This window comes from Thermobia domestica, chromosome 4 (assembly GCF_964235325.1).
Source record: "Thermobia domestica chromosome 4, izTheDome1.hap1.1, whole genome shotgun sequence".
Lineage (NCBI taxonomy): Eukaryota > Metazoa > Arthropoda > Insecta > Zygentoma > Lepismatidae > Thermobia > Thermobia domestica.
In genome coordinates this window covers 26,044,735-26,276,073 of record NC_137457.1, presented here as the reverse complement: position 1 = coordinate 26,276,073, position 231,339 = coordinate 26,044,735, and the positions used below count along the sequence as shown (strand labels likewise).

Below are 231,339 nucleotides of genomic sequence, written 5' to 3'. Positions count from 1 at the left end.
GCCTTGTACCTCTCGGGAGATATTCAAGCTTACAACAAATTTATTTACTTATTTGTACACATTTCTGGGCAGCACTGGTATCTATGGCCTTAAGTCCGTCCCTTGGCAAGCACATTATCCCGGAAAGGAGAAGAAAGGAAGTGGCCTGTATGTTAGGTACAATCCCGGAATTCGCCTAATATGAATGAGGAAAACCCAGACGAAACCTCATTCAAAGTGGCTGTCCTGAAAAATAGTGTTACTCGTTTTTTGACCGAGTGTCCCCACCGACAATCCAACCCGGGACCGCTTGCGCCAATCGCGAGGCCGTTAACGACTACGCGTGAGAGAGCCACGGACTCTCAGTAGAGACTCCAAGGGTAATATGGGATGCGTTGGCTCGTGGTACGGCGCTGGCCCCTGCACGAAAGGTCCTTCGTTTGATCCCAGCCAGGTGAATCTGTGGTTGACAACATCATGTCCGTGAATTTTTCTTATTTTCTCCTACACTATCATTCCACAAATCCTTTCATACCTTTCAGTTGCATTAAATATCCGTCTTCTTTAGCTTAAACGGTATAATCTTGGGTAGTTATGAGCGCAAGAGTCTTGGCCTTGCAGTTTGTGCAAGAGTCTTACATGCAGGACCAAGACTCTTGCGCAACAGTCTTGTTCAAGTACCGGTAATACTTGATTTTTTATAGGAAAATGTACAAAGGAAGGTAGTAATTACATCTTTCACTTGAATTTCTTGGCTTCAGTAAACATGCCGCTGGAGTGAATGTGTTCCCAGTAATTTATCCAATCTGTGTGAGTCGATCTGCCCACACAGAGAAAAATCCGTTCTCCAGACAGCGGTATATTGTACAAATATATCGTAACCTCTTGCTTACTATAGAAATCAGTACGGAACATACGTTATCCGTATGCTACATAGGCACTGCCCCTAGGTGTTACATCATGCCATTGCAGGATGTCTGACACCTAACAGTTTCCCGTATATCACATGCATATACTTATGTTACATTTCTCAGCTATATGTTATATACGTCCATTTGTATGTGAGATCCTGACCGCCTACATTGTTTCATACGGAAAGTACGTATAGATGGAACACATAAAGAAAGTATTATAAAACATGCGTCTGCTGTACGTTAGGTCCAAAAACTACAGGAACATGTAAGCTATCTTTTCTAGTACGTCACCTACATTTTTTTTTCTCTGTGCATGTAGCATATAGCTACAGTATGCCGTTTTCTGAATCGGTTGTTCGCGAGACGATCGCGAACATAATTCTGTGAATTGCTACAAGGTATAAGAACTTCAGCGTCTGATTTATTTTAGTCATTATTGGATTCATTTACGACGGCACATGATTGGATTTTGAGAAATCACACGAAGAATAGTTGTGTCCATAAGAAGTGGATAAGCGAAAAGTAAGCTAAACGTGTTATGGCTGCGGTGGCTCAGTGAAGAACGTTTACCTCTAGTGCATGGGATTCCTGGTTCGATCCCAGCTTGTGAGTTTTTACGTGGACAAACATCGTGTGCGTGGTTTTCTCGGGGGTTTTCCCGTTTCCTCCTACTTTCTTCATTTCATTCATTTCTCATCATCACCATCTACCTTAGCATCGGTGCATAATCGTGGGACGTTAAACTAGATATTTTATTTCAAAACGTATAAGTGGTGGTCTTCTTTCGAAACTAAAGAGAAATGTAGTATTGAACATCGGTAATTCAGTACACCATGATGCCGACTACATGGGTATGGCATTAGCTCCGAGACTCAAGCATCCGTCATTAATTTTTAATGTGTGTTCATAAAACTAATATCGAAATAACATTTTCATGACATTGACAAAAACCTAGTGCATGTGACTGCAACTTTGATTTCATGGGCGGATGCTTATACGTTGAATAATTGTTTATCAATGTAACTTTTAGCCTCCTTTGGTATACGGCACATCGAGGATTGAGTGATATAATATTATACAACAATAAATAATCCATATTCACAAGTGAGGATGATTTTGTACGGTTATTTCAAATAACTTGGAGTTTGATGCCGTTATTTTGTATTTCTAATTTAGGTCAAAAGTATTTATATAAATTGAGTTTACACAAAAGATATAGACAGTTGAGTCGTTTTCAATTTTCACTCAAATTCCTTTAAAATATTAAAAAAATTGATTATAATCATTATTATTTTAATTTTCTAACTTTTTTTTTTGGCCAATGTTGCTAAACATATCATTATTATCATAGCTATTCTTCCATTATTGGTAGGTCACTTCCTGCAACTGAAGCTTCGATGTACTAGTCTTCAGCTAGTCTCTTCGTCTGGACGTAGAAGGTCTGGAAGTGGTCTTCGTAGGTTTTGTATTTCAACACCTTTCTTCAACTATAATCTTCTCCGCTCCTCCCTCTTTTTCCTTCCACCATACATTCTAGCACGACCCTCGTAATACAGTTTCTCCTCAGCCAAAGTCCTAACCAACCATTTCCTCTTAATTACATCTAAAAAATTCGTTTCTCCCCCTGCTGCTACTATTTCTAACATCTTTTCATTCGTTTACTCAACCCAGCTAATTCTCTTCTTTTCTTTTCATGCCCAAGTTTCGGAAGCCTCCAATCTTTTTCATCGCTTTTGCGTAATGTCCATGTTTCTGCCCCATAGAGTACATATTAGAATCAGTAAAACAAAATTTCAATATTTAATAGGAAGGTTGTTCAGTACAAAGATGAAACAATCGTGGTTGAAAAGAAAAAATCTGACGCCTTTAGAGTGTAAAAATAATTTTGCAATCCGTGGTATTCATTAATCTTTGCCGTCTTGATTTTCTTTCATTCGTCTCAGGGGTAGTCTCTCCAGTTGGAGAACCCGTGAGGTATTAGATTTGTTAAAATAATATGAAAAGACTACGAAACATTGTGATTTATCTTATAAATAGTAAAGAATGGGCACCCATTGAAATAAAAAATAAAGGTCATCGCATATGTACACTATCATCAAATTTACACGAAGGTAAACTATATTACATTTACAAACATACATTATATTTCCGTTACTATTGGCGCGTTGTAGAATTTATTATCCCTTACATCTAGAGTAAAATTTAACTATGAAAAGTATATGATTTCTAAATGCAAGAATCTTGCTAAACTTGCAAGACTCTTGAAAGCAAGACCTAGACCAAGACCAATACTGGGTGTGCAAGACCAAGACCACCCGAGTCTTGGTCTTGGTATTGCATTTGCTCATCACTAATCGTGGGATGTAAAACTCGAAATTTCTTTCTTTTCTTTCTTTTTCTTTCTTTCTTTCTTTATCTTTCTTTCTTTCTTTCTTTCTTTCTTTCTTTCTTTCTTTCTTTCTTTCTTTCTTTCTTTTTCTTTCTTTTTTTAAAAAAGAATATTGAAGTATTTACAGGGCTTTCCGTAGATTTCAATAGGAAGTCTCTGTTGTGGAAAAATATTTATTCAGATTTCCAAAATACGTCTTGTAATTATTCCGGAAAGCCTAGCTATGTCCCACAGGAATCTTGTAAGAAATTCCACTTTGTGGGACATCGAAATCACCTCGAGTTTGAACATGAGGACCACTGGCAAGAGTATTGAGATGGACGTCGTCGGACAATTTTCTTGTTAAATTTTGTAACTCTGTTTACCCAGAGACATTGTGATAAAGATTTATTTCCATCCCCCTTTGGAATGTTCCTATCAGAACCAGTGTTAATTATAGTGCATGTGTTTTAGTGTAAAGTAAGTCAGATCGTGGTACATTGCTGTAAAATTGGTCTTTTTATATTCATAATTTAATACTGTCCATGCCCCTAATTATATTACAAATCATTATATTAGTGATATTTCAACAATAAATGGTGAATTATATTTATGTACTTTTGCTAAAGCTGGGGAGTTGTAAAATAACAATTTCATATAGATTTGTTAGGAAAACATCTAAAAGTTTGGTGTTATTGTCTGCGTCATATAAACGATTGTATTGTTTACATTTTAGCATATCACAAACCTCAATTAATTTTTCTGTCTTTTTCTTAATATAATAATATGAAGTTCGAATTTCGTTCTAATATAAAGATTTTACCAGCAACATGAAGATCGCCTAACATAACTGGTTTACTACATTGCACTAAAATTACCAACACTAGTGTATAGACAGATATATTGTAGTCTTATCAAAGTCTGCTTCCGGGAACCTGATAGGAAACTCCTCTATTTCCCACCACTTACCACTACAGAAAAAGAAAGCAAGTTGTTGACCTTCATAGGGAGGGAAGCTTTTCTGATAAACAGAATTGAGTAATCTCTAAATTCGTAGATACGTCAATTCGCTAACACCTGATGTTGAGAAAGCACGACTGTTCCTTTCAGTTATCAATCCCGAGTATCAAACGATTGCTGTTTTTAGTTTTTGTCTTGAAGAAAAGTATTACATATTATTTATATACTAAAGTTTACCTTACTGTGAAATATTTTATTGTCTTAACAAATATCGAAAACATTAAAATCAATAAGAACACAATCCGACCATTATTTTGTATGAATGTGGAAGTTGATCCCTAACACGAATACAAAAACGGGAACTGCGGGGTTTCGAAAATAAAATGTTGATAAAAATATTTGGAGCAAAAGAGGCATACATTCAGGTGAATTAAAAGGCTATACAAGCTTTTATTTCACAACAACTACAAGCCACCGAGTGTTATAAAAATAGTAAAGTTAATACTATAAGATAAGTATGACACGTTGCTTGTACGGGAAATACGAACTAAGCCACCAAGTCATATTCAAAAAGCGTAGGAGAAAGATACGATTAACTGGGCGAAAGAGAAAGCTTCCGGACAATGTAAAGCAGGATCTTTGAAGAATGGTTGATAACAAAAATGGTACATTGACTTTTCGCAGGTTAAAATCTAATGGAAATGTTTGTTTCTGCTACGATGAGCCTATGAGCTCTTTATACCAAAGCGTGCGTTATTTTTATATAATTGAACGAACTCGTATTTATCGTTACTCTTTCTTTCTTGTATAATAATCGACTCTTCTTACATTAGACTATCCTGCACATGATAACCGTCTCTCTCTTGCAAGTTAATTACTGCAAATGATCATTCCTATTAATGAAGACTTATAATCTTTCTAAGACAATAAAAACTCATCTTTCCCCCTTTTCTGCAAGAGACGCTCAGCAAACAAACATTATTACTGGAACGCTATCATCAGTGTGTTTATATATAAGAAATGAAAAATAAACTGAAAACTTGAAGTTTTACGTCCCACGTATATGCCAGCTAGGCTAAAGGAGACGGTGATGATGAGAAAATGAATGAAATGATGGAATGTAGAAAGTGGAAGGAAACAGGAGAACCCCGAGAAAACACTCCCCACATACGGTGTTATTATGAAAGTTGTAATTTATTATATAGATATATTTAGATACATTTGTGTGGGCGGTTGATAGTGGAACACGGAACACGGAACACGAACATTCACCTGTACTTGAGCGTGGTGGGGGAAGGAACTTCTTCTTTTTCCTATCAGGTTATGTGAAACATATTTTAGTAAATGTTTAGAGTGTAATTGAAGTTTAATCCATATCAAATTTAGATTGCGCAGAGTCGGATTTAATACTTCGATTCTAATAATAATAATATTAACGAAACATGCAATAATTCATTACTGTTATCTATAAAACATTTTGAAGTCTCTGCTAAGTCAAATAGGTTAATGCTTAATATAAAACCAATTTGAATGATAATTTAGGAAGCAGTAAAGCTCTCTCGCGGTAAAGCGGTTAGCATACCTACCTTTGGGGGGAGACTCTTGTTCGATTCTCGGCGGGGACTCATGGGCTTCGGATCCCACCTTAAACTGTAGTCCACAGCCTCATATATTCTCGCTGCTGAACTGGACATTAAATTCAAAATCAAATAATTTACGAAGCAATAATTGGTTAGTTTCGGACTTCATTTTTTTAAAAAACATAACAGTTATGAACTGCTCTTAAGCGCTTTATATTTTTTTCTGCACGGAGAAAAATGCATAATCCAGTCGGCATGTAAATGCTGTTTTTACCATATTACGCACGTCACCACATTAAGTAATGTTGTTTCATCAGTAGTACGATCTACACCACCATCCAACGAAAATTTTGTATTGTGGGACCACCATTTCAAATCTAGAATTAACGCCATACCCATTCCGACGGTGGTAACATAGGTATATAATGTTGTTACTACCTTCCTACGAGTGTCCCCTCTTGGTTCTTTCTAAATCTGTGACTCCCTACTTTACGAAAGTAATAGTTTTTGACACGAAATCAAACATATGAATGAAATTATCCAATCACAGCGAGTCTAGTTCGACGCCGAACTCCAGACTTGGCATGGTGTTCCCACCTACTGTACTTTTATACATGAAATACATTACTTAAGGAGCTCACCAGCGTAAATACGATGTATCCACACGGAAATCCTAGTCCTTTTTTTCTCAGTGTGATTTTACCGCGTTTTTCGAAGTCAGTCTGTATACAGTCTAGCCCCAGAGCCCCGCGTTTCCTCGGCCTACGGCCTCGCATCTCTTACGTATCAGCCTTCGCATCAACAGGAAATTTCGTGCACTTGCTCTTCATATTTCCTGAATTTACCCAGCTGGAGGCTTCGCCTCCACACCCCCGCCTTTGCTCGGCCTACGACATCGCACCTCTTAAGCCCACAATTCTACCGAATTTCAAGTTTCTTTTCCTATTTCGACTATCTAAAAGATAATATTTTGTATCCTAAGAAAATGCCTATTTAAATAACATGGGTATTACTTCATCCCCTTTTATATCCCTTAAAAATTAAAAATATTCACTTTTGGTAATTTTCCTGTAAATTAGACCCGGAAGGCTACAATCATGCCAAATTTCATTCTAATCCTGCCGGAAGTGCCTGAACATTTTGGGGTGTAGAAGACGTCCAACATAAAAAACAAAGGAAAGATTTTTCAGTTCCCCATAAAACCAATTTGAAGTTACACGTTTTTATTTTTACTGATTTACTTGGGTAACGATAGCGAAAACGTACAAGCATACAGAGTTTCACGTTTGTATTCCAATTTCAAGTATCTAAAATATGAGATTCTATGTCCAAAAAAAAAAAAAAAAAAAAAAAGTCAATTTAAATAACATGGGGAATTTCTTCATCTCCTCTTTGGACCCCCTAAAAATTAAAAATATTCACTTTTGGCAATTTTTATATCGGTTAGTCTTCAGAAACTATAGTCGTGTAAAATTTAATCACTGTAGCCCTACAGGAAGTGACCAATAATTTTGAAGTGTAAAAGGTGTTCCATATAAATAACATAGGAAAGATTTTTCAGTTCCCCATAAAACCACTCCACAGTTGGACATTTTATTTTTACTGCTTTACTTAGGTAATGCTAACGAAAACATACCGAATTTCAAGTTTTTATTCCAATTCTAAGTGCCTAAAACAAGAGATTATAGGTAAAAAAAAAGACCCATTTAAATAACATGGGGAAATTCTTTATCCCCCCTATAGACCACCTAAAAATAAAAAAAAAAAATATATTCACTTTTGACAAGTTTCCTGTCGGTTAGTCCAGGAAAGCAACAATCATGCCAAATTTCAACTTTCCATGTCAACCGGAAGTACCCCTTTAACTTATGTCAGTTCATGTAATTTTATATATAGTTATTATATTACTGCTAGTATTACTACTTTGATAGTGTTTTTGTTTACTAAAGAAGACACAGAAAGGCAGAGAAAGAAAATTAACTTTTGCTGCCAATAGCAGTGTTGTTGAACCTCCTCCACGAATCAAGTTCGTTACACCTGTATTTCCAGCTATTGACACTAGAACGTGCCTTATCAGTTTTTGGCTTTTGTAAAGTGCATTTGCGTTTAAGTTGTGTTAAACAAGATCAGAGGTAAGACCCACAGCTTGTTTCCGCTTCCGGCCACACCTTACAACTGGAAATCCTTTCTTTGAGTACATTATCTAAAAAGACTTTGAATTACTCTTGAATTGTAATAGCATTGACTCTGGTCAGTGTACTAAGAAGAGATAAATGTATGTAATTGTTCTTAAGCGTACATTTACCGCAGTGCGGACTGGTCACTTCATTAGTGACTGCAGATATTTCTCACGTATCCTAAAATATCAGTCATAATATTAACCGAATTACTGCAATTCTTGTTATAACGTTCGGTAAATGGACAAGAGGGGCACGGTGTGTTAGTAGTAAACGAAAACAATCGTCGAGGGTTCAAATCCTTGTGTTTAGCATGGGCCTTTCTAACTGATCTTTTATGTTTCTGTGTTTCTATCTCTTTCGAGTCTGGTAGTAGTCAAGAGTGTCATGGGGCCGCGGTGGCTCAGTGGTAGAGCGTTCACCTCTGGTGCATGGACTCTGGTTCGATCCCAGCTCGCTCCAAGTGAGCTTTATGGTGAACAAACGCCGCGTGCGTTGGTTTTCCCGTTTCCTCCCACTTTCTTCATTCCACCATTTCATTCATTTCTCATCATCACCGTCTCCTTTAACCTAACCGGCATAACCGTGGGACATTAAACTTAAAGATTCCATTTCAAGAGTGTCAGAAGAAAAAATAAATCTATTGTTTAGCAATGGGGAGGGGGGCAGCTTTCTCATCTACTTTTTTGCGATATACTATTCCGATTCGGTCGTTTTATGCTTCCATATGTTAAATTAGTCGTGCAGTTTTATTATACGGATCCATAGTCATGGCCGGCCTTAAGCCGATTGGACCGATTGCTCCCAACCGGGCCCCGCGCCTAAGGGGGCTCTGTGTTAGTGCAATCTATTCTACTCTCCAGTGCCGTTTTAACACATATTAGGCCCCAGAGGAAACAGTGTGTTGTGGTCTCTATGACTAAATTTTGCTCCTAATACATGTAATTAATACAAACCATTCTGCTCGCGGGGACCCCAATGCTTGCGGGGCCTCCGGCTAAGTGGAAATGGTACCGTTAACATGGCTCTGCTACTCTCGGTTGTCAAGTACACCCAACAACATATTACAACATAGACACATCTATGGACTTCACAGGGGAGGGTATGGCCTCTCCCTAACAAGTAAATGAATAGTTTGTATTAAGTTGCTGGCCATATTTTCTGAATTAATGCTTCAGTAGTTACTTTATTTATTTATTTATTTATTTATTTATTTATTTATTTATTTATTATACGTTTACAACTACTGCTGTAAAAAGAAGTATTGTGTCCAGGGAATATTCTGCACAACCCCAACACTATCGTAAATTTCCTTACACACACACACACACCTGGGCGTAAAATTATTGCTTTCTTGGTGTAAAAATCTGTATTATTATTCTGGGTGCACATCTTCTTTTATTTTGAACATCCCACTAAGTAAAAGTTCCTGGCGTTCTTACTGATTATGTCATGTGATACTACCATGAATACCGAGATGGTATTAAATAAATAAGCTTCAGTGCAATTTCTGTGCATATCCTTTCTCTTATTATAGCTACATGAAAAATACAAAACCAGAGGACAAACTTTGCCCTCTCCTGCGAAAAATCCCGTGGGCATTTCTTTCTTTCTTTTCTTTTCTTTTCTTTTCTTTTCTTTTCTTTTCTTTTCTTTTCTTTTCTTTTTTTTAAATCAAGTCAGGAAAACCGTATTTATAGCTGCTAGTGAGTACTGAAAAGGTGACTGCTTATGACGGTTTGTCTTCTAATTCGAATAATTCTATGGAAAATATGTCATCCATCTTCCATCAGTTCCTTAAGGTTTATAATCGTCTCATCACTATTTCATTTTGTCTCCAGTCGATAAACGATTTCAAGCTGATGATACCTTTCATAAGTAGCTAAGTAGGATGTTCTCACTAGCGTACAGGTTTTCCTGGCTTGACTTCTTTCCAAAAAGGTACATCTGTTAAGAAATGTTTGAACCAACGAATTCATATAAATGTACATTTAATTATGTCCCACAAATATAAACTTATGGAAGCAGACTTCACCATTGTATTTTTCGTCAAATTCTAGTCCAATCTGATATATTACACGACCCCTCTCCTATTTAAAAAAAAAAAAAAAATCGAGCGAGATACTGTTTCGTAACTTAAAATAATGGTTTTTGTTTACTATTGGAATAAGTGATTGTGGGAGATTGCTTATTGTTATACTTGGTAGTAGGATAATACTATTTTTGATGCATTTTGATAATTTAATGAAGGTAGTTACATAAAGAAAAGGTTATGATAATAATATATAGTACATAAAGAAGGTCATGACAATAGAAATTACAGATTTAACAAAAAATGCCTGTCATGGAGGAAGACCTCCACGCACGAACTTCTTATGCGTTGTTTCTCGGCATAATTAGTAAGTACTTACAGAAGGTTATAGCGGTACAGGCTGAGGTCGATCCTGATGAGGTTCTGATGGTTGACTCTAAGTTGTCCTGACTGATGGAGCGACTATCAAAGGACTGCCCAATTTTTATCCCTTTGTTTACCATTTCTATGGTTTATATATCCTGCTTTTTGGCTTTTCACCTGTATGCAGTTCCTTATTTTGTTATTGTATTTGGACATTTTCACTTTCATTTTTAGCTTTTATTGAGTTGAAATTATATTACAATACAAGATGGCTTACTTTAAGATTGATCAGATGGCTTATTCTGATCAATCAGGTTTCTTGCCACTGCAGCCGTCTACGGACAGAAGCACTTTAAATATTGCTTATGTTCGTTTCGTGCTATTCCACACTTCTCTGCTAAGTTTGGTCAAGAAACTAGATTTCGACATCGATAAGTTTACTTGTAAGAGAAGAAAAGTATCAAATACTGGTACAGAACCTTCTTGATAAATTGCAAGGCACAAGGCTGACATTTGTATTTTAGAATTCATTCACTGTCTGCATTTCAATTTGAGTTTTTCTCTGAAGAATTAGCTGTTATAAGCAATGAACAAGATGAGCGTTTTCACCAGAACATTTTGCAGATGGAAAAACGTTATAAAGGGAAATGGGACCCGGTCATGATGAGAGATTATTGTTAGTTTCTCCTGAAAGAGGACTCCACAGAAACGGGAATATGTTTCGAAACTGTCTTTGCCGTTAATAATCATGCTTATAAGTAAATACGCAGGGTGTTCCGGGGATGAACACCCTGCAGATATGATATACTTCAGATATGATATACTAATATTGCTAGTTGTAGATTACATATATGTAATTTTATATTGAAATGCACCTTATATACAGTATACCAGTATTTAGTCTATCAACTTTCACGCACTATTTAAGCGCATATTTTGATTGCCATCCATTCTGACTGCAAAATTTCTGATAAAATTTTGAAATGAAATGAAAATTATATATCTATATATTAACAGTGGTGTCTGTGAACAAAAAACTTTAGATCCAAATTGAAAGTGACTATGTTTGTGACTCTTAATCTCCTGAACCACCAAACGGATCTCGAACAAATTTATGACGTAGATGCAGTCTGGCCTGGGAGTGTTCTTAGCTATTCACTTTGACGGTAGAACTTAGGGGAGGGGGAGGATATGGAATTATAAAAAAATAAATAAAACTTAATAGCTCTTGAACCAAACCACCAATCTCGATCAAATTTTCAACATAGATAAAGTTCGAACCTGGAAAGTTTCTTGTCATTGCATTTTGATGGTAGAACATAGGGGAGGGGGAGGGAGGAGAGTAAATATATGGAAATGAATAAAACTTAATAACTCTTGAACCACCCGAGAGATCTCGATCAAACTTCCAACATAGATAAGGTTCGGACCTGGGATGTTTACGTCATTTTACTTTGACGGCACAATGTAGGGGAGGGGAAGGGGAGACACATGTAAAAAAATAAAATAAAAATAAAAGTGACTGTCTTTGTGACTTCAGGGGCTACATGCACCAAATTTTCAGTAGGTAGTAGGTACCTTAATGGAAGAATATTGAAACCAAAATAAAATTTGTAGGTTACCCTTGAGCTGGGATGAGGGGATACCGTTGCGGTTATAGGATGGAAACATATTTAAATTAAAAAAAAATAAAAATAAATTCAATCATTCACATAACAGTAGTGTCCTGTGCTTGCACAGGACGTTTGCGCGGGTTTGCTGGTATTTTTTATTTAATATTCCAGGATTTTTTCTTAGGAGATGGATGATCAATGAAAGGGAGTGATTGTGAAATTAAATTTTGTGTGCTCTCCCACTGGGAATCGGGCTCGAGACTATGTACACCACAGGCGCACACACTAATCACTAGACCAGCAGGAAGAGCGCAATATATATATTGGTTCTACAGATCTTGGTGTAAGTCAGTTGTAAACCTGGGGTCCTGCAAAATGTTCCCAATCAGGCCCCGCACCACCGAAGGCCGGCCCTGTCCATAGTATAAGTAGTAGTAGTAGGAGGAGGAACTTGTTAGAAGCCCGCAGGGATTTTTTGGGTTCTGTTCTCGACATAAAATGGTCAATCACTTCCTCTTACCTTTACCTACTGCCTTTAAAAAATGTGTACGTTTTTTCTCAGCATTATCAACTCATTTCTTCTGTAAATCATCCTGTTTTTCACTAATTTTGCCCCACCCCTCCATTTCTAAACGATTACCAATAATAATAGTGAGAAAGAAAAATTAAATGAATCCTTTGAGTTTAACGTCCCACGCTTATAGTATTTAGGCTAAGGGAGACGATGATTAAAGCAACTGAGTGATGATGGAAAGATAAAGCGGGAGGAGAGAGGATACCCCGAGAAAAGCCACGAGCACATGCTGTCCACCACAAACTTACGCAGTTGGGGATTGAACCAGGGATCCCACGCGCCAGAGGTAAGCCGTCTTACCACTGAGCCATCGTTCCCCCAACAGTGAGAAAGAGTTGAAGAGAAACTGGCAGAGCGTTCATCTACAGCGTCAGGGGCCTCTAATTCAATCCCCGATCATGTGGGTGTATGATATAAACAATCGTGTCCTTGGGTTTTCTCGGAGTTTTCCAGGCCCGGATTAAAACGGTCTTGCAGTTATGCTAGGCTATACTTTCACAAAAATAAATCGACCCCCAAAAAACCACTAGCCCCAAACTAAATATAGTTATGGTATTGCAAACTGCAACTAGCAAGCCACTTAACATCTGTCGACTTTGAATCCAGCACTCACTCCCGGTTAACAAAATGTCATTCCTGAATAAACATTTATACAGCATTCACAGTGACGTCATTAATACTTACCTGTTACAGAATGCGTAAACACTTAACGTGTACGGAGCCACTACCTACATTATAATGTAATGATTTAATTTCTATAAAACTGCGCAGACAACATTTATTGCAATTGTTTGATTTCTAGAAAAGATATATTTTAATCCACTTCTTTGATTACTAGAAAAGTGCGCAGATAACTTTTAATGTATAGTAATTGTTTGATTTCTAGAAAAGTGCGCAGACAACTTTTAATGTATAGTAATTGTTTGATTTCTAGAAAAGTGCGCAGACAACTTTTAATGTATAGTAATTGTTTGATTTCTAGAAAAGTGCGCAGACAACTTTTAATGTATAGTAATTGTTTGATTTCTAGAAAAGTGCGCAGACAACTTTTAATGTATAGTAATTGTTTGATTTCTAGAAAAGTACGCAGACAACTTTTAATGTATAGTAATTGTTTAATTTCTAGAAAAGTGTGCACATAGATTTTAATGTAACTCTTTGATTTCAACAGAAGTGCCTCATATGTAATTCTTTGGTTTCAGAAAAATTTGATTTTTTTTAATGTTCTCAGTACTGATAAGCAGAAATCAAATTATTGCCAAATTTATACAATTCAGTTGCGTACACAAAGGGAGGTATTCCCAGTTCCAGTGCTCATCCTTTTTCAACAAGATATTATGAGAAAATAAGCATGTACTACACACAAAAACATGTATACAAAATTCCTGAAATGATGCGAACTTTGGAGTTTGACACCCCATTGATAAAACACTGCGTAAGCAACTGAAACCATTACAAGTATTAGGCCTGTTGTTAAAGGTAACAAAAGACTCCTACTTATCAAATAATGCGGAACAAAAACAGTTTTAAGAATTAAACTACGTGTAGTAGATTGGATGTTATTATTTTTATTATTGTTGTATAAATACTGCAAGTACAAAATATGTGTTTTACAATAATGTTTGAATGATTACAGAGTAAACATGCAAGTGCTTTTTGGGAAAGCACTACGTTGAACTGTTTTCAGCGTCCGTACCTGGCAAAGAAAGAAAATAAAATAATAATGTTATTTTATAATAATTTCTAAAGACTTCCAAGTTACGCTTGTAAGTAAACATCGAAAGATCTAAGAGAACAGGTTAGCGCTGACCTCGAGACGAGAAACATGAAAATTTTTGCTTCGTTTTTGAGCCGAGCCAAGCCGAGAAATTTCATGAGTCTCTTGAATGACTCTAGCCTCAGGTCTCACTTTTTCAATGTTACCGACTCATGGAATGAAAAATATTAATTGACAAAGTGATTATACGAATACAATGAAGAATATTTATCAACATTTAAAGATACGCAAGTCATTACAAAATATATTCTAATAATATTATATATATTGGGAGTAAACAGGCCCGTATCCAGGGGGGTCGGCCCCCTAAAATTTTTTGCTGGCCCCATTAAAACTTTCACGGTAGGCTTGCAAATGCACTATAATATAGTGATGAACTATAATATAGTTGGATCGGGTCTCCCTAACTTTACTGCCCCCCCCGTACATTTTTGGACTTGCTACCGGCCTGGCGGTAAATGTTGTTATATCACACCCTTCGTGGACCTCTCGTGACACGGAAGACTTCTGATAACTTGCAGATGAAATAAAGAAAAGCATCAGGGCGTAAATAGAGTACATACAGGTACGTAGCCAGAATTTCGTGAAGGGGGGGTCCGTGACGTAAAATACTGTGTTCATCATACCAGGGGCTCGATCATTCTAAACTATTTTACAGGAATATATATTGGTTTGTTTAGCCAGGATTTCGTAAAGGGGGGGACGTGACATGAAATTATCCAGGCCTAGGAGCTCGAATAATCTAAACTACTTTACTATCAAAGTATTTCAATAACAAACTATGAAGAAATCCCGAGTAAAATAATAATTTAAAAAAATATATTGAAAAAGATTATACAATATTTACGTCCTTCCTCTGTTTATTCAAATATAACAATTTTCCTTTCATTATGACCTCAACTATTACAAAAAGTACATATTCACTATTATAAAAAGTACATACTCAATAATGTCTTGTAAAATATTTTACAATATCTGCGTTCCTCTTTGCACATAAATTTTTGTTTTTATTATTCCGTCAACTACTGTCTGTTCCAAATGACAGGTTAAAGGAGCAGTAGAAAATTGTTTCTGAAATAACATGTTTGATACTGTAAGGATGCGATGACGAAAAATTATGGTAAAAAATGTCCATGCTGTTACTGAAAAGGCACTATGCTTTCCGAAGCTTGAAATCTCCCTGACTAGAAATTATTAAAAATCGGTAACTTTTCTAGAAATTTCAAATTCCCGGACTCTTCCAGGATATATCGCTCACCTCGCAACCATGTATTGCAAGTAATGCAAATTTCCTCATAAGAAAGAGTGACCAAAAGCTTCCTGTAGTTTATTTTTAACTTTGATCCTTCTTTTTCTCATTTCATTTTGTTTCATCCTTCCTTAATTTTTTTCATTTTTGGTGTCGAAGGGAAGGGGGAGCCAGACTCCCCTTAGCTACGTGTCTGGTACATATATTTATAAAACGAGACGTGACAAGCTTTTTCTAGAATCTAGTAGAAACAAGCTTATTCTAGCCTACAAAATTTACGAGACGAGACGATAAAATTAAGAACAGTTGTGTCTCATGGGCAATATTAAGAACGCTCTGTCTAATGAGCAATATTAGGAATAGTTATGTTTCAAGGGCAATATTATGAACAGTTGTGTCTTATGGGCAATATTAAGAACAGATGAGTTTCATGGGCAATATTATGAACAATTGTGTCTTATGGGCAATATTAAGAACAGATGAGTCTCATGGGCATTATTATGAACAGTTGTGTCTTATGGGCAATATTAAGAACAGATGAGTTTCATGGGCAATATGATGAACAGATGAGTCTCATGGGCAATATTAAGAACAAATGAGTCTCATGGCAATATTATGAACAGTTGTGTCTTATGGGCAATATTAAGAACAGATGAGTCTCATGGGCAATATTAAGAATAGTTGTGTTTCATGGGCAATATTATGAACAGTTGTGTCTTATGGGCAATATTAAGAACAGATGAGTCTCATGGGCAATATTACGAACAGATGCGTCTCATGGGCAATATTAACAACAGCTGTGCTTAATGGACTATACTAAAAAGATCTTGTGGTTAATATTAAGAATATTTGTGTCTCATGAGCAATATTAAAAACTGAAATGAAATGAAAAAATGAAATGAAATCTTTGAGTTTTACGTCCCACGGTTATGCCGGTTAGGCTAAAGGAGACGGTGATCATGAGAAATGAATGAAATGGTGGAATGAAGAAAGTGGGAGGAAACGGGAGAACCCCGAGAAAACCCACGAGCACGGTGTTTGTCCACCACAAAGTCCACACGGCGCAGGCTGGGATCGAACCAGGGACCCTAAGCGCCGGAGGTGAACGCTCTACCACTGAGCCACCGCGCCCCCCTGAAATGAAATGAATTCTTTCAGTTTAACGTCCCACGATTATGCATGTTAGACTAAGGGAGGCGACGAATGATGAATGATGATGTAAGAATTGATGGAATGTGAAAGTGGGAAGAAACGTGAGTACCTCAAGAAAACTCTGGCCTATTATAATGAAACTCTCTTATTTGTAGTTTCCTGATCTCAATATCAATTTCGTTTAATTGTTAGCAAATAAAATGTCTAGACCCAATTTGTTCATTAAATTTGATTTCACTTTTCATATTAAAAGAGTGAGATCAATAACTTTTAGTTAAAACTTAATAAATAATCAATATTTCACAATTAAAACTCAAGAAACGCATCAAGCAAGTTAAGCAACCTGTTACTACTGTGATTCATCAACCTCATGTTACCTGGAAGCACATTCCCCTTTCTGTGCGATATTAAAAAGAAAGAGTCGGAAAAGAACGCTTTTAGCCAGCATCCATCTGAATGCCAATGCGACTGCACACATCTTGTGAAGAAATTGTGTTCTTTATACCGCCATAGAAGGAAAGATGGAAGGAAAGCGAGGAGTAGGAAGAAGAAGAACACAAGTGAAAATGAAATGGAATCTTTGAGTTTTACGTCCCACGGTTATGCCGGTTAGGCTAAAGGAGACGGTGATGAGTAATGAATGAAATGGTTGAATGAAGAAAGTGAGAGGAAACGGGAGAACCCCGAGGAAACCCACGCACACGGTGTTTGTCCACCACAAAGTTCACTTGGGGGGGCTGGGATCGAATCCGGAACCCCAAGCACCAGAGGTGAACGCTCTACCACTGAGCCACAACGGCCCCCAAGAACACAAGTGATCGTTGATTTGAAAAATAGAAGAAAATATTGGGAATTGAAGGAGGAAGTTGAAGACCGAGAAACGTGGAAAAAGACATTTCCAGGAACAAACTTTAAAATAATAATAATAATAATAATAATAATAATAATAATAATAATAATAATAATAATAATAATAATAATAATAATAATAATAATAATAATAACTCATTGGTCTCAGGGCTTCCCAAAAGGCAGAAAGCTTAATGATAATAACAATAATGAAGGCCTTATTAAGATAATAATAATAACAAGCATACTAACCCTGTCGAATGGCTGGATGAGCTTGCTTGACTGGAAGATCCAGATCCTCCAAACCCTCCACCAAAGCTTGAACTACTGGCCTGGCTGCTGGAAGATGACCCTGAACTTGGTCGTCCATAATATCCTCCTACACCACCATAGCCGTGACCAGCAGCTCCTGAATGGCTTCCAGAATGTAAGCCACCATAGCCTCCATAACCGGAGACACCATGGCTTCCAGCATGGGCTTTGCTACCCGAATATCCTCTACCTCCTCCATAGCCTCCATAAGGTATTCCACCATAGCCGGGCACCCCACGACTTGCAGAAGACGCCTGTGCTTGACTTGAAGAATGGGATGATCCACCACCATAAGGAACTGCCGTGTACAGACCTGGAGCTCGCCTAATCCTCAATAATTGGACAACTGGGCTGTCTCCGAAAAGGATCGGATAATAGTTGGCTTCATCTTCGATCACTGGAAAAGAAAGCAAATTTTGAAATGTCATTATACAGTGTATTACGATCATAAAAGTTAAAATAACACAAGTCTTAACTAACTTTCGGTATTCCTTTCGTTCTAAAAGAAGTTTTGATAAAAAATTAGTAATAATGTCTTGTGTTCACCATGAGAGGAGTTTGGTTTGAATGGCATGGTATTTTCTAAATTAATATTGAATTCGGAAGTGGTAGTGCATTTTAGTCCAGTAAAAATAGGATTGAGAAAGGAACAAATTAGTAACAAGCTGAAAATTGGTATGGAAGTAGGGGGATGTGTCAGGAATAACATACTAAAAGTCCCCTAAAATCCCACTGTAGCTTTTCCCGCAATTTTGAAAAATGTCCGCCATCTTTAGACGACGACAAGGAATTTATGGAAATCGTCACCCTTTATGTTTATTCCTCTAGCCACCGTTCTAATTATCACAAAGCCATGAATCATATATGGTTGGAAAGCTTGAAAGACAGAAAATCTAAGTAAATAACATATATGCCCATCGTGCTACATTTCTAGAAGAAGAGGAAGAAGAAAACAGCTTTTTTATTTAAAAAAGATATTGTAATATCCCATGTGAAGTTGTTTAAAAACAAATACATGCATCAAGTGTTTACAAACAACACCACATGGTTCGGCAAGAGGATCTTCCACCAGAGGGACCTGCTATCACCTGCAGACGACGTTTAGCCCCTCCTACGGAGCAGAAGACGAAATCGAAGCAGAAGCGCCACCGCCACCCAAGGGACGCTATAAATTGGGCAGAAGAATCCAGCTCAGTACCAGTTTTCTGGTGACCCTCCTACTGTCTGCTTCGGGACTTTAGGAGTAACCTATCCCAGGGCCTCTAGTCTGCTACGGGACTACGCCTATCCTTTCTCCTGGCTTTGCCTGCTTCGGGGCTCTGTCTGGGAATCCAAACCTTAGCCACTTTGCCTGCTTCGGGGCTCTGTTGGCCATCTAACCTACCCACTGCTTGCTTCGGAGCTTTGGGAATCTAATTCCACTCCACTTTGCCTGCTTCGGGGCTCTGTTGGAGATCCTGTCTGCGACCTTACGGTCAAAGACTACCTTTTACTTACCCTTTTAAAAAAAAGAAAACAAATTGTATAGTATTTTTGACAAATACTCTTATAGTGGATTTTTATAATAAAAACTGGTAGTGGGAGTCGATTCCGGACACTCTTTTTATTAAATGCTCTACCTCTTCCTTATATGAGACGAAATTACACAAAGTTTTACAATATATTTTCAGAAATCATGAGAAGTTTGCAACACTGACAGTTATTGCACACCAACGAAACAACACCAACAGATGTCCTTGATATTTATCTCAATCATAGCCAACAATGACACAAATCGGTGCAATACAAGTCCAGAAAAAAATACAACTTATGTTACTTTCTGACCTCTTTGTACAAAAGTGCATAAGGTGACATACACTTTCACCAGTGTTGGGTAAGTTACTTGTAAAAATGTAACGCGTTAGAAGTTACTTTACTTTGTCTTAAAATGTAACGCGTTACTTGCCTCAAAAAAGTAACTGTTACTTTACTTCGAAAGTAACGCGTTACTAACGCGTTACTTTTAGGTCCGAAACTTTGAATATGTGGGAAAAAATCTTATTACTTCAGTTTTCCGTACTGCTATTACTACCGCTATTAATATTATTATTATTATTATTATTATTATTATTATTATTATTATTATTATTATTATTATTATTATTATTATTATTATTATTATTATTGCACGTTCTGAATCGATTTATGTAAATGCAAGGACAAATTTTTACTTGACAACTATATGAACATTTTAATGTAATGTAACATTGACTAAAATGCCATACTGCGTTACTCGTAGGGTTGAATTCGAGCAAGTTTTCTTTGAAACTCGATTCGACTAGAAACAGACATCTTGAGCTCGACCCGAGAACTCGGCTTGAAAAATTTCCTCCAACTCGACTCGAATTCGGGTCGAGTTTCGAATCGAGTCGAGTCAAATCTGGTGTATAGTTTCGAGTACTCTCTTCAAGTATCTTACATAGACAATATAATTATTATCATCATTATCGACTCAAACCGAGATGTGAGCAGAGCCAACAACTCACCCAACCGAGTCGGCTAGACCCCTTCGCTCAGTTGAGTCGAACCGAGCAGATGGCTTATCTCAACCAAGCCAGCTCGAGCCGATGGTTCACCCCAAGCGAGCCGGCTCGAGCCATCGGCTTAGTTAAGCCGAGCCGAGCTAAGCTTGTTATAAAAAATTTCTTGTAGTCTCGCTATCGAAACGAGACGAGATGCGAGCAGTGTCCCCTCTCGTGAGCAACACTAAAAGTATTCCATATTACTGCTTAGCTTACATTTCTCATGGCTTTCGCTTTCCAATGTAATCAGCCCATGATTTCAAAACGAGTTAAAACGAGCGAGCCACTTACCAAACTCGACGCCAAAAACAGTGAATCGGTTCGAAACTCGTCTCGAGAATATTACTTTTGACTCGACTCGAAACTCGACTTGGATTCGAGTCGAGTTTTAGCTTGACTCTTGCCCATCCCTATGTGTTAGAAAAAATGGTTTCTTATTATTGTTCTGCTGAACTAATTATATAATAATAACAATGTTGCTATGTAAAATTAAAAATACAGAATATAGAGAAACATTACACTACAACTGACGAAATGAGAACACATGAACTGGGGGTGAATCAAAATTGCCAATAACTCTAAAATCGATACATGCTTTTTAAAGCTAGTTGTTGCAAACTCTATAATCAACGGGACTTTAGGATATGCAAACTGATCTAAAAGAACTCTAATATTACATACCATCAACATTACATCAATAAAGTAGGCCTGCTCATCAGAACACCGTTTATTCATATTGAACCCTTACTGAATGTCGTTCATTATGGCACCCTGATTGTTGATAAATATTTCCCGCCGGGGCACCACTTTACTTTTAAATTCTGTTCAGCAGTGGCGTACTTACGATTTTGTTTCGGTGGGGCTTTGCCTGAAAATGTGAAAATTCTGCAAGATATTTTATATACTTTACTATAGTAAGTAAGATTTCGGAGGGGGGGCTTAAGCCCGGAAGCCCCACCCCTAAATACGCCACTGCTGTTCACCATCATCTTCAGCTTTTAAGAAAAAGTATTCTTTCAAATGTTCGAACGATAAAATATTTTCGTTCTCCATCTTTATAAAAACAACACCATTCAAAGTAAAAAAATAGACTACCAGTACCATTGCACTCGTAGTTCACTCACTGAATGTATTAATTTGGAGCTGTCAAAATCTAAGACAAAATCTTCCAGGTGCTTGAAATCAGTACACGTGATTTCCCTGAGGCTGTCCTCATCTTCCAAAAGCAGCAAGTGGCACTATATTTTGTTATGTAAATAAACAAATCAAATTGTGTCTATGAATGTATTTGCAAGCCTACCAACGTAAAGTTCGTAAGGCGAAACGGGAAAATGCACATCGAGATTCTCGTTCCGCCTTGCATTAAGATGAAAAGTGATAACAGTTTTTACATGCTAATTTCATTGCTAGAGGTCATAAGGCGAAACGGGAAAAGGCGAACAGTGCAGAAATTGTCGGTCACTGACATCGCTCATGCTCCATTGTTCCATTGTGAGAAATACACTTACAGGAAATAACATTTCTTTCCGAAAAAAATATACACATATTGTAGTTACTCATCCGAAATGTAACGCAAAAAAGTAACGCAAACTAAGTACGTTACTTAAAAATTTGTAACGCGTTACCGTTACAGTTACTTTGGAAAAAATGTAACGCGTTACTAGGAAACGTTACTTAAAAAGTAACGCGTTACAAGTAACGCGTTACTTGCGTTACGTTACTTCCCAAGACTGGGTTCTAGTCACCTTCTTTTATCACATAAGACCAAGAGCTATATATCACTGGAAATCTTAAGAAACGTAAATTTGAACGAGGTAACACTTATACTAATCAAGCCCAATTTGTGGAAGAAGCGCAAAACTCAAAATTTCGGGACAAAACGTGATTTTCGCAATAAATTCTTTAAAACTTGCAACACTGACAATTATCGTATGTTAACAAAACTCAGTTACCGTTTTCACTATCATCATTATTAATTTACTCTTAAAATGGCCAGCGTTTTTCCCAATGGAGTAAGCTTTTATGATACGTAGTTTTACATCACTTAAATATAGCACAAAAATCATTTATTGACAGCATTAGAAAGTAGGAGAAATTGGTAGTCTCATAGTCATAGGAAAATCGTAATTCACACAATAAAAATAACTTTCAACTTCAATAGTCATTTGAATGTATTTTTTTTTAAATGTCTTGTTTATAACTAGAATGCAATTTTCCTCCTAGTATTCTTCAAATCAACTTAATATTTACAGTACAAGTTAGTATGCACTTTAAGAACATTCGAACTTATTTTATTAGAAATCGATGAGGTTATCATTATCTCGTTCATCTCTATGGTCTTCATCATTTGGTTTTGCATTCATGCATCCAATTCCTCGACACTGACATAAATTAGAGCACACAATTCCTGCTTTAAGACAACCGTACATGCTTTCACAATCCTTTTTACAGTTACATGATATTACACGGAGCGGGTAACCGAACACCCTCTCATGCACTGTGAGTACCATTTCCACCTGTCCACTGCTCAACTCACACTGACACAATCTGCACTAAGATCTGAACCGATGGTTTGCGTACACATGATATGCGTGTCACGTGGTGTGGTTGCATGCATACATTCATGTGTAATCGAACCACTTTTATTTGCCCTATCCTGTATAAAGAATGTGAAAAGGTAACGTAAGGAGAGCTGTCTCGTGTCCCTTATTCCGAATTCCGATTCTTGGTGTTTAACAGGCCCTAAATATTGTGCCAAATATTACGACATACTCTCCCATTTACGGTTGAAGAGATATTGCGTCATCATTTGAGTCAGAAATATTACCTTTCGTTTTTAGATGAGACCTGCTAGTTCTTGCGGGTTGAATATTTTTCAATTTGAAAAACGAAAACCGGGACAAACAGGCGTCTCGAAAGCCTTTTTCGGGACAGTTAATTCTTTCAATGAAAACCGGGACTGTTCCGTTAAACCGGGACGTCTGGCAACCCTACTTTAGTCAAAGTAGTTTCATTTATTGTGTGGACAAAGTTGATAGAATTTTCTTTCCTCGTGATTGTTACGGATTTACATTTGGATATATTTAGCGCTAGTTTGTTTGTTATTGCACCAGATTTGAACTCTCTGTACATCCTGTTGAACTTCCACAGTCACCAGATGAACTTATTTTAGAATCTAATTTGAGATCGTCAGCAAAGAGAAGTTGAGAATTTTTAATTAAGAGCGGAACATCATTAATAGTAATAAGAAACAACAGAGGGTCCTAGACGAGATCCTTAAGAGACTCCCGACAGAGAATTGAACTGTTCAGTAACAAACCTTTCGTATGAAGCAGATTCTTTTCGATGATGCAAATATGATACAAGGTACTCAGTTCCCTGCTTGTATAAATTGATAGACACTAGTTTAAGTAGCACAACATTATGACCAATCACGTCAAAAGTCTTCCTAAAATCCGTATAAATGTAAATTATTCATTGTAGCTTCGGAAAATTCAAAGTTGCTAATAAAACTAACTGACCATAGCAGTATATATATATTATTAGTATATATCTGAGTTACAGTGTCACATAAACTGTAACACTGATATATATATATATATATATATATATATATATATATATATATATATATATATATATATATATATATATATATATATATATATATTGCCTTCGTCAGTTGGAGTTTTATTAGCAACCGTATAAATGATATCAACTTGATTGCCTTCATCTAGTTGAGTTGCTATATAATTGTCAAGGTAGTCAAAGTGGAAGCCGTGCTGATAAATCATTGAAAAAGGCTATACCCATACATACTTTAAAATTCGCGCATATAGTATCCTCTCAAGAATTTAAAATGTGCGCATATGACATCCTGTCAAGAATTTTGGCGAAGGGCGATAAAATAACTATTGCTCCGAAGTTTTGTATTTGTCACCTGTTTGCAGGCTTTGATAATGGACAAACTATACTTTTTCCCATTTATCTAAGAAGGTATTAGTTCTGATAGAAATATTAAATATCGTGTATGGGGGAAGTATTTAAATATATTACTGTACTCTTTTGCAACATAGGGATGAATACTATCAGAAACACAAGTTGCTTTTCGTTTCAGGGCTATTTTCTGCTATCTCAAGTTTTGTTTTATCTAGTTGAAAAATTTCTAATAGATTAGATTCCTTCCTATTAGAACGAGTGGACGTCATATTTGGCGGGTACATTATTGTAAACTAACTGAAAGTAATATGCAAAGGCCTGTGCGATTTTATTGTCATGGTTAATTTTCTTACTTCTCGTCTTGTCTCGTCTCGTGGACAACAGTGTCTTGTCTCGTCTCGGAAGTTACCTAGCTGGTCACCCTAGTCACCTGATCTGTCCGTGTGCGAATATCTTTTGTGGAGCAACCACAAGTCCAAGGTCTATCGCAACAACCTCATAGTCTTCAAGAACTGCAGTAGAACATTTCTGATGAGATTGCAGCACTTCCAGCAGCCCAGCTTCGATCTGCTTTCTGCAACCAAAGCCCAAAAGTGCCAACAGATGAATGGTGATGATTTTCAACATCTGTTATAAGCAGGTTAGCGAATCATTTCCTTTCCTTCGCTGTGTTCTTTTGTACCGTGGAACTCTGTTCTCCGGGCCACTTTTATTCGCCCCACCCTGTACATCCCTTGTGGGGTTTCATTTGTGTTAACTATGTATAGAATGAACTGAAAAATTGTGAGTAGTAACCTGGAAAACACAGGTAATTAATTAATTCTGACCAAATTAGTATTAACCGTGATCTTATATATAGAACCCGAGATTGGTGTCCCGGTTTTTTGCTTACAAAATCTGGCAACCCTAGTCTAAAGTATATATTGCCAAAGACTTAAGAATTATTTTTGACAGTAGACTAACCCTTACTTAACACCTTGGCACAATAACAAGTAGAGCACATAGAAACCTAGGTCTTATTTATAGGATAGGAAAAGATCTTTACAAAGAAGCTACATTCATAAGACTATATTTCTCATATGTTGTTAAGCTTAGAATACTTTTGTATTGTTTGGGTACCAAATATCACTAAATACTCTGAAGCAACAGAAAAGATACAGATTCAATGCATAAAAATGCTTGCATATAAGAAAATTGGTTTCTACCCAAAGTATGTCCTTTTTGAAGACATAATAACCAACCTTAATTTTTAAACATTAGAAATAATGATGTAGTGTTTGATATATTGTTCTTACATTAATTATTAGACAGTAAAATTGGCAGTCCAGAATTATTTTCAGAATTGTTTTTAATGTCCCAACAGGTCAAACTAAAATATCAAACACTGGTACATTCTACTGTGAGAAAGTAAGAACTAACATATTCCATAAGCCTCCCTTTGTGAAGAGTGTGTGTTTTATTTAACAAAATGAATAAATTTTATCTAATAAATTTATTCAGTATGTCCGAAAATATTAAAATCGATTATTAAACAAGAACTCTTGCACGCTTAAAGACTCGTATGTTTCTTGTTTCCTGTACATATACGACACCATAACTTTTCATTAAGACTGTTGTGTTGTTCTTATAAAATAAATAAAATGTTTAGCACCTCAAACATAGATTTCGTTTCCATCTTCATTTTTCGACTGAAACGAATGGTGTCAGTTTAACGTTCCACGACTATGTCCTCAGGACTAAGGAAGATGAATGATTAGGGCAAGTGAATGAAGAAGGAAGAATTGGTGGAATGAAATGTGGGAGGAAACAGAAGCACCCCGAGAAAACTCACGGATATGATGTTGTCCATCACACACATAGTTGGCCGGGAATAGAACCAGGGACCTCTCACACCAAGGATCAGAATTCTCCTGCTAAGCCACCGTACCCCCCCCCCCGTTTCTCCTGAAACCAGAAGTAATAGAAATCTTACAGTACCCAAGTTCTGAGTTCGGATAATATGATATGAGAAAAATAGTTCATTAGTTTACTGGGTTCGATATTTTGTTCAATAGTATCATTGCCTTCAAGGAATCTTGTAATCATTGTTCCTATTCCATCATGAAGTTCAATACACAATCGAAACAACAAAAAATGTTTGTGATAAATGGCCTGAAGTTTATTTCTTGTGTTATGTAAATAGGGTAGTAGGTTAGGTTAGAGTTTAGCGTCCCTTTCAGCAGCGAGGCTATATGAAACGGATCTACAGCTTAACCTGGGATCCGAACTACATGACTTCCGATAGGAATCAAACCAGGTCTGCCACATGTAACACGCGTACGCTAACCGCATAGCTACAAGGAAACTGTCCTGTGTAAATAGAGTTGAAATATATTCAGTATGTGAGAATACCAGAGAATGAACCTGTATTGAGCTAATTTGATAATTAAAACTGGTAATTGATAATTAGAAGAGATGCTAATTGTCTTAATCAAAATAAGAATACTAAATTTACTAATTAAAACAAATACATATGCAAATTATAGTACCATAGTTAACTGCAAAATGTATCATTTATCATTTATCTGAGTAACTACACACAACGTCTTCCAGAAAGAATGACGGAGTTTCGTTGGATTGTTGTAAAGGACTGATGGTACTTGAATGTTTGAATGATACATCGTTTTGTTTGGCAGCTTAAATAGTTTATTCAGTTCAAAAAACAAATCTAGTGCTCCCAAAATCGACCGTACTGTCACACGAAACATATGAAACTACGATTGCGTGTCAGTATGTTTCTATATGTGCAAGATTCACAACACGGCACATACCCAGGCGGTAATCAATTTCACCCAACCCATGTCGAACATGTCTAGTGTAACAGTGCTTATTCCCTCATTGATTATTCTTGCACATAGTTCACATTACCGATTTTAACACAGTACAAAATATCTTTGGTAAACCCTCAAGGAAAAAATACAATGTCATTCATGTCTTCTTGGGGTAAAAGAATGGGTATTTGACGTCTGACTTATTAATTTCCAAAAGGGACACTGAAAGTATTTGAAATAATACGAGCAAAGTGAGAGAGTATCCCTCACTTGAAAATTAAGGGGCTAAACTACCATTTGAATGCGTGTCGTGATTTTCGGTATACACTCTACCAATATTTGAAAGATGCCCCCTAAAATTTCTCTGCCCTTCGGCTTGCCTTCCAAGAACTTAAAAATAGCGTCGTCACTGTATACACATAGAAATATAACTATCATTCGGAGGTTCAATACCGTGTTCACAAAAGCTCTCCATTGACTTCTGTACTTAGCCAACTGTATCCAGTTTCTACTTCAGATTTCTATTTCTACGAGATGCATTTTAATATTGTCCTCCCATCTTCGCCTAGGTTTTACTAATGATCGCTTTCTGATTGGTCTTCCAATTAAGACTTTAAAAGCCCTTCTACCTTCTTCCATCCACGCTACATGACTTGCCAATCTGGGCCTCCTAGACTTATGACCCTAACAATATTTGGTAAACGGTATTAACTCTTCGGTCCGAATGTTTGTCTCAGAGTTTTATCCTCAAATATTTTCAGTCTGCGTTCTTCCCTCAGAGTAAGCGACCATGATTCGCAACCTTACAGCACAACAGGTATGATTATCGTTTTATATCTTTTTACCTTCAAATTCCTCGACAGAATTGGCGACGACAAAAGATTTTGAACTGAATAATAACACGAATTCCCTATTTGGAGTTGACATATAATTTCTTTGTGGATATGGTTTTGGTATGTTAACATTGACCCTATTACTGACAGCTGTATCTAGTTTGTCGAAAGTGTGTTACTTCATATTTTGACGAATCCGTATCTATCTATCACATATAAATATAATGACATGTAAACGTACTTTAACATGTTCATGTGTCAGTAATAGTGGATTCTGGTAGCACAGCATTTGTTTTAACACTGAATAAACTATTTGATTTGCCAAACAGAATGGTATATATTGTTTAACTCTTTAAGTGCCGTCGATACTTCACAGCAGCGCCATAAATCTCCACCATTGTTTCTCGAAGGTCTGTACATAATGTCTGTTAAAAATTAATTGCCCGACTTCTACGTACAATACGGGAGCCGGCCTGTATCGAATCCCGAAGCTAGAGAAAAAGAATAATGTAAATGCCAGCTACATAAAGGCAACCATTAATTTCTGGTACGCAAATACTTCTGTATTGCACACTTACGGTAATAGGTAGAGTATGTTATGTTAATCAGCCACTCTTATTTCCACAATCTACATACAGTTTACTCACAGATTATATGTAAAGTTTGAGTAGTAAACGTACTTCTCGTAAAAGCATTGATCTTCTTTGACTTGAACCAAACTGCAGGTCAACAAGTCAAAATCTAAATAGAATATCAAAATTTAGAAGTCGACAAAATTTCCTCAGAGTACCTCTATCCTCCTTGGTATCTCGTCCTAAGTCTTGAACACTAAAAGTGTTTGTTGTTATCTTCGCCTGCGATTTTATACACATGAGTTTTGTGAGTCAAACTTTCAACTTGATATTCTTTTGTTAACAAAGAGTCTTCAATGTTACTTGATTTCTACTCAAGGAGAAAACCGTATTGTTTATTGTTCAATAGCAATTTACAGATTTTCTTACCGACTTGAAGGCTTCAGGGTCAGAACACCAATTTCAAGACACATACAATCTAAGAAATACAGTGACAAACAGTAAAAAGGGGGAGAAGGGGACAAGTACAATACACAATTGTTCGTAGTACAAACAGTAGACAACTTCTGTTAACTCCTTTAATGGGGGACGTTTTTAACCGCGCTCCGCCGCCAAAAGTGAATTGGAGAGAGCGTCTATAGACGTTCCCCATACAAGATTTTTCTTTTCTCGAGGAATGCGTCTATAAGCATAGTTCTTTTGTATTTAGTATTCGTAGTCGCTTCCAGTAAATGACCGTCTTTTTTCCGTGCTTTTTCTTATATGGTAAGCGTACGCATCTTCAGCGCGAGAGGCACGGGTTCGACTCCCGGCAGTAGCTGATGTGGTTCGGATTCCATGTTAAAGGAGCAGTTCGAGTTAAAAACAAGTTTGGTGCAATAGAAAGAGTAACAAAAAATAAGAGTCCCATATATATATATATATATATATTTTATATCTTGATAGGCCGTCTCGTTCAGCTTCTACAGACATTTGTTTTTGATGAATCGTAAATGATGACGTCACGGGTGGGATACGCGAGAAACTCAATGTGAGTCAGCAACCACTCCCTTGTACGCAGCTGATAAACCTTTAATAGTGCATTGGATTTAATAGATTGTGTTGAGGGAAGTTTTTGTTAGTTGTTTTTCCTATAGCATTAGTATAAAAAAGAGTAGAGAGAGAGAGAGAGCAGTAATTACGTTTGTTGTGCGAAACAGTGTTTCTTCCAGACATGTTTTTAGGGTAGCACTGTCTTCCGGAGCTCTGAGAGATTCTCCCGGAGGAGACCAAAATAATACGTCTATAAAGTAATAAATATAATAGTACTGTGTAAAAATAATGTGCCTCTCCGAATACTGTGTCCCCCCCCCCCGGATTTTTTTTCTGAAAGACACACTAGTGTGAAGTAGAAAACACGTGTTAGTACAGCGCGTGCTGTGTCTGTGAAGTAAAGTAGAAATGCCTAACACCTCTGTGTTTTCGGTTGTAATTCTTCTGCAATTGAAGCTGAGGACGTAAAGTATCTTTTCTTACGTTTCTAAGTCGTGAGAAATCACCAGATCGATATAAATTATGGCTCAAGAAAATCAATGGGGAGAAAATGTACCAAATAAAACCACTCGTGTTCCAAACATGTTGAAGATCCTGTCTTCGAGAAGTCAAGTTTACTGAAAGAAAAGTTAATGCCAGTGGCGGATCTAGGATGGGGCCGGGGGCCTAGGCCCCCAGTTTTTGAGTGACAAAATTGATTTAAGCTATTATTTAGATATTTTTGAAAGTTTTTAGTAAACATGATATACATATCATAGTCTGGGTTCTGACTCCCCACCCCATAGTGTAAACAGCTCTAAAAGACTTGTATATACAAACAGTGCCTAACAATGAAGACGCATCCTAATTGATTAGTAAACATTTTTTCTAAACAAAAATGACATGAAATTAGTTTATTGTTGCTAGCAAAAAAAATTGTTAAATAATTTCGAATATTAATTAATTTTCTTAGAATAAATTTACTGTATGGTTGCGAAACATGGTCGCTTACTCTGAGGGAAGAACATAGACTGAAAGTATTTGAAAACAAGATCCTGAGACGAATATTCGGACCCAAGAGGAACGGGAATGGGGAATGGTGGAAACTTCATAACGAGGAACTACACAATTTATACGGTTTACCCAACATTGTTAGGGTCGTCAAGTCTAGGAGGCTTAGGTGGGCAGGTCATGTAGCTAAAATGGAAGAAAGTAGAAACGCTTTCAAAGTCTTGACTGGAAGACCAATCGAAAAACGACCATTAGGAAGACTTAGGCGCAGATGGGAGGACAATATTAAGATGGATCTCACAGAGATTGGAATACAAAGTAGAAACTGGATCCAACTGGCTAAGGATAGAAGTCAGTGGAGAGCTTTTGAGAACGCGGCATTGAACCTCCGGGTTCCATAGGCCATAGAGTTAGTTAGAATAAATTTACTAACTTGCATGTCAATTAGATTAAATTCTACAATAAATTAAACATTTCTGTCAGTGGTGGATCTAGCCCGGGGCCGGGAGGGCCTAGCCCCTCCCCCTAGTTTTTTGAATAAGAGTGGCCCCCAATTTTTAACTTCTATATCGGCCACTGATTTCTAGCAATAGAAAAAATTACCACCACCAAAGAAATGTTTACTAAAAACAAGGCTTTCATTAAATAAGTTGGGAAACAGTTGAGCAGACAGTTTTTCCTCCCCACACTATTTGCAAAAGTATTGCCAACTAACACCTTCTATTCGCAGTTGAAGCTCATGTCAATTGGATTCAATGATAAGCTTAAAGGTTTAAGTCTTATACAATCTCGGTACTGACATGGACCAAGTTAATACCGAAACCAAGTAACCAGTTGATACGAATTCATTGTCCCAATAATGAGCTTTGTTTCGACTTCTGTGTTTCTATTTAAACAACAAGTGGTTAAAATATGCGATCTCCTGTCTCAATATTGATAGTCATAGTGAAAAGATTGTAATAGATAGAGACAATCAATTTTTTGACATGGATTCAGTACTGCAAGCACGTGTTTCATCTATGATTTCATTCCTCTAATGGAATCAAGTGGCATTCAAGTAGCACTTTTGGTTTCAGTATTAATCGCCATAGAGCCAAAACCAAAGAGATAGCGAGTAATATGTCTCTCTGATATGGAGTCAGCGACCGACAAACACGTCTTAACTTTGTTCGTATCACTCTGTTTCAATTAGAAGTGGTACATGTAACACTTTCAAATTAAAGTGGGCCAATATTTCAACCGGAAGTAATAGTTATCAAAATCGGTTTCAATACGCTGATAATTAGTTGATGGAACCCACTATTGTGTCCCTGGATCAATAAAAAAAACTCTACCCTCTTAAGTTTTCACCCTATTAACAAATCGAATATTAAAAATATTAAAACCGAAAATCACTGATATTTTTTCTACTTCTAGTTTAAATAAAAGAGTTAAAGCTGAGATTTTACCTATTTCTGCGATACTAAATTCATAGAAAAGAAACAGTTTCTCGCTATCTATCGCCCCTTTTTCTCTATGTGGACCAATATTGGAAGCTGAAGTCTAAAGTTTCCTACCACTTCCGGTGTCAATAGAGAGTTGAGGTCACGGAATATTGAATTCAGATCAAAAAGTATTCTTGATATGTCTCATCGTTCTCTCTTTGTCCGAAGAAGCCACTTCGGCTCAATGGTAGAATAGCACGGACCTACTCTGGTGCATGAGGTCAGTAGTTCAATCGACGGCCAAGTAAGTCTATGAAGGACAACATCTGCTTGGGTTTTCTGAGGGTACTTCCATTTCTTCGTACAATTTCATTCCACCAATTCTTTCATTAACATTCACTTGTCTTAATCTCCGTTTCCCTTAGCCTAAAAGGGCATAAACGTGGGATGTTAAACTGAAATATCTCATTTCTCTGTACAGGAATCGATAATCAAACCGGAAATTCTAGATGACTATCACTTCCAATTATAATGCCAAGATTGATCAGATCTTTGAGACATTAAATTCATACCAAGAAATCTTTTTTTTTTTTTTAGTTAACATCGCTTTTGCTCTATTGAAACAGGAAATGGTACATTGCTACCATTTCCGGTTGGAATATAGGAATAAGAAAAAGAGATACCACTTATTCTCGGGACAATGAATCCATATTAGAAAGCTGCTTCTTGCTATCACTTACCGTCTTAGAGACTGACAAACATAGCCAGTGGCGTATTTACGATTTTGTTTCGTCGGGGAGGGGCTTCACTAACTTTAATCGTGGAAATGTGAAACTTCTGCAAGATATTGCATTTACTATAAATTAGTAAATAAAATTTCGTGGGAGGGGCTTAAGCCCAGAAGCCCTTCAAAACGCCACTGGAAATAGCTGTAGCCTAAATCACCTATCACTTATGCATAGCACAGTTTTGGACTCTTAGCACTGAGGGCCGATCTGATAGAGACTTCAGAGTCTTGCCAAAGATGCAACCAAGTATCTTTGTGGTTTCATATAATGCACTTAGTCAAACTAACTCCATACTCCTCTCTGTCCACAGGTATCCGAACAGAAACGAAAAACAATTATAAAAAAGCAGGTTTCTGATATAAATTCAGAACCTCCAGAATGTTAAGTATTGAAAGTATTATACAACGGCTTTGCCAATTGTTCTGTCTGTCAACAGGTATTCAAACAGAAACGAAAATAGACAGTAAAAAACGGGTTTTTGATATAGATGCAGCATTCAAAGAATATGTTCCATCTGTATCGTTATTCATATATCCCAACCAGAAATGGTTTAAATCCAGGCCTACTTTATCCTATTTCAATGTTAATCGCAATAGAGTTAAAGGAGTTTTTAAAATATATCAAGAAACCCTTTTTGATATGGATTCGTCATCTGAAGAACAGACTTTTACACTACTGTTATGATTATTCTAAATCTGGAAGTAGAGAAATTCAGTAGAACATCCGACATCAAAATTGATCATCATAATGTAAAGGCTGTATTGAATAGTCACAAATCGTTTCTTGATATGACTTTAGTATCCAAAAAATGAGTTCAATCTCCGCTTGACCGCAATTTGCATACTGTACCAGTAATGTTGGTATGCCTATGCAGCTGCAAATGGGCTTTATTGTAAACAAATACCGTGTGCGTGGATTTTCTCGGTGTTTTCCTGTCTCTTTCCACTTTCTTCTTCATGCTATCATTATAATTCATCTCATCACTATTTCCTTAGCCTTGGTCCATATTTATTTGATGATAAAACTAATAATAATAAATATGAAAGTTATGAACAAAATTTAGTACATACCTTGTGTATACGAAGCATCTGCCAAAACCCAGAAGAAAACTAAAGCGGCGCAGAACTTCATTTTAACTATTCGACTTAAGCTGTGTCAAGTAATTAAAACAAGCGATGCTTTGCGATTAAATACCTTTTATACATAAACTAATGAACCAAGAAGCATGTTAACACGCCATGAGTCAGGCTGAGGTGGTTTATTTTTTATTTTTGGCTTGCGGTCTGAGGGGGGAGGGTCGTGAGAGTAGGCAAGATGCGTCAAATTTGAAAAGTGACCAAGCACAGAGGTTGTTGCTACCATTTTCAATTTAAATGGTTTCTGTTTTGTTTTTTCAGTTATTATCCAATTTCCTTCTGATTCCCGTGTTCTCATCAATCTCGGAGGGAAGCGCAACGAAATTTTCAATCAAGAAGAACAATGCTTTGCAGTTTACTCCCAGAATTCCTTGAAACATTTCTTATGCACTCGGTGACTTCGGATGTCCTTGGTAGCGGTTGATTACACAGAGACAATGGGCATTTTTTTTTTAGGTTCCAAATAAAAGTTACTGCATCCAATGTTAGATGCGCAAATATTGTTTTTGGAAGTACCTTCTTCTCGGTCAAGCTCATCTGTAGGTTTCTCCTTTTTCAGAGGTTCTGTCTTAGAAAACAATAAAAATATTTCTAATGTTGATTAGGAACGTTCAAATATGCCAACCTAAGTATGATAATAATTGGGGGGTGTAGATGCAAAAGTGGCAAATTCCAATTTTTTGAGAAATCGAGTTAGAGGTAGAACTGTATTGTTTTAAGTGTCCCCGACCAAGCTGTGAAGTCTGAATCACAACCTACATCCTCCCAGTAAAAACTGAAGGCGAATATCACAATATTTGCAAAACTTGCAAATCTCCACTACCCGGTGCGGTTTAAAAGTGACAATATTCACTTCAGCCAATCAGAGGGCTGACGTTGCAATGGCGACCGTGTCGCTTGCCTGAATCGTTCCAAACTTCCTCACTAGTTTGTAATGAGTCAACAAGTTTATACTATTTCACTAGTCCACGTTCATTTTCAAAATTTGCAATCTCCAATTTTGAAACAGTAATTACAAAAAATGAGGGACTTTCTCTGGGGAAAATTTATATTCAACTCTCTAATATTGCTACGATCTACTATGCCAAAAATTCTGTACGTTAAAATCTTATGGGGTTTACTAGATATCAATTGATCGCTCGTCCTGAAAAATTCGGCCAAGTGGAGATTGTCACTTTTGCATCTACATCCCTCAAATAACATGTACCATTGTCACGTGTGTACCACGTGAAGATGTTTGGTTTGCATGGTGTGATATTTTACAAATTAATACTGAAACCAGAAGTGGTACCAGATTTCTACCACTACTGGTTTTAGCAGAGAATTAGATCAGATGAAATTATTCTTGAGACACTTAACTGACTGTAGAAAACAGCTTGAGCTTGAGTTAAGAAAACAGCTAGGACAGAGTGAGCTAAACATAATATGAATGAGTATAGAAATGGTCATGCGTAGTCTTTGACAAAATCGAGAAAAACGATTATTATTTTTTTTTCTTTGCTTGATACTTCTCGATCCCTGAGTGAGATTTTTCCTGGGTTTTCCTCATTCACACCAGGCAAATGTTATGATGGTACCTAATATAGTAATCTTAGACGTCTTCCTTTCTTATCCACTCCTTTCATCCTCTCCAATTTCCTGCGCAGTGTAATCACCGAGGGACGTCATCCCTCATATGTCTGACGAGCTAACATTGCCATAGATGCCGAAAGCCCAGAAATCTAATTCCTAATCCTAATCCTAGTGACAGGCTAACATGGCCATAGATGCCGAAAACCCAGAAATCTAATTCCTAATCCTAATCCTAGTGACGGGCTAACATGGCCATAGATGCCGAAAACCCAGAAATCTAATTCCTAATCCTAATCCTAGTGACGGGCTAACATAGCCATAGATGCCGAAAGCCCAGAAATCTAATTCCTAATCCTAATCCTAAGATGGCATTATACAACACGGTTAAAGCGATACAGCCTAAAATTATGATTAATTCTAGGAATGGTGGGAAAGAAAAACGAACGATTTTTTAAAAAATATTTATTTATTTATTTACTAGCACCAATTACTCGCTTCGCTGGGTCAACTAAGAGAAACTAGTAATATGTTCCATTAGTCAGTCACTTTATATATATATCTCCTGTTATATATGTATATGCCCTTCTCAGTTTTCCAAGTTGCGGAGTTGAATTTGGCTGCTAAACGGCATTGGAAGTGTCACTGTCAACGACTCCGAAAGCTATGGATTCGACACTAATATCGGTCATTTTCAATCATTTTTAAATATCTCCCCTCCCCTTCCCCCTAAGTTGCCCCATCAAAGTGAAATGAAAAAAAAAAAACATCCCAGGGCCGAACCTCATCTATGTTGAAAATTTTAGGGATGGACAAAACCGGCTTTTATAAAAACCGGAAACCGGTTTCTAGAAAAAAGAAACCCGAAAAACCGACATTTTGGTTTTTCTCCAAAACCGGTTCCGTTCTTCACCGAAACCGGTTTCGGTTTTCTTCAAAAACCGGTTCGTTTTTTCACCGAAACCAGTTTCAGTTTTCTTCAAAACCGGTTTGGTTTTCACCGAAACTGGTTTCGATGAAAACCTTTGGAAAACACATAAAACTATTTCTGTGAAAAACAGATTCGGTTTCCAGAGCACAACGAAACACTATTCTGGTCAGAAATAGAACAAATTTTGGAAAAAGACGGAACCAGTTTTGAAGAAAACCGAAACCTGATCGGGTAAAAGACCGAACCGATTTTGGAGGAAATCAATAACCGGTTTCGGTAAAACCGAACCGGATTTGAAGAAAACTGAAACCTGTTTCGTTGAAAAACCGAACCGGTTTTTAAAGAAAACCGAAACTTTTTTAAATGTGCAAAAACCGGTTTCGGTTTTCTAAAAACCGGAAACAAAAAAAACGGTTTTTGTGACCACCACTAGTTCTGATTGAGATCGTTCGGGTGATTCAAGAGTTATGATGGCACAAACACAGTCAGTCTCATTTTTATTTATAAAGATTTATTTGCTTGGGGTATTTATTTATTCATCCACAAGTGAGACCCTCGGTGTCTTTGTCTTTGAGGAAAGAGTGAAAGGTTTGGAGGCGGCACAAAAGAATAGCATAGAGATGTTAGCTAATTCGTATTCACAATATCCTGAGAACAGACAATTAGTCTAACACATTGACAGAAAAAAAAAAATATTGTTGTTGACTCCTCTCGTTGAAGTAACAAAAAAAAAGTTAAATGCACTTCAGCTCAAGACTTGTCATTCGTCTGTAAATTCATAAGTTAAAAAAAAAAAAAAAAAGACGAGTCTTAGAGGGTTACTTTAACCATCACAAGGAACATAATGTAAGTGATTTTTCATATCAATCTTTTCTGGTAGTTTAAGATTCCATTCTTTTGATTCCTTCGTATGTGAAAAACAAACTTTATACATGTTACGAGAACAAATAATGACATTAGAACCTCTTTATCGATCAACTATCAGTTTTCTATTCTTTTAAATTCATGTTTTTCTTTCTCTCTCTCTCTGACTCTCGCAATATTCTGTCAGAAATCAAACTAAGATTTAGATAGACTGAGAACCTACAATCAATGGTTCGATTCTCAGTTGACGTTCCAGTATTTAGAATTCTTCACAAAATAACAATATTTTCCACAGTGGGAGTTTGGAGCCGTGGTGACTCAGTGGTAGAGCATTGACCTCTCGTGCACGTGGTCATTGGTTCGATCCTAGTTCGCGCCAAGCGAACTTGGTGGCAAACAAACACTGTGTGCGTGGGATTTGTCGGGATTCTCCCACTTCGTTTATTCCACCATTTTCTTCATTTCTCATCATCACCGTCTCCTTTAGCCTAGCCGGCATAACGTGGGACGTAAAACTTAAAGATTTCATTTCTTCATTCTCGCACTGGGAGTGCGCATAATTCTGGATTCTCCACTGCTCTGAGCTGACAAATATGTTATCATTATTAATGAAGGACAAAGTGAGAATAATTTCGTTTATAGTCCACGTCGCCCGAATTGGCGTGTGGCATCAGCCAATAAGCTCCCGGTTCACCGTTACTAAATCTTCAGGGAGAAATCTAATAATTCATAATTGATTTTGTTCTTATTTGTGGACAATTATGAATGATTAGATCCCTGCCTTAAGCTTTAGTAACAGCACACTGCGAGCTTATTAGCTGATGCCACATGCCGATTCGGATCACGCGGACTGTAATTGTTTCTTTACGCAAACTTCATTGGAGTTTAGAATTCACCATTGCAAAAATTAGGTACTTTCGTTCTTCATATTATATAAAACTTCTTTCAGTAATTGCACCAGCCCACTAGCAGGAACTTATTTTAATCGTCACAACTTACAAGATGACAATGGAGAGCAATAATATATTATTTTCGATCTTAATTAAACTTTGTAATGTATTTATTTTTAATCTGTATTCTAAGATATAATAACACGAAAGCTATATTTTCGTTGAGAAGGGGGAGCACGACCTTTTCTGGATCCGCCACTGGCTTGAAGGTATATTTTCACGTGTGTCACGTGTAGTGACACAATACGCCGAAAAGTAACACATACTCCTAACAGTGACAATGCTCCTAACAGTGACACAATACTTCTAACAGTGACAATGCTCCTAAAAGTACACAATACTTCTTATAGTGAGAATACTCCTAAGAGTTACATAAACTCCTAACAGTGACACAATACTTCCAACAGTAACACATATTCCTAACAGTGACACAACACTTCTAACAGTGGCAATGCTCCTAACAGTGAGACAATATCATCTTGAAGCTTTGCTGGCGTCTACTATTAATCCAATGTTCTCGGGATTCCTGCCAGAGTGAGTGTTGCTGTGCTGAGCTTTCGTTACCATACAGCGGCAACATCTTCAGAGCTATGTGTTGGAGTGTGCTGGTCGTACAACTTATATTGTGGTCTTTGGGAATTGCTGTGTTTCTATTGGTTGGTTTTGTTGGCCAATGGCGTGCTCTGATTTTGCTGGTGGAAACTACTCTCTGATTGGCTGATGGTTCTTTTCGTAGTGAGAAGCTGGATCCAGATGTCAGGTAGATGATAACCTTCGTCTCTGTTGATGGATGGCTTGTATGAACGGATGAATAGAGATTCATGTATTTTCCTGTCCCAGAACTGTTTGCTTTTCTTTAGTACTTCAATTTGGTCCCACATGGCTGTATGATTGTATTGTATGCAGTGTTCGGCTATTGCAGATTTTTCAGGTTGTTTAAGTCTGGTGTGTCGCTGGTGTTCTTTCATTCTGTCTTCAATGTTCCTTCCCGTTTCACCTATGTAAGTGGCGTTACATTCACAGGTGATCCTATAGATGCCTGGTGTCTTTAATCCCAATGGGCCTTTTGCAGTTGGCAGTAAACTTCTGATCTTCGGTGGAGGGCAGTGTACAGTCTTGATGTTGAATTTCTTCAATAGTCTTGCTAGTTGGTTGGAACTTTTTCCCATATATGGAATAACTGCAATATTTTCCTTGTCTGCCGTGTTGTCCTCTTTAGTGGTGCAATTTCTGCTACTGTATTTTCTTATGGCTGTCTTGATCTGTTTCGACGAATATCCGTTGAATTTGAATACCGTTTCCAGGTGAGACAGTTCTGTGCTTATATTATCTGGATCTGCTATTTGGTATGCTCTGTGTATTAGAGTATTTAACACCCCCATCTTCTGTGCAGGATGATGAAAACTGGTCGCATCGAGGTAGAGATCAGTGTGCGTGGGTTTCCTGTAGATTGAATGGCCTAGACTTCCATCTGGTTTCTTGTATACGAGTACGTCCAGGAACGGGAGTCGTCCAACAGTAATACATATTCCTAACAGTCACACAACACTTCTAACAGTGACAATGCTCCTAACAGTGACAAAATACTTCTAACAGTGACGCAGTACTTCTAACAGTGGCAATTCTCCTAACAGTGACACAATACTTCCAACAGTAACACATATTCCTAACAGTGAAACAACACTTCTAACAGTGACAATGCTCCTAGGAATGACTAATACTCCTAACAGGGACAATGCTCCTAACAGTGACACAATACTTCTAACAGTGACAATGTCCTAAAAGTAACACAATACTTCTTATAGTGACAATACTCATAAAAGTGACATAATACTCCTAATAGTGACACAATACTTCCAACAGTAACAAATATTCCTAACAGTGACAATACTCTAACAGTGACACAATGCTTCTAACAGTGACAATGCTGCTAACAGTGACAATGCTGCTAACAGTGACAATGCTCCTAACAATGACATAGCACTTCTAACAGTGACAATGCTCCTAACAGTGACACAGTAGTTCTAACAGTGACAATACTCCTAACAGTAACACAATACTTCTAACAGTGACAAGGCTCCTAGCAGTGACATAATACTTTTAACAGTAGCAATGCTCCTAGGAGTGACATAATACTCCTAACAGTGACAATGCTCCTAACAGTGACACAATACTTCTATCAGTGACAATGCTCCTAAAAGTACACAATACTTCTTATAGTGAGAATACTCCTAAGAGTTACATAAACTCCTAACAGTGACACAATACTTCCAACAGTAACACATATTCCTAACAGTGACACAACACTTCTAACAGTGATAATGCTCCTAACAGTGACACAATACTTCTAACAGTGACACATCGCTTCTAACAGTGACACAGCACTTCTAACAGTGACACAATTCTTCTTACAGTGACAATGCTTCTAACAGTCACACAATACTTCCAACAGTAATACATATTCCTAACAGTCACACAACACTTCTAACAGTGACAATGCTCCTAACAGTGACAAAATACTTCTAACAGTGACGCAGTACTTCTAACAGTGGCAATTCTCCTAACAGTGACACAATACTTCCAACAGTAACACATATTCCTAACAGTGAAACAACACTTCTAAAAGTGACAATGCTCCTAGGAATGACTAATACTCCTAACAGGAACAATGCTCCTAACAGGGACAATGCTCCTAACAGTGACACAATACTTCTAACAGTGACAATGTCCTAAAAGTAACACAATACTTCTTATAGTGACAATACTCCTAAAAGTGACATAATACTCCTAATAGTGACACAATACTTCCAACAGTAACACATATTTCTAACAGTGACAATACTCTAACTGTGACACAATGCTTCTAACAGTGACAATGCTGCTAACAGTGACAATGCTCCTAACAATGACATAGCACTTCTAACAGTGACAATGCTCCTAACAGTGAAACAATACTTCTCACAGTGACAATGATCCTAAGAGTGACATAATACTTCTAAGAATGACAATGGTCTTAACAGTGATACTCTTTTAGTGATACAATATTTCCAACATTAACACATATTCCTAACAGTCCCACAATACTCCTAACAGTGATACTATATTTCTAACAATGACACCATACTTTTAACAGTGACACACATAATCCTAAGAGTGACACACACATTGCACGTAGAGTTCTCTAATGGCTATATGATTAGCATATTCGCCTTCGGAGGGCTTCCTTGTGGCTATGTATTTAGTGTATCTTTGGTGCGGGAGACTAAGGTAAGCTCATATGGTTCAGATCTACATCTCGAATAGCCTCGCTGCTGAAAGAGACGCTAAATTTCAAATCAGATCAACACAGTGCATGCAAGAAAATATGATACGAAAATAGTAAAAATTCTTAACAATCAATGTGTGTTTACCCTTAGCCTATATTATTGGAAGATTAGTCTTGAAATCCCCGATACTTCTACTGATTTTGCAGTTTTCACATTCATTTTGCTCTGTGTTTCGTATCGTAAAGTTCAATCAACAATTGTTCAAATCATAGGTCAATTACCTATGCACCAAGGTACTTGGGGCATCAGAGTACATGATCTCATTTGTCCTTCAACTACTGATTAAAGCACCCCTTATTAAATCTTTGATAGATTCTTAGCTTCTGTATATACATGGTCAAAGGACCTTGATAGCTACCGTATAGCTACCATTATACCGCCCACACATTGACACTTGCAATGCATGAGAAAATTAACGAAAATTGGGTGTAATTCCAAGGTACAAGACTTCGAAATGTTCGTTTTTAGCGGTACTTAGTGCATCAAAGATTTTTCAGAAGACCCTAATCAAAATACTCATTAATTTTTGTTGTGCCACGTAATACTGAATTATTAAGGATGCAATGAAAATATGAGCTCTATTCAAAGCAGTCTTCAGGTGTGTAATAACACATATAAACATGGTGCATCCGTGTCCATTTTTTTTAAAAAAACGAACACACAATATACATTCTTTTGGAGTCATGCCAGTTCTTCAACCCCAAACATGAGATGGAATTTGCCTTCTGCTTCCCAAAAACATCATGATGTTGACAATTGCTGCGTGGGTTGTTACGAAATGAATCAGAACTTCGAATTGTAGGCTATTTGCTTTGATGTACAGATGAAAACATTGTGTCTTTTTTTTTTCTTTCACCTCTCAGTAAGTCTGGTAGTTTCTGTAGCCGCAAGCGAATACGAATAAAAAGCCTGCCTTACACAACTTTTTTTGCTCGTTGTATTGAAAAGCTACTGTAGAAATTCGGCAAAGCATAAAATCGTGGCTGTTCTTTCGTGGAAGCCATTTCATATAATTGTCTCTCAGACCTGAAAGAAAAATTTCATTTAAAAAAAAATCTCACTTAAGTATTTTGTTATAATGTGGTTACTGACCGGTCAATACACATCTTAACTTCTTTTTCATGTATACATATCTATGGTGTAGCTGTCAAAAACTTTTTTGTACTGAAAATATAACTAATATAGATGCTTTTAAAAAAATAAACTATCAAAAAATGCTTTTAGCAAGTCATGAAAAATTTTGGTAATAAAACATGCGAAATCAAGATTGCCAGCTATATCATATTTTATAAGGCAGTATTTTGGAAAACAACTTTTGTATTTTATTTGTACTAGCTGAAATACTTGTTTAAGGCCCGGAAACAGATAAAATTGATAAATTATAATGATTGAGGGTTGTTGAACCACATGATATCTGACTTAAAAGGTAAGTTTGAATTTAATGAAGTGGCGAGCGAGCACCTCCAAACTAAACAAGTTTTCTTGAACTTCATATATTGTCAAATTCACTCTTTCTCGTACGCGAAAGTGGTTTATTTAACCAATTTCATAAAAATCGTGAGGCAAAAGTATTAGACTTACTTTCATCAAAAAGGAAAGAAAAGAACTTCTCCAAAATGACCTCAAAATGTCATTTTCAAAATTTGAAGTTTTAATTAAATCTCTTTCTCGCATTAGAAAATAGAAGATTTCTTCATCACTTGAAAATTGTTAGACAAAATCGTCAACTATCCAGCAGCTCAACATTAAGTTACAGACTGCTATTAATCGCTTTCACACTTGGTGCACTATTTGGCGGCTTACTATCAACGCAGCTAAAACCCAAGCCATCATATTCCTACCACCCAAAAGAACTTCCAAAGTCCGCAGAAATCCACGCAATCTCTCTCTGTACGTTGATGGGGTGCCTATTCAAATCAGTAATACTGTCACATATCTGGGAATTACCTATGATCACCACCTTACTTGGTCCCAACACCTGAAAGTCATTACTACAAAAGCCTATAATAGACTCAATCTATTGAAACGATTGACGGGTACCACCTGGGGCCTTAAAGCACACACCATCCTAAATACCTACAAGGTATTTTTACGACCTGTCCTTACTTATGGATTTACTGCTTGGATAGCCGCACCCACTAAGTTCTACAGTAAACTTTTAATTCTAGAACGCCATGCTTTCCGTATAGCGTTCCGCATTAAGCTGCCTAGTCCTACACAGGATTTATACCGCAAAATCACTTTTCCGACTTTACAATATTACCTAGAAAAGCTGCGGCTAACATTTATCACCAAACGCTTCGAAACACGACATCCTTTATTACAGGACACAATGCGTTATTTAGCACTTCATCCAACATTTCACCGTTATTATCATCCTCCACTTTCGCTCCTCTTCACATTATATCATTAGACCCTGCTTTACCTATGATCACAGATTACGTCATTCATGAACATCTTCCTCTCATTCACCCATCATTTCCAGCACAGTGATTACCATTATTTACTAACAAGGGCCTCATTCGTCTTCATCATTGCCTAGAGTAGCCCCTAGGCTGAAGATAACCTCATCTGTCTAATTAATATTATCCACGTGTTGTCCTGTGTAAGCACCTCACCACATCTTTCACTCCCATTGCTATACTTGTACATATCATGAATTCTATACCTAATCATCATTCCCATTATGTTATCGATTATTTGTTTAAAATATACTGTATGTTTATTTTCCTTGTGTATATACCTGCACCTAATGTTAAGGATTAATGTTCGTTAAGTCTCCACCTCCAAAATTACTTATTTATGTAAATGTTGTTGCTAATAAAGTATAAAATCACTTAGCCCATCTAACATATTCTTTCCGTAGTTAACTATCATGTCTCGTTCCTAAAAGAGGGCGTACCCCTCTGAAAGGCAGCTAGCCCGTCAGGCTAGCCTCTAAAAAAAAAAAATCGTTCGGTTACCCTGGTATTAAAGAGTTATGGTGATATAGTAAGCAGGCTTTTAAAAGAAGCTCGTGAAGGGATCCGCAATGATTGTTTCTCTCGACGGGGAAAATTGTGATGGATCACCTCCACCGTAGACCAGTATAGGCTACCTCTCTATTATATGTTCTCCATGGTGCAATTTCGTACGACTCTCTACAGCATAGGTTTCCTGACTTACAGGGTACACCAGCCTGTTTTCCAAACATGTACGTCGTTTCTAACGTCGTACGTGTAACCTTCGCCTAACATTTGGTTCCATTACACAGATTGGTTTGTCATCAGACAAAATGAAATAGTTCTATCACACCTACTTAATGTTTAGACCTATTTACGATAATACAAAAATACTTTGCCAAACCTACACCATATTGTAATAGTTGTAAAATTTGAAATCAAAGTTATTCTTTCCGCAGATTTTACAATAGCTACATTTCCCGCCGTTTTTGCATATTGTTTTAAGAACACGAAACAAGTAACCTATTACTATTTTCTAATTAGACGACTTATTTATGTAATAATGTGTAGTATATTAGATTTACTCTATGTATTAGCTTAGCTTAAAAATTAGGAAATAGAAGGCTCAATCTCCTTAAATTTGGTGGAACAATGGTCCAAAAGAATCAGTGTTCCACCAAAATATTATATTGTGGCCTTTTATTCTAATTTACTGTTTTAGATTTCGAGCATTAATGCACAAATTTCGGGAACAAATAATCAAATTTGAAGTTTTCCTATCTTATATATAAAAACAAGTAATTTGAATTAAAAGCGTTAAGAATTTGCTTAGCTTTGTAACCGAGTTGAAAGCTTTCCTGCCGTGTACAGAATAATCAGAGGCGGATTTAGAGGGTAAAAAATGTGGAAACAAACAGAACCCAGACTATGATAGGTATATCATGAGTTTACTGTAAAATTTCAAAAATATATAAATAAGAACTTCAATTATTTTTGTCACTCAGCCCGGCCCACATTGGTCGGAAACTGGCAAGAAACAGTCAAAAATTGATTTTGCCAACTACGCCACCTATGAAATCGGTATTGATATTTGATTATTTCTCCTGCTTCCAAACCCGGAGTTTCAGGACATAAGAATACTTTCGCTGTTCATAAAATGCATGTAAACATGAACAAAGAAAAAGACCGAAAAGTCAGTAAAAAGTGAACCAAAGAGTATAATATGTTTTTACTATTTATATTGTTTCTGCGGTTGATGAACGCAGTTGGATAATACATTGGACTCAAATACTGTGTGTTTAGTGAAGAGTTTTATTTGTTATTCATTGTCATGTCATCTATATGATAGATTTGTTAGTGTCACAGAAAAGTTACATATACGCTGACGTTAGTAGTTCTGCAGTCTAAGCTTATCCTTGCTTATCTGCAAAATAAGGCTTATTGAGTTGACCATGAGTGGTACAAAGGGTGCAGCTGAAGGACTCAGCTCCATCTAACTGGAAATGCATGATGAGTAAGGTTGTTGTGATCGCAATCGAAACCCGCTATCTGAGCGTTACAAAGGGGAAAGGCATATTGTCTTGTACGTAATTTGGATTGCCCTTCGTCCCTAAATCAAAGTTGTAGTGAAAGCTTCATACATATTACAGTGATAAACTATCAGCCATGTGGAGCTGCTGTAATATTACACGTTAGTGCAGTAGTATATAAGAAGATTCTATACTGAATCGTTTAATCTTACCGAAACAATGTATTCCTAAACTAATTTACAGTCCAATTAGTATTAGTGTTTCTTCGAAGATGGTATGAGTGCAAAACCGCGAACTTTAAGTTTGTATCCTAAGGCCAAATACACATTTGTTTTACACCGTCTTTTTATTAGCTGCACATACAATTCGAGTTGAGTTGATTTTGAGTTTAACGTCCCGTTCAGCAGCGAGGCTATATGAGACGTGGACCTACTGATTAACGTGGAATCCGAACCACATGAGCTCCCGCCGGGAATCGAACCCGGGCCTCCCACGCCTACAATTAGAGGGAGAGCATACTGAACCTGTAACCGCTTTTCGGGTGCATATTAATACTTGTCATAACTTCGTAATGGCAAGCGATGTCCAATTCACATAAGGTGTCAACACGTTGTGTTTCCAATTTATAAACTGTACGTATGATTAACGATGGCGGCTTTCATTGTTCTGTGACCTCCAGAATTTCTCCTCACCTTTATTACTCCCTTACATAGTTTCTTTCGTTATATTTTGCAGTATTTGACATTTATGCGAGGGATTACCACACTTTGGGACCCTCTGTATATATAACTGCACGTATTGAAGCAACGGTCTTTGAATCATTTTCGCAGTAGTTGCAATCGATTTAGGAAGGATAATTACGCATACAGGTAGAACGATAGAGAAACTCCGTCTACTTCTATTGTTTCGGAATAAACTATTTTTGTCCGTTTTTTTCAAGTTTCCGACCACTGTGGGGCCAAGGGCTAGATCCGCAATTGAGAATAATAAAGAGGCAAATCAATATGTACTGGCAAATGTTAAGAGCTTGCTTGGACAAGCCATCTAATTTAAGATTTTCCTACCTTGCACACAAAACTACAACAACAAATAATCGGTGTGTTACAATGGTTAAGAATTGGCTTAAATAAGTCATCGAATTTGAAGGTCTTCTACAGGGGCTGTATTTGGGGAGAGTAGCCAAGTGCCTTCCTAAGTGAAAAACATACCCGCTTTAATAAATTGTATGCTAATATACTGTAATAATGAAAAACGAGAAACTCCCATATCGATGGACAATTTCTTCCTTCTCCCACCCCTAGGAAAATCTGGAATCACACAATTGTTTTCCTACCGTGTAAAGAAAACTAGGACAGCAAGATCTATTGCAGTTTAGGTATCCAGAGACTTGTAAAATTTGTGCAAAAATATGTAACCCTAATGCAATTTCAAAACAAGAATTTGTAAGTAATCAAAACATGGGAATCTTACCTGTAACGTATTTGATTATGTAGATTTGATTTCTAACCACACATTACTGCATAAGAAAATCATAATGAACTCAAATACTACGTAAAGATAATATTCGAGTGCAAAGTAAGTTCTTAATTTCTTCTGATATGCGACAATATACTGTATGTTTAAAATGTACAGAGGAAATACTGTATGTGAAGTGTTTTTGTAACATGTTTGTTCACGCGCATACCCACCCTCACTGAAGCACCTACTCCGCACTCCAAAGCGCCACGCGGACCCACTTCCTATGTCTCTATATTGACTTGGTTCGATGCAGTTGTATATACATTTATTGGAAACCTATAGCATTTTTGTTTGTGTTTATATAACTGCCGTTTCCATAGAAAAAAAAAAACGCTATATTTATTCACATAAAGTTATGTTCTAAATTGAATCTGCAGCGAGGGCAACCACGAGTGCAAATCTTTCAAAACTGGAACAATGCCTACAAAGCAATCCTCGTATTGCAGGCGTTAAGAATTTGTTTGCACAATTAATCGATTTTTATGTTTCTTAATACACCCATTTTACGTAAATGTGAATAGACCCTATATGTATTCTTTGAACGATGCGCATGTCTCAACACAATTATCTTTTATACATTATAATATAAAGCATCTGGCAACGCTGTACAAAACAGAAAATTATGTTTAAGCATTTGATGTTCCAAAACACAAGAAAAAAGAAATAATTAAAGAAAAAATGGTGATATGGAAAATTTTACATAAATATCTTGTCTACTTCAAAAGTTTTTTTTTTTCTGCTTCTTTGCGGCGAAAACTTCCGTCAAGGTCAGAAGTTGAATAGTGCGTATGTACCTAACGCATGTCTTCCTTTTGATAACATGCAAGACATGCTCATCAAATGCCTAAGCAAATACGATTATTTTGTGAATAAAATATTTGCCACTTTAATTATGCGTTGTCAAGAAAGATATGTTTCTTCCCGTCAGTTGAATGTTGTTGCATTTTAACTGAATTTACATGAATTCTTTTTTTGTTTGCTTGGTTTGTATTTGTGCGTGGTATTGAACTCAATGAAGAATAACTAAAAGGAATTTTGTTAAAAAGGACGGAATTTACATATTACTATATTAAGGAAGGTTTTAATATGTAATTACAGGTGTGGAAGATTGTACTAGTACAGTATGTGGCAAAACAAACAGTACAAAAAATCACATCGTTGACATTTATTTATTTATTTGTTGTACAGTCAGAAACAATATAAGTATAGGTTGGAGGTATAAGAAATTATAGCTCCAACCTATACTAATATTGTTTCTGATTGTACAACATAAGAATGTTGTCAAATGGATGTCAACTGAATGTTACTCAACATATATTGTAGAAGAGGAATCGCGCCTGTATATCATGTGTTCAAAATATTAATTATTACGTCTCAGAAATTCTTTATTACGGTTCTGTAGATCGATGAACATCTTAGGAAACACGGGTTGCTGTTACTACGAAAAATGACCGAATCTTCTCTCTTAACTCCGGTATAGTGGTAGGATCGTTATCTGTTCGCAAAATTGCTTCTTTGAGCATATCCCGTATGTAGGCATCTGGAGCTGTGAGGTCAAGGGAATGGGAAGGATATTAAAAGTTCATTCCATCGGAAATCAAGTGATGTACAAACTCTAATAAGGATAGTTGACTAATTTCCAATGTGGGCACTAGCTTCATCTTGCTGAAACCATTGTTATTGCAACGTAGATTTCTGCCACGGCAGAAACTGCGCAAATCACTAGGGATGGGCACGAGCGAGTTCGAGCGAGTTTTCATTGAAACTCGACTCGACTCGAAATAGAGATCTTTGAGCTCGACTCGTGAACTCGGCTCGAAAAATTTCCTCCAACTCGATTCGAATTTGACTCGAGTTTCGAGTAGAGTCGAGCCAAAACGAGCCAAATCGAGCCAAATGCTGCGTGTAGTTTCAAGTAGGCCTACTTCCTTCGAGTATCCTACATGGACAATATAATTATTGTCAATGATACTACAATACTACAATTTACTATTATTATTATTATTATTATTATTATTATTATTATTATTATTATTATTATTATTATTATTATTATTATTATTATTATTATTATTATTATTATTGTAACAACACCGTGTGGAAACATGAAATGTAGGCGGTTTGTATCTGAACACTACAAACTAGTTGACTGCTGACCTCGGTAGCCGTGAAGTCTAAGAGGCAAAGATATCGTTCACGAGATTCTGGGTTTGAGTTCCGGAAAAGTAACTATTCGGGCTCGAGCCAAAAAAATGTTAAAGGTTACAAGGTGCCGACCAAACATGTTCAAAACTGCTCGGCCTGTGTTTAGGGTTGACAACGATTCGAGCGGCTGGATTTACAGATCATTCACCATCAAGCCGAGCCAACAGCTCCCCAACCGAGCCGGCTCGAGCTATTCACTCAGTTGAACCGAACTGAGCCGGTTGACGTCACTACCCGGGTTGGGCTTCAGCTTGGTCCGTGTAAGTTTCAGCCTTGGTGGTAAGAACTACAGTATATACTTATGTTAGTGCTCACATGTTATAAAAATCCATTGTCACCTTGTTAATCGAGACGAGACGAGATGCGAGAAGCGCACCATCTCGTGAGCAACACTAAAAATATTCCACATTACTGCTTACATTTCTCATAGCTTTTGTTTTTCAGTCTAATAAGGCAATGATTTTAGAACGAGTTTAAACGAGCTAAACGAGCGAGCCATTTATCAAACTCGACTCGACTCGAAACTCGACCTAAAAACAGTGACTTGGCTCGGAATTCGACTCGAGAAAATTACCTTTGATTTGGCTCGAATTCGCTTCGAGTTTCGAGTCGAGTCGAGTTTTAGCTCGACTCGTGCCCATCCCTACAAATCACACAAGAATGGGTCGATAATTTAGTTTCTGTATCATTCCTGGTTCGTAGTTTACGGATTACCTTCATCATCCTCCACGAAATACGGGCTCAGTATTCCATGTCCGGACACTCCACACCAAATCGTTAGCCGTATACTAAGCAGTGTCTTCTCAATTATTATATTGGGCCGTTCAAACCCAGCAAACGAGTTGTTTGTTGATTGATGTAGCCATCAAGGCCCAAACTGTGATGAAACTGTCATCTTCAAATACCATAACTAACACTCTGTAGCAATACAGCAGACGTGCGCACTCCTCTTCTGCAGTGAGACGCCGTCCTACTTGAATACGGTATGCAAATCCACGAATGGTCTTAAATAACAGATCTGTTACTTACTCCAAGTTTCATTGTCGTGCGCCGCAGGCTACGCATTGAGGACCGTAATACCTCTTCGAGAGGTGTTGTCCCACTTGCGACAGTCCTATTAGCGACAGGAACTGTTAACTGTCCTATGAGCGACCGATTCGATTTGTTAACTGCCCTATGAGTCACCGATTCGTTCATACTAAGTTAACGGAAGAAAATAAGGTTCTCTTTTCTTTAACTTGTTTCATGCTAATGTGATTTAGAACCTATGAAAAATTTCGCTCCACCTGAATTTAATACGTGAGAATGCTCTTATTACATTAAGAATCTTTTATACTTTTTTCTAATATTATATTTTTGAATTAATTTCTATGAATATATTGACTATATCAAGGGGAAAACTAACTAAATATTTAGAGTAGCTCCGCCTTTGTCTATGATTCTAATATAATTAAACATTTCATGTTAAAATGATACGGAACATAAGTTTAGATTGAATATGTTTATGGCATAAGAAAGAAAGAGTTAGGGGCGCCCGAAAAAAAAAATTCTAGGGAGGAGCATCTTCATGGTTGCAGTATCATGTTTGGTATATCTGGTATTTAATATACGTGGTTTGCTATATTACGTATACACTTTTGTGAGCCAGGGGAGCGACCCCTGCCTTCCCATCGGGCGCATCTGAGGATATCAAAGAAATCTAAAAACACGGTGTATTCAAAGAAATTATTACACAAGTTACAAATCTCTCGCAGGACTTAACAGTTCGTCTTGTTACAAGGGATTATTCCAGATTGCTACACAAGCTTTTATGTATAAGTCAAAACAAGGGAGGCAGGAAAGCAAATTAAGCAATTAGTTTACGTTTTAGTAGCTTACAATAGGGGAAAAGGTAGTTTAAAGAGTTTGTTTACCTTTTGGATTGTTTAGAGTGAACTGCATTGTAATTGGTGGGATTGGTTGAGAATAGTCAATCCGATGTAAGAGATCTCAAAAGAAGTCTTTTATTATTGATTTTTTAAAAATTTTATTCACAGTGTCTTAGGAAGTCTAAAAAGTAGATAGTTGGCGAAACTGTTACAGATTTAAGTTTTCCAAAATAAAACATAGTATATTACTGTTATTAGTGAGTAATTAGATTTGAATCGAATTAAGTAAAGAAAGCAGAGCTTTTGAAGGAAGGGGATGTTACAACTGGATTTTCAATAATTACATAGGAATATACTTTCCATGAAAATATCCCTATTGTCTCGTTAAGTTATTTGATATGTTTTATGTCAAATCTAACTCAAAATTAAAATAAGTTTCATTTGTATTCACAGTAGAGGAAAAATATTTTTGACGAACAGTATCACTGTCACGTAGGCCCTACACATTTCATACCAAGGTTGTTCGGGCGCTAATAACGCCAGAGGCAAACATATTTCGAGATGGAATCATATCATTTTCCATCATCTCAATGTGAATGAATCGGTTGCTGACAGGACAGATAACAGTTCCTGTCGCTAATAGGACTGTCGCTTCTAGGACTAATTCCTTCGAGAACTCGTCTATGATTCTCGTTTGTGTTAAGTATTGATCAAGTAAAGGGAGAAACTTTTGTAAAATTTACAGGTAATTATTTTGTACTCTGCATTGAAAGACATATTTAGATATAAGGGACAAATTTCTCCAAATGGCAGAATTAAATATAAATAATACACCTGTATTTTATGTTTACAAGTGTGAGGTTACTAGTGTAAAAACATTACAAATGATATACGACGGTTAAAATAAGTAACTAAACACTAGCTTTTCTTTTCTGACGGCGTAGTATTTCTGCACAGTTTACAAAAGTTGTATTTTTGCTTAGTAATTGTAGCATTACTAGTGTGAAATAGTGCTGTCGAAATCGGTTTTTGAAAAAACCGAAAACCGGTTTTTGAAAAAAGTGAAATTTCATAAAACCGAAATGTCGGTTTTGAAAACCGCTTTTGCGGTTTCGGTTTTGAAAACCGCATTTGCGGTTTCGGTTTTGAAAACCGCTTTTGCGGTTTCGGTTTCGAAAACCGCTTTTGCGGTTTCGGTTTTGAAAACCGCATTTGCGGTTTCGGTTTTGAAAACCGCTTTTGCGGTTTCGGTTTCGAAAACCGCTTTTGCGGTTTCGGTTTTGAAAACCGCATTTGCGGTTTCGGTTTTGAAAACCGCTTTTGCGGTTTCGGTTTTGAAAACCGCTTTTGCGGTTTCGGTTTTGAAAACCGCTTTTGCGGTTTCGGTTTTCAGAAAATCGGTTTTCCGAAAAACCGAAAACCGCAAATGTCACAAAAATTCTACAGCACTAATATCAAGTAACGACGAGAAAACAGCAAAGAATCTTTCCCCACACCGGCTCTCAGTTGCCAGATTGAGGGAAATTTCCCTCGGCGGCTTAGGGAAAAATGATCAAAATTTGCAGAAGGAAAAGAAGGTATTTTTTCTTAAAATGTCCTAAAGTGTAGGGAAATTCTATACTTTTACAATTGGCAGAATAAAAAAAAAATAAGCTGCAATTTCTCAAAGAGGCACGGCTATCGTTATTGGGAAGTAAAAAGATACAGAATAAAATATGATCGGTGTTTCCGTCTAGTATAAACTATTGCAAGTGTCTGGGACTTGCGATAAGAAGCCAGTCGACACATGCAAAACCACAACATTCACATTTATCGGAGTGGCAACAAATCAACAATAAAATTGTGTATTGCGATAGAGATTTTCTTTCTTTCTTTTCTCTTTCTTTATATTAAGAAAGGGAGGTGGTGCCTTTTTGTTAACAAAAGAAAGAGTGGCAGTACTATTTTTAAAAATATGGGGAGAGAGTAATAATAATATAAAAGATGTCAGTCTAAGTGGATGATATTTCAAATTGAATTTCATGAGTTGCATGTGTAGTGATCTTAAATAGGGATATACCTTATTTCTATTGAGTGTTGGCTTATTACCCTATTTTAGCGGGTACCACCCGATTTTCAGGTTATATATTCGTCCCCCGCTTAAACTTATCTTAATCACGAAAAACCACCCGCTTTTTGGGATTGGAGAAAAATCTAAGAAAACTTAGTTGATAAAGTGTTGGTATGATATATTCCCCGTAAACCGCTACACCTTTGACAATCTCAATCGCGATTGAGTTAAATTTGGACTCGCGCTCAGGCTCAAGCTCTGGGCTATCTGAGCAGTGCGCGTGTGCAGAATCATTTGCTAGTAAGAGATCTGCTCTAATGCACAATGGTTTTCTTTGTATAGTTCATGTGTTTTCTATGTAATGCATTGGAGGTTCTATACGAATGAATATTCATTTGTAGATGTTGTAACAAACATACTTGAATTATTCATACCTTCACAAGCTACAAGAATGCCGAACGACAATTTCAAGTGTAACTTTAAAGACTCTTATAGAAGCGAATTTACGTTTCTTAGCCAGGGCAGAACTCAGTTTGAAGCAAAATGTACAATCTGGAAAACTGTTTCGTTTGAAAAGTAGGATGCAGGGAAGCAAATTGGACCTCCCCTGATTTTTATACATTTTGTAAACTAGATCACGAGGAACACGAATCTGAAGGCGTTTTGACATTCCGACCTCCGGAACTCGAGATATTAAAACTTAAAGTTTAATATAGACGCTATATGAAAAAAACACAATATTCTCTATACGAAACATATTATGTCCTGAGAGATATATAAAGGTAACCAAGAAAGTTCTGTCGCTTTTTGTGGAATTCTGTGTAAAATTGACCCTCATACCGTGAGTTTAATGCGAATGGAGATAAGGCGAAGGTCAGTTGTTGGTGTGGGTATATCCGACATTCTACCTGGTTGTGGAAGTTCAGTTACAACGTAAACGTATGTAAGGACGGAGTGAATATGGAACCTTCACAGAGCGTCATAGGGGCGTGTATGCTGTACGAGTTCCAACTTGGATCAAACGCCACTGTAGCGGGGCGGAAGATACCTCAGGCCTTTGGTGAGGGTGTCGTGATTACGCAGACAGTGCAAGGGTGGTTTAGCAAGTTTAAGAACGGTGACGAAACACTCACGAAAGACGCACCACACGTGCCGGAAGACCAACACATGTACAAAATGAGGATCTTCAGGTAGCAATTGAGCCGAACAGACATGTGAGGAACTGGTGCTAACATTCAATGTTAGTCGAGAAACCATTCGCCAGCACCTCCATCAATTTGGGAAGCACTATAAGTTGGGTCTATGTGTCCCAGATGATTTGTTTCCGGGCCAGAAAGTCCTCCTGTGTGTTTGGTGAACTGCTCACGACATCGTGCATCGGGAACTGCTACCGGGAGGTCAGAGAACATCAATCCAACTGTCTACTGTCAGCAGTTGAGCCGTGTTCAAGAAAAACTCAATACCCTGGAGCCAACACTTCTCAATCGCTAAGGGGTTCCCCCATTACGGGACAACGCTATGCCCCACATAACTAGAATGAGCCGGAACACCATCCTACACCTTGAATGGGAAACACTATTGCATCCGCCATACTGTCCGGACATTATACCGTCCGGTTATCACCTGTTCCTTTCCTTGGACACTCACTTTAGAGGACTCCAGTTCAACTCCGTAGTAGAGGTGCTAAATGCACTTGATACCTTCTTCGCTTCACGGCAAACCAAGTTCTACCGCGAAGGAATCCATGCCCATCCCGAACGTTGGCAGAAGGTCATTGATACTGATGGGTACTATTTTTGATCTTCCAGGTACGTCTTTGGTGACATATCTATGCTCTAAGTCAGCGTTTCCCAACCGGTGTGCCGCGGCACACTGGTGTGCCGCAAATGGGTCGCTGGTGTGCCGCGAGGAAATCGAAACAAAATTATTAATTCTATAGAATCGAAATTGCAAGAAATAGGAAAAATATATATTTGTATTTCACATTACTATTATCATCTACAATGGAAAAATACTGTAATTGTAATATATTATTGTCAAGGTGACCAGACGTCCCGTTTTAGCCGGGACAGTCCCTTTTTTCCAACCGTTGTCCCGTTTTTTCTGATTCTCCAACGGGACGCCTAAATGTCCCGTTTTTAAGTAAAAATGACCTAGGTGTCCCGTAATTATTATTCAAAATATAAATCGTCAATGGAAATTCTACTCTCTTCCGTACCAACACTCGTTGCCAAGGTTTAGCCGTGTCTAGAACTTCTGAGTGGGAATTCTGAGTGTTCAACTAGTTAAAAGAATTGTTGGGTAAAACTTGCAATCGGGAACCATTATTTGTTGTATGGTACACGTAAAGTTAGAAACGGTGTGTTATCACTCTTACTTGTGTATTTTGTAAATTGAGAACACTGCTGAGTCCCAAAATGCAATCTGAAAGTCATATATCCCCCCCCCCTTGCCGATTCGTATGCGTCCCGTTTTCACAAGTGAAAATTATGGTCACCTTGATTATTGTGCATACATTACTGTGTAGCAGGTAGTTTTTCGAAAACAGAATTTTATTTGCCGCAGCCTCTTACACATTTCTACAACTATTTCTAGAAAGGCTGTGAAAGTTGTCATTCCCTTTTCTACATCCTACTTAAGTGAAGCAGGATTTTCTGCAATGAACACAATCAAGTGTAAGAACGGGTCACAACTGTTAACTCCGGAACACGAACTTCGGTGTGTTTATCAACTATTCGTCCACAATTGAAGAAGATTGTGAAAGAATATTGTACTCAAGTTGCACATTAATTTTGCTTCGTGCACCAACTTGTTTTCCTTATTTTTGAAATATTGTAGTCTTCATATATTAGAAAATATTATTGAACAATTCTAACCTTTGTGTAATATTTAAAAATTGTAACGTATATTAACCGTGGTAATAAATTATAAGTTTCATACTGTGTTACTTTTTTTGTACATTTTTAATGTCGAGAAAAAGTACTTATCATTGTTATAACCATTATTGCTTCTTTATTGTTTCAAACTATTTCGTAACCTGAAATTTTAAAATATCATTCAATCCTTTCGACAAAGTAAACATGCATACAAATTACCTACATTTATACTTTTAAAGTACAAGAGATTTGATTGTTCCTTCGTTATTTAGTGATCTTCCTTCTTAGTGAAATGTTGGATCTAGTTTTCGAAAAAGAAAGTGTATTTTAGAAAACGTGAGGCCTATATTTCATTGCAATTATTTTCTATTTTTAAATTAGAATGAAACAATAAACATAATGTTTACCACGGGGAAAGCCAGTCATCGAGCTTTCTTCTTTCTGAGAAGATCAGTAATCACACACACACACACACACACACACACACACACACACACACACACACACACAAAAAAAAAAAAAACACGGTATTTTATATTTACAAATGAGTGTGCCGCAAGAATTAAAATTACATCCGTAGTGTGCCGCGAGTTGAAAAAGATTGGGAAACGCTGCTCTAAGTGATAGGTCAAAAAGCGACAGAACTTTCTTCGTTACTTTTATACATATTACATAAAACTACTGTATAAGTTCTAGTATCTCGAGATCGGGAAATCGGAATGTCAAAATTCGTTCAGATAATTGCTAATTTTGGTCCAGTTTACAAAATATATAAAAATCAAATAGTGTCCTTTTTGCTTCCTGGTTACTTTATGTTTGAATATCTCGAGTTCCGAAATTCGGAATGTCAAAATTCCTTCAGATTCGTGTTTCTCGTTGTTTAGTTTACAAAATATATAAAAATCAGTTGAGGTCTAGTTTGCTTCCGTTTTCACTTGATGTTCGAATATCTCGAGTTCCGGAATTCGGAATGTCAAAATTCCTTCAGATACGTGTTCCTTGTGGTCTACTTTACAAAATATATAAAAATCAGGTGGGGTCCAGTTTCCTTCCATGGTCAATTTATGTTCGAATATCTCGAGTTCCGACATTCGAAATGTCAAAATTCCTTGAGATTCGTGTTCCTGGTGGTCTAATTTAGAACATATATGAAAATCAGGTGGGGTCCAGTTTGCTTCCCTGCAGCCGAAAAGTACATTGAATAGTCGTCAAAGAAATAACTAAAAAAAAAAAAAAAAAAAAAAAAAAAAGCTAAGGATCGAACGTCAGTATTTGTCACCCTAATTTAGCTGTGACTTGTACAACCATCGAATTATCCCTTTCGCACTGTGCTGCACATATTACCATAATAGTCTTGGAGCAAATAAAAAAAGTTAAAACACACATACAAATCAATACATTTGTCTCGATCGATAGATGCTTTCACAATTGTTAAAAGGTGTAATTAAAAACAGCAAACATTGTTTCTACTTTGAAAAGGACAATCCCTTATAAAACCGCAAACACGGTTTCGGGCGGCTTTCGCTTTCGAAAAGAGCTTTTTCGGTTTCAGTTTGGAAAACCGCATTTGCGGTTTCGGTTTTGAAAACCGCATTTGCGGTTTCGGTTTCGAAAACCGCATTTGCGGTTTCGGTTTCGAAAACCGCTTTTGCGGTTTCGGTTTCGAAAACCGCTTTTGCGGTTTCGGTTTTGAAAACCGCATTTGCGGTTTCGGTTTTGAAAACCGCATTTGCGGTTTCGGTTTTGAAAACCGCATTTGCGGTTTCGGTTTCGAAAACCGCATTTGCGGTTTCGGTTTCGAAAACCGCTTTTGCGGTTTCGGTTTTGAAAACCGCATCTGCGGTTTCGGTTTTGAAAACCGCATTTGCGGTTTCGGTTTTGAAAACCGCATTTGCGGTTTTCGGTTTTCAGAAAATCGGTTTTCTCAAAAACCGAAAACCGCAAATGTCACAAAAATTCAACAGCACTAGTGTGAAACCTTTACAAGTGCTACAAGAACTCGATTCTTGCGAGAGGTCCTCCGTGGCTAAACGGTTAGAGTACTCACCTTTGGCGTGGGAAGCCTGGGTTCGATTCACGGCGGAAGCTCATGTGGTTTGGAATCCGCGTTTATCAGTAGGTCCACGTCTCATATAGCCTCGCTGCTGAAAAGGGACTTTAAACTCAAAGTCATCATCATCACCTCGACTTTTGCGAAAACCTACGTGTTTCACTACCCACTCTTGCCCCCGCACAATGTGAGAGTGTGTTCGTGGCAGCAGGTGTGTCCAAGACGATGCATATGCTGATAAAGGAAGAAGAGTTCAAATAACTTGCACCAATCTGTGGTAAGGTACAGCTACAAACTAGATTTGTATTACAATTGCATAGAAATGAGACACGATTTTTAAAACTTTCTATGTTCCCAGATGACTTACATGTTTGTTGCCTAAATAAATAACTTTCTTAAATGAAATGTGAAATTAAAATGAAATCTTTGAATTTCACATCCCACGATTATGCCGGCTAGGTTAAAGGCGACGGTGATGATGAGAAATTAATGAAATGGTGGAATGAATAAAATGGGAGGAAACGGCATAAACTCAAGAAAACCCACGTACACGGTGATTGTTCATCAGAAAGCCCACTTGGAGCGAGCTGGGATCAAACCAAGAGCTCCATGCATCTGAGGCGAAAGTTGCACCATTGAGGCACCGCGGCCCTTTGTTACTGTTTTCTTGTGTGAATTAACATATTTTGTCTAAAAATAAAAATAAATCTTCCTCTTTATAATGTGAAATGTTTTAGTTTGACATCTCACGTTATACTCTTTAGTCTAAATGTGGCTGATGATTAATTAAAGTGAATTGTTTTGAAATTGAATTTTTCTGCTCTTCCAACGAGAGTCGAACCCGAGAAAACGTGTACTAAAGGCACACGTGCTAGTTACTAGAAAAGTGAAGAGGGTTATCTTCTTTTTTGTCTGCACCGAAGCGCATACGTCTATTGAGGCTACCTAATTCGAAACATCGTAAGGAGTTCAATGTTCCCTAATCGGGAATCGAACCCAGAACAATGTGCACCAAAGAGGTATACGCTAGCCACTAGAGCAATGAAGGGGGTTAATCATATTTAGTACTTGTAGACAGAGATGGAGTGGGTCAGTGGGTCGGTGGGTCAGTGGGTCAAGTGGGTCAAGTTTTCTGAGTGGGTCAGTGGGTCGTGGGTCAACAGCATGTGACCCACTGTGACCCACCACCCACCATGACCCACTGCGACCCACCACCCACCATGGCCCACTGTGACCCACCACCCACCGTGACCCACTGCGACCCACCACCCACCATGACCCACTGTGACCCACCACCCACCGTGACCCACTGCAACCCACCACCCACCATGACCACCTGTGACCCACCACCCACCATGACCCACTGTGACCCACCACCCACCGTGACCCACTGCGATCCACCGACTCAGTATGATCTACCGACCCTCTCTGCTCACTGCATTGTAGACAGTATCTTCTGAAGACTGGTAAATTTGTCTCCGTTTTACTTTCAAGACCTTCATTTCCTTTCCTTTTCCACTTGTTTCTGTCTACCTACCTGACGTGAGTATATCTAACCAAGTGAAAAAAGAACTTCAGGCACTTTTGAATATTGATATTTTTAATTGTAATAATAGCAATAGGACTTACACTACAACTTGGCTTTCGAGACCTGTGAGTTTTTAGAGCTAACTAGTGGAAAAAAAAATATTTTTGAATCACTGTAATACTGTATATAAAAAATTGCATGTAACTATGTGTGCCTGATCATCACGGTCAAATTGCAAAGTCAAATGAAATTACTTTTGGTATATAGTTCGGCCTTAATCCAAATTGGGATGTTATATTGCTTTTATTATAATGCATAATATCCTAAGGAGGTAGTGAGGATCCAAATTTTTGCGAAAAAAAAAATGAGTATCTCGCAAACCGTAAAACTTACGGAGCTGAAATTCAGTGTATTAACTTTTTATTGAAAATAAACAGAATGTGTCCTAGCAATTTTAAAATTCTCCTTTATGTGGGGGAGGGGCACTTTTCTATATATGGAAAATTGGTAGTGAGTTGGTTTGTAAAAATTAGGAATGGGCACGAGCGAGTTCGAGTGATTTTTCTTTGAAACTCGACTCGACTCGAAACAGACATGTTTGAACTGGACTCGAGAACTCGGCTCGAAAAATTTTCTCCAACTCGACTCGAAACTCGACTCGAATTTGGTTCGAGTTTCAAGTCGAGCCAAAACGAGCCAAATCGAGCCTAATCGTGTGTGTAGTTCAAGTACTCTCTTCAAGTATTATACATACACAATACAATTATTATCAATGACACTTATTATTATTATTATTATTATTATTATTATTATTATTATTATTACTATTGTAAGGACCGCCGTGGCTCATTGATAGAGTGTTCACCTCTGGTGAATGGGGTCCCGGGTTCCATCTCTGCTCCCGCCAAGTGAACCTTGTGGTGGACGAACACCGTCTGCATGGGTTTTCTCGGGGCCCTCCCATTTCCTCCCACTTTCTTCATTCCACCATTTCGCTCATTTCTCATCATCACATCTCCTTTAGCCTAGCCGACATAAGGCTGGAACGTAAAACTCAAAGATTTATTACTATTACAGCGTTTTTGCTTCGCAATCGGAAGGTCCCATGCCCGAATCCAGAGTTCAGTATCCTGACTGAGGTTTCCAGGGTTTTCCTCAGTTACACCAGGTCAATGTTGAGATGGTACCTTAAAATACAGACCCTGGCCGCCATTCTTCCACTTCATTTCCCAATGTTGTTATTATTGTTGATTTGAGTGCTCCAGTGTAAAATGGTCTCTGAGATCTGGTAGCTTAGTAATAAATAAATAAATATATATCTCTCGTTCACTTAATTCTGCAAAAGATGACTGATGGTGGGCATGAAGTCATACGTTTCCAGGTACATATACAATTCCTAAGAGACCACCACTTTTACGATACTTTTTCGATACGAGACAGACACAAACTTTGTCTCCTAGACTATTGTCGTGGTCTGTATATGAGTAACTTTAAGACACAATCTATGCTACATTCGCGAAGTGTTCTCTCGGTATTCGTGTAAAATTGATTCAAATGCGAAGTTCTCCGCGGCCCAATGCATATTGCACTAATTTTAACGGCCCATATGTCATTTGCATATTTATGGGCCTTCATATATCCAGAATTCAATCATACACTACTATAACGCTCGGGAACAAATATTTTTTACACTGGTTTCTTTAGATGGAACTGGACATGAATGTGGGTATATACAACAAAAAATTGGATCAAGTATTGGATCAAAGAATTGTTTTGAATGAATATTAGTCTAGTAGTACTTTACTAAGTAAATAAGCAGAACGATATGGAGAGATTTGGATCGGATAAGCACAACAGTGGCTTGTGATTGAAGAAGACAAAATTATGTATGTAACACTGCTGTCAGAAATAAGATAAAGTATGAATAATGATAATATATTGTAGATATTCACTATTATTATTATTATTATTATTATTATTATTATTATTATTATTATTATTATTATTATTATTATTAATTTCAGCACGCAAAGTGTCACACATGTAAATATTTCGTGAAAGCAGAGAAATGAACTTGTTTTTCCGATTGCCTTTGTAAATAGCTGTGCGATTCTTCCTGTTATTTGAGGAGTGTCTGCAAATTTTGACTACCATAGCTTTGCTCAAATAAATGACACACTGCCGCAGAAAAGTAATATTGTTCTTCTCCTATTTTTATTGCCTACTATAAAAAAGGAAAGAGCTTAAAACTCTTCAGTAAAGAAAAGTCTGAACCCCTGTAGGGAGGGACCTCTGATTACAGATTCCGTTTGGTGGTAACTTGTTTACTTGCAGAGTTGCAGGGCTGTTGAACAATAAACCACACGTGTTCAGTTGCAGTCCAGTCTAAATCTGTAAGAACGTTTGCCTCCAATGAATAAGATAAAAGAGAATTTCCGCCCATACAAAATATGAAGAAGCGAAGTCATCACTTTATTTACCATGATATGTTGGGGGGGGGGGGCGGTAGCTCAGTAGTAAAGCGTTCACCTCCGGTGCTTGGGGTCCCTGGTTCGGTCCCAGCTCGCGTCGTGTGGACTTTGTGGTGGACAAACACCATGCTCGTGGGTTTTCTCGGGATTCTCCCGTTTCCTCACACTTTCTTCATTCCACCATTTCATTCATCTCTCATCATCACCGTCTCCTTTAGCCTAACCGGCAAAACCGCGGGACATAAAACTTTAAGATTTCAATTCGTTTTTACCATGATACGAGAGGATTTAGCGAACATCATGATAATTGTCACTTCTGGTAAAATTAAGTTATTAGGTGGACTGGATTGGTATTAAACCACAAGGGAAACTTGTTTGGTATGTGTCATTGTATCGAATTGCATAGGAATGATTAAAGTTTTTTTTCATACTTACTCAAAAGTCAGAAAATGTGGCATACAATTATGTTTCCACGAGCTGCCCATATTATGCAAATAACAACATTGTTATCCTTAATAGGCTTTTTATAATATTGGTAATAATAATAATAATAATAATAATAATAATAACCGATAGTGCGCTTGCTTTCTTCTGAAATAAATCTATTTTATTTAGACGATGGTACATTAGGGGGCTCACCAGATACGGTTATACAAGATCTAAAGTTCTTATTGACAGAATCTAAGAAGATAGGTCTGCAAGTTAATCCTTCTAAGTGCGAACTGTTCTTCACGTCGGGTAAATCAGATCCAATTATAGAAGCCCAGTTTCAGAATTTGTTGCCTGGAATTCGGACAACACAAGCTCACGAGCTATCGTTATTAGGAACACCACTACTTGAAGATAGCTATGAAAGTTATTTTGAAGACCATTTGAACAGTTTAAAAATGATGACACATAGATTAAAAGGACTGCCATCACATATAGCCTTCTTTCTCCTAAAAAATTGTCTAGGTGTCCCCAAATTAACTTACTTTTTGCGAACCACTCCGACATGGCTTCTCCCATCAAAAATTCTTCAGTTGGATAACTCCCTGAAAACATCTTTACAAACGATAATAAATCAAGTTTTAAATGAAAGTCAATGGGCTCAGGCAAGTTTACCAATACGATTCGGTGGTTTAAATATTCGAAGAGCATCCGATTTGAGCCTTCCTGCGTTTCTGTCTTCTTGCTGTGGGGTGTTGTCACTAGTCTCCAACATTTTGAAAATTTCAGTTGACGAAGTGAAAATCCCTCATCTGTCGGAAGCATTGGAATTATGGAAAGGCATCTATAACAATACCATTCCGGAGGCCAAGGAATCACAAAGGAAATGGGATGAAATCCTACTAAACGAGATAGCTGGGAAGGAGGTAATTTCACAAAATAGTTTTGACGTTGCTCGCCTAAAAGCACTTCAGAAAAAAGAGTCTGGCGCCTGGTTACAAGCTACACCTTCCAAAAACATCGGAACTTTTTTAGACGATAATATTTTCAAAATATGTGTAGCATTACGCTTGGGACTAAATGTTTGCCACCCATTCACATGTGCGTGTCAAGATCGAGTGGACGAGAAAGGTTTACATGCTTTGAGCTGCATTAGAAGTGGTGGTAGAATTACACGACACACGGAATTAAACCAAATAATCAAACGAGCACTCGCCAGCATCGATGTTCCTAGCATCATTGAGCCACAAGGATTGTATCGAAATGATGGTAAACGACCGGACGGAGTAACTTTAATCCCTTGGAAAATGGGCCAAAGTCTTGTATGGGATGTAACATGTGTTGATACTTTCGCTCCTTCATACATAACACTAACATGTGAGGAAGCAGGAAATGCAGCAGAAGCAGCGGTTAAACGTAAACATACAAAGTACTCCAGATTGAAAGAAGACCATCTTTTTGTTGCCTTTGCTACAGAAACGATGGGAGTTTTTAGCAAAGAAGCGAATGAATTTTTGAATGAGTTAGGATCAACTTTAATTAAGAAGTCAGGCGACCCAAGAAGCAAACACTATTTAATACAACGAATAAGCCTAGCAATACAGAGAGGAAATGCAGTCAGCATTTTAAAATCCTTCCCATCAGCACAAGAGCTGGATGAAATTTTTTACTTAAAATAAGTAGTATAAACATGGTAGTTTATTTAGTAAGTCCGTTCTATTTCCCTTTATATTTCTTCGCTGGCATTATATTCTTATCTCAATTTTTTATCACTAATTCCGAAAAGATTTGCCTAAGATATTGAACTTAGACGGACTTCTTTCTTTTTAAAAAATTTATAGTGCTAAAAAAAAAATTTACAGTTGCTACTTTTTCCTCAATTGTTATAACGTTTTATATTTTATTGCCATACAATATTATGCTGTACGTATAGACGTTACATTACGGGGAAAATCCTCTTCAGTCCAAATCCATAAATATTGTATTGTATCGCTTTTTTAAAAAAATTAATAAAAAAAAGTTTCTAATGTAAAAATAATAATAATAATAATAATAATAATAATAATAATAATAATAATAATAATAATAATAATAATAATATGTAGAAACTAGATGACGATTATTCTTCTCGCAAGAAATTCTAAATATGAGAAATTTAAAAATACCATAGGAAAATTATAAAGCTAAAGACAATATAGGAATATTACTAAAGAATATTATGAAGATAATTTAAAGTTAAGTATGATTTCTTTTGTCACTAGAATTCTTTATAATGATTGATACTAACAGAAAAACAGACTAATAAAGCAATATGTTAATACTGAAAAATTAGTAATTTCTCCATATAGCCTATGATAAGATATTCAGAAAAGTGATCAATTTTGAATTATCCCTTTTATTAATCATTCATAATGGGATCCATTTCAACACAGCTATACACAGTCGCATATATAAAGACAAGGAGATGTAAAATATTGGAAAATATGGTAAATTTTACTTATTAATTAATTAATTACGAGTATTCATAACGTGAGAACTGCTTCAACACGGCTATAGCATTAAGGTGTATACCAGGAGATAAATTGATGCCCACATCAATTTGATTAAAGAGGGGTTACATGAGACATATCATGTATAGGCCTATATCCATCTTAGAATACCCCGGCAACCCTGTTATTTTTCTGTTCTGGAGTTAGCAGTTATCTGAATCACCGCGGTGCTCCGCCCGGGTTTAGGGTTGTCAACGGATCGAGTGGCTCGGCTCACAGCTCATCTACTATCGAGCCGAACCGAGAAATGAACCGAGTCAACACCTCACCTAACCGAGACGGCAAAAACCGATGGCTCACCTGAGCCGAACCGAACCGATTCGGTGGCTCATCCCGAACGAGTCGGCTCAGGCCATCGGCTCAATTGAGCCGAGCCGATGGCTCATCCCAACCGAGCCGGCTCGAGCTGTTTGCTCAGTTGAACCGAGCCGAGCCCGTTGACATCAGTACCCGGGTTGGGCTTCTGCTTAGGTTCAGAAATACGATCGTGCAGGTCTCATCCTTGATGGTAAAAACTACAGTATATACATATATTGGTGCTCACGACATTTGAGGCTGTCCTTTTATTTAAAAAAAAAAAAAAAAAATGTGGTCTCGTTATCGAGACGAGATGAGATGCAAGCAGTGTTCCCTCTCGTGAGCAACACTAAAAGTATTGCACAGTACGGCTTACATTTCTCATGGCTTTAGCTTTACAGTTTAATCAGGCCATGATTTCAAATCGAGCTAAAACGAGCTAAACGAGCGAGCCATGTACCAAACTCGACTCGACTCGAAACTCGATCTCAAAAACAGTAACTCGGCTCGAAACTTGACTTGAGAAAACAACCTTTGACACGGCTCGAAACTCGACTCGAATTCGAGTTGAGTTTCGAGTCGAGTCGAGTTTCAGCTCAACTCGTGCCCATCTCTAGTAAAAAATGGTCGAAAACGATCGATGTTATTTAAGAAAAAAAATCAGAAACAAAAAAATACAGTGCTTGGCTTCACATATCCATTGCTTTCTGTTATAATAATTGCTGAAGCTTATGTTTACGGTATTATATGGAGCGCTTACAGCACAGGGCAATCAACCCATAAAGTTGTGAGAAAAATAAGTATAAAATTTGTACTGTAAGCTTAATTACACGGAACTTTTAAGTTTGGATTGTACGCATAATTGTATAGAAAATTTTACACTTTTTTTTTTTCCTTTACGTTGGTCTACTTACTTTGATTTGGAACTTTGAAATTTCATCCTTTTTTCCACTGAAAAGTATTGATAATTCAACAAGGAAATAATTATATTATGATAATTTAATTGAAATTCATCGTAATTTGGCACATGGCAAACAGCAGTGTGGTAATTGAAGGGGAAGGAGGGAAATTCCCATTCACCTCTGAACACTTTCCAGGAACCTCGTTCCCTTTCGGTTTCTAGACGGGGGAGGAAACTTGGTAATGGTATCAAACCTTCATGTGTAACTACAAAAATTAAATTTATAAACAAATAAGAAATCATCAGTTTATCAGGCTTTAATTGATAATTTATTCACAAGATTCCCTATCAAAGGCGTGGTAGATGAAGTTTCTGTTTTACATGGGTCGACATTGCCAACTGACATGGTCGATATGGAAAAGATGTTGTATGGTGATGGAGAGATGATACTTCTTGCTGAGTATTTCAAACCTGACCAAGAAAAATCGTTATCAGACTTAAGTCTAACAAGTAGATTGTCGATGAGAAGTTGCAGAAATCGGGTAGAAATATTATTAATTTCCACGACAGAGTGCGAACGCGGATTTTCCCTTATGAATTTACAGATGACTGATATTAGAAATAGACTAAGTGCTCAAACATTGTCTAACTTGTTGCTCATCAATGTTAATGGCCCACCGCTAGACAAGCTTGAAATAGACGAGCTAGTTATCTCTTGGTTGAAGGATGGACATCATTCCGCTGCCGACGATTTACCACGAAAAAGTTACCAACAGGAAATAAATCCGATTTCAGATTTGTTTTAAGGTGGAAAATTACGAGTTACGGAAAATGTATACTTGTATTACTAATGGCTTATTTATGTTATTCAACTTTGTACCTAATTTTTAGTAAGTCTCTTCTTTGCTTTAGGTAAACTACTTTGAATAAATATTCATAATAATTGCAATTATGCATATTTGTAACTTAAATTTAACGTTGTGTTTTAGTGATTACACAAATTGCAATTATGAGCATGCTTTATGGAAATGCTCTCACATAGGGTACCAGAACACCTTTATACACTATGAAAAACTGATTTTTCAAGTTTTTGGCGAGAAAAATACTGTGAACTGAGAAACCATAACCTTTTCCATATTGTACAGGGATATTTTCCTGCGAATAGAAGTTTCTTGTGGAATGCGTTCAGAAATTAACACTTGCAAGAATACTCTCTTAGTACAAGTATATTTTAGGCACACACTAATTTCCCCCCACCTCGAACTGTTTCAATTTCCTTACTGACAAACACTTTACCATTTTATATCGTAAAGGTCAGATCCACCGTTATTGTATCAGAGTGGTGCTTGAGCGATTGACTAGAAATTCAAACTCCGATTAGTGACAATTTCACACTCTTGTTTTATTACAAGTGTAAACTCTTTAGTCAGTTCAGAAGAGGCCGTGGATCGTGTTCAGAGTTGATGACGATGGATTTTGGTGAGTCAGAGTAGGTCAAAGTGGATGAGAGTGGTTCATGGTGGGTCACCGTGTGTGGTGGGTCATGGTAGGTGGTGGGTCACCGTGGGTGGTGGGTCATGGTGGGTCACAGTGGGTCACGGTGGGTGGTGGGTCACGGTGGGTGGTTGGTCAGTGGGTCGTGGGTCTAGTTTTCACTGACCCACGCCAACTCTGCTTGTAGATCAATGAAGATTACACATAAAATGTATTATTCATAGGTTACTTGCATTAAAGTAAGAAGAAACTCCCCGTGGCTAAGCGGTTAGTATACGCGCCTTTGGCGGGGAGACTTTTGCTCGATTCCCGGCAGGAGTTCAAGTTGTTCGAATTTCACGTTAAGCTGTAGGTCCAATATAGACTTGCTGAATGGGACGCTAAAATGAAACTAACGAGCTTCCCTGCATTACAGTCTTCAGATAACCTCTACGTTGCCACGTAGGAATTCGTCTTAACACTGTCCATCAATTGCAGCCTCATTTGTTCCCTCTTTTTCCTTCCTCCGTATCTTCCAACATGCTCTGCACGATACAGTTCCTTCTCAACCAATGCCCTAATCAGTCCCTCTTCCCTTTTCTAATACATTTAATATTTTTATCCCCTCCTATTATTTCTAACACTTTTTCGTTAATTTTCCGTTCAGCCCAATAAGTTCTCTATATTCATTTCCAAACACCAATTTGAAAAGCTTTCTCTCTTTCTTCAGATAGAATTTTAATTTTTTAACTTCTTTACATTTTCTGCGATACAAGGTTATGCTTTATATCTGGTTCCACCTAGAAATTAAAACAAAATATACGTCTATCACGATTCCAGTTAATAGAAAACGCCTCATCCTTTGTAAAGAAATTAACAGAAGAATGCCTCCGTAAATAATTCCTGTTAATAAGCGTACTTTTACGGAAAAAAGAAACGATCTCTCAGAAAGTAACTCCTAATGACATTGCAAATTTTATTTTGGTTCTTCACAAGTGTATCTTAAGGTTTTGCCAAGGTTATAGGAAAGTTTTTTTCTTTTATTTTCTACCAGGAAATGTGCATCAGAAACTGCACAGTGGCTAAACTGTGTTGGGTGTAATAAATAAGTTCATTTTGCACAGAACAAAAGAAAATTCAAAAAATGTGTCCAGAGTTTAACTTTATTTTATTTATTTATTGATTTTTTTAAAAAGTATACCTTTCCTTTACGTCCCTGAAATGAAGTAACTATGTATTGGATATAAAGAAGCATGAACTTTTGAAAACTTTGAAAGAAAACTTTGTTTAGAAGTGTACATTCTCAGACACATGTTGCAAATGCACATTTGTTAAATAAACTCGACTAGCTTCCTTCTTTCCTTTCCGCATACCTTCGAGCACAGCCTGATACTTCCCGATTAGGTCATCATTCTTGAATTGATCAAAACCACGAGGAACAGAACAACAGGGAGTATTCAACACATGATTGGGACAGGTGCAGGATCATCGGAGAGAAGCGGATCCCACCATTGGAGGACCACCGACTCCACAAGTCAAAGAGTACCATTCTGACGGTTCATCGCCGCAGACACCTTTAAGTTTGTCACCAGAGTAGTAGAATGAAGGTGTAGGAGGAAACATCGCAAAGACGCATTATCGACGCCCCTTGCAGTTCAACAGAATTAAGATCCAGATGTTGACTGTCACCAGCTAATCCAGACTTCTCCAGATATTCATTCCAGATGACCAGGATGACGCCAGCTTCATTGGATACATCAGGCTAGTGCTCATTCCTTTATCTTTTAGTCATAACCTTTCTCTTTCTCTCACCCTTTTTCCCCAACTAGTCATTTCTAAATTAGAAACATTTGAATTTTATTTAAATTTAATCACAATTTTACAGTTAAATAACAAATATATGATAGTTGTAGTAGACAGTTGTACTAGATACATAATTGCAGATTCCCTTCCTGATGTTACAGCAAGTACTTTGGCTTCATTTCTTTATCACAAAGTAATTTTAAAGTTTGGAATTTTCTATGAAATTGTCTTAGACAAAGGCAGTGCATTCACTATTGGACTATTTAAAGAATTATGTGCTATGATTGGTGCTAACATGCGTTTTGTAAATGAACATGGGCATTATAGTAATGGTGTTTGTGAAGTTACTATTAGAAACATAGAACAACTATTGAAATCAGCTTTATGTGACAAAGATTTAGGAGAATGGATTGACTTATTACAACCTATAGTTTTTTCGCTTAACGTCACCAAGAACTTATCGTCTCAAATTTCACCATTTGAATGTCTTTTTGGCTTCAAACCTAGGTTACTTCATCAGGCAATTTTAAATACTCCGTGTCAATACGAAGACAATGCCATTCGTTTACAGCAATTACAAGAGATTAGAGACAAAGCGCAAGAAAATCTTTACAAACGTCATAAAACGGCGACAAATTTTTTTGACAAGAGACATACGAAACCTGTTTTTAAAGAAGGAGAAAAAGTTTGGATTTTAGACACCACAAGAAAAAAAGGTCACGCCAAAGCATTTAGCGGAAAGTTTATTGGTCCAGGCATAATTGAACGTGTGGAAAATCCAAATTCATATTTTGTTAAGTATAAGACCGCCCGAGGATCTTACAAGATAGACAGCATAGCAGTCCAGAGATTGAAGAAATTTTATGAGAAGGAAAACCCGGAAGAGGAAGACCATCTTGAAGACTCTGACGAAGAGATGCCTATCAATGTCTGCACGGAAGACCATACGATGAAAAAGAAGAAGACGAGATGCGAAGACCATCAAGAACCACCAACTGAAGAGATCTTCAACCCCAGGAAACAATGTTTGGAAGAAGAAATTTTCATCCCTTCTCTTCATATTAAGGATATTGTGATTGCCGAAAATCTACCAACGTGGGCAACTATAGGGAAGAATTCTACAGAAGAAAAACCAAAATTTGCTTGTAATACTGCCATCAATCAGAAGATTAGTATTTATAAAGGTAACATAGTGGACATAAAAGCAGATACCTTAGTAAATCCGACGAATGAAACCTTAACCCTTTTAGGTGGTGCAGATAAAGCCATTCAAGATGCAGCTGGATCTGAATTTTTAGAAGAATGTTTGACCATATCATCATTGAAGCCAGGAGAAGCGAAGATTGCCAATGGTTATCGTCTACCTGCTAATTATGTAATTATGACATGTGGACCACGGAATTCAGACAAGAAGATTTTACGAGAGACATATAAAAATTGTTTTAAAGTGATGTTGGAGAATGACCTATCTACAATTGTATTACCTAACATTTCAACTGGAGCATTTAAATTTCTGAAGTTAGAAGCTGCCAAAATTGCCTTGGCTACAACAAGAATATTTTTAGAAGAACATCTTGATGACGTAAACCGTGTCGTATTTTGTGTTTATGATAGAGAGAATTGGGACATTTATCAGCGATTACTCCCCATATATTTTCCCATTGATGAAGAATCTGTTAGTCCGTCTGTCCGCACGTAACTTGTATGTGGATTACTTTTCTTGAAGATTAGATTGTGCATAGGAACACCTTGCAGATGGATAATGAACTTTCTTTTAGCACTGGCCACGCTTAGAAGTTAGTTTATCTTGGTTTTGATGTGCATCCAAATCTACCGGTAGAACACTTTGAAAACTTAGAACACTTCGAAAACTTAGAACACTTTGAAACTTGGAATACTTCAAATTTTGGAACACGTTGGTATCTTCAAGAATTGTACCACTTCATTTGATTTGACAGCGTATCACTACAGAAGTTTCTTACTTTTATTTTTTTTAAATGTGAGTATGTGAAGAATGAAGAAAATCTACAACGCGCGTATGGATAGTTACTTCGATGGATATATTAAGAAGATTGAAGACAAGACTGCAAGAACCATGCTCCATCCCTTCAGATGTCCAGCATTCGATGCCCGAAGAGGACAATTAAATATGAAGATGAAGATAAGAAGAATTTATATGTTAGTTAGGGTTGTAGGTTATATGTGGTGAATAGTTCTGTCGTGCTGATTTCATATAGTTTGATTACAGCCAGTATATGGGGCTATAACCATATCTTGGAATTCTTTTCCAGCCTACGGACGCTTTAAGCTTAAATAACTTAAAGCTCATTTTTCTCAAACTGAAATCAGTACCCTTCTTGTGCAGTCTAACTTTACTATCTTTGGTTAGCTAGATAGTATTACACCGTTTTTTTTTTTCGCGTATTAGTCACGTGTGATATTGATGTTATATTCTGCATTAGAGGAACATACATATATAAAGGTCTACATTGGATTATGAAATATTTATTTATTTGATTATGATTTTATTTTATTATACGTATCTAAGTTTTGATAATCTGTGTTAGTGATAATTAAATTTAGTATTATTCCTACCTTTCATTTCCCTTCCCTGAGCACTAACGGAACTCCTACCTAACGTTTTACAACACATGTCACTCACAATGATATTATGCAAGCACTAATGTTTATTTTTCTTTTTCTTACTTTCCATCTTCCCAGAGACGCTGTCGTCATATCTTCAGGTTACCCAGTGAACTATATGAACTGTTTCAGGAACGCACACTCAGCATTTTGCAGTTTGTGGTCAAGGATTAATTCAAAACATACATATGTTACACAAAGAACTCTCTAACCTTTAACAAACATTTCTTTGGGGGGGGGACTTTCTTCTATTTTTTTCCTTTCTTTTTCTACTACGGAAAATTAAAATTTTCGTGTATTTTAATTACGAGGAGGGGGTGTAAAGTATCTGTCTATTGGAAATGAAGTAACTATGTATTGGATATAAAGAAGCATGAACTTTTGAAAACTTTGAAAGAAAACTTTGTTTAGAAGTGTACATTCTCAGACACATGTTGCAAATGCACATTTGTTAAATAAACTCGACTAGCTTCCTTCTTTCCTTTCCGCATACCTTCGAGCACAGCCTGATACTTCCCGATTGGGTCATCATTCTTGAATTGATCAAAACCACGAGGAACAGAACAACAGGGAGTATTCAACACATGATTGGGACAGGTGCAGGATCATCGGAGAGAAGCGGATCCCACCATTGGAGGACCACCGACTCCACAAGTCAAAGAGTACCATTCTGACGGTTCATCGCCGCAGACACCTTTAAGTTTGTCACCAGAGTAGTAGAATGAAGGTGTAGGAGGAAACATCGCAAAGACGCATTATCGACGCCCCTTGCAGTTCAACAGAATTAAGATCCAGATGTTGACTGTCACCAGCTAATCCAGACTTCTCCAGATATTCATTCCAGATGACCAGGATGACGCCAGCTTCATTGGATACATCAGGCTAGTGCTCATTCCTTTATCTTTTAGTCATAACCTTTCTCTTTCTCTCACCCTTTTTCCCCAACTAGTCATTTCTAAATTAGAAACATTTGAATTTTATTTAAATTTAACCACAATTTTACAGTTAAGTACCGTGTTGTGCATCGGTTCCATCCCCATTTGATTGCATTTATTTATTTCATATTCTGAGCTATAACCGATGACACAGCACCGGCACAACAGCAATGAAGAGAGCAATTTCTCTTTAGTTAGGGACCATATGAGTGATTGATTTTTATTTAGTTTCTATACCAGCAGCGAAGCGTCTGCTTGATGTTTACTGAATGATGTCCGCTTCTTCTGAAATCTGAAATACAAAGAATTTTGAAGTTATATAATAAACAATATTACCATTGTAATTATGTTTTATAACTCTGACCAATTATAATATATTGTACTTTTCATGTATAAGAGATCAAATTACTGTTTCAATGTGAAATTTTAACGATGTTGGTGGGAACTTGGAGCGCCGCCTTCAAATGCTAAGAAGTTTGTCACGCCGTTTAATTCATATATAGGCTTCTGTCAAGCACATAGCTGAAGTTTCAACTAAACTAAATATTGTGTATATATGTATTTGTATGGTAATATGGTTATGCCGACCGGAAAAGATTGAAGAAACGTAGTAGCTCTTATTACAAAATGGTATCTCCATAGAGTTATTTGGTAGTATATTGAATTATATGCATATACAGTTGCTCGATTAGTTCTTATTGTTTATTAATACGTCACGTGTGAGTTATTGAGTAATTATATGTTCTAGTTTGATGTTAAACAGCCCAATTCGTATTCTTCAGAACTACTCTTACGAATTCAACTTATTTTTCTTTTAGATGTCATTGGTTACCTATTTCTTAGAAACCTGGTCGCCTGCTAGTTAATCCGCTGTAATCTATTCTAATCGTCAGGGTATATGGATCTGTTGGATATCTTCTTAACTTGGGAGAACTACGACCAGTGGATCTAGAAGTGATGTTCAAGTACTAATAAATTAAATATGTACCTTGGAATCGTTTATTTCTATGTCGGCTCTGTGTCCAACGACGGTCAAAACGAAGAGGAAAGGACGGCTGCAACTCACATTTTAAACTATCTTTAGTAAAGTTCTTGAAAATATTGTTCCTATCATTATATTCACCGACAGTAGTTAACCATCGACTTACGCACTTTCGATCAGTTGTAAGGATTATGTTAGTTGGTTATTATTATAAACGTCTTACAACAACTTAATAACAACAGAGGTAAAGTTGGTATTATGTGTCCCAATTTGGTTTCTTTTTATCTATACATTAAAATACTAGGTTTATATGTTTGTCCCAATCTTTTCGACAATGGGATCTCGAAAACCACAAGTGCTAGAAATATGCAGCTTTCACTGGTCGATTCCAAATTTTGTGTAGCTTAACCAGTTTTAATTGAATACTTAAAAGAGTGGCCATTATTTCTTCATTATATTTTTTTAGGGGTAACTGGAATTTGAAATTTGAAAACAAACGCAAAGCATCATATCCTATAAGTTATTCATTCCAACACAACACAGTCGTATGTAGGGGTTGTATATCTCTCCGGCGTTTGTTTCATGGCCAAATGATAATGAAAAACGAAGGATAATCATTTCTCCATGCTAAGATGAATCTTTGTTGTTTGGATTGTTTTGCTGTAACATTATAATTAATTGTGTATGTAATGTATTTGCTTATTACATACTGCATGCAAGAAGAAAGAAAACACTGATCATACATGAATAAGAAACTCCAACTGGAAGTAGGCTCAAATCTTGCAAACGGTGCGAGATATTGAAAAAATAATCAAAAGAATTTTCCCTTTATAATACCCCTTGCCGATTTTTGTCAAGACGCCGGTCACTTGTGTCTGTAAAGGACATGCACAGATGTAAGGAATGAAAAGGAGATTCACCTCATATGCGAATGATGCTCTGTGTAGAGAGCGCAGGTTCAGCTAGTCTATATATTAAAATGCTAGGTCTATATATTAAAATGTTTGTGGGCGTTAATACGTTTGTGGACGTTTATATGTGTCTGGCCAATCCTTTCGACAGTGAGTTCTCGTGATCCATAGGCTCTAGAAAGATGATGTTTTAACTGATCGATACCAAATTTTGTTCAATTGATCGATAGCAAATTTTATTCAGATAGATTATTCAGTTCTAATTAAATATTTTCTAAAAGCCGTTATTTCTTTATTACATCTTTTAGGGGTACACTGGAAGTGTTGATTTTTTTTAAAGTAAAGCATCATATCCTGCGAGTTATACATTCCAACACCACTCTTTTATATACGGGGTTAGTATATCTCTCCGGCGTTTGTTTCATGGCCAAATGATAATGAAATACGAAGGATAATCATTTCTCCAGTCTAAGATGATTCTTTATTGTTTGGAATGTTGTGCCCAATAAACACTATATATCACTGCCATTATAATTAATTGTGTATGTAATATATTTGCTTATTACATACTGCATGCAAGAACAATGAAAACACTGATCATACATGAATTAGAAACTCGAACCGGAAATAGGCTCAAATTTTGCAAACGGTGCGAGATATTTAAAAAAAACTCGAAAAAATTCTCCTTTTTATGATACGAATTACCGATTTTTTAAAAAATCAAATCGCCCTTCACTTACGTCTGTAAAGGGACATGTACAGATGTTGTGAGGAATGACAAGGAGATTCATGCTCATATGTGAACGATACGCTGTAGAGAGCGCATTTTCAGCTAGTATATTTTTTAAAAATGATTTTTAAGTTTTTTTGTTTAAAATTTTATTAAAATTTTAACTAAGATATTTCGTAAAACTATTGTTAAAGTACAAACCATTTTGACCAAGTTTAATAATATAAAAAATGAATAGAATGAAGATAAGGCACTTTTAGAACAAGAGTTTTGTGCTGGTAATATGAGCGTCAAATAAAAGTAAATAAAATAACTGGTATACGAAATAGTATGACAAATTTATTCGTCAAAATTCTTATTCACTACAAAATCGGAAAAAAATATTATTGATTTTACAAGCATTTTTTCATTAGAAAATCATTGAAAAATAAATAGCAAATTCGATAAAAAAAAAAGGGCCATTAAAAATAAATTTTAAAAAAGGGCCACTAAAGGAACATTTAAAAATTTTCATGAGATTTCCTGCATAATATTTATTTGCAAGACGTACAAATGTAAATATCCTTTTTGCATCCAGTTCTGTGCTCACATTTCGTAAATATCACAAAGCATCTACAGTTCTCCTTAGTGATCTGAAAAAAATAGACGCTCGCAAAACACTCAAACTGGTATCAGAACGAAATTTTCATTGTGATTAGTGTTTCTAAAAAAAGACCAAGTTTTCAGAGCCGATATCTGATTCCTATGCTTTCTTATCTGAATCTCCAAGAAGCATTCTTTTCACTCTCTGCTTTCGTTTAGTAGGTGTTTTCTTAATAGGTTGTTGATAATCTTTTACTCTACAATTTTCTTTTCCCTTCAGCAGCAAACTTCTTGAACTTTCCTTCAACAAACTATCATATTGGATTTAGAACACCAATAAGGAAACTTTGTAACTTGCAAAGTTATCGTATATACACAAAAATTATTATTATTATTATTATTATTATTATTATTATTATTATTATTATTATTATTATTATTATTATTATTATTATTATTATTATTATTATTATTGTGTATTATGCCTGCTTCCAGGTCCTGGAACTCATGACCTTTTTTTTTTTCTTAGGTTGTGGCCTGGAAATAGCTCTTCCACGTTTACCAATTTTCAGTTTCCTCCTTTAACTCCTAATATTTTCTTCTGTTCTCAAATCATCGATCACTTGTGTTCTTCTTCTTCCTATTCCTCGCTTTCCTTCCATCTTTCTTTCTATGGCGATATGAAGAAGACAATTCCTTCACAAGATGTGTACAATCCAATTGGTCTTCCTACGAAGTATGCTGGCCAAGAATGTCCTCTTCTCTCCTGTAAGTCTTAAAACATCTTCGTTTATTAGTGTCTCTACCCATTTTATCTTCTCCATCTTCCTCAACATCACATTTCAAAGCTCTCTAAATATTTCTTCTCTAACTTCCGTAATGTCTATGTCTACGAACCATACAGTATAATACCCCATATATAGCACTTCATTAACTTCTTCCTTGGTCCAATATGAAGTCTGCTAGTTAAAACTGATCTTTTCTTATTGAATGCCTCTTTGGCTGTAGCAATTCTTGACCTGGTTTCTTTGGTGCAGTAAGCGTCTCTCGTCAAAATACTTCAGAGGTATTTGGTAGATCTATCTCTAAATTCTCTTTGTTCTACATTGATCAGTAAGGTTACGTTTCCATAGGATGTTCTTATAACCTTCGAATTTTCTACATTGATTTCTATTCCATACTGTTTCCTAGTGTCAACTATTTTGTACAGCGTCTAATGTAGTTCTTTGTCGGTTCTAGCTCTAATAACCGTATTGTCCGAATATATAACCCTAATGTACCCTCCAATCCTGCAATCTTGAACTCCCATTAATGACCTTCATTAAATACGTCCTCTTTCAGTTACCACATTATCTGTTTCTCCTTGATTCAACAGTGCCTTCTTTCGTTGTCCTGGGTACAGATTGCGAACGAGACGTCGGTTTCTCCAGTTGACCTCGACTTCTTTAAGTATTTTCAGAACTTTGGTCTAATTGACCCGGTCGAAAGTTTTTTTTTTTTTTTTTTTTTTGTGAGTCGTTAAGGCACAAACACAATTTTTCCTTTACGTCTAGAACTCGTTCTTACAACGATATACTTTGTATTTTAACATCTTTATTTGTATTTATGGGCAAAATGTACTTTTAAAATATGCACAAGCTGTTCAAAAAAAGGAAGAAGAATATGAAAAGAGGAATAGAAGGAATTTCTTTTCTGTTGTTAGGCGATGATATTTTGTTATGATAGTGGTTTGACGGTGTGCGTTTAGTTGTCATAGTAACGGAAAATTAATAATATATAACAAGGGATCCATCTGGTAAAAAACTGCATGTATAATTTTTAAGGTGTGTACAAGTTTAATTTGTTACATACAATAATAAAAAGGTGATATCATGATACAGTGTTTATACGAATTTTGATAAATCAGCTACCTTGTTTATATAAATATATGAACTGTGGACCTTACGTTATAAATAGGCGTCATCCGTTCCAGGATTACGTCTTATTCTGATATAATTCTTATCAACCTCATATCATCTCTTGTGTCTTTCCCTTTCCAGAATCCAAATTGATCTTTCTCCGACAGCTTCTGTATCTTACTTTCCAACTGCCTGTTCAGTATGGCGCAATAATCTATCCACTGTAGTAAATAAGGCTAATGATTCTGTGATCACTGCACTTCTTCGCTTAGTTTTCTCATGTAATGCAATCATTGTAATATCAAGAAAATCTTTCCCCATTCTCCACTCCGGTAGATTTTGGTTTATCCACCGCAATAACATACTAAGATGAATTTAAATGGGAAACACTACAATTACAAACAAAACACTCACCTTTTAAAGTTTTCTTTTTCATATCGAGAAAACAAAAAACAATTCGCTCCTCAATAACTATTAGGAACAATGGACAAGAACGCTTTGAAAGCAAAAGACGCTAAAAAAAAAAGTATCAGTCCAAGTGGTCACTGGCAGGTTGTGAGCGGTGAATGAAATTATATTGAAGGAGCTTACAATACATGATTGACCCATAATACTGTATGATTATACACTGAGAAAAAAATCGTATGTGGCGCACGTAAAATAGTATGTTACATTTGTAAATAGTGTAGTTTCTGGACTCAACGTACAGCAAACGTATAACTGAAAGCATATGTTTTATAATACTTTCTGTATAAGTGTTGCATCTGTACGTACTTTCCGTATGAAACAATATAGGCGGTCAGGATCTCACATACAAATGGACGTATAGGTGTGTAACATATAGCTGAGGAATATAACATAAGTATATGCATGTGATAAACAGAAAACTGTTAGATATCAGACATCCTGCAAAGGCATGATGTAACACCTAAGGGCAGTGAATATGTGGCATACGGATAACGTATGCCCCGTACTGATTTTTGTAGTAAGCAAGAGGATTCCGTATGTTTGTACAATATACTGCTTTCCGGTGAACGGATTATTCTCAGTGTAGAAGGATTCTTTGTAACTTTTAAAAATCAATGGGATCACGGTGGCTTTGTGGTATGGCCCTTACCTTTAGTACGTAGAGAACCCTGGTTCCATTCGCGGCCAAGTAAGTTTGTGGAGAATAACATGTGCGAAGGTTTTCTCAGGGTACTCCCGTTTCCTTCCACATTGTGATTCCACGAATTCTTCCATTGTATTCACTTGGCTTAATCATCGTATCCCTTATCCTAAGGACATATACGGGGGACGTTAAACTGAAAGATTTCATTTCTAAAAATCAGTACAATAACTGTGGATTTAAAGATAAATTTTAAAGAATTGTAACATATTTCGGTGTTGCTAACTGATCACGGACAAAATGAACTGATTTCTTTCAGCATCTGGAAAAAGTTCTCTATAGTGATGATTCCAGGAGCTGGAACGTCAGGGGTAGTGAAATTCTCCGGAGCTACGAAATTGTTCCCGGGGTACAATGTGGATTACCAGCGTTTTTTGTAGTACCACTTCCATTCTCAATATACGTATTGAAAATCTTCCGGAGGAAAATCTGAAAAAACTACTGGCTGCATGATACAACGTCAGCAACAGAGGCAGCTCTTGAGGGAAGTGAAACCGGTATAAATACTATATCGCAACAAGCTACAATTTGCTTGTAGCTTGTTAACAGAGATATTGATTGATTTTGAGATTAACGTCCCTTTTGAGCAGCAAGGCTATTTGAGACGTGAACCCAGGCCCGTATTTATATATTGTGCTCCACTGTGCTCTAAATAATTTGCCGTCCCCTGTGAGGTGCTAGGTAGCCAGAGCCGAAGCTACTGTTTACCTAAGAACACCAACACAATATAAATAAAAAAAAAATAAATAAAGGAGAGTGGCTGGGAATATTCAAATTAACTGCAACATTTGCATAGACTGCAAGATACAAACTAGTTAAAAATGATTTATTCCCTCTTGGAGATATGGTTCTCTCCTGTAAGGGCCGCCACTCCCTTATGAAGTCGGTAGAGCAATGTTATGAATGTTTTGTGAAACAGCAGATCTCAGGGCAATCTACATAACAGTCATGCTCAAAGCTGCTAAAATAGTGAGATAGTTATATATTTCAAATAAGGTTAAAAAAAAATAATTTATCTGACAATAAAATTTACAGGTAGCAGCCTGTATGTATCTCACTATTTCATGACTGTTATTTGGTTCCTTTGGCAGAATTCTCTCTGAGCCCCATACAGAGAGGTGGTCAAACATACACAATCAAGGGGAAAATGCCTCCTTGAATCACACTCCTGAAATCAAACATCTCATTAGCACAGGTACTCACCATACAGCAAATTGAATACACAGTCGTTCTGGTAAGAGCTGGCAGTTTTATTTTCCACAATGGAATCAGGAACATAAACTAGGATGGATGCGTTGATATCCAAACTTCGATACACTAATAATTATCACCATTTTCGTAGTGCACTACACACACACTTTTAAGATATATATATATATGCTAGATAATGGTAACACACTAAAAATAACAAAACAGAGAAGGTAGTATGAACCTAAAGTAATAAAGGTCTGTCTGACCTTTCAAAAAAAAAAAAAATATATATATATATAGAGATATTTACAACATTCTTTATCTCCTCATAATTTTTTTAGTTTCTTGTCTCTAACAGTTTTAGAGGAGTGAGGTATTCCACTGAAACATATTTTATTATCTGTGATATAAATACACAGATTGAAGATAACAATAAACACAATTTAATATACTGGTTCACTGTTCCGATATTCACACGCTGTTCACAAGTTCCATATTGTAGACACAGTGTCCTCCTATATTCTCATTCCACTGCAACATAAAATGTTCTGTAGAAGCTATGGAAAGCTGGATTTCACACGTTCAATGAAAGAACTTTTAATAGCTCCTATTTAAAAAGCAAAATATAATTGCTGAAACCTTGTACTAAATGTCCAAGGACAGGCACAGCTTAGAGACGTTGCTGGCCTAGGTTTTTATACCTCTATCTGAAATATCGTAAAGTATGTATTTCTGTCATGTTTGAAAACTGAGTTTCCCATATTAAAATTTGGGAGGTGTGATGAGATTTAAATATGTTGTCTCTATTGAGTGTCCATAGCACTCAGAGATTGAACAATTAGAAACTGGAGATTTCAAATTTTATCTTCCATTGTCACTATATGTAATAAGCACCACTAATGAGAAACTGCAGATATGTGTAGGTCTTACACATTTTAGTAATTTGATAATAGCTTCATAAAAAAAACTGAGTTCTAAGCACTCGCGTATTCAGTTGTTCACAGGTCAAATCCAGGGGAGCCGGAAACAACTTGCTCACACCTCGTCCTGGGTATCGAACACTCTGTTAGTGAAGTCAGGTGACTTCCCTCGAACCAAAAACTCTATGTTGTTGCTTCACGAATCTGACTTGAACTCCCCTCGTTCTCTCAGGAAAACGAGTATATGTTTCTGGCAAAAACAAGGAATTGAAGAAACTCGCTTCCTCAAGCAACCTTTGACAAAAGGTTCTCCGCCCTGAGGCGATTTGCGTGTGGTCCGACCTGCACAATGCACTTGTTCAGCCACTATCCGTTGCCAAATTCACCCTTTCTTGGCTGACACGTGCTGCCCCTACACTGAGCAACGGCCATCACTGAACTTTTTGCTCGCAGCAGAAACTATGAAAGTTTTTCGCACACTTTTGTTTTTCTTCACTTGTTACATACAAATAAACTTTAGAAACATATGATATCATACATAAAAATAAAGATAAACATACAAAGAATACATATTTATACCATTTATGAACTGTCATCTCTCTCAGAAGCAGCAGTACACCCAATTTCTGTGGCTGTCGTTAAACTGTCTGCTACCTAATGCAGCCATGTTTGCTTGGAGAAAGATTGAAGGAAACATCTTTGTTAATTATTTATCTTTCACAAATACAAGATCCAAGTGTCTTGTTCGATAAGGGAAACACGCTGTTAAAAATTAATCAGAATTTTGTGCGGTATTTCCAAGAACGTGTATTAGCTTAGTACGTAAATATTAATATTAAACACAGAAAATAAGTCAAATCAGAGTATACAATTTTAAATTGGTGTTGCATTTCGGGAACTCAGTAAAAGGCTCGCTGGCCAGGTTACTGGTTTCTGGTGAGAAGGGGGGGGAGGAAAGGACGCTTGACTCGGTGCATTGGAAATCACACCCATTGAAAGCTAAAATTTCGCATGTAGAAGCGAAAAAGTTTATGGCTTTTGAAACAATACAAAAACTCTGTTTCCACACACTGTATCAAACTCAGTGTAGATTCACCAAGGAAGTTCGTGGCTACTTCCTGTGTATTGAGATACTTATTTTGTTCCAATTCTGGTAATTTCTTTCCATGTTGAGTTGCGAGAGACCTCACATCATGTAGTCTAGGCGACAGCAAGTCGGGAAAGAAAAAAAAAACTTCTCTCAGCGCTAGCTCTCTTCCAAGCGTACTGAAAATCATGTATGATTCCTATAGAATCTCTCATTTCCAATTTAATTAATCCTTCATCTATGCTTGTAATATCATTCCTTCCATAATCCCCTGTACGCTATACATTATGCAACGACGCAGTAAATATATGCAACCCATTAATACACTATATAATGCCTATAATTGCAGTAAACACAAATGAAATAAATACAATATTGTATTAATATTTACGTACTATGCTGGTGTTTCACACTTCATTATTAATAATATCGAAATAATATGCACAGAATATGCTAATGTTAAGCAAATAATTATACCACAAAATCCATTATATTTACATATTAGTATGCAAATGTGCCCCTCATCTGCATTTCGATATGCAGATGATGGAGAAGGACATAGGCCTTCTACAGTAATTTCCCCCCTATGATTCTAGGTGCTGTACTTTCTAGTACAGGACGTAGATCATACGGAGGGCACATATTCGTTCCTGAAATATTTTAGGTACATAATACATCCAAGAAAAAAAAATCAAAGTTACCTAGCACAACACATATAATAAATGAAAATCAACACACAAAAGCTAAATAAAGAGAATTCAGTGTTCCCTAAGTTACATAAATATAAATGACATAAGTTCCCCATACATACACTTACACTAATACACTAGATCACTGAAATATACACTAACACTATCACTATATACACATTGGTCAAATCCGGTAAGGTGATGCTGATATGTGTGATCTGTGTCTTCTCTATTGACCAGTACCACTGTGCTCCTTTTTTCCTTCTCTAGAAACGTATGGTTTCAACAGAAAAGTATTTCTTGTCATCTTGACTTCTTTAGTCGCTGGATCCCCTAGTGTGTACATGTTACGACCAGTGGCGGCGACAATCTGCCATGGTCCCGAGTACAAGAGCAAGAGCTTCTTCGACACACCTGCTAGAGCATCCGACTTGGGAAATACTCTAGTTAGAACAAGGTCACCCACTTTGTACTCTACAGTACGGTGTGACTTGTCAAAGTTGCGTTTTCGTGCAGCAGCATTCCTTTTGTGGTTTTTTCTTGCAATTTCTACATAGTACTGCACGTCATGGCGCTGATCCACTTCTGGGATTTCAAACAGCCTGGCTATGTCTCTAGACATAGACTGCCCAAAGTGACACTCAAAGGCTGACACGCCAGTGGTCAGGTGTTTGGCCGAATTTAAGCACTTCTCTATTTTCTCCAAGTATTTGGGCCACAATCTCTGGTTATCATGGCACAATTTACGTAGTAAACGTACTGTCGCCTTGACAGCCACCTCTGCCATTTCACCTTGCGGATAATATGGCGTCGACGTGATGTGCCTGATACCAAGATCTGCTAACTCTGTTTTCCAGCGGTTAGACTGGAAAGGTGACCCTCTGTCTGTCAGGACTAGTTCCACACTAGGGTTAACTTTCAGATACTCCTTCAGTTTCCTTATGGCAGTGGTAGTGTTTGCCTTTCTACATGCGTACAAGCCAATTAGCTTGGAAAATGCATCATAAAATACCAATATGTAATGGACTCCCCCAATTCCCTTGGTTAGAGGCCCTAACCAGTCAGCGCAGACCAAGTAGCCTGGCTTCTCCACTACTACGGGATTCAGTGGTCCCGGACGATAGCATTGGGGAGGGTTGCTTTTCTGGCATAATTCGCAGGAAGCACAAAACCGCCTCACACTTGCCCTCATCTTTGGCCATACGAAAAATTCTGATAGAAGTGGAAGTAGTTTGCTAGCCGACATGTGCCCTCGATCTGAATGGTAATAATCGAGCAGTGGAACTACTAACACTTCTGGGATGCAAATTCGGACTCCTTCCCGGTCACGCTTGCATAAGCGCCCGTTCAAAACTTCAAAACGGTGACAAGCACCATTCACCTTTGGTGAGTCCGTCTTCTCTTCGACATCTTTCTTGATCTTGCCGTAGACAGGATCTGAAGACTGCATCTCCGGTAGTATGGCTATCATCTTCCTCAACTCACATGGGATTTCCGTCAGGATGGACATCAGCGACTCCTGGAGGATAGGCTTCCGTGCAACACTGAGGTCTTCTTCTGTGTGAGGAGGGTACCTAGAGTGATAATCACTCAGATTCTCATTGGACTTGACAAACTGGAATTCGAAATTGAAATTGGAGAGCAACATCGCCCACCGGGTGATGCGCTGGTTTATAAGTCTACAATAGAGAATAAACTTAAGAGCAAGGTGGTCACTGCGTACTATGAATTTAGTACCAACTAAGTACTGTTTAAACTTAACAACGCCATCTATGAGTCCATAAAATTCCTTCTCCGTTATCGAATAATTTCGTTGTGCGGCATTGAACACACGTGATGTAAAAGCAATGACACGAATGTCATCATTGTCATCACGCTGGTACAACAGAGAAGAACACGCAATATCACACGCATCACATTCTAGAATCAATTGCTTGTCAGGCAGGACGGTTTTCAGTACTACTTCCTCCTGGAAGATCTGCTTGATCCTGTCCATCGCTGCCTGATGTACTGGTTCCCATTTGAACCTCACATTCTTCTTTAGCAGTTGGAACAACGGATGGAGAACTTCCGAGTACTTCCTACTAAAGCAACGATAGTACTGGCAGTAGCCAATGAAGGAACGCAGTTCCTTTACGTTCCGTGGTGTCCTAAAATCTAACACCGCCTTCACTTTCGCCGGATCTTTGCCGATACCGGATTGCGAAAGATGGAAACCAAGTATGTTCAATGATTTTCTAGCAAAATTGCACTTTTTCAGCCTGAGAGTTAGGCCGCCCGCAGCGAGTAAACCCAACACTCTGTCGAGGTGTACTAAGTGATCATCGAAGCTCCTGTCGGCTAGAATTAAATCATCAACATAAGCGCCGCAGTACTCTCTAGCTTCTGATCCAATCAGCATATCTAATGCTCTTACGCAAGAAGCAAGGCTCTGTTTTGTTCCAAACGGAAGTTTTTGAAAAACATACGAAATGCCTTCATGTAGGAACCCAAGATATTTCTGGTCACTTTCTTTCACTTTAATCTGTAAGAACATCTCGGTTGCATCTACGCAACTGAACCAAGAGTTGTCGCAAATATCTTGGAGAACAGATAGGGGTGGCATAGGTCTGTCGGAGAGATCCCCTGAAATTTTGGCCAGAGCTCTTCCATCTATACAAACTCGAATACGTCCGTCACTCTTCGGCGTCACTACCAGAGGGTTTATATAAGCTGTAGGCATCTTCTTAATCACACCCCAGGCTTCCCAACGCGAAATTTCATTCGATACTAAATTCCTGAATTTCTTTGGGTAAGGATACAATTTAGTTTTCATGGGACGTTCGTCCGTTACTCCAACCTCGTGCTCGTAGTTAGCTATGCAACCTGGCTTGATATCAAAAAGTGCCTGGTGCTTTAAAAGAACAGCTTTCAAACTCTCTCTTTGTGAGGCTGAGAGATCTGAGTAGTTCGAGACAAAATCTTCTATATCTGAATGGGAGGCACGTGTGTTCACTTTCAACCACTCTTCTGGTGGGAATACATGAACTGCCATTTCTTGGGCACTTGGGAATCTACCATCATCCAAGTTCGGGGCACGAGCAGCCTTTTCTCTGCAGGTCTTATGCTCATTCTGTGCGCTAACCCGTATGGCCTTCCGTCCTTCATCTGACGGGGAAAAATTACACTCAAAAGTATCTAACTCCTCTATGAAACTATATGTTTTCTCGCACTCACCATTCAATTCTAAACAACGAACTACTAAATCCTCAGTCTCGCAATCTACAGATCTAAAATTCACTTCTACATCATGAGGATGTTTGAGATGTAGAAGGCCGGTGTCATAGTCTAACACGGCACGAGATTCTGTAAAGAAGTTGGAACCTAAAATCAAAGATCTATTCAGACCTGAAATAATGATGCCTAGCGTATGAAATTCCTTCCCATGTATCTGAATGACTAACAGCGTCTGGCCTATGATCGTCGCTGATTTACTTCCGAAAGCAGACGTAACCCGTATATTCTTAGCACTCAAAAATGCGGGTGTGGGGTGGCTATTTGAGACGGAGTCCCAAATTTCTTTTGAAATGGCGGAGCAGGTAGCCCCTGTATCTAATAAAGAATTAACTTCCTTTCCAAACAGGAGTACACTAATCTCTGGTAGTGAGATGACGTTATTACTGGGTAGTTCTTCATTACTTGAATCAAATAAATTCTTAAAAATGCCATTGGCCTCTTCATATACAGCCCTATCTAAATCAATGTGTTCTCCAGTCCTACTTAACAAGGTTAACTTATTTTTGAACATGCCTTCACTGAAATGCTTCTTTGCCTTAATTTCTGAACAAATTTTACAAATTTCTTCTTCTTTTCCTTCTACATTTTCAAAAATCTCTTTAACTGCGGTTTCACATGTATTTTCATATAAGTGTATATTTTCTACATTTTCTTCTAAATTTCGCACATACTTGGAATTTACGTTTGTCAACTCAGATGTACTCGTTTTCTCCATTTCCATCTTACCGTTGTTCCAAGCACATGCGGACAGTCCTCATTCTCTGGGAGCAGAAGAAGAGGATTGGTTACTCCTGGTAATGTTTTGGTTCTGGCTGGTAGGAGGAGGCACCCGGTCATAGTGTTCCAACAGCTGGATTTCCTGGTCCTCGTGACGGAAGGAATTTCCCTGCGGTCTATCCGTTTGGCGCATTCCTCCCCTCCTACCCCGGGCTCCACGAATGTTGTTGTTGTGAGAGGAGTGGGAGTTCCCCCCACGTGACCAGCCAGACGACCCACTTCCGCTGCCCTGGTGGCGAGGCGGGGATCGCTGGTGGTTGTTTTGATTCGTGTTTTGCTGTCTCTCTCTCTGGTAAGGACGCTGGTTTACTCTCGTTCTATTCTTTTTACGAGCAGCGTGTTTACCACCGTGGCCAGAGGGGTTATTGTTTTCACTTTCCATGCTAACTTGGAGCATGTGGACCCCTTTCCTCTGGTTACTCTGGAAAAACTGGTCGCGATTCGTCATCGACGACTGCAGTTCCTGTACTAGATTTAAAAGTTCTGCTATTGTCTTTGGGCGAGAAGAGACTATCGCCCTAAATAGCCAGTTCGGGAAATGACGCGGAAGTACCTTCAGTAATGTAGCATCAGACATTCTAGGCTCTAATATGCTATTTTTGTGTAACAAATCCAGCAGATATTCTGCGGGGGATTTGTGTACACGATTGTCGAAGTGGGAGGTGAGAATAGTAGCCCGTAGGTTTGCCAGCCGCTCTTCGCTAAGGTAACACTGTTTGAAGTTTTGCACAAAATCTTCGTAAGTGTGGATTTTGTTCCTGTTAACTTGAAACCACTGGTAACAAGTATTCCGAATTGCTCGCGGTATGAAACTGAGTCTCATCTCGTCCGGTACTCCAGTGACCTCAAAGTACCGGTCGAGATCTTGGAGGAAATTATATGTTTCGGTCTCAGATTCATTTCCTGCATACACAGGTAAGGTAACGTCCCTGTGTATGAGACCAAAAGCTGTTGCGAGATGCTGTCTCGTCTCATGATTACATGAGCGAGACGTCGACGGGACAGGTTCTGTCTCGCGGGATGTAGCGAGGTTCCCAGGTTGAGAACCAGGCAGATCGCGACTCGAGATGTCGTTCATAGATGGCGGTCTTTCTTGTGTGCCGGAGACAGAGATGTTAGCGAGTCTCCCTTCTATCACCTCGCTTGTCTCCTTCTGGATAGAGCTCTTCCACTCCTCCATTTTCTTCTCGAGTTGTGCACACACGTCATGAACGGTCTCTTGCATCTGTTGGATGCTACCGTTACATTCCGACCTGATCTCATCGAGTGGCGTTTCCTGCTCTAGTTCCCCCCGGATCCTGGCTAGTTGGGAAGCGAAACTCACTTCCACTCGCCTGACCTGATTATTCAGAGTAAGTGTGGTCTGTTCTACACGAGACGAGACCTGTCTAACACTCTCAGAAAGCTCTGAGTAATTCTCTTCTAATCTCTTAGTGGTTTCCGTGACACGAGAATTGAGATCTTCCCGAGCGCCTTCAATCTCCCCCCTCAGCTCTACAGTAGTGATTTCAAGTCGCTCGGTCAATTCCCGTTCACTCTGCTCCAGTCTTGATGTCATGGAATCTAAACGAACCTCAAGACGAGCATTGACCGACTCTATAGCCTTTTCTACACCCTGTGAGTTTTCCTCTAATTTCTTTTCTAACTTTCTTTCTAAACTTTGTGCATTTTCTACTAATTTACTTTCTAACGTTTTCGCATTTTCTACTAATTTACTCTCTAAAATTTTCGCATTCTCCTCTTGACTTCTACTATTCTCTTCAAGTTTTGATTCTAGTTTTCTTTCTAAACTGTATGCGTTTTCTACTAATTTACTCTCTAAAATTTTCGCATTCTCCTCTTGTCTTCTACTATTTTCTTCTAGTTTCTTTTGCCCTTGTAGAAGCTCAAAAAGCATGGCTGCTATATTATCATTGCTGATGTTTCCCACAGAACTACCTACATTAATGGCTGGGCTAACACATCGTTCTGTATTTTCTGTGGTTACCTCCCTTTCCTCCCGTATGGGCACTTCCGGTTCCCAACCGGGGACTGGTGGAACCGTTTCCACCGCATCGGCGTCTCCCACAACGCTGACCGAACGCTCGCTAACGCTCTGCGCTTCAACATTTCTATTCTCTTCTGAGAGCTCACCAGCTCTCTGAGCGAACTCCTCAAATACAAACTCGGTGTCCATATTTCCTACTCTTCGAGCCTGTGCTCGCGTTACCACCATTTACAAATATAAACTGAAATACAAAGTTTCTTCCCCCCAAAGTTCTAAAAAAAACTGAATTCTCGAAACACAGAAATGGTTATCAAAATATTCAAGACACAAATAAAATTTCAACACACAAGACACCTACGTTCTTGGAAATTTTTCGGGAAGAGAAACAAAACATATACCGAAATTTTAACACACACTGTATGTTGACCAGTTAGTATATAACATATACTTCATGCCATTTACGCTGATGGGTAGCCACTTTTATTGTGGCGCAAAAGCGTGAAGTATCGTGCCCTGCAGCTGGGTAGCCACGTTTTATTGTGAGTGGCTAAAACAGCACGTGGAATCCAGCCCGATAGCTGGGGCGCCACTTTTATTGTGAGGTGCTAGGTAGCCAGAGCCGAAGCTACTGTTTACCTAAGAACACCAACACAATATAAATAAAAAAAATAAATAAAGGAGAGTGGCTGGGAATATTCAAATTAACTGCAACATTTGCATAGACTGCAAGATACAAACTAGTTAAAAATGATTTATTCCCTCTTGGAGATATGGTTCTCTCCTGTAAGGGCCGCCACTCCCTTATGAAGTCGGTAGAGCAATGTTATGAATGTTTTGTGAAACAGCAGATCTCAGGGCAATCTACATAACAGTCATGCTCAAAGCTGCTAAAATAGTGAGATAGTTATATATTTCAAATAAGGTTAAAAAAAAATAATTTATCTGACAATAAAATTTACAGGTAGCAGCCTGTATGTATCTCACTATTTCATGACTGTTATTTGGTTCCTTTGGCAGAATTCTCTCTGAGCCCCATACAGAGAGGTGGTCAAACATACACAATCAAGGGGAAAATGCCTCCTTGAATCACACTCCTGAAATCAAACATCTCATTAGCACAGGTACTCACCATACAGCAAATTGAATACACAGTCGTTCTGGTAAGAGCTGGCAGTTTTATTTTCCACAATGGAATCAGGAACATAAACTAGGATGGATGCGTTGATATCCAAACTTCGATACACTAATAATTATCACCATTTTCGTAGTGCACTACACACACACTTTTAAGATATATATATATATATGCTAGATAATGGTAACACACTAAAAATAACAAAACAGAGAAGGTAGTATGAACCTAAAGTAATAAAGGTCTGTCTGACCTTTCAAAAAAAAAAAAAAATATATATATATATAGAGATATTTACAACATTCTTTATCTCCTCATAATTTTTTTAGTTTCTTGTCTCTAACAGTTTTAGAGGAGTGAGGTATTCCACTGAAACATATTTTATTATCTGTGATATAAATACACAGATTGAAGATAACAATAAACACAATTTAATATACTGGTTCACTGTTCCGATATTCACACGCTGTTCACAAGTTCCATATTGTAGACACAGTGTCCTCCTATATTCTCATTCCACTGCAACATAAAATGTTCTGTAGAAGCTATGGAAAGCTGGATTTCACACGTTCAATGAAAGAACTTTTAATAGCTCCTATTTAAAAAGCAAAATATAATTGCTGAAACCTTGTACTAAATGTCCAAGGACAGGCACAGCTTAGAGACGTTGCTGGCCTAGGTTTTTATACCTCTATCTGAAATATCGTAAAGTATGTATTTCTGTCATGTTTGAAAACTGAGTTTCCCATATTAAAATTTGGGAGGTGTGATGAGATTTAAATATGTTGTCTCTATTGAGTGTCCATAGCACTCAGAGATTGAACAATTAGAAACTGGAGATTTCAAATTTTATCTTCCATTGTCACTATATGTAATAAGCACCACTAATGAGAAACTGCAGATATGTGTAGGTCTTACACATTTTAGTAATTTGATAATAGCTTCATAAAAAAAACTGAGTTCTAAGCACTCGCGTATTCAGTTGTTCACAGGTCAAATCCAGGGGAGCCGGAAACAACTTGCTCACACCTCGTCCTGGGTATCGAACACTCTGTTAGTGAAGTCAGGTGACTTCCCTCGAACCAAAAACTCTATGTTGTTGCTTCACGAATCTGACTTGAACTCCCCTCGTTCTCTCAGGAAAACGAGTATATGTTTCTGGCAAAAACAAGGAATTGAAGAAACTCGCTTCCTCAAGCAACCTTTGACAAAAGGTTCTCCGCCCTGAGGCGATTTGCGTGTGGTCCGACCTGCACAATGCACTTGTTCAGCCACTATCCGTTGCCAAATTCACCCTTTCTTGGCTGACACGTGCTGCCCCTACACTGAGCAACGGCCATCACTGAACTTTTTGCTCGCAGCAGAAACTATGAAAGTTTTTCGCACACTTTTGTTTTTCTTCACTTGTTACATACAAATAAACTTTAGAAACATATGATATCATACATAAAAATAAAGATAAACATACAAAGAATACATATTTATACCATTTATGAACTGTCATCTCTCTCAGAAGCAGCAGTACACCCAATTTCTGTGGCTGTCGTTAAACTGTCTGCTACCTAATGCAGCCATGTTTGCTTGGAGAAAGATTGAAGGAAACATCTTTGTTAATTATTTATCTTTCACAAATACAAGATCCAAGTGTCTTGTTCGATAAGGGAAACACGCTGTTAAAAATTAATCAGAATTTTGTGCGGTATTTCCAAGAACGTGTATTAGCTTAGTACGTAAATATTAATATTAAACACAGAAAATAAGTCAAATCAGAGTATACAATTTTAAATTGGTGTTGCATTTCGGGAACTCAGTAAAAGGCTCGCTGGCCAGGTTACTGGTTTCTGGTGAGAAGGGGGGGGAGGAAAGGACGCTTGACTCGGTGCATTGGAAATCACACCCATTGAAAGCTAAAATTTCGCATGTAGAAGCGAAAAAGTTTATGGCTTTTGAAACAATACAAAAACTCTGTTTCCACACACTGTATCAAACTCAGTGTAGATTCACCAAGGAAGTTCGTGGCTACTTCCTGTGTATTGAGATACTTATTTTGTTCCAATTCTGGTAATTTCTTTCCATGTTGAGTTGCGAGAGACCTCACATCATGTAGTCTAGGCGACAGCAAGTCGGGAAAGAAAAAAAAAACTTCTCTCAGCGCTAGCTCTCTTCCAAGCGTACTGAAAATCATGTATGATTCCTATAGAATCTCTCATTTCCAATTTAATTAATCCTTCATCTATGCTTGTAATATCATTCCTTCCATAATCCCCTGTACGCTATACATTATGCAACTACGCAGTAAATATATGCAACCCATTAATACACTATATAATGCCTATAATTGCAGTAAACACAAATGAAATAAATACAATATAATACAATATTGTATTAATATTTACGTACTATGCTGGTGTTTCACACTTCATTATTAATAATATCGAAATAATATGCACGGAATATGCTAATGTTAAGCAAATAATTATACCACAAAATCCATTATATTTACATATTAGTATGCAAATGTGCCCCTCATCTGCATTTCGATATGCAGATGATGGAGAAGGACATAGGCCTTCTACACCCCGCACAAAATTTGCCGCCCCTTCCCGAAAACGACCAATATTAGAGTTGCATTCATAGTTTTTGTGGTCGCTGGGATGAATAGTGACAGTTTTAATCCAATTCAACTTCACGGTCATACTCCACTCCCCAGGGAGGGAGCGAGATTTTAAAAGTAATCGAAAACGACAGATATTAGTGTTGAATTCATGGTTTTCGATGTTGCTGAGTTTAACGATATCAGTTTTCATGATGTTCAAGTTTATCCTTACCCTTTGGGGCGGAGGTGGGAGAGGGTGATTTTTTAAAGAATAAACAGATAAGCTAGCTAATTAGTAATTACTGTAATTAGGGCAAATTAAACACATTAACCTATTTTCTCGCACTTGAGCGGGGCTTTACGAGTTGCTAGTTTTAAATATTACTTTATTTTGAATCTTAAAAAGAATTCCAAAATTTTGCCGCCCCCTGAATTCTGCCGCCGTGTGCTCGAGCACAGAATAGTATTTACCTAAATACGGGCCTGGGTCGACCTACTGATTGACGTGGAATCCGAACCACATGAGCTCCCGTGGGGAATCGAACCTGGTTCTCCCAAGCCACAGGCACGTACGCTAACCGCTTAGCCACGAAGGAGCTCTGTACAGAGATATGATTGCGCGTCAATCAATAACTACAGCGGCGAACATAAGTTGTCTGAAAACTAAAATTCAACAAGAAACAACCCAACTATCATTTGCTCAACGCATATTCTGTACATTAATAATAATAATAATAATAATAATAATAATAATAATAATAATAATAATAATAATAATAATAATAATAATAATAGTAATAATAATAATACGAGTAATCAACAAGTTCCCGGAATGCTGTTGTTTTGGCATTTATATGCAACCACAACGAATCTTGTATACAGTCCAATTATGAATTTGATGCCCAATTAGGATGCCCAATTATGAATTTGAAATGTGTGAACAGGTCATACCAGGCAGTGTAAGTGTCGTGTAGTGTAGCTGAAAGTAGGAGTATGTGATGATCATTAGGCGCAATGCAGCACTCGAGCAGCTCCCAAACCTCAAGTTCATGTGCAAATGGGATAAATCTGCTTCAGAGACTCTTGACAAAATAGTAAGTCCTTTGATATCGTAAGCCATTATATTGGCGTATGCACAAGGCCCGATGTGACATGCGACTGGCCGGTTGGGAAACGGAGTTTTTGGTTTGTTTGAGTGTCGAATATTTCTTCACACATAGTAATAAAAATTTATACTAATAATACTAATAGCATTAGTATTAGTATTGGTAATAATACTAATAATAATAATAATAATAAATATAGTAGTAATACTATTTCGTCCTAACATCTAAACCAAACAGATTTCGCATTGGGAAGGTTGTAGCTACATTTCGGATAAAATTATTTACAAACCAAATTGAAAACGGGGGTGTTTTGGGGGTGGTTCCCCCCAAAACTTATCCTTTTCCTAGAATTTTCGGCTTTTGCCCCCGTGGCTCCCCTGAATTTGGAAAAAATTCCATGAATGCAACAAAAATAAATAAATAAATAAATAAATAAACTAGAGACCCTAGACAACAAAATACTTTTTTACCTCATGTCTCTATGCACAATAGAAATGATGCTATACGCTTTTGTTTCATACACTATAGACTATTAAAAATCATTTAAACAGCCCGCGGAATCGCGAAGCATACTGGGTGTTGGCGGCGGTATCAGGAGGGTTAACCCCCGATGTCAGAATTTTTCACGTAAACCCTGACGTGGAGTCCCCACGGACTCCGAAATATAGTCTATGTATTTTTGTACGTAAAAATTACTGTTTTTAAAATTTTATTTCTTTTGCTTATTTTTAATGCTTTATGTATATTATAATGTATTATTACATAATTGAGTTAAAAAAAACAAAGGATACACATTACATCAAAATATCAACTAGGTAAGCAATATGACCATATTACATTGGCCGCATTTGTCATACCTATAGAGTTTATTTACTGTTTCTAACACAAAATGCTATTTTCTCTAGTTAAAAAGGGATATCAGAATACACTGAAACCACCACATCTTTAACGGACATAGGAGCATCGTCCTAGGATGGGGTGAAGATCCCATACCCATAGAATGCGGAAAATAAGGCATGTACGGATAGGGGTAATAACCTGGAGGGAAAGGGGTGACGGGATAAGAAGGATACTGTTTGCGTCCTCTACCCTTACCAAACTTTTTAGGTTTACCTCTAAATTGACTTTCCTGTCCTGTATTTTTCACAGAAGGTGTAGGTTTATTGAAAACCGTGGTTGAGGCGACAGACAGAGTTAAGCCCTCTAAGTCTTTCTGTAATTTATCAATTTCGGCCGTTAGGTCCTCCGTATTTCCCTGAGGGGAGGGAGGTGCGTGCTGTGAAGCGGTCGAAGATGGAAGAACATGGCCAGACTTGCCGTTGTATTTAAATTTGTTTTTACGATGGTTGTTGTTGAGTTGAGGATTAGTCGTATTGGTGGGTGCGGGGTTCGTGTCTACAAAAGTGTCAAGAGACTCCGTAAAAGAGGTCGTTTGTAAAGACGCAAGCTCTTTCCGCACTGCTGCTTTGACTTTATCTTCCAACGTTTTGGCCTGTCTGCGTTCGAGACGATTTTTGTTTAGTTCAATTTGTGTGAGAACTTCCAAAAGCTCGTCCGGGTCGTCAAAGGCATGAAAACCAATTCTGTCTAAATAGTAAGGCAAAAGGCCGTTCTTAATGAATGAACATTGTTCTTCATTAGATAAATTATCACATTTGTCCAAAAGAATCATTTTCTCGTAAACATAGTTACGGACGGATTCTGTTTCACCTTGTACTCTATCATGTAGTTGTTCAAAGATGGAAAGTTTGTCCCTAGCGCGTTTAAAAGCTTCTATGACAGCATCTTTGAATTCAGTATAGGTAGCGTTTTCCAAGTTATTGCGCTTAAGGAGAACGCGAAGTTGACGTCTACCTTTACCCGTAAAACATGACACTACTACTTGTTTTGCCTGATCACGGGGAATGTTATTAAGGAAAATAACATCGTCCATTTCTTTAAAAAATTCCTGAATATCATCCTTATCCGCATCAAAAGTCGGATAGCGAAAAGCTGCATTATGAACATGTACGACCGGTGGTGGTGGGGGTGGAGGTGGATTTGGTGGTGTGTGTTGATTACCTGGGGGAACCACATTCTAGTTCAACACGTTACCAGTATTTACACCATTATTTTGGTCTGCCATGTCGGATGACGATGAGGAAGAAAAAGGCTGCCTACAAATTGTTCTAGTGCGCAAACGAAGAGCAAATGCCTCTCTAAGCTCCTTGGCGTTTGTCTTTAGTTGCTTACGATTTCTTATCGCTAGCAAGTGGATATCATCCAGTAAACCACCGAGGGATTGCTTGGAGTCTGCCGACATGCGGACAATGACCCATCAAGAGACTGGCATACAAAGCTTATCTTCGTAGTCGTGCCACTAATAACAACAAGGAAGGAAGTCAGCCGATTACAGTGTATGAGGCGAGTAGGTCAGTAAGCTCTCGTACAATAATCACAATGTGATTACAAAACACATGCAGAATGAGTTAAACAGGAAAAGATACCATCACAAATGCTACGCATAAAGATGTGAGTTCGATTCCAGAATCGGGATTCATTATCACGCTGTAGGCCTGCAGCCTCAAGGGTACGAGCAGGTTGCGGCAGCACGTTGCATGGGAAGTACCACTTTTTCAATTCCTAGCGTTAGAAGAAAGGGTTTCGGAACCACGTTGTGTGTCCGCAGGACCACTACGGGAAGAGCGGGGTTCGGCACTACGTCGTGAGCCAGCGGCCTCAAGGGTGCGAACGGTGTTCGGCACCACGGTTCGTGTAAATCGGGGTTCGGCCAATACGATGTATGTAGACCGGGTTTCGGGCAATACGATGTGAGCCCGTGGCCACAAGTGTACGAGTGGGTTTCGGCTCCACGTTGGATATAGACCGGGTTTCGGCACCACGTTGTGTGCATATGCTCCTGAGTCTTACCTGGTCTCAGGGCACAGCGCACATTAAACGTTCTTGTCTAGATGAGGTTACCGTACCTTCAACCTAGAACGTATCTTCATTTTTAAGTTATTGGGAGAGCATTTTGGGTGAATGAAAAGGTACACAGTTTCGAGGAGGAGATGTGCGAGCAGAAAGGAAATATTCATTCACAGCAAAGGCAATGTGTGAGGCTTTAATGCGAGTGCCTTTGTTTCTTAAAACGAATCTAATTTGAAATTTAATTCCCGATAGATTTTTGGGTTGGTGTTGGATTGGAAACAACACAGCCTAAAAGGAAACATTCAGATATGAGAGCAGGATAGAGAATGTATGTATAGAAACTGCAACTGACTCGGATTTGCCGATAAATGAATACTACTTACGGCTTTGGTTCCAACCATTCCAGTTCGTAGTAGTCTGTATGAACACACACACTAGCACTTCACTAATACACAGTTCTTGAAGGTTGTTAAGTGACACTAGTCCGAAAAATGAAGTGGGAAGGTTTTTAGTCCATCAAGCATCTAGATTGATTGGAGATTAACTCTGGGCGACGACCAATTATGAGTCTGGACTCCAGCATCGTAGACAGCTAGGCGATCATCTCTTCCTTCTTTCCTTTATGGGCGAAGTTTTCGGTGATGTTCCCTCGTTTGGGCGAACCACGAGGGTGTCTTCTAAGGATCTGAAATACCCTAAAAGTCTATGATAGTCCTTTTCTCATTTTAGGTATTTTCTTCTTCAGATTCATATATACTTGGATAACAAATTAACACAAATTGGAGTAGCTCGCGCACAGAGATGTTGCGAGTTTGAAATACCGAGGTAGAAAGCTTAGTATTACAAGTCCTTGCTTCTATTTGTAAGTTCGCTCGGCGTTGTTCGAAGGATCTGGCGTCCCTATCTCAGCAAATCAATTGCCTGTGATGAGAACGTTCTCTTCAGTGTATTTCCATCCTATGTCTGCAGTTTCGTTGTGTGTGTGTGTGTTTTTTTTTTTCTGCTCTATCTGCATGTTTGCTTCCGGCTAATGTTGAACTATTGAAAGCTAATTGCATGAGACGCGAAAGAAATCGTTTCTATGCAATGTAAAATTAAATTTAGAATAATCGCGTATCTTTATTTCCTTTTTACTCTTTTCTGATTTATTTTGTATTCCTTTTAGAAATTACAAATTAGATCTGTTTTACGCAACAGTTTACAAACCCGCACACAAACACCACCAAGTTTTTGCACTCTACTTTTTGTCTGTATCGTCCGTAATAAAATTCACCAGTGGCACATTTAGCTCTATCAGATGAAATGTCACTGTCATTTTCTGATATTTCAGACTTGCTTTCTTGGTTACTTTTACTGACCGCCCTTTCATGATACACATCCGAAAACAATAGTCTACATAAGACAAATCCCTAACCACATACTTCATTATTCCTGTGACTTTCTTTGCAAATTTTGGTTCAGAAGTCTTACGTCTGGACAGCAGAGACATTTTCGAAGTGGATTGAAACGAAACAATTGAATTTCGACAGATATCACAATTTAAATCCACCTTAACAGATGGACACAGTAAATGAGGTATGGCACAGAAATGTTACATAAACCCCGACATGCGCGCAAGCGCTCGAGCAGCACTGAAACAAACTTTCAGCATATCTGCCGCAGAATAGCATTCCAACCAAGGATGTTATAAAATAGAAGATATGTCCATACGTATCTTCATCTTATTACATCAATGAAGCTAAAAAAAAAAAAACAACCGAGCATCGCCAAGTCTGATTGGCTGGTGACGTGCATTTTCTCACGGTGCAATCTCGCACGGTGCTCATTATCGAGCAATTTCACACGGTCCTGGTTATCGCATTAATCAGTCAGCAGGTGTGGTGCATTTTCACACGGTCCATCTGCAATCACGTGATTCACCCTGAAACTTCTTTCACTACAAGGGGAGGGGGACAGAACAACTATGAACTAAGTAACAACAGAGAAAGAGCAAATACAAGTTAAATACGAACAATTGCAATTAATATTAGAGAAGGAGAGCTTAGAAAATGTTTCGCTTTCACAAAAAGAATAATGAAGAAAGTAAGCAGAAATTAAAATAACAAAGAACAAGATAGAACAAAGAAATCAGCAAATAAAAACAATAGTAAAGAAGAAGAGAAAAATAGCATATACAATAAGAAATTGAAATAAATGAAAAAAAATAACAGAAACTATCGGAAAATGATATTAATACATAAAGAACAGCAAATGAAAATAAGAACAAATAAAGAATAATCAAAAATTAAAATAATTAGGGACAGAAGATAGAATAATCACATATTAAAATAAATAAAGAATAAAATAAGCAGCACATCAGAGAATTCAGACAGGTAGTTCAACAATCGAAGAAAAATATGCCCGCCCTAGAGCATAGAAAAACGTTGTGATTTGTAAAACACACAATATTAGCTCCATACTCCAAGGCGGTTCTAAGAAGAACCTTGTCATCTTGTTATTTTCCGAGCGAACAGCACGTCGTTAAGATGGAACCTTCTACTTTTGTACGTCGTCAACCCATTTTTACAGTTCATAGCCCATTATCTTAGCTTTTGGAGATAGCTCAAGCTTCTCAAGCAATTTTTAAGGTCTGCGCCATTTTCTAGCTTCTCCAGGACTAATTGCAATCGTTCGTCAAGACGGATGTAAGTGAATTTTCTACGCTTCTCCGAATTGCAGTCTAAGCCCTGTCTCGCGAAAGCATGAAAACTAGCTGTCGCATCTGCTTTTAATACACTCACAAGGTCAAAGATATGTGGTGTACTCTTAGATATGGTGCGATTTAACTTATTGTGCCAACCCTCCACTGGGTTGTTTGTTCTGTGCCTTTGACCGTTGCAGTTCCATATTTCTCTTGGAACATTTGGATTATCCATCCATTGTTCAATGAAATAATCGTTGAACATTTCGATTTTCTGGCCAGATGGACAGTCCTCCATGACGGTGAGCCAACCTTCATCGATCCTGCTTGTTGGTATTAATGCCAATGCACTACACATGCGAACATGATGGCGTACATCTGTAATATGCCATTACAGCCTAATGATATTATGTTTTTAACAGGAGGGTGCCCGAAATTTTTTGCACCGACTGTATCTGACGTCTAACAAAAAATTTCTGGCTGTTCATATAATTCGTAATATTGTTCATTATTCTATTTCAAATTAACATGGAAAAACTGTAAAAAACTCATTGGGAATGATAGTTTTGGGAATCAATATCTTTATTTATATTTTAAATTAGTTATGTCTTACATTTGTATATGTAAATGGATTATTACAATTCTTACGGTGTCAGTGCTATCCGAAAATATAGATCCGCTATTGGACGGAACTTTCCAGATCAAATAACCAATCTAAAATTCGACAGAATTTTCAGGACCACCCTTCACCTCTCTTTTAGATACCTAGGTCCTTCTAAAATCTAGTTTAATCCAGATTTTGCCAAATTTTATTCGTTTCAAAGCCCCACCGCCAAAATGCTTAGTTTTGATTGGCTGATAAACCCACGCTATGATATTAGGGCGCAATTACTCCATTCCACGCCAGGAAATTTCACTGACAACAGCCAGATTAGGATCTTCTCGATCATAAAGTTGAAAAGGGAGTAGAAAGCTGCAAACAAGGTAATATTTGGATTTCATTAACACCTAACATCGTTGGAAGTCTCTAGGAGCCAGAAACTATTAAATTCCATAGTAGAAAACTGGACTAAAAAGCTGAAATAGGAAGTGCAATATAGTTACGCCATGATTTCATCTTCCGATCGATATGGACAGGATTCAGAAGTAGTGTGATTTCCGTTTGTCTTTTCCTAAAACCGGTTCTGAAGATCAGTGTTTCCCCTAATATTTTCACCTCCCAATCTTCCTGCTAATTGAGGGTTATAAGACCTGTCCATATATAGATTTGTTTATGTAGGTAGCGAGTGATTCTTTTTTCTTAACATACATGGCGGTATTTTTAGGTCTGTTTGTAGTGTTAGTAACTATCAGCATGTACGTGTAAATTAAGCAGAGGGCTCCTATCTGACTCCCAAATTGGGAGTACGGCTTCCAGCGGGATGAGTTGAACATTTAGTTTGTTCCGGGTTCCTGCCCCTTCAGGGCAGGGGTCCTATCGTTAGTCAACACTTCGATATGTCCCCTCGGGGGCATTGATTAAACAGTTAAGAATGTGATTTAGTAAATATAGGGCCAGTTGGCCCTGTTCCTTTCTTTCCTTTTCCTTTCGAGCCGATTTAAAATAGTAACATACGAATGTTTTCTGTGTATATTTATTAGTATAACATGTATTAATGATAGTGACGATTGGTGTGTATTGGCATGATGTGTCTTGTAGTGTAAGTAGTATGTGTATGTTTGGAATGTAGTGAACATTTTCTAGTATCAGTGGTAGTGGTAGTTAAGTGATGAAAGAGTGTGTGAGATGGTTGAGTATGGACAGTGTAGTATTTACTATGCGATATTTTTATTCCGTCATTAAGTGAACTCATACACAATATTTAATAGTGAACGTAATATAGTATAATAATCCCGTGTACAAGGTCACATTCAGTTGTTCAAGGGTTGATTATATTGTCGCTAGCCTCTAGTGTCAAAAGTCAGTACTAACCGCCATTCCTTTGTCGAGGTACTTAGTGATTTAGTTTTCACGAAATTGACCTTTCTTTCCGAAATAAAACCTAGAAGGCATAATTCACAGCCCATATGAATGTACAGTTAGGTCAAGTGACACAAAATTAATACATTCTGAAAATTTCAACATTCTGCGTAGTCTAGAAATCGAAATATTTAAATAAATAAACTATCCGTAATTTCTTAACAGAAGTCGGGCGATATGATGCTAGTTCTTCGCTTTGGAATTATATTAAATGTTCGTGTTTTCTTCGTGGCTGCAGAAGCTCATTGTTGCTGCAGAATTTTATAAACATTAAACATTATCGCAGATAATTCTATTTTCAGTGAACATACGTAGGATTTTTTTTATTTCCGTTCTTAATAAAACTACCAGGTATTACTTAGTATTGTGTGTGTGTGGTGAAGGAGTCTCGGGTTCGAGTGAGGTCGTCGTGCGGTGATCGGAACGGGAAATGTTTGTAGTGATTATAGATTTTAAAGTGTCATGATGAAATGTGTATATAGGCTGGGCGTAGATAGAGGAAACAGGGTGTTTGTAAAATATAGCGTCGTAGTGAATGAAAAGAATGATTATATGAATATTATATGAATATTATATGAATATTAATAAGTATATGAATATTGTAGTAGAGGAATATAGAAGATAGGACACCCATATAGTTAAATATATAGTAGCCCAGTGAATACTTCGCCGCGTGTTGATATATAGATATTGAATACATACGTGTAGCTACAAACATCTCAGGTTCTGACCCCTGCACCACAGTATCACGCGGACCGGAGGGCGATATATAGTCGGACTATGGTAATATTTTGTAGTTTTATGTGTTATAATAATAATCAACCATAGTAATACCATCTGATAGAAGGGGTAGCATCATATAACCGCTGACTAGACATATTGAATAATAAATTATGAAAAGACAATAGTAGTCATACAACAGGGCTGTAGTGAATTATATTTTCTGGTCAGTTTTAAAATAGAATATCCTGCTCCGTGAGATTTTTTTTTCCTTCACGTTACCTACTCGGCTAGCTTACGATGTTCATGGAGGCGACCGCTCTAACAGGATTACAGAATCAAAACAATTAATTATTGAAATTTATTATTCCGTACCCGGGCATCGACCTCTCCCCCCTTAAGTACTTTCGTTTTCTTTTCTTAGTTTCCAAACTAGATAGTGATGGAAATTAATCGATGCCTCAGAATTTAGCGCATTCTGCGAAGGGGAGCTATCGGTGAGGTTTGGCCATAGAAATCACCGATCCAAAATTCAGTTTATTTAATTTTTTTTTATTTTCGGCAAATCACTAATTAGGGATATCTTAGCTATTACTCTAGTTTCATTACTGTCCTAGAACCTCCTTAGTTCTTCTGAGGGGTCGAATGTTTTTTTTTGTTTTTTTTTGTCTTACTTAGAGATTTCAAAATTGGGGACGCAGTTATTTGGCCCCTTCCCCCTCTCCTTTTATCCTGCTGGTCTGGGCCGGATACGGGGATCGGATTTCAATCTTACAAGCAAATTCTTGTGGGGTTGGGATCTGATGGACACAGACTTGCATCCTTGGCAGCAGGGACTCCCTCCTAGTTTACGTATTTAAGTAAACTACCCTCTTTCGGCATATGAGAATATTTTTGGCTATGAGTTGTTATATATTTAAATTCGATCACTCTTCTGTGTAGTGAGTAGGACTTTAATCTTTCTCCTTTTGTTGGCGCCGCTTTCTCTCTCTTGTCTCCTTCTTCCTTCTTACTTCGAGATTTTTTTTTAATTTTCAACCTTCCCCCCCCCCAAGATTTTGAACTTGTTACTTACGATTTATTTAACGTACAACTCTGATCTGAAATTACCAGCTGAGACGTTGCAAGACACGATTCATGAATGGAGTAGATAATGATCGGGTCCTCCATCACATTTTGACCTATCGCTGAAATGAACAAAGACTTAGTATTTGACGACACTTCGATTACGTTCTTTCACCGTCGTTCCTCTTAAGTTTTTTTTCTTTCGTAATCCGTTAGTCACTTTCCTTTCTGTGTTGGTTTTCGATTACTTTGTAGTTAACCTGGGCCCAGAAATTGTACTTTGGTTTTATCTAGTTATATCTTTAGAAATGCTCTGTGTTACGTGCCTGCCTTCCAAAGTTTTTTTTTTCTAATGATTTAAACACGAATTGATTATATAAAAGTGAAAAATTTATAGATGCGCGGTATCAGGTAGAAAAGCGATTTTCTTTTTCATATGTAATGTCGGAAGTCATTTGTTTTTGGACAATGTTTGCAACCTTGTAAAAATTTTATTATTGGGGTGATTAATTTAAATGTGTGCGCATTTATTGAATATAAATATATATATATATAGAGAAATGAATACGTCGAGATGTATATGTAATTAGTATGTGAATATGATTTTAAAGTAAAAGTATGATATTAAATGTATTATGAATATATGTAAGAGCGCTCGTGTCTGTCCCCCTAAACGTGTGTTGGTTGCTATAGTTTACCAGTAAGTTCTCCGACGAATATAAGAATGTAGATTTTGTTAAGAATACCGCCGTGCACTTAAGTAATTTTCCTTTTATTTTGAATAAATGTAAATGACAACTTCTGTAATTATGTAATGGCATGTATGAGAAAGTAACGGCAGGTCTAAACGTAACCCACATCATAACGCATATTATCCCTGAACTACCAACCTAAAACCATTGTGGAAAGTGCACCTTGAATCCTTCTCACCTTCAGATGTATCCTGTGACTTGACCAGTTTTTTTTTTTTATCCTCAATTTAAACCTTTATACTCAGTACACCTGTGGAAGATCATTTTAACTCCGAACCATGTATAAATATATACGAAAGTGATCCTAGAGAAAGGTCTCATGACGTGTCCCAGTATTAAATAAATAATTTGAAACTATTCAACTAATAAGTCTTGAAATGGATCGTCTCAGAGGAGAAACATCCTCTAGTAAAAGTTGTTTTCTCAAGGTCCCTAGATGGGTAAAGCGTCGTAATGTGCGATTGTAGACATAAACTGTGACGAGTTACGAACCAGATATAAATGACGAATGGTTTTTGTGAACCAATAGTGAAATATATATATATATATAGATATATAAACACAAACTAAGTTAAATGGAGCGAAATGTTTTGGACACTATGAGTAGTGCGTGATCTGTGATTTGAACGCTCAAAATCATTAATATTTTATTACCCGATGTGAGGTAGAGACTCATATAATTTCTGATACACCAAAAAGTTCTTTTTTTTTCTTTCCTCTTTGTCAATTTTTTTTTTAAAGTGAAATAAGTGTCTGCTTTGCGTATGTCGCAAATCCTAATTTTGATTTAGCATGCCTAAGATACAATATATGTAATTATTTTTATTTGTCAAGATGACTGAATATATAAAATGTTACTAGAATATAACACTATGTACTCTATTAATATATAACCAATAACTCGTGCTTGTAATATTTTCTTCATAATTATCTGTTTGTCTTTTCTTTTCACTATGGATGTAATAAATTATTTGTATTTTTGTAGTTAGTTAGTTTCCTTTAACCATATATACACTGTCCTGAGTGAGTGAGCGTGTGAATGCATGATAGATTTAAATTTAGGTAATTTTAGTGATATCCTTTGTCATATTAACATCTGTAATATATGTGTCGTGTTTTAATATATGTGTTAAGGTAAATAACCTAGGTCATGAAGGACCGCTACTAATGGTTTAAATCGGCTCTAGGAGTGAAACAAAAATAGCAGGATGAGCCTAAATACGACATCTTTCTTCCAGGAAGTTGAAATTCTGATTGATGCGATACATAAATTCATATTGAGTTTATAAGTCTGATTTTTTTTTCTTTTGGCTGATTCATATGTGTGGTCGATCCTAGAGAACAGAGTTCTGATGCTGGATGGTTATCAATCACCGGTTGGAATAACAGTACAAAGAATTAAATTCCACTTTTCTCATTTCCAGGTCTAGGTCTGGGCCACCCCATGATCGTGGTGCCTGGAGCTAGGTCTGGGTGGTATGAGGGAACATGTGTCTATTCCGAAGCATTCCAAAATTGATTAGTCGTTAATAACATTTAGAATGATTCATCTTTCAACGACTTTTCCGACCTTTTACTATATTTCCGGAATTATCCAGTAATCTGTTTTCTTATTAAAATACCCTATTTCTTTTCTTTCTTCTTTTCCTACCTCCTTCTTTTACCCTTCTACTTTCTTCTCTTTCTTTTCTATTTCTAAATGAAAGAAAACGGAGTCATGATTGAGAGTAGTCGCTATCGGCACGGTCGATAAGTTGTTTAGATGAGTTTTCTTCGGGAGTCCGATATGGAATAATCAACAATAACAAGAAAGTTTATTGGAATTTACTTTATTGGAGAATAATTCGGATTTCAATCAGTAGGTGATGTTTCGTAATCGTCCTCGTTAAAGAGAATTAATTTTAGCGACTCCTCTTCTCTACAGGCAGTCCCACTTCTTCGTTTACTACTACTTTTTTTTTTTTCGTTTTCTTTCACATCTTCATTGTGGAGGTATTCTTCGACGAGACCTATACTCTGAATCTTCCGCCAGATACTCTGGTTGAAATGGTAATGGCAGCCGGAAACCTGTGAATTGGGAAACACTGCACGCAACGCATTGATTGCAGCAAGTTCAAAATCTATTTTTAACACTCGAGGTTCGTTCTGGCCAGACCACGTTTTAAGAAATGTAAACAGTTGTTCGTATGTTCGCTCTGTTTTATCTGGCAACAATGCATACAAGACCGGTACAACCAGTGTCTTATCATGTGTGCTTTCTATGTCTGCATGTATGGTGTATAACTGGGAAAAATACTTAGAGGAACTCTTGAACGTTCCGTCAAAAAACCATTGTTCGCTTTCCTTCAGTGCTGGTTTCAAACCCTCGTAACCAAAACACAGAATTCGTCCGTCTCCTTCCAGTGCGTCGTACTGTAAAAACGAGGTACCATCTTCAAACCGAATCATATAATCGGGAAAGCAGATATTTCTAGGAGTCGGTGCACCTTGATGTATGCCGAGTGATTTCCTTCTAACACCATTTAAACCCCCTTTCTTCTGATCATACGATGGTATGGAGGTTACTAGGTCCAGACCTTGATTAATTGGAACAGCCATTTTTTCTTTGAAGATAACAGACACTGGTGTAAGGATCTCGTCTCTTGCTCTCTTCTTGCAATTTGAAAGTCGCTTTCGTATCTCGCAAACTGCAACATCAGGTACACACTGATGATCTCTTTCCACAACTGCTATTTTATCTTCTGTCTTGGGCAGATTGAGCCTGCCATGGCAATTTACCTTCTGTCTGTTGATGCATAGCTAAAATAATAATAATAAAAAAACATCAGCTTCTGAAATAAACAATTGAAATGTGTTTTCGCATATACGTACACACACATAAAAAAGCGTTTGCTCGGTTACAAATGTACAAAATAAATTATTATTCATAAGTATCTTTTGTTTAAAAAATGAAACATAAAAACATGCGAATTTGTGTTATTACTTTCTTTTACGCAATTATATATGTGTAGATATTTGTTTAGGCAAAATATCACATGAAAGAAAGTTAATTTTTAAACACAGTAAAGCTCCGATTATCCGCGAGTACTTTTTTTTTAAGCCCTGCTGCATCCGCGTACTATTATTTTTCATAAGTACTCGAGTCGTTGCGGGATGACAATCCGTACGCAGATATGTACTGTATGTTCTAATACATAAAAATAAATTGCATTGTAAAAATCAATATTTCCAATTTTCTGCTGTATTGTACATATTTTAAAAGTTTTATTATGTCTTGTTCGTACAATAAAACAGTGTTTATGCTGAAATATTTTTGGGTTATCGGAGATTTTCGCCATCTCTGGTGCCCTTGCTACCAAATTCCGCGGATAATTGGGGCTTTACTATATTAGAAGTACTAAAACAACGTGAAAAAATATTTATGCTTTAGAGAAGCAAGTATACTGTCCTCTCAGATAAAGATTAAAAGTAATACAGATACTGTTCTTGTAATTCAGATAAAGATTAAAAGTTACGAAATTTTCAAAATACCATCATACATGTAAGATATCATAAAGTAAGATATCATACATTATTGCGTATTTTCGAGTGCCTTAGACGATCGGTGCCCAGTTTATGAAAACAACCACCAAGAAAACTAAGAATGTATTAAATCCACAATATAAGCCAACCTACTTCATTAAAAGAAACTAACATGTATTACGAGAACATGTCATGTCTAGACATCGGATTTTTATGCACTTAAAATTTATGAAATATGCAGACAACTTCAGGGACTTCTTTTTAGAATTTACTTTTATAATAGTTATAGGTTACATACTCTTAACGTTTTAAAACACACACAAATAATGGAATTAAGTTATATGAGAACACGATCTCTGGTTTTCTTGACATTTGTATTTTACAGTGGATTCAATTAACACGAAATAATACGAGTTGAGTTGATTTTGAGTTTAACGTTCCGTTCAGCATCGAGTCTATATGAGACGTGGGCCTACTTATTAACGTGGAATCCGAACCACATGAGCTCCCGCCGGGACGAAATAATACGAGTCTACACGTTTCCATTGTACAAATAATAATAATAATAATAATAATAATAATAATAATAATAATAATAATAATAATCGTTTTCAAGGGTTTACTCTTCTCGCAATTAGCCTTACAGTGTATCACAAGATGCTTCTCTTCATTTTTTGGTATCCGTTTATGACATTTGTAGCCAGAAAATGAACTATTAACATCAATAGATGTTACTATACAGTATTTACGCAGAGGAGCAAGTGTAGTATATATATATATATATATATATATATATATATATATATATATATATATATATATATATATATATATATATATATATATTCTGGCAAATTGAAATTTAACCCTTGGAGATATTTTCCAATGGCTTCAATTATTTTTAGTTGGAGTTTCTCCCAATAAGATCCGTCTTTTTTTTTTCAAGGAGTGCCCGAATTTACCAGAAAATGACCGGAGCTCGTGTCGAACTTCACCAACTAGAGCTAAGCATTCACTGAGTAGCAATACTCGTATCTCTTGTTTCTGAATTGATGTCGACACGATATTACAATGTCATTATTATTATCAGATTTCTCTTAACGTTTTGGTAATTGTGGGCATTTCTGCTCTGGTGATCGGTTTCTAACATTATTGGTCGTCTATAAATTAGGAATTCTTCCATCTTCTCATGCAAAAAGCCCTTCCGTTGCATAGGCATGTAAATGTATTGAAAATATAAACTAAAACTGGATTTATTCCATGTTGTAAGCATACATCTGAAATAAAAACTTATAAATTGTGCTGAATATGCTTTTGAGTACTAATATATGCTCTAACCTTTGAAATATGCATTTATATGCACTACAAAGCTTCAAATTTGGACTATATTATTATTTCTAGAAACCTCTACCAAATTTAACAGAGATGCATACGAGCAAACAATGCATTTGCATAAAAATCCGATGTCTAGTCATATTATATGAAGCCTTCGCCCCCCCCCCCAAAAAAAGGAAAAGAAATTAAGAACATAAAAAAAGGAAACATGAATTTTTACAGAAAATCCTAATTTTATTAATACGATACTTACCCATACTGTATGATCCCTGTTTTCTCTCTGCATGTAGTACTGGAACCCTGCATGAACTAAGAGACGATTACCTCTGCTAGTTGTTATAAACTCCATTTCTACGTTGAATCACTATGTTCACCCAACAACGAAAACACTAAAATTAAGGAATTAGACATCAAGGGCGATTCTTTTATACCCTATTTATCCCCCACCCTCCAATGACATGATTCACAGGTGTACCATGGCCATACGCACCTGCAGAGATAACTAAGCAGTAACAGGAAAAGAATAATCACAAAATAAAAGTTTATTTAACTCATCTTTCTATTTTTAAACAATGGGTTCCGACTTCATTAACAAAGTGCTTATTTTATTCTTTGCTGTGGAGAATGACTTTATTGTCCATACATTATTTCCGAAAATAGAGATCTTGATCAACTTAGCCGCAGAATGCCTTGAAAGTCGACCTGCAGAGACGATATCAATTTGGAGTGGAAACCAGTGACACATTTTAGTCTGTTTTCGCAAGATTATTTGTTTTTCTGAATTTTTATTTTCATGTACTTTAATTTGGTATTATTTTCGTTATTAGTTTTATTTTATTTTTGTAATTATTTTCCTCTTCTTTATTATAACGTGTGTTTGTTAATTTTTTTCTTTTTTCTAGCTTCTCTAGTATTAATTGCAATTGTTCATATTTAACTTGTATTTGCTCTTTCTCTGTTCTTACTTAGTTCATACTTGTTCTGTCCTCCCTCCCCTTGTAGTGTAAGGAGTTTCAGGGTGAATCACGTGATTGCAGATGGACCGTGTGAAAATGCACCACACCTGCTGACTGATTAATGCGATAACCAGGACCGTGTGAAATTGCTCGATAATGAGCACCGTGCGAGATTGCACCGTGTGAAAATGCACGGAATCGATTGGCTACTCTCATTTCCTCGAATTAGTCCCAGAAGCGACAGTCCTATTAGCGACAGGAACTGTTATCTTTCCTATGAGCGACCGTTTCATTTACATTGAGATGATGGAAGATGATATGATTCCCTCTCGTGAAATATGTTTGCCTCTGGCCTTATTAGCGCCCGAACAACCTTGCTACGATAAATGTAAGTGCCAGTAATACAGTTCATCAAATATATTTTCCCTCTACAGTGAGTGCATATAAAACTTATTTTAATTTTGAGTTAGATTTGACATAAAACATATCAAATAACTTAGCGAGACAACAGGGACATTTCCATGAAAAGTATATTCTTATGTAATTATTGAAAATCCAGTTGTAATATACCCTTTCTTCAAAAGCTCTGTTTTCTGTAATTAGTTTGATTCAAATCTAATTACTCACTAAGAACAGTAATATATTTTATTTTGAAAAACTTAAACGTGTAACAATTTCGCTAACTATCTACTTTTTAGACTTCCAAAGACACTGAATAAAATGAAAAAAAGTCAGTGATAAAAGACAGCTTTTGAGATCCTTTACATCTGATTGGCTATTCTCAACCAATCTCACCAATTACAATGCAGTTCACTCTAAACAATCCAAAAGGTAAACAAACTCTTTAAACTACCTTCCTCTCTATTGTAAGTTACAAAAACGTAAACTAATTGCTTAATTTGCCTTCCTTCCTTGTTTTGACTTATACATAAAAGCTTGTGTAGCAATCTGGAATAATCCCTTGTAACAAGACGAACTGTTAAGTCCTGCGAGAGATTTGTAACTTGTGTAATAATTTCTTCGAATACAATTTTTTTTTAGATTTCTTTGATATCCTCAAGTGATGACACCCTCTTTCCATGGGCTCCCGATAGGAAGGCAGGGATCACCCCCTGGCTCACTAAAATGTATACGTAATATAGCAAACCACGTATATTAAACACCAGATATACTAGACATAGTACAGCAACCATGAAGATGCCCCTCCCTAGAAAATTTTCTTCGGGCGCCCCTACCTCTTTCTGATTTCTTTCTTATGCCATAAACATATTCAATCTAAACTTATGCTCCGCATAATTAAACATGAAATTTTTAATTATATTAGAATCATAGACAAAGGCGGAGCTATTCTAAATATTTAGTTAGTTTTCCCCCTGATATAGTCATTGTATTCATAGAAAGTAATTCAAAAATATTTAGGAAAAACGTAGAACATATTGTTAGTGTAATGAGAGTAGTCTCGCGTATTAAATTCAGGTAGAGCGAAATTTTTCATAGTACATTTTGTTAGGTTCTAAATCGCATTAGCATGAAACAACTTAAAGAAGAGAGAACCTTGTCTTCTTCCATTATCTTAGTATGAACGAATCGGTGACTCATAGAGCAGTTAACAGATCGAATGGGTCGCTCATAGAACAGTTAGCAGTTCCTGTCGCTAATAGGAATGTCGCAAGTGGGACGATTGGCTACTTCCGTTTCCGCCATGATTGTTGGCTCAAAACATTGCGATCCTATTGGGCAGAGTGGGCAGAGTAGGGGTGGCAAAACTATGACGTATGGCTTCAAGATTTTGTTGTAAGGGCAGATCCTCTATTTTATAAGATCCTTGATTTAAACTCAACCGACAAGGAGGTACTGAGAAATGCGTGCAGTTACCAAAAAATACAAGGATATATATATATAGGTATTACATTATTCGCGGAGTCCGTGGGACTCCACGTCGGGGGTTAAGGGTTAAAAACAGATAGCCTTAAAAATAGTTTAGCAAAGTCGGATCCGTGGCTATAAGCCCAAAGCTAAAAATTGGCTTCAAAAGTACCCGTCTCGCCACGCAGAAGAGATCAAAACCGACGCGACAGCTGAACTTCGGAAGATACCCAGTGATGGCAGGAGCGATGGACCAACTGTTTGTTCCGAAGGTGCCTACTTTGAAGGTGTTTAAGTAAATGTGTATATTTATATTGTGATAATAAAGAGATTCGAGAAAGTTCCAGGAACTTTCTGACTGGTTCTCAAGTTATTATTATTATTATTATTAATTATAATAATTTATTATGAAGATGAACAGTAGTCCAAGCCGTCAAACCAGTACATACAACTGGTCTTCACGTAAGTGTAACGCAAGATTTTAGAAAGATTAAGTGGTGAAATGGCTTAAGATAGGGCATTTTTTTTCAAAGTTGCTAAAAACTATAGAGATTTCCTTTAATTTTCCACATAGATATTTATTGGTATTGAGGGTCGGCATTTTTTGTTTGTTTGTTTGTTTGTTTGTGATTCAAGGCAGGATAAAATGTAAATGATAAGAGATGCTGATGAGAGATCTCCAGTGTTCAAAGTGGGAAAAAAGCAGAGGTGGTATGTTTTATTATGATTTTGACTCAACATACCGGCTATTTAAATACGTATTGTCTTGATCACTGAAAAACCAGAGACGGTATGTCCTCATTACTGGAAAACCGGATGCGGTATGGCATACCGTATCACTTCGACCCCTGGAGATCTCTGTTGAGTTACCAACTCTCGAAAGACAAAACGCGCAAAAAAAAATAAATAAATAAATAAATAAAATAAAATAAAATAAATAAATAAAATAAAAATGGGTGATTTGCAAATTAAACTTTGAAATAAATATATCATGAAATATGGTATGAAAGATTTTCTCGTATCATTTATGATAGATTTCCATTGCTTTAAAATTTCACAAAAGTGTAACTGTTTTTTCTACTCTGGATACATCAAAATTCACTTGCATTTTTCCAGTTTAAAGACAGTTAGCTGGTGTGCGATTCACTCTTAAAAAAAAAAAAAAAAAAAAAAAAAAAAAAAAAAAAAAAAAACGAAAATAAATTAATCTTAAAACTTCCCCCAAAGTCATGGTGCCTCTGTGCTAGAGTCCTTATCTTGGTTCGACTCTCGGCCAAGTAAGTTTGTGGTAGACAATGTTGTGTCTGCGGATTTTCTCAGGATGAGTCCCGTTACCTCATACTTTCTCATTCCACCAATTCTTCTATCATCATTCACTTGCCTTAGTTATCTTCTCCCTTAGCCTAAAGGACATAAACATGGAACGTTAAACGGAAAGATTTCATTTATCTTCCTACTTTCCATTACTTATTGCAAATTCACAGTAGATCAAGACAAGTATCTTGTCAACATCATCTTCATCATAGGTATTCTGCCATTATTGGCAGGTCACTTACCGTAACTGAGAAGTTTCTATGCTCCACGGTCTTCACCTAACTTCTTCATCTTCAAATACGATTTTTCTGTTTTGATATCGTCCATTAATTGTAGTCTCTTTCGCCCTCTCCCTCTCTTTCCTGCCACCATACCCTCTAGCATGTCCGTCATGGTACAGTTCCTTCTTACCCAATGTCTCAACCAGTTTCTCTTCCTCTTCTTAATAATATCTAAAATTATTCTTTTCTCCACCCCACCACTTCTAACATCCTCTCATTCGTTTTCCGCTCAATCCAACTAATTCTTCCCATTCCTCTCGATACCCACATTTCGATATCATGTGAGCATATTCAAAATACCAGCTGCAAAATTTCATAGTAGATTCATGATGTCCAGCACCTGAGATCGGACATTATTTGTTTGATTCCTAGTGTCAATTTCTTAATTAAGATATCGTATGATAAATAGTTCAAATATAATTTTATGTTTATTCTAATTGCCTTCCCATATTGAAACAAGAGTATACGAAGGAAACATTTAACAAATCATTGCTTGGACTCACAATCAGTGCCATCTTTATATTCTAATGCACAAGTTTTACAGTTTCGATTCATTAAGCATTGACGATATCTCAAATGAAAAAAGTATGTAGCTTATCTTTTCTGTGATTCTGACACATTTATACAACTGTTAAACCTTGTAATTATCTTTTAGTGCAAGACGCATAAGAGCACACACAACTATAGATTTAATAAGAACTATAGCACCTGTAGTTGTACAATTACAATGTCTAAACTTATAGACTTGCCAAGAAGACAGAAAGAGAGAGCAGAAAAGTACATTGCATTATATTAACACTCTTAGACATACTTGCAATGTACGGGCAGCGGTGGCTCAGTGGTAAAGCGTTCACCTTTGGTGCAGGGGGCTCTAACCCTGCTCTTACCAAGTGAAATTTGTGGTGGACAAACACCGTATGCGTGGGTTTTACAACGATAACTTATATAATATTAGCAATCTGTGCCAATTTATAAAAAGGAATCAGAGGTGAATTATTTGAGCAATATTATGTATAAAGAAAAGAAAGACACATAGAGATTTCGAGACACTATTTTGTAATCGTTAACTAAAAAGAGAGTTGTTACTATAGCAACGTTGTAAATAAATGTACATGTACGTAGACATCTTGTCGAGAAAATAAGTGTCTGTATAAAGGTGTAGACATCTTGTTGTATATGCAGAAAGTTGATTATGTACGCTCCTCATGGTTAAGTATTAAAAACCAGCTAAGAAAGTGTTAAAACGTTTGAATTATTTTTAAGATTACTAAATACGAACCAGGAGACACCCTTACAAATTGGTGCCTCACCACCGGGAGTTATATAAGTGTCGTTTTGAAGAATAGTAAAAACGGCAAGCTTTCAACGCGACCTTAGTGTTACCATATTGAGAAGTGGCAAAGTAATTCATCGAAATATGGCTATGAGTACAACAAGTAATAATATAAATGGTGATCAGAGTGTGTATTCAGAAATGAATCCTAGTGAAAATTTGACTGACATTTTAAGAGGCTTAGCTCAACAAATTAAGGATCAAGTACGAAAAAGTGATGAAATAGCTCAACAAATAAGAAACCAGTCTGAGCAAATTAAGGATCAAGTACGAAAAGGTGATAAGTTAGCCCAACAAATAAGAAACCAGTCTGAACAAATGAGGAACCAGTCAGAGCAAATTCAACACTTTGAAGAAAAATTGGACCAGAAGATAATACAGTTAGCTAATGATTTTGATGAAAAAATAGCGAAGTTGAATCAACGCAATGAAAACAGATGGGATCGTGTTCAACATGAATTAAATCAGATGAACCAACATGTAGTGGAAAAATTTGAGAAGTACGATGAGAAAATGGAAAAAGTAGTACAAAGGAGCACGGAAATTCAAGAGTCAATGGATGTTCTAGAATCAACGATTAATGCCCATGAAAATCACATCAAATTATTGCAAGACGAAGTAAATTTCATCAAGGAGAGATATATTCCCGAAACTCCATTTCAGGATAATGGATACACGAATCATCTTACATCCACAGGTTGGGTACCTGATCGTCCTCCCAGACCAACTTTGGAACTTGATGGATCTTCGAGTGGTGCAGAGAGTATTGAAAGAGAAGGAAGAGTGAGGCAAACATCCAGGCGCAAACACATCTCCAATAGAGGTATGAAGACGAACACAGGTAAACAGTTGCGATTCAGCGAAGTTAAGTCGCTCACAAAATTTAGTGGCGTGCCAGAAGATATACCCGCTAGGGCATTTCTCGAAAAATTTTAGGATGAATGTGAGCTCATAGGTGTAGATGAGTCTCAGTTTTTAAAACTATTGCCGCACATCTTGTTACCACCCTGCTTAACATGGTTTAAAGCTATTAGAGGTAATCATACATATTCAGATTTTAAGAATGCTCTTCTATCAAATTATGAAAACGATTTTATGGTAGCGAATAGAGATGCCGTTTTGCGAACGAAGCATTACAATCCAAAATTACACCGGAGTATTACTGAATTTGTAGTATCTACATATCATGAGTTAAGATCACTAAATCCAAACCACCCGGAATCCCGAATTATAGCTTCTATTAGAATCTTATCGCCATTTAGACTACAACAGTTGTTAATGTCGGCACAGTGCATTAACTTCAACCATTTAATTATGCTCATTCAGAGTTATGAGAGTCAGTCTGCAATGCAGAATAACAATAAAATGCAGGATAGAGGTAAGGGTAATTATGCACGTAATCAGACACAATATGCTACTGTTCGTAATGTAGATATACAACCTGAAAATGATTCTAATGTTCGTAGTTTCAATAATAGAATGAGTAGTTATAATGGTACCGGAAATCAAACGCAACCTAATTATAGAAATGGAGCTAGGAATTTCAGAAATAACAACAGGAATTTCAGTAGAAGTAATAATTATCGCCGATCTTCACAAAATCAATTTGCAGATGGCAGGAATTCTGTAAATAGGAGTCAAAATATGGTATCATCTTATGAAAGACAAGAATGTACACAAGATTGTGCTATACAATGTTGCTTAAATGAACCCTTCGAACGTATAATTTGAACTGTCAAAAAGGCGTCCGATGGATTTGTATTAAATTGACCTTTGCTTACGTCTATAGTTAATATGTTCTTCAGTCTATTTATTATTAAAATGTACGTTGAAAGCATATGCAATTATAAAATCAGTTAAGAAAGTGATAAAAAAGATAATTAATTTATGGTAATTAACTGAAAATACTAGTGATTTGTTCCTTATAGTTTTGTTGCAATTTCCTTTTATAGCATTAATTGAGAAAATGTTAATTTGTGTTTCATGATAAGAAATTATCTAAAAGCTTTATTGTAAGAAGCTATTCTTGTTTTCGTGTTTTTATTCAATTCGAATTTCATGCGAATATTATTGATATTTAAAAATAAAAGATCATAATTTTAATGTAAACGTATGAAGGTAATGACAGACTTATATAAAAAGGATGCAATTTATTATATGGAAAGAATAAGAATAATGAATATCGAATCTCTTAATTTTTCAGAGTTTATTAATATATTAAATGATAATCTTCAATGTGTTTATATGTTCTAATTTTGTTGCCTTCTGACCCTGCTAATATTTAATATTATAAAGATCTTTGTTTGTAAATAATGTTGTTTGTATATGAAGGAATAGTTAGGCCTAATTTGTACCCTAGAAGGAAACTATCAGTTAGATTTAATTTTTGAATAGCCTCATTCATGATAATTGTAAATCGTCGTTATTAGTATTGAGATATATTAATAAATATAAAAATGTGTAATGTTATAATATATTATATATAAATGGAAAAGTAGAATATTTGTATTAAAGTTGATATTAAATATACGAGGGCTATTCAAAAGGTAGGTGTTTCATGATATTTAACCCAGGGTTCTTTCCTTCATAGTAGAACTATTATGGAAGTCCCGTCAGAGCGACATCTACAACGATAACGTTGTATATAATATTAGCAATCTGTGCCAATTTATAAAAAGGGATCAGAGGCGAATTATTTGAGCAATATTATGTATAAAGAAAAGAAAGACACAGAGATTTCGAGACACTATTTTGTAATCGTTAACTAAAAAGAGAGTTGTTACTATAGCAACGTCGTAAATAAATGTACATGTACGTAGATATCTTGTCGAGTAAATAAGTGTCTGTATAAAGGTGTAGACATCTTGTTGTATATGCAGAAAGTTGATTATGTACGCTTCTCATGGTTAAGTATTAAAAACCAGCTAAGAAAGTGTTAAAACGTTTGAATTATTTTGAAGATTACTAAATACGAACCAGGAGACATCCTTACAGTTTTCTCGGGGTTCTCCAATTTCCTCCCAGTTTCTTCATTCCACCATTTCATTTATTTCTCATCACCCCCTCGTTTAGCCTAGCCGACATATCTGTGGGACGTTAAACTCAAAAATTTCATTTCATTTCATTTTACTTGCAATGTGTATGACAATGTTTCGTCGTTTCCGGGTTACACCGGGTATGCTCGGGTAATTCCAGGTCATGGGTATGTCTGGGTCACCAGGTCTAGTAGGTTATAGATCTGCCTAGGTCTGACAAGTCATGGATCTGACTTCCCCCGGGTTTTCCAATTTACGGGTCACGAAGCTCCTGGCCCGTTTCATCTCCATTCTCTAGAATGCAGCAAGGATAACCACCTGCAATTATTGTCTTGAATTCTTATAAAGGGTGTCTCATAAAGAAAGCAACTTTTGAAATGCCCGCAATTGCTGTTCCAGTAAGTTGGCAGCACTGAACGTTACACCATTTTCTTTTGTTGTTTTTGTAGATAGTAATCACGGAGCCCCGAATAGCGCGTGACCGCCATTTGTTTTCTGTGCGGGTAAGAATTGAGTGCTACACAACGAAACAGCGTGTTGTTATAGTCAAAATCTATTCCAAATATGATTAATGTTGTGGAGAGATAGTTGGCAAACTTCGTGGAATATTTGGCCAATATAATGCACGGAGTAATTCGATTGTGATGAAACAGATTGCTAAATGTGGAATAACCAGTTTGATTGTGGCAAGGGTAAAAGTTGGTCTGAATAGGTAGGGGGACTGTAAGTTGCGGCATGGCATCATGCCGTTCCCCCTGCCTATCTTTGCCCATTGTATTTTTTTAGAAAGTGGGAGGACACCGTACATATATTTTCGAAGTGGGGAGACGGCGTTCCCCTGCGTTCCCTCTCACTTTTACTCCTAGATTGTGGACATTAAAGTCTCCGGGCGTTCTCTTCTTAGTCGTTCTGCGGAAAGCATCGCCCGTTCTGATCCGGTGAAATCTGTTCGCCGACGTTTACAACAATTGAATATTGCCAAAACCAGGATGCAACAGATTCTGAAAGACAACAGATGAAAATCGTGTAACGTTCAGTGTTGCCAATTTGCTAGAACAAAAATGGCGAACATTGGAAAAATTTCGTCTTTATGGGACACCCTTTATATGCTGAGGAGAAATCAAAGAAGTGAGGTGGAATGTTTTTAAGAATCTTTGGTGAGAACAGCTTGGTCATATGGAACAAATCCTGCATTAAGGTCGTATGTTCTTAATCATTCCCCAGATTATTTCAAGAATTTAAAAACATTTTGTAGACAGGTAAAGTACATACAAGAAATTACATACAACTAATAGAGAACAATTCTAAAAAGATAAGAAAGAAAACGTAACAATTACAAAAGTAGAAAAAAATAATTTATTGTCATTTCATTTGATGTAATAAACATCTAATTATGTAGAATATCATCGTCCTCTTCTAAAATAGTTCTCCAACTTCAATAGTTATTAACTGAAAGTAAAAGAAGATACAGAAGTCAATTAAATTTTATGTTATTAAAACTTACAAATCTTGAATTAATTACAGAATAAATTAATTCATATAATACCTTCATATGATAGGGAAGTTTCATCTATTGTCAAGAGATGTCGCAACAGCACAAAATTTGGTAGTTATCAAACCTGTAGTGTCTCGATCAGTATAGAACTGGCATTACATGCTACTCAATTACTTTTTACGAAGATTAACTAAGTTGTAAGTTTGATCAGATATAGACAAAGTTTGTGACAAAAGGAATTAGCTATTTACAAAACCCTCCAAAAAATATTCTTATATTGGTTTTTCGGCATTTATTCCGAAGTTGGGCGTCCGCTTTCGCCACGTTTTTTCGCTGTTATCTCCTTTGCACACTTTCTGCAATTTGTTATTAGGTTCATTAATCCGTGCTCTTCACAAACTTTTAAAAGATTTTGTTCGTTATCAACGTATTGCTTCCCAAATGTTAAAACTGTTACTTCATTGCCCTTGTACATTCGCCATGTTGATAACATGAATGCTCATTTCTTTCCCACAATGCAATTGTTTTGTTACCTTGCGTCAAGTAGTTCCCTCCGCTCGCCGTATAGTCCCATGTTTACAACCGCTTATATATAACAAATAAACAGATTGTTCGAGACTCTTATATATTATCAAACACACAAACGATCAAATTATCCATATCTTTCCTGTAAATTTTAAAACTTTTGCTGGAAACGGACGCCCAAATTTGGAACTTAAACCGGTTTTTCATATAATTTACTAAAAGCTGTTGTTAAGATACTATAAATTAATTATTGTAGTATTACGTTTTTCATTAATTTTAAAGTCCCATACAGTAGCGTTATTTGAGGGTGGCAACTGGTCGGGTTTGGGTCCTGAGCAGTGGCGTATTTAGGGGGGGCTTCCGGGCTTAAGCCCCCCCCCGAAATCTTACTTACTATAGTAAAGTATATGAAATAACTTGCAGAATTTTCACATTTTCAGGCAAAGCCCTCCCCGAAAGTTAGCAAATCCCCCCCCCGAAAGAAAATCGTAAATACGCCACTGGTCCTGAGTATTGAATATAAAGAGGTGAAAGTTCGAAAATCTTCATTACTCGTCCCAAAACAAACCTTAAAAAAAATGAGACTGTAACGGTGCGATTCTGGGGAAATTCATTTCGGAACGTATAATGAGTTCCTATCGTTGGATTGTCCAATTTGCACCTCCTTATACCCAATCCCAAGGAGTTTAAATGGTGCAGGCACTGATGACGTCACACGCTGATTTTCACTAAAAGAACCAACTATAAATCCTCTTTTAAATGTGGTGCGAAACGGTTCACTGAATGTAATAATTGGGGTTTCCCCTACCCTATGTTACCCCCAAACCCCACCGCGGCATCCGCAACTTTTTTTCATATAATTTCCAATTTTCACCTCTTTCTACCTAGTTCATCTCTTTATTATAACCATTATTAATGAAATATTGATTAGGGAAGTTTCTGACAAACTCGAGATGTTATACCAGGGTCGTCCAGAAAGCAAAGAAACGTTCTAGCATGATTAAATAAAAACAAAAGATATCAGCACAAAACTTTATTTACAAAGTCACAGGACCTTACTCTACTTTTCTATGTAATCGCCATAGTTGTCAAGACACTTGTTACAACGTGGGACCAGTTTTTCAATGCCGATGTTGTATTCATCTGCCACCGAAAATTTGAACTAGGCTGTCATTACTTGTTTGACTTCCTCATCGTTTGCGAACTGTTTTCTACCCCAAAAATTCCTTAAGTTTCGGGAATAAGTGAAAATCACTTGGTGCCAAGTCAGGGCTGGAAGCGGGATGACCGAAGATTTCCCACTTCAGTTCTTCCGTAACAAGTGATAGCCTCCCACTCTGATCTTCATCTTCCACGCTGGTCCTTCCCTGATTAAACATAATGCGTCATTTTCTCACTGATTACTCGTTCATTGCACTATTACCATAAAAATTATTTATTTGCATCTACATTTTAATTGGCTTAAATTTTTGCGCGTTCAGAAAAAAAATGACACTCCGTATTTCACATTTGGCGGGATTTTCGATTGGCGCCGCCAGTTTGAATTGCTGCAAAAACAAGTAGCGTGACCATACAGCATTAAGGTGCGGCTCACACTGAGGTGAAGGAAAAACCTAACTGCCACGTACGTGATCACAGTGGTGGAGAGTCGGCGCCGCACGTGATGCACAATCGTTCTTTACTTTCTGGATGGCCCTCGTATTTTCCTTCCGCAATAAACTTCAGGTAGACATTCAAAGTTATTTATTTGTTTGGTTATTTGTTTATTTGTTGCCTAGCAGAGTTCCTGAAACGTCTGTTAACATTTCGAATCTGTTCTTTTTAGTACCACCAATTTTTTTCTTCAAAAAAGAAAAGAGATTTATTCCACATTGGGGCACTACAGTAGACTTCCAAATTATGGGGATTTAATGTTAAGAGTGTAAGTATTTCCGGTATGGGGTTCACTTCCGTTTCCAATAGAGGGATCGATGCTGAGGTTGAACCTGTTTCTCAGATGCTGAATCCAGATTGAAAACAGCTTCTCGATATCACTTATAGTGTGTATTCTGTACGAATCAACATTGAAACCGGACGTAACACTATTTTCATTAGGGGTGGGAGTGAGACTGAGGTTCGTATGGGTCTCGTCTCCTTTTATCTCGAAATTTCGAGACGATACCGAGATCGAGACTGACGTTTATAAATCGAGGCGAGACCAAGACTTGACGTGTCGAGACTTAGCCGAGACAAGACAAAGTCTGAGACGGACACATTTGTTTCGAGATGAGACCAACCCCAACCTCGAAAGCTCAGTTTCGTCTCAAATATTAATAGGGGGAGTAGCGTTGGTTTAGTAGCAGAGATTTCACCTCTTTTACGTGGGGTTCTTGGTTCGATCCCAGTTTGCGCGAAGTGGGTTTTGTGGTGGAGAGCTACCGTGTGCGTGGGTTTCCCTCTCGAGGTTCTGCCGTTTCTTTCTACTTTCTTCATTCTATTATTTCGTTCATTTCTCATCATCACGGTCTTCTTTAGCCTACAGGCTTAACCTTGGAGCGTAAAACTGAAAGATTTCATTTCATTTTGAAATATTAACAGAAATTACTGAAACTACATTCTTTTTTACTGAAAATTCCTTGCATGTTATATTATATGTAAGATAGTGGAACGCTTGACCATGGATGGTCCCAGTCATTGTAATATATGCAGGAGAAAAGGGGGCAAATGCCACCACTAATCACTTGGTACCTAATGGAAAATGATTTGAACATCCCATAATTTTGAATTGGGATTGAACATATTTTATTCTCTTTTCGATATTTAAATCATTCAAAGACCATATTACCAAAACGTTCCGAAACTTAATTTTGTAAAGAAAACATATAAGGTTTCAACTTTGCAACGTTATTTTCCTACATAGCTTAGGGATTCTCCTGAGAAAGACATGTTTAAAATTGTCTTGTTGTTTTACTGCAATTCCTCATGTAAATATTAACTTTGTTCTGAAATTGAGGATAAAATGTTAAGATTGGAGGGAGTAGGAGCAGGAATTCCAGAGTAGGATAAAATAAGATCATGGAAAGAGTAATAAATAAATAAATAAATAAATAAATAAATAAATAAATAAATCAGACATGGTTAGAACTATCAAGATATAAAATAAAGTAAATTGGTTTGCTGGTTGGATACATATCTCGAATATTTTTGTTATTACTATTATCTTCCAGTTCTTTGTAACCATGAGCTTATTGCATATTTCAAATATAAATGTTAAACAAAAGCCTTCGATACCAAACTTATGATTCCCCGTTACATAGGGCGCTGCCGTTCAACACCGAAGCTGTAAGACACACGGACCTACAGTTTAACATGGAATCCAAACCACTGTCATAAGTTCAAATGTTTGAATGCTCTCTCATCGAGAATTGAACCCAGGATCCCGTGAACAAAGACGCCTGCGGTAGCGATAAAATAATGAAGAGTATTACATTTGTTTGATTTTTAAATTTAGTGCATCTTTTTGATACCGAGGATAAACAATGATTTTACTGTAACAAAAAATTAAACGGTAAGCAACATTGTAAATAATAATAATAAATAAACAAATGGGTATCGTTTCGCAGGGTAAAACTAAGACTTCCAAACTATGTGAATTCCATACTCAAACATGAAGTATTGCATCTATAAGTACTTGTTGCAATAGAGTAATAAGATCAAAGTTAGAACCTGTTCCTCGAACGCTGAATTCACGTCCAAAACTCATTATACGCTATCCCTTATTTCTTTGTTGTTCTATGGTTATAAAAGTTGAACCTAAAAATCGTTTTCTTCAACCATTTCCGGTTTCAACAGAGGTCTAAGGAAGGAAATAAAATTTATATTATTCTTGGGACACTGAGTTGATCACAAAAAGGCTCTTCTTGATATCTTTTACCGTTTTACGGGGATTTAGGATTTAGATTTCTGGGCTTTCGGCATCTAAGGCCATTTAGCCCGTTCCGTTTTGAGGGATGACGTCCCTCGGCGAGCACATTATCCGGGGCAAGGGAAGGAAGAAAGGATTGGGGGAGGGGAGGAAACGACCTGGGACCTATAAGTTAGGTATCACCCCGGCATTTGCTTGGTGAGAATGAGGAAAACCCAGGAAAACCTCATTCACGGTGGCTGGCCTGAAAAAGCGTTGTACACTTTTTCAACCGAGTGGCCCCACCGGGAATCGAACCTCTTTTTTACCGTTTCTTGATATCTTTAAGGAAATCAGTATTGAACCCGGAAATAATAGTAAATTTGAACTACTTCCGGTTTTGGTAGTGTTGTGAATAGTCGTGTTATCTTGACTTGAGACGCCGAATCGCTTGCAAAAAAAAAAAAAAAAAAAAAAAACACGATTCTTGCTATCTATTACCGTGTTTGTAATGTGACTATAAACGTTGAAATTAGTAAAGGGCTAATTTAACCACTTCCGGTTTTAATATAGGGTTAACGGAGAAGATGAAACCTATTGTTGGAACGCTAAATCGATTGCAAAAAATACATCTTCGTAACATTTACCGTCTTTAAGCCTACTCTGCGCAAATCAGTATTGAAACCGGAAGTAATAAGAATTTGATCCACTTTTGGTTTTGGTAGACTGTTGTGGATAGTAATGACATGTTGTCTTCACGCGCTGAATTGTTTGCAAAAATCGCTTCTTCCTATCTGTTACCATTTTCGTTCTATGGCGATAAACGTTGGAACCGGAAATGTCTAATTTTAACCATTTCCGGTTTCAATAGAGAATTAACAGAGTAAATAGAACATATTCTTGGAACGCGGAACCTATTCTTGATAGCAATTAGAGTTTCTTCTCTATGGAAATCAGTATTAAAACTAGAAATAATAGTAGATTTGAACCATTTCCGGTTTCAATAGAGTGGATAGTCGTGAGATCTTATCTTGAGACGCTGAATCATTTGTAAAAAAAAAAAAAAAAACTGCTTCTCGCTATCTGTTACCGCTTTCATTCCATAGCAATAAATGTTGAAACACCTATTGAAACCAAAAGTAATAGTAAATTTGAACCACTTCTCGTTCTAGTAAAGGGTTGTCGATAGTCATGATATGTTGTCTAACCGCTTCATGATATCTGTTACCATTTTTGTCCTATAGCGATATATGTGGAAACCGGAAATGACTAATTTAACTACATCCGGTTTGAATAGAGGATTAATGGAACATGAGACCTATTCTTGGAATGCTGAATCTATTGCGAGAAACCGCATCTCGATATCTCGTACTGTTTTTGCTCTGACACCTGTCGACAGACGGACCGACGGACAAAGCCGTTCTATAAAGCTTCTGACACAAGTATAGCATAGTTTAGAAGTCTAAAAATTGCATACGAGTAAAGGAAAACTGGATATGGAGGGGCACGATTGCTAATTCTACGTTTCTTTTCTTTTTTACTTTTTCAAATTATAAAATATCGCGTTTTTCGAAAATAGAATCACGTGTTTTATTAATTGGTTTGCTCAAAAGATGCATCAGCATATATTTTCGGGGGTGTATTTAGTTTAACTTAGCTTCAAGTCAGAAAATTCAATCTGCATAATTCAGTAAATAAGCGAAAATGCTGTACATCTACCAGTGCTGTGCCTTTTGACTAGGAGCATTACCGTTAAAGTTAATTCACACATAGTGTGTCGTGTCCATGTCATTCATCTGCCATGTTCCATCCGTAGCACAGCCGCGACCATTCACACATATTATACCATGCTCTGCCGCTTCTACTTTCTACACCATTTCCGTTGGTTCTGCTCAACTTCGTGTCTCTTCGTGTGCTCTGAAGAAAACCGAAGGATCTCAGCCGGCGAGCCACGACCAGGTTGGTTTCTCTTCAGGGCGGCCTGTCCGGGCACGGCATGTCATGTGTAAATTAAAAAAAAAAAAAAAAAAAGACAACTCAATGAATTTTCAATTTAAAAGTCTGTCAACAAACTTTATGAACCACGACATGGGAACAGCACACTTTGTTTGCGAATTAATCTTTATTAATGTGTTGTCTGATGGATGCAGGAAACGCACGACAGTGATTTATTGGGATACTATAACAAAGGTACATAAAAAGTAACTGAGTTATTATATAGTAATCGGTTTCGAGCCTTCTAATTATTGGGCTATATTTAGAGGAAAGAGCTTATTGCAGTAGGACTTATATTACGAGCAAACTGAAAAATTATGCTTGAGCAATGATTCTTAAATCTCAGTGGTGCGAGGAGCGAGCAGGTGAGGTCGAGCTAATAACAAAAATAAAGTACATTCCAAATTATAAATACAGTATGCGGCGAAAGAAACAGTACTGAAATTCGCGTACGGGTGGCGCTCAGATGCAATATGGTATGAGCTGTGAGTGCCACTGTATGTGGGCTAGCGTAGTGTGCCGTTGGTGCCAAGATAATGCTACTCACAACAGAGAAGAAGGTACTTATTGCCGAGCAATATTTCCGCTCATACAGTGTGGGGCAGCGTTTCACTGCAGGAAATGAGCATGCACGTATACTGTATTGCTCCGGAGTGTTAGCTATGGAAGATGAAGATTTCATCAGCAACATATGGTCAATCTTCACATGCCACAGATTCAGAGTAATACAGTAGGCGTGCGCGTTCATCTCCTGTAGTGAGATGCTGCCCCACATCGTATGAGCATAAGTAGTGCTCGACAATAAACATCTTCTCTTCTGTTGTGGGTAACATTATTTTCGCGCTAACTGCCCTCTACGCTAGTTCAAACACAACTGAGCACACATGTCGTGCTCACCAGCTTACACCACATTACACCTGCGCGCAATCCGTACGCGAATTTCAGTACTGTTTGTTTTTGCCGCATACTGTATTACAAATTTACCTTGTGCTTGGGGTGCCGGCTTCAAACCCTGCTCCCGCCAAGTGAACTTTGTGGTGCACAAACACCGTGTTCGTGGGTTTTCTCGGGGTTCTCTCGTTTCCTCCCACTTTCTTCATTCCACCATTTCATTCATCTCTCATCACCGTCTCCTTTAGCCTAACCGGCATAACCGTGGGGCGTAAAACTCTTTTTTTTTTTTTTTTTTTTTTTTTTTTTTTTTTTTTTTTTTTTTTTACAAATTTACCTGTATTATATAAAAGAGGAATTGAATCACGGAGAAATAACTGAACCGTACCAAATGCATTTTTTTGGGATAGTTATAGTTATCAAGTGTCAACTACCTCGAACTGGGATTTTATTATGTTACTTTGATTAAAATACATATTCTATGGGGAAGCGGGTATCATAATTTGCCCAAAAGATTCGAAATGTTACGAGCCTATCAAGTTTGGAATATAAAATACGGTATGTAAGTTCTTTATTAAAAATGATCGGACCCGTTCCCAAGCGTCTTTGAAAATTTGCTTTTTCTATGTAAACACGTAAACACACAAAATAGTAATATAATATTTTGAAGCAAGCTACAACTATGTCCAGTGCATAATATATGCACAACCAATTTTATTATACAGGGTGCTTCAAAACCACCAATGTTTGGGGGATGATTCCTGACACCAAGTTAAGACAAAAAGTATAAACCAACCTGGGTGCACAAATGTTTCCTTTCGGAGTTATAATCTGCCGAAAACATGAAAAAATTAACTATAAAGGTCCGCAGCTTCAAAACTACGGAACCTACCGTAGTTGGGTCAAGACTTCAATTAGGAACTGATATGTGCCCTATCCAAAAATCCATGTTTCACAATCCTAAGGTACTCATGCAACAATTTTTTTTAGAGGGAGTTTGGCTACAGGCATATAATTTGAAGTAGTCACAAACTACTGCCGTAAAAAATGTTGCGGAAGTACCGTAGGATTCTGAACCATGGATACTTGGATAGAGCACATACATACGGTAGGTAGGTCCCATAGTTTTGGAGCTATGGACGTCGAAAGTTCATTTTTTCATGTTTTCGGCAGCATATAACTCCGAAAGGAAGCATTTGTGCACCGGATTGGTCTATACTTTTTGTCTTATCTTGATGTCAGGAATCACCTCCCAAACGTTGTCGGTGTTGTTTTGAAATAGCCTGTATTTTTTCAAGCGCTTCCTTGTATTTGACAAAACTTTAAGAGTTGGGATTTTTTTTTTTTTTTTTTTTTTTGCTTCTCCTGAAAAGTTGTGGTTTTAACACATAGCAGTTCTTCTTTTAACCCGCAGCGACGATATGGCAAGCACAGTAGCACAGTGGCTCAGTGATAGAACATTTACCTTTGGTGCGTTGCGTCCCTGGTTCAATTTCAAGCCAAGTAAGTTTGTGGTGGACAACGTCATCCGTGGGATTTTCTCAGGATACTGCCGGTTCCTTCCACTTTCTCATTCCATTGATTCTTCCATCATTATTCATTTGCCTTAACCATTCGTCTCCCTTAGCCTTAAAGGCATAATCGTGGGACGTTAAACTGGAAGATTTCTTTTCATGTCATTTTGTTCTGCACTCCACAGTGTTGGCACGTAATAGCCGCCACTGATTTTCACCTTTTGAGCAACAATTGGATCCAGCTAATTGTAACAAATTCTAAAAAAGTAATATATATATATATATATATATATATATATATATATATATATATATATATATATATATATATATATATATATATAGATAGATAGATATAGATATAGATATAGATATATATATATAGATATATAGATATATAGATAGATAGATAGATAGATAGATATCTTACCCGTTAAAAGTTCTGATGGGTTGTCCGTTAGGTCCTGTGAAAGTAACAGAGGCACTGTTACTTCTTGAAGGTCCTCCAGGCCCAACACCAAATCCATTTGAGAATGAAACAGTGGCTCCGTATCCTCCGGGAAATTTGTATGTCTGGCTACCAGATTGTCCTGCAGATCCTGTGATTCCTCCGGGACCATAACTGAAGCTTTGAGTTCCTGTACTAGAAGCTGATGCTCCAAATCCATTTGGTCCAGGAACTTGAAATCCCTGACTTTGAGCGTGAGCAGAGCTGGCACTTCCTCCAAAACCAAAGCGATTTGGTGGACGGAATTGTCTCTTGGTACGCATGAGTTTCAGCTCTGTGATTGGTTTTTCATCACCTCCTGGCACAACATCCAAAGTTCCCACCAAAGGTCCATTAGAGTAATAAAAATCCTCTTTATTTGGTTTGTTCTTCAACACTATATCAACATTGTGATTGCTATCACCGTTTGGAAGGCCAGTATCATAGTACACTGAGAAAAATTTTCATAGAAAATTTAACAGTAAAGACATGTAAAGTTGATTTTTTCGTAATTCCGTACTTATATTACGTAAATTTGGACTTGAAACCATTATAATGTTAATTTACCATGTGGCGAAGTGGAAATATAATATGCTGCATTTTGTCTTTTATGAAAAATCTGTAGTACGCAATAAATGTACGTAACGACAGGAAGGTTTTCAGTTCTGTAATGTTAAGAGTACATTCCAGACCGGAAAGAAAATGTGACGTCATTAAAGAGAGATAAATGTCTTTCAGGAATGAAAATATTACAGGCTATCCTATCTAGTACGTGGTTTTTGACTTGAGTAAGGAAAATATCGCAGGAAGAAGAACAAATTTTCCTTGTAATGCATTTTTTACATTATAATGTTAAAAGAAACTGAATAATGTAAAAATGTTCGTAGTAAAGTGCAAACTTCACGTCAGGAATGAAATTTTGTCATGATAATGAGATCTACCCATTCTACACTGCAAAGAGCAAACAAATCCGTTCTATACTGACATTATGTAAGGAGACAAATTGTTTTATCATTACTATTTGTGTAACGGAAGCACGATTACGTACAATTTCTACGTACAACTGATCTTTCACTCGGAAAGCAGGACAAAAAAAGTACGTAAAGGAATGATAGAAAGTCATTATAATGTTATATATCCCAGAAAATTGATAAAAAACATTTAGTAATGAATAATTTACGGTGAGTAATGGAAAAAGTCATCCACCTCTGTGTAATCATACAGTTGTTTGGTATTAAAGTCTGTACTGTCATGTTACTTTAACATTACAATACAGACAGTAACGCATTATTCTTGTTATAAAAGTTGCAAAGAAAGAGGCTCAAAATTTTTATTACCCACAATTCCATTCTGTATGGCAAAACGCGGGAGCCTCCATTTTTCGTGTGAAAGTCATAGTCAGTATCGCGCTTGAAGAAATAAGAAGAAAGAAAGTGTTGTTATAAGCAAAATATGGATGCGTATGTGGAAGATTTGCTGACTACTTGGAAACTAAACAATTACGTTAACATTTTTAAGGGTAAGTAATTAGCATTAGAAATAAGAAAACCTGAATCAATCAGCATGACAGCAGAAGACAATCTATCCTGCTTGAAAGTAATGATTATTTTCTAACGATCTAGAAATTACATAAAAGCTGGAGAATTTTTGTGTACGCATGAATATTATTTTGGATATAGTATACGTGAAGCTGCATCAGTTCCCAAAGGAGCAGGACGCTCATACTTTTAGGGATTATTCATTGAGAATGTACGAACTTACAAAGGGGGCAATAAAGCGACTTTTATTTACTTATCGGCTCATACGAAAATAAAAAAAAAAAAGTATCTGTACTTTATATCGGCATGTGTAGTGCCATTGTACTTTATCTATGACTGTATGTGTGGGGGGCGGGAATTTAACGCATGTCTTGTGCACATGGGTACTTCTTACTATTGCACTACGTAGAAAATTTATGGTATTTCGTGTAGAAGTGGTAATAGAAGAAACGCAGATCAGGGGGTTCTCGTGTATACTATTACCATTATTTTTTGTAAAAACAGGCAAGTATGTTGGTTGCTCTCATGTTACAATGCATGTGATGAACATACTAATTCAATGCACAGTTCTGTAGGTTCCTCCTTCAGTAACTGCCTTTCCTATGAATGTAACTTCTAAATCTGTTTAGGCAACAAATATTACTAATGTAAATAATGCTCACTGTATTCTCTTTCTGTACGTTCAGCAATCATTGTTGTAGTGCGCACTTGCAATCCACGTTGCAGATTCAGTTAAGAGGTCTTGTGTAAAACACCAACCAACCTGTGTTAGATGGACACTAATAAGCACGACTGCTATCTAAGCGAATCTGGGAAGGAGCTTAAGAATGAGGCCTACGTGGGAGTGCCTCCGTAGGAAGTAGGCACGTCAGCGATGTTGGGTATACGCGTAAACGAGCATTATGGAAAACCAACGCTTTCACGACACGGAGATTTCTTTTTGTAAAAGTCGTTTGCTCCTTAAATTCGTCGCACCTTACATTGTTCTTTATTAATTGCTCTACTACTACTTACCTTATGGGCGAATGCGTGGGGAAGGTTCTAGAACACAGATCCCCCATATAAATTAGTACGTACGTTGATTCCTTTCTGTACCAAAGTTTAATATTTAATTCAAATATTATTGCCAAGCGAGCGTAAGCGAGTGAAGGCGGGTTAAAAGCCCCGCAGGGCACGTTGTGTTTGGTCTTTGTTGCAACTAAATGGGAAGGTTCTAGGACACAGGTCTCCCTTCCCGTTTAGCTGTGGTAAAGGTAGAAAACAACGTGCCCTGCGGGGCTCCAACCCCTCTTCACTCGCTGGCGCTCGCTCAGCAATATTATATAAATTAAATAATTAAATTTTGGTACAGAAAGGATCCATCCTAGCTACTAACCTATATAGGTGGACCTGTGTAGAACCATCCCCTACGTCTTATACTTTACGTAATTGTCACTTTCTGTAAGATTTTCTGGCATTAGTCGAACAGTCAGTTCTACAAATTTTGATATATTTCTTACATTTTCAGGTTACGTTAGAGCTTTTTATTTCTTTTAGTAGAGTATGCACTAAAGGACCTCCATTACTACTTGTAAATTCGCTTGAGGACTGCTTAGCAGGGTTGGCAAAGACCATGGATTTTATTGAAAAAAAAATTTGTTTAAACCAGGTTTTTTTGGTTTAAATAATTTGCTCTGTATATTTATATCACATATAAGCAGAAATAAGCTTGTTTCGCCTTGGTGTTAGTATGCAACAATCGAGTTATGCTGGAAGGGGTCACATAAGCTTAAAGTGGAATCCAAACCGCTTCTCGGCTTACATCCAAGAGGAATTGTCTTCCATTTGAACTCGAAACCGGGACTAATTGGCCAAAAATGCGATACGTCTGCCGAGTCACTAAGGACTCCTGATAAAAATACGTTAACTGATCTTTACATATTTGCTAATATAATTGTCAGAAGTCATTAGGACAGAAGGACAAAAAGATAAACAATTGCACAAATGGAACCATTTTACAGAATTACATATGTACAATTTCAAAGTACTACGGAGTACAGAAAACTAATTTAGTCCAAGTCAGTTCATTTGTTAACCAAGTTAAAGAAATATAACGAGTTACTTTATATATCAGTAAGGAAAGTGAATAAAGATACGAATTATTTGAGTCCACTTTGGCTCTAACCCATTTATACATAAATAGTTACCAAATATTCTTGTTATTGCAATCATTGCCTCTCGTGGGGTTTGTATGACCCCCTCCCCAAAAAAGTACAGCATTTCGATGTATTTTATTAATAGTAAACATTATTACAACGATACAATGTTTTGAATTTCCCTTTGGTTGCATAACAATAATAACAAACTGTAAAAAAATCGCAAAAGAAACATCCATAAAGTTACATAAAAAAAGTTCCTTTTGTAATATAATCTCTCTGAGTAAAGAATGGGGTGTTTAGGTCTGAATATAGTACGAATAATATATGGGAGTGAAAAGTGATACACACACTTGTGTTCACAAATGTGTGTTCATCAAGATATTACGAATAGTTACACTTTTACGAACATTTTTCGTTTTTTGGTTTAAACCAGTTTTTTTTTAAACAGCTGGTTTAAACCAGCCAACCCTGCTGCTCAGTATAAATACAATGTTGATGTATGACAACAAGTACAGGGGATAAAACATGAACCAACTTGTGCTAGGTGGCCACTAAAAAGCACGAAGGCTATCTAACCGGGTCAGGGCAGGAGTGCAGCAAGGGTCCGAGCGGGAGCGAGGAATATACTCGTATGGACCAGGCGCATCAACGATGCGGATATACGCATAAACAAGGATAGTGGAATAGCGCACAGACGCACACACATACAATTCTTTCACAACCGCTCAAAATTCATTTCAATATGCTGTGCATTGACAGTAATTACTTATATTCACACTTTCAGATCTTCACCGAAAAAGAAGAATTTTACCATCGTATTTTACCTGTTTTCTGTTTGGTAAATCTGTCTGCTCGAGTAAACTCCGGAGTTTGTGCCCCATTCAAATTACACACACATATGATTCTTTCAGCTAAATTCACATTTTCCTTTGTTTCAGTGGATTAGTTACGGTAATTTTACGGAATTACTCTTTTCAAATGATGGAGGGCGTGTTGGGTCAGTGGAGAGCATTCACCTCCAGTGCTTGAGGTCCCTGGTTCAATCCCAGCTCGCGCCGTGTGGACTTTGTGGTGGACAAACACCATGTTCGTGGGTTTCCTTGGGGTTCTCCAGTTTCCTCCCACTTTCTTCATTCCACCATTTTATTCATTTCTTGCCATCAACGTCTCCTTTAGCCTAACCTGCACAATCCTGGGACGTAAAACTTAGAGATTTTCAATAGTTTTTTTTTCAAATGATAGTAAGTACCTCAGTATTAGTCCTTGTATTATTTTCTTCCCTTCTTTTTATTCAAAAAGGCTGTTATATGGGGTGCTTTTTACATACACGGAACAGGTACCAATGTATGCTCTGACCAATCTGTATATGGAATCCGTAATGTTCACTTTCACGTGTTTAAAATACATAACAGTAGCTTTGCTTAATATATTTAGTAAGTACTAGCAGCGTTCACCCCGCTTCGCTGGGGTCACCCCGGAACGCAATAAACTTTGTTACTTAGATAATTTTTACTTTTTCGCTTTCAAGTGATATGATAAAAACCATAGAAGATTGCAGTAAATGTTAACATTATATCGCCTGTCATTTATGTTAACCCGCCGAGTGACACGGTCATGTGGGTTGCATATAAATACGGGTAGATTTAGCTATGATGAGCTAACAAAGGATTTCTACGTTATGGACACTTGAATGGTCAATTATCTCAAGACACTGGTAATTGAAAATTAAAGTGATATGATAAAAACCATCTAGGGTCCAAATCTTAATAACCCCCCAAAAATGAAAGAAATTGGTTCAGCCGTATTAGCGTGATGAGCTAACAAAGGATTTGTACGTTCTCTTTTATATATATAGATTATATAAAATGTGGAAAACCAGAGACTGACGTGTTTAAGTTGTGACTCACATCATTTATTTGGTCTATTTGGATTGAAGCTTGTATAATATTGCGCAGTTTATTTTATTGCCAGGTGTGCAGGCTGCGAATTACCGGGGGGTTGAGGGGGTATTTCCCCCTCTATCACGTTTCGCTCCGAAAGAAATCAACTGAAGTATCCCTACCGAGGATGCTCGCTTCCTCCCCCCCCAAACAACGCTTAGTATAAGGCCAAATTTCACTTTTTTGGTCATTTCTTGTAAGTTTAATCTGCTAGCCGTATTTCGAAATGGGCGATGTAAACCATTCAGTTTTGATCATTTCTGATTTCCGGACTGTTTCCACCGTTCCTTAGTTGAAGTATATTATTATGGCTACAGTTATTACTTGGAAACGTATCCCCAAACCCTTCAGTTTCGTCGTTCGTGAATTTGAAAGTATTAATTACGTATAACAAAGTCGCATAGGATTTTGTAAATGCTCTTAGAAGTTGGCCAAGAAGCAGTAAACAAATAGGGCCTTATGCAGAGCCGTTTTGAAGTCTGATTAACGCCATACTACGGGGTTGACCTGTAGTATCTGTCTTTTTGGCGAGAAGAAAATGTAACCACATACAGAAACTCGTCTAAATAATGCTGTATAATCTCGAGGAAGTGTGCCCAGCTCTTAGCAGACATCCCCCCCCCCCCCAATCCTGTGAGGTGAGACAACAGACATGGCGTCAGTGTTGGAAACTTGAAAAAGCTGTAACTTTGTGGCCTCAATGCAACACGAAGAATGCGATTGGAGGTAAATTTGCGATAGATTTCGAAACGTAAGATTTTCCTTGGCATAAGTAAGTCATAATATCATATCTTTATGTCGCAGAAAGATTAGATATCGTCTATCGTCTAGTGTAGTCCGCCCATTCCTCGGTTGGCCCCAATTTCTCTTTTCATATGAATACCGGTACCTACTTTGGACATCACAAATATATATATATATTTTTTTTACATTTTACTACACTTTTATTTTAAATTAACTTTAAATAACTAAAGGGGAATTAACATTTACACGATATACACACTGATTTCACAAACAGCATAAGTGATCAGCACTTTTAGAAGGTACACCAACGCTTACTGAGCCCAGTGCCGACAGCTAGTGCTCTCAAACGGGTTGGGTCAGGCTTCATCGGGTCAGGGCTTGAGTCGAATCTCCTTGGGTCACAGGTCGGGTCAGGGCTGCTCTAGCCATGGGTCGGCTCGGGTCAACTTCTTATGCGTCGTTTCGGCTAAAACCTATTCAGGTTGAGTCGGGTTGGGTCGATGTTCAGGGGCCAGTCCGCCCCTGAATAAGCCCAAAAATCAAACACTCGCCCTTGTACTTAAAGATCCAAATTTAAATGATTTTACATACAATATTCTAACAGGGTTCTTAATATGTATTCCGAAGAGGTTCTCATGTTCTGTTCACCCTGTTCATTACTCCAGGTGCCTTTCTTCGATCCAGTTCCGCAGACTAGGCAACAAATTAAAAAAAAAACTTTAACGTTTGTAGTTTTTGAATCTGCTTCCATTAATTCATAAAAGAAATCCATAATCGAATAAAATGACACTTTTAAAATGCATTCATGTATCTTTTCTCGTCTGGTGTTCAACACTACTAATCCGCATAATGAAGGATACAATCTGGTTAATGTGTAAAATACAGATAACTATTAACAGGTGGTAAAGTCCTTACATAGAATATCAGGGGACGAGATCTCTTTTCTTTGTAAGGACCGCGGTGGCTCAGTGGTAGAGCGTTCACCTTTGGTGCTTCGGGTCCCGGGATCGATCCCAGCCCCCGCCAAGAGAAAAGGTGGACAAACACCGTGTGCGTGGGTTTTCTCGGGGTTCTCCCGTTTCCTCCCACTTTCTTCATTCCACCATTTCATTCATTACTCACCATCACCGTCTCCTTTAGCCTAACCGGCATAACCGTGGGACGTAAAACTGAAAGATTTCATTTTCTTTTCTCTGTACAAACGTCGGTATCTCCCTGCACTTGTAGGAGATAATGAAAGGATTTCGTTTTTCTGTGCATTCAATGGGATAGTTTATTCGAATTCAACCTTGTAATTTAATATGCGCTATTCTCCTCAATGTATGTATTGATTATAGTGACTACATTTAGAAAGCTATCTGCCATAGAGTACAAAATGCAGTAGTAGAACAGTAGCGTTTTATAAAGTATTTCAATGTTGCCGCTTCCATAATTTATTTCAGTAGTTTGTAGGATAACCATTGATTTAATTATAGCATCAACTCTACGAGGCATTGAATACATCAAAATTGAACCAGAAACTTTTAATCCTAACTAGCTAAAAGAAATACGCCCGTTATCGAACGGGAGAAATCGATTTGAGGCAGCGAGAGACAAAGGGGTGTAAGTGACATTTGCGATAAAGTTTATTTATGTATAGAAAATGGACTCCCCACTGCATAATATATGAACTGGATATTGAAGGACGCTATAGCCTACTTGCGTCTCTATTCATGAAAACACTACGGCATGCTTCACAATCCAGTTCATACATTATGCTCCACGGAGTTCATTTTCTAAACTGGGGACCAGCGTTCACCAGGAATGGTTTCTGCCTAAACTTAAAGTGCTGCGCAGTTTCTAGTTGGCACGAAACTAATTGTCACTGACTGAGAGAAAACACGAAATGTGTAGTCTTCACGACGCACATGGAAAGTGAAGTCTTCACAACGTTGTAATTCACCCTTCCTTTCCCATCTTGGGGGACAGCTCATTGCCTAGAATAGATTAACCAATGACGTCACAATGTAAATAGAAAACGAAAAATGAAATGAAATCTTTTGAGTTTTACTTCCCACGCTTATGCCGGTTAGGCTAAAGGAGACTGTGATGATGAGAGATTAATGAAATGATGGAATGAAGAAAGTGGGACGAAACTGGAGAACCCCGAGAAAACCCACGCACACGGTGTTTGTCCACCTTTTCTCTTGGCGGGGGCTGGGATCGATCCCGGGACCCGAAGCACCAGAGGTGAACGCTCTACCACTGAGCCACCGCGGCTCCCTAATGTCAATAAATAAAATAAGTAAATACATAAAATATATTTTTAAAAATAGATATTTGCACGAGATACTGTTATCACTGGCCACCTAACTGCTTTTCTTTTCAGTACAGTAAATAAGTAAATGTAGATGTAGGATTATATGTGAATATATTCTGAATCTAACTGTCTGATTTTGAAATTTTATGCTCTGGTGTAATCTGTTTCTTTGTCAAACCAAAGGCCGCGAGCGAGATGGGGGAGGCTCATAACTTGTATGTAAGTGACACTGGCAATCATTTTTGGATTGGTGAGTTCGTCTGACTTTGAAATTTTGAACTATTGTTCCAAGCATTCAGCATGACATGCAACCTAGTGTCTTAGGAGTTTGAGCATTGCGTGCAAGGGGGGAGATCTGAGTGTACGTGTGATTATCCAACCAAACCCTCAGCTTAGGTATTGGAGGTTATTACGTAAACATTAAGAATTGTTTTGATAAAGATGATTGTTGTTGTTATGGCGAACTGGCACAGAAATTTTTACTTATATATAAGGCAGTTCGCATACGTGTAACTTTTTTGCGGGAATGGGGGCAAGATAATGGGGTCATAAGCCGTAGCTCGTTTTGCTTTTATACGTAAATCTGGCACTGATTAAGCAACATATTTTTAGTAAATCATTACAGAAGTTCAATTTATTTATTTGCTAAGAAAATTGAGATCCTCAGCACTAACGCTGCAGCGTTATTAACGCTCATATAGTCCATCCAGTGTTATAGCCATTGATCCAATAAGCCAGCGTTATCGCGCCCAGAGGCTTTGACAATGCTTGGTTAACGCGTGGTTGCCGCCGCTCTCTGTCAGCATTAATTGCGGGTTGATTCCGCTCATATACTCCAAACCTTAAGTGTCTTCACCACCGAAAATTTTAGAAATTTTCTGTAATATCTTCAAAACAAATAAAAATATTCAAAAAGCAAAGAAGTACTGCACTAGACAATATTAATTTTCATGTGATATTGTTATTACGACTCACATATCAGCTTTCGATTTGCAACTGTCGGTAAATTTAGCATTTTTTGAAGGTTCTGTAAATAGCAGCACACCACAAGCAAATACATGAATTATGGGAGGGTGTCACATGCAAAATCAGATTGTCTAGTGATTTGAATCTTTGCTTTTTGATTTTTTTTATTCGAAGATATGGCAGAAAAAACTCTAAAGTTTGCGGTAGTGTAATTTTGCTATGGTGAGCACTCTCAATAAACAGGAAAAATGTAGCAAAAGTGAGTAGGTTACGCTAAGTTTAATACCCCTCTCATTAAAAAGAAGGTATTTCAAGTTGATAAACACAAAGCTCCGCATACAGTGGATGGAAACGTTAATCAACAAAAGGAAGCAGAAGTTGTCTGTTGCCATGCTGTAAAGATCCTCAGCATATGCATTAGTGCAGTGTCGTCTTCCTCAACGTATGTTCGTTGATTTGTACCTTTCTTAACCCTTAGATTCAGTTGGCATTTTTCCTACGTAATTACACTTGGTGGGTCAAAATGAAACGGTGCTCTTTTTGATGTTTAATCTTTAGGAAATTGGAGATTTTGCTTCGGAAATGATGTTTGCTCTATCCCTAGTTTCTCACATGGTTCTAATGTGTTTGAAGTTTGTACAAGGGCTTATGTGTACAAGAACTTATTTGTACAAGGGCATATGTGTACCTGTTCACAGGCTTACTATTGTAATCAAAGCAGTTGGAATTTTTATTCAGAATTTGTTTGCTTCATCGCTATTTTCTCACACGGTCGTAATGTGCTTGAAGGTTGTAGAAGAGATTATGTGTACAAGGAAATGTCTACTTGTTCATAGGCATGCTATTGTAGTAAAAATACACTATTGATTGTAATTCAGAATAATATTTCATTATTCATATCGTAACATGTAGTACAAAGGTGAATTTTAATGCTATTAGAAATTATTAGCAACAAGTAATAACGTACTTTAACTATAGAAGTACTCTACATTCTCACCCTACGCACATTCTTCACATATGAACTGTGCAGATGAATCTTTGACATTTATAGCAGACAGTAGATGTTTTCTTATCCGCTGACGTAGGACAAACTGAGCATCGCTTCCTTTTCCTTGAAATTCCGGCACGGTCCTCTTGTGGTCCTCGTGTTATACCACATCTTCTCAAAGCATCCACTACACTCCTCTTCAAGTCAGGAATCAGCACACGCCTTTCCATCTGAGGTTCCAACATGTCATGCACAAGCTCTTTCAGGAATTTTCTGCGGCGGTCAGTAGCATTTCCTTCGTAGTCAGGATTGCAAGCTATGTACGTTATATATGCGTTATTTCCTCCGACATCTAGCATGTTCAAAAACAAGGTCATAGGCCACCGCCTGGTTTGCCTCTTTGCTGTGTATGTGCGTACCAATTTATCCATAGTATCGACACCACCCTTGGTTTTGTTATAAAATGTTATTATTTCTGGCCTTTTTTGGCACTTTCAGAATCTATTGAAGCATCTCCATGCATAGAAGATAATAAAATAACAGCTTTATTTTTCTTCGTTACAAAACTGACCATTGTCGCTTGTGGAATGAAAACAAATTCAGACGAATAAATTTGTCAATTTTTAGCTGGTAGCATAATTGTAGGCACTTCCCTCCTGTGTTTCCTACTTGTTCCAACTACAGTAATCTTATTACGTAACAACTCTTTAGCAAGAGATAAACTTGTGAAATTGTCTGTTGTAATATTTCTCCCTGGAAAGTTCTTCAAAGATTCAGATAGCTTTAGAACAACATATTGTGATAGGTTAGTTTGTACTTGCTGCCCAGGTTTGCGACCTGTGTACACCATTCCAATGTATGCATAACCAGATTTAGCAGAACACATCCAGAATATTTTGATTCCGTATTTCCCTGGCTTTTGGGGCATATACTGAATAAAACTACATCGACCTCTGTATGGCAGCAACTGTATATCAATGGTTAGATAAATGTCTGGAATCATAGCTTCGGAGCAATTCTTCATGAACATATCCCATACAAAACTTATGGCAGCAAGGCGGTCAGTTTTTAGCCTAGCATCCTGTTTACGCTTGTCATCAAATCTCATTACTCGCAGTATATTCAAGAATCTGTTTACCGACATGGTAGCTCGGTAAAGTGGATTTGCATACATGTCAAGAAACAATTCTTTTACCGGTACATCCCAATTTCTTTCTAGGCCAGCAAGAAGAAGTAATCCAAGAAAAGCAGTAAGTTCCACCATATCAACTTCTTTCCACGTAGTTCTTTTTTCTCGAGCAACGCGTTTGCCTTCTAGATTTGTACACAGTCTAATTTCTTCCAACAAGTCTGGTGAAAAGAACATATCAAACGCAGCTTTAGGTGAAGTGAGATGAATGTTTTTGACAGGTCCCGGATTATGTCTTACAACATTATGTACAAGGGTTTGACTTGAAGTACGGGGATTCGAGTTCCAAATAGTACCGTCTTTAGAAATATATCGACCATTTATATCATGACTACAAGAGGGAATGGGCACATCGTTAGTAGTTTCACTTTCACTGTCGTCCGTAGATTTACTTTCATTATAGGAATCCTGTTCATTACTCTCGGGAATAACAGTTACTCTTTCTGCCTGTAGCTGTCCAGTATCTTCCGTGTCACTATCGTCATCCTCACTTGCATCTAACAGAAGTTCATCTCTTATAGCCTCATCTGAAAGTCCGCTCATTTTCGCAGTTTAAATTTCACCTCACAAATAGACGTACTAATACACAAGCTGACAACAATTTTCAATAAATCAAAATCACAGAAAATATTTTCTTCTTCTTCTTTCTTCTTTTTTTCTTCTTCTTCTTCGTCTCTTCATTTCCGCATTGTTGACCTTATGTTGCTTTAGAGAATACAAGTGTTCGAAAGTGAAATATATTACTGAAAATAAAGCAAACTAAATTACGGGTCAATTTGACCCACCAAATGTAATTACGGAGCAAATAGAGAAATCAGTTTTCCCCCACTCCATATTTGGTGATACTAAAAAACTAAATATCAGGTATTGTAGACAAAAGATGAATATGAGATGTCACAAAGACTGGTTTTATAAAAACATCATTGACTCGTTTAGAAAAACAAAAGAAACAGGTACCGGGTCAATTTGACCCACCAAGTGTATCTAAAGGTTAAGCACAGTTTCGCAGATTGGGCCAACACGTAAAAAGGGCTCCATAAGATTATATTTTGATTCGACTTTCGTTAGTGGAAAAATACAGAATATAACAAATCATATTGCTGAGATAAAAATACACAAGGGAAAAGATGACATTGTTAAATTACTAGGCACAATCATGTGTATATATGCCAAAGTTTTTCACCGCATGAAAGCACCCTACCTATTCACAACAATCTTAGAAGTTTTGAAACGTATAAATAAAAACTCTAAGCAAGTTTATCATTGTATGAATTCTTTTGTTCACGAGAATATAGGTTATCATTTTTAGTAATGAACTGCAGAGTTTAATTTGATGTAATGTGGAATGAAGTTACATTTTTATTTCCATTCCATAAATTTCATTATGGTGTTGCATTTCTTCAGTTAATGTCATATTTTGAATTACCCTTTCACCACCTCTATTGCAGTGTATAAATGGTTAATATTATGATTACATTTGCTCATTCTGCATTTGTGTAGGAAAAATAGTACGTAATGTAAGATGCTTCTACAAGTAGGTGCATGGTTAGCAGAGAATGAGGGTCAGAAACAACCTGAACAGTGCTTTAAGAGGCTAAGTATCTTTCTTTTCCAGAGAATGGTGTAGATTTTTTTGCACTTCAACACTTAGAGGATAGAGACATCGAACAGCTAATACCTCAGGCAGGGCCAAGAGTAAAATTCAAGGTTAACTGGAAATTTTGGAAACAGGATCTTCAGAAAGCAGATGAAAACAGGAGGGTAGGTTATTCTTGTGTGTCAGCTACACATCATAAGTGGAATCCTCATGTTATATTTGTCAGTAGTTCACGTACTGTAAAGTAGAAATAGACTCGTTAACATGGAAGTCGGGAAGTAGATGTGACCTGTTTCAACTACACAGTAGGTATGACAGACTTCTTTCAAGATGAAGGCATTTTGCTCAATTCAATGCGCAATCTGTGAACACCACTATTTGTGATCATGCATGTTAACCACAGAAGTTATAAGTATAAATAAAATGTGCTTTTTTTTCAGGCAGACATAAAAACCAGAACAATTTTTTAGTTCCTCTTTCGCATTCATATTATGAAAATCATAGACTGTGTGCTCTCTTGCGTCAACGTCCACAAATGTTTCTAATATCTGTTAGATGTGAAGTGTACAAAACTATACATCCCTAGAATTGGTGATAGATCAATAGCAATAATGTGCCTGTATGGCGGTATTGAAACCCAGCTAATACCATTTAACCTTAATTTTGCCAATACGAACACCATTGAATGTTACTATTAGCCAATCCAATTCCTGTACTCCTACGCTGATAAATTTCACATAATAGTTGCTTTAAGTTGTTACACAAAAACTGGCAAATTGATGATGCAATTCTTCTTCTTGCGATTCATAAGAGCATTGCTTCCTTTGGAAATGAAAGACTTTAAACTTGTAAAAAAGAGAGAGATATTATAATTAGCTCATTTCAGACAATCATTTCTCTCTATTACTTTTCAGAGATGTAATGATCTTCCTCTTTCCCTTTTTTAAAACACTATTAAATGTTAATAGTGTCATACTGTTGCCAAGAGTGTCGTTAAAATTGGTCTTGCATTATATTGCAAAGGATTACTAGTTTCAATAAATGTTAGAGTGTAAAAGTGTATTGATCTCTTTAAGAAAATCAATATTTTGGACTAGTATTGTTAAATTGTGTTTTTAACTGATACCACATACCTTGAAATCTTAGCTATCGACACCGATATTATTGATTTGACGATCCATGTCTACCATTAGATATGGATATATACCATTGATGGATTTGCCAAACAGACTTTATCACTGCCCACACTTCAGTTTTCCACAAACATCCATCAGTATTGCAAGCATCCATATCTGCATTGGCCATTGCTAATGCTGATCAGATGCGTTCATATCAGCAAAATGGTCCTTCCGTGGTACCTGGTATGAGCCGCATTATGAAAATTGACAAGTAGTTAGAATTATAGTACCTCCTTTAACACAAGTATATGTTTGCTCACATTTTTGTTTCCTTCTTGTGTGACGTGGTACTTAAGAAATTAGTCATGTCCTTTGTAGTGTTTTAGCAAATGGCATTCACATGTTTATTAAATACTCATGCTTCTTGTGAGTCATTTTAAAGTTTGTACTCAGTTGCAGGAAGAAGCAGATAGGTTGCTTCTTGACTTAACAACGCCAACATCGTTTGGAAACAGTTCTTGGTGTGAAGGAAGGAAATCAACATTCAATGCAATAGAGAGAGATAGATTAGAAGAAACTCCTGGAACATCCGCAGATTTACGAGAGGAACACCAGCAGGAAGAAAACAGACAAAATACTTCTGACATTCAGTCTCTTGCTTCCAATTCCAGTTCAAATTCTTGCACTCACTCAGTGGAAGGCGAAAAGCAAATCAGGCACAGCAAATCAGAGGGAAATCATGTAAGTTTTGGTGTAATGGAATAAATGTCTACAGGTTTTAATCATGAATGTTTATGGGACTGAATAAAGCAATCATCGCTCAAGGGAAATACATCAATATGGCTTTGTGAATGTAACATTTTTAAAATTGTTTGCATGCCTCTTCTGTGTGAACGTGGATTTATGTAAAAATGACAATTTTCCGTACATGTTAGGTTGTATATTGTATTTATCAATCCATGTTCCTTCTTGATACAAAGAAATCATAAATGGGATCTTATAAGTTTATAAGTAAAGTACAACACATTTTGGTAGCATGTGTATAATGTGAATTTTAAAGATTTAGGAGAAGGATTTCACATTCATTTTTACCATGGAGATCATAAAGGAAAGGGTATTACAGTTTCTTAAGCAAATTTTTAAAATTGCACTCATTTCGATAACCAGACATTTTATCCTTACCCCATTCTGTATACAGCTGGAATTTGCAAGTAGTTACACTGTTACTTCATGCCACTAGCCAGGTTTCATAGCCAAGCGTGCTTCGTCGTCACCTGAATCCATGAAATACTACAACAGGTGGATTTCATAAGGTTTACACGAACTACAGTATAGTTTTTTCTCACGTTTACAAATACGTTGAGCACCTAGATAAAATACGAAACATATGGTTATAGCTACTTGGTTGAGATTGGGAACATGAGAGAAAAGTAGAAAACGTAGTTGCTGTAGCACTGAAATGAAAATCTGTGTAGTGAAATCCACCAGCGTAGATCCACCTGTCGATGAAGCATGCTTGGCTGAAAATCTGGGTTGTTGAGTGAACAAGCGAACTACTTAGAAATTCCAGATGTATATATGAGGGTTGAGAGTTATATATGTAATAGCTATACGAAATGGTCTTTTTACTTCAACAATTTGGGACCAATTTACTACAGAATTTTGTTTTCGTTTATGATAATTTAATCTAAACATAAAAAATCTACAGTAATTTTCTGTGAAACCTCGTTTACTATAAATGAAATAAACATTTGGTAAAGAATCGCGGTAAAAGTACATATATTTTCTTTTTATTTTCAGATACACTCCCTTGCTGCTATTTAAGAAATGTTTTGTCGGATCCCTTCTTGTATTGTACTATTAATGTGGGATAATGGAACATACAGGGACTTTTTTCTGTTGACAAACTCTCCCCAAAAGACCCTGATTGTGATTTTGCGTTTGTGATTAGTCACTCTGATATTATAATCAGATATTCATGTTCATGTTTTCCCTATGTACATTCTCTTCAGCTCAGGTAATTTTAGGTAACACTTCCAGTTGGAGGACTCGTGTAAGAAAACTTAAGGGAAATTATACCTTGTTTTTACTGATAATTCATTTTCATTCTCTACATTTGCACTACATTTATATTTCATTAAAAGTTTTGAAGGTTCACTTTACAATGTAAGAGGAAAATGCAAACTACAGTGAAATAAAAAGATAAAAATAATACGCTTATGAATCAGAAAATGTGAGGTCAGTGTATACTTTCTCAAATCTTGCTGTGATTAGGTTTTCAAATGGAGATGCAAGCCATGAAATATATTTGTTTTCGTTTTCTTTCATCAGGGACTTCATGGATATCCTTGTTCATAATGCTTTCGTTGCTTGCAGGTGCTTACTATATTGCAATGCACACTGGATGGAAAAGCCATTCTTGCTAAAGGAGAAAAGAACAATGGTTTACTAGATAATGCTTCAAGGTGTAATTTAGCACGACTTATAGTAAAGCATGAGTTAGAAGAAAATCCGACACGGCTAATAACACGAGGTGAATTTACACGCTGGGCACATGAAATAGGAACCATTTTTGGGAAAGAATCACCATATGTGTATTACGCAGCTTACATTGGAGCCACGAACTACCAAACAAAACGCAATGCTTCTGGGAAGTTGTATGAGGCCTACATTTCAAGAAGAAGAGTTCTAAGGAAGAGAGGAGATATTCCAAGTAGATGGTCCTCTTCTGCATCACCTACATCTTCACTAGGTGACGACACAGACATTGTTGAAGAACCCATTCCAGACCCAGTAATAGATGAGAAGTAACAGTGGCTCAGAACGTCACTAGATCCCTGGCATGTTGTGTGCGATAATTGGAGAGCAACAGCAGAAGCTAGATTGAAAGCCCTGGAACAGCCTGGGACGGTTGGTGCTTACCTTGACTTGTACCCTGTTTTGAAAACACCACAAGGTTATACATTGGTAAGTGCACTGTTACTGTACTATTGCAAAGTATTTAACAACTGAGTGAGGTGTCTCATTTTTCACAAAACACGTGTTACTTTCAATTCAACGCTGTCCTCATTAAAACATATAGGTCGAATAATGAGGTGGGGAAAAACATGTAAGATTTACATGTGTACAGACCACTATCACAAGGAAACAGCTCCACCCATAATTGCGCTCAGGCACAGTTTTAAGCTGTGAGAGCTAGATTTAGTTAAAGTTTTTGCATCAAAATTTTGACTGTTAATAGCTATATACATTATGTTAATTGTATTTTATATTCTATTTCTCTACCTTCCATACTACAGTTTTATATCATGTATTCTGCTAGAGAAAGGTACGATGTGGTCTTGATTTGAGACGTGGATTTTACTTTCCTTGACCATTACTTTCATCTTATTATATTTGGTTTTTTGTGAATATGTAAAATTGCTGAATTGTAACATTGTGTAAAAAATGCGAGTTTTGTAATTGATTTTCTTCATTCTCTTTCCAATTTGGTAACTTGAACCACTTGAAAGTGAGAAATTAAAAAAAAAGACACATAGAAATAATTAACTATGTCTGTAGATTAAAATTGAAATCTCCTTGCACTTGCTTGCTGGTGCTGTGAAATTTTGTCTTTTATTTTTTATTTTATTTATTTATTTTTCTTAAGAACCATGGCAAAAGGTTCATATGTTTTTAGTGGATGTGAACTTGATTGGTTTTAGTCATTGTGAACTTAGAATGACCTACATGAGCTTTGCACAACTTGAATGTTGATCGTAGCAATCTTCCAGAAAAGGGTTCCAGTATATTACCAAAATATTGAAGAAAAATAGAAACTTAAGCAGGTAATTTTAATGTACAGAAATGGTTAATTTTTTTAAGAAAAAAAGTTTGCCCGTTTCCTGTTATGTTTGACACATCGGTTGCTTATCTTTTAATGCGTTAATTACTATTATGAAAAATGAATAGGAAAACTTGATGTTTCATTCCTGTAGGAACATTACTGAGAACTTTTACACTTGTTTCATATTTAAGATTTCATCGTGATACCTCACTACTAATAATGTTGCTCTTTTTGCAGCTGTTGGAGGACTACTCCTTCCTTTACCGTGGTACTGAAGACAATTTGTTTAACAGAATTGTTCTACTTCAAGACAAAATTCTGCATTTGTTGGAGTTGAAAAGAAATTTGAAAGAAATACATTCTCTTTCAGCTCCGTACACCTGTGCTATTCATGGTAAGTACAGTGCTTCAAGCACTGTTCATTTTTGTAATACAGTCAAACCTAGGGTGATCAGGCGTACTGATTTTCGCAGTACAGTATTATTTTTCAAATAGCTTTCCTGTGTGTTCCAAAGACATCTAGAAAATTGAGATTTGTCCTTATTTAAAAAGTCCTGATTAAATTTATTTGCAATACTTTAATGTTTCATTCTTTATTCACAACATATCGAATCACAGGCACTTTTTTTCTGAATGATAAACTTTTATTTTCCAACACTGCTCAAAAAATTATTGTTAGGAAAATAAAACAATGGACAAACCATTGTTTTGTAATGCAGTTGGTTTTACTGAGAAAGTCTTGTTGAGATGTCGGTAAGGCAGGATTGGTCACTTATTTCAAGTCACAGCAGTGACGCCAATAATTTAACTGGAGTTTCCTCGTGCCAGTCTTTTTCTGTCATTTCTTAAAATAATCCCAGGCTCTGAAAATCAATTTTAAAAAGTAAGTTTTTAGCCCTAAACGAAGTTTCACTATAAGTTCATAAAAATAAACTAGAAGCGCATGTATTAATTATGTGTCTAATTAATTATAATGCAAATGATATTATTTGGTTATAGTACAAATAAATTTGATTCATCTATTTGCGACTTGCAGTGTGAAGTATTTGCGCTTCTTTCAGTAGTATTACTTGTCTAAATACATTGTTGTGAATAGGCAGAGAGAAAATTCTTTATAGTTCAATCGTGACCTTTTTTATTGTTTTTGTTGATACTCCATTAAATTGTTTGAAATTCTTTCAACAATCTTGTATTTCGACATGAAAGTATTTGGAGATGTGTTGATTTCTTAAAAATGAATGATTGCCTTGAGGTTAACGTGAAATGAAAAATGAGATACGTATTGCCGATGCACAGGCTATCATTTATTATTATGCTTCTGTCCTACTTTTCACTTGTCAGAATCTGGTCACCCTAGTCAAACCCATTTAAAACATCATTGGAGGGGACCAGAGGGAAAGGAGCAGTTTCAAAAGTGCCCAATTTTCCCGTTTTCGGCGCACCCATACACTTTGGTGTGGGAAGAGGTCGTGGTCTAAGACCTTCACATATAAACACTGGTGGGCATAGCTCAGTGAAACATGACCAAAAATGGGTCAACAATACAATGAAAATGCCCATAAGACGTGCATATTTTTGACATATATTTTGTATATTGTCCAAAAGAAGGGGCGTGCTCCGTTGAAGGTTGATGGAAGTGAGACTACACGTTGAACTCTACAATTACTATGAGTTTCATCACACTCGAGCCTGCGGAACAGAGAAACAAATCGGGTCAAAGTCATATGCTCAGAGTGGCTTTATATGAATCAAACACCTTACGTTGTTCGTGTGCATATCCACTCAAGGCGCAGTAATCGGTTAAAGTACTGCATTTTCGTTTTATGCGATCTTGGTCGGGTGGGGACGATTGCATTATAGGATAGTTTTGTCAATGTGCAAATGAAACATGGAGAGTTGGATGTTGTGCCCATGTCATGCTCATTATTTGGTACTTAGGAATGGGCAAAGAAATGTAGCACGTCCGAAGACATCCACAAGAAGACTATTTTATTCACAAGAAGACGAATCTAGGCTCTTGAGCGATATCGATGAACCATTCGTCAGAGGATGAGGAAATCGGCAATTAAACCCTTTTGCATACTTATGTACAAGTACTTTTGTATAATACATTACGTCGTACATAATAATCACCTCAACTGCCTGAGCGGTACTGGGAGTAAGGAAAACCTTGTACTACAGCTCCGGTAATGAATAAATCATTTTGTACCTTTCAATAGCACGTGTTACTCTAGTGCAATGATCATTTTGTTTCTTCGAACAATGTTTTTTTAAAGATATGGTGTAGAATGTGCGAAATCCTAATTAGCATTCGCTTCCAATTATTTCATCTATAAGAAGACCATTCAGCGGAAATACGACACATGGCTACGGCATTCTCTTGCGAGAGGTTTGCCTCATATCAAGCCAGTCTGAGCATTGGAAATGGTACGTCCCTTGAATTTGACCCGATTTGTTTCTCTGTTCCGCACACTCGAGTGCGATGAAATTCATGGTGCTTGTCGAGTTCAATGTGTAATCTCATTTGCATAAAACCTAACGGAGCGCGCCCCCTCTTTTGAGCGATATACAAAAAAATATGTCAATCAAATGCGCGCCATTCACTCTTAGTTATGGCCACCATTATTTATATGTGAAGGTATTAGGCCACGATTTCTTCTCACATCAAATTGTATGTGCGCAACGCAAACGGGAAAATTAGGCAATTTTGGAACAGTTCCTCTGATACTCTATTAAGCGGATGTTATTTATGAACTGCAAAATCAAACATTTTCTTTTGCTTGATTTTAATTGTACACATCATGAAACGTGTTTCTACGAAGTTTCAGCTAAATTGAAAATTATGAATTTGCCGAAAATCGCATTTTAAGTTCAAAGTTTACAGTATTGCAAGACATAGAGTATAAACTATTATATAGACGTTTGAGAGAAAACAAAAGTATTGAGCTTAATCGGTAGATAGTAAGCGTTCCTCACACCGGGAAGTGCCACATAATGATATTGACATGTTTTTGGTTTTAAAAGTAGTGCGTAATTGGCCTTTATTTTTGTTTACGCACTGCAACTTCTTGTATAGGAAGTCTTGGATGGAAGAGAATTTAGTCCACAAATCTGATTACATAGACATATCATTGGCACTGTTGAAAAAAGTTTTAAAACATCTACAGCTTGTAAAGTGTGTAAAAGTGAAGTTACTACCGAGTCAGCATCCTCTCCATCTTATTTAATTGCTTTCGTATAACAGTGAATTAAGTTTTCATTTATGTGCCACAGATAGTACATAAAAATGACCTCACTTATATGGAGACCTGTCATGTAATTCACCATTTACTGATTTCAGATAAGGACATTTCACCTGACTTGAAGACAAATGTTGCTCTGATTTGTCTGCCACTGTTGCTACCTGTGGTACCCATCAAGAGGAACTGTAAGAGGACAACATGGCGCCCATCAAAATTGGAAATACGTGATGGATTCATCCCACACATTACATCTGATAGTCACCTGCAGAACACAATTCAACAGAGGAAAGAAAAACTACAAAAACTGGGGGCTACATTTCAGCCTTTGGTTGTTCTTGTGGGTGAGGACATAACGTCAGTTACATGCTCCTACGTCGTCGTCGAGAACACTTTGTACAAATTCAATTCATTACAAAGCGCTGTTGACACATGTTTCAAAATCTTTCATGTTACTAGTGCTAGGTATCCTGAGGAGTCAGAAAGTGTCTGGTTGTTAATGCAAAGGGGATTTTATGGTATTAAAACAGTTCATGATAGAATGACTCAAGGTGTTCGGTGTCTCATGTCTGATTTAGGCATAAGTGAACCACAATAAAGATACATAATGTTTACCTGTTTTGCATGTAAAAAGAATTTCAATCGTCCATCTGATATTCAATATCATACAAGAAATGTGTGCAAAAATATGGCAAGAGGTACCATGTTTCCTTGTATATATGAGGGTTGTTACAGTATTTTTCATATAATAGATCACTGCAAAGACACATATCCAATGTACATAAAAATAAAAAGCAATGTAGTAATAGGAGTAGTAGTGTATTGTTAGCAGACAGTGATGTAACTGTATTGCAGTCACGTGGTAATTTGTCACAGCCTGTTGTAGAGAAAAGTAGTCAAGTTGTCACAAACGATACAGTACAAAATGTATTGGAGGATCATATGAGTAAATTCATTTCTAAACTGTATGCACATCCAACTTTTAGCCGTTCACATGTACAAGTTGTGGTTGATGGAATTAAATCCTTATTTAGTCACAATGTGAAGAGATCTTTACAAGCAATGGTTTTAGAGCACGCAGGTGTAGAAGAGTTGCCTGGTAAGTTTCAATTAGCTCTTGAAGAAGTTCTCTCAATAGAACCTCTAAACGGGTTTGAAACATATTACAAGCGTTTACAATATTTTGAAGTATTAGGCACATACATTAGTCCACAGGAAGTTTTAATTGGGGAACGCATGGAAAGAAGACACACGGCTTGTGGTAGCAACATAGAATCTGTTCCTTGTACTATGCAAATGATTCCATTGCGAGTATTATTACAAAAATTTTTCAGTAAGGACTCATTTATACGTGAAACATTGAACTAGTTGCAATGTTTGAATAACTGTGAAGACAATGGCAGTCCTCTTTTTAACATAATTCATGGTTCTGTATGGAAGAACATGCAGCCTTCACAAGAATACTCAAGACATACATTAGTAGTACCTGTTATTATTTTCTTTGATGATGTTGAAATTGGGAACGCACTGGGGTCACATGCTGGAATTCATAAATTAGGTGCTATATATCTTTCACTTCCACTTCTGCCCCCTTACTATGTGTCACAGTTGAAGAATAGTTTCCTTGTATCTTTATTTCATTCAGCTGACAGAACAAAATTTGGAAATGCAGTTACGCTTCAAAAGGTAATAGATGAACAGAATTTCCTAAGAAAAACTGGCGTACAGGTATCAACAAGCTGTTTTAAAGGTGTTGTAAAATTCATTGTTCCTGCTATAACTGGTGACAATTTAGGGTTGAACAGTATTCTGGGTTTTGTTTCAAATTTTGTTGGTAATCACTGTTGCAGGATATGCAATGCAAATAAGAACGAATTACAAAAATTAACCACAGAGGTTCCCACTTTGCTCAGGAGTGTTCTGACATATGAAGATCAGTTGCAGGTAAATGATGTATCTAAGGCTGGCATAAAGGAGAAATGTGTGTGGTTAAACCTTGAAGGATTTGACCTGTTTAACAATGTTGCTGTCGACATAATGCATGATTGGTTTGAAGGTTGCTGTCGTTATGTAATGTCATTCATTGTCAATTATTTGGTACAAGAAAGTAAAGCAATTACCATTGAGGCTTTGCAAATGAACCTTGCTAACTTTAATTATGGTCCAGATTCCAATTCAAAACCTACAAACTGTATTCAGATTGATGGGGGGAACATAAACATAAAGACGTCAGCTCACGAAATGCTTATTTTGGTGAGGTACTTTGGCCTATTGGTGGGATATTACGTACCCACTAACAATTATGTTTGGCTGTTGTATATTCAATTACGCAAAATTACAGAAAGACTTCTAAATAACAGGGTTTATGACGATACTGTGATTCAACTACAAACTTTGATAGCAGAGTTCAATGAAATGTACTGTTCAATGACAAAATGTCATTTGAAACCAAAGTTTCATTTCCTCACCCACTACCCTGCAATGATGAAAAAATTTGGACCACTGAACCAAATATGAACCATGAGATTTGAAGCAAGACATAGAATTTCAAAGTTTATGGCTAATGTCTCACACAGCAGGGTAAATGTCTGCTAATCAATTGCAATACGAAATCAATTACTCGTTAATGACTTACTTCTTAATAACAATTTGACACATCACATTTCTCATGGAAAAAAGAGGAGGTTTAACAGTGATACAGCAATAGAGGTTAAGCAGAGGTATGCATTACACTCTGAAGCAGACCTTATGTCTGTTACAAAGGTTAAAGTGAAGGGCCATACCTTTTCTTTGTCTTCTACAATTGCACTTGACATTGATGAATCCAATGGACTTCCTGTTTTTGGTCAAGTAAAAGACATTATAATTCATGATGATGATATAATTTTTTTCCTGTGTAGCTTTGGACACGATTGCCTTCTATGAACATGTTTTTGCTTACGAGGTCTGTGTAACAAATAACCATCTGTTTGTAAAGTATGATGAGCTGTTAACACCACTGCCACACACTTACACAGTGATGACTGATGGTGTAAAATACATTACACTTCGATGGCCAATTGATTAGAAAACAGTTTGAAATTGGTGAATCTTGTAAACTGGTTGTTGTGTAAACATAAAAGAAACTCAAAATTATCAGTGTTATCATTCTGTATACAGTATATACTTATGAATAATTATGTAATGGTGTTACTAAGTAATCATATTTCATACCTGTAATTCATATTATTAAGCATCAATATTTTAATGAAGTCATATCGTCCTTTCCATCGGTTGTCAACCCACACAGAAGATCTTGTCGATGTTAATTAATTTTAAGTGTATTCTATCATCCTTCTTACAAGGTTTCTTACTGTATATCTTTATATACTTACTACTATTTCGAAACTTCTAAAAAGTGGCTTTTTTATTATTTACTTGTGTATAGTTTGCTGATATTTCGCCCTTCATCTGAGAGCATTTTCGAAGCAGGTAATGTTCCATCGATCTTCACATGTTAACTAATATATAGACTGCAATCCGGTTATCTTCTTTCTTCCCTAAAATATTCACTATATAATTATATGAGAGCAAGAGAGGATGATTCTTAATTAACAAAAGATTGGCTACTTACCATGAATCCTCCCTTGGAATGCCTAAATATTTTTCATACGTTTCGGAACTCGTAGCTGGTTCCTTCCGAACAAGCTGCGAGTTCCGAAACATATGAAAAATATTTAGGTTTTCCAAGGGAGGATTCATGGTAAGTAGCCATTTTTAATTAATATTCACTATGTGGTTTAAATTAATTACAAACATCGTTAAAACTCATTACAATGCTTTTACTTAAACTATACTTTGAATATTATAGCCAAGAAAAAAAGAGGATCACAGGACTTTAGTATTGGAAATAGGTCAAAATGTAAAGATCGATGGACAATTGCCCTCTTTGAAAATGCTTCCAGGTGAGGGGGGATATATGCACTGCATACACAGGTAAATAATAAAAATGCGACGGTTTAGTAAAATTTATATTAATCCTGTGACTTCATGGAAGTTCATTGATACAGTGATTTATTTACAAAAAAAAAAGAAAGAAAAAAAACTGCAGTAATGGTTAAAAACTAATAGAAAAATACTGCATGGCTGCTGCTGTAGTGAAACACAATTTATTGTGGCTGAAATTAGTATCAAGTAGGTAGATATGCAGCAACAGTGTCAAGAAGTGGATGACTTGAACTGTTTAAAGTTAACCAACATCGACAAGGTCATCTAAGTGCTTGGATAGCCCATAATAAGGGCAATAGGAGGAACTCAATGATGAAAATGCTTTGTTTCACAACGTCTTGCACTGTCGTCAAGAGAATATATAACCTCAATACAAAGCAACTGTATTCAAAATTAAATATATCTAGTGACTATTATCATTTCAGTGTAAATGTGAGAAAATTGTAGTAGTTTCAGAATGGTGTTTAAGACAAACGTACAGTAGTATTAAAGCAGAATTTAAGACCATACAAGTGTACTGTTGTTCTATGAGAAGATGCCCCAAGGGAAGAGGAGTAAACACCAAATATATATGTATAAGGACTCTTGGTAAAGTATTTTTCTTTGTAAAAGCAGATGTGACATGATAAAATACATGTGAAATAAATAAGCACAAAACATTTTATTTAAAAAACACCAGTAAATTATATACTGCACACGTGTTCTACCATTTACATCGTACAGACATATGGAAACCACTAGCTTATTCAATGTTTATTTGTATTTATGTACAGATTAAATAGACATCCATTTGACATGGTTAGCAACAGAAGTGTTGTGTAGTTTTGGATATTTTATAAATTTAGATTGTTACATATGTTTGATGGTTAATGGAAGCTATACTTGTCTACTGCACATATATATATGTGTGTGTGTGTTTTGCAAATAAAGCATTGAAGTGACATGTAAATTGCTCTCTTAAATTCATATGTATATATCTCCTATTTACATATGGTGAAAAGGCAGTTAACTATAAAGGTAACCAAGAAAGTTCTGTCGCTTTTTTGTGGAGGTCTGTGTTCATTAGCTCTCACACCGTGAGCTGAATGCCAATGGAGATAAAGCGAAGATCAGTTATTGGTGTGGTATATCCAACATACTAGCGGTGTGGTAGTTCAGTTACACCGTGAACTTACATAAGGGCAGAGTGAACATGGGTCTTCTACAGAGCGTAATAAGGGCGTGTATGCTGTAACGCTGCTGCAGCGGGACAGAAAATATGCCAGGCCTTTGGTGAGGATGTCATAACTACGCGGAGAGTGCAGCAGTGATTTAACAAGTTAAGGACGGTGACGAAACACTCGAAGATGCGCCACGTGCCGGAAGTCCAACACATGTACAAAATGAAGATCTTCAGGCAACAATTGAGAACAATGGCCAGACATGTGAGGAACTGGGTCTACAATTCAGTATGAGTGGAGAAATCATTCGGCAGCTTGGCGGAGAAACCATCTCCATCAGCTTGGGAAGTACTACAAGTTGGGTCGACGGGTCCACATGATTTTACTCCGGACCAGAAGGCAACGCGAGCAAACACCTGTGTTTCTGTGCTGTCTCGTCTGAGGAATGAGCCATTTTTTGGACAGGATGTTTACATGTGATGAGAAGTGCGTCCTGTACGAAGCTCCATGGTCCTATCATCATTGGTTAGCATCCTGTGAACTGGTTCCAAACAGCTGATTCCAGCACTGCACCAGAAGATTCTTCTGTGTGATTGGTGAACTGCTCGCGGCATCGTGCATCTGGAACTGTTACCAGCTGATCGGAGCATCAATGTAACTGTGTACTGTTAGTAATTGAGGCGTGTTCAAGAAAACCTGAAAACTGTGGAGCCAGCACTTCTAAATCGCAAAGTTTTTCTCCTGTTACAGAACAACGCTAAGCCCCATGTGGCTAGGATGACCCGGAACACGATTTTCCGCCTTGGGTGGGAAACACGTGCATCCGACCTACTCCCCGAACACGGCACCGTCCCATTATCACCTGTTGTACACGACTGTACATTTTTTAGTACAGAAAAGCAGGTACTGATAAGATAAATTTACATTATGTACTGTAAGCACTTCAAGATTTTGTGACTATGTTTCATGTAAATATGTGCACTTTTGCCATGGTGAACAATTTCCTTCATGGAAATAACTCTATATTGTAATACATCCACGTACTTCCTTCTATTCTTCATATGCACGTTGCAATATTACATTCCATACTTAACCTAATGTGTACAGGATGGTTCAAAACTTAAATCATCAAACTGTTTAGTAAGCCTCAATGATGTCGAATTATTGTGTATGTTATATTGACGCTGGAAATTGACTTTTTTCTTTAAAAAAATATATATTTACTTTAGCAGTGTCAAGAATTAGCAGTGTAAAGCACAACGCCGAACAACGACATTCGTTACATTTTAGATTTCGAGAAGTACGAGAAAAAACTTGCAGAATATTTCAGGAGAACAATGGAAAAAAAATCAGCAGATAGCGACATTTATCGGAGTAATAGAAGCAAAATAGCGCCAATTAAACGTGCCTGCATGAAAGAACGGGAAGGTTTTCTTGAAAGCACTAAAATGTAACATATACCGTTGTTCGGCTCGGTGCTTCAATTGGTAAAGAGTTTTGAGAAACATTCATGAGAATCGAGTTTTTTTCTACTGGGTAATTAGAAAGAATATTTGTAAGTAGACCAAATCCTGGCCTTTTGACTAGCTACCAGTACTTTAAATAACATTATTAAACATTATGTGTACCTGACGAAGTTGATTCTACTTGAAGTCATAATTTGCATTGAAATGGTATGTATAATTTGAACTAGGTACATACAATGCTTAATTATGTAATACAAAGCACCGGTTGCTAGTCAAAAGGCCAGAATTTTGTGTACTTACAAATATTCTTTCTAACTGCAGTAAGGAATGTATCGATTTTTACAATGTTTTTCAAAATTGCTTTTTTTAGATTAAACATATTTACTTTGAAGGAAAGGTTACTCTCCGAACTAAATAGTGTCATTAACCTGCACAATATTCAAGACACTATTGATGGTTTCCAAGCAGTTCAATGATTTAAAGGTTTTGAAGCATCCTGCACACATTAACTTCAGTATGGAAAGCAATGTTGTAACATACGTATAAAGAATAGTAGGAAGTACATGACTACATTACAATACAGAGATATTTCCATGAAATCATTTATTTTTCCACGGTCAGAAGGCACATATTTACATGAAGGTATGTCACAAAGTCCGGAAGTAATTACTTATTGCATGTTATGTAATTTTATTTCATCAGGAGAACCTGGATTTTTTGTCCTGAAAACATGCATTTTGTACGTACTGTAAGTATACATTTCCTAGATGCAATGTTTCCAGCACCAATTTTTATGGCATAAAGTCCGTAGTATACGTATGATTCGCAGGAATTCCTGTTACATGAACTATAGTGGATGTACTAATTATCCAAATGATCAGTAACTAATATAATTTCTTCAAAATGCGTACGTACAATTATTCATTCCGAAGGAGTATATTTCAGTCCTATGTAGTGGAGTTTACATTCTATCAGTACTTTTGTGCAGTAATTACTGCAAACTTTACTACGCTGCTTGGAGAAATTGTCTTTATACACATGGGAAAAGACATTGCGGGTTTGGGTTTTAGTCTTAATTTCATTACTTTCTTCCCTGACTGATTGCAAGCTTTTCATTATACTATGGTAATAAAGTCCATGCATAAGGACAACAATACAGTCAAAGCATGTATTCGTATCCTTTCGTCATGGCATTTTCACAGTAGCGAATGCAGATTTAACTGGACTATACAGTGCTTAAGAGTACACATACAGATTTAAATGCAGTCACGGACGGAGTTTCCACCATTCCTTCATGTGATTTTTCCACGTTTGCCTCGATAAATGTCTAGCAATACCTGGAAATATAACATTCCTGTTTTGTAATTTTTCCATTCCACTTGAGTTTTAACATGACCGGTAATGGTGTCGCTCCATTATTACTGTTATTAACTATGACGTCATATCTTTAATAAGTTCTGACGTCATCATTTTTATCTGGAAAAGTAAGGAGAAAATATACGTAGAACGGACAGGAACAATTAACATTCTCGGTAATGTTGGAAAGTCATTCTTACGAAAGGTCCTAAAAATCACTTGAATTTACGTACTTTTTATCCGTAATTTTTTCTCAGTGTAGGTCCTTATATCTGTAAATTAATAGAATATTATTAATTAAGATCAGCATTTGTAGAAATTGAAATATACTTACGTTAGCTGAACAAATCATTACTCACGTAATTCGAGAACAAATTAAGGGAGTTTCACAAGCGAGGCTATATGAGACGTAGACCCACAACCTAACATGGGATCCGAACAACATGATCTTTTTTTGGGAATCGGACCCAGGTCTCCGACACCAAAGGAGCGTACACTAACCGCTTATTGAGATGTGCATAAGTCGATTGAAAGAAGCTCTGTGTATAACGTAACACGAGAACAAATCAAGAGAATATTACTGGGTCCAACGTTTGTTAACTTTAAATGTACGTAGGTCAGCTGAAAAGTGCACCAGAGATGGAGTGGGTCAATGGGTCTTGGGTCAACAGGACGTGAATCACTGCGACCCATCACCCACTCTGGCCCACTGATTCACTCTGCTCAGGACATTGTAAACTGCATGTTCTGAACACTGGTGAATTTGTCTACGTTTTACTTTCAATGTCTCCATTTTTATTCCTTTTCCATTTGTTTCTATTTATTATCCGATATATCTAAGTGAAAAAAAAAAACTTCAGGCACTTTTGAATATTGATATTTGTAACTGTAATAATAGCAATAGGGCTACTTGACTTTCCAGAGACAGTCGAATTTTACAGATTTTTTTCTTTCTTTACGTTGATCTACTTTACCTGGATTTGAGACTTTCAAATTTCATCCTATTTTCCACTAAAAAGTAATTTTAATTCAACAAGGACATAATTATATACGATAATTAAATTGAAATTCATCGTAATATGGCCCACAACAAACACTTTACCATTTTATATTGTAACAGAGCAGTGCTTAAGTGGCTGGCCGTACAATTTCAAACTCCAATTAGTGATAATTCCACAGCTGTTTTATTACAAATGTAAACTTTTTAGTCAGAGGAGAGGAGGGCATGGATCATGTGTCAGAGTTAATGACAATGGGTTTTGATGGGTGGGGATCAGAGTGGGTGACGGTGAATGGTAGGTCAGTAGATCATAGGACAAGTTTTCATTGACCCACGCCATCTTTAAAGGGCACTATTTACGCAATTTGACAACAAATGAAGAGAATATTGTTAAGACCAATCTTTCTTTAATTGAAAGGTACGTCGATCAGCATAAATGATAGTACATTCATACATTGTGGTTTCATCAACGAGAGTTAAATTAAATTAAATTTGTAGTTTAAAGTTCCATGATTATGCATCGGGGCTAAAAGCAGACGGTAATGGTAACGAATGAAATAATGGAATGAAGAAAGTCAGAAAAAACGGGAGAACCTAGAGAAAACCCACGTACACGATATTTGTATAATATAAAGTTCACCTGGTGAGACCTAATGCACCAGAAGTAGCCGGCGATATTTAGATTGAAGATATTACTAAATACTAGATAATTTATTTTAAGAGAACTGACTGTTTCGCCAACTTGCGCTAAGGCAAATCATAATAGAATAACCCATTTAATATAACTAGTATTTTACATTTTATTGAACTTTTACTTAGGAAATTATTAAACTTTGGTTGCTAAAAGCGTCTCATACGTTTAATTCAATAACAAAATAATGCTTGTGTCTGTGTGCATCAGATTTGCGCATAGGAAAGAGTAATCTAAAGACACCAAACGTTGTACATATACAGATCTAACCGCGTACGAACCCACTATTTTCGTTTTTCAGCTCTGGAGATTACAGATGGATCAACGTTTATGGATGTTTATCGTTGTTGCTAAAAACGCCGTGCATATATGCAACCAGTATTATATTTTTATTGTACAGGTTTACATAACAGTATAGGATAAATATCGGGACAAACTAATGGCTCATTTAAGGACATTTCTCTTATTCTTTTTTCTTCCAGGTTGTGAACCAATACGAGCACTTACAGCTAGTTATAAAATAAACTTTAAGAAGGAGCAAAATTAATAGAATATTTTAAACCTGCAAATGCATTGTTAAAATGACAACTCATTAAATTTTAAGCTAAATATATCACATGGTTTAAACGTAACACTTGTGCTTAGGAAATCTGACTCTCTCTCTCTCTCTCTCTCTCTTTATATATATATATATATATATATATATATATATATATCAGCGTTTCCCAACCTTTTTCAACTTGCGGCACACTACAGGTGCAACTTGAATTCTCGCGGCATACCCATATATATTACTATTATTTACTAATAATACTACAAATAATACTAATATATAATTACTATTATTTGTAAATATAAAATACCGTGGTATTTTAATGTGATTACTGATCTCCTTCTTACAGCGAAGAAAGCTCTATCACTAATTCTCCTCCGTGGTAAATCATTATGCTTATTTTTCATTCTAATTTTAAAATAGAAAACAATTGCAATGAAATATAGGACTCGGGTTTTTAAAAATCCACTTTCTCTTTCGAAAACTGTATCTAACCTTTAACTAAAAGGGAAGGTCACTAAATAACGAACAAATAAACAAATCTCCTATACTTTAAAAACACAAATGTAGGTAATTTGTATGCATGTTTGCTTTGTTGAATTCATTGAATGATACATTAAAATTTCAAGTTACGAAATAGTCTGCAACAATAAAGAAGCAATAATGGTCATGACAATGATAAATACGTTTTTCAACATTAAAAATATACAGAAAAGTAACACAGTATGAAACTTAAAATTGTAGATTTATAGTAGAGGTTCATAGTAATGTGAAATACAAATATATATTTTCCCCTATGTCTTGCAATTTGGTACCTATAGAATTAATAATTTGTTTCTATTTCCTCGCGGCACACCAGCGGCCCATTCGCGGTACACCGGTTGGGAAACGCTGATATATATATATATATATATATATATATATATATATATATATATATATATATATATATATATATATATATATATATATATATATATATATATATATAACAGATGAAAATCATATTCACGAAGAAATTAAATGAGGAATTTGAAGCTTAAAATATATAAAACGATTATCATGCCTGTTGTTCTGTATGGTTGCGAAACATGGTCACTTACTTTGAGGGAAAAACATAGACTGAAAGTATTTGAGAACAAGATCCTGAGACGAATATTCGGACCCAAGAGGAATGGGAATGGGAAATGTCGGAAACTTCATAACGAGGAACTACGTAATTTATACGGTTTACACAACATTGTTACGGTCGTCAAGTCTAGGAGACTTAGGTGGGCAGGTCGTGTAGCTAGGATGGAAGAAAGTAGAAACGCTTTCAATATCTTGACTGGAAGACCAATCGGAAAACGATCATTAGGAAGACCTAGGCGCAGATGGGAGGACAATATTAAGATGCATCTCGCAGAAATAGGAATACAAAGTAGAATCTGGATCCAGTTGGCTAAGGATAGAAGTCAGTGGAGAGCTTTTGTAAACGCGGCATTGAACCTCCGAGTTCCATAAACCATGGAGTTTTATATATATGTCAGACGACTCATTCCCAATCTGTAGATTGGACAACGAATGAAGTTGCATTAGAATCAAGGAGAAACCAATAGTGTGGAGTAGTATGTCGCCTCAATTATTAAACATTTACAATGAATGTTTAATGAATGAAGCATTAGTTTGAAGTGGAAATTTCAATATTTGAGGCCAGATTATTAACAAGATAATGTATCAAATGATACAGTTATTATAGCTAAAACTCAAGAAAGACTACAGGAGATGATTGACAAAAAAAAAAAAAAAAAAAAAAAAGAAAGAAAAAAAAGAAAAGAAAAAGAAAAGAAAAGAAAGAAAGAAAGAAAAAAAAGTTGACATTGTGAAATTATATGGAATCGAAATCAACATTGAAAAATCGAAAGCCATGAGAATATCCCATGAAAACACGCCCTTGTGGGTCAGAATAGAGCGAAGGGAACTTGGAGAGGTCAATCGTTTCAAATATCTGCTAACTATTTTGACGAAAGACATTTACTGCACCAAGAATGACCCCAAAGAGACACTCAACAAAGAAAGATCACTCTTAACTAGCAGGCTCAATATTGGACTAAACAAGACGTTGGTCAAGTGCTACGTATGGAGCATTGGAGTGTATGGTTCAAAGACTTGGACATTACGGAAGTTAGAGAAGAAATATTTAGAGAGCTTGAAAATGTGATCTTGGAGGAAGATGGAGAATATAAACGGTGTAGACAGAGTAACAAATGAACATAATTAAAATGGATAGAACAGACGAGAATACTTTTAGAAAGCATCTCACATAGGAAGCTCAATTGAATGGGACACACTTGCAAACAAACTGCCTTCTTCATACCGTCATACAGTAATAGATGGAAGGAAGGAAAGCGAGGAGCTAGAAGACTAACACAAATGATCGCTGATTGAAAAATAGAAAATATTGAGAGTTAACAGAGGAAGCTGAAGATCGAAATACGTTGAAGAAAGATTTCCAGGCCCGAATCTTAAAAAAGAAAAAAGTCATTAGGCAGAATACTTAATAATAATAATAATGATACTGTTTATTCCATATATATATACTTTAAAATTTAAATGTTATACGTCAAGAGTGTAGTCTCTGCTGGCTCAGTGGCAGAGCGTTCACCTCTGGTGCATTGCGTCCTTGGTTCGACCCCAGCTTGCGCCAAGTGAGCTTTGCGGTGGACAAACACCGTGTGCATGGGTTTTGTCGTTTTCTCCCACTTTTTCATTCCACCATTTTACTCATTACTCATCATCACCGTCTGCTTTAAGCCACATTGCCACGTTAAATGAATCTTGTAGCTGTCAAAAAAAAAACTTGCAACTCGATCTTTCTATTTACTCTCTACATGTTACAACTTCTGGAAAGCAAGAAAGGTTTCTCCACACATGCAGCACTGCACTCTAGTGGACAAACAGTGAACCCCTCATTAAAAACGTGTATTTTGGCGCACTTCCCCTCCCTGTTCAAAAGAATCCGTTGCTTCGGAAGCGGCGAAACTGTTTTTTTTTCTTTTATGTCAGTAGGAGGGCGATAGCAAGCAAGGCGTACCAGAATGTTGCACACTGTTCAACTCCTTGCAAGATGGAAAAAGTGTTTTATGACCCTTCCAAGACTATGTGTACATGGTGAAATATGGTAGGGTTTCAAGTTTTTTTTTTTTTAAATGACAGCTACAAGTTCTTCTAACGTGGCAATGTGGCTTTAGCCTAGCGGGCATAACCGTTAGACATAAAAAAGATTTCATTTTTCCAACTAACAAAGTTTCTCGCTGCCTTTCAGTATCCTATTTCAGACTGTTCTATAGTATGAAGAATGGGCTGGCGGATGAACTGTTAAGGTGGACGCCAAAAACGAGTACATTATTCTATAAGTTAAGACATATGCACTAACCACCTATACTTACGCTTCAATAGTATAAAGTTATCGTCTTCAAATAACCTTTAAATTCTCTTCAGATTAACCTGGAAATGGCAGAAAAAAAATCTGTGGACGATATTGTTGCGGTAGCTAAAGGTAATAATAAACGCAATGATTGTTACTTAATATAAGGTATTTTTTGATTATCGTAGCAAGTAAGTTTGTGTCCATGGGTTTTCTCGGGGTACTCATGCTCCCTCCCACGTTCGCATTCCACCAATTTTTCCATCATCATTCTCTTGCCTTCATCATGGTCTCCCTTAGCCTAAAGGGAGAATCATGGGATGTTACACTGAAAGCTCCTTGTCTAATAAAATAATCTATACAATACACTTTTTGATTAGGTGGAGGTTAAGGAAAACATCTTTTTTATATATATAAAAGAAAATCGGGCTTTTCCATATTCTTTTTTAGCATTCTTGGTCTTATTCCTGGTTCAAATAGACTGAAGGAGTTCTTCACCTTAGACTCTGACTCATTACTTTAAAGATATAGCCACCAAAGTCATGATGGGAAAGGGCAAAATGAGGTGAGGGAGGCATCAAACAAAGCGTGTACGTATTGAAATTCTAGGATATCGATAAAAAAAACAACTGAAACGTGTTTATTAGTTAACAATTTCCAAATTCTACATTTAATGTATACAGTTGAGCCACGATTTCCTCTCGAATTCCTTAATTACTTAAATTTTTTACATTCTCTTGAACTCTCCTCAAGAATCAATGTTAGAATGACCTTACTTAAGTCGAATGTTTAAGAATTTCAACATCGATAAGTCGAACTTTACGGGTTTTACAAGCATATCTAAAAACCACGGTAACTCGAACTCTCGTATCTGCGAACCTCTACAAGTCGAAGTTTACCTTCATAAGTCGAATTTCTCTTGATGTGATCTCGATAACTCGAAGCTATAGCTCTATGCTCTTACGTAATTACGTGTTGCTAATGTGTACTGTAACTGTGCATTACCCCTGTCTAGACACAAGAGCGCCAATTTCTCTGTAACTTTGGGGGCGCCATTCATAAAAAATACATATAACAAAAAAATACATATAAAATACACATTTATAAAAATACAGGGGGCCGGTCCCCCAGGATACCTAGTGTTCTGTTCCAAGCCCTGCTATCGGTTGAAGGAATTCCACTCCGTTTCGCTAAGACTCTTTCCCTTAGCAACAGCTGAACCCTTATTGGCTCAACCCATGGGTGTGTAAAGGGTATGAGCTTTACTTCGCATTTTTGCCACGGCTTAAGACATTTTAGCAGCACTATAGTCATCTTATTTAATTTAAGATACTTTCACAACTTGAGTCCTAGAGACTGCACGAATAAAACCTTGAGTTATACAGGCTATACAGTCACTTTTAATGAGGAACTCGGAATCTCGATATCTCGAATTTTTGTTGTACCCACCTTGGTAATTCGAATCTTGATTACTCTGAAAATTCGTTTTTTTTTTTTGTCCGTTCCCTTCAGTTTCGACTTATCGAGGTCCCTGATCGATTTAATTACGTATGGTATGGAGGCCAAAATATACCGTAAGACGGGGTTACTTTGCATATCACGGGTTACTTTGCACAAAGCATGAAAAGAGTTTCACAGTCCTCTGTCAGTAAAACCATGAACTCTACAGAGGAAGTTTCAACTGCCACCGCAAGGTAGACACATATAACTGTATTTTGGCTATAATATTGGGGGATCACCTCTGTTCTAATTACCCAGAGGGTTTATTGTTGCAGGAGAATGGAAAGCAGTCACTGTAATGGCCGCCAAAATTTGAAAGATATCACGTACAAGAATATCCGTCAAAGTTTGGTAGAATACTACTGTGTATAATGGGATTTCGATGCAATAGTTGAAATAGAAATGGAAAACGTTTTAAAGTCACAAAAGAAGTAAAACTGGGAGAAGACGGTTTCAGCCTCCACTCGGGGTTACTTTGCACCAGTGGCGTAGCAGCTGCCCCCGCAACCCCCGCAGTGCGGGGGGGCCCCGACGTATAGGGGGCCCCGAAGTCTTGCGATGAATAAAGATTTAAAGAAGTAGAATTTCAAGTTTACTTCTATCGGTTTTACAACTAGGGCCCCTTCTCTATACTTTGCGGGGGGGCCCGCAAAAGTGTGCTACGCCACTGCTTTGCACCGCTTCAAAATACCGCTTAGATAGGAAATTGTTCCTACTGGAACTTCCTACATTCTAAATTTAGTTAAATGTCCTATTTAGGTAGATGCCGGGATGAATTCTCGTTGGAAAATAAGTTATTAACAGTGGCTGATCCAGAAAAATAGTTTGAGAAGAGCTTCGCTCACAAAGACTTTTTTTTTTTTTTTTTTTTTAAGAAATGACTAGACTTTCAGGGGCGGGGGCTTCAAGCTTATACACATAGGAATGGCTAAATTAGATTTTTTTTTAAAAAAAATCATGGAATTTGGGCGGACTTCAGCCTGAAAGTCCCAAACCTCGTAAATCTTCTTCTGATTATGGTTGGGATGATATTCTTGGACATAAGGAATAACCAAGGCAAATCAGTCCATGGGGATTTTTTTTTTCTGTTCCTGAGTTGGCATTTTTGTGGGACATATGCTAAATTATTAGAATGTGGTTCCTGTGTCGGTACCACAGGGGCGGATCCAAGAGGGACTTCTGGAGAGGGGCGGTGGGTTGTAATACTGCTACGTACAGCTATTTTTAAGAGCTACACACTCTGGGATGGGTTTTATTAATATATAAAATTAAAAGAAAGTTTACTCTTCTGGGGGAGTAAGTTCACTCTGATAGCCCCCCCCCCCTGGATCCGCCACCGCGGTATTAGAAAATCCATAATTCTCTTTACAAATTGGTTAATTCATGCTAAGTATCGATTCTGGTACCCTCATTCTAATATCAATATTTGTAGACTGCATGCAGTTTTGTGTAGTAAGTAAAATGTATAAGTACCGAAGGGAAAACATTGCACAGAAACGTTATGCTCGTATGTTGAACATACTTTTTTTTGTATGTTTTGCAAAGTAACCCCACGTATGGGGCTACTTTGCACGAAAGTTTATAGTTTATAGTATTAACTATGGTCATATTGAATGTTTACTAATGAACTTGCACTAATGTTTTCCTTATATATGTAGCTATTATAGGTTTAAAATACAGTGTTCTAAATCAGGGACCTCATTTCAGTCTTCGCCTGAGGGGGGGCAAAGCACCGACGACATAAGGCTTTCACGTTTTGTACTAGTATATTAGAAGACAATCGATTAAAGTATATGTATTCCTCAAACTCTTGCAGGGGAGGCAATTGCCCTCTCCTGCGCCCCCCCCCCCTAAATGACAACTCTGTTCTAAATTATTACGTTTGTAAGTTACTTGCGTTTTTCTTTAAAATTTCTTAAATCTTGTGCAACCCCGTCTTACGGTAATAGTAATCTTTAATTTTCAAGAAATAGCACGCAAAATATTAAAATTTTTAGCTTTAATTTATGAGACACTGATTATAAGTTGAACCAACATGTATTGCGGTAATGGGCGTAGTGAAGCAATGACATACGGCTATATGATTTTCCTGTATAAATTGATCCTTTATCCATTCTCTAGCAGATCTTGAGCAGTGTACCCTATTAACCAAAGGATATTATATATAAATAGAGGATCTGCCCATATATATCTTCATCCTATTAAATCGATGAAGCGAGAAAACAACCGAACATCGGCACGTCTGATTGGCTACTCTCGTTTCTGCCATTGCCTGATTGGCTGCTTTCATTTTCGCCATGATTGTTGGCTCAAAACATTACGATCCTATTGGGCGGATTGGGCAGAGTAGGGGTGGCGGAACTGTGACGTACGGCTTCAGTATTTTGTTGTAAGGGCAGATCATCTATTTTATAAGATCCTTGGTATTAGCACAAAATAAGTCATACCTATAAAACAACGGTACCAGAACATAAGTAAATCGCATTGAGGATTGGTTATGGCCTCACGTGGTGGCCCAGGAAAAGCTCTCTCGCTCACGAAGTTACAATATTAGCCCGTCGGAGCATATCTCTAATCCTCCTCAACGTAGGTTACTAGTATTTTTGCAGTACTGTTTTACCCTGTCGTATGTTTAAATGTTCCTCCCGGCGTCGTCTCAAAGGGTGTCGTGAAAGTAATAAAAACGAAACGAAATCTTTGAGTTTAACGTCCCACGATTATGTTTTTTAGGCTAAGGGAGACAATGATTAAAGCAAGTGAATGATTATGATAGAATTGGTGGAATGAGAAAGTAGAAGGAAACGAGAGTACCCCAAGAAAACTGACGGGCACGATGTTGCCCACCACAATCTCACTTGGGCAGGGATCGAATCAAGGACCCCACGAACCAGAGGTAAGCGTTCTACCACTGAGCTACTGTGCTCCAATTCCCCCCTCCCGCTCTTGAAAGTAGTGTCTTGTCCCATCTGTTTCTACTGGAAAAGCTCTGTCTCGTGTAATATCTCGTCATGATCATTTTGTCTCGTGTCGACTTGAGGGCAACACCACTCGTATATGAACAGCAATAGTACTACGTCACATCCTCCTCATTGCCATGGTGATCGCCATTTTATTTTCTAAACAACATAAGCTAAGAACCGAAACACAAAGCGCAAATAATGATTTTAATTTCAGGATTGTAAACAATAGAGTAAAAGAAATACTTGTATCTCTTTCAAGACTACTAACGAAAGAAAGAAAAAGAAAAATGAAAAAAGCAAGGGTCTTTACTACAGCGAAATTAAACTACCGCTAATTTAAGAATTTTTCTGTAATATCTTCAAAACAAATAAAAATATTCAAAAAAGCAGAAACTTAGTGAACTAGACAATATTAATTCTGCATGTGATACCTTTACCACAATTCACCTATCTGCTTTCGGTATGCCGCTATTTACAGAACCCGCAAAAAATGCTAAATCTATCTACAGTTGCAAATCGAAAGCAGATAGGTGAGTGGTAATAACGGTATCACATGAAAAATCGTATTATCTAGTTCACTACGATTTTGCTTTTCGAATATTTTTATTTGTTTTGAAGATATTACAGAAAAACTCTAAAATTGGCGGTAGTTTAATTTCGCTGTACTGAAGACCCTTAATTTGTTCAACATAGTCAAGCATATGACAAGCCTTGAAAGTGAATCAACGAGATGACAATCTCTGTGAAATGTTTGTCCCGACATCGTGCATTGAGTATAGTGTAATTTGCCACGGTATTTCCATTGCAGACTTATCAGATCTCACTATCATGAAGATTAACATATACAACACGAAACAGTTAAGGCCTGCCGTTGACAGTCACCTCAGATTTTAATTCCCTGAGAATAAGTGGTAAGGGTTCTCGCCTTCGGGACCAGAGAGGCCTAGTAGAGTCTCGCTGCTGAAAAAGGTCGTTAAATTCCGAACAAAGGAACTCATAACATTCCTAATTTCACGATAACTTCATAAATTAACAGAATTGCTTTTACTCTTCTAACGCTATTCTTAGCATTACCTCCTATTATACAATGTTCTGTATATCCGTTATGCTATACAACTTTAAGAACCAAGTTTCATGTACTTTAAAATACATAGATAATAATTCGGACTATCGCATGAACATTGAAATCACAAACACGTATCAGAAACATTGAAATTTGCTGGCCTATACGGCAGTGGTTCTCAAACTTGTTGTTACCGCGACCCATATTACATATTAAAACTATTTTGTGGCCCACCTACTTTTATTCAAATACACATCGTGGTGAATTCCAAACCAATTATATTTTGTATGTCATATTTCTAATTTTTCCATAGAAAGGTAACTCAGAGGTAACAATATTCCCAACGCAATGCCCTACCCCGTGACAGATTTTGATTCACCTATTCTCTTTCCATCTTAATCCAGCATCTCTACTGATTGTGCAATCACGAAAGAAAGTATTCTTCCGTTGGCAAAATTTCTTTTCCTAATAACTCAACAAAAAATAACCTATTAGAGTACCGCTTTTGACAAGTTATTAAGTTATAACTAATCTAAAGATAGCAACAAAAAGATCCGAATTAATTCATTTGTTCCCGAGTTATTGACAAAAGAAAATTTGTCAACTGTCAAATACTTTCTTTCCCATGTGTACAACAAGGCAGGGCTCTGAGCAATCACTTACTCTTCACCTCATTAACAAACGCTTCGAATTTTCATTTTCTGAATGGTACTTAATTTATAACATATGTTTCTGTATCAAAATAAAATTTTCATACTTAATTTCTCGCGACCTATAAAACATTGCCCGCGACCCAGCAATGGGTCGCGACCCACACTTTGAGAGACACTTCTCTACGGTAATAATAACGTAAATGAAACGGAGCAATGCACATCAAAAGTACTGTAGAGTCTATGATTATATTCATGATATAACGGATTAAGAATTAATATGAAGAAAAGAATTCAAATTTGACTTTTTGCAAAAGCCCTTATTTCGAAAAAACTGCTTAGATAAGTATTACAATGCATAAATAGTTTTCAATAGATACGAAAATCATAATGGCGTTTACAGGAATTTAATATCTCAAACAGTTCTGTTCTGTACATATGGTAAAAACTGTTGAAGTTTGCAAAACTGCTTGAAATTTTATAATTACGAAAACTTATTGTTATTACATCTACCAAAGCATTGTTTTAATGTTACCCAAGCATGGTAGATCAAAAACTGTTTTTATAAATTCCCACAAATACGCAGTTTTAAGCAATATATCAAATTTTACTAGTTGTTTTGTATTTCCCGAATGATTTGATATATCAAAGTGCTGTAAACGGCATTATGTCTATTGAAAACCACGAATATAATTTGATGTGATAGGCTACTCATCTAAGCACTTTTTCGAAATGAAGTTCTGTAAAAAAAAAAAAAAAAAAAAAAAAAATCGAATTTTTATTAATTGCAACCTAGTTTCTACTCGTTCGAAATAAGTTCTATGATGACCGTAGTATCTGATTAGGATTAGGAATTAGATTTCTGGGTTTTCGGCAATTATGGACCTCTTAGCCCCGTCATGTATGAGAGATTATGTTCCTCGGCGACAACACTATCCGAAGAAAGGGAAGGAAGGAAGCAGCCTGGATCCTATACATTAGGTATCATCCCGGTATTTGCCTGGTGAGAATGAGGAAAACTGGGAGTACCTCACTCAGGATGGTTGGCCCAAAAAGGATTCTACACTTTTTAGACCAAGTGTCCTCACCAGGAATCGAACCCAAGACCACTCGTACCAAAGACGAAAGCGATAGCGACAACGCTACACGGGGTCCACATGTAGTGTTTGACATTAGAGCACTTTGCATGTGCATTATCCAGCTCACCTCGCTTGAGCTGTAACTGCGGCCCCGCGTAGCGTAGTCACTAACGCTCTAGCCTTCGGTGCGAGCGGTCCCGTGTTCGATTCCCGGTGGGGGCACTCGTTCGAAAAGGTGTAAGAACGCTTTCTCAGGCCAGCCACCCTGAATGAGGTATTCCTGGGATTTCCTCATTCACACCAGGCAGATGGTGAGGTGGTACCTTACTTATAGGTCACAGGCCGCTTCCTTCCTTCCCCAATCCTTTCTTTCTTCCCTTTCCCTGGATAGTGTGTTCGCCGAGGGACGTCATCCCTCAAAACGTGAAGGGCTAAATGGCCTTAGATGCCGAGAGCCCAGAAGTCTAAAATCCTAACCGCTGAGTTGTAACTGTTGTAGAGCGTTCCAAAATTTGGTTGCTTTTCGATGTTTGTGATATTGTAGCATCCTTAGTTTGCAACACTGTATGACAAATGTGGTATTATACGTTTATCTTTTACATGTACATTTGAAATACAGTAGTAACAATCAGTATACCTAAGTCAAAAAGATAACTCTTACCTGTGCATGTGACAGAGAAATCAAATATATAATAATTTGACCTAACACAATTAAAAAAAAAATATTACTTTTGTAGGGTTGGCAATACTGTTAGCCTTGTGGCAGCACGGAGTATGCCAAACAAGGTTTCCCTGTCGATATTTGCATGGTACAAAATTTTAACTTTTTTTTCGTCTATTAGTTTAAAACTTACAAGGAAGTATCAAGATAAATGGTCCCCCATATATATATACCGGGTGTTCTAAAAAATAGCACCCACGGACAACAGAGCATTTTTCTTCTGATTAAGATAAAGCATAAATACTATATAATGGTATCCTCTCAAGAGCTTCCTTAAGCCCCATGAGGAATAAAAACAATTCACTATGTGGCGACTATTTTCACTATTTTTCACTTCATCTTGACTTGTAGAATAGTTCTTTATATACTATTTTATAACACCCGATATATATATATATATACAAAGGCGGATCCAAGGGGGGCAATAGGGGCTATAGCCCCCTTGACTTTCAGCTATATACTGGTAGATAGATAAATAGAGAGAGAGAGAGAGAGAGAGAGAGAGAGGTATATTACAGGTAAGCGTGAGAAGTTATTATTCAAAATGACAAACAGGTTTCGCCAAATAGCCCTTGTAGTGGGCAACCATATGATTTGGTTTCCTGGAGATCTTCCCCTTTCTTCGTTCTATCATTTTGTTCGTTTTTATTACCAACATCCCCTTTAGTCTCAGAGCATAATCGTGGGACGTTATACTTCTTTAAAAAATGCAATAATTTGAGCACATACTCTGCTTGTTGAACCTTAGTGTTCGTTTTCATAAGCGAGGCTGTATGAGACATAAATCTACAGTTTAACGCCATATGCAAACACCGTAGTGCGTTGAAAATTCTGCCATCGGAAATCGAACCGGAGACCTGGTGCACCAAGAGCAAGCACGTTAACTAATGGGGAGGGCTAATATGACAAAAAGTAAAAATAGTAAAATTTAGATCGTGCCTTAATTTTTCATACTTTAAATTCAGACTTTACGAAAAGTGTGGCTTAGTTTCAGGTTAATACAGGGAACACGATGGTTCAGTGGTAGAGCGCTTACCTTTGGTGCGCGGGGTCCCTGGTTCGATCCAAAGGCAAGTAACCCAAGTAACAAGAAAGTTTTCGGCCAGTTGGCGCGTGCTTGGCTTTTGACTTTCCATTCTTGCCCTTTCAACGCGTGCTTTCATACAATCTGCCTTTTGTTGTAGTTGCAAGTGATATTTTAGATCCTTCGTAGAGCGTCATAGCATCACTGGCCGTTCATTGGCTATTGACTTGACGCCAGCGTAAAACGCTTGCGGCAAGCTTGAATGGAACACTGAATGCAAGGATGCCCCCATGTAACTTCGTTACTGGAATCCAGTTTGTGACATACTTGCACGCTTTTCCATCAAGCAGGACGCAAGCTTGCCGACTCCCAATGCAAGTTTACAGCAAGCGATTTGCAAGTTGTCTCTGCTGCTAGGGAAGTTTGTGGTGGACAACATTGTGTCCGTGGATTTTTGCGGGGATACTTCCGTTTACATCTACTTTCTCATTCCACGAATTCTTCCATTATCGTCCATTTGCCGTAATCATCGTCCTCTCAGCCTAAAGAATATAGCCATGGGATGTTAAACTAAAATATTTCATTACATTTCAGGTTAATACGGTAGTAGTATGCAATATACTTATGTCAAAAAATAACTCTTACCTGTACATGAGACGTAGAGAATGGCCAGAAGCACTTGGAGGCCAACGAAGAACTTCTTAGCGTTGGACATTCTCGCCTCTTTCAGGACGTCTACCTAAGATAACTAACAACCCACAAAACACCGTCAGAGAATATGTATCTTCCTGCAATGCTATGTCTTAACAACAAAAAACTATTGAGGTAAATGCCAAAGACAAGTAAAGATAGCTTTTACATGTAAATCCTAATTGGACATTCCCAAAAGACACCAATAGAAGCCCAAGTACCTTTTCTTTCTTTTTTCTTTTTCCTTAGAGCAAAGAATAACGTGTACAGTACATTAATGGAAAAGAATGGGTGGAGAAAATAAAGGAAAAAAGAAGATAAAGATCGTATTTAACAGAGAAAGAAAGAAGGAAAAAAGAAGCCAGTATTCACACACACTAAACATGTATGGAATGGGTGATGCGTCATCAACAACGTGGATTTCCAAAGACCTGCTATTTAACATGCGCTTCCGGCCAAATAGAAGAACGATCACATCAAGGTCCTTCCTCCTTCTGAACCGTTCACATTACTTATCTTGGGAACAAGAGTTTCCAACTAATATCCATATTGCTCTTTACAAATATTATTAAAACAAGCAATATTTATCGTTGATTTTGTACTTCAAGGGAATTTCACAAAATTAAAGTGAATTCAAGATGGCGTCCATCGACATCACATGTCCTAAAAATTTTCCCAATCTGTAGGCCTACTACCAATCTGCAGTGTTATTTTCGCAATTTTTTACAACACTGTCTTTTATTTATGTTTGCCTATATATATATATATATATATATATATATATATATATATATATATATATATATATATATATACTGGTATATAAGGTGTTACAAAAATTATTTTACAGTATTTTGTGAACAGATTTCTCACATCAAAATAAGAAAAAAAGTTTATATGAACCTGTGCTCAAAAGTGGATAGTTTCGGAGTTAAAGGGTGCCAAAAACGTGAAACAAGTAAACTTTAAAAGTTAATTGCTCCACTACTATGGGACCTATCGTAGTGGCGTCATGACATCACTGAGGAACTGTTATATGAACCATCCAAATATCTATGTTTAAGAATATTCCAGTACTTGCACACCAATCTTTAGAAAGGTAGGTGAAGAGTGATCAAGCACTCCCAAACAACCTCTCCAAAAATGATTGTGCAAGTAGCGAAGGTTCTGAAAACTGGATATTTGGATAGTTCACATAATACTTTCTACGTAAGTACAAACATGAACATATGAATGAAATATGCAATAAATATGAATCCAAAGGAAATTTTATGCAGAATACAAATTAAGTTGCAGAAGTTATCTATATCTGCAACAATGGAGTGCTACTTTACATAATGTGACACTCATTATTAACGGAAGTTAAATTTAGGGTTGTACAAAAATTGCTTTTACTTTAGCTTATACTTAATTGGAATTTGACTTAATACTCGATTTCGTAATTAGATTTCACCGTTTTGGCATGAGTTCTAAGTTTTGAAGATTGCACCTCTATTTGAATACAATGTTGCCAGACTTCGTTTATTGCTTCAAATAACAGATTTCTTGTTGTGGATATCCTTGCATGAACCATAACCTTGAAATCATGCCTTAAATTTTCAATTGGGTTTAAGTCCGGCAAACTACCAGACCAAGGAAGTGATATAACATGCCGTAAGGGGCAGAATCGTCTTGAAAACTAGAGAGGAAGATAAATCTCTTCCCAAAAATATCGTTTTGGTCTGAAGATTCTTGTAGGATACTTCGAGCTCATAACAGCACATGCAGAAGTGGTTCATCAGACAAGTGGTTCAGTCAAAGTAAGTGGTTCATCAGACATGCAACACACCATGGCATTGTGAACTATTCCCATGTCTCGAGTCTAAAATCGCCGTCTCAATCTCGGTTTCGAGGGTGAAATTTCGATCTCCTCTCGGTATCGCGTTGATAGTCTCGACATAAGTTGTATAGAATTAAAAATTTTCAAGTAGTATCAGCTTACAATCTGTCGTTTCTCTTTTTATTTTTTTTTTGCTTCATTTCTGACCGGAATTATTGTAGACCGCATACTCCCATATAGTTAAGTGACTAACGGTCGTGCTTTCTGGTGACTTTTATCCGCCAGAAATTCACGTATCAAAAGTGAAGCCTCAAAAGTGAGGTTTAAAAGTCGGCGAACGAATTTCGCAGTCACTCATCTCATTTGCAAATCGCGGTTAAAATGCTTTGCACGAACCCGTATGAGATGTTTAGATCATCAGAAAGCCTCGAATAATCATTCGCCCAGGCCCGTATTCAGATGGGGGTCTAGGGGGCCGGGCCCCCTAAATTTTTGCCGCCTCCCCTAAAATGTTCACGGCAGGCTTCCAAATGAACTATAATATGGTGGTGAACTATAAAATGGTTGGGTCGGTCCCCCCTAACTTCAGCCGGCTCCCCCCTACATTTTTGGGCTGGCTACCGGCCTGCATTCGCCTGTTTGAACGAATCGTCTGTGCCATTCTTTTTTTTTTTTTTTTTTTTTTGTACTTTTTCATCTACAGTATAGCGTCGATTATCCGAAGTAATTGAGGGACATGGGTGTTCGGAAAACTGGTTTGTTCGGATAATCGAACTGTACTGTACTGTACTGTACTGCACTGTACTGGACTGTACTTCTACAGCCAGTACCAAACCGACAGAAGTGTGCTGATTGTTGAAACACAGCGACTGGCGGCTTGGCCGGTCAGCAGCGCCTTATGAAGGCCCCATTAGAAGCAATGTTCCGCCAGCGGAGGCTCAGTGTGGCGACTACTGTGGGAAAATTGGTTTGGGAGTGAGGGGGATGATGGACGGTAGGGTGGGAGAGTAACAGGTGCGAGCGAGTACATAGTTCGGTTAAGCGGTCGTTCGGTTGACCGACGTTCGGATAATCGACGCTCTACTGTACTTCTGACACCGAAGGATATTCTGATCGTTGCTTCTCTTCAACCGCTTTATCGTCGTACACTGAGTTTTACATTTCGTAAGCTTCTTTGACACTTTTTTGGCAGCTTAAATCAAAAGGTAATTTTGACGCGTTTCTTGAAAGCCTTGATACACGACAAACATTCTTAACACGTCCTTACTCTGCAAGCCAACTAACATGACGCAACTTGTTCAAATTCAATACTGGATGTTCCAAAGATTCAGGCCACCGGGCTTACTATTAAATGGATAAAACGTCGGTAGGTGGCGTTATGTAACATTCACCGTACTTTTTGATCATATCTCGTATATTATTCACCAGGGGCGGATCCAGAGGGGGCGATCGCCCCTCCCAGACGGGGAAACTTTCTTATTTTATATATAAATAAAAGCCTTTCCATAGTTTGGAGCTCTTAAAAGTAGCTCTAAGTAGCAGTATAACAACCCACCGCCCCTCCCCCAGAAGTCCGTCCTGGATCCGCCACTGTTAATCACTCTTTACTATTGAAAGTTTTATATTACATTATTGTGAGAAAAGAAACGCTGGTACACCTTCCCCCTCCCGAATAGCTGCATAATGTGTCCCTACATTTCTCTTTGGAAAAGTGGCAAATCACATGAGCGTCCCTACATTTTAACTTGGAAAAGTGGCAACCCTAGTTCACAACCATGCTGATCAGGTCCGTATTCACAGGGAGCACGGGGAAATGTCCCCGCTAAATTTTTTACTGTCCCCCTAATATTTTCACGGTAGGCTTGCAAATGAACTGTGATGAACAATAATGTGGATGGATCGGGCCCCCTGATTTCCACGGGCCCCTCCTATGTTTTTGGGCTGACTACGGGCTTGATACTGATTAATAGCCTACGTAGCATCTACCAAAAGTTATGCTAAATACAATTTACTGGTTCGACTTAAGTTTAAATAGGGTTGCCATATGCCCGAATTTTGTACGAACTGCTTGTATTTTTAGGTCCGTGTCCGTATCGTACAAAGCATGAAATAGAAAAATGTTCGTATTTGACAGTTTTTGGAGCTGCCCGAAAATTCCCGAGTCGGGAAACGCTAAAATCTTGAGCGAAATTAGTTGTTTTACTATTGATGTTGGTGGCAACACTATTACCGTGACAGATCAGAACCGCTGTAGAATAATAAGTTATTTTGAAAAACTATACTACAGTCTAATCATATAATAGTTTCTGATTTTTTATACAATGTTTGTTACTTTTTAGTTATTTTTTTTTAAAAAATTTTGGTACTCCTGGTGTGATAAAGGCAAATACCGAAGTTAGAAATGAGTTGAGTTGATTTTGAGTTCAACGTTCCTTTCAACAGCGACGGGATCAACTGATTAACGTGGAATCCTAACCACGTGATCTCCTGCTGGGAATCGAACTCGCGTCTCCGACGCCAAAGCTGTGTACGGTAACCGCTTAGCCAGGAAGGAGCTCCCTGAAGTTACTAAATTGATGTAAAAGAATTGTGTTTTCATCATACAACTTATATTTTAATTACTATTAATAACGTAGGTTATCTTTTTAAAAAAATCTCATTTTTCTTTCCAGGGTTCTTTAGGTTCATATACGTAATCTAATGGCATGATTTATTATATTTGTGTTTATGAAAAAAAAATTATAAAACATATTAGTTGCCAATAGTGTTTTAAGTATTACAGTAAACAATTGTGTGACAACCTAAAAAGGTGATTTTTTAGGTAAGATTTTTCAAAATATTTATTCTGTTTGGCCACCGTATTTTATGTGGGTCGTCATTTTAAGGCTTGTCCGTATTTTGGACCAAATAATTATGGCAATTCTAAGTTTAAACAGCAAGTGGCAAAGGATCTTTTCTTTTTTTTTTTTAAAAAAAAAAAGAATAAGATGATGATTCTCATTCATAAACTTTTGCAGTATATTTTTGAAACATTGTGTAGAAGTAATTCAAGGTCAAATCAAAATGTTAATTTTCCAGATGTTAAACAATTGTTGTTACAAGGAATTTCCTTGATAGAAAATTGCAAGCGTAGTACCCCAACGAATACCAAAATAACATACCGTAAACAAAGCAATGTGATTTTTTTTTGGTAAAGTAAACATTATATCCAATGGTTGGTATTTCCATCGCTGTCTTTTTTAACGACTCCAAAAAAACGCTAATAATGTGTTACTAAGGTTCATCTCTGTTTCAAAAGACATGGTTGGACAGTCACCAACAACGGCCATTTTCGACTCCAATAACAAGCTGTTGTTTAGAAAGAGGAAAAAGAAAAATCAGTTAATGTTATCTCAGTGAATCATAGTTGTTAACTCAGTTTTAAAACAATCTAAGAACATCAGTTTGCACTAAAGGCTAATTTTTTAGTCATTAATTTACTGTGTTTCAATTATCTATACCAGTATTTCTTTTGCGAGAGGAAAAAAGGAAATAAGGTAATAAACCAAACAAAGTTCTTCCTTTCCACGCCAGATGGCAGTAATAAAAAAGATCATTCTTGCTGGTCTAGTGGTGCCGCGCCGATGTGGTGTAATCGTGAACTCTCAGGTAAGAGCTGATCAGAGTAGGTACGATAATACAAGTGTTTTACAGCTAGTGATGGGTAAATTCCCGGGAAGATATTTTTCGGGAATATTCCCTGGAAATATTCCCAGGAAGATTCCCAAAATGGGAATTTATCCGGGAATTTATGTTCAATCAGAAAGAAAATTGCATTCTATTAATATATTATGATTTCAAAGTTGAATTAATTTTTATATCACAGCATATTATTACTGTTGTCCACAGCATGGGCGTCGATTAGGGGGGGGGGCAAATGGGGGCAGTTGCCCCCGCACTTTTTTTAAGTAACCATTTAATGTATATAGTTTCATTTGGAAATGTAACGATTTTGTATGTGTTACTGATTAATAGGAAAAAATGCTGCCATATAATATTTGCTGTTGCGTGAATACGTATTGGTTGTCTTCCCGTGGAGTAAAGAAAGCTACAGTAATTGCGTTTTAATCGCCACAGAAAATAACCCCAAAAAATAACCTATTGGAGCACAATTTCAGCATACTTTCATTTCTTCTTACAAGGGCTCGATATGTTAGTGAGCCGCTTTGAAGCTAATCGAAAGAACATTATGCAAAAAAGTTGGGCCTATTTCACAAGTTATTCTTTAATTGCACAAAAATTGACAGTTCCTAAAATGTCTTTTCTTCTTTCTAAAGTAAGGAATATCGATTAAAAAGAGCGTGATAAGAAACAACTTCTACCTTTTCCATTGTTTTGTAGTGTAATATACGAGTGAAGTGTTGTGTTTAAGGATGTACGAGTGTATATACAATACAATTTAGTAAATTGAACATAATTCTAGGTTTTAAGTTTATTTTGTATAACTGAAGTGTGGATTGTAAGTATTGTTGTGTTTTGATGTGTTCAAAGAAAGTGAAATCTGCACCTAATGGCAACGAACATATTTCAAGAAGTTGCAAAAGCAAATATTTCTTTAAATGTCGTAGCATATGCTTGTAGTATTTACTGTCTTTCATTTTCTAAGAGTAATAACATACATTTAATAGCATGTGTGGGATTAAATATTAAGTTTTTCATTAATCCTCAGTTTCAATATAACTTCTGCAAAACAAGCATCATTATTCATTACTATGATTAATATTATCCTTTCTATTTATTTTTTTGCAAATTTATTAAATAATATGATCACACAATTTTCCAGACAGAATTTTAAGATGTTCATGAGCAAGGAATCAAATCTCTTCTTACACTTTCGTTGTTCAAGAGTATAAAAGGCTAGTATCTACTTGCGTTGTTCTTCTCAATTTACTTAATAAACTATTATATACGATATACGGTATTTTAACTGAAAATATAGTATCCTATTAGTTATACAACCTTTCGTCAAACAAAATGTTAGAAACAACCAGGAAAACTAACATTTATATACAAATATTCAGATCATGTCTTGCCCCCTCACTTTTAACGTCCAACCGCCGCCACTGGTCCACAGAGGATTCTTTAAAATGTATATTCTGAACGGTACCATGTTACTTTATTAACACTTTATTATGTTTAGAAAGTACGAATATATGTATGTTTATTTATAATATGTTCTATCAATTAAATATGTGTGAAAAAATTATATAGTAACAGTTTAAATTTATATTAAGTGGATTTGCTCAACTTGACTCTATTGCTGGTATTATAAACACATTAAATTTATAAATGTTATAAATTAAATCATAAATTTATAAATGTTATAAACTAATTAGATTGGATAAATGATAGAAGATACATGTCTCACCAATTTATCAACATTTGCACATACATGTTCACAAAATTTGCAAGATACTTACTTATCTTTATATTTTAGCACGTAACATTGCCATACACGACCTTTCATTCTACCTATTACTCGAAATTCCATACGTTAATTCACGTGTAAAAGAAGTCCGAGTACTTTTTCAGAAATTAGAGTCAGAGTGAGGAGACAGACCGACGTCTATTACTAATGGTGGATCAGGGTTTATTAGTAGTACTTCATCTCTATTTCTACCTATTTCTAAATTACTTTACAAAATGGTTCCTTTTCATCATTTGTAAATTAGTACTTTGCTAATTTTGCCTGTTCTTTAGCATTGGGGGCCAGATTTGCACCTACTTTTTTTGCGATATTCTATTCCGATGCGGTTGTTTTATGGTTTCATACGTTAAATTACGTTACCAACATTAAATTCAGACAGCGTTGCGGAGCGAGCGTTAGCGAATGAAGGCGGGTTAGAGGCCCGCATGGCACGCTGTTTTCTACCTTCGTTACCAACAATTCATTTTCTTTTCTCACATAAATCACTTCCACTTACCTTTCCACTTTGTATAAATTCCCTACTGCCCTAAAAACATGTGTTCGATACTTTCTTGACTACTTGAACATCACTATCAACTCATTTCTTCCGTAAATCATCCTAATTTTTGCTAGTTTTGTTCCCCCAATTCTAAACAATTATCTTACTTTTTAGTACAAATGCAAATGGAACAAAAAATATATTATTAGTTATATAAAGTACAGTCAAAGAATTTTAAATTTTTTAACCTCCAAATTCTTTAAAACCTAGAATTAAATCATAATATATTAAAATAAAGTAATTAGTCATATTGTTCTTATAATTTGGAAGATAAAGTAAAGAAATGGAAATAAATTCCTTCCCGGGAATTTATAGGTCAGGGAAAAAACCCGGGAATATTCCCATTTTTAAATTCTTTCCCACCGGGAATATTCCCACTGCCCATCACTATGTACAGCAAGAGCCTACATACTGAAAGACGGTAGTTTGGTTGGGGATAGGGGCGTTATTTGGGGAGAAAACTTGCCAATTGCTCCCCCTCAGCTTCAGATACATATATTTTTAAATAAATTGTATACTCAAGTATCAATAAAAACGTGAAACCTTTAAAAGCAAATTGTGTAAATAGAGGAATTAGGAATTAGATTTCTGGGCTGTCGGCATCTAAGGCCATTTAGCTCGTCAAGTACATGAGGGTTGACATCCCTCGGCGATCGCACTATCCGACGAAAGGGAAGAAAAAAAAAGGATTGGGGAAGGAAGGAAGCGGCCTGAGATCGTTATGATAGGTACCATCCGGGCATTTGCTTGGTGTGAATCAGGGAAACCCGAGAAAAACCTCAATCAAGATGGCTAACCTAGAAAATCTGTTACACTGTTTCGACCGAGTGTCCCTACCGGGAATCAATCCCAGAACAGCTCGCACCAAAGACGAGAGTGTTAGCGACTGCGCCACACGGGGTCACAATTCTCTTAATAGACTCGAAGGTTGAGTGATTGTAATTTATTTTTTACCATTTAACCTCTATTGCATAGGTCAGCCTTAGGATAGACAAGAATTGGGAAAGAAGTTAGTCAAGGCCTATTTTGAGTTTTACGTCCTGCGTTTGTCGGCTAGGGTAAAGGAGACGGTGATGAAGGGGTGGAATGAAGAAAGTGGGATGAAACGGAAGAACCCCAAGAGAACCTACACACATGGTATTTGTCTAGTACAAAGTTCACTTGGCGCGAGCTGGGATCGAACCAAGGACCCCATGCACCAATATTGAACGCTCTACCACTGAGCCACGGCGGCCTCACGTTTTCAACTGAGTGATTTAAAAACCGAAAATCAGAATGGCTGACTACGAGTTTCGAAACCCCGACCCTCATATCATTATGATAATCAGTAAAGTGATTTTGAGAATAAAAATACTCCAACTTCGAACAGACACTGTATTATATTGTATTAGACCTATAATCAGTAGCGTGTTTAGGTGGTTTCCGCATCTATGCCAACAGCTACTCCTTCACTTACTGAATAAATGATGTATGCATAACCTGTAAATGTCTAAAAAAAAAAAAAAATAAAAAAAAAATGTTATCTGCATTATGAGTCACCTGCAGTGTCTTAGAATGTTGTATGGTTTACTCTTCATTCGCCTAAAGCGTTTTTCGTGTTACCGTAGCATTTTTAATATAAGTTTCAATTTGTAGAATTGTCAATATAATATGGTTCTATGTTAGTATGCTTTTAGTTTAAATTTACAATGAAGAAATGAATGTATACAAAGGTTGATTCATTTATATTAACCTGAATTTGAATGTGCCACTTACCTAGGAAATGTTGGTCCACCACCGGTTGTATTCGATCTGCAGACCATGTTTATTGAATGTTGCCAGGCTTCGGAGTTTCCATTGCTTGAAACTGCCTTGCAGATAAACCATTGGTATTGCATTCCACTCCTCTTGACAGGCCTTTCACAGGCAGAAGGCGATATAAACTCGACGATGGGACAGGCGCCGCTTATGGAATATGAAAACACAATAGTCCATTGAGTTGACAGTTGAACTTTTGACAGGGATGTCAAAGAAAGGAATTAGCGACATTTTAGTTTTCTGTTCCAAACGGCTATAGAATTTCAGCGATGTTTTCATCGTGTGGCTGAATGCCTTGTTTTGGTGTACTTTAAGCTATTCCACATTTTGTAACACTGCTGCGATTTCATGCTGGTACATTTCAGTCAGGACACGAGTTTGATAGTACGTAGCATTAATTTTGACGTTTAGCCCCCACGTTTTGAGACGCAGTTTACAGTTGTACGACAAGCCGGTCACAATCATAAACCGTTTTCGAAAATATTCTGCATATTAGCGCAAGAACGTTCTTCGGTCCTTGACGTCAAGAAGTCTGTATGTAATGGCAGGAACTGTACCACAGGTTGCGAGGTAAATCCACGGCTCATGAAGGGTAACAACAAACTTCCATTGATCACCTGCGAGATGAAATTCATGCAGCCTCCTGCTGTTCATTTTTCGCTCAATCTATGACACGGTTTCAGGGTTGTATACTGCTCTTATGAAGAATTGTGAGGCGTTTGGTTACGGCGTAGTGGTTTTCAACTGCGATGTACGGAATTTGCTGGCCATTACACGTTGCTGTGTTGATATTTGGAGGCAACATACGCTGAACCACACGCAATAGCAGCCGGATCCTCTTCATGTGAGGCTGGTTTCTGGCTGTTCGCGTCCTTGTTGTGAGCCCAGATCTCTGTCCCGCATATTTTCGTATCGTACAGTAGAATTCACATTGCCACGACTTACACTAAAATTATGCACTTGACAGATTTCTAGGATGTGCGACGCCGTAAACTTAGTGTCGGAAAGTGCCACAATGAAGTTGGTTTTGACGTATAGACCATAATATTTTCCAAGATAGATTACATTTGGGTACCTGTAGATGAGGTCACTCCAGAGGGCTCGCAATTTAAACAAAAATTTTTCGAGGGAAATTTCTCTATTTATCCACAAATTTTCTTTCTCGTACACTATGAACACATGCGCATACTATTTAAAAGCTTGTTTCATTCTGAAGATACTCGGATGAATAGTACTGTATTTGGAAAGCTGGAAAAAAGTTCTTATGAGCATGTGCTCAAAAGTGGATAGTTTCGAAGTTATACGGTGCCGAAAACATGAAACAAGTGAACATTAAAAGTTCATAGCTCCACTACTATGGGACCTATCGTAGTTGGGTCAAGACATCGCTCAGGAACTGGTATGCGAACTATCCAAATATCCATGTTTAACAATGCTTTAGTATTTGCACACCAATTCTTAGAGAGATAGGTAGAGAGCTATCAAGTACTCCACAACAGCCTCTCAAAATGATTGTGCAAGTACCAGCAGTTCTGAAAGATGGATATTTGTATAGGTCACATACTGGTTCCTCAGTGATGTCTTAACCCAACTATCGTCGGTCCTATAGTAGTGGAATTATGGATATTTTAAAGTTAACTTTTTCATGTTTTTGACACCCTATAACTACGAAATTATGCACTTCCGATCACAGGTCCACATGAACTTTTTGTTTTTGCTTATTTTGATGTGAGAAATCTATTCAAAAAAAATTGTGTCAAATTTTTGTAAGACCCTGTATATATGAAATTTGGTATTGTCAAACATGATTGAGAAATACTCTTTCCCTCTTAACTATCCTAGGTATTTTGATGAAACTTTGTCACGTATTTCGTATTCACTGTAGTATTTTTCAAGGTAGATTACATTCGAGTACCTGTAACAGGGGCCGCTCCAGAGAGCGCCATATGTGTAAAAAAAGGGATTTTTTTTATGTTACCCCGAATTTCTCGCCTCTAGTATTTTATGTACACATGTGTATAGTACGATCTGAAAGCTTATTTCATTCTGTAGAGAATGACGTATAAATCATGATACTCAGGTAAACTGAAGTAATAGGTCTAATAGACTGGAATAGTGAGGTTGTCATTTCCTTCCCGTTACCATGGTGATCGCCATGTTTTTTTCTATGCAAACGCGTGAAGCTAATGGAGCTAAAGAGCTTATTTCTGAAAGCTCGACATCCCTAAGTAATAAGATAGAAATCGAATAGTTAACCCTTTCCGGATGCTGGCTTTTTGGGCTATTTTTTAGACTTTCAGTCAAGCAGATACTGCATCGTCACTATTTATCCTAGGATCATGGTTCATACCTCATTCTCTTCAGAATAGAGCTGGCTTTCAAATGGTATCACTTGCATGCTCATACCGTATACCAGAAGAGGGAAACTTGATGTTGAAGGGAAAATTTTGAGGGGGATTTTTTTTGTCCAACTTTGGGCCCCCCTGCCCCCCCCTGTGTGAACGTAGAGACCTCCAAAAAATCTGATAAATAGTACTTGGTAAACTAAATGCGTGTACCAAATTTCAAGTTTCTATCTTGAAGAGTAAGGGCGGCAGAAATTTTATCAGAAATTCCCACAATGCCCAAAATTACCACAAAACACTATGATCTCAGGGAAAAAAATTCCTGAGACATCCCTAATTACCCTAGGGTCATGTGTCGCCTATATTCTCTTCAGCTTAGAACTGCCTTTCAGGCGGTATGACTCACGTGTCTCTATCATGTATGTAAGGCGGGAAATTCTCGGAGAAAGGGTTTTTTGGTCTAAAAATCCCTTTTTTCAACATTTGCCCCTCTGGACCCCCCTGTTTTTATGCAGAAAACGGAAAAAAATCTGGTAAATACTACTCGGTGGACTAAATGTTTGTGCAACATGTCAATCTTCTACGTGAAAAAATAAGCCCGCCAAAAAATAATGAACATAGGTTTCATAAGGGAAAATTTATATTTCAAAATTATGACGTCATCACCTCCTATGTCTGGACGCAGGAAGGTGTGAAACCATACGTAATGTCTTCTACAATGCCTCTGGACTTGAAAAACCAAAAAAAAAAAAAAACGGACGAAAAAGCTTAAATAGAACAGAAATAACGCAATGTACCATGAAAAACGCGCATGCTACAAAATGTACAAAATGTACCAAAGGGTTAATGTAAGCACAATTATCATGTAATCTACCATAAGAAGCAATTATACGCAATATAAACTTCCTAACGTGTAGATTGAGAAACTGTCGGCACAGAGAAAGCTCTAAAAATATATGATTTTTAGAAAGAAAAAAAGTATTTTAGAATAATGTTAAATCTATTGGGGTATTTACACCTCTAATGTCTACTGTTTATAATGGGAGTGCACAATATTATTTCTAAGTATACATTACAAAAGAAAGAAAAGACTAGCGTTTAGAAATATTCAATCCAGACCATCAGTGGATATAGGTAACATCTTTTCTTATATTCTCTATCAACCTTTTTTTTTTTTAAAAAAAAAAGCAATTAGAGAACGTACAATAATTACACATCCAATTACGAATGGTTCAGCATATATTTTAAACAACTGTTAAACAATAATCCTCTTCAAATTTGCAATAGTATATCATACTCATATTACTGAGTCAAAAATTTTTCCGGAATTATTTAAAGTGAATATCTGATTATGAACAGGGTGAGTACACTTTAAGGTTTAATTTAACCTGAAAATCATTAGAAATATTTAAAAAAAAAAAAAAAAAAGAAACATAAGTATTTGTTCCACTCTAATGTTTGCAGTTCCAAAATATTTCATCACTGTTTTCGTTTTGCACATAGGTTCTTTAGATATTTAGGCTACTTGTTATTTAGAAAATAAAATGGCGAAATGAAAAAATGAAAGGAAATTGTTAAGTTTTACGTTCCACAGTTATGCCGGTTAGACTAAAGGAGACGGTGATGATGAGAGATGAGTGAAATGGTGGAATGAAGAAAGTGGGAGGAAACGGAAGAACCCCGAGAAAACCCACGAGCACGGTGTTTGTTCACCACAAAGTCCACACGGTTTGAGCTGGGATCGAACCAGGGACCCCAAACACCGGAGGTGAAAGCTCTACCACTGAGCCACTGCGCAATAAAATGGCGATCACCATGAAAACGAGAAGGATGTGACGTCACACTATTGCAGTCTATTACTTAACTAAAACTCAACATTCCTCCCTCCCAAAATGCAAATGCTAAAAGTGTGGGTTTTCTTCCCAGTATGATTCTATGGGAAAGTGGAGTACACAATAAGTGCTCAGCAATGCTCTGTTTTTATATGATTAACGTGTCAGCATAGTTGAAATACTGTTGACTTTCGAATATGCGATCTAATGTGTTGGAAGGACAGGCCTGATAACAAAAAGGCCGAATCGGTCGAATTCTATAAACTCATTAGGCATACCCCAGGAATACTTTACCAATACAGTACTGTACATATCCACATGCTGAGAAAAATTGGGCGTATACGGTAACTCACGGATTTTCGCATTTATTCCATTTTCCTTACGTTTATGAATAAAATTCTGTTATTAGTAAGCAGAGATAATAGAAAGCAATCCATCTAAGGAGATATTTCCGAAAAATATATACTACCTATGATTTGAAGTATAAAACCCTACCCTACTTACAATATTATCCTAATGTCTATAATCGACTACTGCCTTTTCTGGTATTTCAGTAACTTCTTGGCAGGGTAACTTTAGCCAGAGACTGCTGTCTAAACCTGGTATTGTAGTTTACATCTTTTCTTTGAAAGTGACTCGTCTAAGTTGGACACTTCAGTCGCTCCAATCTCTTTCAAATAATATATCCTTGATATCTTCCTAATATTGTATGCTTTGTTTGAGTGATTGATTTATTTGGTTTGGTTTATTTAACACTCCCTTTATGCGCCGATTTGTTATCAATACTTTAACGTGGGAATCGGATTTCGACCTATCCATTTAAGCTGCTTTGTATAAGAAGCACATGGGAGTTTTTCTTTCGATTTGCTTAGGAATATTGCGAATGGTATGACTTTTGAAACTATGTCTAAAAAAGAATAGACATCGACACACAAGATGATAATCTGAAACCTAGGAAATATATTGAATTGTTTTTAATTTGTTTTCACGCTACCAAAACAGTACTTATGTTTTTCATTTCCACCCTTTAATATAAACATTTCACACTATTGTCTGTTCTAGGACGATACAATTCTAGTTTCTGTATATGCTATCTTTGGAAACACAGTAGTTTAGCTTATCCGACATAAACAGGCAGAAAGAACACTGGATAATATGGATGTGTTAAGAAAATACCTATTAAAAGTAAAACTATGATATAGACTAATTTTACATATTACGCATCTAACAATTATGTTTTATAACTTATAAATGCACTACATTGAATCAGGAACGTATTCAGCGTGAGGTGCTGGGGCTTTCCTCTTCCCAAACTCAAACACTTTTTAATAAACTTGCTTTTACACTTTTGAGGTTCTTTTGTATCAATTTACTTTGAGTCAGTGTCCCAACTTTGGGCAATATGTTGTTGTCTTGTTATAATTCTAAGAACATACCGTAATGCCATTGATTCCAGATGGAATTAAAGAACACTTTTAAATAGGACTGACATTTCGTTTTCGTTTTGTTTATAACTTTAATGTATTAGAACGATACACTCATTGCCTTCTTGCTATTTTTGTTATGTGATATATGTTCCTTATTTATAGTGTCTCTCGAAAATATATTTGATTTTGTTTGAGCTATAATGCAATTTGTTCAAAGTAAACCGGTTTATAAATGAAAAGTATAAAACGTTTAGAGAAATACAGAACTGTTTTATTATTATTATTATTATTATTATTAGTAGTAGTATTAGTAGTATTAGTAGTAGTAGTAGTAGTAGAAGTAGCAGTAATATTGATATTTTATTCATACTTTTAAAACATTAAAATTACGTGCTTACGAACCATTCGTATTGGGACTTCTCCGAAAAAAAAACCGTCGATACGTATCTGCACTGAGTGATAGACGTACAAGTCATGGGGTAGACGTGCGTGCTAAGCGATAGATTCCAGAGCATCAAAAAATAGATTAAGACCACAACTGGCAGTTTTTCTTACAGATTGATGCTATTTTTTATCTGCAATGATATGTCGGATAATACGGTATGTTGAATAAACGAAGGTCGGATGAGCGAAACCATAGCATATTGGTGTTTCACGCACCTAAACCTGTAAAATATTTTTATATAAAAAAAAATCTTTCACTTCCTAGCTAAATTGATGGGTATGATCGCACACCTTGCCTCATAAAGTAATATGTATATACAGAAAATACGTTTTTAGCTAAAACCTAAAGAGAAACCAACTTCAATAATGTGCTATGTTTTTTCTTTAAGTGGCAAACTTGCCATTATCACGTTTGATAGTAAGATGTCTGTTTCTGTCTGCATATTTCCTTCACACTTTGTTGGAGACAGAATTGTTCTTTTCCCAACAAAAGAGAATGAGAGAAGAAGTTATACAACAGCATTAACTGAGAACAATAATTCTTAACAATAGTACTCTAATCCTGGATAAATACGTCATTAAAGGGAAATATCAATAAGTTATTTCCTTATTATATTGCTTCGGTTCTTATTAACATGAAAATTATACACTTTCTATTATGTTTTGTAAAAAAAGAAAAACGGGAGGGAATGGAATTCGATCTGGTGTCAAATTAGTATAAGAACTACTAGTCCACCATGCTACTCACCTAACCACGGGAACTGCTTTTCGCTTGTTCCCGTTTTCTAAACAAATAAATGCTAATAGCCATGGAGCATGTCACTTCCAACCTCAAGACAATGATTTCCATTTGGTTTCTATATTTCCGTGTAACAGCGTGATTACAGAAACTAATTTATATTTGACAATCTACATACTAAGTTTAAACCAAGAAATGGAATATTTTACTCCACTTCCCAATTCCTTGATTCAACTCGAGTGCAAATTTGAAATTCTCTGCGCAATCGTGCTGTGCTACTTCAAAAATCCCTCGAAAGCATGGTTGTTAGTACACACAAAACCGAGCATAATTTTGTTTTTTGCTTATATTTTTTATTATATTATTTGGAGATATCTCCTTAGATGGATTGCTTTCTGTTATCTACAGTTATCAGGGACAGTGGCAAGCTTACTGTATTGAGGTCTGTAACAACTGACGATACAATGAACAAGAACGGTGTTGCTAACAAGTTGATACAAAATGTCGCTAAATAATAGATGAAATGACTCCAATTTTGGGTGAAAAGTCGCTAAAAAAAATCGTGGAATTTTGGATGGATGGAGGCTAATCATGCATTTGGAGTTGATTCAGAAACCAGGTACCTGTTAACCATTCGGCGTTGTGGAGGCAGATGTAACAAATTTACATAAAAATAATGCAATAACTAATTAAAGTTACAGCATATTATATATATATATATATATATATATATATATATATATATATATATATATATATATATATATATATATAAGATACGTGATCAATTCAAGCAATAGTGCTATCTACAAGAAAGTACAAGAAAGTATATGAAAGACACATATATAACTAACAATAATTTCACTTCTACAGAGCGTTCAAAAAGTCTGTATACACCTGAATTGTCACATATTCAAAGCAACGAGAAAATTATTTTACTCAAAAATTATTATATTTTATGGCATAAAAGCACTATGTACAGGGCGTAGCATATACATACACCTTTTAACACACATTTTCACAGCAAATGTTGGAAATGTCCCCCATGAGTCTTCAAACATGCTTGCACACGATTCAGGTGTATAGAGACTTTTTGAATGCTCTGTATATATTCTTAACTTTATGATCAACTTTGCTTCAACGAAATCAAAAATGAGTTTACAAAAACGAACAAAATTAAAGATCTAGAAAAATCTTACATACTTCACTTCTACTTAAAAATTTACAGATAATGTGTTTGCTATCGGTAATGTATTATTTGCTATCGGTAATGTATTATTTGTGCCTCTAAGCGGAATCTCTGTGAACTAAATGACATTAAAAGCTGGAGTTGGTCCTTGTTAGAAGGTAAGAGATAATAGCAATCAAAGCGGGAATATACGCTGGTGAAGTAAACGTCATTTCCGCTTCCTGTTCAGCTGGTTGGTTACAAACAAATTAGCTTTGAGCGGGTTATATGAACAAGTTTACATGGTACTCGCCTATGAAAATGATTTGTTTCGTTTTCGGATATAACCATAACAGTTTAAGAGGTACATGCAATGATTTTTTGTTTTCCCAAGAATGAAATTAGAAATATTGTACTATATAACATATTAAGGGAAAAAAAACAAAGTCACACGGGACAACAAGCGATATAATGATTAATTACTTATTGGGCGAATAGATATATCTCAATGTTTTTGAAGAATACTTTCTCTCCTTGCATATTCTGCCAGAAAGAAATTAAAATACTCATATTTTTACCAAAACTCCCTTGCTTTATCTTTCTTTCTTTGTTTGTTTGTGACATTTTTAGGCCAATTTCGCTGTTTAATATCTATTAATAAATAGAACAGTGTAAAATCGTTTCTTAGTAAACTGATAATATTGGATCATACGTTTAAAGGCATACAGTGCCTGCCCCGAACAGTGCCTGCCCCAGCATGGAGTGTGATACTCGCCTGCTCCCGCTTTTTCCGATCCTCACCAGCGTATGTTCGATAACAATTTTACCTTTGTGATTATACATATAGCCTATGTGTAAAAATTTGAAACTCTTGATACAATTGAGATTTGAAGTCAATTGATGATTTTAAAATTGGTAAATCTTCATTACACATATATGTAAGACAACCGCATTTAAGTAATCACAAGCTAACCTAACCGTACCTTACCGCATATTCATTTTTGGTAAGAGAATAGTACAGGCAGTATAGTGAAGTTTAAACCGGACTTGTTAATTTGTCTCATCCCGTTTGATATAAAATATAATTGCTCCATCCTATCGATCTACACTAAGTACGCATGAAAAATACGGGATCATTATTTGAAAATTTATGTATAAAATTTGTCTAATCTACGAAAATACTTCTGTGCAAGAAAATTATTTATGTAGAGTGAGAACATTGAAACAGCGTTAAAAAAAGTGCCATGGTTACTAATAAATTGAAATGCAAATCCACTTGTAGTGATTACTAGCCCTGGCTAGTGTTCGCTTTTCGTACCTCTCTTTCTTTCACACATACCCAACTTCACTGATCCGCCTGCTCCCTCCAGATGCATCCTTACATGCGCTCGAGCTTCAAGCTGACTTTAATAGTTGATGTAATGCTACGTAAAGTGATCACCCAGCTTAAGTTGGTACGTGTTCTCCTTATGAATTTTAATACATGTGTATGCTCGCATGTTACAAATCTGTACGTCGTTTGGGGTAGACACGAAGAAAATAATTCAGTTAACATTAGGACATTATATAAGATAATTAGAGAGGTATATCTTTTAAATTATTTAATTATTTCTGTGGACATTTCAACTTTACCAGTGCCAAGCAAAGAATGGACACCCACTAACAAAAGAATGAAGAATAAATTAGGATATTATTTCCACGAAGATGCTAAGTTTCTGAGATTATGTATTCGTAATTGTATGCTTTAAAATGCATTGGTTATTCTAGCGCTGCATTCCTAGTGTTCCGAATGCATTGGTTATTCTAGTGTTCCGAATATTTGATCACTAATTTTGTAAAAATCAAGTTTCTTTCATATTAAACATTTTCACTGAAGCTAAACAAACAATATGACAGAAGTATATAGCATAACAATTTTCAATAATTTTATTAAACTCAATCTAAAATTATTATTAAGGGGCGCACATGTACATGTTTGGGATTCTCACTCACTTCTTGTCCAGCAAGTTATTGGCGATTGAAGGAATTAAAATGTAGAGTAATTTTGTTTCATATTATGATAAATATAGCCTTCCTATACGTATAAAGTAAATATATTCACTGCTATTCGTAAAAATGTAGCCTTTTTTTCTTCATAAATTTAAGTTCGTCTTTCACAAGACTTAAAGCTGGCACATACAACGCCATTGAAACTGCCTTAGCAACCAATTTAACAACAGATTGTTTGTAACCAATTGTATTGTATTGTATTTATTTTCATCCTTTTTCATACAAATTGTTCACAACGTGAACGTATGAGTTGGACACGTCATAAGAACACTGAATGTGTACATATGTATAGATTTAAATCTACATGCAATATTAAAATAGTGTGAATTTATATTAAAAAAAAGGTACAATTTTTCATTATTCTAATTTACATACATCGATATAAAACACCATAACAGTTAATAAAACCTTACATTACAGATATACAAAATATGTATACTTTAAACATTATTTACTACAGGCGAGATATTTTTCTACAGAATAGAAACAGTGCTCGAGTAGGTAGGACTTGACTGCTTTATTGAAACCAGATGTTTTGTTTTTTAAAGTGGAAGGAAGCTTGTTATAAATATTCACTACCATAGGAAATGTACTATTCTTATGTACTTTTAAATGAGGACTCTACATGAAGGTCAGACGCTTGTCTTGTATTATGCATATGAATATCTGAGTTCAACCGGAAGCTGCTTGTATCTATCTGTATATCTTTTCTTACAAATTTTAGAAGTTCATATATATATATATATATATATATATATATATATATATATATATATATATATATATATATATATATATATAAACATGGAAGAGGTAAGATTTCAAGAAATTTAAATAGAGGTTTACAAGAAGTTCGAGGTTTATTTCCGGTCATAAACCTTAAAGCTCTCTTTTGTCAATATGGCTGCGCCCAGTAAAATTCACAGCAGACGACTTCAGCAGCGTATAGAGATAAATGTTATGCACTTTCCCAGCTCGTCAACATCTGCACTGATTCAAATAAGCAAAAGGAAAATAAACATATCTGAACTGATTCGAGCTAATATTACTTATTTTAGGACAAATTGTTCGCAGCACAAAAGTCGCTAGATTTGTAAGTCGCCAAATCGTCATTCCAAAATCACGAAAAAAGTCGCTAATCGGAAAATTATTTTTTGTAGCTATTCTGGAAGATGAATCCCCTAGATTTAGTAACTTTTCCTCCGAATTGGCAACAATGAACAAAGAGCAGAACGCTGCACTTTTCCTATCACAACTTGTATTTTGCACACGACACGTTCGAGGATCGTAGCAGATGTCCGCTTCCTAGGGATGCAAGGGCTCGAAAAAAAACAGTTATTTTGGAAAAAACTCGGTTTTTTCTGCTTTGCTTTTTTGCTTGGGAAATTTTGGGCTTTTTTCAAAATTTTGCTTTTTTGCTTGGGAAATTTTGGGCTTTTTTCAAAATTCTGCTTTAAATTGATAAAGCAGATTTTGTTTCGTTTCTCTATAACACAAAAAGTCATTTAATTAGTGGATAATGCCGATAATAATATAAAATCTCGAAAATAAATCATGAATTTCGAAAAGATATTTCAAACAATTTTTCTTCAACATATTTACATTATGAATTCCAAAGGATTAACCAATGTATATAATAAGAATTTTTTAACCTCCTATATACAAAAGTAAGTAGAGTTGGCAAGAACCATGGTTGTTTTAGAAAATGCCAAAAAAAAAAAAAAAGTTTTTTGGGGGAAGTTTAAACCAGGTTTTTTTATTTAGATATTTTGCTTTATGTACGTATATTACATATTCACAGAAATAAGTTTGTTTCGCCTTGGTGTTATTATGCAACAACGATGTTATGCTGGAAGAGGTCCCATAAGCTTAAAGAAGTCCGGTCAGTAAATTTCTTAAATTGACAAACGCCCGCCCTAGCCACTGGGAAAATCCCGTCATTACTTTAAATGTAAGACAATAACGGGAAAATCCTGTTATTGCTTTGCATGTGAAATTTAAAGGTCAACGTATCATAATCAGTACGCAAAAACTGAGCTATTAAATTACAAATTTAGTATGTAGATATAATTGAAAGTCCAATCTAAGCTAATGTTGGAAGCTACTTAGGCAATCGATAAATTTTGCCAATTTCTATCAATATATTTAAGCAACCTTGGCTTCGTTTCGTATGTTTAGGCTTAACATCCTTACGCAATGCCGAGATTATCAAGGAGAAGACTTTCGCGTAAAGTGACATCCGAACCGCTACTTGGTTTACGCATGAAAGAAGGGTTGTGGTTCGACCGAGAATTGAACATGGGACACCTTGATTAAAAGGTGAAAAGGAAATAAAACTAATTCAGATGGTTTGATATGTGGAAACGTCACCATGAAGTTTACACGATTCGCATTTTTCGTTCTTTTTTTTTTTTTTTTGGTTTAAAGCAGTTATTTAAAAAAAAACAGCTGGTGTAAAGCAGCCAACCCTAAAAGTAAGCACTTCTTTAAAAAAGAAAAAATGCACAAATAACTAGCTAAATTGTATGTAGTATTTTTGCTTCAAAATATTCCATACACTATTTTTGAAACCAAATAAAATTAAAATAAAAAATAAGAGAAATACTTAGATTTATATGATACACTTAAAGGCTGCACATCTAGAGCTTTTGGTTCTGTATATTCTTGAAATTCTACAGTTAAGTTTTATATAACCACCATCACGGTTTACCCAATCCTTAAGTTTTCTAAATTTTTAACAAGAGGGATTCAACATATCATTACGGAACCCCCTCTCAAGAAAAAAGGACTACGGAATATATTTAAGTTAAGCTAAATACAACTGCATAACAAACATGACTGCGTGGTTAGCTTTTGCGCTTCTATCGGGAAGTCCGGGATTCAACCCAGCATTCGACCATTCTGACAAAGTTTTTCTTCATTCCATCTGTGAATGTAGAAATAGTGCGTGTACTGTGACTTGGGCGACTTCCTTTTTTATTGTTTTTAAATCGTTATTATTACTATTACCAGCAGTGACGGTTTTGCGAAGGTTAGCGGGGCTGTCTTTCGGACTGAAGCCTGTTCCCCAAAGATACGGAATGTCTAAAATAAACGAAATATCTATTAGTTATGCCTTTACTCATAAACTTTAAGCTCCCGTCAAATAAAAATTACGAATGTTTAGAAAAACTAAACATTAGTAAGAAAAACCCCTCCCAAAATACTCTTCTAAATCCGCCACTGATTCTCAGTATAAAATGATCTTCAAGGTTGTATTCGGAAGATTATTGCTAAACATATAAACGAAACGAAATATTAGTTATGCCTGTACTCATAAACTTCAAGCACCTCCCAAATAAAATTAGGACTTCTTAGAAAACGAAACAATCAGAGAAACCCCTCCCAAGAACTTTTCTAAATCCGCTACTGATTATTTGTATAAATTGGTATTCAAGGTTGTATCCGGAAAATTATTGCTAAATCATTGCACAGCTATAGTATAACAGAAATGTGGAAGTATGGTTTGACGGATATATTGAAAAACGTACGCTTTGACAGATATATAGAAAAACGTAAGTTTAATTTTTGCGCTAGAAGCTAGAGTACTAAGCTCTTAGAAATGAAACACGGATGACAAACTAAAATGATCTAGAGAAGAAAAAAAGTAGATAGCTCAAAAGTTAAAATAAAGTTAAATAGCTTCTAAAATTGCCCTCAAATATTACATTCTTCATGTTAGCTTTAATTCGTAAAACATGTGCTCCATCGGTTTAGAGCGAAATATGGCATTTAGGTCATGGAATTCTTATCTAACTATAGAATATACTATAAGAAAGCTATTTAGATAGAAAAATCATGAAAATGAAAAAAGCCAAAATTTCCAAAATTCTCGTTTTTTTTTCAAAAAAGCCGGCTTTTTATGTGAAAAAACCATCGATTCAAAAAAGCCTACTTTTTTTTTGCATCTTTACCGCTTCCAATGCCTTGGTAATGTTACCAGTGCAGCTCCTTTGCCTTCCTCATTTAATTACAATAAAAAAAAGTAGGCCTCACAGTACTGGGTACGAATAGTCGCGAGCGTCTGTAATGTTCAATCAGATTTTTTGTTTAAGTCAGGGTAAAATTTAGTTCTTTTTAACAAATTATCAGACTTGTTCTTAATTTCTTGTGTTATATTTTTTCCCTTTACAATTTGATTAGTTCTCAGTTTATTAACAATATTGTAGTACATGTATATACATATTAAACTATTCTATAATACATACAGTATATACAACGATATACAAAAGTATTTCCTATATACAAGACAGTGATTGTTGATTATTTCTTACGAATGGCACTTGTTTTGTGAATGTTCCATACTTTCAGTGGTATCAAAACCTTCCATTTGCATGAAACCAATTCCTTTATTTAACTTACGAGAATGCTCTGGCCCTCTGTGGGGTGGTGAATGTGATGAGTCCTTATCAGTGTTTGCTGGTCTCGTTGACTTTAATTTTGGGTGTGAGGCGTCTGCTGAACTAAATGCTCTTTCGCTTGTTCCGTCTTCAGCTTCCCGAATCTTTGTATCATTTGATTCCTGTAACAAAATAATCATTAATTAATTAAAGAAACTTATTTAAGATAAAAATGCTTTATTCATCGTCAGCAGCTTAGAGTCAAGAAACAAAGTAGTTATTTGTAATAGAGGAACTGAGGGATTATGGAATAGTACTGGGTGGGCCAGTAGGTGCTTTTGAATTTATTTTTTATTGAGAAATGTACAATGTGTTGCAATGATCATAGAAATGGTTAGGTTAGATTACAAAATTAGAATCACATACACATAAATGAATTGAGTTGAGTTGATGTTAAGATTAACGTCCGTTTCAGCAGCGAGGCTATATGAGACGGGACCTACTGATTAACGTGAAATCCGAACAACATAAGCACCCACCGGCAATCGAACCCGGGTCTCCCACCCCAAACGTGCGTACACTAACCGCTTAACCTCGAAGGAGCTCGATATGCACATAAGTCATCGATTTTCAACGTAGTGGTCGACTTGGGCACCAACAGAGTTGCAGATGCACAGGAACATTTTCGCATGCCATTATGGGTGGATTTTTCTATTATCAATGAACTAAACTTACTCTTGTCACTGGAAGATGATTGAAAAGTTGGTAAATCCATATACAAACACAATTTTACGTAATGCAATTTCTAGAAAAGTTATGAAAAATTTAATAATAATGATTTTTATTATGCCATACTGAAAGATCGGAGCCTGCGACATTGTCAAGATTATGTCACTCCCTCATTGGTAGTCCAGAACATATGCTGATATTCAATGTTAAGTACACATTCAAACACACACAAATTGTACGTTTATTTTAATTTGGAAACCCATCTCGCACACAAATGATTACCTCGAGTGGTTCAACTCAACTTCGAACAGTAACACATACACCACTTCCATAATATTGTTCTAGGAATGAAATTTTGCTAGAACTATTGATGTATTGGACTATTTACTATTATACTGGAAGTCTAATTTTAAGTATAATTTTTTAAAAAAATTATTCTCAATAGGATTATACTTATTTCGTTTTCAGTTTTTTACAAACAGAATATTTAGTTTGTGAATTCATTTGAAAATGAAATGAAATGAAATATTTGAGTTTTACATCCCACGCTTATACCGGCTAGGCTAAAGGAGACGGTGATGATGAGAAATGAATGAAATGATGGAATGAAGAATGTGGGAGGAAACGGGAGAACCCCGAAGGAACCCACGCACACGGTGTTTGTCCACCACAAAGTTTACTTGGCGGGGGCTGGGATCGAATCCGGGATCCCTAGCACCAGAGGTGAACGCTCTACCACTGAGCCATCACGGTCCCTGAAATCATTTGATATTCTCACTACAATAAAGGACATTTCAATAAAAGACGTGGATTGTTTATGCTTAATAGATCTTTTTTTGAAGAAGAATGACATTTTTTACATTATTATAACGCATTGATGTTCCTATTTAAGAGTGTCTCGTTTGTTTTACGCTGCATGTTTTTGATTGGGCTGGCAACATTGTTCTTACAAGTAACTGTGTGATGTGAATTTTGACCTGGAGAAGTGGTAGGATATCGCATTTTTTCAAGACGAATTTGGGACGGCAATATGGTTACTAGCTTTTTCCTGCATTTGAATGGAATAGATATGGAACACAAGTTTCAACAACATAATGCTACCCCGCACGAAATGATTCTCTTACAGCGTGAAAAATGCCCGGAACAAATTCTCATTTGAAGTGAATAATTGGCTAGCAAAGTAATGTAAACTTACTCCTTTCTACTTCTTAATGTTCCTACTTTGTGCTGGAGTTTCTGAAAACTCAAAAGTGTTCGCAAACAAACCCCGAACAGCGCGGGGAACTCATGGAGGAAATTGAGTGTGTTGTCTGCTACAGCAACAAAGAAGTAGGCTATATGCAAAAGTAATTACATATTTATTTGCGAAAGTAAAGTCCTACAGAGCAAGTCGTTGGGGGACATACGCCGGACGTCATCATTCATTCTTAAATAGGAATATTTATCCGTTTAGATAATTTAAAAATATTTACCATTTTGTAATATAGAGTCTAGAGTATTTTATTAAATATATTAAATCCGCCTCTGTTAATAACATGTCCTTTACGTCAACTTATTTCAGAAAAAAAAGTTTGTGAGTGGTCTCAAAGTATTCTTCTACATATGTAAAGATTTGCGAAGTAAATTTAATTTGCCAAATAATGATTCTTGGGTGGTTGTTGATTGGATTAGAGTTTAGTATCTATGTCAGTAGCAAGGCTATATGGACCTACTACTTAACGTGGGATCCGAACCACATGAATTCCCTTGAAAAAACAGTGTCAGATTGGTCTATAAGTAACTGTTTGAGCTATTTAAGAGCTCTCGCTACCAAAATTTTTAATTGGTAGACATGCTTCTTTTTTTGGGTTATTTTAGGTTGACTGCCAAGGTGATTTGAGGGTACTGCTTCCAGGAGGCCATAAATTTCTTCTTACCTTTGGCTCAATTATGGATAGTCATGTCATATTTTTGTCGGGATATTTTGCTTCTCCGAAAATGTACCAATGGGAGCCGAGCACCATATGTCATGCTCATGGTCTCAGAGTAATTTGTGATAATGAGCATCATATATGATGCTCAAGAACCTGAATAAATTGGTAATTTGTATCGGACATGAGCATCATATATGGTGCTCATGGCCCCACAGAAAAATAAGGTGAGCACCACATATGATGCTCATGGCAGTGAACCTGTTAATTATTTGCAAGTTAGAACTCAAGAATGCGTTACTTTTTTTATTGTCATATATGAAATCAGAAACTATTAGTTTTATATAATGCAATAACAGTTTTGCTTCTTTGAGTATTTTATTTACAATGATCATTGAACAATAGTTGCACTAAAACTAATATGTACGATACTAATTCAATTCTTAAAACTAGTTTTTAATCTCAAGATCTGGCAACACTACTGTAGGCTTGTGTTGAATTGGCAGTGTTGCAGTATCACTGAACGTGTTGCTGGTTTTGTTAGGTCTAATCCCTAGGTCTAATAGTTGTACGGAGGTGTGTAAATGGGTACGCGCATGAGACAAGATTTGTGGCTGTCTCGTCTCGAAAATGTGCTGTAAAAGTGATGTCTCGACTCGAAAAATGTATATTTCTCCAGTGGAAGAGGCGTGTCTCGACTCGAATTTTGTCAGGAAAATCCTGTCTCGACTCGTCTCGTGCGCATCCCAATGTGTAAACGTAAATATCGCAAATTTAATCATGTTACTGCATTATGCATATTAACATACTGAGTAAATGGAGTTACAACAGAAGCTTCCAAAGTTCATGTCTCCCAGACAAAGAATTTAGCAAATGAATTAAAGAAATGAGGAATAACAGTGGAAAAGCATTCTATAAACGTTCAGAGTCCACAAAACTGACTTCAGTAAGTCAAAAAGGTTGCCCATTTTATGCTATCATTGTCTGCCCAGTTCATTGCACACTACAGTCCTACTGCTCCTGACTACTAAAAATTGCCCTAACATGCTACCGCCTACAGCAAGAAAATGCAGTCGCCGCCTGACATTTGTCAACCCACAAATTTGACGTATTTCCAACTTCAGATGTCCATATATTAATAAATGATTAGTAAAAGTATATAGCTGCAAAAAAAGAAGAAGAAGAAGCATTTTTATGTTTGGGCTATAAGAAGTTCAAATCCGCTACTTTTTAATCTTCAGATCTGACAAGACTGTACGGAAATCGAACCCTGGCCTTACATTGCCAAAGCCGTGTAAGCTAACAATATATCTACTACAGAGCACGCATTAAATTATGATAACATACATCTATTATTCTATATTACGTACAATACAATACTCTTCATAGGACGCAACACCATCGATGTCCTTGGAGAGGATCCCACACAAGTTGCCACTTCCGATGCACGTCTCCTCTCCTCCATCAGAACATAAACTAAATGGAGCTAGAAAGAGAAAAAAAAAATAAATAGAAAATGTTTCTGCTACTTATCCATACAGCCTACGTAAGTTAGAATATAATTTGAAAACTAGATATCAGCGTTTATTAATCTTCTAAGATATGACAGTCATTACTCGTATATGTTCATTAACAACTATGGTTTAAATGTTGTTATATTACATCTTTCGTAACGCCGAAGGGATCCGATAAATTCTAGATAAAATTAAAAAGAAAATCAGGGCTGGCATAAATTTTCTACATAAATTCACAAAACGAGTCGAGAAAAATTTCCAGAGTAAATGATAAAAGCTTTCCGAGAATCGAGACTGGATAAAGAACTCTAAGAGTCGAGACGAGAAAGAATTCTTTGACAATCAACACGAGAAAGAACCGCTTGAGAATCAACACAAGAAAGAACTCTTTGAGAATCTAGACTGGAAAGAACTTTTTGAGAATCGACACGAGAAAGAACTCTTTGAGAATTTAAACTAGAAAGAACTCTCTGAGAATGGGGACGAGAAAAAATTTTTGAGATTCGAGACGAGAAAGAATTCTTTGACATTAGAGACGAAAAAGAATTCTTTGAAAACTGAGACGAAAAAGAACTCTTTGAGAATCGATACAGAAAATATCTTTGAGAATCGAGCCAATAAAGAATTCTTGGAGAATCGATACGACAAAGAACTCTTTGAGAATCGAGAGAGAAAAAAATCCTTGATAATCGATAGCGAAAAAAAACTCTTTTAGAATCGAGGCATCAGAAAACTCTTTGAGAATCGACAGAGAAAGAACTTTTTGAGAATCGAGCCTAGAAAGAATTCTTGGAGAATCGAGACGAGAAAGAACTTTTGAGAATCGATAGAGAAACAACAACTCGATAATCGAGACGACAAAGAATTCTTTGAGATTCGGGACGAGAAAACACTCTTTGGGGATTGAGATTAGAAAGAACTCTGAGAATAGATAGAGAAAGAATTCCTTGATAATCGAGACGACAAAGAACTCTTTGGGAATCGATAGAGAAAAAAAAACTCTTTGAGAATCAAGACGAAAAAGAACTCTGAGAATCGACACACACAAAAAACAACTCTTCAAGAATCGAGACGAGAACTCAAAAAAATGTATGAGAAGAGACGAGAAAGCCTTATTTCTAATCTCATAGTCAAGTGCTACTGCATACTGTCTCATTTCAATTGCTTAAGCTAAATCAAATTATGCTCCATTATTTAATGAAACATTTACTTGTGAAATACGATCAATGTTATTAGACATTTTAGAAAAAAATCGCCCGAAAATTTCACTTTTAAAAGTAAATTACCACACGTGGATTCTCTTTTTTTCATAAGAAATTATTTACGCCATATGGTAGGATTATTAACAAATATTTGTTTATAAAGTAATCAACAATATCGAAAATATTTTAATTTTGAAAACTGTCAAAAACAACAAAATCTCACCCCTAAGAATAAAATTCCCTTTTGGATATTTTCATGGAAGTTATAGGATTATTAAAGAAACATTTATTACGGAAATAGATTTTTTTTTATTAGAAAATTGTTCGAAAGTCTCATTCATAGAAGTAAACTATCCTTTGGAGAATTTTTCACAATCGAGAACAAATGTGTTGTGCCGTATTGTCAACACAATCGACCGACCGTTTCTTATGTAAGTCGTCCCAAAAGAACTCTTCCCCCCCCCCAAGAGTAAACTACAGCTTGTTCATTTTGTTTCGAGAAAAGTAACTATACTACAGTATAGGGTTGCTAATAAAATACAGGGTACCGGTATTTCAAAATGAGTTTCGTATTCGGCTTTATGGTATTTATTATAGTTAACGTATAATTTTAAATAATATACCAAATGAAAGAGCATCTCAAACAGTTTTTGCTACAAGTGTTCAATGTGAACACCATTCGTCACACGACATACATTGAGTTGATAGCCGAGAAATGCTCAGAAACATTTCGCCGGGATATGGCACAAAACAAATTCAATTTAGGCGAGTCTTGTGGTAACTGTACCATCTCGTGGGGATTTGCTGACCACCAGATGCGAATATTATGAGTGTTCGCATTGTGACTTAGGTGAAATGTTGATTCATCATGAAGACGACACAATCCAAAAAAATTCCATCGTCATGCAGCAACATTTAACATGCAAAGTTGGCACGTAAACCGTCGTCTGTAGGCTTTAGAGCTTTTAGCAACTGCAAATGATAAGGACGGAGTTGTAAGAGTCTCCTTAAAATTCTCCATAGACAGTTGCACTGTAACTACAGATTCAGTCTTGGCAAAATGTAAAACACAAAGAGCTTTCTGCTCACTAGTCGCCATCTTAGCTACTAATGCTTTCTAACAGCAGACAGAGGAAACAGTGGATGCGAATGCGTGCGTACAAAACTGTTTGAGTTGCTCTTTCATTTCATGTATTATTTATAACTGAGATTTAATTGTAATAAACATGATAAAGCCTTAAAACCCAGACATTCATTTTGAAACATCCTGTACAGTATTGATGCATGAAATATAAACGAAATCCTTAGGGTTATTCTTGAGAAAATTGCATTTTTTTATTTTTATCTTTCAGTAAACTATCCTTATTTATGGAAGTAGCAAGAAGAAGAAGAAGATATGTCAGAGTGACGGTTGTGTTGTGCTCCGTATTTTGGATAATTTTTACTGTTTGTTTTGTAATTTGTTCTACAAGTTACTTTGTTTATATAATGGTGAGTACTGTACACTAATTTGAACTTATTTCTTTTGCGTTATTGTGTGCATACGTGCTCAAAACATAAATATTAGTGGCATCAAATATATCGTTTTGAAAGGTAAACAAACAGTGTTGCTAGATACAAACTCAAACCTGTAGGAGCGAACTACCGATCATTCGAGATATCGAAGTACTAAAATGAGTCTGTGCTTGGACTGCGATAAACCTGTATCGCGGCAGGAAATTAAGGCACAATGCTGTGACTGTGCAAAATTATGTCATTTAAAGTGTGCTCAGTTAGTTGAAACTGATCTTGAATATCTAAAATCCATCGGAGATTCTTGGCGTTGCAATAAGTGTAAAAAATCTCGTAGAAGCAGCATGCAATTGGAGTCAACTGTTCGGTCAGAATCGCCAACTCTTGCAGACGTATTAAATCTGACTAAGGAACTAAAAGAAGAAATTGCAAAATTAAGTAAATCGCATACTGAGACTGAACGTGAGCTGGGAAAATCTCTCGACCTGGTTCACGAAAAACTGGATGAAAGTTTGGAACATATAAAAAAACAGGATGAAAAAATCAGTGAATGCCTAGCTGAAATTGAGCGTTTAAATGAGGAGAACATAAACCTAAAAAAAGAACTTCAAGAGGTTAAAATGGATCTAGATGCTCTAGATCAATACGGAAGGCGCAATACACTAGAAATATTTGGTGTGCCGGAGAGTACAAATGAAAATACCTTTGATGTAGTGAAAAATGTAGGGCGTGCTTTAGATGTCAATGTTAGTGAAGATATGGTAGATGCATGTCATAGAATGAAAAAATTACCTCATCAAAAATTTAGTGGAATCGTAGTTAAGTTTGTGCGACGTTCGGATAAGGAAAAGTTTTTACAGAGGAGAAAAGTGAAAAGAAATCTGAACACAACACATTTGGGTTATACTATGAGTGAAACTATATATGTAAATCAATCTCTTACTTCCTATAGAAAGCGTATTTTTGGTCAGGCAAAGAAAAAGAAAAATGAGAAACATTACGCATATTTATGGGTTGATCAGGCGGGAAATATCAAATTAAAAAAAAGTCAAGATGATAGAAACGTTTTAATTCTTAGAACATTGGATGATGTACAAGCTTTGTAATACATTACTATTTTCAACATAATGGCTTTAAATGAGATAAATATTTATTACCAAAATGTGAGGGGTATTAATACTAAATTGTATGATCTCTTGCTTAGTATATCTGCAGAAAATTACGATGTAATAATATTAACAGAAACGTGGTTAGATGATAATATTTTTAACAATGAATTTATTGACGATCGATATAACGTGTTTCGTAATGATAGAGTATCTAAAGGAGGAGGGGGTGTTCTTGTCGCTGCCTTGAATAAATACCAAACTGAAAATATAGAAATTAGTATTAATGGTGTCGAAACTGTGTGTATTAAGTTACAGTTTGGGATAAATACTTTTGTTATTTCAACGGTCTATTTTCCACCAAAGTCTAAATTAGATAAGTATGTTGAATATTACCGATTAATGGAAAATATTATTATTTCTAACCAGTATCAGGTAGTGATTGCTGGTGACTTTAATATACCTGAAGTTAAAGATAATAATACAGACCTACTACACAATGGTAACATTTGTATTGCTCTTGTGAATTTTTTATCTCTTTGCGATCTAAAATTGGTAAATGATATTAAAAATAAAAATGGAAGAACATTGGACCTGGTTTCTGTTAATCAAAGCACAAATTGTAGTATTGCTAAAAATGCTTGTGCACTATTAAAAGAGGATGATCATCATCCATCTTTGCTAATGCAAATATTAGTAACAGGAAAAATAACTTATGCACAACAGAGTCAGGTGACAATGTTTAATTATAGCAAAGCTGACTTTGTTAATATTTATACTTCCTTAAGAGATGAAAATTGGGATGTAGTAATAATGAGTCACAATCCTGAGAGCGCATTAAACAAATTTTACGACATTGTTAACAATATTATTAATAAGAACGTGCCTAAGAAAGCGGTAAATGCAAGACATCGTTATCCTCCCTGGTTTTCTTCCTCAATCATTAAATGTATAAAGGAAAAAGAATTTTGTAGAAAACGGCAGAAATACTCGGTTTATTATCATAATAAATTTGTTGAATTGAGAAGGAAATTAAAAAGTATGATTGATTCATCATATAAATTATATATCTCTCAGATAGAGTCTGCTCTTGTTAAAGATACTAAACCACTTTGGGCATTTATAAAAAATAAAAAAATAAAAAAGTCAAATTGCTGTATGACTATAAAAAATCAAGTATTGATGTCAAATGAATCGATATCTAATGCCTTTGCAGATTACTTTAAAAGTGTGTATTCTCCTTTCCCTTGCACATATAGTAAATTTGATTCAGTTGACACGATAGTTTCTCAATGTCTTTCTCTATATCCAGTTACTGATTCGGAATACAATGAAGCTGTAAAAAAATTAAAACCCTCAAAATCTAGTGGACCTGACTTGATTCCAGCATACATTTTTAAAGGTTGCTGTTCAGTGTTGAAAATTCCGTTATGTCATATTTATAATTTAATTTTAAAAACACAAATATATCCTAAGCTCTGGAAAAATTCAAGAGTCTGTCCAATCCATAAATCAGGTAATCCTTTAGAGATAGGAAATTACAGACCCATTTCGGTTATTTCAGCCCCATCAAAAATACTTGAAAATATATTATACAGAAGAATATATAATCATGTTAAACCGTATATATCTATTAATCAACATGGTTTTTGTCAAGGAAAATCTACTGTAACAAATTTGGTTAACTTTGTTCAATATATATTTAATTCCTTTAATAATGGAAACATGGTTGACACAGTTTATTTGGATTTTTCAAAAGCTTTTGATACTCTGGATCATAATATTCTTCTAAATAAATTGTCTAAATTTGGTTTTTGTGACAATTTTTTAAAACTGATTTCTTCTTATCTGAGTGATCGACAACAATTCGTAACATATAGACATACAAATTCTTACATATATAAGGTAAATTCTGGGGTACCACAAGGTTCCAATTTGGGACCTTTATTCTTTTTATTGTTCATTAATGACTTACCAGATATCTTCAAATACTCCAGGTGTTTGTTATTTGCTGATGATGTCAAATTATTTAAAGAGATAAAAACACTCACTGACTGCAATGAGTTAAATTCTGATTTATCAAGGGCATACAAATGGAGTTTAGACAATAAGTTATATTTTAACTCAAATAAATGCTGTGTCACATCTTTTTCTAGAAAGAGAAAGGCATTATGTTACGATTATCAATTGTCTGGAAAAAGTTTAAAAAGATGTAATGTTGTAAAAGATCTTGGGGTCACATTGGATGATAAATTAACCTTTGAATTTCATATTAACAAAATGTGTAATGAAGCTTTCAAATTACTTGGATTTATGTTTAGAAATACTCAGGTGATAAAGAATGCATTTGCTTTGACTAATTTATTTAATAGTCTTATAAGAAGTAAGTTAGAATATGCTAGCCTGATATGGTTTCCTTACACTAGAAAGAATATAGAGAAAATTGAACGTGTACAAAATAAGTTTCTGCGATTTCTTTATTATAAAAAATACAATAAATCCTCGTATTTTGAAAGGATTTCTTATAAATCTTTACTCGAAGAATTTGCTGTAACTTCGTTATATACAGAAGAGAAATAAGTCAACATATCTTTTTGTATAAAATTGTTAATGGTGTTATTAATAATCCCGACTTTCTGGTTTCACTTTGTTTTAATGTGAAAAAAGATGTATTGCGTATTAGGTTACCCTTTTATTATGGTATTTCACGCACTAATTTTCACCAATTTTCACCTGTCATAAGGCTTAGTAAAAAACATAATGAACTGGTACAACGTAACCCAAATATTGATTTTTCTTTACCATTTAAAGTATATGTGTCAAAAATTAAAGAAGTAGTTTAAATTTTACTTGCTGTTAATATTGGATAAAGATTTTATTTTTATTTTGACACATATCTAGGTAAATTTATTTAAAATTTACTGGAGTGCAAATAAGAAGTTTTAGTTATAGAAGCAATGTTGAAATGAAATTTATAGTTGCTCATTTGTAATTACAAATTGTAAAAGCAGTATGTATTGTAGAAAGAAAAATGTTTGTATAGTTGTGCATCTTGCAATATTCTTTTTGATTATTGTAGTTAATACTGTAATAGGTGCTTATATATGACGTCTTCTTTTTCTTTTCTGTTTTTTTTCTTTCTTGTAATAATATTTTGAAACATATACTTGTACACCTATTGTAATTGGGGGGAAACCCCTGTTATAGGTAATAATAAATAAATAAATAAAATAAATAATAAATAAATAAATAAATAAAATTCGAGAAACCCGTGTAAAGAATCTTATTTAAAAAAAAAAATGTTTAAAATTTGGTGCGAATACGTTGAATCGCACCAGAATTCTGATAAAGGAGGATGCGCATGCATCAGAACGAAGAAACACACGGACAGCTATCCAAAAATCACTTTTGGTATGTAGGGGGAGGGGGTCATTAAACGAAATCTCAAATTCATGAAACGAAATCAATTGAAATCTCGAATTCGATTTTTTTTCACAATCACCATAATTTCTTGTTTCCTATCGTCGCGCAACCTTAAATGCGCCGTTTCAAATGTTTAGCCCTCTGGAAAACGGGTGAGAACGAGAAAACAAAATGCTATAATCCGAGAATTTAAACGTCGGATCAGGGTTGTGTAAAAGAACGCAATGAGCTTACAGTCCATTAATACATATCGAATGGATGTGAAATAGAAATAGTGATATGGTGACCATCGAGCCGCAGAAAGAAATTTATGAGGTCTTCTATGAGTGCAACGACTCGTGAAGCCTGGGCTCTACACAAATCATAGAACTGCTTCCCCTCACGTGTAACGCATGGGTGGACCTATCTTCCGAACGTACACTTGGGAAAAAGGGAAACAGCAGAAGTGAACAAACAATGTTTCCAAACTTAGGGGAAAAAGCCAGCGAGCGACAAAATGAACAACACTTAAAGTAGTATAACACGAACACTAAAAATTATTAGAATTAAATAGTAAAAAATACAAAACAACGACCACAACAATAAGAACAAAGTGAAAATAAACAGCAATTCGACAACACTGTAGCCTCAGGAGATGTTCTCCGTATATCGCGAGAGACAACACTGGCAAAATTTCATCGGTGGGGGTTGACGACCCGGACACAAACTTGCGTTTTATTGGGCGGTGAAATTGGTAAATCTGGGTCAAGCTTCACGAGCCCACTATAGAAACAAAACATCATATATGAGGAACTGAAAACTACCACTATTTCCGTATCTACCTCTATATTAACCCTACAATGCATATTGTATCATATTTGATACAAAATAAATTATGGCTAGTATTAATGTTCAGTTCGTCAGCTGTATCACAAATACATATTGTATCATATCTGATATTTCTCTTGAGCACATAGTTCACCATATATTCGGTAGATGTCAGGAAATTTTTGCTTCAGTACAGAGAGAAGGAAGTCGTGCGCGTGCTTAGCGAAGGTGAGAATAGAAGAGTTTCTGGGTCGTCTATTCTGAAGGACAAAGAATAGTTTCGAAGTTTCAAAAAATTCAAAGTTTATGAAGTAAGTTTCCTAATTGGTTTTACCTATGCTATAATTTGATTTTGTACGAGAGAGGAACATGAACTGTTGGTGCATAATATATCATAAGTGATACAAAGTATTTTTATATTTTACCACGAAAAATTACTTGAGGACGTTTTTGTATTCGGATATTAATTAGAAGTGTCTTATCATATGCCTGTATATTATTAACTTAGATACAAAAGAATCATGCACTGTTAGGTTAATCGAATCTAGGTTCAACATAAACATTATGTTTACTTACACTACCTTATCCGACATTTTGCTCTAGAGCTATAACCCTTTTCGCACTCTTGCCATCACCTTTTGGCTGATCATATCCTAGAAATTAGGGATTAGTGCACTCATAGTGGAACGTTCGAAACGTAAATTTATCATATGAATCGACTTCTGTTTGTAATAACAATTAATAGTATAGAAACATATTCACCTAGATGCTTATACAACCCCTATCTCTTACATGTTTTGAGGATTACATATTTACCTTACGGAAAAAATACACTCATGTCCAAAATGATTCTCGCATATCTAAAATTGTCTTGTAAGAATATAATTTGAAACGATTTTGCAGGGTACTTTTAATACTGATACTATGTGTATAAGCGGGAAATGTATACTTGTGGTAAATTTCACAGGAAAAATAATTACAAATACGAAAATTAGAGTGAGCAAAACAAAATGTTGCTAAATGGAATAGAAAGTTTTATTTTCGTTGTATTGTTCTTAGTAAATTATTGTCGCATATCTATAAATAGGGTATATGTTGTTCTAGGAATATAATTTGATAACGAATTCACCCGGTATTTCTTAAAATGTTAGTATGTGTATAATCGCCAAGTATACACATACTAACATTTTAAGAAATACCGGGTGAATTCGTTATCAAATTATATTCCTAGAACAACATATACCCTATTTATAGATATGCGACAATAATTTTGGATATGAGTGTACATTTAAAAATGAATGAAATATGGACAGAGTAGGGTTTAGGCGCTAGGCCTGAGTCTAGGGGGCGCACGTTAGATGAAAACTTTACAAGCATGCCGAAAAAATGAAAAAAATGCATAATAATAATAATAATAATAATAATAATAATAATAATAATAATAATAATAATAATAATAATAATAATAATAAACATGATGAAGGTAAGAGAAAACACTCTCCAAGTAATATTTCTTTTAACGAGCCTATTGGTTTCAAACATTGATGATTGAAGGAAAGTAGAATTTAACATTGCACTTCCAGTAGACAGTTGCATAGGGGCGGGCGCTTAACACTGATGTGTAGGCGCGCTCTTGTGCATGTGCGCCTAAATGTCACATAACCCTGTCACCAAAACAAAATACATTAACATTTAAGCAAAATGTTGAAACTAAAGTGCATTAAAATAAGTTTTTTTAAATGTTCTATTGTACTAAAATTTCATCTTAGGGGCGGTAAAGAAAATCGGCTTTGAATGTGGACAGTCGCCCTTATTCGTGATCTTAACGGATTGTCTCTATTAACGAACTCGGCCAGGATAATAACTCTAGGTATCTATCGCAGAAAACAAATTTTAGAAATTCTTTTTCGTTTAAGAGTTATCGTTTGGAGTAACGTATGTACCCCTATGCTAAAAAAAAAATCGCATTTATTCCATTTTCCTTACATTTATGGATAAATTTCTGTTATTAGTAAGCGGAGATAATAGAAAGCAATCCACCTAAGGAGATATTTCCAAATAATATAATAAAATAATAAAAATGTAAGCAAAAAACAAAATTATGCTCTGTTTTATGTATACTGACAATCATGCTTTCGGGAGATTTTTGCAGTAGCACAGCACGATTACACAGGAAATTTCAAATTGGCAGTCGAGGAGTTGAATGAAAGAATTGGGAAATGGAGTAAAATATTGCATTTATTGGTTTAAACCTAGTGTGTAGATTGTCTGCCAAATATAATTTAGCTTTTGTAACCAAGATGTCATACGCAAATATAGAAACAAACAGGTAATCTCTTGTCTTGAGGTTGGAAGTGACATGCGCCATGGCTATTAGCGTTTATTTCTTGAAAAGAGAACAAACAAAAAGAAGTTTATGTGTTAGGTGGGTAGCGTAGTGGACTAGTAGTTCTTATACTATTTTAACACCAGATCGAATCCCATTCCCTCCCATTTTTTTACAAAGCATAATAGGAAGTGTACAATTTTCATGTTAATAAGAACCGAAAAAATATAATAAGGAAATAACTTATTGATATTTTCCTTTAATGATGTATATATCAAGGATTAGAGTACTATTGTTAATAGTTACTGTTTTCAGTTAATGGTGTTGTATAACTTCTCCCATCTTCTTTTGTTGGGAAAAGAACAATTTAGTCTGCAACAAAGTGTGAAGGATATATGCAGACAGAGACAGATATCTTACTATCAAACGTGATTTATCGTGATGAAATGGCAGGTTTGCAATTATTTATATATATATAAAAAACTTTAGCAAATTATTGAAGTTGGTTTCTCTTTAGCTTTTAGCTAAAATATATACAGCTTTATAAGACTATACTTTATAAGACAAGGTGTGCGAAAATACCCATCAATTTAGCTAGGAAGTGAAAGATAATTTTTTATACAATTTTTTTACGGGTTTAGGTGTGCGAAACACCAATACACCCGGTCTCGCTTATCCCACCTTCGTTTATTCCACATACCATATTATTTGACATATCATTGCAGAAAAAAATAGCATAAATCGGTAAGAAGAACTGCAAGTTAAGGTTATAATCCATTTTTTGATGCTGTGGAATCTATCGCTTAGCACGCCCGTCTACTCCATGCCTTGTACGAATATCATTCAGTGCAGACACGTATCCAGGTTTTCTTTCCGGAGGGGTGCCAATACGAATCCTTGTAAGCATGTAATTCAAATGTTTTAAAAATTCTAAAATATCAATACTACTACTACTACTACTACTACTACTACTACTACTACTACTACTACTACTACTACTACTACTACTACTAATTATTATTATTATTATTATTATTATTATTATTATTATTATTATTATTATTATTATTATTATTATTATGAAACAGTTCTGTATTTCTCTTAAACTCTTCATACTTTTTATTTATACGCTGAATACGTTCTTGATTCAACGCAGTGCATGCGTAATATGTAAAATTAGTCTATATCATAGTTTTACTTTTAATAGGTCTTTTCTTAACACGTCCATATTATCCGTGTTCTGCCTGTCTGTTTATGTCGGATAAGCAAAACCCTACTGTATTTCCAAAGATAGCATATACATGAACTAGAATTGCTTCATCCTAGAACAGACAATAGTGTCAAATACTTATATTAAAAGGGTGGAATAAAAAATCATAAATACTGTCTTGGTAGCGTAAGAACAAATTAAAACAATTCGATATATTTCCTAGGTTTCAGATTATCATCTTGTGTGCTGATGTGTATTCTTTTTAAACATAGTTTTAAAAGTCATACCATTCGCAATGTTCCTAAGGAAATCAATTGAAAAACTCCCACGAGCCTCTTCTGGCAAGGTGGCTTAAGTACATAGTCCCAAATCCGATTCCCACGTTAAAGTATAGATAACAAATCGGCGCATAAAAGGAGTGTTAAATAAACCCAATCAAATAAATTAATCAGTCAAGCAAAGCATACAATATTAGGAAGATATGAAGGATATATTTTTTTAAAAGAGGTCGGAGCAGCTGAAATGTCCATCTTAAATAAGTGACTTTCAAAGGTAAAAAACGAAAAATACAATACCAGGTTTAGCCAGCAGTCTCTGGCTAGAGTTACCCTGCCAAGAAGTTACTGAAATACCAGAAAAGGCAGTAATCGATGATAGAGGTTAGGATAATATTGTAAGTAGGGAAGGGTTTTATACTTCAAATCATAGATAGTATATATATTATGCTTTAAGGAGTTACATTGAATTGCATACCGTTGCTGAGTCTTCAAAAAGCTAAAAGCTTTTGCTCAAAGTATGATTTTTACAGATGTAGGTGCAGTTTGGTATTGAGCATATACCTAAAACAGTGCTGACCGCACACCACCCCAAAGTCGTGAGTGCCACAAGTTCTATTCTAAGCCTTGGCACAATAGGAGCTGTTGCGTTCAGAGAGAGGGAAATAAATTAAGTCCATTGCACTTTCATGCGTTAATAAATGTTAACTTATGTTTATAAATTATGTAAATGATCGTTTCTTTTCTGTTTATTATTATTATTATTATTATTATTATTATTATTATTATTATTATTATTATTATTATTATTATTATTATTATTACTGTATTATTAATTCTTATTATTATACATTTCTTAACACGTTGACTGCCATGTGTATGGAATTCCATACATATGGCTTTCACGTGCAGCGCTTGGTGTGTAATTTTCCATACAATATATTCCAAGTTTGTTGTGTTCATCTTATAGGTGTGTATGTAGATACGTATGGCGTAAAAGACAAAATTTAATGTCTATGTCACGTATATGCAAAACCATACACAAAGTAATTTATGAACAAAGACATTTATGGGGCTTAAACCAGAGCGAAAACAAAGTATTACTGGCGAGTGTTGCCCTTGGTGCACAGATGATAACGGTCTACAGTTTTAAATTTAAACAAATAGAGTTTTAATTAAGAACGAGTTTAACATATAGTGTACAGTATAGTTTAGGCTCAGGAGTTCGTTAGGATCGTTACAATATCGAACCCCGTGAACTGTACTGCAAATCTGTCCGCAAGCCATCAGAAATGTTCAACAGATATTGTGTTCTAATGTTCATTTCAATGGAAAAAAATGAAATGAAATCTTTAAGTTTAACATCCCACGATTATGCCGGTTGGGCTAAAGGAGACGGTGATAATGAGAAATAAGTGAAATGGTGGAATGAAGGAAGTGAGAGGAAACGGGAGAACCCCGAGAAAATCCACGAGCACGGCGTTTGCCCACCAAAAAGCCCACGCGGCGCGAGCTGGGATTGAACCAGGGACCCCAAGCACCGGAGGTGAGCGCTCTACCACTGAGCCACCCCGCCCCCTTCATTTCAGTGGAAACCTACATACGAACTTCAATTCTGGCCCTCAATCGAAGGTACAGTCTATCCATTATTTGCAGTATTATTATCTTTTTAATAAAATTCTCGCGAACCGTATTTCTAAATCGAAGGGTAGGGAGCCTCTCTCTCACGCACTGTATTTTCCTAATATATCTCCCATTACAACATTTTTTTGGTATATCAATTACTTCTTAGTAGGGTAGTTTTATCTAGAGACCACTGATTAATCTGGTATTTTATTTTTCCCTTTTCTACCTTTGCAACTTCAATCATCGGTTTGACATTTCAGTTCCACCTACCTAATATTAGCAACGTTCCTTCGATAATTTCGTAACATTGTATTATTTCTTTGTATTATTGATTAGCTTGGTTAGGCTTACTTAAACACTTTTTTCTTTGCACCGACGTGTGATCTATACCGTAATGTTGGATGAAAATACACTAGATGCTAGGCAAAATGCCTATTCTTTAATCTTAAAGATATGATCAAAAATAACTTTTTAAAGTTTATTTCAGGGGGGTATAGTTTCATTTTAAGCTAATGTTATTTTGCTTATTTCGCCCCTTCCTGCCTAAATAATTGGTTTAGTGCCTAATATTGCTTCTTCTATGCATTTCCTTCAAAATAAAACCTTATTGGGAAAATATAGAATTTAGTATTTTAAGAAAGAATTCTGAGTCTTTCGAGAAATATGTGTTGAGAGTAGTGATAAGATGCCGTAAAACTTTGGACTGCTATGTGTACTGATAAAGTGCTGTAAAACTTTGAACTGTTATGTGTAGTGATAAAGTGCTGTATAAAATGTATTTACCAAATACACATGGAATACCGTAAAACAAGGTTTGTATATATATACCGTAAAACAAGTTATGCTTCTATATTCTTGGAACATTATCTATGACGAATTTATTTTATAATTGTATTCAGTATTTAATTTATCTTCATTACTTCGAGTTACATTTTAGTCTGTATTTTTTAAATTTTAAGTGCCCATTTACCTGAATATTTTCCAGGTTTTTAATGCCTAAATATTCAGTATCGATTTATTACTAAGAAAAATGTCAAAAACAAATGTTTTCAGGACAAAGAAGTTACGCAGTATATTAGGTTATTACTGAAACATTTCTTTATTAAATATGAACAAAGTTGCCTGAGGCGTTAATGGGAAAATCGTCGGGGGAAAACTCACTCTAAGAGTACACTACTCCTTCCGAATGTTTACATGACGAACGATTTATGTCATATTGTTAGGCTGTTAATGATGCATTTATTTATGAAATGTGGTTGAGAAAATTGTTCGAAGAAACACATCCCATACAGTAAATTACATCTGATGTATTTTTTCAGAGGAATGATTCATACTACGGTAGAGGGTTTTTAATTATATATATGTATGTGTGTCTGTGTGTGTGTGTGTGTGTGTGTGTGTGTGTGTAAAAATAAATATCTGTTACATCTGTTTTTTTACATCTGTTACAAATCGTTACATGTTTTTTTTTTAGAAAATATACTTTTTTTAAAAAAATTCCTATCCTTCAGTGAACTACCCTTATTTTTAGGTGCCGGAGAGTATAGAATTCGAAACGATAGAATGTTACAAAAACCTCATGTGTAGAATTCGGTCTAGATACGTTGAACAGTATGGTCTCTATTTGAGTATGGCCTCTATATAGTGGCCTCTATTGGCCTCTATGGCTTCTATGTGAAAGCATGACGAACCGACAGACGAACACATGGGCAAAGATCGAAAAATATTTCTTTCGATATGTAGGGGCCATGAAACTTGAATTCATTGAAATCTTGAATTCATTGAAATCTTGAATTTATTGAAATCTTGAATTCGATTTTTATCACTATCTATACAATTTCGCTCGAATGTGAAAACGAATAGCTCTATGCCTACACCAACAAGTAAGTTGATAATTTGTTATCCCAAAAATTTAATGAGTGACATTTAATGTATTGTCATGCTAAAAAAAGCTGTTGCCTGATATGATTTTAATATCAGTTTTTGACGCTACTGTATAATTTAGGAGAATAGTGCAATTATCGTTCATATCCATATAATCGTTTGGAAGCATTCGTATTCGTCACACATAGATCTGCATAATTTAGTTTTGTTCAAAGAAAGCATTCTTTATTCCTTACACAAACTTATGATTGCATTTCTTTCACTTGTGGATATGAAAAAAAAAGAAAAAGTCAGTACTCTAAAGAGAAACACACACACACACACACAAACACAAGAACAATAATTTAACTTCAGCTATTTTCTATATTTTTTTCATAACAACAAGCTATTCATTCGCTGGAACTGTATGGCTGCAGATCGTGTCTTTTTTTCTGTCCTTGACTACTCTCTCACACACACACACGAAGTGAGTTGAACTTGGTCGGTGACTTCAACTTTCGTCTTTCAAGATTCACCTAATAGTCTCAGGCAATGGAATTTACAGATGTTAACACAAGAGAAAGTGTAAGCGAGTCTTGAATTCAAAATTCGCCTTTCAAGATTTGCCTAATGCAAAATTATGTTGGTAGTACCGACAACAAATGACACTTCCAAGCTTTAAAAATGCATATATTTAAAAAGTACATATTTAAACAGTATAAGCACAATTACAGTTTATGACTAGACATTATATGTTTGACATCGAGATATGAAAATGTTACATGAAGTGGAAAATATAAAATGGAGTAACATGAATTCTACGAAAGTTTGCATAAATCATAAAATAAAAGTAAACAAAGCAACAAGACTCGGTATAAGCACAATTACGGTACATGAATTTGACATCGAGTATCGACATTAAAAATGTTAATTTTTAATTACGTGCAAACTTTTTAGCCCAGTATGTAGGGTCTGAACTCGAAAAAAAAAAACTAGTAACTTAATGAAACTTGCAGGATAGCTTTCTATCAAGTATGTGTAGGCATATCCTAAAAGTGCCAGATATCCGCCTTAAGCTTCACCCAATATGACTACCATGTCTAATTTGGCTGTCATCGACTATAGAACAATCATGTTTACCTTGATATCTTACCTTAGGTTCAACTATATGATCTTCAAACTTATAATAAAATATTTGGTAAATAAAATTTCCTTTCGTTTGATATATAATGCATCTCTGTAGGTTAGGAAGACATAAAGTTACAAATGATAGAGTAGGTTTGTGTCGCTTAATCTTGTATCTTTCTTTCAAGCGTGTTTTTCTGATTCTTAAAAACTCTTTTATAAAGAAGGCAGATTTCATCAACCAGCCAGAATGTTTAAATACATGAAAATACAGGAGGAAACATGGATATGTTATACTGTTTTTACATGAATTTTCAGAAAGTGACACGATTTTTTTCCTGTTCTAGGAAGGGAAGAAAATTTGTTAGAAACTACTCAAGAAATAGACAATTAATTGCAACAGGTTGTGATTATATTCAACAAATCTATTACGAATCCTGAAAGGACTAGTAAAAGTGGAATAACATTTCCAATTACACGTTTATGCGTCACATGATTGTGACGCACTGGCTCTCTGTCAATATTTCATGTACAAAAGATTTATTTCACACCAGTCACTCATCCCTCAGTTTTACACATAATAGAAAGTGCGAGAAGGAGATACGTTTTGAACGTGTATCATCAGAAGCAAAAATGCTGGAGCAAGATATCCAAGGAATGATTGGAGATCGGAGAAGAAAATAAAGAATGATACCTAATTACTTGTTTGGACATACCAGCACCCAACTCTTTTCTGAAGCTGATGAATTGCAAATGTAAAACTCTCATGTACTTAATCCAACTTTTCATATTCGACATTGTTTTACTCAGATATGTGCATGACCTGAAGGGAAATCACATCTTTGGAATCAAAAAGAACAGGATGAAAATGACATATTGGCGTTATCTTCATGTTGAGCTACCCTCGAATTATAAGTTACTTTTATGAATCTTTTGAAGTTCCTTCTTTCTTTTTCTTTTTAGTTTTGCAGTGTAATAACACTTCCTGTTCTAAAAAAGCAGACTTCATTATATGAAACTTAAATTAGTAAAATATAAACGTTCTCCTTAAAACTCGTTGTTTCAACGATATTTTTCATCTGAACTAGCAGTGGGTTTGACCCAACCCAATGTATCGTTTATGTCCCAATATTGCACCGTGCCAAGGATTAATTTTTGTCTTTTATCTATATATATAAAAGAGAACGTACAAAATCCTTTGTCCGCTCATCACGCTAATACGGCTGAACCAATTTCTTTCATTTTTGGGGGGTTATTAGGATTTGGACCCTAGATGGTTTTTATCATATCACTTTAATTTTTAATTACCAGTGTCTTGAGATAATTGACCATTCAAGTGTCCATAACGTACAAATCCTTTGTTATTAGTTCATCATAGGTAAAAATAAACGTATTTATATGCAACCCGCATGACCGTGTCACTCGGCGGGTTAACATAAATGACAGGCGATATACAGCGGAAAATAGCTTGAATCTTCTGTTTAAAATTTTTTAATTGATTTGCTTATTTTTACAGACACTTTTACAATATGCCAGCACCGGGATGACCGCAGCGAAGCGGGGCGGGTTAACATAAATGACAGGCGATATAATGTTAAGATTTACTGCAATCTTCTATGGTTTTTATCATATCACTTGAAAGCGAAAAAGTAAAAATTATCTAAGTAACAAAGTTTATTGCGTTCCGGGGTGACCGCAGCGAAGCGGGGTGAACGCTGCTAGTGTACTATAAATTATTTCTATCGTTTACAAAAAACTGATTTTGCTTAAATAACGTTTTCTCTTCGGATTATTTTACTAAATATGTTTGCAGAAACTTCGGTATAATGCTCGATTATTTTCAAATGTACCATATTTTGTACAGCGGGGGACACTTCTAAATGGTACAGCCATATGGAGATTTACGGCTAAGGTGTACCATTTAGAAGTGTCCCCCGCTGTACATATTAACTGTAATTATGGCATGTTGATATATTTTATTCAATTTTTTACTTACATAAATATTATATGTAGATTTATAATCATAAAAATCGCTTGGAAATAAAACAGGTACAAGGTTAAGCGATACAAGCCAACTCTATCAGTTGTAACTTTATATCTACCTGACCTACAAAGATGAATTGTATATCAAACAAAGGAAATTTTATTTAGAAAATATTTTGATACAAGTTTCAAGACCGTAGAATTGAACATAAGATAAGAAATCAAGTCTATAGAAATCATAATAAATCAAACTGGATATGACAACCATATTGGATGAATCTCAAGAGGAGCGTTTGGGGATTTTTAGGATAGTACTGCACTTGATGAAAGGAAACTATCCTGAAAGTTTCATTAAGCTACTAATTATTGCTGGCTCATCAAAATTTTCCCCTACATACTGGATTATTTAATAATAGTTTCAAGAGCAAATGTTAACTATTGAGACAGGACTACCAACGTATGCGAGTCAAACAAAGTTTTTAAAAATGTTCAACTTTCGCCTAATAAGAAAATTAACTCTGTGTTATCACATTGATTGACGTTTGCATAACTAGTAGGTATTAGGCGAATCTTGAATAGGCGAAAGTTCAACCCCGAACTTGGTCTGCTGTGCAAAAACGAGGAGGGGAGGAGTAAGCATACATAAACTGAAAACAATCGCTGTTACCAATATTACTCTAATCCTGAATAAATACGTAATTAAAGGAAAATATCGATGTTATTTCCTTATTATATTGTTTCGGTCTTTATTAACACGACACAAGATGGGATTCGATCTGGTGTCAAATCTGTATAAGAACTACTAGTCCACCACGCTACTCACCTAATCACGGAGAATACGTTTCCTATAAAACTGTGCTAGCCGTTCTTAACAAATAAATGCTCATAGCCATACTGCGTATCACTTCCAACCTTAAGACAAGTTTTCCTGTTTGTTTCTATATTTTCGTACGACATCTTAGTTACAGAAGCTAATTTAAATTTGCCAGACAATCTACACACTAGGTTTAAACCAATAAATAAATGCACTTCCCAGTTCCTTGATTCAACTCCCCGACTGCAAATTTGAAATTCCCTGCCCAATTTCCCTGTGCTACTGCAAAAATCCCTCGAAAGTATAATTGCCAGTATACACAAAACCGAGCGTAATTTTGTTTTTTGCTTATATTTTTATTATTTTATTATATTATTTGGAAATATCTCCTTAGATGGATTGCTTTCAATTATCTCTACTTACTCATAAGAGAATTTTATCCATAAATGTAAGGAAAATGGAATAAATGCGAAAATTCGTGAATTACCGTATACGCGCAATTTTGTTTTGAGCGTGGGGATACGTACTAACACTACAATCTTATAAAGCCCACTAGAGTGAATCTAATAACATTACCATCTTGTAAGGCCCACTAGAGTTACCTTAATAACAATAATATTACAACCTTAAAAGACCACTAGCGTTATTCTAATAGTAAGACTATTCATGGCTTTGGATTGATTATTTTAACAAAAGAGACACTGACCAAAGCTTAAAACCCACTTTATTTTAAATTATAATTTGTAACTGTTTCGGATATCTAGCATATCCTTCTTCAGACACTATCGAAAATAAATGAAAATACAGACATATATATAAATATTGTTATGACAAAGTTTAAATTATTTATATAGTCATTATTATGAAAAAGTTTAAATTCTTTTAACAGACATATGTATAGTTATTGTTGTACTTTTTTATTTTTATTTATTTATTTATATTTATATTTATTATTATTATTTTATTATTTTATTATTATTATTATTATTATTTACTGAGGCCTTCAGCCAATCCCATAAATCTTCGTTTTCACTTTCCAACGTCCAATCACGTTCCTTCATTTTTGGTTCTTATAAGGGTATTTTTTATATTTATTTTCTTTTTCTCTATGCTATTCAAACTTTCTTGCCATAATTCATTAATAGGTAAGCCCCCTGTCCAGTTCATCAGTTTATCTTTCCTACCATCTTTAACCAATCTGTTTCTTTCCACTTCCTTATTATCATTCTATTCTCCATCTCCAATACTTCCGTCTTATCCCAATTAATTCCGTGATTCGTCTCCTTAACATGTTTGTATATGGCATTGGTATCTTTCTTCCTCCTAACATCATCTTCATGTTTTATCCTTTTTTCATTCTCTTTCCTGTCTCTCCTATATATGACATATCGCAGTCCTGGCAGAAATAATTATGAACAAATGGGAGAAAAAGGTGAAAGAAGAAAGGGGTAAGAACTTGATCATGTTTTGTAGGTATGTGGATGACTGTCTAGAGTTGTGGAAAGGGACTAGGAGACAATTAGAGAACTTCAAAGATAGTGTGGAAGATAAAGAAAAAGGCATAAGCTTGGACATGGAGTTGGAAGAAAATGGAAGAATAAACTTTTTAGACATGACCATAATAAAACAAGGAGAAGGGCTAGTTAGGAGGTGGTGCCAGAAAGAGTGATCAGCGGGAGTGTACTGCCATGAGAGGAGCGACGTGGATAGGAGTACAAAGAGAAATTTCATAACAAATATGATAAGAAGAATAGAAATGCTGGAGGACGAAGAGGAAGGAAGGAAGGAGAGCATACAGAAATTCTACAGACAGTTAGAGAAGAACGGTTACAGCAAGAAAGAGTTAGAGAAGGAAGAACGCAGGAAGAGGAAGAGAGGGAGAAAGAAGAATGAAGAGGATGACAGTGGAAAATGACATGGCATAGAAAGTATGGGAGAAGAAACGGAGAAACTGAAGAATTTATTGAAGAAAGGAGGGGTCAGAACTTATAGAAAGAGTGGAGAAACTTTATTAAGATCAATAAAGAAGAAGAATAGAAAAGGTACTAAAAATATTAATGAAGAGGAAGAAGGAGTCATCTATAGGGTATGGTGTGAGGACTGCGATATGTCATATATAGGAGAGACAGGAAAGAGAATGAAAGAAAGGATAAAGCAACATGAAGATGATGTTAGGAGGAAGAGAGATACCAATGCCATATACAAACATGTTAAGGAGACGAATCACGGAATTAATTGGGATAAGACGGAAGTATTGGAGATGGAGAAAAGAATGATAATAATGAAGTGGAAAGAAGCAGATTGGATAAAGAAGGTAGGAAGAGAAAACTGATGAACTGGACAGGGGGCTTACCTATTAATGAACTATGGCAAGGAAGTTTGAATAGCATAGAGAAAAAGAAAATAAATAAAAAGAAAGACCCATATAAGAACCAAAAATGAAGGAACGTGATTAGTTGGAAAGTGAAAACGAAGACTTATGGGATTGGCTGAAGGCCTCAGTAAATAGGAAGAAGAAAAATAATAAAAATTAATATATATATAAATATAAATATAAATAAAAATAAAAAAGTACAACAATAACTATACATATGTCTGTTAAAACAATTTAAATTTTTTCATAATAATGACTATATATATGACGGTTAAATAATTTAAACTTTGTCATAACAATATTTATATATATGTCTGTATTTTCATTTATTTTCGATAGTGTCTGAAGAAGGATATGCTAGATATCCGAAACAGTTACAAATTATAGTTTAAAATAAAGTGGGTTTTAAGCTTTGGTCAGTGTCTCTTTTGTGAAAGTTAGTCTAATAACATTACAATCTTATAAGGGCCACTACCATGATCCTAATAACATTACAATCTTATAAGGCTCACTAACATGATCCTAATAACATTATAATCTTATAAGGGCCACTAGCATGATGCTAACAACATTACAATCTTATAAAGCCCACTAGCATGATGCTAACAGCATTAAAATCTTATAAGACCCACTAGCGTGATTCTAATAAAATTAAAATCTTATAAGACCCATTAGCATGATCCTAACAAAAATTGAGAAGAGAAAGTTTGTTTCTTACCATGAAAACACTGTCCAGGAGGTTTTGATGACTCACGATTTGCTTCTACGAAAAGTTCGCAAACCATTCCTTCGTTTGAACAACTTCTAATACAGTCTACTACAGATTCAACTGGACCTGAAAGTTTTGGAATATATTTGAATCAAACAAGTAGTATATTATTACATGTAGTTAATTTATTTCCACTTAATTTTCTTTTAAGTCCAATGAATGTCAATGATAATGCAGTTTTTTGGGAGATGAAAAGAAAAGGAACAAAGATGGGGGATAGGTAAAAGGCGTTATGAGAAAAGGTGTCAACATAACATCTTTTGTAATTTTCTAAAATCTGCTGAATTTGACTTTTTTTCGAAATATGAAAATACTCACAGCAACACATCTGTATTACTATTATTTCATCTTTATTTTTGAATTTGTACAGATATTTATACATTTAATGGAAACACCTGTAAAAGTGGAACTTACCATATTGTAAAATTCTCTTTTAGAGTAAAATTTAAATATGGTAGGCAGGAGTCTTTGAACTCAATCACATTTTACTACAAAATTTCATCCTATATACAGTAATACTAATTACTTTTTAATTAGGCTACTAAGTTCTTCTTAGATGTTTGGTGGTTTCTTCGTAACGTTATAGTAACCTAGAAACCGATCGTCCTAGAGTGACATTATCCAAAACTCTTGTGACCAAGGAATGTATGTAGGTACCTCTCAACGATTAGGCGTCTTTGGTGAGGTTTTGCAAAGTCCAAGCGTGCAAGCGAAGGATCTTTCAGAGGCCAAGCGTCCTAGAGAGTAGTAAGGATAAAAGATCTCTCAAAGACTAGGTGTCCTAGAGAGCAGTAAGGATAATGGAGCTCTTAAAGATCGGGCGTAGTAGTAAGGACAAGGGAACTCTCAAAGACCACGTATCCTGGAGAGTAGTAAGGATAAAAGATCTCTCAGGGACCAGACGTTCTAGAGACCAGTAAGGATAAAGGAGATCTCAGAGATCAGGTGTCCTAGAGAGTGGAGGTGACGATCAATCGGTGAAGATCAATACCTTCTGCGTTTATCCAGAAATGTTGCTGACACCATTGATGATTGTTGATGATTGATGATTCTTGATGATTGTTGACGATGGTTAATGACGTCTTCTTCGTAATTGTCGTCTGAAGTTGTTTACAGCCAGCACGTATTGTTGGGAGCAAGTGTACAACATTACAATAATAATATGGCGTTGGACCACCATTTGCATTCACGAAGCTGTGATGCTATGTGGAAAAGTCGCAGAGAGCATGAAATGTAGAAAGTGAAATATTACACTATTCCAGTTGGTGAGTGGGAATGGAGGCGGAAATTAGTGCCGAATTCGTGTTTCTAAACGAATCACAGATGTTCATTTACGATAGATCCAGGGATTTGGCAGGTCAGTGAAGGTAGCCAACTTTCTCGAAATGTTCCTTAAACCCACATCGCAATAGTCTCGACTTTGTAAATGGACGCATTGTCATCCTGTAATATGGCTGTATTGCCTGAAATCACACCATAGGATGCACATGGCTCCCTAAATTGGAGACATAATTACGGCAGACGCGACAGATAAACGTCAGCACTGAAAACGAGGAAATTGTGGCTCTCAGCATTACAAAGGCAAGACCGCATTTCAAGGTCTTCCGGGTACACTGCGGATTTTACGCTTTTTTAGATGTATGCAACATATAAACACCGCCCTGGTTTAAAATAAGGTGAGTGATGACTCATCCGACCAGATCACACGTTTCCAGTGTGATTAGTAGTCAATGTAGCATGTTTGCTGTATCATTCGTGTCGTGCTAAAGCGTTATAGTCCGTTATCAGAGGTTTCGGCCGAGCAATCCGACCGCGTGTACCCATGTCATGTAAAGTCTTACGGTTTGCAGGCTGTGGTACGTGCTGCTTGAATGTCTACACCATTTGCACCGCATTCGGACGATGATTTTGAGTAAAAAATCTGTTTTAATCCTTGGCTAGCCCTATCAGTAAGTGATCTTTACTCACCACTATTCGTGTTCGCTGACGTGATTTTGTAGGCCATCATCACACTGTCCCTTGCAACACACACTGCTCCACAAAACTTAAGCAACTCGAAGAAAGTGGCAGAAAATAAAATGATACCAAGAAAATCACTGCACCAAGTATAATGAACAAACAGATGCAACACAAGTGAAGACGAACAATACAGTTAGGATGTACAGAGTGACCAAAATGTTCAGCACAACGATACCTCAAGAGGTGAAGATGGATTTGCGAGGGCATAGGCAGCCAATATGATGTGTGACCAGCACGAACAGCTATACAGGCATGACATCTGGCCTTCATGCTGCAAATCAGAGTGTTGATCAAGTCTTGCGACAGATGGCGCCACTCCTCGAGGAGAGCTGTTTGCAGGTCAGGGAGAGTGCGTGCTGGTGGACTGCGTTGCGCTATTCGCCGCCCAAGAGCATCCCACACATGCTCGATGGGATTCAACTCCGGCGAATATGCAGGCCATGCAATACGCGTAATGTCTTCGCTCTCCAGATACTCAGACACAAGATGTGCACGGTGTGGGCGGGCATTGTCATCCATAAACAGGAAGTCTGGACCAAATACTCCGCGGAAATTGCGCACATGTGGGACATTGAGAATTTCATGCCGCTACCGTTGTGCTGTCAAAGTGCCATGTTGCACAATATGGAGGTTCGTTTTCCCATCCAGCATAACTCCACCCCACATCATAATGGAACCACCACCATAGGACAGCCGCTCAGCAATGAAGTTTGAATGATAGAGCATTTCTGGCTCTCTCCACACTAAAGTCCGACTAGAATCTGACGACAGGGCGAATCTCGACTCATCGGAGAACATGACACGCGCCCACTGGTGTTCCCCCATGCAACATGTTCCTGCCACCATGTGTAACGCGCATGTTTGTGCTCCAGTTTCAATGGCACACATAGCACAGACCTTCTTGCATACAGTCCTGCTCTATTGAGCCGCCGACGAACAGTTTCACGACTCACGCGTTGTCCTGTAGCCTGAAAGAATTCATTGGCCAGTTGAGAGCATGAAGCTTGACGGTTACGTTTGGCAGAAATTGTGAGAAATCGGTCCTCGACGGCCGGCGTCTTCTTTGGACGGCCTCCTCCATAACGTCTACTGACTTCACCTCCAGTTTGGAAGTGACTCCGCAGCCTCGACACAACACTTTTGTTCAAGTTGAATTCCTGCGCCACTTCCTCTTGCGATCGGCCCATTTCCAACCGCCCTATTATTCGCCCGTGGTCAAAGTCACTCAAACGTCGTCTACCAGCCATTGCAAGGTGTGTACCCCACATAAGAACCACTAACTCAATGCTTGGAGCCTCGGACACTACTGGGCTGTGGTGTACCCCTCATGGCGTAAGTTGTTCACCGCGCTTGCAACGGTACTGCTTATGCGATAGAGTGGGTGCTCGGCTTGCCTGTGTGTCTCTGTGTATGTGCATGCCACTAACCAGTGTTGAATGGGCCCCACACGTCACTTATACCACGTTCTCTCGGGTTGCTTAAGTTTTGTGGAGCAGTGTACTTTTACTTTTGTGAAACTCGCGTCACGTAACCGAACTCTAACAATTGGTCCACTGTAGACATCAGAGAGACTTTACACTATCATTGTTTGTTCAATTCACTGCACAGTGCTGTTCTACTGGTCTTCACTCACTAGGAAATGTGTTCTAATGCATCACAAGGGCCGACCCTAGGCAATTTGCCGCCCCATGGAATTTACCAAAGCCCCGTTCTCCAGAAAGAACAAATCTTAAAGGCCATGATTTTAATTACACTACCCCATCATGAAGGGAAAAGAAGTACACTCGCATGCAGAAATCTCTCAACGGTACAAAATCTCGTTGTGTTTCTTTATTTCCTTTAAATAATAAATCTATTACGTTAGTGAAAAATAAAGCAAACACACATGTAGAGGAGAGACGGTAATCCTTTTTATAGAATTCGATATCGAGTTTCAATCTCAATATATCAGTTTCCAGTTCCAGTGCAACTAACTCTTTTACCTCTATTTCTTGATTTTCCTTCTACATCTGTTAAACATTTTAGGAAAAAAGTTGTTTCCACTGTCAACAATAAGGAATATTTTTTGTCACACAGACAAGACTAGTTTTCGTACCAAACTCTGACAAAGTAACTAAATGCCACAGGTGTGCGCTACTGTTCGAGAATAGAGTTACTGTATTTGACAACAAATGAGCAATCCATGCTGGAATTTGTTTCACCATTTGCTTTAGCACTGACCACGTGATCTTAAACTAATGCGACTTAAACATGATTTATGAATGTAGTACTCGAATAGAAGGTCAGCTTAGTAAATTTAACTACCATCATCATGAATCTGTTTCCAACTAGAAATATTTATTTTAAATAATATAGTTATGATAGATTTTGCCGCCCCTCGAAACTTGGCGCCCCGTGGAAATACACGTGTTGCACATATGTTAGAACCGGCCCTGTATACCAGGGGCGGATTCAGGGGGCGCGGTCGGGGCGATCGCTCCCCCCAGAAAAGAAAACTCTTATTTTTTATATATAAATAAAACCCATCCCAAAGTATGGAGCCCTTAAAAGTAGTAGTATGACAACCCACCGCCCCCCCCCAGAAGTCGGTCCTGGATCCGCCCCTGCTGTATACGATCAAACATACCGGTACTAGCGCTGCAGGTGTCGTTTGATTATTGCCAACCCAGACACCTTCCGCCTATCCAGCGTCAGGTGCTTCCATCAAATTGATAAGTATCTGTAATTCTTTGCACTCTTCCAACTTAAATTCTAATCACCTATTGTCAAACTCATATTTGTATTTGGCAACCTTAGAAACTTCTATACAACATAGTATGTCTTACACTAAAATTACAAATCTTTGAGCAAAGAAAGGTTTAATAAATAAATAAATAAATGTGTGACAGTTTCGCCAACTAACGCCAACTAACTGAACATATTGGCTTAATCAGACACCAGTGTTGCAACAGACCTAGCTTTGAAGTGGTCTGAAAAATAGTACCAAATTGAAACAAAAAAGGGCTGAATTCATTATTCTTTTTACCAGTGTAGTACATGGCTCTATAACACGGAACTAAAAGAGGTAACGTTCTAGAACACTTCCCTCCCCGTCTTCCAAGAGTCCAAATGAAGAAAGTACTCCTTTTCAAAAATTACTTTTTAAAAACAAAATAGGAGGACCCCGAACAACCGTGGAAGTAGATGGAACTTTTCTCGCACGTAGGAAATATAGCAGAGGCCGCAAATTAAAAGGAAAAAAATCATCATCTACTGTATGTACTGTAAGGTAAACAAACGCGCCTCTATTTCAAAGTGACCAACAAACCAAAACAGTATTATGGTCATATTTGAAAAACTACGAGGGACAAATCTATCATCTCCGAGATGTAGGGAAAATCTTAGTGACACTTTTGAAAATATGACAAGTATTTGTTAAATGGTGCTGAATTTGGTAGAATTGTACCAACTTTTTCACAAAAGGGGCTATAAATGCTAGCGTGTTACCAACGGGCAGATGAATGGCAAAAAGGACTGAATTTGGTACAATTGTACCAATTGTGGCAACACTGTCAGACACTGTAAAAACAACAGAGAGTTGCATCTAAATATAACAGAGTCCCGGAAAATGGTTCTGAACGCTGATTGGCAGATCAAAACAGATTCAGCCAGTCATAACTAAAGTTGACAAAAATGAAACTAAACACCGCGAATCAATTTCCCTCCGTAGTCCAATGGAAAACTAAGCTAAAAATTCATTGCCTCCACTGTTCGTCAATGGAATTCAGGACTTACAAGTGTGAATTTATGGTGTTTAGTTTCAGTTTTGTCAACTTTTGTTATGATTGTCTGAATCTGTTTCGATAAGCCAATCAGTGTTCTAGGGATGCGCACGAGACAAGATTTGTGGCTGTCTCGTCTCGAAAATGTGCTGTAAAAGTGATGTCTCGACTCGAAACATGTATATTTCTCTATTGAAAGAGCCGCGTCTCGACTCGAATTTTCTCAGGAAAATCTTGTCTCGACTCGTCTCGTGCGCATCCCTACAGTGTTCAGAACATTTTTCGGGATCCTGTTCTATTTAGATGCAACTTTCTCTTGTTTTTACAGTGTCTGATGAAGCCAGTATATTCAGTTAGTTGACGAATCTGTCATATATTTGCTAATTTTAAAAAGTAAGCGTGGCTTTGCGCAGGGATTTGAATTTTTAGTGTAAATTATTTAACATAGCAAAGCTAGTATGAACCAATTAGTTAACATGTATGCTGGAAAATGTGATGCTTTAATCAAGCATGCTTTAATCAAGATAATAATAATGCTTCTAAAATGCTTTAATCAAGATAATAATGAACTACTAAACAGTGCACAGGTTTTTAATAAAATACGAAAATCTCACGTGCAGCTATTAATATTAAATGCATAGATTGTTAAAACTCTCTTACTGTTGACAAGATAACCACAGAAATGCATAACATTATAATGGCTCATTTTCAACACAGTACGCATGCATTTCTTGTGTTCTGGGCAGTTAATATTTTTACAAGCTTTCTTCGCCCCTGGTAAGAGAAAGAAAATAATG

The 231,339-nt window shown here is 36.5% G+C and overlaps 1 protein-coding gene, 1 long non-coding RNA gene and 1 other non-coding gene across 5 annotated transcripts; 1 reads left to right on the top strand and 2 right to left on the bottom strand.

Moving 5' to 3' along the window:
• Positions 1 to 14,117: 14,117 nt before the first annotated feature.
• On the bottom strand, positions 14,118 to 174,637 carry LOC145683783 (uncharacterized). Of its 3 annotated transcripts, XM_081755362.1 has the most exons (4): positions 174,146 to 174,474; positions 159,115 to 159,125; positions 129,246 to 129,751; positions 119,846 to 119,961 (listed from the first exon to the last, which is right to left on the bottom strand). In XM_081755362.1, the coding sequence occupies exons 1-4, from the start codon at positions 174,213 to 174,215 to the stop codon at positions 119,958 to 119,960; spliced, it is 591 nt and encodes a 196-aa protein (XP_081611488.1). In that variant the 5' UTR covers positions 174,216 to 174,474; the 3' UTR covers positions 119,846 to 119,957. The 3 variants fall into 3 exon arrangements, with proteins under 3 accessions (XP_081611489.1, XP_081611490.1, XP_081611488.1); XM_081755363.1 differs by lacking the exons at positions 119,846 to 119,961; positions 129,246 to 129,751; positions 159,115 to 159,125 and adding exons at positions 14,118 to 14,256; positions 17,840 to 18,296 and having other exon boundaries at positions 174,146 to 174,637; XM_081755364.1 differs by lacking the exons at positions 119,846 to 119,961; positions 129,246 to 129,751; positions 159,115 to 159,125; positions 174,146 to 174,474 and adding exons at positions 14,118 to 14,256; positions 17,840 to 18,296; positions 33,919 to 33,993.
• TRNAR-CCG (transfer RNA arginine (anticodon CCG)) lies at positions 16,646 to 16,717 on the bottom strand. The gene has a single exon. It is a non-coding gene; the product is annotated as a tRNA-Arg (tRNA).
• Positions 129,789 to 143,131, top strand: LOC145683278 (uncharacterized). The gene is made up of 2 exons (XR_014130995.1): positions 129,789 to 130,821; positions 142,720 to 143,131. It is a non-coding gene; the product is annotated as an uncharacterized LOC145683278 (long non-coding RNA).
• Positions 174,638 to 231,339: the final 56,702 nt, after the last annotated feature.

Bases quoted from the DNA above. Each gene is read 5' to 3' on its own strand.
- LOC145683783 (XM_081755362.1), bottom strand. From the start codon at position 174,215: ATGTCCAACGCTAAGAAGTTCTTCGTTGGCCTCCAAGTGCTTCTGGCC.